The 235140-nt window shown below is 41.8% G+C and overlaps 7 protein-coding genes, 2 long non-coding RNA genes and 6 other non-coding genes across 38 annotated transcripts in view; 11 read left to right on the top strand and 4 right to left on the bottom strand.

The window, feature by feature from the left end:
- Positions 1 to 33097, bottom strand: part of RABGAP1L (RAB GTPase activating protein 1 like) — a 247988-nt gene extending 214891 nt beyond the window's left edge. For 2 of the 11 annotated variants that reach the window (XM_054834152.1, XM_054834160.1), the window contains exons 1-9: positions 32511 to 33084; positions 14710 to 14827; positions 12741 to 12908; positions 11319 to 11511; positions 9553 to 9763; positions 7418 to 7592; positions 6480 to 6640; positions 5536 to 5646; positions 764 to 830 (exon numbers count right to left, since the gene is read on the bottom strand). In XM_054834152.1, the coding sequence (XP_054690127.1) occupies positions 764 to 830; positions 5536 to 5646; positions 6480 to 6640; positions 7418 to 7592; positions 9553 to 9763; positions 11319 to 11511; positions 12741 to 12875 (1053 nt within the window). In that variant the 5' untranslated portion in view covers positions 12876 to 12908; positions 14710 to 14827; positions 32511 to 33084. Of the gene's footprint in view, positions 1 to 763; positions 831 to 5535; positions 5647 to 6479; positions 6641 to 7417; positions 7593 to 9552; positions 9764 to 11318; positions 11512 to 12740; positions 12909 to 14709; positions 14828 to 31946; positions 32022 to 32243; positions 32426 to 32510 lie in introns of those variants that run through there. The other 9 variants (XM_054834155.1, XM_054834156.1, XM_054834162.1 and 6 more) reach the window with 9 other exon arrangements.
- Positions 33098 to 42935: 9838 nt separating this feature from the next.
- LOC129209397 (uncharacterized) lies at positions 42936 to 51239 on the bottom strand. 3 transcript variants are annotated; one of them, XR_008578061.1, is made up of 7 exons: positions 51106 to 51231; positions 50625 to 50732; positions 48954 to 49047; positions 47050 to 47129; positions 46740 to 46858; positions 44875 to 44910; positions 42936 to 43587 (listed from the first exon to the last, which is right to left on the bottom strand). It is a non-coding gene; the product is annotated as an uncharacterized LOC129209397 (long non-coding RNA). The 3 variants fall into 3 exon arrangements; XR_008578060.1 differs by lacking the exon at positions 46740 to 46858; XR_008578059.1 differs by lacking the exons at positions 46740 to 46858; positions 50625 to 50732 and having other exon boundaries at positions 51106 to 51239.
- Positions 51240 to 51341: 102 nt separating this feature from the next.
- Positions 51342 to 127421, top strand: RC3H1 (ring finger and CCCH-type domains 1). 5 transcript variants are annotated; one of them, XM_054834096.1, is made up of 25 exons: positions 51342 to 51541; positions 75299 to 75665; positions 82962 to 83082; positions 84456 to 84695; positions 85814 to 85989; positions 86874 to 87074; positions 88229 to 88361; positions 90501 to 90619; positions 92550 to 92662; positions 94901 to 95182; positions 95493 to 95710; positions 97018 to 97394; positions 98588 to 98719; positions 99303 to 99473; positions 102453 to 102663; positions 103783 to 103873; positions 103991 to 104126; positions 106108 to 106278; positions 106885 to 107000; positions 123624 to 124002; positions 125170 to 125385; positions 125673 to 125810; positions 125901 to 126294; positions 126638 to 126702; positions 126888 to 127421. In XM_054834096.1, the coding sequence occupies exons 2-25, from the start codon at positions 75435 to 75437 to the stop codon at positions 127059 to 127061; spliced, it is 4605 nt and encodes a 1534-aa protein (XP_054690071.1). In that variant the 5' UTR covers positions 51342 to 51541; positions 75299 to 75434; the 3' UTR covers positions 127062 to 127421. The 5 variants fall into 5 exon arrangements, with proteins under 5 accessions (XP_054690071.1, XP_054690068.1, XP_054690067.1 ...); XM_054834093.1 differs by lacking the exons at positions 123624 to 124002; positions 125170 to 125385; positions 125673 to 125810; ... (1 more) ...; positions 126638 to 126702; positions 126888 to 127421 and adding an exon at positions 108236 to 117292 and having other exon boundaries at positions 99321 to 99473; XM_054834092.1 differs by lacking the exons at positions 123624 to 124002; positions 125170 to 125385; positions 125673 to 125810; ... (1 more) ...; positions 126638 to 126702; positions 126888 to 127421 and adding an exon at positions 108233 to 117292 and having other exon boundaries at positions 99321 to 99473.
- A 695-nt stretch (positions 127422 to 128116) lies between these two features.
- LOC129209385 (uncharacterized) lies at positions 128117 to 137229 on the top strand. The gene is made up of 4 exons (XM_054833724.1): positions 128117 to 128236; positions 130587 to 130770; positions 136250 to 136432; positions 137021 to 137229. Exons 1-4 carry the CDS (start codon positions 128117 to 128119, stop codon positions 137227 to 137229), a joined length of 696 nt encoding a protein of 231 aa, XP_054689699.1.
- Positions 128861 to 153179, bottom strand: ZBTB37 (zinc finger and BTB domain containing 37). Of its 2 annotated transcripts, XR_008578102.1 has the most exons (6): positions 153139 to 153178; positions 151021 to 151132; positions 148588 to 149540; positions 147088 to 147187; positions 131115 to 145018; positions 130422 to 130637 (listed from the first exon to the last, which is right to left on the bottom strand). XR_008578102.1 is itself a non-coding variant. In XM_054834097.1 (5 exons), exons 3-5 carry the CDS (start codon positions 149508 to 149510, stop codon positions 144530 to 144532), a joined length of 1512 nt encoding a protein of 503 aa, XP_054690072.1. In that variant the 5' UTR covers positions 149511 to 149540; positions 151021 to 151132; positions 153139 to 153179; the 3' UTR covers positions 128861 to 144529. The 2 variants fall into 2 exon arrangements, 1 of the variants encoding a protein (XP_054690072.1); XM_054834097.1 differs by having other exon boundaries at positions 128861 to 145018; positions 153139 to 153179.
- Positions 153180 to 153340: 161 nt separating this feature from the next.
- Positions 153341 to 160036, top strand: LOC129209194 (uncharacterized). Its single transcript, XR_008578011.1, has 12 exons — positions 153341 to 153460; positions 154739 to 154787; positions 155327 to 155366; positions 155636 to 155681; positions 156084 to 156115; positions 156533 to 156623; positions 157242 to 157267; positions 157730 to 157782; positions 158095 to 158144; positions 159478 to 159508; positions 159702 to 159743; positions 159912 to 160036. It is a non-coding gene; the product is annotated as an uncharacterized LOC129209194 (long non-coding RNA).
- Positions 154372 to 154449, top strand: LOC129209749 (small nucleolar RNA SNORD74). The gene has a single exon (XR_008578193.1). It is a non-coding gene; the product is annotated as a small nucleolar RNA SNORD74 (small nucleolar RNA).
- LOC129209755 (small nucleolar RNA SNORD75) lies at positions 155183 to 155248 on the top strand. Its single transcript, XR_008578199.1, has one exon. It is a non-coding gene; the product is annotated as a small nucleolar RNA SNORD75 (small nucleolar RNA).
- Positions 155922 to 156004, top strand: LOC129209751 (small nucleolar RNA snR60/Z15/Z230/Z193/J17). Its single transcript, XR_008578195.1, has one exon. It is a non-coding gene; the product is annotated as a small nucleolar RNA snR60/Z15/Z230/Z193/J17 (small nucleolar RNA).
- On the top strand, positions 156174 to 156259 carry LOC129209752 (small nucleolar RNA snR60/Z15/Z230/Z193/J17). Its single transcript, XR_008578196.1, has one exon. It is a non-coding gene; the product is annotated as a small nucleolar RNA snR60/Z15/Z230/Z193/J17 (small nucleolar RNA).
- On the top strand, positions 158565 to 158643 carry LOC129209741 (small nucleolar RNA SNORD79). Its single transcript, XR_008578185.1, has one exon. It is a non-coding gene; the product is annotated as a small nucleolar RNA SNORD79 (small nucleolar RNA).
- Positions 158912 to 165284, bottom strand: HEBP2 (heme binding protein 2). The gene is made up of 5 exons (XM_054833231.1): positions 165173 to 165284; positions 162770 to 162854; positions 162267 to 162402; positions 161869 to 162034; positions 158912 to 161199 (listed from the first exon to the last, which is right to left on the bottom strand). The coding sequence occupies exons 2-5, from the start codon at positions 162842 to 162844 to the stop codon at positions 161025 to 161027; spliced, it is 552 nt and encodes a 183-aa protein (XP_054689206.1). The 5' UTR covers positions 162845 to 162854; positions 165173 to 165284; the 3' UTR covers positions 158912 to 161024.
- Positions 159559 to 159634, top strand: LOC129209748 (small nucleolar RNA SNORD47). The gene has a single exon (XR_008578192.1). It is a non-coding gene; the product is annotated as a small nucleolar RNA SNORD47 (small nucleolar RNA).
- Positions 165285 to 176496: 11212 nt separating the features above from the next.
- NPL (N-acetylneuraminate pyruvate lyase) lies at positions 176497 to 187405 on the top strand. Of its 5 annotated transcripts, none has more exons than XM_054833227.1 (12): positions 176497 to 176753; positions 177269 to 177337; positions 178923 to 178996; positions 180109 to 180196; positions 181168 to 181225; positions 181313 to 181388; positions 182651 to 182743; positions 183557 to 183705; positions 183907 to 183953; positions 184665 to 184749; positions 185621 to 185660; positions 186812 to 186988. In XM_054833227.1, exons 2-12 carry the CDS (start codon positions 177273 to 177275, stop codon positions 186859 to 186861), a joined length of 825 nt encoding a protein of 274 aa, XP_054689202.1. In that variant the 5' UTR covers positions 176497 to 176753; positions 177269 to 177272; the 3' UTR covers positions 186862 to 186988. The 5 variants fall into 5 exon arrangements, with proteins under 5 accessions (XP_054689202.1, XP_054689203.1, XP_054689204.1 ...); XM_054833225.1 differs by lacking the exon at positions 186812 to 186988 and adding an exon at positions 186999 to 187405 and having other exon boundaries at positions 176551 to 176753; XM_054833226.1 differs by lacking the exons at positions 176497 to 176753; positions 186812 to 186988 and adding exons at positions 176913 to 176994; positions 186999 to 187405.
- Positions 187406 to 188482: 1077 nt separating this feature from the next.
- On the top strand, positions 188483 to 214905 carry DHX9 (DExH-box helicase 9). 3 transcript variants are annotated; one of them, XM_054833222.1, is made up of 27 exons: positions 188483 to 188728; positions 190490 to 190630; positions 191885 to 191996; positions 192267 to 192361; positions 192750 to 192895; positions 195983 to 196029; positions 196684 to 196817; positions 197410 to 197499; positions 197595 to 197756; positions 199070 to 199147; positions 199451 to 199642; positions 200151 to 200292; positions 200811 to 200893; positions 202112 to 202268; positions 202899 to 202996; positions 203837 to 204050; positions 204248 to 204342; positions 204513 to 204586; positions 205251 to 205403; positions 206396 to 206556; positions 208229 to 208340; positions 209010 to 209171; positions 209330 to 209457; positions 210539 to 210768; positions 212635 to 212750; positions 213611 to 213811; positions 214459 to 214905. In XM_054833222.1, the coding sequence occupies exons 1-27, from the start codon at positions 188618 to 188620 to the stop codon at positions 214712 to 214714; spliced, it is 3690 nt and encodes a 1229-aa protein (XP_054689197.1). In that variant the 5' UTR covers positions 188483 to 188617; the 3' UTR covers positions 214715 to 214905. The 3 variants fall into 3 exon arrangements, with proteins under 3 accessions (XP_054689197.1, XP_054689198.1, XP_054689199.1); XM_054833223.1 differs by lacking the exons at positions 200151 to 200292; positions 200811 to 200893; XM_054833224.1 differs by lacking the exons at positions 188483 to 188728; positions 190490 to 190630; positions 191885 to 191996; positions 192267 to 192361; positions 192750 to 192895 and adding an exon at positions 194864 to 194987.
- The last annotated feature ends 20235 nt before the right edge of the window (positions 214906 to 235140 follow it).

Raw genomic sequence — 235140 nt, 5'->3', positions numbered from 1 at the left:
TCAAATAATAAAAACGAAAAATCTGAACTAATGTCAGCAAATAAAACCAGAAAAAAAAAAAGAGCTAGTAGATAGAAACAGGCAAATAAAGTAGTCTGACAAGAGCACTAAATACTGATAGCTAGAATCATCAACATGAGTAAAGAAATGGACTAGGCAAAACTGGAATAATTGTACAGCTCTAAAATGTCTGATCAGTTAAACTCAAGCACTTCTTGACTTGAAAATGGTTGTATTCTTATCCACAGCATGAAAGTAAATTGATACTATCACAAAGTATCATATTATTTTGTAGTTCTCTCAGAAGCAACTCATAAGAAACGAAGGCTGTAGAAGACAAGTGAATACTTCAAACGGAGCAAGAATTTAAATTGACATAAAGCAAATAAAGGCAGAGTTGTCAGTGCCTTGGAAAAATAAGACCATTTCCCCAACGCCCAAATATAAAAACAATTATTTGCTCAAAGTTTTTAGGCAATGTGCTTAACACAATATAGAATGCTTAGTTATTTGTAACAACCAGCTGCCAGCTGACCTAATCAGCGCTTCACCAATTGAACAAAAGACAGATGCCACAGGTTTGACATTAGTTGAAATGTTTTGTCCGTTGTATGTAACAAGTTTGTTTCTAGTTTGAAGATACAAACCCCAGGATTTAAGAAACAAAAATGAAACAAAACCAAACAGATGGGAGATTTGTTTTGTTAGGTTTTGTTTGTTTTTTTTCTATCTTACAAAACATCTTATTAGAGCTAAGTATTACCATGTCTAGTAAGTGCATGTCACTGTTCTTCACATTTCGTCCAGGGCTTAGTAGCATCCCAAAGCATCTGTGAAATTTATTTAAAAAAAAAAAAAAAAATATATTAGCTTTTCAAAATACAAAAGTATTTTCTTGAACATAATGGCACAGCCACCTACTGCTTCTAATTTAAAGAAAACCTTTCTTAGTAATTTTTTGTTAGTGTTATGGCAACGCTCAGGAAATATCACAACATATATTATAGAAATGACAATGAAATTGTTTTCCAGAATGAAGATGACAGAAATTAGCGTCTAACATGTGAACAATCAATTCTTCTTAAAGACAACTTAGAATATTGAGTTTAAAGATACTGACAATTCCTGTACGTTAGTGATGGAGACTGACAAGAGGAAATTCACTCTCTCCCCAGTCCATTTTAATAATTGTTTTCATACAATCATACGAAAAGTTACAAATTCACCCATTTTATCACCCATAATGTCACTGGTGTAAAACTTCACGAAGCATCGTGGGCCCTTAAAAAACCCCAATTTGCTAAATTCTTAGACTTTCACTCTTTATTTTTTAAAAGAGAAATTCTGTCTTATACAGGATCTTGAATTCCAGGTTTCCCATCCAATCATTTAACAAGAAAATGTTCTTGATATTTTTTTTAGAGTAAAAACACCAACAAAAACCAACCAAACAACAAAACCCAACATTCTTAAAACATTCAGACTTTTGAACTTTCTCAATATTGAAGGCACAAATCCAGGTCTGAAGTTTCTGCAAATTGTCTTTATCTTTCTCTCCTTTGAACATGCTCCATTATGAATAAAAAAAATACCAAACAGAATTATGTATCTGTAACATAAGCTGCAAGCTGTTTTGCACAGACTTTTAAAAATGTTAGATCTCAAAAGAGAAAAAATAAAACAACTTGAAAGCAATTACATCATGAAATATTATGGAAAATTTGGGTTGTATTTCAGAGGGTTTTCCTTTGAGGATTTTTCTTCTGTACGGCTCAGTTCTCTAATACTCAGACATACCACTTTTTATCATTGACTCTCAGAACAACGTAAACCGGAAGCGATCTCTAAGAGCAATCTGATCCAAACATCTACTCAAAAGAGGACCAACTTGAACTGGGTTGCCCTGGGCTTTGTCAAGTGAAGTTCTGAGCATCTCCAAGAACACAGAATGAATGATGTCTTTTGGCAACCTGTTCCAATGCTCAACTCCCTTTGTATTGACAACAACTGGCCTAACTCAACAGAGGAATTTCCAGTGAAGTAACTTCATCTATTGACTCTACTCCTACCACTCTGCAGCTCCAAGAGGAGTCTGGCTCCATCTCCTCCATACCCTTCCACCAGGTATATGAATGCACCAGGAAGAGCCCTCCATTCCCACCTTCTCTAAGGCTGAACAAAAGCAGTTCTGTCACCTGGGCAACCCACTTACCCAAATGAAAATTTAGATTTTTCAGCAAATGTAAATTGTAAGATATTATTTGAACATTCGCAGGTTAGCAATGAAGGCAGTTTCACAGCTTTCAGGCAAGCCCACTGTATCAGGAACAGAGATATAATAGCAACTATCATTTCAATAATGCTATTAACTGTAAAAGCCTGAAGATATGCAATTACTATACCATCTAGTAAATTTGCCCCTATTATGTTTGGGTATATGATTTTCATTTTCCACCTCATTACACTTAAACAGTAACTTACATCCACAATTGTATTTTTTCTTCTCCATACTCTTTCACTACTAGAATCTTAAAAATCAAAGTGGTAAATAGAACAGCAGACAATTTTGATTTGTGTATATAGCGTAATGCAGCACCATGTAAAGCATCCAAGGTAGCTAGGATGCTAGGAATTATATTTAACCACACATGCAGGCTTCTCTGAGAGACTAATTAGACCAGTAAGAACATTATAGTAGACTGACTTACTACTTTTTGTTCCTGGGGTCAAAATAGCTCTGAGAGGGCTATAATTTATAATAGCAGAGGGGTCACTAGCTTCTGGTACATCTGCTAAAGAAAACTGTAAGGCTAAGATTCAGAGGCAGGCAAAATACCTGTGCTTTTCAAAGAACACAGCTCTCAGATCCTAGCTCTTGCTGTGCACCTCTCAGATGTACACAAGTTCTGATGTGTGCCAGCCAAAATTTTTGGGAAGTATGCTTCCAAAAGAGCGTGAGTCAGGAACGAGTAACCCCCGCCTCTCACAGAAGTAGATACTTATGATGACTGGCAGCATCCTGCTACTAGACCAGTCAGGGCTTCCCTTCCCACTAAGTTCAAAGCGCAAAATGAGTTCAAATGAGTTCAGGACCATCACTTGCAGAGGAGCTAGATTTTACGCAAACAGTTGTCAACACATTCAGCTTCCAATTTGAGGAGGCTGAACCACACACCCAGGATTCAAAATGACCTGCACAGACCGTGGGCCTCAGTCTTGCCACATCTGACATGTTGGGTTTTCTGCACTTACAGCTGGCTACCAAGTGGCTATGTGCAGGTGCACTGCTCTGTTTAAATTCAACTAGTTTCTAGACCTGCAAAAATAGAACTGAAATTACTCTTTGCTAATACATATTTCCTTTTATATAAATACAAATGCTACCCATGGATAAGGCTGATGGTATTGAGTTAATATGATGTTTAAGAGTTTCCAGTACTACTGAGCAACCAGCCAATATTCTGTACATAAAACTTTTAAGGACACCAGTCTAAACTTTAACCTAAGCTATACCAACATAACTTGGTATGAACTCTCCTGTATGACTGGTAGCATGCTATATTTAAACACCACTGTACTGAGAACAGTCAATCCTCCCATTTCTCAGAATAAAAAGCTATTTCACTCTTCAGAACAACTTTCTTAAAGGCCATGATCATTAACCAGAATTTTCTTCTTGAATCCCGTAAACAACTGAGACTTGATATCCTACATTGTGGGACTGAGCCTACGTAGTGCCACCCGTGACTCAGACCTGGGAGACAGGAACAAACATTTCTTTACCTGCTTTGACCTAGAAAAAAAACAGGCAAAACCCAGGTCAAACAGGTAGGAAGGGCCAAAGTAACTCAACTGAGAGTAAGCTACTCATCAACGTAACCCAACCATAGGCCCTATCTGAACACCAGGAGGGGGCAAGTTTCTCAGAGTGATACCAGGTATATATATATCCACTGTTCTGAGACCATGAAGAAAGATTCTCAAACTCTTTAGACCAGAGACCAAATCTCTTTAGCAGCAACATTTTTTTGCATTATCATTTCCATTTAGAAATACTTTTGAAGACACATTACATTGCTTAGAAGCTCACTGTCTTACATAACCTGAATTGATCTTTTATACTGGTTTTGAATTTTAATATTATGCAGTGCAAGTACATAAAATGACTTACAAGCCTGCGTATATCATGTCAATTAAATAACTTTTTATTGGCAAAGCTTGTGGTGATAAAAATAGCATCCTCATTGAGCATCCTAAACAACATCAAAATAAGAGCTAATTTTTAAGGAAGATAGCTTTGCTTTGAGGGGGGGAAACTCAACAATCAAATGCTATTCAGAAATGCTTAATTATTCATTATAATGAATAATGCTTATTAATCATTCATTAACTGAATTCTGAAGCTAAAATTATTTAAATTAAAAATACATTGAAAATAGTATTTTTGTTAAAGCCAATGAGTAGCAAAAGCACAATTTTACAATACAAAAGAATGATGATACAAATTCTGCTGTATATTCCTTGTCTAAAATCATAGTTTCATTTTTGAAACAAGAGCTTGAAAGCAAGTGAAGAAATCAGTCTACAGTTTTGGGAGGGTGTGGGCCTTTTTTCTTGATTCTCTTACATCTTGAATTCCCTTTTCACTAAAATTGAATTCTCCTATTGTTACTCTTTTGATAAGATTGCCATCTGGTGGCGTTAGCTGTTTTTAAAATTGAGCTATTGAGAAGGCATTTCCCAATTTAAATTAATACAATACCTACTACTACTGTAGTAACAAAAGTCTACTGTTAATGAACACATTAACTAACTGTTATTCTGCAGGTGCGTGTTCCGCTTCTTGCGCAAATGTTTTGCACAAAAGGTCGGATTATTCTGTCCAAAAGGGATCCCTCATGTAATTTCCAGGAAATACAGAATGAGTCATCAACCGTTCCTGAGCTCTTCACCATCACTTCAAGATAAACACTAGAATCATATTATAAGAAAAACTACAAAGGAATCCTACTCATCTTGAAGACTCCACCAAAACATTGCTGCTTCTAACAAGCAGGTTAAGTCCAAACTTGTACTGTTAAGGTACATTGATCTAACAGATTAACATTCTCCAAGGTTTAACATAGCTCACACAACCTAGCTTGGTTATTTTTACTAAACAGAAAGATGCTAGTAATGCAGGATTACAATAAATCTATGTTTTTGCACTACTTAAAAACAACAGAAAGCAAAATCAAAAGCATTTGAATGTCATGAGTATCCTAACACCACATCCAGAAAGACAATTAAAAGGCAAAACCCCAAGAATGTTTGACTATTACAGGCGATGTTTCTTGTTTTCACCTAAAAATCACACAAATACTTCAAAAGAAATTTAAAACTGAACTGCGCACCTATAAATTAATTATATTATGCAATAATGCTTTCTGTGTTATTGTGTTTTTTTCTGTCGCATAACTTGCAAAGCCAGGGAAAAGTACATTAAATACTGTTCTCTCAAAAACTGAACCTGCATTATTTTTATAAGAATCTTACCTCTCAATGGCCAGTTCTTTGTTCGAGAGTTGCTGAACTGTAATCACCACTTTCTTCTCAATTCCCTGTTTAAGCTTGAAATACAATTTCTCTCTATCCTTTGGCACAGGGCTAAAAGAATAAAGAAACACGTTTCTTTAGCACAGGTATAGAACATTAACTTCTAAATACAGAAAAGAAAGTAGCAGCCCACTTAAACTGTTAATGGCTCAACTTATTTGAGAGACCTTCTCTTCCTTTAGTCACAAGTTAATAAACCGTCACTAAAGAAAAACAGACTATAGGCTCATGCTTAGTAGGCTAATTGTCTGGGGGGCTTATCAGAGAATCATATCCAAAAATGCATGGGCTAATATGGGGTTTAAAATGATAGAAAATATGCTATATACTAGCTATGAAGCAAAAAACCAAATAGGACATTTTCATAGAATTAACGCTTATTATCAACTCTTCCATTCCAAAAAAATCTTGTCATTAACTGTTAGGCAAAGAATACTTTGCCCCCCTGTCCCCTGCAATGCTTAGAGAAGTTTGCATTTTCTAAATCTTCAATAAATTTTGAATTCATTAGCTTATTAAAAAAAAAAACTCAAAAAAAAAGATACCACTAGACTACTTACTCAAGAAAATTGGTTTGACTAAAGTTTTTTAACAGACTTCCTACTATCTTTTCCATTTACACAGGCCTACCTTGAGCATCCCTAACAGAAATCACATATTTAAAAGAAACTAGCTTGAAAAAGGTACCCTGATTTTTAAACTTTTTACAGAAAAGATAGAGAAAAGAAAATTGTAAAAGCAAAGCAACAGTTTCCTTGTTATAACAAGTCTACTATGAAAAGAGGCCAAATCAATTTTACTGCAACATAGCAGCTGTGCATTCTGCAAGTAGCTATGTCCTTTTCTCAAAGAGATTTCTACTTTTCCCTTTCCATTCAGATTACCTAAAATTTCCTTTTCCATCATCTTCTTTTACTTCTAAGGAAACACTAAAAGTGTAAACATCACTATCTGGAGTAGGAAGAACAAAGTCCTTAACATGATCAGATGCTTGTTTGGAAGAACGTTTGAATGCTGTTGAGAAACTATATAAAATTCGGCTGACCTGCGGAAAAGCAAAAGAATTAATAGCGTTACCAAAAATAAAAGAGTATTTTTAATGGGGTACTGTGATGTGGTTTTGAACGTCATAAAATTACTGCCACTTGCCTCTTATACTGAGCACAAAGCATGCCTCATATAAGACAAAACATTCAGACTGGGTGTTTAATTAACCAAGCAAATTCAGTAACAACGTCTCCTATTTCCATTCACATCACATCCACTGCCCGTGTAATGCTCAGTAAGTTAATATATACTACAAGATTAGGAATGCAACTCATTAGAGGACCTGAATAATGTACTTTTCAGGTTGTGTATTTAACAGCAGAACTTACAGCTTGCTCTTATACATATCAAAAAACAAGATTTTTCCTTTTTCAACCTCTATTTTTCCACTCTAGAAAATCCTTTTCTCCCAAACTATCACTTAGTTCTTCCTAAAATATCTAGGGCAGAGTACTGTAAAATGATTAACTCACGAGGTCTACACTACAGCTTTAATCTGAAACCTACCCAAATGAGACCTGAAAAACAGAATACTCGTCTTAAACTTAGGCTTACTAAATCTTCCCATTACAGTGCACTTTGGAATTTTATTGAAATACTGAAAGAAAAAAAATTATATTAATATCCATGCATGACTAGCTGCACATTCTGTGAAACTCATTATATATGTGTTATCATTTTTAAGGCACTATATACCATTTCCACATCTGGAATAACTTCTTAAAATACTGCTTGTATCCTTTTTACCAGTCACTGTACAACATTTAATACTTACTGCCTCTTTAATCTCACAGGAGAAAACATGAATCTGGAACTCTTCTGTTCCACAGCTACTTTCAGTAAATGCAAAACAGTCACTCTCTGAGGTCCCATTTTGTCCACGCACACAAAACAACACCTTATAGATTGGAAAAGAGGCTATCTCCACATTGCTTGATTGATCTATTATTCTGTCAAGGAAGGAAACAGAGAAGATCAATGAAAAAAGGTCAGTAAAACACGCAGGCCTACCTAAAAGGCTTTTCTGCAATTAGATAAATATCTAAACTGTAATTACTACTAAAGTCAAGTACACAAGATGGGCAGGAGGAACAGAAGTGTCAGGCTTTCCGAATTTAAGATGTAAATGTTTCTGGTTGTAACTTTGCCTTAATTTCTTTTATACTCCATAATATAGACAAACATAGTACTGCTATATCATGCAATACCAACAACCACTATGGCTCTGCAATCATTCGTGAAAAACACAAGAGTGGAAATGTAGAAACCACAGCAACCATGAAAATGCAATTTGCACACAAAGATCAAAGAAAATTGAACATTATAAATATCTGTTTAAGAAAACATTATTTATTTGGAATCTACAGGACTGTATAGCTTAGCACATGCTTGCTGCCATGTTCAGGTGAGTATTAATCACAGACCTAAGGGCTCATATAAAATTTTAGATTCCTCTCAAACTCAGAACCCAAACAATATTTCAGAAACTTTAAAGACGACAGCTGGGGTGGTGGTCTCAGAACAGACTACTAGACAGTAAGTTTTAAAGAACAGAGCTACACAGTTCTCCTTTGTCTTTTTGCTACTTGTCCATATGCACATTCACACCAAGGGTGAATAAACATTATTATCTGGACTAGAATCCCAAGTCCATAACAATAAAACTAAAGGACTAATCTTCTAAAGGCAAGAAAAGCCCAGAGAGGATTCAGCATACTGTAATATTAGTGGGACACGTTAAATGGAACCCCACGTGACAAGTGTTCAGATAGCAGGAATGGAAACACTCCTCAAAGGTGACACTGGTGTCACTTGAACTTCGATGGAGTGTATTGTGTCACACATGGATTCACCTTTACAGTTCTGTGCAGGTTCTTAGGCAGTCCTTTGCTTAATGATGTCCTCTGCAATTAATGATCAAAGCAACCTGCAGTTTCACTTGCAAAATAACCTTCTTGAATGGCCACAATGGCTACGAAAATAGGTACAGCACACCTAACATCTCATGTCTATGTGACAGTTGCCATCATAAAAGCATGCAGTGTAATTTCCTAATTCAAATGAAATATCACTGTAACATCAAACAAAATCTTACATTGGGTTCAAAGAGCAAAATGGAAGAAAATAATATATATGCTTGAAGGTCCTTCTGTCTTTCTGTGCAAATGATAGTCAATACACGGATGGAGCACAGAAAGGAAGGAAATCTAACCATGTCCTTCAGATATTTTGGTATTAGAGTTTAAAAATAAAAATCTTGAATATTGAGATGCTTCCTACTTCTGGATGCAAGATTGCTACAGGTGCACCTTTAGTGCATCCTGATTAAGAACTCTTGACTCCCTCATTACTAATTAAAAGACCCTTCTCACATAAGGCAAGTAAATGTTTTCTAGTATCTAGAGACTATCAGCACATGCATCATGGGGCAGACGCAAGTGAGACTTGGCTTTAGCATAGCAATCTCTGGAAATGGAGACCAGCATCTCAAGTCCTCAACACATACAGAAGAGTCTAACACAAACTTCTTCAGCTAACCCAAGGCCAGCAGGACTACTACTGTCTCAACATATTAACTTTGGAGGTGATTACAGACTAAGAAGGTTGGGAGGAAACAGACATTACCAGTTCTCCCTTTCCAGTGTATCTCTTATTATCACATTTGAACAGAGATGCAGGTAGAAAGATGCTTTTGTTGACACTGTATGGCAACCACTACCACCAACTATGTACCACATGTCACATTTGAGCATGTATTTTCTTGCTTCGGGGAATTTCTCAAAAATAACTGTCTTCAGCAAGAACTTCAGACACAAATCCAGCAACTCTACTTCCCCGTGCGAGTAACAAACTCAGAATCCACCTTTTATGTGTCTACGCAAGTAACCAAAAAAAACATTTGTACATTACCTTACTGAGCCTTCTGGAATGTTTGGAACGTAAAGCGTTACAGATAAAGGGGCTTGACTTGAGGACTTCATGTTTGCCATGGCATGTAGAGCTTCCGGTTCATTTCGAGGGGCAGACACCTTTGTACAACCTAAATAAGTCAGTTTGTTAAACAATACGCTGTCCTCTTCCAGGGGTTCACCAGGAGAAGATGGTTTTGGTGCAGAGATTTCTGAAAATGAAGAAACCACTTCTGTAACCATTTGTTTTTATTTTTTTACACATGGTTTTCTGAATGAGTTCCATAGCAAAATCTCCCACTTTTTCTGAGAATGGACATGGGAGTCAGAAGTCCAGCTCCAATAGTAAGAATTCCATTTGGCAGCTTAATATTAAGTCTATCCTATTCTAAGGCATACTTCCAAGTATGGCATAGGGACAAATTGCCTTTTGATTCTTTTTAGCAATGCTGGAACACAATTTTTCTTTAAGTTCGATTCCCCAGATATTCTTTTCTTTAGTTTGCTTATACCTCCTCCTAAGTCCTACTCATCGTTTTGCATAAAAGATGCCTCTAATTCTCTCCTCTCCCACGTCTTTGCAGCTTGTGCAGAATTATTAAATGTGCTTCATATTCCTGGCTATATTACCTGCATGAAACCATCAGGGAGCTGGAGAAAAGAAAAAGTATATCTGTTTGTTTCTCTACTCAGTGGAAGTGAAGTGTTCTTTTTCCACTATCACACTATTATGGACAAGGGCAATCTTGAGGGAGCTTTTGGGAGTTTTGCTGTTATTGCCGTTTTCTGGTGGGTTTTTTTAAGGCATTAGAGAAACAAGAGGAGAGGTGGGAGAAAAATTCATTAAGTATGGAATCAGAGTAGTCTAGGTTGGAAAAGACCTTTAGAGGTCATCTAGCTTTAACTCCTGCTCAGAAACAGATCAGGCTAGATTAGGGCTAGTTTCAAAACTGGATCAGGTTTCTCAGAGCCCTGTCCAGCTGAGTTTTGGTATCTCCAGACATTCCAAACCCCTCTAAGCAATCTGCCCTGTTATTTCTATTTCTTATTACTATAGCCAATTATTTCCATAATACTTAAATCACAAAGGTTGCAAAATTGAATTATTCCTATTGGAGGGGGGATGTATCTACAAGTATTTCTTTGTTCATTCATGCTAAGGGTTGTGTTCTGTTTGAAACACATCAAACAGGGAGCCAGTAAAGTAAGCTTCTCAAAAATGCAGCATACATGCAATTAAGAGAAGGGTGTTTCCATTATGCATAAACTGTCTATCTTATTATACCGCAAAAACTTTTTTTTTTTTACTTTGCAAACAGATGCTATAGGAATTAGCTGACACAATGCCACAGAAGTGTTCTGCATATTACTGAGGAAAAAAGAATTGTAATTCAAGGCCCACAGAGATGGCCAAAGTTTTGTATTCCTTGTATATATTTAAAACAAACAAACAAGATACAATATATTTTACATAAAATATATACAAGTTTACACAAAAAGCTTTCAGTCCTCCCTTTTTCACCAAAACTTCAAATACCAGAAAAGTACCTCAGTCATTCCCAGCAAATATCAAATGTAAAGCTGTCCTTACTGATACCTGGTGATAGAACCAGAGGTAAAAAGCCTATCAGTTTGCTCAGGGTATTCTCCAGTACAGTTTTGCAATGAAACTCCAGAAAGCTTTATGTTCATTTTAAGGTTAACTTAAAACTGCATAAAGAAAAAACCTGTCATATATGATTGAGAGTAGAAGCACTGGAGCAATACCTGTAGTAGAAGGGTCTAAAACAAGGTGCAAAGATGGCTGATTTGTTTGACCTGCTGACTCATCCCCAGCTGCCTGGCCGCTTGCATTGCTGAAACTTTCTCGGAGAGCAGTGAAACTGTTCTGGTCTTTCTCAGAATCCCTCAGTATTTCTTCCATTGCCTTCTCCAGCTGATCATCTCCATTGGAAAATACCTGTAAGCAGAAGCAGATGACATTTTTCAAAGGTACTTGTAGTTTTACTTTCACTATTATTTTTCAAACAGATAGTCTTACTCATTGCAAAAGTTAAGAAACTTTGCTGAACAAGATGACACACTAAGAATCAACAAAATTAAATCAAATATAATCCAATGTCCCATCCCATTACATATAATGCACATATTCTTTCTGCTAATTCAACAACCATCCATCTAAAAACTACAAACCTGTTATGTTAGGAGAGGGCTGTGTGTTTAGATCCTCCATTCAGAACAAAGATCAACAGACTTTGTTATAGATTACTATTAAAGAAAATTTTACTTTCTTAGTACTATCCAATCCATTTCAGTTGTTTCACTAACTGTCCCACACATAGGAGGGGCGCAAGTCTAAGGAAATGGCGAGACATGTTCCTTAGGAAAAACAAACAAACCAGCCTTTCACAAGTACTAGCTTTTCAGACAAAAAAAACCCCCATGGCCAATAATAAAATTGCATCATGGATTCTACCTTCAGTCCACCTGCCTCTTTCCAGACATAATTACTAAAGCAGCAGCTAGTGTTTAATACAGACAGAAATAATCAGTTTTAAATAACTGCCAAATAGTTATGCAAAGGCAGACTAAGTACTTATTGTCCTTTCAAGGGGAACAAACTCCTGTTGTTCCAAGCGGACCAAAACCAGTAAGTCAGCTACTGCAACTCAACTGGGGAAATTTGTAATTAACAAATCAGCTGTCACCCAAACGCTAAAACATTCTGCTATTTAGAGGTAGAAAGCTTTTAGAAAAAGTCTTAGTCTTAGGAAAACTAAATTAAGACCGAAAAATCAAGACCCTCTACAGTCTATTCCTATGCAGCCTAATTAAATGCTTTTAAGATAACAACATTCAGAGTCTCTGATCCCTAAATAAAGAATATTTCCCAAGCTTTAATCTGAAGCTCATTCTTTGAAAAGAACTTTTTAGTCCTTTACTAATGTTTAATTCCACAGAATCCTAAGCTGACTCTTGAAAAAGTTATTAAAAGAAAAACTGAACTGCCACTTTTTGACAGATTTGCTTAATCTGAGCTGTTACTTTCACTGGTAATAAACAAGGACAAAAATTACAGTCTAAGAGTCTCCTCAAGCACACATAAGTATCTTTAACTATTTGAAAGAAGTTGCAATCTTTTCATCAACACAAATCTTACTACACATTTAAAATAAAGTAATAGTACACCTTTAGCTGAGGTTTTTCATCTTTTCCAGAAGTGTCCTCAGATTGCTGATGAACCAGGACAAATTCTTCATTAATTAATGTGGATACAGTTTCAGGAATCCTATGGGCTTTGCTAAATGATGTTTTGACTTCCATCTCAGGTCAGTATTCTTCTCCTGCCACAAGAACCTAACAAAGAAGGAAAAATATTAAATAACCAGTTTTGAAGCTATAATCAATATCTTAATAGGTGTAATACAAAGTTATTGTGGAATAATATAATACTTAAAGTTATATGAGTATATTATACTATATTCCTCAAACTCTGATTTCATTGGTATAAGGATTTTTAGGGTGTGTGTTTAACAGCTGTGATTTAACAGCAGTGGCTGTTAGCTGTGTGTATAGATAACACATGAGGAAGCTCACCTTGGAGCTTCCACTTCCCCTGTTTTTAATCTTCCAGAGTCTGCTCCCTCGACCTCCCTAATTCCTGCCCTCATTCTCCCTCATACAGGTGTATTTCTTACCCAGAGTGTCAGACAGCGTGTGTGAAGATGCAGACTACCTGAAGACTAATTTTCCAAAAACTGCATATAAAAGTGTATGCTCTCCACATGAAAGCATATTTAGCAATAGATTATGTTAGAGTTGTTTTTATTATTCTTTATAGCTATATGTGATACTAGTCAAAGGTGATACTAAACCACAATCACATCCTTCTCAGTAAATTTCTCTGAAACCACCTGCAGATTTAAAATAAACCATGCCATTTAAAAAAACAAAACAAACTCCAAACTATAAATATTATGGAAACTGAGGTTTCCCTTGTCTGCACAGCAAAAAATAGATCTAGAGGAAGAAAAAAAAAAAAAAAAAAAAAGGAGAGGGGGGCAAAATAGTGGTCAGCCTATACATTACAAGTTCATATAAAAATACAGAACCAAAACCATTCCTAGCACTTCAGAATGAGGACAGTACTGTATGTATCCACCAAATAAAGACAGTATCACCCACGTTAATTCAGAATGTATTCCCTGATTCCTTAGGGAATGAAGAGCTAGAATGAAGAGCACTGTATATTAGACTTCTTATACTTTTAATGTTTTTATATTTTCTGTGTTAAAAAAAGAGAAGAGAGATTTTCAAACTGAATTTATAAAGAGCATGCACTTCCAGATATGGTCTGTTTCCATTTCAGTTTCCTGAAAAACACTACTCTGAGTGCTGGGATTTATTGTGCTTAAGACTCTGAGTTTGGAAGAGTCACATATAGCACAGGGGGAAAAAAACTGCTATTGTCACCTTTGCGAGGCTGGAAAGTGCCCAAAGAGGGGTAGCTCAACCAAGCATCCATTGTGACTGGCGCACAAGGACAGGTTTAGCTTCACATTGCCTTTTGCAGCAGTACCAAGGTGCAGAACTGTGCCACGCTTGCTTCTCTCAGTTCCAAAACACCACGTGAACAAGAAAAGAATGCAAATTTAGGTCTAGCTATAGGGAACCACAAAAACAGGACTTAAAAAAAAGACATGCATGTTCTCCACCATTGTGAACAGGGATTACTTAACACGCTAGCCACAAGAGGCAGTTCAGCAACTTTGGACCAAAAACAAGTATAGGAACTGGACTACTTTCAGTACAAAAATATTTTGTATCACTTTTGAAACTACAATCAACAACAGACTTGGCTTGTCATAACCATTTATACATGCAACTCTACAAAAAGGTTTTCCCTCTCCCTAACCTAGCCACAATTTTACCCATCAACCCAGTGAAGGTATTATACAGAAAAATGCCAGAAAAACTAAAGAACTCAGATTCAGTTATCTGTTGATAACTGACTTGTATAGCATAAAAACTTGTTAGCAGATTCACATTATAAAAAAGCCACTAAACAGCTATAATATTCAGAGAGTGATTACAAATTTAGATTAGCAATTTAGCACTTTCTGTTGTCTTTCATATCTAAGACTAAGCGTGAACTCACAAGCATAAATATTTTTCAGAGAGATGATGTAATCTGAGCTCCACCCAATCTTAGGTAATGGATTCACCGCTGGAATAAGTTCTGGTTCAGCTTTTTTACAGCATCTTTAAAGATCTTTCTGGCAAAAGACAGACAGAGTTTTAATACACAAGATTTTAAGTATATTATAAACAGTTTATTAATTCCATGCATTTTTTAACAAATGTTATGTTGTAAAAACATTGCTGAAGAGCTTGTGTGTTATTTGCAATAAACAGCAAGTCTAGCTTAAAATTACTATTAATTTCAAAGTAAATCCTCAACATAAAAGTGAAGGCCCGCTATTATAGAATTCTTTGAGGGCAATGAAAGGACATAAAATTATGTTCCCCAACTACAGCATACCCTGAGTAATCATTAGCTCTGCAGTTGCACCACCATTAGAGAAAACAGCAGAGGATTACTGTCAGTCCCATCAGGAGCAAAGCTCTAGTCTACCAGAAGCCTTTCTCCCTCCCACCCCATACCTACTATTGCTGGACTTAGTGAGGAGGACGTAGATGAACCCTCACCACTACTTCTAGCACATTTGCAGAAAGGAGGGATCACAAGATAAGCTATTTTGACATCTCTTCTGTTTACTTATGGGAGAATAACACCGGAACTCCAATATAAGATGGTTCTAATTAATTATCAAAAGACAAATGCAAGCTGCTAACATTCTTATCACCAGTTCTTCTTTCTACAGCAAAGAAAGAACTGACTGGCACACTGTGAACAAGGAAAAAATTTTTGTAGCAATATTTTAATAATAAAACCAGGGAAAATGTAACATTTGTAAAGCCAAAGAAAATTACGGTAACGCAACTAGAGAAGCATACTGATGTACAAAATATGTGTTCTTGCCCTATGTGGATAAAGGCAGCTTAAGATAATTCCTACTTCCTAAATTTTAATCTGGAAGACAAAGGAAATACTATAAACATTAGAAGATCGCAAGGAGCTTCTCATTCAGATCAGATACTTAAAAGCATACCATACACATTCTTGCAATTACATTTGAGTTGCAAGGACTTTAACGTCATTAAGAGCGTACTCCAAGCTTGTCTTTACAATCAGCTCAAACCACCACATCCAGTGCCGACACATACCTTTTTCCATACACAACTATGTTAGCTGAATAAATTGCCACCCAGAACCCCTAATTCCAGCCTTTCATCATAGCCTACTCTGACCTGCCATCAGTGTTACTTACTTGAATGCCTTCTATCCCATTTCAGTCAAAACAAAGCCACATTAGTTTCAGTTTAGCAGTAAAACACAAACAGGTCAGACACTCAGGAAGTGAATGCCTCAGCCAGAAGAAAGCAGTTCGACACTCTTCAGCTCACACAAGAACAGCTACAAGAACAAGTCTACAAACCACTCAGGTCTTCTGCTAAGACAACCTCTTATGTCCATGCTAGAGAATCTGCCATATGACAAATAAATAGCAGTGCTCTATTGATCATTCATGGAAAATACATGTACTAAAAATGAAAATCTCAGAGCGAACAGACTATTCATTTCCTACTCCCTTCTAGTCACATGCTATTTAGAAAGCAAAAACTTTATACCTAGTATTTTATGATCCATATTTGATCAAAAATAGTTTTTAATACCAGAGACAAACTAAGTACCAACAATCATGATCAAGTCATTTTTTCAAATTAAACAACTTGAATAAAGTTCATGTCAGAATTTAAGAATATAACTGTGAGTCTCATGAAGATTTTTGAGATTTATACCATCTCAAGTAGTAAGCTACTTAGAGGGAAAAAGTTTCTATTTTTGATGTTATAAAGGCAAATGATCTAATACTTCAGCTAAGCACTTTTGAGGAAAAGCAGTAAAAAGAATAAAAACCTCTCTGAAAGAATCAGGCATTAAGGTTATTTGGGGAAGGGAAGGAGTAGAACATCTGAAGCGGTTTTTGGGGTTTTTTTATTCTTTAGTAACAAGAAAAGAGAGTCGTGCATTCTGGACCTCATGCATTCCAGTCACCTCCAGTCAGTAGACAGTTATGTCATTTCCCTTTTGTCACGAGCTTTAGTCCTATTGAGGACTTGCTCCTTTTTTACTCAGTAATGAGTTATACACTTGAACTCCCCTTTCTCCTACAAAAGGTAAAGAACAAATGACAGTGTCACCTATTAGACGCGTACAAAATCTAGGAACAGACTCCTACTAATAAAGTCATACATAATCCTGTCTGATTGTCCTTTATTACGATGAAAAGTGGAAAGTTAAGAATGTAAGAATCTATTCTTGATTGCATTAGTCAGAACTTGCAGACAGTTGTACAATCTACAACCATGCTAAGTTTCCTCCCTGAAGTTAGCAGCAGACAATCCTGGAGCTGAATGCTGTCTCAGAATACTGATGAAAGAGGTTTAGCATTTGCTTTATCAGTTTAAAGTTATGGGGAGGGCAGCAACCAGCAGAGAGGGGCTGACAGTCAGGGACAGGAAAGGCAGCAACCATGATGCACTTCAGCTACTTCTGCACAAACTCCAGTGGCTTAGTTTAAGCTGCTTATGCAGTTTAGTTCCAAATGAACAAATGTGGCCAAGGTGGGAATACACCTTCTGTTCTGCCAACACTGCTCCAAGGATTAAAACCTCAGACCAGATGGTAACTTCCCAGACCACCAGAGCCAAGAGTCAGAACTGCTCTTCCAACAACGCCTTCAGAAAGATGACAACAAATTGTGCTTTGAAAGTTCTTTCCACAGTAAGAAGTACAGGCAAGTATGTACTACTACCGCAAGGAAGTAAATTCTACAAAAGAACCATCTTGAACAGTCATGCTCTTTCCTATAGAGAAGGTAATTTTTCCTCCACACTTTGATGAACAATACCACACAGAAAAAAAATTCAGAAACCCAGCAACAAATACACAGGAGGATATTTTGCTAAACACAGCTAAATAAAGCCTATTATAATGAAAGGATTAAAGTTTTTAAAAGTAACAATTTCAGAAAGGGCTTTCTGACAAACAGATTTTGAGGCCAAAGGATTTTGAAGATACAAAGTGATTAAACAGACTTACCTAGTTTTAAAAGGGGGGTGGGGTGGCAGTGGATTTTGCTCTGAAGAATACCTTAAGTTGTAGTGATACTACAATGACTGAAGAAAAGCTATTGCCTTTTTTTTTCTTTAATTTTGTAGCTTTAGTCAAGTCACTTCATCTCTCTGCTGTACTTCAGTTCCTAGTGTTTTGCTTATACAAAGTCCTGGATAAAATCTAAGCCGTACTACTTGGAATATAAGTGCTTTGGGACCAGAGACCGGAACTTACTACGCATACGTGCAGTACTATGCTTTAGGAGGTCCAAACCTAGCAGCTTCCCCACTTCGTTCCAGAAAGACATCTCAGGTTCACTGCAGCTCCCTTTCTAATGTAGCCTAAGCGGTTGAAGAGCAAGAGAAGCTGAAGAACAGTGATCCTGGAAGAACCAGGTGGATGCAGCACTGAATCAGAGTAAGAGACACAGAACAGAGATGCTCCTAATTCCTTCCCTCCCTAACTCTTCCATGTATTACGTATTGAATCCAAACTTGCAAAACCACATCACATACAGAAAGACTAATACCTAGGTAGTGATGTATGTCCATGGGATTGCTGGGCAGAGTAGCTCAAGGCAGGTCACTGCTGGCAACACACAGTCACTATCACAGGGGAAGAAGAATCAAAGGTAGGGCCACTGACTTTCCAAAAGGCAGCTGCTTTGCAGACCTGATTAGATTCAAAAAATTCCTCATCAAACTGGTCCCCAATAGTAAATACCAATTTTTACATGAACCAGTCTTCTGAAGCAGTTACCAGACATTTTTGGCTTTACTTTCAGTTTGTGTTCAACAAATATCTGAGTTACTGCTCAAGTTCACTGTTGGTTGGCTGGGGTGGATGGAATTTTCTTTTAATTTTGTTTCATCGGTATAACTATCAAAACCAACAAAAAAAATGACAAAATGTAGAGCCACGTAATAAAAGGAAAAGACAACAGAAAAGCAATATAAATGTGGATCTATCTATTTTCAGTAAGCAACAAGAAACATGTTTTAAAAGGAAGCTTTCTGCCTTCTTGAAAGACAAGAATCAATGGCAGGCTGATTCATACTTTCTTTTACCAGACAAACACCATCAAGTCTTGTATCAAAGACAGGCTTTCAAAGCCATTGAGTTTGCCTGATGATCTCAACCCCCAAAGAAGATACTGGTAAATAAGTTCTATCTATTTCAGAACTAAAGTTCCTCAAGGAAATCCCTGCGAGCTTTCCAAAGAGGAAGGTGCAATACAGCTATGTAGAGATTCGCCTTCTGCTAGCAGATGTCTGAAGTAGAAGCGTACACTGAAAACCATGGTTTATTCCCTTTTTTTGAGCCACACAACAAAACACATGACAGCAAAAAGAGCATTAAGCTAACTGAACTTGAAATCACAGATGCTCTGTGGCTCAGATTTCTAGGTGACTGAAGTGATGTGGTTCCATTCTAACTTGTGCTTAGGGAACTGGAAACTGGACACTGTCAGTTATACACATACAGCTGACTGCCTCAACCACAGCATCTTACTTTTAAGAAATGTGTCAAGACTATATGTGACTGTAGCTTTCACCTCATGAGCTTGTTAACTTTAAGAGGCATATCTTCCCCAGAAAGCTAGCAAATGCTTCAAATACACAAAGCTTTAGCTTTTCAATGCTTTTTCACTCAAAGACTAAACAACCTTATAAAATTCCTTATTATATTGTAAGCTGAAGCAGTACAGTTAACCATCTTCCTCAAAACCCTTTTCATCTCTATTACATGGACACATACACAGAAGAAAATCCTAGGTTTCAAAAAATCAATTTGTTCAAATTTCACTGACAACAGCAGCACTATAATTCTATCCTTAATCTCAACTTCTCTTTGTGTAATCTTGATATAAGAAGCTAAGTCTCTATGTTCATACTAACTACTGTTTTATTACCCATAAATTGTTTCCCACTGTCTTATCTCTGGCAGTGAAACAAACAAAAAAGCATTTACTTGGCTTACTGATACTGTTTCACAAGATTAAAATCAACCTAAGAGAGATGACTGCTGTATCAATACATTTTAAAATACATATACAGATATGTATATAAATATTCTTCTAATAGCCATGAAAGCAATATTAAGAACAAAAGTCCAAAAAAAAAAAACCCCAAACAAACAAAAAAACCCCAAACAAACAAAAAACCAACAACCAAACCCAAATTAAAATAAACCAACCCCCCCAACTAGAAAGTAACCACATCACTTATTTTGGCAACACTGTCTCCTCTGTGAAAGCAAACAACTACTATGGAGGCAACAGCACATAATTACTCTGTTCATGGATGGCAAACTGTTTTTAATTGTTGTACTGGGTGCCTAGATACAGACTGTTTTTACATGTCAATCTTACAGCCAAGGAATAACAATTTAAGGAAAACAGAATCAAAAGAAAACTACATAAACAAGAAAATGTCTGTTCTCCTTCAAAAACATACTACATCCACATCTTCGCAAATAAATTCTAACCAGCACTTTTTAAAACACATCTCACTATGAATACTATATGAATAGAAGACATTTATAATAAAAGGAGAGAAACTGCTTTCCTGACTTGAATCTCTGGATTACCCATAAGCCACTGAACCACTTAAACATTACAAAGAGATTCATAGTTTGGAGTTGCTTGGGGAAAAATACTGGTTTTATTTATCTTAACTTGAAGATCATGAGGGTGAAGAACCCTTCTAGAGGAATGGTAGGCATGTGGTTGGTACTTAAGCGGAGCATGACTCAGGCAAGGAAGTGGCTGACATTTACAGCCAGAGATCATCAATCACTGCAAGTCAAAGGCATCAAGGAATATGAGAAGCAAATTTAAAACCAAAACAAACTCACTGATCTGAACCCCTAACATTTACCTATTAGGTGGAAGAAGCATCATGAACACCAGATGAAATATCAGCCCAGATAAGTGAAAGAAGAGCAGGTAAGCTGCTAGCTACAAAGGTAACCTCCCATGCTGATTACAAATATAATCAATGCTACCTAATCCAATTAGTGTTTAACCACTTTAAGTAAATACATTTTATTTTCTGCCAATTAAAAGAAAAAATATCTCTCTCCCCTATCCCCTTCCAAAAAGAACAATTTAGAAATAAGTGTAAATAAGAAGGCTTCTGCTACTCTAAGATGTTATCAGTCTTTATCTTATTTTAAAAAAAAAGTCACACTTCCACATCAAGCTCTGGCAAACAGGTTTACTCGGTAGCCTACCAGAATTTCAAACAACTAGCTTAAGCGCTGTAACTCATTTTGCCTCAAGGATAAAGCAAACAATGCAAATAAAGCAGCTCTAGTACACCTTCACGCTGTTTCCCTGACATCAACTAAACACTAACACTTCAGCTTCTAGAGGCAGTAATTAACTTTGGAAAATATAAAGTAGCAACAAAGAGCTCAAGTTTGACAAACTTGGGTTTTCTTTTTTTTTTTCATTGCTATTTGATGCTTGCAGGCAGCATTCAAATTGAAACAGAGCACCAGCCAATTTACTGAACTTTATGGCCACTCACTCAAAAATATAACGACCTATATTCCAGAGAAAAGCAGTAGTATAAGGCAATCATTGTTTTAAAGAGATTATTTCATGGTTTATTCCTTAATAGTAAAAATAACAGTGTTGGTCTACTTTAGTCAATGGAACAACCTCTCTCCATTAAATATATTGAATATTTCAACCAGGTATTTTCTCCACAAGCTATTATTTCCAGTAAGAATGACGTGATGTAAAGCAAAAGAGACCATACGGAACAGCAGTATGATACAATGCAGTAGTGATCCGGGGTGCCAATCTTTCTCCTTGCCAAACAAATGCCCTATAAAGTGTCACTTCCGACACCAGTGAAACACACAAGAAATCCTGATTCATTGCCTGCCTCCGACTACCTTCAGAGTTAGTGAAATCCTTGTTCCTCAAAGCCAGAACTATAAATTACAACAATTGTTAACTTGAGATTTGCAACATGCATTTTGGAAATATTAGGTTTTGCAGATTTAACTTGAAATCACAATGCTTTGTTCTTAACCACAGAAACTACCTTTATATTACAGACCACAGACAATAAGATTGCTATTTCTCATCATATTTCTCAAAAACCAGTACACTGCAGTCAGTCCAGCACTGTGCTGTGGGATGGACTAGACAATGCTTCATGCTCTCTTCTAATCTCATTTTCTTTAGTTATTTTTCTTAATTTTAAGTTTTTCATTCCAGTAGTTGTCAAAGACAATCATGAGTCGTAAATGAATAACCACAGCAGACATTTTTTGTATTATTCAGTTACAGATTTTCCAAAATCACAAAGACTGAGGTTTGATTTGACAGCCATCTAGACTTCTGCTTTTGTATCAAAACTGTCCAGTTTCAACAGTGCACTCAAAAATTTATACAGAAAGAAAACATTTCCTTTATAATATGAAACAAAACCAAGCCTCTTGTTAAAAATAAATACTTCGGCATACATTACACACTTAAAATCCTTTAGGACTCAAGCTAAGATCTTAAATTGTCACTTGAAAATTTGACTATTTAGATATAACATGAAAAGATGGAGAGAGAAATCACAGCTATTTTAAAGACCAAGATTAACTGAGAGTGAAACCTCATGAAAGTGAAGATAGCTGTTTGAAATTGTGAAATATAGCAAGGTGTGCATGACAATTAAAAGCCACACTAAATAACCCTCTTCATAACTACAGTGTCTCTTAGTCCTATGCATGATGAAGTATAGTGGTTCAACTAGCATTCTAATTTTTATTCAACCAGTGAATTCTTAACACCCTGTGCATGCCAGCACTAATCTGCTGGCATTCCACATTCTTAGGGCAAGTTTTTATAAATATATTCTGTGATGCAAGCTCTATTGCTAATTTCAAAGGCCTTGATAGGTTTTAGAAAAATGGAGAATGGAAATTTATGAAAGACAATGAAACTGTTTCCTTAATAGAAAAACAATCTTCTATTGGTAAGAACTGGCTGGTATGCGATCAGATATACTGAGTACTAAACACACCACTCTATCCCACCTAATCACATTAGAATAAAAAATAAAAGGCTTTCCTTCACTTTCTGCCTTTTTTCCATTTGAAGTCCGAAGAATCAAAACAACTTGCTTGTGTCATTGATCAAGAAGAAAAAAAAACAAGGTTTGGCCTCAACATGAAGACCACACAAAGTTTTCCAGAGTACCTAAACTCTTCTAGGAACTGGTATGAGATGCGCGTATGAAAGTTTCTGAAAAATGCATACCAAAGAATAATGTGTATCTTCCTTAATTGAAACAGAACTTTTTTTTTTTTTTAATGACAGTGTGTTCTTTGAGAAGATTTCTCTGTGCGATCACTTCTCTAATTAAATTATTCCAAATCCATTCTGTAATTCAAGGAAGAATTACTGCTTGGAAAGGTAGTATAAAAAAAAAATCAACTAACCCCTATACAAAAGCCTGTTAATAAACTATTAATTCAGTTAATAAACTATTAAGAATATGTTATAATTCTGACAAAAAATTTACTTGACCTTAAGGAAGAATCATGACAAAGATTTTTTTAGATCCACCTTATGGTAAAACTATCACTAGCCTTGAAGAAAAACAGCTCAAAAAAAATTTTTTTTTAATTAACTTAACCTCTTTGCCAGATCACCATTATCTAGATCTTACACACCTTGTTTATTAAACTGAATTACTCTCATTGATTATATTTGGTGTGAGCCTCAGGCTAATCTAGACCAGTCTATAAAAATAACAGAATAAGCTCTCGCTGTGGAAAAGCTACTTAAAAGAATACAATACAGTTGCTCACATCATCACCAAGTATAACTGCAAGAAACTTGCAAAAAGCTGTGACAGAACTCTATAACATCAACTATGTCCCTGCCCATGGCAGGGGGGTTGGAACTAGATGATCTCTGAGGTCCCTTCCAACCCAAACCATTCTATGATTCTATGAACTCTCATTAATTTTCTTGATGCAATCATCTTGTCTAACATTACCCAACAACCACAAAGCCAGTATTTGTTGAGACAGACTATCCAGAGTAGCTTGAATTGTGTTATATCATATTTCTAATTTGATAAATTTACCTGCTTGCATAAAACAAGAAATCCTGAGAAGCCAAAAAGCTGCATCTGCAATTGCTATGCCTTTTCTCTCTTTTTTTTTTAACTCACAGTCTTCATCTCTCAAAGTTTAAGATAGCTTCCAAAATATAAGCATGCTTTACTATTGGTTTCAACACAAGTGATACATGGTTGTCATTAAATGCAGATATGCAAGCTTACTCTCAGTGTTTACATACTAAATACTTCCACAAAACATTTTTTTACTTCTAGCAACAAAGGGAGGAAGTTACAGGCAGCTAATCTAAAATATAAAATTCAAAGAAATGTGACAAAATACAAAAGGTCACTTTCTATTAAGTAGATATATAAGCATACCCTTGTCAGAACAGTATTTTCAGCATACTACCTTGTTCTCCAGAGTGTTAAGTTCTGAGGTCCCTAAACACAGTACAAGCTAGCAAAATGACAAACACACAGTGGAGAGATTGCAGCTAACAAAGGAGGGCTACCCCAACCAACCTCAGAGCCGAAGTGTTAGAATGGGTAACGCTGACACCTCCGGGGAAAAACCCATGGAAGAAGTAGACCATTTACAATACAAGGAATACAAACCCAAAACATGAAGTGCAACCTAGATGAGCACCGGCATTCCACCACACATCCAAGTCAAAGCTGAGTTTTGAACAAGCCCAACAAAGCTTCCAAGCCCTATCCATGCAAAATCAGTAGTCAGCTGTTCAGAAGCCCCAGCAAAACAGATGATACTAACTGCACATACACACAGTGTAAGAACATCATCTCATTACGGCACCTCACATGAATTTTCTGGGAAAGGTACAGAATAATGCAAGTACTTTTTCCATACTCCACAATAAGACCCCAGGAGTTCACCTACTACCAGAAAGAACGAAAAAACAGACTCATAGAGGCCGGGGAGATAAGCTGGGAGAGTCTGCTGGAACAGGGATCACTTGTGTTTGTCTTATTACACCCTTTATTTCTCTGGCTACTATCAAAAGCTAGATATCAAACTACACTTCACTCTGAGCCCTTTATAGTCAATCTCACTTTCTGATGTCTCAATATGATGAAAGAAAAGAAGAATCATAAAAGGGAAGTTATAACAGTCAAAGGCAAATTAGCACTCACAACAACTATGGGGATCTTCCAACTTCACGTTACTCTTTTGGGGCTTGACAAAGTATTTTTTGGACATGTTGATCAACTCTTTCCCCCCTCCCTGTAGCATTCAACAGTAACAATTAACATTGAAAACAATGTAAAAATCAGTTTTTGAGTTTGCTACTGAGCCCTTTAGTCACCTTCATTCCATTCCTCACTCTTGTTTCCTCAAAATAGTTGAACGCTTATCTCCAAGATTTCTAGCTAGCAGTTCCAAATTTTTTGGAAGTTTATACTACCAACACCAATGATTCAAGTATTAACAATTAGAATCAAGTATAACAGAGATAAAAATACCTTTTTATGATATAAGTGTACTTCTATGAGCAAACACAAACTCTGTCTACATGAACAGAAAGGACTAACATCTCTAAGGGCTTGTCTTCACCGTGCTACCTGATCTGAGTTCCAATTCAAGTTTTACTCCCAGACCAACTGCTGGCACAAACAAAAAGTTCTCTTTCAACTCCTTTGCTGTTTTCCACTCAAACACTCACAAGCATTTAAATTCAAGCTGAAAATGTTGATACTTACAAGCTACAGATATTTCAGTAATATCTTGAAGATGCAGGAGGCAAAGAATTGTGAAAAAAAGCTGCAACGTTTCCTACCTTCTCTGCTAAAATTGCACAAGTATCTGGGCAGTCACACACTGAATGAGACTGGACAGTTTAAGCGACTGACAACTAACCCCAGAGAAAACGAGGAGGATTAGAGCATTTCTTCAGCCAGTTCAACACTTGACTACGCAAGCACCTATTTTAGCACAAAAAATGCACAGAACACAGCCAAAATTAAGCAGCTAGGACTGAGGACAGCTATTGCTTATGCAGCACTGCCACCAAGAAGTTACTTGTGAGAGTTCACTTCAAAATAACAGGAAATAATGAAAGTATATACCGGTAGAACAAAATAAAACAAAGGGTTCACAGAATGGGAATAAAAATCCTTTTTCTGCCACACGCATTTCAGATGGCTCAGTCTAAATCACATAATCTAGTCTTTGTTTCTCAGTAACATCTTAAAAAAAAAAATCAGGCTCCTATGAAAGAAAAGTATCAGTTTGCAGCATTCAAACTCTTAATAGAGGGAAATATACTGTATCTTATTTAAGTACAAAGGGAAAAACCTCCAAACTATTTTTGCAAGCTTATTTTAAAAGTTTAGCCAGTTACAGAATTTCTCCACCAACTTTTAAATTACAACTCTGGATCTTGTAGTTTGTATCTAAATACATGCACACAAAGACAATGCATTAGATTATTTGCATTTTATTTTCACACCAATTTGCCTGCAAAGACCTGAGAACTGAAAAGGCACAGCAGAGCCTTCCATCCTAAGTTACAGCTTTGGGAGGGGAATAAAGAGTTGGAGAGTGAAGAGAAAAAAATAACATATATAATTTTTTTATTGTCACATATTTGTTAGAAATACAGATGTGTACACAATATGTGTACCTAATGCACAAATATGTGGAACTCAGCAAAATAATTTTGTCTAATTTCAGAAAAAACACAATAACAGTTTGCATACACAATGGAAGCACAAATGAGAACCATCTTACTTATTATGCTGAAATAGTTGATAAGAAGAGTCTAGATCTCTGCGAAGTGCAGTAATGAAGTCAAAAGATCTAAATTTAATTACTTTTAACTGGTTTACACTGGTGAAGTTTCAGAAAGTGAATAATGCTATACAATTTACAATAAAAACATTCAAAAATAGCTGGAGACATGCCACTATTATACCACTGTAAGGCCATAATACGACACAAGTAATTGTACTGAATAGAAAAGCAGTCTATTTCAATGTAACTACTTTTTAAATAAAACATTGCTGGGGATGGGGTGGTGGTACACTTCTACTTAAGGTAGAAACCTTACAATAAAGGACCTATTTCCCTAAATAGTAATGAAGATTATCAAAATTAACTAACAATTTGTTCATACTAAAGAGTCAATCCTTAGAATAAGATTCTCGGAAAAAGCCTTAACTCTCACTCTTTTTCTTTCCAAAAGGAAAAATACAGTTAGCCTATCAAATACAGGGACAACTGCAACAGATCAGCATCTGGAATATGCTTCCTGCCCCCTCCCCCCAAAAAAAAAAATCTAGTTGTGTGTCTTAAAGTGCATATAACAGACATGACCTAATCAGAAAGGTCAGCTGTACTTGAACTGAACGTACAGCTACTTCACTTTGTTCAGCACCCTGAAAGTATGGAGGTTTAAGAACCAACAAGAAGTATAACTGACAAGTTTATCACTGACAAGAAGTATAACTTCAAGACTATTCCACAACTAATAAATAACTGTCTTCTGGAAATTTACACCTTTACATCTTGCAATACAAAACTTGCCATATAGAAGTTTTGGTAAGGAAAGAATAAAAAAAAAAAAAAACCACAACCAAACAAACAAAACATTAAAGACATTCTGACAACTGTATTTGCCTGCAAGAAAAGACCAGGGATTGGTCATGAACAATAAGTTACTCAAAACTCATTCATTACATTAAAAGGATGTCTACTACATGAGTTTTCTAGCAAGTACTGAGAAAGGACTTTGTTGTCATTTACACTCATGTCCATTCCACTCCTCATGCGTGTTGCTGACTTACTAAATGATGTTGAGCAAGTTACTTTACTTCCAAGCCCAACAGTAACATGGAGATCGCACTCAGCCACTTAGCAAATGGCCTTCAAGATCCACTCTGAGATTAAGTCACTGTCTGAAATCCTGTTCTAACTGACAATTTACTGGTTCTTAAAAATACCTTTCACTTTTCTTTTTTCTGCCCTTTGATCTTTTCTTTCCTGTTTAGAAATCACATGGGAGGTACCAAGAATTTGAGCAATTAAGCCAGGGAATTGTCCACCATCATTAGTAATGAGCTTCACTATTTAAGAGTTTGCCAGCAGCCTAATGTAAAATGAGAGATAACATTCAAAAGGCAAATGTGCAGACTGCAATTTTACCATTAACCACAGTGGTTATTGAGCATTGTTTTGCATAAAAGTGTAACTCCACTCAAAACTCCCAACCATGCTAAAAAACATTTTCTAGTCCAAACAGATACCAAAGACCTATTCAGACAGAAAAGCTAGACCAGCAACTGACATAGCGGTACCAAGATAAAGCCTTGATTATAGGTTCAGGTAAGTCAACAAAAGTACATCAGCACAAATCACAACACTTAAAACCAGTTAAGAAACTGCAGGCAACGTCAAGCACGTGCAGAGGGTTTAAACCAACTAAAAACTTTGTTTCAAGCCATTTGCACAGACGTAACTCAAAACATCCCATCCTTATTTTTCTTGAATAACTGAGAAATAAAAAACTCAAAGATAACAAATGAGCGGTTGCATGAAACAAACAACCCATGCTACTCATTTAAAACGGTTCAACTTCCAAAACAAGCCAGCAGTTTTCTTTCTGGAAAAGAAAAAGCTCAGAGGAAACCTTATTGCTGTCACCTATCTAATGGACGGGTGCAGAAAAGACAGAATTGGACTCCTCTGGATGGTGCACAGTGACAGGACAAGAGGCAACAGACATAAGTTTGAAAGTAAATTCCAATTAGCTTAAAGATGGGGGAAATCACTACGAGGGTAGTCAAATGTGGAGACAGGTTACCCAGAAAGGTGTTAAGGGCTGCAACAACATTTCCTAATTGCTCTTGCTTTAATTTAAGCAGAGAGCTGGATTAGATGACCTCCAGAAGCCCCTTCCAACCTAAGTGATTCTACTTCATGAATTTATTATTTCATCTGGCTATGATTCTATTTCATAAACTTTCATTCAGCAATTTTTGCATCAAGTTTATTACTTCCAATCATATATTAAAAAAATTCAGTTGTCCTGTACATATAGTAAACATGCATTCAATGTGGTACACAAAAATGTAAACATCTCATCTGCTTGCCCTTAGACCTTCTTCCCTTTGTACCGCTCACTGTGCTTCCTCCACAACTAGGGAACATAAGTTTTCAGCATCAGAACAATTTTGCACTTTTAAGCTTACTTGATCTAAAAAAAAAAAACCCCACACCTTCTTTCATATCCTGACTCGTGTTTCAAGGATGACAAGAATAGCAAAGCAGAAGGTTCTGACTCATCTCACTTTGTGGCAAAACCTAATTTTCCCTCTGTCCACCTAAAAATATTAGAAAGACCCTTGTCCCTGCTATTCTTTCCAAAGAATAAGAAACATTCCACCAAAGAAACAGTATAGTAGAGGTTTTCACCAGGGCCTTACTCATCTTACAGGTAATCTATTTAACTAAGCAGGTTTTAGAAAACAATTTATGTACCATTTACAAACAGTCACACATACACATCCACCAAGCTAACTACTTTTTCAGCTTCAAAGTCTCCTCTTGGAACATTTCTGATATAAAAAATTAAGTAAACACCTTAAAAACCAAGTATTTTCTAATAATCTATACATAGTTTTTGTTTTTACTTAAAGTTAAAAATAGAGAAAAGGGTGAAATAAATCAATTTCAAACTCTTTTCAAATATGTTAGGCTTTGCTTATGAACCAGGACTCTGTCAAAAAAGAAAGAAACCCTTCAGCAACCCAGGTTACAACAATGGCTCCTTTAACAGCTGCATCAGTATAACAAAGTAAGATCGAGGCTGGAACAAACTGCCAAACTTCCAAAAACACACCTTATGAAAATATACTTGAAAACTTCTTTATTTCCATTAAAAGCACATCTCTATGAAGCTCGGTGTTAATCCTTGAAATGTGCATTTTAATTTTCACTTAGAAGGTCAAAATTAAAATTCATGGGGAGGAACTGAGAGCTATTACAGGAAAGATGAGTATAGCTAGTGGTCAAAAGAGAGAACAAGTGTTCAGTGTTACACTTGGACACATTTTTTTCATCCATCTGTTTAAGAGTGCTGCTGCTTTTGATACCAAGATCAGAAGTGCCAATATAACATATAGGTCCGTTGGGTACATAAAATGGGTATAATCCAATGACAAATCAATCTAGACTGGAAATCAGGTGTGTAATTACTAAGGTCAGTCGAGTTTGAAATAGCCTTCCAGTTATAGCAGAGGTAATAACAATATACAAATAATAAATTTTAAATTAGAGCTGAACAAATTTACAAAAGCACCTAACGATGTTCCTTGAAGTTAATGAATCAACAAAAAGTTTAGAGACAAGAAAGGATATGCAAAGGATAGAGCAGGAAAAACACCGCTACTTCTCTGGACACATGGAAGAAAAAGAGACACATACAGGTGGCTCTTAAAAAGCAGTAGTCTCTTTAATACTGCCAAAAAAAAAAAAAAAAAAAAGACAAATGCCACCATGACTTCATAATCAATGTAAGCCAGTACTGATACAAAAATAAGAGTTCCTACCACCCTTACTATCATTTCCTACCCTCACCACAAGTGGCATAAGCCAAATAAAAACACAGGGTAGCTTCTTTTAGCAGCAGTGTCTGCTTATATTCACTTACTGACCATAAAACCATAGCCCAGCTAAGCACATCACCTATTGCAACTTACGTGACTATCACGACTGCAGTTACCCCCTCCTCCCTACCAACACGCTTCTTCCTCCTCTGGATTGAGACAATGGCCATTTGACTAGGGAAGCGAGCTGGTTCAGGAAGTTGTCCTAACCAAAAAGTAACTTGTGGAGGGGAAATAAAGAAATAAAAGTACTACTTTTTGACCAGACTAGTTCTCTTAACTCACTTCCTGGCTGTGGAAGTCCCATTGATGACAGAAGGGAAGGAGCAGCCAGAACTCAGATTGTCTTCAATTGCTAGGAAGTACACACCAGGAACTCTGTTTCCACAGAAAGCCCTGGATCTTTTTGCAATCCCCTTACTAACATTACCAGATCTGAATCTGTGAATCACTTTTTAAAGGACTGAATGCTATTTTTAACCAAGCAATACATTTCGCTGTAACAACCTTGAAAAAAATGCTGCAGAGTACTTCCAATAATGCTCCAATTTAGCTTCAGTTCTTACAACACTAGAGTCAATTTGCGCTTACTGTGTGTAACTATGTTTCTAGCCCCTTCAAGTTTAAACTACAAACTAACCTCTTAATTAGTATCATTAATACCATACAACCCCCATAAACAAACCATATTGGCTACAATCCTACTTAAAACTCAGACGCAAGCATAACTTGCAGAACTAATCTTATACCCCTAGTAAAGCTTCTTAAGATCTGGAGCATGAGTCGCTCTAATGGGCACTCAGGATTTTGGCTTCTGTCACAGAGGTTCAGTCAAATAAAGCCATGGTACCTTCCCTGAATTTAAAGCGATAAGAAACCATTGCCTGTAACATCGCCAAGATCTCTCTTTGAAGACAGAAAGGACAGTTGCCCTTCTCCAAAGTTTTAGTTGAAAAACCACCGACATGGTTGCGAGACTACAGCTTGACAGTGAAATGCAGCACTTAAGTAAGCTATTTGTTATTTGTTGCTTCTGTTTCAAAGAAGAGTTGACACTTTAAATCTTTTTTTTTCCCCCTCTTACATAAAAGAATGGATGCATACATGCATGCGGCTATGAAACGCTGTAAGATATGATTTATTTACAACGCTATCAAAACCAACAGATCTTAAGAGCTTTGACAGCGTGACAGCAAGAGCAAAGTACATGCCACACTTCAGAAGCTCGCAAGTCCGCCTCATTCAGAACGCCATACCCACTTCAGGGGGTGGCTGCAGGGTTTGAGGTACCCTAGCTAAAGGCTAGCATTTTTGTACGGGATAACAGTTAGGGAGGGCCTAAATGTGGAAGGAGGCTTGAAAAAAAAAAAAAACAAAAAAACAAAAAAACAAAACCCCAAACCAAAAACAAGCAAACAAAAACCCCACAGAAATAAAACGTGGACGAACCTGAGCCATGTAGACGGCACAGATTTAGGACAGTAGTTTGCTAGTTTTGGCTCTTGGGAAGTGACTTCACTTTTCCTAAGGAGGAGGAGGAAGGGAGATGAACGCTTCCACAACCCTCTCCCTTCCCTCACCACGAAAACAACTTTATTTTTTTAAACCCCCACTCTCCTCCAGCTCCGTTCCTCCCGAGGCGGCATTGCCCCAGCGCCCAGCCGCGCACAGGGAACTCCCCCCCTTCCCCAACACAAACACAAGAAAACACGAAGAAGCGGCACCATTCCCCGAACAGCTACGCACCTCGTGCCTCCTCCCTCGCCCTCAGGGGGTCGGGGCCGGCAGCCGGCGGCTCCCGGGGCCAGCAGCCGGCCCAGAGGCAACAGCCGCGCCGGCAGGGCCCGCCGAAGGAGGAAGCCACCTCAGGTCACCGGGCACTGTCACCCCGTGACACGGGGCGGGTGGGGCGGACCGGCATCTTTCCCCAAACCCGCCAGTTCGTCTGAGGGAGCGACGACGCTTCCCGCCTCCGCCCCTCAGGAGACACCCCCCCCCCCCTCCGCCCCTCACCTCAGCGAAGGAAGCCCGAGGCAGCGTCCCCTTCTCCCACCGGCAGCAGCCAAGCCGTCCTCCCCGCTCTGCCACCGCCTCCAGCCCGTCCTCCCGCCTGGCTCCGCCACCAGCCCACTGCGCAGGGGAGCTGAGAAGAGAGAGGCCGGGCGAGAACGGCTCGGCGGGCCGCGCAGCCGCCTCAGGGCCGGGCCAGCGCCTTCCACATTCCGGCGGCGGGTGGATGGCGGAGCGGGCGGGGACGCGCGCGCGCAGCGCTCCCTCCCCTTTCCCTCTCTTACACGGCGCGAGCGCCGGCATCGAGGGCGGCCGGGCCGGCACCGCAACTCCTCCGGGCTCGGCGGGCTGCTCGGGCCAGGCCGGAGCGGGAAAAGCGTGTGCGGGGACGGGGGGGGGGGCCGAAATCTGGTGGCCGAGAGAAACTCGGTGTGCGAGCGACGGCGGGTGCGAGCTGCCCCGCGCTAGGCCGCTTGCACCGGGAGCGCTGCCGTCCTGAGCGGGCCGGCTGTCCGGCGAGGCGCGAGGTCGGTCTGCAGGTTGAGTGTGGCGTCCCGGGAGCGCCTGCTTTGGAGAGCGCCTTAAAAAGCATCCAGCTGGCGGAAAGGCTGACGCCTCAACGCGTCAGAATTCTTGACCGCAACTGAAGAACGCTGGAAGTGCCCCACAAATGGTGGTACTCTTTAAAAAAACAAAATAAAACCCAAAACAAACAAAAAACCCCCGACACATTCTTCTTGAGTTTGCCTTTTGATTTCGTACCCCAGTCTCATTAAGCAGTAGATTGTGCTTGATAGCACAGTAGTTTTCTACGGTTCAACAAATATTTAATGTTTAAATAGTAAATATGTGTAAATATGTGTATGTTTAGATAAATATCAGCATTGTTTCTGTTTAAATAAAGTATGTTTAAATAACGAAAGGTTGTCCCATTGGTTTCTTTTTTTTTGTATTATGTGTGAAACAAATTACATTTAAATTAACCACAACATTTATACAGCTCACCTGTGTTCTTTCCATTTCAGATGTGGATCAGCAAAACCTTAAGGAATGTCAGACCACAGCCTTAAATAAAACATCGTCATTATGTGAAAGCCAGCGGGCCACAGCCAGTCACCCCGGGACAGCCGGAGTCCCCGCGTGGGTGCCGTTTGTACGTTGTCGAGAGCTGGGAACACCCCGCTCCTCAGGACAGTCCCCCAGTTTGTTGTTGTTGTTACTATTAGGTATCTTTCCTAGCTGTCTGCAGCTGGTGTAAATTAAATTATCTTCAGGTTGTTCTTATCACACCACAGGGTTCAGATAAACCACAAAAGCATGGAGGAAAAAAAAAGAAAAATGAAGGGGGAGGAGGGGAAGTGTTTTACTGAGTGTTACAACAGAGGAATAGTAAGAAAAAAGGTTCCCTGGCATTGTACTCAGATGCTGCGCGCTTATGTAAGAATGTGGGTAATAAACAGGAGGAACTGAAAGTCATTATATTCATAACCAAAATTAAGACTAAATTGTCATAACTGGTTATTGTTATGGAAATGCAGTCAGGAAGCAGAAGTAGAATAAAAGGAACATAAGGTACAGAGCTAGGGAAAATATTTGGATAAGGGCAAAAAGGAAAAGAACAGTGTCACAGCAAAGATCCATTAGCAACCCACAAACGAAAAAGACCAAGTGCATGGTACTTTAGTTTGAAAAAAATCATCTAAAGCATAGGAACTGGTGATAAATGAGACTTGCAATAGCAAGATACCTACTCAGGAACTCAGGAGACTCTGTGCGTGATGGTGGCCAGTCAGTTAATGACTCTTCACAAAGGGAGGGAAGGAAAATCAAACCAACAGACTTGAAGAGAGTAAGTCAAGCCTCACTGTAGCAAATCATAGGAAAAGTACACCATTTCCTACAGAATCACCATGAAGGCTGCAAACAGACCATTGCAAGGAGAAGGAAAGCTGGCAGGAGAAGAGTTTGGCTAAATCTAAACCATTTCAATGCCTTGCACCTTTTGAAAAAAAAAGCAGAATCTAGGTTAAATTATTAAAACTTGTCAGTTTTACAACAAAGAGATTGTTGTAATATGTAGGGGAAAATCCAGAAAGGTTAACATACAAAATGAGCTAAAGCTATCAAAGAGCCATAGAGTGTAACAATAAAAAGCTTATATGAAAGATTACCGCAGAACAACTAACCTGCTGTCAGGTGGGTGAGGAAACTATTATCAAGTCATGTGAAGAAGACCAAAGCCTCTTTTTTTTTTTTACTTTGTTCTTCTCAAAAATGTCAGCTGTAATCAGATGGCTTGCATGGTTAACATTAGCAACATAAAAACTGATCGAGCTAAATTAAGGAAAGAAACAGGATCTATTCAAGTAAGATGCTCACAAAAGTCAGATGCCAGATTAGTCTCAGGCAATATATTTAGCAAAATGGCTAAGCAATCTCAAAGCTACTAGAAGTTACCTTCAAGAACTCAGAAAAGATAGCTAAGGTTTTGTGAGACCAGGAAAAAGGAAACAAAAACAAAACAAAAAGAAAAGATGGGAATCAGAGGCCAGTCAGCTTTACTTTGGATCAGGCAAAATACTGGAACAAATTATTAAGCAAATTATTTGTAAGGCCTTGGATGAGAAGATTAATAATAACCAACAATAACATCTCAAAACCAAATCATGGAATCTTGACTCCACTGAGGCTTCTGATGACGTATCATCTAATACTCTCATAAGGAGGATAGAGGAGCACTGGCTACATGAAACTTCTGTGAAATGCTTAGAAAAGGGCACTCAGGAGTAGTGTCGAGTGATTCACAGTCAAATAAGAAGTTTGTAGTAAGTGAGATCTCCAGATGTTTACATCCTGAGTCCTGAACTGCTTATGTGATGCAATAGGACAGAGAATACTTTTATCATATTTGTGGAGGATATCCTGTTCAGGTGAGAGCTGCAAGCATTTTGGAAGATGTAATTAGAATTGAACAAATCATGACAAGTTGGAACAAAGATCTGAAGTAAATAGCATGTAATTCAATAAGGCGAGAAACTATTACGTATAGCTGGGAATAATTGACTGCAAAAATGTAAGATGGAGACAAACTGGCTAAGCAGTTACTTTACAGAAAAGTTTTGGTTCATAGCAGTTCACAAATAGAAAATGAGTCAACAGCGATATGGTGTTGCAAAAAATGTGACTGCTTTATTGAAAAATAGAAAAAGACTGTCAAACACAAGAGCAGCGAAATAATTCTTCCATTCCACTGAGCTCAAAAAGGCTTTTGGTGAGAAACAGTTCTCACTTTGGGGCACCTCCTTTCAGTTAGAGGGATCTCTGTGGAGAACATAAAGAACTACCAGAAGTCTGGACAACTTGACCTTGAGTCATACTCAAGTATGACTGAAAGAAGTTCAGTTGGACATGTGAAAAGTCAAAGACACATGAATGTACAGCCAAGAAAAATATGAGAATTTGCATAAAGAAAGCAGTCTGTATGTGTATAAAATGTACAAGAGAAGTGAATACACACACCAGCCCGACTGTTTGAGAATGGAAATAATTTTTTGCTGTATAATGAACTCTCAAACTAAAACACTTAATGAGATTTTCTTTTTCAGCATACTTAAATCCTCATATCCTTAATATCCTGTGAGGTGTAGTAAAAATTCTGAAGATGTAGAGCATCTATACAGTGAGAAAAAGGAAAAAAAAAAAAATCACTTCTTTTAAAATCCACCGAGAAAAAAAGAAAAATCAATGCCAGGCCTCTCCTGCATTATCCACTACGGGGAGCTGAAGTGTAATATTGCTGGACAGATGGTGATAAAGGAATCCAGTTGCACACTTAATTGGAGCTATAAAGCCCACGTGTATTAATTTCCACAACCTGACCTCTACAGAGCTCACATATAAATATTTGTCTTGATAGAGGGAATTCTGTTTAACCTTCTCTGAAGGATAATCGAAAGCCAAGGTCATCCAGCCTGGGCACAGACAGGCATCTCCCACTGCCAGAGACCTGTCTGCATCACAAACCAGGAACTACTGGGTCTATCTGGGGAGGTCCGAAAACAGGCTTCAAGAAGAATTCCTATTTAGGAGGTAATTAAGCCTATCCCCATAAATAATAGGAAGAAAGTATACACAGTTCAGAATAAGAGCACCAAATTTGGGGGCAGGAATGCTGGGAAAACATATTTGCACATCTATTTTAGAATATACTAGTGTGCAACTTGTATGGATGGCATGGTCCCAGCAACTTTTGTATGTTTATAGCATTCTTGTTAAATCAGAAATTAAAAAAAAATAAAAGCGAATCTTTAGTGAGAGTTTATAACTGATCCTGCTGTGGTCTTTTTCTCCCGCAGCTTAGACATTATCCCAGGGACCTTGCCTCAGGTCTTTATAGTACATGTGAGCACACTAGCCTAATAATATATTGATCTTACTGCTGGAGTAAGCTTTGAAACCCAGAAAAATGTGTGACTTCTTATAGCTTTAGAACTAAGAGCACTGGAAGGAAATACTTAGGAATAGCTCATGCAGTGATTTTTCTCTAGGGAGGTTTGATACCCTTAAGATCATAGGGCTGGTGCCAAACATCATATGCCAGAGGTAAAATGGAGTCAAATTCCCTTCAACAGGTAAATTAATCAATACCTGAACTTTATGGCAAGCATTTCACTTTTTGAATACTTACTGAGACTTTCTAGATACACACTGTGGAGAAGTTAAGTTCAATGCATTAAAGATGTTCAGTACATTTCAAATAGTCTAATTAAACATTGACACAGCCCTAAATAAACACACTATCCACATAATAGATAATCTATTTTATAATGGGGTTGTTAGTTTCCCGTATTTGGTGGTTCAATAGTACAGAAATGAGTTTACAAGTTATTTCTGACAGAACAAATCCCAATGATGGTTGCAACTGAAGCAATAGCTTATTTTCAGCACTATGAAGTGGGAGAAATCACACAGAAAATGTTGTTTGTAGAGGGTTTTTTGAGATGAGGACGTGGTCTTTGTGCTAAGTTACAGCTATAGACTGAATTTCCAAATTCTTTCCTCTTTAGCTGCCTCAAAAAAACCAGTCTTATTCTATTTTACAGAGAATAAATTGAGATCCACACTACCCACAGTCACTCAGAACAGAGACAGAATGGAATTCAGTCCTGGATTCCTAATGAACAACTATAAAATATTTTGACACTTTAATGAGATATAGTGTATAAATGTATAACCATACAAACAAATCTTAATTAAAAGTGAGGGTGTCTACTAAGATTTAAAAAATTACCAACATTCTTTTTGTAGAAATCAAACAATTATTTGTTATTCTTACATATTAGTGCTATATTTTAATGAGATTTGGTATGATCTTTTTGTGTGTTGCAGATTTACAAATTTAGGGCTAAATTTCCGTATTACTTTTGCATGATTCATTTAGCAATGCAGTTACTCTTTAGAACATTAATACCTCATAGATTTAAGATATCATAAAACCAGAAATATAAAGATCTATGGGGAATTACTGACAAAAAAGACTTGTGTAACTTACTAAAATATTCATCCAGAGAAGCAACAAAAGGGAATGAGATAGCTTGAATGATAAATGGCATTATAACAATTTTGTGAATTAGACACAATTCAGTAGTTGAGAACCATCTGAAAACTACACCCAGAAGGACTCCTGTGGTATATAAATGCATAACTCTGTAATATAATTTTAATTACAAGTGCAAAATCCTTTCTGCTGAGATACTAAATGTTTAAAAAGAGCAGCAACTCTTTGTAGCCACACACTTTTTAGAGCTGTGATCCGTAGTTTGCGAGGCATAGCTGAAGACATCTGCATAACACCATCAGCATAAAAATCCTTTTGCTGCCTGTCAACATGTCCTGTGCCTATGTGATAGAAACAATGTCCCCATCTCTCACTAGGCTCACACTTTTCTAGCTGTTAGTTTCCTGATAGGAATAAGGTTTTCTCTCACTTTTAAACTTCTCATAATAAATTTGAATTTTTACTGTCTTTCAGCCAAGTATAACTATGAATGACATATTAGCATTGTGCTGGTTCTTTCTGTGTGTCAGGAAAGAGTGACTGGGCTGTTTGTGGCCTTCTTGGCCCTGCCCTGTTAACATCTGCAGTGAGTGCCAGGCTTCAAACGGCATCGCTAAACTGGGGGGTCAGCTCAGTGAATGGTCAGTAGAGTGAAACGAGCACCCCTTCTCCTTTTTTGGGGTGGGGAGTGGAACAGAATAGGTACCACGGAAGCTGCCTCCTGAGAAACATGGATTTGATGATTTAATTAGCATTTAGCTCAGATTTGACGGCAGAATCTGAGAGAAAGGGTCATTTTTACACTTTTAAGTATCTCGGGGTAGAAATTTTATATGAAATAGGGCTAGAAAAATTAGGTCATTTTCATGCCAAAGCTGATAAGGATTATATTGATCTTCTGTAGACCTGCCGTGCCACATAAGCTAGCACTTCACTGTGTATGTAATATAAATTCACTTGATAATGTATGTTTTTACAGAGGTCTTATCACTATGACTTTTAATCTTTCTCTCCCTTGCTTGTGTATGGCATTATGAAAAAGCAATAATTGGGTCTAAATCTGTATCAAAATTACCAAACCATTAAACAGAGTGTGGCGAACTCAGATCAATTTTCCTAATACATTTTGCATAACTGTTGTATGCGTTACACATAGTGCACAACTTCACATCAGAGGTACTCACTCACATGCTGTAGTCAATCCAGTATCAGTCAATTAATGTTGACTATAATTGCACTCTCCTTGAGTTGCTCAGGTGATTATAACTCTTTATCAAAAAAAAAAAAAGTAAAAACTTTTTATAGGGTCAACAGTAATTTTTTCCTGGTACTCACACAGTTCCAATACTTAGATTTCAAGCTGCTGAGTTAGAAGATCTTTATCTTCTTTTAGCTATAAGAAACAAGATTAGCTAAGTGCAAAAATGTGTGACAGGAAATGCTACCATTCCATCACCAAGTGCTTTGATGTTCATATACATACACTAAGTATCTGTACATATTCATACAAATATAGAAACATACAGCCATACCCACATAAACACTATGTGTATTGCACACATTCTCCAATCTGGGTATCTAGAACTCTTCTGTTGCTACATCTATACTCTTCTGCCCTTAAAGCCAAGTGTCCATAAATCCAGATATGTTGACGTCCTTAAAAAAAAAATGCCAGATGTGCCTAAAAGCTGCCTTAAAACACTGCTTCTGAATCTTAACGTCAGCAAAGCTTCAGTAAACTGCAGTTGGTAGGCTTCATTAGGGATGCCTTACAAAGGTGTAAGAACTAAGAAAGGAAGTCTGTCTTTACACGGTGCAAAAGGCGGGGGGGAAATAAAGCCTTCCCTATTGTCAGCATGTCTCTAATCAGCAGTGTGTGTATCTGTTGAGAACCCCTGATCTTCAAAGCAACCCCTTCATCTGCAAGTTCTGAAGAATATGAAAATTGGAAGTTGTGTGAGAAAGTGTTTTCTGAGGAAAACATCCATAGCTTGGCTGTTGGTAAGATCTGATACCTAAACAGACAGCTGAGTAGCAATGGCTATGGGATTCAAAGTTTACAGAGCGCAGATCTCTTTCAGGCTGCAGAGAAAAGCTGAAAAATGAAGAGCAACCAAGCAGTTCCAGTCTGATGAGAAATAGCAGATTCCTGTGACACAGAACTTCCAAAAACTTGAGAAGCAATAATTTACTATGCTATGCTGCAGCTCAGTGTTTAATAATCATATAGAATTACAAAGACTGCTTGCAGATTTCAGGTGGGAGTGGTGGATCCAACTTGATTTTCTTTCCACCTTTAGTGCTGAGAAAAGTTAGTGATACCAAACATGGTCCCTCCCACCGAGGAGATAAGTTATCCTTTCATGTACTTTTACCCAAACCTAATTCCCTAGATTGAAGGGGTACAGAACCCCTTCTAGAGGTACTGGTTGTACAAGCTGTTCCTGGGCCCAACTGCATTTTAATCATCTATGAACTTGTAAAATCTACTAGGTTATGGTTTTACCTCCTGCTAATAAGCTTACACAGATGGATACATCAGCTCCAGGGAGTTGCATCGGCCTTCCAAATAGTATTTCATAGGGAGACAGTTGTTTGTTGAGGTCTTTGCTAAGGTTCATTAAGGCCAAAGGTAGCGTGTGCAAGACACGGCTATTTATTTGGCTGTGGCATAAATTCCTGGTGCAAACCAATTCTTCAGCACCGTCTGGGCTAGTGCAGCAGTCCCAAGATGCCCTGGGTGATGATGGATTTTTGCTGTGGGAATCGGGTATTGCTTCGGTAAAATAGGAAGGTTTTCCATACCTGCTCTCCATATTCCCTGGAAGTCTTTGGTCGCTTCATTCCTTTTCCAAGAGTCAGCTTCTTCAGCAGGAACAGTCAAATATATCTCTTCAGGAGCAGGCAACACCAGGTTGGACCACTGCACTGCTTGTAAGTCCAGCGGTTCGTACAGCAGTCATGCTGGGCTTCAGCTGCAACATCCACTAGACCATTTGCTACTTCTTCTTTTGTCCTTTCACCCACATGGGCTGGCTGATGAGCAATAGCTAGTTTCTTTGACAATTGTATGGTTTTAACAGTTCAGTACTTTTTACTCACAATAAAAGTTATACAACCACACTGCTTCCATAACTGCCCAGTGGCATAACACGCTGTAAATCCATACTGACAATCAGTGTAAATATTTACAGCCTTTTCATTGGATGGCTGGCAAGTCTTCGCTAACGCAATCCATTCTGCTGCCTGTGCACTCAGCTTCAGACTGAGTGGTGAAGCCTCCACTGCTTCATTCACAGGAGTGACCGAATGACCTGTAGCATGGTTGCTGTTCAGATAACATGAGGACCTGTCTACACATAGCTCCAGATTAGGATCTAGGAACAGCACATGTTAGATGCAAACAGGAAGGTCCACATGTCAGCTATACAAGATTCCTTAGAGGTAGTGGTTATTAACAAATCATCAGCATATCGTATCAAAATGGATCCTTTTTTAAACATGACATCCTGCAAATCTTTTACTAAAATTCTAGAAAAAATAGTGGAGGACCCAGGGAAGCCCTGGGGAAGCCTTGTCCATGCCTGCTGTATTTTTCCCCAAGTAAATGCAAAAAGGTACTGAGGGTCTGGATGGATCAGTATACTGAAAAATGCAGTGCATAAGTCGATTACAGAGTACTGTTCATCGTTTGCTGGAATTAATGTAATAGTTGTAGAAGGGTCTGGTACCAAAGATCTCACACAAACCAGCAAACCTGTTTGCTATCTGGTCCCAGTTTGGGGTTTCTGATTGGCAGGACAGGAATATTGCAAGGTGACTGACATTCTACCAGTATTCCCTTTTTGACATGTGCTTCTCTTACTGGCGCAGCACCTGCTATGGCTTTGGTAGACAATGGATATTGTCAGATCAAGGGCAAGTTACCACCTTTAGTGTGAGTATGTACTGGTGTGGCTGATTTGAGCAAGCCCCTATCCATGGGGCCCCATCCCCACAACAAATTCGGTATGTCTTTTAATCCCCCCAACCAGGAACCACCCCACTCACCCAAAACCTGGGTCTTCCTGGGAATCACCCTGGACACCTGGGGCTGCCCAAGCTCCTGGGCTCTACTAGGAGCCCCAGTCCTCACATGCTTGGGTCCCCTCGCTGACCCCCACATCCCCCCAGGTCTCATTCACCATAAATCTCTTCACAGCCATGGCTGGAGCCATGTTCAGCCTGCAGCCACACCGCACCTTCAGAGGGCCTGGGGACAGGGGCGAGTGAGTCCCCAACACCTGCCACATGTCCCCTCTGTCCCCACAGGCACCACCATCCTGCTATTTTCATCCAGGCTGTGGTCTTCATGGTGGGGCTGGGACTCTTCCAGGAAAACTAGAAGGGAACCAGGAGTCCCAGCTCCTCTGTGGGGGACCCAGGCACTCCTCTAATGTATTATAAATTGTTATTTATTTTTAGAAAATTGCTTGGGTTTATAAACTGTTATACATGTATTTGTAAATTATTAAACCTTATTAGTAAATTATTCTATATTTATTACAAATGGATTTATTGACAGTCGCTGTTTATTCTAAATTTCTCTAGTTTGGTCCCAAGCCCTGCAGTGACAATTCACCCCGTGGCCCCTGGCTCTGCCCCTGGCTCCTGCTTGGGGGGCAGGCTTTGCCTACCCCCCAGGCTGGGGAGGGGGCATTTACCCCCCTCTGCTGCCCCACACAGAGCTTAGGGTGGGGATCTGCCCCTGGGGGGATATCTGCCCCTGGGCAGGGCATTTTCCCTGGGGGGAAGATTTGCCCTTTGGGGGTGTATCTACCCCTGGGGGGTGATTTACCACTGGGGTGTTACTTGCCACTGAGGAAGGGGCATCACCCCTCCTCTTTACCCACACATTTGCCCCCCAGAGCCCCTGATCTGCCCTACAGCCCCCATCTGCCCCCAGCCTCACTTGCCCCGGCCCAGGCACCGTGGGCAGAAACCCATGGGGACACCAGCCCCACAGGGCTTAACCAGAACTGCCCCCTCACCACTATTACCCCCTCAGGCGTACACTTACCCCCCAGGGGGATTTATTGCCCCCTGAGGGCAGGCATTTCCCCCTCAACAGCCAGGAGGAGGGCACAGACCCAGCACAGATCACCAGGGGGAAGATGTCTGCCCCAAACTGGGGTTTTGCCCCCCCTCCCAGGGCCACAATTACCACCCCAGGCCCACTGTTACCTCCTGCCCTCCCTGGGCCTGTGGCTGCCAGGGAGGCAGCGCTCGAGCTCTGCGTGACCTTCATGGCTGCTGAAGGGCTGACTCCCTCCTGCAATGGGCAAAGAACTCTTCTTCAGCCAAGTCACAGTGCGCTCTTTTGGAGAAGGTCACCAAGAGCTGGGACGAGGTGGCCGACAGACGGTTGGAAAAGAAGTTGAAGATCATGCAGAAGGAAAGTAGAAAGTCAAAATCTCCTCCTGAAGTGCCAATCGTGATTCAGGATGACAGCCTTCCCTCAGGTCCTCCCCCACAGATCCAGATCTTTAGAGAGGATGATGACAAACAGCATGCTTAGTAATCCCAGCCCTGCCAGCAGACCAGTCTTGCCCGTTAAATCCTTGGCGCGAAGGGAGGTGGAGTACATGGAGGCCAGGAAACAAATACTGGGGCAGCAGGAGCCCCAAAGAAAAGCAGGAGAAACCCATTCTAGATACACCAATGATGATCTCCCAGCCAGAAGACACCAGATGACCCAATAATGTGATTAGGCAGACTTGATGATCTTAAGGGTCTTTTCCAATCTAAATTATTATATGATATGGTTTGTATCACTCTGTTTTGTTCTTTACCATCTAACATTGAAAGGCAGACTGAGGGTCGGATTTTTAGAATTTTAATATTGCATTCACAGGATTCTTCTTTAGTGAATTTGTGAGCTTGAGAAGCGCAAGACAAAGCCAGTTTGTTTCAGTCTGCCTCCTGACACTTGTGAGTTGTAGCTGTTACACCTGAGACACCAGTGAATGTTTGCTCTCAACTGGTTTTCAATGTTTGACTCACCTATGTAGAGTAGAAACAGTTTTGTCTTGTCTATTTAACATGCAAATAAGTGTATAAATGCACATGTGCTTCCTGCGGAAGGAAACCTAAGGAGACGGTGTGGTTTGTGTACAAAAATAGAGGACACTCCTTTTTGCTCTTTTTTGCAGAGCACAGAAACATTGATAAGAAAAGCTGCTGCCTGGGAGAGACAGTGATAAACTGCAATATAAACAACCTTCCGGTATCAAATCGATGAACTGAAGTTCAGCTACAGTCAAGTTGTAAAGACTGAGGCCTTTACGAGGAAAACGAATAACTACTTTCTGACTCCTGTTTTTATGTGCAGGTGGCATGTGTCTGCGTAGCAGAGCCACCAGAACACCAAAAGCACTGGAGACAAATAGACTGGAGATACTTCCCTAACAGAACAGAAAGCGTGCTTCTCAAAATATTTTGGTTTTGTTAACAGGCTAAAACTTTTGCCCATACTGTAACCTTCCATGTTTCTCAATGAGTATGTAATAAATATCCATTAATCTCCGAGAAAGTGATGTCACTCTTGCTAAAATGAAATTAACTGAATGTCTTAAAAATGTATATACAATGTAAGCTATGTCTGTGCTCACAGTACATTCTTTCAGTGATCCTTTCGCTGTTGTTTCTTTAGCAATTTTATCAGTGGCTTATGTAGAAAAATAACATTAACTAGCCAAACCACAAATACTATCTCTTCCTGTCTGGTAATGAGAGGCAATTCCACTAGTTACTATTTTTTGTTCAACTTACTGGTTTCCTTTCTTCTGTAAATGCCACCTCCTTCACCTGCGGGAATCAAAGAAGAGTAGGCAGCATCACATGACATGTCAGATTACTATAGGCTTCAACCAACAAATCACCAAGTTTGAAAAAATCTTCTTATTTTATTAACAATAAATGATAGTAACTCCTTTTTATAAAACCTTTTAGCCAAGTTACAAAATAAATGTAATAGTTGGAATAAAAAAAAATATTCAAGGTTAGGATTAATGATTAAGGATTTCCTGATGACAATTTACTAAAAACACATGAACATACACAACAGGAACAAATTATACTGTATGTTTACAATTCAAAAATTTCTGTGTTTCCTGATGAAACTGAAGAAGCTGTTACGCACCATTCCAGCAATTACCAGTACAGTAATGAGAAGAAACCAAGAATACTGTGCTGAAAAGAAATTTAAAAGCGGGGGAGGAAATTCTTAGCAAAAAGGTAGGGTTTTGCATGTGTGAAAATTTGCTTGTCAAAGTAGACAAGATATGTAGAATCTGGTAGAAGAATAAAGGAAATTACCATACAGCTATGATCTCAGAAAAATAATCTCATCTTATCTAAATAAATTTGACAAGTTTCCACTGAAAATAATCTTTTTGTAAACTGCTTATCAAGCATGTACTGCAGCTACACGTTATAAAATTGATTTTTATTTACAGATCTCTTCTCAAAAACCACTGAGGGATGAAATGTAAAAAAAAGTCCCTCTGCAATTACCTGAACAATATACTTTTTAAAAACTGCTAGAATTGAGATCTGAATAAGCAGCAGCTATTTGAGATCCACACTAATATAAAAGCATCCAAACTTACTTTATGCAGTTATTCATATGTTATGATTAGCTAAGGTTGGTCCTTTACTTTTATTTTCCTATGGGAACTGATAGTCCTGTTTGTCGGAAGATACACTGGGCAAGTCTTGTATCAGATATTCTCAAACCAAACCAGTACAAAACATTGAGTCTTTACAGGTGATACTAAGCAAGAGTAACTCCTAGAAACGATCAGTGTGTTTTCTTTTACTGCAGAAATGTGATGTGACTAGAGACACATAAGCCAGTCCCACTTTTTACTTGTAGTAAGAGTCCTCTACCTGGGAAACTGGATTGGAAAAATTACTCAGATAGTAGTTTAGTCATAATGTAATTACTGTAACTTGCACAAGTGTGGAGGATGCAAAAGATGTAGTGGTTGGAACAGAAAACCAGACCATGGGGTTTATTCCTCATCTTGCCACTGCTTGCTACGTGAACCTGAAAAGTTGCTTAACCTCTACAATTTAACTTCCCCTGCAAAGTGAGAGTAAGGCTGTGGCTTTACATGCAGCTGAACAAAGGTACTGACTTGCTGTAGAAAACCCGTGCTGACGGTATTGCCCTATCTGTCTTTCATTTTCTCACAGGAAACCTGCCAGAAAGGAACAAAAATTACATTGCTAATTTAGGTAGTTCTCAGTTTTATACACACACCCAAGCTGGAATTCTTATAAAATGTTATTTTTTAAATTCTTTATAATCTCAACTCACACGTTACTTTTCTAAGCTCAATAAAAGGCTGTTGTAAAATGTGATGCAACAATGTTATGAAGGAAGAGAAAAAAACAAATTTCACCATAAGTACCACTGGAGGAAGGAAAGGAAATAAAGGGTGGTACTTCTGCTTTTTGTTGAGACAGAATAGAAAAGGAAATAAATCAAGGAACTAAAGTGCAGATAAAGAGGTGGCAGCATATGGCACTTGGCAGAGGCTCTCGACCCTGCCCAGGGCGGGTTCAGAAGCCAAACAGATGATTGTTTCAGCAGAGGGCACCAGATCAACAAGTATGTGGTAGTGACTGACTTGCTCTGCCCAGTGAATATTAAATCTCCGATATTCTCACAGCCTCCAGGCGGGTCTGCATTCCTGTACTTCAGAATTTTTGTCACGCTTAGAGATGTTGCTGAACGACACTGGAAGCTCTGGGATTAAAGCAAACCAGGTAATTACATGTAAACAGAAAGGCAGTAAGGAGTACCATGATAATCTGTGGCACATACTACTACTACGTCAGCACACTGCATCCCTAAATGCCAATGGGACAAGGAGGATAATGAGATGGGACAGTTAAGTGAAACTTCTAATGAGAAATCATCAAAGGGAAGTTTCTTACCTTCCTTATCATTTCTTCTTTTTTCACAGCAACTGAAGCCACAGGGTATCTTTATATACATTTTTTGCATTCCTTGCAGCCTGAAAACCCAGATGTTAATAACTGACTGATATTCTGCAAATCTATTATGTATAGCATCAAATAACTGCAAAAAGTTTTACAAATTTTTAAACAAATCTGATGATGTTTGGTAGGTTATATAGCATTATTTGCTCGTGCAAACTGAATGGTTGAGAGAGAAGCATTCATGAAGGAGTATTAATTTTACACTTAAGCACTTCACATTCCTTTACATCATTCAGGTTTCTGTTGTATAAAGGAAATCTAAACCTTATAGGTTATGGTTGAGATACTGAGCATGTCCTTCCACAGTGGAAGGCTTTATTTCGCTATCATCCTCTTATTATTTTAAAATAAACATATATAACTAGATAAAAAAGTTGCATCTGAATTACATGGGCCTGGATGATATTCAGCATACTCTTTAATGAGTGCAATGACTTTTGGGCGATATGCTTCTGTCTTCTGCTTTTGTCAGGGGAATTTTATAAAAGTGCAGGAATTTTAGGGTTTTGTTAACACAACATACAAAAGTGCTAAGGATTTTCTTTTTTGTTATCTTTTCTGTTATACGATACATGCAAGAATCTTGGCTGCGTGAAATAACAAGGACATTTTTTTAAATGCTTGCAGCCAGCTGGAAAAATACTTCATTCTTGTCTTTCATTCTGATATCACAGGTTTCAAAATGAGAAATTTTCCATTTTTATCGGCTTTACAGGTCACGCAAATAACTAAAATAGCAAACTGAAACATTGCCAACGCATTTAAACAAAAAAATTAAAAAATCTTTCTTTTTATGAAGACAGCTACTCTGTTACCACAGGTTTATATCAGTTTTATATGGAAAGAGTAATATAAAAATTGAATCATGAGATGATACCATTTGACAATTACACTAGTATTTTACCTCTTTTTCTCAGTCATGCAGGCTAATATGGGGACTCATTTCTAACGTATACTCTGAAGAACATTACTAGGGTGGCCACAAATGTAAAATCCTAGAACCGTGCCTTCACATTATCCCCTTTTGGAAGGAAAAAAAGAAAAAGAAGGAATGGAAAATTGAGATGATATGCTGTAGAATCAAAACTAATTCCTGTGGGTTTTTAAAGACAGAAAATAAAGAACAATGTGAATAACTGGAGATAAATTACAGCAGATTTAATAATATGCTGAAATGAGATACGAAAACAGTAATCCTAAAAGCAGATACTGCTTTGTGTTTCATAGGCTAAAGCAGTGTGTCATGCAGGAAGAAATGCTGCATAACTGGATAAAGTAGACATTAAAAATAATCTAGGTATCTAGTGGGATCAGTTCCTAAGCTCCTCTACAATTTTCTGAACTTTTAAAATCCAGAATAAAGAATAATCATTAGAAAAGCATTACTCTGATGGAGATCTAAAATGGGTTTTGTCATTTAAAGTACTCCTCCTTGCAATATTACTTAAGAACAACCATAGGTCATTTCAGATCCCTCTTCTTTAAATTTGAACAATGCAGTACTGTGGTAAACTATGTCGTAATACTGAAAATTGTTGTTAGCAAGTAAACACTGGTAACAGAATTTACTAAGTGGTAACAGAATTAAATGCTGAGGGAAAACATAAGCTACCTGAAAATGAAAACCTTTCAGCAATATAGGAACCGTATACAGGAACCAAGCATAGGAAGTGGCAGAAGTCTCCAGACTGGAGTATTAAAAACCAGACTGAACAAACCACCAGAATGATGTACTGTGTACAATCACCTGCTACAAACCAGGAAGTAAGAGCATGTCCTCAGGCCTTGATCACTTCTAGTTTCAATGACTTTAAACAAAGGTTGCAGAGAACACCTACCATTTTAGCTTCTAGTGCTGGCTTCTGCATCTGAGCAGGATACTAACAACTTCAATAAGGTTCGCATTTCTAGAGTAACGTTTAGGAGAGGAATCTGCAAAAGATGGCAAACGCCTATTGAAAATTTTCTGTGGTATGTACAGTTTTAAATTAGAATACTAGGATGAAAAAGAGAATTATATTGATTTAGAATAATATGCAGAGATACTACTTAGTAGTTCATTTCCAAAAGGACTAATTAGATAGGAATATAATGATTCAGATTTTTTTTTTTAACAAACGATACTGCAATTTGCCAATTGGCTATATGAAAGATTCCGCTTCAGGACAAAGACTCTTACATAATTTATACAGTCATTAAGAACAAGTGGTATTAATGTTTCATTGGGACATTGTAGGAAGTATTACAATGCCAATATAATGATAAAGATATAATAATGTACTTATCTGTGATCATCCCTGATTTCCGAATATGGCTAACTATGATATTCTTAATTAAATCATCCAGTCAGGTATTTTATTGTGTAATTGTGGTACTAAGGATTAACAATGCTTACAAACATTGATTGTTTTAGATTTCTGTTTGTAGACTTCTAAATCTTTCCTGTTAATCTCCTTGAAATAACAGTAAACCAGCCATAATGCTTAAGATTCACACTTCCATGTTAAACTTCCCAATTTACACTTCTTTTGTAACTCATGGTAAGTTAAATGGGGCCTTTGTAAACACCTTAGCCTTCTGTGTTCATACAATCCCAAATGCCTGTGAATATAGCAAGAAACTCATTTTCAGAAATTCACTTAATAGCTGTTCTTAATATTATTTTATTCAAGCACTAATCCTTGATAAGCGTTAAGCTTAATTGTTTTGGTGGAAAAGACTAAATAATAGAGGCAATTTCTATAGTAAAACTGAGATAAATAATACATTGAGCTACTATCACCACATTTCTTGTAAAGTTAACATGAAAGACTGTCTGCAATCAATACAAGAGTCAGAAATAGGAGCTGAAGATTAAACTCTCCCTATGTAGACTTTCCCTCATGTCCAGAATTCAGCTCTGTTACTCGTTTCCAGATTTCTATCTGAATGTCACGACCCAGCTTCCTTTTGCAGGTTGTTCTCTCTGGGCCTGGTTACCTCTGACCTGACATTGTGCTGCTTTAATAGTATCTCAAGGTCACGTTGTCCTCTGCAGTTCAGATGCTTAACTGATAATACAGTGCACACTCCTGACAGTGTTATACAGTGTTTAGAAGTGCAGTGATTCAATGTGCAGCATCCTGCACAATGACCTCACACCAGCATCAGTCCTGCAGAGCATCCAGCTGGGCACATACGTGATAAAATACCTGGGGAATAGGATGTAACCACCAAACCCAGCTTGCATTGTTAAATTTGGAAATAAATTTGGACAAATTCCTTAGTATTTTACACTACAGTTTGTGTTCTCATAAAATGGGAATCAATTTGATGCCACCTTGAAATATCCTGCTGTTAAATAACTCAAAAGCATTTTAAAACTGGCAGTATGTGCTAACTAAACACAGCAAGTCATCAATACTTGCATGACATTTTACAACTTCCTTTCACAATTCCTTCTGCAACCCAACTGTAGTTCACATACTGTGTGATACAGGAAGGCTTGCTGGGGCCCCAACACATTTTACCTGTGGTGTCAGTTGGGGCTGAGGATGAATTAAATACAGCCTGCCGCAAAGAAAGCTACAGGGAAACCTTCTCCAGCAGCAAGCTCAGCTCTGTGCCTTCCCATGGGCCTGGTGGGGAAAGCAACAGGGTCTTTGCCCCTACGTGACCACTTAAGTGGTAACAGCATTCATTTGTGCTTTTCACCTCTGAATAAGAAAATAGACCAACTCCCAAACTCTAATGTTTGATAGCATGAGGTAATTACCGTGAGGAAGAGGGGAACCACGGTGTAACCCGAATACAAGGCCCCCTCCCCCCCTCGCTATAGGTGCTGAGGGAGAGAAAATGGTGGGCTGGGGGCTTTGGGAGACTCTGAACATGGAGAGAGCTCCTCAGGCTATACTTAGCATACGAAGAGCCACAACCTGGACCCCGTGGCCTCGCTGCGCCTATAGTTATTACTGGCGACAAGAAGGTGACGTACAAGAGCGAAAAACCCACCCAAAGGCAAGGGAGAGCAGCAGGTAGCAGTAGCAGCACCACCACCCTTAACAGGAACTCACAGCGCCCTCCCCGCGGCAGGTGACAGCACCCCCATCCGGCCGGACAGTCCCTCGCCCCGCCGAACCCTCCAGGCGCTCTAGGCCGTGACTCGGCTTTTTCTCCCAGTCCCGCCCCGCCTGCCCGGGGGGCCGGACGCAGGAAGGGGCGGGCGGTAGTGGCGGCGAGGCGGTGCAGTGAAGGGAGGCAGTGAAGGGAGGCAGCCGACGCACAAGATGGCCGCTGCTGCAGCGGCGGTGGCGGTGGAGGGGTGGCAGGCGACGGCGGTGGGGGGGCTCCGGGGTCTGCGGATGCTGGAGGAGCAGGGCGCTGCGGCCGCCCCCGTGTGTCGCAGCTGAGGGGGCTGGTGGCCGCTGCGGGGAGCCCGGCCCGTGTGGTGAGTGCGCTGTCTCCTCTGTCCGCTACTGCTGGGCTTGGCTACGGGGAGCGGAGAGCTTGGGGGTGCGGGGAACAATGGGGCCAGCCTCGAGGGTGCTGGTGGGGGCGGGAAGGCTCTGTCCGCCTTCCTGGGGAAGGGAGCGGGCGCTGCGCTTGCCTGTGGGGCCTGTGCCTCTGCCTGCCTCACTAGGCCTCAGGCTCCTGCCGGGCTCGATTTCCGAGCGCCCCGGGCAGGGAGGGAAGGAAGGAGGGAGCTGCGGCGGGCGCCGTCCCCGGTGCGGGGCAGGCGGAGGGGAGCGGGCGGACCGCGGCGGTTGGGTCCGGCCGGGGGGGGGCGGGGAGAGGCGGCATCGCCTCAGGCTACGGTGGAGAAGGGACAGGCGGCTTTTGTGTGTGGCCTGCGCTTGCTGATGTTTTTCCAGGGGCTCTGTGTGCCTGGAAAGAAGAGAAAAACTCATCCCTGTGTCGCACTCGGCACAGTTAAAGGAACCGTGCGGGGAATGAGGCCGGAGCCCCCCTCTTCCCGCTGTCGGTGTGGGGGGGACACCACCACTCCCACCCACCCCCCGGGTTGTCGCTCTTTTGTCTGTGGCGCCTGAGGGAAGAGCGAGGTGGCCCCCGGCCTCCCCTTGCGTGGGGAGAAACCGTGATAAAACCAAACAGAAACTCCACTTACTTTCACTAGTTTTTCATCATGGCGTTATTTTAGCGGTTAGTTTAACAAGGCGAGGATGGGTAAGATTACTTGCCGGGAGTGCGGTGTTGGTATAACTGCATTTTAATGTGCTTTAGTGGTTGGGAATGTCCTGGTGTCAGTTTTTGTCCTCAAAAGCCATTGTGAGGCCTGTGCCGTTTTCATATAGGGAACTGATGCGTTGTTTTTCTTTCCTAGGAACTGGGAATATTTAATTTTCTCTACACGCATGTTGTCTTTTTCCTCAGAGTTGCTCTCTTAATATTTTTTTTTTTATTTCAGTCAAGTGTAAACGAAAAGTTCCTCTGGTGGTAGCTGCTGTTTTCTGTGTGGTTTTACTATGTTGAAAATGGCTGAAGTAAAAAAAAAAAAAATTTGCAAAAATGATTAAAAGGTCCAAGGTAACCTGGACTCTTGCAGAGCTGCTTTAATCATTGTAACTGGTTTATCAATGCTATCTTCTAATGACTGCTTGGAAGAGAAATGCAGTTGTTAAATTCAGCATTTATACTGTATTCATGTCATATAGCTATGGAGTTGTTAGATAACACAGCACTACTATGAAGCAGAAATTAACCTGTTTCTAAACTTACCTTTTTTACTCCCATCAGGCTTATAGGGATGTGGAGGGCATTAGTTTTTATCAACTATAAATGTCTGTATTTCTGCGTTTGAAGTCAGTTAAGCTAATGAGAGACTTCATGGTTGTATAAATAACCCAGTGTTCCTAGGAGTGTGTACCTTATTGCTGGTTTCTAAGCTTCACCACTAGCACCATGGCTTTCTTCAGTCCATTAATACAGTGTTGATATGAAGTTATGGTTTCCACTAACATAAATAGAAGCAGACGTTATCAGTTAGGCACCTTTTCTTTTCCCTGCAATAGCTTATTTACCTTCCTGTCCTAGAAAAGGTTCTGTCAAAGCAGACAGCTTGACAGCCTGCTTTGAGGGAAATTTAGAAACGCAGGTACCATCAGTGCAGTCTGTTTTGACAACCAGAGACTTGAGTGGTATGCTTGTCAATCACTTTTGTGAGCAGTAACCTTAATGGAGATGAGTGGGAAGTTACTTGTATGTATTTGGGGGTTTTTTTTGTCAGCTTTGTACCCAAACTAGCTTAGTTTAAAGCAAAATATTTCAGAAACTCATGATGAGGTTATTGTATGCTGATAATTATTTTAAAAATTGATGTTCCAGTGAACAGATGAATACATAAATCTAGGAATTGCGTACATTAATATGGCAGGCTTTAATTTATGGGTACCTTGGGACATGTATATTACTATAAAAAAATGGTCATGCTGATGCATATGAACAGAAATGAACAGGATTGCTTTCAGAAACTTCTGCCATGTTGCCAGTGATTCACCAGCAATCTGGTTGGAAACCATTACCAATCTCATTGAACTAAGCATTGCAGGAGCTGAGATTCAGTGAGCGTGTATATTAAAACATGACTTAATTTCTTTATGTGTAGTTCAGAGGGCTTGGGAGATGCTGACAGTGGTCACCTCTGATGATGATGGCAAAGACTGACATCCCATTTTATTTAGGGTCTATATTTTGTAACTAACCAGTGCTGTAAAAGGGTGTTTCGTGATAGTTAAGGAATTGACCTTTCCTGTTCTGTAATATGTAATAATATGAAAGATAATTACCTTTTTTATTATTCCACCTGAGAAATAATATGGTTTACATGCTGGATACCTGTAGAAAATCTTTCATCCATTTGAAAGCACTTATGGAATCATAGTTTTCAAACAGTATGAAGTATAAAGCTGAAGTAGAAAGAAAGAACTCACCTGCATTTAGGCTCCCAAACATCTCGAGCATCTCAAAATAGCTATGCAGCAGCCACTATAAGGTACATTTTAAGCAGATGACCCTTTATAAAACTTAGATTTTTTTTTTTGCAAAGCTCGCTCACTGTTTAAAATTCCTTTCCCCAGTGAATTCACTGAATCATTTCGCAGATGAAACTCTACATGGTTTTGTGGTGGTTCTTCCTGCACCCAGTACATCATGTGGTTGTTTGCTGGAGCATCCCAAAGAATATTGGCTGTTAGGCCAGAAAAAAATAAAATCTGACCCAATGTAGATGAGAGAGAAACCACAGGGGAATTCGTAGTTTGAAGTTAATGCCTTGGACTGCACTTGGTAATGAATATGAAACCATTATCATACAGGAATAAAGATATAATATTCCTGTGTTGGGAAAGATCACTATGTAAACATCCTGCACCTGCTGAAATTTCAGTGTGACCTTCAAGATTCTGTGTAGGCTATATTACAGTAATGCAGTCTGAAGTCTATGGACTCATGATAACTGAGAAAACCACAAATATTTACTTGTGTTACTTTCCTCTCCCTACAGAGATACTCCACAGTGCATGCTGAATTAGGTGCTGTTCCCATCACTTAGTTTGACCACTTGTTTTTCTCAAGAAGTGTATCTTGATGTTTATCTTTTGCATCGGTTTCATTTTCTTGATTGCCAGTACGGTAAAAGTTGTGAAATGGTATTAGATTTCAAAGGTCTAACTGATTTCTAATGAGGTTTTTTGTTGCTTTTATTATTTGTGGAAATGCGTAATGGGCAAGAAGGTGCAGAAGCCCTGTCAGCTTATTGTAAATAGATTTTTCTGATACGAAAAGACTTTCTGATAAGAGTGCTTGAGGAAATAGCTTTCCTGTTACTGCATGGTAGCAACACATGTGCTGCCAGCTGGAGAAGGAGGGGACTTTTGTGATGGAAACATCAAGATTTCTAAATAATTTCATGCAAATTTATATTGTCAGAAGCAATTTTGGTCGTGCGCTGCTCTGTGTTGGAATTTGTAGAGGAGTGTGTTTCCTGCAAGTGTGATGGGTGTCCTCCGTCCCCCCTTTGAGATTTCTTTCTAATACAGTGAGAAGGCAGGCAGCTATATGTCGTCTAAGGCAACTTTTGGCAGGTAGAGATGGCTTATTATATACATAATAAAATTTCTGCAATACATTTCTGAAGGCAGACTTTCAATAGTTTGCAGTAAGACTGGCAGAATAACCACTAGTAGGTATTACTGTTACTTTTAAGAAGGTGGCTCTTGGCTCTGGCTCAAGCTTGAACTTGGTGTGAGACACTGTTGCATTGTGCAGGGGAAAAATGTCATATCGTCTAATTAGCAGCATCTCCTGAGCACCAGCCATTGACATCTGGAAAATCTAAACACTTTAACATTAATTCACATGGAAAAAGGACCTGGACATCCTTTGCAGACTTTTACATGAAAGCTTGCTCAGCATGCTGGTTTTTTGTCCAAAAAACCCCCCAAAAAACCAACCTCAGGAAGCATAAGGACCACATGTAGAATAATACAGGAAATCTCTCTGTCATTTGATTCTGTGCTTTTACTGATTTTTTTACAATGTTAGCTACACCATTAATAAAGAGCAATTATTAGGAACAAGGAGAAAAATCTTCATATGAGAGATGGTTGGGAGGAGGAGAGAGGAGGTAAGGGAAGGGGATTGTTTTGACAGATGAAAGAATTCAATTTTTCCTGTTTTGCAACATAAGAAGTGGAGGATATGCAGTTAAACTGAAAAGTAGTGCCGGTGTGGCTGAAGGAAGGAACAGATCTTTCATTTGCTTTGCACAGATGGTGGCAGAGGTTGCTATGTAATTTGAGACAACACAGAAGAGAGTATTTGTGTCAGACATGTAATACTGTGGTAAGGTGAGTCTTCAGTTGATCATTACAAAAGCTGGAGGGTTTATTGCCAATCATTTATTCCAACCTTGAAGTCGCTAAAATAGCCGTGACATGTTCTTCTTGCTGATCCCTCTTTCTAATGATTTCTTGAAAAAAGTCTTGCAAAAATCACTTTTTTTACTCCTTCACATAAAGCATTATTTCTCAATCACACAAATATTTGGAATTGGGGGTGTATGCATCTTACCTTAATCTGAGACTTCTGTGGTAGGACTGCGCTTCAGCTACAAGACTATTGAAGAAACAAAGTGTATGGAATAGCTGAAGTAACTGAAATGCGCTAGTCTGGGAGAATCTAGATCTTACAGGTGGTTCCTGATTTCTTTTGGTTTGTTTTTTGTCTTAACATGGAAAGTCTGGTTTGTCTTGCCTCTCTACTGTGCCAGTTTAATAGGTATTTTTTTAAATGATCTAATTAAAAGCAGACTGTTACTCTTAAAATCTGGGCATTCCGAATGTCGTTATTTTTCAGGATGTTTCCATCTTTATCAGCCCCTGTCAGATTAAGCTTTGAAGGTTGAGGTAGGGTTGTTTTTAAACCTGTTGTTCATAATAAAATTCTGGTTGATCAGCTGATGGAGCAGTAGTGCTTGTAGCCTGATTCCAAAGGTCTTAGAACTTCCTCCTGAAATAATTTCTAGCAATTACTTCAGTTTGAATGGTGAGGAATTTGGAAGGTTTTTCAATTACAACTTTTAACTTCCCTACTGTTTTGAAAGGAGACTTACACTAGAGTAGCGGGAATCTTGTCTCTTTATTATGCATTGAAGGTCTTAAGGGACTTGCAAGCTAATTATTTTTGATAAATTGTGGCAGGCAGTGTTGGTTTCCAACTGAAATTCAAGAGCTGTCTTTTGGGCAAAGGGAGTGAGGTTCAGCAAAGGTATTACAAAGTCAATGAATCCATGCCTAGGGAGGTAGTTTTAATTACCTACATATTAATAACCAGCTTCTGTGGGGCACTCCTAGTGTGCAGTAGCATTTAACTTTCTCTGTGCTTTGTTTTTAGAGTAAGCGTTATTGATGCTAACTTAGTACACTTTTTGTAGCAGCTGTACTTGAATAACTCTTCCATGTTTTACTACAGTGACTGTGTAATATAAATGTCCTTCAAAAGTGAGTGAAACAAAACTTTGTTGACTTTTCCTGCAAGTCACATTCTTTCAGCTAGTTCTCCCCCTTTTACCCCCCCTTTCCTTTTATCAGTCTGGAATGGAAGTCCTTCAGGTACTATTTGATGTTAGGAACTGTACAAACAAATAAAAGTGTTAAGACTTCCTTATCCAGTGTTTCTATCTGATGAATCTGGTACTCGTAGTACAGCAAGACTAAAATGGTTTGTGTCCTTTTTTTTTTTTAATTCTGTGCCAAGATGCAAGAACCAAAGGAGAGACCTTGAAATTACTGGCCACTAAATTTGAAAGAAATAGTAGAAAGTGAGTCTGATTAGCTTACGCAGTGTTCTGAAATTGTGGTGTGCTGCGTAAACATCGGTTTATGACCATTAATAATTCTGGCAGTTATGCAGGCCTAATGATAATTAAATCTCATGTTTCTGAGTGTAAGCTGTTCTCTGGGAAGCTCAGTAGAAAATGTTCCCCTGCTTTTACAAGTGAATGTTGTGCTAATGAAATCTTGAAAAATCTGCTCATGCTCATGAGTCCAGTGAAACAATCATCTCTGTTCATGGTGTTTCCCAATTTAAAACTTCTATTTCAGTTCATTTTATAAAAATCAAGCCTGAGTTTTGCACCATGTTGAAGTGCTCCAAGTGGTTTGAGGAGATACGAAACAGCAAAGTGCTGCCCTGCTTCAGACAGGAGGTATGGAAGAAAGAGTAGGAGCACGTGCATACTGTGAAGCAAGCCTCAGCCTCCCCCCTCTATAAATGAACAATCTTCCCAGTAACGTATGACATATTTTCTAACTTGGTTAGATAGGTATTTCTTGAGCTCTTCTAGAGTAATTAAGAAGTCTATTTTACGTGGCATTTGGGCAGTTGTTTTTAGACATGTCTGAGGGGCTCAGGCGTTTACATGTAACATACCAAATTGACAAAGTACCCTGCTGTAAACAATGGAGCCAATTAATCAAATTCAAAAGGTCTTGATAAATAGTTGTTTATTATAATAATGAAATTGTCACTGGTCACCTGCATTGTTACTAATTATTGCGTGGGTAGATGTTAAAATACAAAAATTTTTGGAAGCTGGAAAATGACTAGCTCTTTAGGAGGTCCAGAAGGAAGTAGTTCTTAGTCTTACTCGCTTTGTAAAGAGAATGTGGATTTTGTTTCAAAAATAGGTCAGAACAGGGCAAAGTCTCACAAATTACTAGAGCAGTTACAAAGAAAATACCATTCTCCCATGTATCTTCCCAGACTTGAAATGACTTTTCTGTAAGGAGTCTTTATTTCTTTGCTTGCCAAAATGCTCTGTTTTCTCGTGGATGTTTTTTTTCCTGGATCCGTGGGTGTCTTCACCTCTCCTGTTCTGTTTAATGATCTTACATTCTCTGTTATTAGCTACTTTCCTTCTAAGTGATTTATTTTTATTATTTATTTAAATTTGTTCTGAGCCAGTGTTCAGTTCAGCTAGCTAATGCAGGTAACAGAGATGGCATATTGCCTATTAATTTTGTTGCTTTGACAATTCAGGCTTGCAGGATGGGCTGTTTTGGATAATGAAGCAACCGTGGGACTCTTTGTTCTTGGACTTGACTGGGGACTATCAAAATGTCACTGCTTCCTCTGGAACTGGTGAGAAGTTGAGGAGCATTGTTCATGGCACACTCCCTCGTGACTACTTTGGCTGTTGCTGTAAATTTGAAAGGAGAAAGATAAAAATAAGTTAGTCTAAACTGGCTTGATGGAATGGACTGGGTATGTTAAACCAGAGGCTACGATTCAGGCTGTCCTTCCTGTTTATGAGTCATTCTCCTGTTTAATTGCGTGAAAAGGCCTCCTGTAGAATTAATTAAAAAAGAGGTCTTAGTAGTGCTGCCAAAAACTTCAGTTAAAATGGTGAATTTTAATTTTAGTCTTCCTTGTTTCACCAGGCTTTGGGAATGGAGGCCTGGACACTATAACTTCTTTGTAGGTGATTCATACAAGTGGAAAGAAAATGTTATTCAGGAAAGTGAGAATTAGTTAAACTTCGGTTGCTTGCAATAGTCCAGACTATTTTAACTGTGATGGTTTTGTTGCCAACTGTTGTTGGATTCTATAGAGAAGGTATGAGCTGCTGGGGTTGTCTTTGGGACTTGCTAATGTGTGTGTGCATTGTTAGTCTCTTGTATTTGAGTTCTGTATTAAAATATGTTGTGACTTCTATCTGAAGACATTGCTTCTGTGATACCTTTATATGCCTTTTATCTACTGTGGTGTACTTTATAGAGAGCCTTTTCCTGACTTGAAGGTGGCTTACTTCATGATTCCCTCTGGTTTTTTCTATTCAATTTGTCAAGCTTAAGGATGCATTTACATTAAGGATCTTCAGGGAGACAAATAATTTGTTTTGCACTGATAATTGTGATTTAGTGCACAGAAAAGGTACTCAAAGTAAGCGCTGGTGTGTTTGGAAACCCTCTAAATCATCCATCTCTGCTTATTGTAGAAGGAAGAGGCTGCCTGTCAATAATAGTAGAGAAGGGCAGACTTCTGGTTAGAGCAAGAGAGATCTAGTAAATTGGAGACTTGACAGCTTTGTGGCTGCATAGCAAAATAAATTCCATAGGTAATACTTAATACTGCATTTATCCCTTTTTCCTAATTTTTACCAGAGTTAAGAAGACTTATCTTCTGACTGAGCGCTGTAATTTTTGCAGAATATGTTCCTGGGGAGGTAGCATACAAAATTTTCATATCTCCTTAATGTGTGATGTTCTGTCTCATTTCTGTAGCATTCGTGAAAAGGAAGGAATAAAAATAGGACTAATAGGATGACATAAAAACTGGCAAGTTGCTTTCAGGCTCTTTTTTTAGCATTTATTCCTGTACCAGGTGTATTGGAAATTATTAAGTTGCGTTATTCTACATTGTGTCAAAGTCTCTGCTCTGTATTTCATAGAAATGAAATATTCCCCCGCTGGTTTTCTAAGTTTGAGGATTTATGTGGCTTCAGCAAGCAGAGAGATCTGTAGTTAGCTTTTCTGGTCACTCCTTTCTCAGTGGAACTTCTCTGTCAAATGTTTCTAACAAAATAGCACAGAAGGACTGGGTGGGGATGTCTCTGGGTGTGTTTCTGAGGAGGAATTATATGATCACAGCCATTTTTATGTGGGTTTTCAGCTTTGCTAGACCAGCTTAGAATAGAACAACATGAGCTCTGTCAAGCTGAAGCTTGGGCATGATGTAAATGATTTCAGGACATACCAGGAAGAAAGGTATCTACAGAAATACTTGGTATCAGTAAGGTAAATTAGACATTGGTATTTGAGCATGTGGTGGTGTGGCTGTCGCATTAGGCACTGCACGATGAGCATGGGGTGTGGTGTCAGTATTACTCACTGGGTATTAAAATGATCACTGGCATATTTTCTTTTATGTAAAATCTGAAGGGGAAAAAAAACATTCCACTGTGTCTTCCTGTGAGTAATTCACCTGATAAATAAAAATGTTAGTTGTCCTTCCCAGGACGGGGGAAAAAGAAAGCCTTAGACCTGCTCATGTGACTGTAATTGGGAGCCTTCAGGAAGGGGAAGTGAGTGACAGCAATCCTTTCCTTCAAGCACATCTGGTAAGTTCTGAAATTACATTAATGAATTAGTGTAGCTTTTGAGAAGTGGGAATAGAATCAGTCATGTTGATGTGACAAGCTGGTGTGTGAGCTGTCATTACATAATGAAAATTGACAGTAAGCCTGTAAAAATCCAGGGACTGCAGCATGCTAATAAATATATTTAAATACTTTATTCCTGTTAGGTTTTGTGTATTAAAATAATTCCCAGTGCAATTATGAGGGCTTCAGTAGTGCTATTACAGGTGGGTTTGGCTTACAGATTTTGAGAATTTTCTTTTCTTAATTGATTTTCAGTTCTAGCTTACTGTCATTGCTTTTATTCCCAAAACAGTGAGTGGCTAAATCCAGGAATGCGTAAAGGGATGGTGACTGCATGGGTGGTAAGATGGTTTCAATGCCTAATTTTCTCTTCCTATGCCTTATCATACATTTAGATACCTGCTGTTTAATCAGGGGCTTACACAGTATAAAACAGAATTAAAATGATCGAGTCATGCAAATATTGCCTGTACAAGGCTCACTTGTCACTTTACCCTGGCTTGATCTGCAGCAATAGAGGTGTGATTGGCAGCTAAGTGCATCTGTTCTATTTTAAGACTAAAAGGAGGAAATCTGAAAAATAGAGATAGGTAGCTTTTTGTGTAGTCCATGTGTGCAGTAACTGTACAATATTGATCAGACTTACTCTGAAGGTATTGGGATAGGTAATACTGCCATCAGGGCTGTGAGGGCTTAAACACTTGTAGGCTTATAGCAGCCTGTGATGGTGTGTCTATTAAAAGCTCTTGGTGGGCTGTCACCACTTCAAGGATATTGTTAATAGGAGTTAAAGCACCCAATTGAAGTACAAAGTTGCTTGACTGCACAGCTACTGTTGTTTTCTTTCTGAGTATCTTCCAGTCCTTAGTTTTCCATGAGTGAGGTCTAATCTTCTGTGAATAAAGTTCATTAACAGAAGTTAATTCTTTGCTTTTAAAAAGGTAGACTAGTTCAGAATGCTACGGAGAACTATATAATTTTTACTAATAGAATTCTGGCAATAGAGTCTGTGAGGTGGTGTCCTATGTATTTTTTTTACATCATTCCAGTTGCTGATAATGCTATAACATAGTTGTAATATGTTTTCAGAGATGAATATATCTTTTAAGACTTAATATTATAAATTGAGAATGAGAAAATTGTTCTTCATGGACTGCTCCACTTAAAACAAGTTTCATGCAAAGTAAGCAGTAAATAGGAGAACTTTCTTAAAAAAAAAAAAGTTTACTCCAGACACATAATTTTGTCTTTTTGAAGTCCAGAGCAGCAAAACTCACCAAATTGGCAGTGGATTTTTAATAGGTAGCTTGCCAGGATTATTATATTTTGCCCTCTTGCTTGAATGATTTTCCAGTTTTGTAACTTTAAACTTTTATAACTAGGATTATAATTCAAAATCTCTTTTAAGAGGATGTAAGATACTCTTTTTACCACTTGAATTTGGGCTCCTGCCAAAAATAAATATAACTTTTTATCCATTACTGATAGGAGGATCAATGAGATGTTGGAGGTTTGGATTTTTTATACACAACTATCTTGCATTGTTTGCTATATTAAAAAATTATTTAAAAAAAAAAGCAGCTTTCATTTTTGTGGTTAAACTCTGAGATGTTTGTTGTAGGTGTTTAATGGAAACTCTGAGACTTGAGTCTTTTGTTTCCACTCGCTAAAACCACGAGTACTGTTTTTAATGATCTTGTAAAGCTGTAAAGAAAAGATGCTATTTTTATAAATCTGGAAGGTGAGACTAACACCAAAGCAGCAAAATATTTAAGGCCGGGGTTTTGGTTTTTTTTCCTTATAATTGAAGGTTACATGAAAAGTCTCATTCAAAAGGAGTACCTTGCCCCAGGCTATTTCTGGCCTCTGGAGCTGCTCTTTTTAGCAGTGCTACAAATTGAATCACCGGGTGCCAGTAGCATTTAAAGCAAATGAGGCTCAATTACATTCTGAGTCAGAAGTACCTGAATTAACCTGCTTTTCAGCAACAGTTGTGTGACCTCTCCTACTGATATTTAAAGACTTTAAGCCCTGTGTGAATGGTAATTTAACACTACTTAAAAGTGATGAGCAGGTTTGTCCGTGCTGAATAGTGTTTAGATTTTTACAAAATCTTGAATAGTATGTTGACTAGCTAATTTTTTTTTAATGCAACTGTTACAACAGAGCTGAAACTCCCCAGGCTCAGTGCCATTTCTGCAACTGCCTCTTAACCTTGGATGACTCCAGAGCTTTAGTGTAGACTAGGTTACATTTTTAAAACACAGTGGCAGCCTGTGTCACAGAAACAGGCAGAATAGTCATCTGTGAAACTTATGTTATCTTAATATTCCTGCTTTTATTATCAGTGAAGCTACTACAGGGCTACCCAAAGGAGGGTATCTGGCTTAGTTTGGTCCCTGAAAGCTATTTTTGTATCGCCTATTATAGCATTTCCATGATTGCTTCTATGTTTGCAACTCTGGTTCTAGGAGCAGTAAGAAATCTTGGAAGTTATGGACTGCTAAAGCATTCTTTCATCTTCTTTAGATAGCACCTTGCTCAGTGCTTTAACCATGATGACCTGAAAGGATGGTTTTGACTGTATTTGTGTAACTTGTACTGTCAAGAAGCATTGGTTAAATCTAGCTGTGAAGCATTATTTTTGAAACACAGAAAATTTTTGGGTGGATTTAGTATAAAGGAACAATTCCACAGGTTGTTATTGCTTCAGTTCCTTATTCCATTTCACCTACTCTCATCATGCCAAACTGTTAGTCTAGTCATCCTCATTGTTAGGATTGCTTAATAGCATTTAAATGTGTAGTTAAAATGTAGCCAACATGTTAGAGATGGCTGCCGTTAATGAAGACTTACTTAAAATTCTGTGTTGCCCTGGTTGTGCCAAAATAAGCTGCTCATGAAACTACAGCTAAAAACTTGATAAACCTGTGTTGATGCTGACAGAGACTGTCTTGAAGCTTCCATCTTCTGTGCTTCCCCTACTCTTTCCCTTATGTTTCCGGGATTGCTTGACCATTTAACAGATCTGGAACAGGTTTTGGAGTCTGTTAGAAGCTAATGTGGGAAGCAAAGAAATTTGGTTTTGTGGTGGGTTGACCCTGGCTGGGAGCCAGGTGCCCACCAGAGCCGCTCTCTCACTCCCCTCGTTCACTAGGCAGGGGAGAAAAGGTATAACAAAAAGCTTGTGGGTCGAGATAAGGACAGGGAGAGATCACTCACTAATTATCGTCACGAGCAAAACAGACTGAACTTAGAGAGGGAATTCATCTAATTTATTACTAGGCAAAACAGAGTAGAGGAATGAGAAATAAAATCAAATCTTAAAACACCTCCCCCCACCCCTCCCATCTTCCCGGGCTCACTTCACTCCCGGCTTCAACCTCCACCCCCCCTCAGCGGCACAGGGGGACGGGGAATGGGGGTTACGGTCAGTTCATCACACGGTGTTTCTGCTGCTACTTCCTCCTCAGGGGGAGGACTCCTCTCATCATTCCCCTGCTCCAGCATGGAGTCTCTCCCACGGGCTACAGTCCTTCACGAACTGCTCCAACGTGAGTCTCTCCCATGGGGTGCAGACCTTCAGGAGCAAACTGCTCCAGCGTGGGCTTCCCATGGGGTCGCAGCCTCCTTCAGGTGTCCCCACCTGCTCCAGAGTGGGGTCCTCCACAGGCTGCAGGTGGAATCTCTACACCCCCTCATCCTTCCTCCATGGGCTGCAGGGGGACAGCCTGCTTCACCATGGTCTTCACCACGGGCTGCAGGGGCATCTCTGCTCTGGCGCCTGGAGCACCTCCTCCCCCTCCTTCTTCACTGACCTTGGTGTCTGCAGAGTTTCTTACACCTTCTCACTCCTCTCTCCGGCTGCAAAAGCTCTTTCAACTGTTTTGTTTTCCTGCTTAAATATGTTATCCCAGAGGCACTGATTGGCTTGGCCTTGGCCAGCGGCGGGTCCGTCTTGGAGCCGGCTGGCATTGGCTCTGTCAGACACAGGGGAAGCTTCTGGCAGCTTCTCACAGAAGCCACCCCTGTAGCCCCCCCGCTACCAAAACCTTGCCACGCAAACCCAACACAGGTTTTGACAGGCTTAGGTCCCTGGCGTAGATGACGTGTGTCAGATCAGGAGCTGGCATGAGAGTACTGGGGAGAGGGCAGTGCTGCCTTTCTGAGGTGCAGTTCTGACTTGCCCCACTGTAAGCCATGCATAAAACTCTACTGAAAATCTCAAACAGGTAAAGTTTCAATATCTGTCTTCATTGCTCGTAGAATTAAAATGTAAGTCTGGATGTTTCAGTCCTCTCAAGAATAAGATGGTTAACCCATGTTAGCTTGTGGTAAGCAATGCGGGTTATTATCTGCTGTCGTAGTAGAGATGAGATTCTCTTGCTGTGGTGTTAAATCTTGTCTGGAGGTACACTTGTAGGTAGCAGCTGTCATTTGGTCTTTGTTTACAATTTGCCTGTTTCACTTTTAACTAGTCTCTTTTTAGGTCTAGACAGGATAAGTGCAGCTAGACTTAAGCTGTGATCTGGGAGAGAAATGGGGAAAACCTAGATTAGCTTCTGCTAGCAACTCCTCAGTCTGCTTACCTCCACTTTCTGGAAGTGGTTGTTAGGACTGCAGTGTTGTGGTAAGCAGAACAGTGTTTTGACAACTATTTTCAAATGTACATCTTTTCTCTGAAGTTGATGGTGCCATACAGTTTCTTACTAATGTAGAAATGATATCACATGGTTGACTGAACAGGTGCCTGAAGTAGAGGAGCTGAATTCTTGAAGCTGATATAATTTAATAATTCTGTCTCGATCTTGAGAGAGAGAAGGGTATAACGGGGTATAGAATTATAATAAAGCTCAGGGGGTGAAAAAAATTTTTGTCATCGTGAACTCCTGCTGTGATGAAATATGTGCCAGCAAACTAGGTGCTCCACTGACTTTTGAAATAACACAGTAGTCTAGAGATTGTTTTGTATACAACATATAATAAGAAATCCCTTCTTGTGATTATAATATGTTTAAAATGAACTCGTGAATTAAAAAACAAGCAGATGAGCCACTACATTGGTAGTTTTAAAAATTCATTAGCTGTTTTCACTGCTCTTGGATGACTTTGTGCTTTTATTAAAAGATCTTTCTGATGTTTAAGTGCAGTCTTCCAAAATAAATTGCTTTGAAGGTAAATAAAATAACGAAAGCTTTATTAGAAACTACTGTTAAGTAAACAGTTATTAACATGAAGCTGTTTGATATCTGTTTTTAAAATGAGGGCAACATCTACCCAGTGACAAGAAAAACCACCTCCAAATCAAAGAAATTAAAAGGGGGAGGGGGGAACGGGACACACATTAAAGAGGAAGTTCTGAGACAGTGTTTTCAAATGGACACTTAAAATATTTTTTTGAATGCCTGTGAAGTTCTACGTAAAATGGGATTTCACATTTTAATTTCAATGACTCATTGGAATAGAAGCTGCCTCTTTCCTGTGCTTGGCAGTGGCAGGTGTGTTCACTTAATACTGCTGTTACAGTATATTTCAGCACTTCCTTACTATTGCACCTGGAATTTTGGATACATGAGGTTTGGGATTATTTTGGTTTTTTAAGTCTACTAGGTAGTTTGAAAACAAATAAAGTTTTGGGGAGAGTGAATAGTGTAATGCTAACCCTTGAACATAAGGGGAAGGAGGTGGGAGGAACTTTGGACTGCTACTCAGTTCTAGCTTTAAGTCTATCAAACAAATAGTTTCAGTAATATTTTCACAATACACTACAAAAAACCATGTGTGCATGCATAAAGCACCCAAAAAGATCCAGCTTTGGCAATTTCTGGATTTCCCCCCCCCCCCGAGTGTTTCTCTTACAAAGTTTGCTTGGAGGACAGGGAGGCATTATTAAGGGTTGTATTGTAGGTTGGAGGCTGGGTAGCTTTTTTGGACAGCTTTTGACCAGTGTCTCCAGTCAGGCTTTAATTCCTTCCTTCTCTGTCTCATTGTTTCACATTACAATGATAGCGTTATTATAGCTGTAGCATCACTGACATCAAAGCAGAATTATAGCTGCTGAATCAAGTTAGGAGAGAAGCTCTTACTGGAGAGTGGGTGGCAAGCAACACTTTCTAATTTTTGTTAGGTTGGGGTTTTTTATGCTTTCTCTTTCATTGAATTGTGCTGGGTCTTAACTAAATGATTCATGTCTACTTATCGCATTCTAAGAAATGATAAAGGTATTGCAGTGGCAACAAGATTCCCCCCCCCCCCAATTTACTTTTCATCTACCGAACGCCTATAGTAGTAGTCAGTAACTAGATTATTCCAGTATGAAAAAGAATGATACTGGCCTTAGTGATTTTGATCTTTAATATGGTTTCTCATTAGCAGATGCCAATCTTATTACTGCTATGATACTTTTGATACTTCAGATCACTAAAAGGTGTATAAAAAAAAAAAGTTTTGCTTCAGCAGGTTAGGACTCAAAGATGCCTGTTTGTTCACCTGTGCCTATGCAGCTGAAGTCTTTGCAGTCTCCAGAATGCTACTCACTTTCCATTGCTTTCTCTTCTTAAAGTATACTACTACTTAGATTTTTATTTTAGATGAGCTGTTCGTGTGGCTGAGTTGTTGACCTGTTTCAGTTAAAATGAGGTTTTGGTGTAATTGCTGTCCACCTAAATTTCTGCCTGTCTTTATTAAAGACCTACATTTAAAACTGCTGGCTTCAACTATGGAGCAACTATGCAAACAATTAATCTGGAATATCTTAGAAAGGGATGAGTGTGGAAGGGTAGTGACTTCTCTAGCTGATGCCAAGAGGTAATGTACCCTCAAATCTGAACACTTTACAAGCTTGTCCTGTTTCTTTACTATGCCTTTCCTGGATGATCTGATGGCAAACATTAGCAAATCTGCAAGTTTTTTTAAAAACAAACCAAATGAACAAAACCCCGTAACTTTTTTGCAATATAGACTCTTGTGATAAGGAATTGTTCTCTCTTACTTCCCCAATTACTTGGAAAAGGCCTCAGATTCAGTAATATAAGAATATAGTTCTTTGGGGGCACATTAATTGCTTGATCATTAGCTCTAGTTTTCAAATTTGTGGTTGTTGCATTTCTTTTGGTTATTCGGGTGTTCAGAAAGCAACTATTGAAACATATCTCTGCTTCTGGGGAAAGCAAATGCTTTGCTTGCCTCCTTGAGAGCAGGATTGATAGCTCTTGAGCATCTGACCAGTTGAACCAAAGTCTCTCTCTTTTGACAACTTTTGTGGATATTTTATGTACCTTCTGCCTTTCTTCTGTTAATCTATTTAGTTCTTCCTTGATTTTTTTTTTAATCCTGGTTTAATCATTGTGTTACCGTTGCAGTCATTTCCATTGACAAATGCAAGAACTCTTAATGTGAAGTGAAGGGAACATGTTCTAGACGTGCTTGTTTGCTATTAACTCCCTAGACTTAATCATCTATGGGCTTGGGAGTCCTTATGATTGGTAGAAAAATTTTCGAGGTAGTAGATCATGAAACCATTTACTATTAAGAGCAGGTCACTTCTCCCTTCTTTTAAATAAGCTGTAAAGCATGTATAATATTAACCAGAAATTATGAAGTTAGACATGTATATCTTCCCCAAAAGTTTGCTGTTTGAGCCATATGCAGGTTGTATGTTTTAGGGGGCACGAGCAGGGAGGTTTAAGCTTCCTCTGCGTACATGTTGTCTTTTACTGTTTGTAATCCTAATGGTGCAAGACTAGTGATTGAATGTTGAGTGAGAATAAGAGGTCAAGAAAATGATATATGAGGCTTCATTCAATTTTTTTTTTTCCTGTGAAATAACTCTACTCAACAGTTTTCCGTTCTGTAGTAAGACATTGGCTCTTGCCTCACAGGATGTTGTGAAGCTTAAATCATTGTAAATTGCTTTTAGATCCTCTGTTGGGGAGGTACTGTGGTAGAGTTGTGATGTTGGTGGCGTTTTTTGGTTTCCCTTGTGTTGTTACAAGCCAGGAAGTTTTGAATGAGGGATAACATCTTGTCCTTAACTGGCCCCATTTTCCTAAGGTACTTTACAGACTACCAAATAAGAGACTTTTGCATGAAAGTAGATAAACTTCTTCCTTTGATTTCACAGTCAAAATAAAAATTACTGAGGATAAAAGAAAGCAAATCTTGAATCTGATTTGACTGAGCTTCAGTGAGCTTGGGAGAGAATTTTGATGGTGATGATTTTCTCCCCCGCCCCCGAAAAAGAGACTTCTTATATGGCCAGTGAAGCCTGTTGATGTTTGTGTAGCTTTGAAAGCAGGGTGGGAACATGTGTTACACACAGACTTCCAGGATTTGCTGTTGGGTGGGAATTTCTTTTGTTACAGACCTCTGTCTTCTGGGCAAGTGTTCAGTGGCGTTGGGGAGCTGCACGCGAGCAGGCATGCGCGCAGCAGGGGAATGAGGAAGTGGAGCACTTGCTGTCAGTTGACATTGTACAGCAAAGTTTCAGCGAGCAAACAGGAGAGGGAAAAAGAATCTCAATCGATTGGAAATACTGTTCTGGGCATATTGTATTAGTGTTCATGGAGCTCCCTGGGCAGAGGTAAGAAGCCTTTTCTTTTTTCTACCTACTCTTCTCTGATTAGAGATGGGCTTTCTCTCTCTTTTCAGTTTTTTTCAGAGATTTTTCTGTGGAACTAGATATGGAAAACACAGCTAGCATGGCTTATCCTTTTCTGTGAACCGTGAAGTTGGCAGTATGGGGTTTGTGTGTGTGGCTTCAGCATGCTTTTTGAGAACAAAGTTTTGAGTCCCTCTAAACAACTCATTACTTTTGGCTAGTCAGGGTTTCCCGTGGGTTGTCAGGTCAGTTTTTTGCTAAAATGAAACTCGGTATTTTATTTGAAGTACTAAGTTCTCCTCAGGAAAGATACTTCAGTGTTCTCAGAAATGCTGCTTATTACATAGAGCACGCTGGAGTGGAAAATTTATTTACTAAAATGGGTCTTGTGAAGCACTGGTGAAAATTGGTGGTGTCTGGCACTAGGCGAGTATAGAGGGGTCCAGTTGTTAAGGAGAATTGCATGGTGCATATCTAGTAATCCTGATTTAGTTAGGAATTGTTCTACTATTATCTATTCATTTCACTTAGGTTGTTGGTTTATTTTTAATCTCATGTGTCAGAGAGGTTTTGAAGTAGTTAATGTGTCACAGAACCAGTCCCACAGGAGAGAGAACTGCATCTTTGGCTAGGTTGCTTTTTCTTAACAATTTCTGTGTTACTACCCAGGACTGAGAGTCTTTAAAAGAAATTAATAAAATGGTATTTTCTTTATTAGAATAATTTATAGATTAGCCAAGAGCTGTATTTGCGTGAGCAGATCGTTTGGCAAGCCTGAGTTTGTTTTGGCAGTGAGGAGAGGCTTTAGCGTTAAGCTTTGCACTCAATAAGCATACTTTTATGTTCACTGTTAACTGTTACAGGAAGTTCTGCTCGTTTTATTTGAGTAAGACTCAGCAAAAATGAAAGAGCTGCAGGACTAAAATAAAAGCAGACAATAAAAATTACTGTTATTTGGAATTTTGATCTTCAAATGTCAAGAAGATGATGATATTGCTTGGGTAAGAAAAGCTTAGTGAAATGCCGTAGAGAGAGATGTAAAAACATGAGAGCAGGTAATGCTCTTAAGAGCTCTTTATATACTGAAACAGCAGAAACTGAGCAGAGGGTGCCCCGTAGGTGTGCTGAGTCATCTGCCTTAGACTGTAACATGACTTACTGTGGACTGCTGCTGGGAAAGATCCGTGCTGACTTGTGCATGACGAAGTGGCACATGATATGTCTGTGCTAGTGCACGTTAGGTCCGAGTAACGTGTTTGTGAGAGAAGTCAGTATATACTTGGTACGTGTACCGAAGGAGTCGGAGGGTGCGATTCATTTAAAGGGAGTTGACTTTTAACTGAAAGCAGAAGATAGTTTTCCTGTATGTCTCATGTACGAAACTTGATGCCAGTGGATATTAGTACAAAGTGTTCTGGATTTTAAAAACATCTTACTCCTGAGGATTGAATCTGCAAAGCTTTCTAGCTCTGTGTGGAAGGCTCCGGTGATCACGGACATAACGCCGCTTGGACAGGAGACTGCGTTGCCTCTCTGTGTTGTAGTCCAGCAGAGTAAGGAATGTGATAAAGCATTGAGCAGTTTATCCTGGTGGTTTATAGAATGATCCTGTCTTTCTGTGAAGCATTGGCAGGGTCCCAGAGGAGACAGGTCACTGATCTGATTACAGCGTGACATTTCCAGTCTGGGTTGAAGGATGGAATTTCAAGGATTTGGGGGGGGGGAGCAGGGAGGGCCCAGGAGGAAGAGAATTTTTTTCAGGTTCCTCTCGCTGTGGATAAAAACAGATTATGCAGGGCTACTGAGGAGGAGGTGACTTGCATACAGGTATTTCATATAATCAAACTCAGAAATAACAAATATCTGTCTCTGGCCCCAATATAGTATTCGAAGTTTATGGCTTGGGACATCTTCATTCTTAATTACAGCTTCTTGTCCTCCAATTTATGTACTGTGGATGTGTCTTTTTAGTTTTCTTGGTTTTGGCATATCTTTATTTTCCTCAATCATGCATGAAAAAGTGTGTGTATATGTCTTTAAAGTGCTGGAAACTAACAGGCGTGAAATACTTAGTGAATTGAGAGGGTGGGTTAAATGTCATAATAGTACGGGAAGAGGGATTAAGTGTTGTACCACCATAAAAGTGTGAATATGCTTTTTCTACCTCATTACTACAAGGAAGTGTTCTCTTTCTCTAGTGATGATGGTTCCAATAGCTGTCTGTGATAATGAAACTGTCTTGTTTCCATCTTATTGCCATTTGTAATCTCCCATGTTTAAAGTAGCTCTTCAAAGTTAGGCAATGTTTTGTTTCCAATTATTTCCAAGGTCATAGCAAGTCACAAACCTTGCAAAACACTGCGTATCTTTCCCAGCTTCATATGTATACCACATCCATATGCTTTGTGCCTGGGAGAGATTTATGTTGTATCTCAGTGCTTGACTGCTTCCTTGTCTGAAGATTGAAGATCTAGCAGGAAAACTGGAGCATGCGTGTGGAAGGCTGTGGCAGCAGCAGCAGTACTTGGTTTGGTGCCAGCCTGTATACACGCAGCTCGTGAACCGTCAGTCCCTGTGATGCCATTCCCATCTTACGCTGCACCGGAGGAATTCCACAGTTCTGTGCTGATCTGCTTGGGAGATTTATTAGCAGAGTGGGGTTTGTTGCTCAAACAGCTATTCTTTTCTCCTGTGGGGAAAAGGTTGGCTGGATCAAGCCAGTTAGCCATCTGCTCCAGCAGTTAGACTGTGCTGAAATAGATGATTTCCTGAGATTTCTCCCAGCTGTATTTTGTATTGTCAGTGCTATCTGTGTCCTTCCTCTGGTATTTGGGCACCACTACACGTCCATAGGCACTGCAGAGTCTGAGTAATGAGGGGTAGGAGAGAAGCCCATCGTGGGTAAGGGGAAACTGTCACCCACTGGTGAAACGTGCCTCTCTAGTGATTGCATATCCACAGTAAGGTCTGTGGGTTTTCTGTTCACGTGTGGTGTGCCCTTCTAATTCTGGCAGTTCGATGCCAGGCTTGGGCTCATTAGGACCCTTTGGAGAGTTATGCTTGTGTGTCAGCTTTGCTTCTGTTGTTCTCCAGCCATTTGAGACCTGCCTTGATAAGGGATCAGGGATGCCACTAATTACTCCCTCTCTCTACTCCCCAAACTTCTTTCAACTGTTGAGATTGTAAATAAATATGACCTATTTCATTAGCTAGTTGTCTGGTGTGGCCAGAGGTACAGGTAGGAATGTCTCTGTGTTTTGTTTTGGTTTTCTTTGGGTTTTGTTTGGGGTTTTTTTGTTTGTGAGTTTTGTTTTGTTTTTTTAAATAGTTATCTCATGTTAAAGTTGTGTTCAAGTCCTTTTTCCCAGTTCAGAGAGCCTGGGATGGTTGATTATCCATATCCACATCTGCTTTTTAGTATAGATGGTATAGCTGTTTGCTTCTGGTTTTCAATTTCCTCAGTAAGAAACTGCTCTTTTCCTTAATGCTTGGTTAATAACCAGTGTTTCAAATAGACTGTTCAAATTGTTTCTGAATTGCAGATGTGTTTGGGAAATTGTTGGTGGATATTTTAATTCCGGTGTGGTAGAGAGGAAGCAATATGATTCAGCTCTTAAATTTTGAACCTCAAATGGTATTTCATAGCACAGCAATACATACACTAGATTTGTCCAGCTGTGTGCTGCTCTTTGTTGAAGGGTTTTTGTGGAATTTCAAGGTGATTTATATTACAGATTTGGTTTACAAAGAATGATTGGCATACTCGATACCAAGATTTACTTTATATATATATATATATATATATATAAATAAATAAAAGGGACAGGGAGGGGGGAAGGCTTGGAAATAAATTTCCTGGATGTTTTAGGCAGTTAGCTCAATCAACTTACAAGTATAAATGTTTTCCTTTGGGTTATGATGATACAATAATAATGGGAATGATTTGACTGTCTGCTGACAAGATGAAAAAAAAATATTGATGTGCTATTAAAAAGGTCATTTGCAGGGAGGGAAAACCCTGGACAATCTTGGCAGATCTCCTACTTGTGCAGTGATGTTAGGATTAACCACATGGAATACCTTCCTCAGTACCATGCTGTCTGGGTAGTATTGATTTCTTATTGATTCCTTGTTGCCTGGTGAACAGTGGCTGTGTGGCATTGTATGTTGTCTTTTGAAGACAGAAGTAATTTTTTTTATTAGCTTTAGAACTAAGCTTTAATGTTTTGTTGATGAAACACACCTAAAGCTTAACTAGTAACTCTTCATTGTTGGCCTTGGCAAAATGATATTAACTGTGAATAACATTGCACTAAATTCTGGAACAAAAGCCTGAGGCTTTTCAGAGTCTCTGTTTAGCATTAGATTTTTGTTGCTGTTTTAAAATGCTTTGATTCTGAATTGCACAAGTCCTAACTTGACATTTCTCTCTTTGCCTTTACTTAGAATTGAGATTTTAATTTTGAGGTTGTTTTTTAAGCTAAGATTTGATAAAAAGTTGCTGTTTTACTTATGTAAGAGCTTTCTATCTGAACAGATATTAGCAAGCAAGTGTATACTCCTTGGTATGAAACTTAAGGCAGTGGTGTGTGGGAAAGTGAAACTAACACATTTGGATGGTTGGGGTGGGGTTTTTTGTTACTGTTGTGCTGCTTGATTTAGAAAAATCTGTTTGCTAGTAAATCTGTGTCACCTGGGCTGTTTTTTTGCTAACCTCACTGGTGACAGACATGAGAAATTTTTTTATTACCTATTTTTCTTTTGATAATGATTCTTTTCATATCACTTCACTTGTCTACTCTTATATTTCTCCTCAGATGTGGAGTTCTGCTATTAATTAATTTTTTTGTCCCAAAGAGATGTCTTGTCATCCATTCTCTTATAATTAGTAACATTTAATCCTTTCAGCATTTTGATTTGAGTGCCAAGTAATAAAGACCTTCCAGGTTCTCCTCTGTCATAGTGTTTCAGTGTAATCTCTCAAAGCATTAAAAATTTTACTTTCGCTGTCAATATAATCTTTAGGTAGGCAATTAATGGTATAAATCAGGGCTAGAAAAGGGTCCTTGAGAAGCAGTTGTCACTCTTCCAGTCCGAAATGACTTCTAGAAATTTTCTTCCTGCCTTCAGGGGATGGAGCTGTTTGGTGGGCAGACTGAGGGCAAATTATCAGTGCTGAATTATACCCAGCACTGCACAGAGGTTCCCAGGGTAACTGAAATGTGACCAGATAAGCCCATGTGGTACTGTGCAACTCTGTACAGATCAGCTTGTGCAAAGGTGCTATAGTAGTAGTACGTAATATTACCTAGCAACGTGCGTGAGCTGTATTGCATGCAGATGGTGTCTGTGCTCTGAGCCATTCATATGTTTTTTCTTGAGGTTATGACAGCTCAGATGTTTTCATAGAGTCATTGTGTGCCAATCCAGAGCCCACTGAACTCGGAAGGAACCTGGCTTGTGATAGAGGTTTTGGATGAAGCCTTGTCAAGCAGAATTACTTAACACTTACAATGAATGCTGTAAAAAAAAAAAAAAAAAGTTTTAGTGGAATAAGCTCAACAGCATTTCAAAAATCGTCTTTGTTAATTCAAATTTGGTTGATGTTAATTGGATCATTTGTAAAGAAAAAAAGAGAACATAAAATCCAAAAGCTAATTAGTCTTATAACTTCAATGAGATAGTTATCTATCTTGATTTTTTTTTTCTTTTAAAAGCTGCATAACAGCAGAAACTGTTTTAAGTGGCTTTTCTAGTGCCAGAGAGTATCTGGAATTAAAGCAAGTCATGACTCAGTCCTCTATTTAATGTCAGAACTGCGCTCCTAGTTCAGCTACACATCTACAAGTGGTATTTACCTGGCACAAAAGTTTTCACTGGCCAGTTCCGGTAGAGAATGCTAACTTTCTGTTTCTGTTTTCTTCTAGGTTATGTTTCACACTATGTGCTGACTGTCTGTACTTACAGAAGATATTTAAAAACAAACAGACTTTTTTTCAAAGATTTTGATTCCAGTGGAATCTGTGCTTTAGATTTTTGTCTTGTCAATTAACTCCTGAAGCAATGCCTGTACAAGCTCCACAATGGACGGATTTTCTCTCCTGCCCGATTTGCACACAGACTTTCGACGAAACGATCCGGAAGCCTATCAGCTTGGGTTGCGGCCACACTGTCTGCAAGATGTGCCTCAACAAGCTCCACCGTAAGGCATGCCCTTTTGACCAGACCACTATAAATACAGACATTGAACTCCTTCCTGTGAACTCAGCCTTGCTGCAACTAGTGGGTGCTCAGGTATTGGTGCCTTTTTTTTTTTTTGAACATGTTTCTGTGTTGTCTTCCTTATTTCTTTTAGACGGACAATTAATGAATAAAGAATCTGACTCTGTTAATAGTGTGTAGAGTAGACATCTACCTTTTTGTAGACTGACAAATACAGGTTGTAGACCTTTGATAATGCTGAAATAGAGGTGCCTGGAACAGCAGTTCAACTCTTGCTTCTACTGGTTACTGACTGCGATTTTGTTACATCCAATTTAGTGTAACCGTGGGCTGTCACCAGAAGAGGCTGGTTCTATTCCCTTCCTTCTTCCCTAATTTGCATCTAGTTATGCTCTCCCATAAGGACGAACTGGATCAGTGATCTGGTGGGAAGCCATTCTTCTGTGTTGCTTCCTTTACCATGTTCACCCTATGGACTCATGATCGGCTGTCCCAAAAGCAGGAGCAGGGAGTAAGGGAAGTGGGACGGACCCCTCTGGTAGCAGCCTTTACACTGCCTTATGTTTAATTTGAAACAGTGCTCTGGAGAGCACATGTTAATCTAAATTAACATGTGTTGAGCTGACATGTTAATCTAAATCCATATAGGTAAATGAGAGGAGCCTGCCTGAGACTCCCCTTTCTGCTGGAACCGGTACTTGTGAGGTCAGCTGAACCGGTGATCTGATGGGGATGAGTACTCCAGTGGCACTGGTACTGACAGCAGCCAGAGGAAAGGGGCAGGGATGTGTGAAAAGCAGGATCACCCTGTTCAGTTGCAGCACAGGCTTAAATGGGCACAAGCTTATCAGGGTTAGATCACTGGTCGTTTCCTGTGACCCATACCTCCCAAGGTTGGACAGGATTGTGGGCTTGGGGAGAGGAGGGACAATCATGTCTAACTTATGCGTGAGGAACAAAAATGTAGATGGGATGCGTTTATCACAGTGGGGTTATTTTGTTTTGTTCTGTGTCTGGGCTTAGCTGAGTTGGAGGCAGCAGGAAGTTCAGTGAGATCCATAGCTCAGGGAAAAGCAAAGAGCTATGTTGTGGAGGAACTTTAAAAGGTGTGGAGGAAAGACAGATGTTCTTACGCTTTTCATTAGGTACTGTGACTTAGAGATCCAGACGTGGTTTTGCCACTTCTTTTTTAGTTTTTGGTTTATCAAGTAATATGGCTAATTTGGTGTTCTTTTGAGGTGTATGGCATTAGAAGTTATTTCAGAAGTTTAAAAACTGCATTGTTTCTGGCTGTGCTAAGTGACTCATCCTGCTCTGCAGGAGAGGACGATGAGACTCTGTGCTTCCATTTCTGTGACGTGTATGCCGCCATCTTTGAAGAGCTTCAAAGCAGTTTGAAATCCGTGTGTGATGCCATAAATAAATACTGTAATTCTCTGCCTCCCTTATATCTTCCTTTCTCTCCGGAATTTTCTAGAATAGTTCCAGCTGTATCCAAATGTCCACATTTATGATAAATGTCTTTTTTTCCTCCTGCATTTTTTGGTTGGTTTGTGTGCCTTCGTTAAGCTTTGTGAGAAGCTATGTGATAGCTTTCGCTTGATCTTTGCCTGAACTAAAATTTCCCTAAAAACAAGATCCTCTGGAATGAGATGAAAAATCACCCTCCCTCTGTTACAGGTAATTCAGAATTTCATTCTGGTTTTGCTAGTTAGCCAGCCAGAGTTTCTTCGTACATACATGTGTCAGTATGAAGAAGGAAGAGTGTCTTTATGATGGTGGTGTATCTGTCTTGAGTGCTCTGAACTCTAGGTTCTGTCTTTGAACTAATGACATAATTTTTGTGCTCCTTTTTATATCTTAAATTTTTATGTGATCAAGATTCATAGGATCTTGTTTCATGGTGACCTTAAAGCTGCAAATGCTACCAAAAGAGACAGTATTCCTTTCCCCCTCTTTTTGCCACTCATTCCTGCATGTATGCAGCTTGCTGCAGTCTCTTACCTAAACAATAATTGATCTTAGCTGGGTTTTTATTACTGACAACTCTCCCCCTAAAAGAAATTTGCACCACCTCCACCCCAGCTCCTAATTTCAATGAGCTTGTGAATGAAATCAGCATTCAGTATAACTCACCCTCCTTTCTCTTCTTTCCCTTTTCCTTCTTGACACCTGTTGTAGTGTTTACCAGACTATGGAGTACTAGAAAATAAGCACACTACTTTGCTGTGAAGGACAGGGAAACAGTCGCTATTTTCCACTAGTCTCTCTAAGGCCTTTTTTTTTTTTAATCTTTTTATGGAAAAGGACTTGGTAAGGAAGGGGGGGGGGAGAGAGTACGTGAGAGAAACTACAATAATTTTAACTCTGTCTCATAAAGAACGTGGGCTCTTTGGTACATATCGACCAAAATAATCCGTGAGCAGCAAACGAGCTTACAGAGCATGAGTAGTATCAACAACTTGAGTGAAACAAAGCCTGTTTTCTCATTCCACTTCTTGGTTTAGTTTCAGGAGGGTGTACGTGTCATTAATGTTCCATAATCTCCATCAAACCCTTGTACACCTTAACCTGAGTCCATGGAGACGTGTAATACTTTTAAATGATAAATTGAAAAAACCAGGTTTCATTTTAGAAGGAAATACAGTACAACACAATTAAAGCTTTTATCTGGTAGGGGGGTGGGGGGGGAAAGAACAATTTGTTCTTTTCCCTTTGGGGAGGCTTCTGAGAAGTTCACACATTTGTAAGCGTTATGTGCTTTTTTTGCTGGAGGCAGAGGAGGAGACCAGGCAGTTTGAAGAAACAAATCTGTTCTGCTGTGACTGACAGCAATGATAGGATTCCAGGGCAAGTCACGTTGGTTGACTTTCATGCAGGCACAATGGGTGAAATAAGCAGGACTGTACTTCTGGGGAAAATGTACTTTGTCACACAGTCACCCGGAAAAGCAGTAACCTATTTCTCTGACAGCAGCATTATCTCTCCGTGTAGGTTTTGTCAGTTTAGCAGTGAAATGAGTTGGTTTCTTACTTGAATTACAGACTGTTCCTCAGTTTTCCATGTCCTCACCTCTTTCCAAAAACGAAACCTGTTACCCAGGTTATAGCCACCCTTAATGTGAAAATTAACTGTTGCAGAGACTCAAATTCCTGCTCCCCCACTGTAGCATGGCACATACACATCAACAGTGGTTACAGGGTCTGTTCTGGAAGGCAGTGGTCAAGCAATTCAGCTCATATAGATAAGTTTAGCCACATAAGAAGATGGTGGGGAGGGGGAGATGGGACTGTAAGGGGCAGATGGGAATTATTATTCCTGGGAGAGCTGGAAATAGTTGAGTGCCTAAGCAGGAGCTAAGCGAATTGTGAGGGAAGGGAGGCACAATGGCCTTGAACACAAATCAAAAAGGCATTCATGGGATACCTTGCTCTTTAAACTTCTTGGGTAAAGAAATCCCTTAAGCCAGTTTCTGTGGGGTTGAGTTTTGAATTTTTATTATTTAAACATCCACATATTACTCAGTACGTGCAACTATTTTAAACATCCACCGTGCCAGTGTTTTGAAGGTGCATAATCGTGGATCTGTCATCTAATCTCTTCCCTCCTTGTTTTTTTAACATATGAAACAGCAGCATGCACGTTCCAAACAGGTGACATTAAGTGGCAAAAATTCCTGTGGTGCTTAAATTTCTTTCGTAGTCTCCTGCTGGACATGATAAATACAATTCTAGACATTAGGCAATGGAGTCACGTAGATGAAGAGAGAACGGGTGGAGTGATCTTAACTCATAGCCCTTTCAAAAGGGGAAGTTTATAATTGCAGAGATATTAGTGGCACGTTTGATAATGTTGTATTGTAACTTTTGGTGAAATGAGGTGCCACAAAAGAGGAATTATCTGTTCTGAGTGCAAACTCTTGAGGAACTGAAGACAGCAGGGTTTCGGCTTTGTTCGGTTTTTGGGGGTTTTTTTGGCAGGAAGCAAATACTGTGTTCGCAGGGGGGAGAAATATTGGGGGAAACAGTTTTCAGACAAAAAGGGGTTTGTTTGGTTTAAAATGTTCTCATTCTGTGCAATTAAATGTCTAATGGTAATTAGTGACAGCTCAAGCTGACATCCTTCATCAAATTATGCTTAAATCACCAACGCAAAATCACTGCCTGGTATGAGATGATGCTTTAGCATTCTTTTCCGGTCCCTTTCCTCATGCTGTCATAACCTGCCTCTTCCCACAGCCACAAATAGTCATGCTGATGGGTGGCATTCCACTGCCAAGATACTCGAAGTCATTGCCAAGGCAGATGCGCACAAAACAGTCACAAATTTAAAGTAATTAAACAGATGAGATTTATTTTTCCTGTCTTGTTCAAGTCCCCCTTGGGAGGTGTTTATTATATTATGTAAATATATTTGCAGTGAAAACTGATTAAGGGTGTGGTGTCTGAGAGAATGGAATATTGAACGAGGATGAACATAATGAACTCACTCTGCAGGGCATCTATTTTGAGCCTCTCAAGAGGCATTGTAAACAGAAGTGACCATAGTGTCCTGCGTGCTGTCAAAAGGATATTTTGCGAAGAGGAAGCCAAAATGTTTTGGAGTAGAATTATTTCTCAGATGTCCCTCAGCAATTGCATGACAGAGCCAAAATTACAAGTCAGATCTCCTGTGACTTTTATGAATCATGTCTTTACCATTTTTTTTCTTGGTAGATGCTGTTCTTATAGTCGTTCTAACCCTAAAATATTAAAGTCTTGGAAGTGCATGTAATAGAACCAGCAAAAGGGCAAATTATTTGTAAGTTTTACCACAAGATGTATCATGAGTGAAGATAAAGTGCGTGGAGAAATACATGCTCTTCTGAAGACTACTACCGAAACCACAAAATAAGCATCTTGTTTCATTGTTCAGTAGTACACTTGGTCCTTCTTAGGGTGAGAGTTAAACTCTCATCTCTTTTGGGCTCATTTTGCAAACAATACAGTTGTGCAAGGCTTTTAGATTTTTACACCGAAGCTTCCCTTGCAAAGAGAAGAAATGGTAACCATATGCAGACATGCAGTATTGAATAGATTGATTAACTCTTGGAAGTTTTTCTATGCCAGCTTTTTCCTGGGGGAGGGGGGGAAGCTTTCTGTTAGTTGCCTAGCCAGTCCTTGTGTCTCACTGGTGGAGTTGCGCTGTGTATGGCATTCCGAACCACTGCTGTGAATGTGTGTGCTAAACCTACCTTAATTCAAGATCGAAATCCGGGGCTGAACACGGCTTCCCATCCCACGTCTGTTCTAAGCCCTCTTGAGTCTGCTGGGTGTTGCGACGCTGTGATTGTGTTTCAGGTTGTCGCCAGTGCCATATTGAATGCTTGCAGGAGTAAATAGGAATTTGCACAAAATATATTACAGCAGTAAATAGGGCAGGGACTATGTAATCTCTGTCTCAGCACAAATGCATGAGATGTGTGTCGTTTGATCAATAAGCCAGTTCTACTTGTATAACTTCTCAGACAGAAGCATACCACTAAAATGGCAGTGCCTTTGAAAAGAAGGTGGAGTATTCTGTTAACATGAAAGCAAATGTTGAAGGTGTTAATACTTGTTTTCCAAATCCCAAGACACCAGTCCAGCTGAGGCTGTTGCAACAGTTATGGCTGACCACTGTAAAATACAGATGCGAAATCTCATTTTGCTCAAAGCTTTCTTGCTTACAGACACAACCCAACACCCCCCCCCCCCAACCAAAACACCCCAAACACACACAACCTCATCCCCAAAATAAAAGCAAAACCAAAACACCTCCAAGACTTCACAAGTTAACTGCAGTCTGTGAAGAGCATCCAGGCTAACCTTGGTGTGATTAAACTTGGTTTTGGTTTTGCCTTTAATAGGAGTAAAAGGGGAGGTGTCTGATCCAGCTCTCTTGATTATGTTAGTTTTGGGGAGATATTAACTCTTAATTACAGCTTATATGTTATACTCAGAGACTTTTTTTGTCACCTACTATAAAAGCAAGAGTTATACAGCTAGTAACTTTTGATTTTGCAATGTGTGTCAAATGAGCAACTCTGCATGTGCAGTTGTCTATGTCTGTAGAAGTGTGATTGAAACAGATTACTTTCTATTAAAATTGTGAGGGAAGTTGCTGTCCACATTGGTGGTGGCGGCAACCATACGTGTATGTGTGTATGTTTTATATATATTCACTGCTTTTATTTGCTGCTGCCATTGTAATGCTACTCTTTACGTGGCTGGGTTGCATGTGAAGATTAGCAGCTTGTAGCTGTCTTTAACTCAAGCATTAAAGGCTTTTGCTTTTAGATGGAGGGCCTGGGTTGGTCCCTGTAAGCAGCTATGTGGGATTAGCATGCTGGTATTGCCTGTGGGTTAGTGATTGACTTGGAAATAGAACTTGAAGTCTGAGATCCGTTTGCACTTCAATAGCATATGCAAAAAGTACTTGTGTTTAGTCTTCTGAGAAATTCCAGTGCTTTATACTATTATACATTGAGTTGATTGCTGAATAGGGATGTTGAGAAACAGTAGTACAGTGCTATACTGCACCCCCAAATTTTTTTAAAGCTTTAAGAATTTAGCTGGAAGAAAACAAAAATGAAATTATAACTTGGGCATGGTGGTGGGCCAACATTTCTTTGAAAAATCCTGATTTCTGGTGAATGCATGTATGAAGAAATAAATGCCACAACAAAAAAAACCCCATAGAATATAACTGGCCTGTGTTGTCAGATTAATACTTGCAGGTTGTGTTCATATGCATTGTGTAGGATAACTGGGTCTTCCTGCTTTGATAATTTTAGTCAGAATATGTTCCAAGGGTGTCTGAGTATATTTGCTGCTAAGTCTTTTTCCCACTAATCCAAGTAGCTCCAATCAGTTATCCCTGGAAGATTTTAGAGCTATGAGGTCGTGGATATGAACCTGTATTTACCTGCAAACCAGGATTTGTCTGATTTGTTCTTTTTTTTTTTTTTTTGACCAGCCAGCTTTGGGGATGTCTCAATATGTATGTGTTATTTCCACCAAAGCTTTATAGTTATAAGAAATGTCATGTTTCTTATGTAGTATTTCTTTTTTGTCATGGAATAAGCCTTCTGCTTCTAGCTCCTGTCAGCCACTAAATAACAGAAATGTGCTAACCATAAATTCTTTACATTTTTTCTTCATTTCTGATATTTTTAATGCTATTTATTCATTAAGCAAGCTGAAAAAATGCTTACTAATACAGAAAAAACACAGAAGGGGAACAAAACAGGAAATGCTTGATATTAACAAGCTTGATGTGCTGTTTGTAAGCACAACCGCCACTTATTTATGCATATTCATCATAGATGTACATGTCATCTCTTTTCAGGTTCCTGAGCAGCAGCCAATTACTTTATGTAGTGGAGCTGAAGATACCAAGCATTATGAGGAGGGCAAGAAATGTGTGGAAGAATTAGCGTTGTACCTCAAACCACTCAGCAGCGCGAGAGGTAGTTCCTGCATTGTTTCCTTTGAAAATGAAAGCTGGGAACAAATAAGATGCAAAACAAACTATAGAAGTGATTAGTTAGTGTGTCTGAAAAATGCTTATAAACCTAGTTTAAAAACAAATTGAAACAAATTTCCTAAGCATTAAAGTTATGTTTTCACGGGACAGGGGAGAGATCTAAAAGTGTTATGTCAAAAATAATACTGAGAAAAGGCTGAGGTATTTGGCTGCAGTACACTAAGTTGAGACAAACTTTGTAAGTTGAGTTGACCTCTGCAGGCTATGTAAAAATAGATAATTCTGCTTTTTTCCTTTTTTTTTTTTCCAGTTCTGCTTTGCTTTGAGCTAACTGTAGTAAGGCAGCTTGTTTGTAGAGGAAGAATAAACTGAAACAAGAAAGTTACTGGATATATAAGAGAAATAAATAATACTCTGCTTATACAAGAGTTGGGTCAATCTGAGTAATTCTAATTTAGCAAAACTGCACTGGGTTCAAGAGAATGGATTTTATCTATATTATATATGGTGGACTTGAAAAATCTGTCAACCCAAGTAGTAGAAGTGAGCATCATGGCCATCAGGTTTTCAAAAATAATTTTTTACAAAAAAACCCCTTTGTCTCAAGCTTTTCCAACTAGTACAGTATGATAGCAGTATTGATCTGAGTAGTAGTAGTGGCCCAACGAACAGGCAGCATGCTGCAGAACAAACTCCATGTGGTAGCCATATCTCTAGTGAGTCACTTGTTCCTTTGACTTGCTTTAAGTGGCTCCCAGCACATTTGTGAATCACAGGTTTTGAACATAATTAAACATCACCCAAACAGTTTTGAAGTCGGGTAAGTTCAATTTGGCTAGGCCAAAGAAGTGGAGATGTCAGGTATAGATAAAAAACTAAATGTTGTGTGAAAACATATGTCAAAGGCAGCAGTGATCCCTGAAGCCCATGAATAAGGGAAGGACCTGCCTTATGATCCTGCACTTGAGGAGACACCTGGGAATCATAGAGTCATGGAAAAGACCTCTAAGATCATCAAGTCCAACTGTCAGTCTGTATGGGAAGGGTGCAGGACAGACTTCCAACATGGGGAGAAAATTCATTAAAGGTTCCACCTTCTTAGAGAGCCAAATCAGTCAATCACAAGACTTAAACCTGTGGGAAAGCTGGCTCCCAGGAACTGTTTGCTTTTAATGCTGAGTGAAACAAATTGCCAAAAATGAACTTCTGATATGCCTTCTCTAGTGTTCTGTTTAACAAAGTGGGCAGTAGGAGAACTAGGTTTGCACTTAGGCAGTACAGTGCTTGAAGAAGAGGCACAAGAGGAGGAGATATGAGGTAGTCAATTTTTTTTTCTGCTTCATTTTGTTTTGAAAGGTGTGGGTCTTAATAGTACCACTCAGAGCGTGCTAAGTCGTCCCATGCAAAGGAAACTTGTGACGTTAGTTCACTGCCAGCTAGTGGAGGAAGAAGGACGGATCAGAGCCATGCGTGCAGCACGGTCACTCGGTGAAAGAACAGTCACAGAGCTCATTCTTCAGCATCAAAATCCTCAGCAGCTCTCTTCCAACCTCTGGGCTGCAGTGAGAGCCAGAGGGTGCCAGTTCCTTGGGCCAGGTTGGTAACATCACAGTGCTACTTCTGTACTAGAAGTAATTAAGAATTGAGGAGGATTGATAACTGGATGTCAAATTGCTGGAGTGATTTTAATAGGCTGTGGCTTAATTTCTTAATAGTAGGCTTTCAGAATTAATGATATATTTGTTGGGCTGCTGTTGTGGACTTTCTCACACTTTCAGTGCTTTTGCAAGTCTTCTATGAAATTCAGAATAATATATGTGCTTTTGTTCCCATGATAAAATGGGAAGTAGTTTCTCACTTGCTGTTCTTTGAAGAAGTAAGAGCCTTCTTAAAAAAACAGTAAGATTACTAGAAGTGACTGGACATGGCTTCTTTTCCTTCTCCGTAGTAATAAACATAGAAAACAGTTGTGGGTAGAGATTTGTTACATTTGGGGTGGGTGTCTTAGACACTTAGAAATTAAATTCCTTTTCATAGAATACTAAATCAGTCTTGCTTAAAAATTAATAAGTCTTGTTACTGAAAATGTAGACCTCACTTGTTGAGAACCAACAAATATAATGCCTTGAAATACTAAGCCAATTTCTTAAAATACTGGGGGGGAGCTTTCCCCCACTGAAACAAATGGAGGAAGGCTACCTTTGGGATGCCAACTTTTGCACCACTGCAGGGAAGAGAGGCTTGTTCCCTAGCAAAATGTGTGGTGCTACAGCACCTAATGTACTTGTGTGGGCACTAATTGCTCTTTTACCTGCATGGGAACCAACCCTGCCCTTCCTCAGCCCGTCGGCTTTTTCTGCTGGGATAGGTGTGGAACGTAGATAATACACTTTGAAAACTCTTATATTTGTAATTGAGAGATGTGTAGACAGGAATGGAGAAGTCTTCCTATTATCTAATTCCCAAAATAGAACAAATAATAATATTAAAAAAAAAGTCCTGTTGCCCCAGTCACAGTCTAGGATTCTGGAAGTGTTCCTTCTCTCTTTTCCCTCCCTTCTTGCTCAGCTCCCTTTCCTGTCTGTGGGTTTGTGTGCCTTGGGGTGGGGGGTTGGTAGCTGGTCTCCCACTTGTAGGGAAACAAGAAACTGTGCAGAAATCTTTCTTGGTCTTATCTCCTCTTTTGTCTCTCTTCACATTTCCTCCCCATCCAGCAATGCAAGAGGAGGCTTTAAAGCTGGTTCTACTGGCTCTGGAAGATGGATCTGCTTTGTCACGAAAGGTCTTGGTTCTCTTTGTGGTTCAGAGGCTGGAGCCGCGATTTCCTCAGGCTTCTAAAACTAGCATTGGGCATGTTGTCCAGCTGCTTTACAGAGCCTCGTGCTTCAAGGTACAAAGATGATTCTGCTCAAAGATTTCGTAATGTGGGAAAATATTTCTTCATATAACAAAAAGATTCCTCAATTTAGAATTAATTTTTAATACCCGTTCACAACTTCTGAAAACTGTTGGTTTTCCCATCAATTTTCATTGTCCTGTAATGTGAAATGTGTCTAAAAATATGTGTAATTATAGAAAGTATTCCTCATTAAGTCCCACGCGTGTTTGGAGAGTTCTTTGTCATGATGGCAATGTAGTCTGAAATTGCAACTTTAAGCTGTAAATCTAAGTTTTGACTCTGTCTAGGTTTAATAGATGCACAGTAACAAAACCTGTATGTAAATCAGCATAATTTATCTCCTTAGAGGCTTAAAGCTGGAAAATCCCCAGTTCTGTTAATTGAGTGGTGGTGTGGTTAGAAACACAGAAATATGAGGCTCTTGGATATCAGAACTGTATAAATAGAAGTTAAGCTGCTTATTGGATTTTACAGTATTTAATGGTCAGTTCCCAGGTGCTCAACTTAAATGTCATTCACTTTTGCTAAATGAGGAGAAAATTGCTTTGTTGTTGCTAATTGTACCCTCAAACAAAATTCTGCAATACAAACAAAATACTTGGATCGGAGAAGTAAGGTGTGGATGCTGTCAAGTGGTTTACGAAGTGTGATGCTTCCACCAGTATCTGGGTCAGAGTCTGAGTAAATTGTTTGGTATCCATTTCATGAAGAGTGTGTTAGTTTAGTAGGAAGTAGTAATCACTCCATAGTATCATTGTTCAGTTCAGTTTGGGAGGAAGAACTTAGTTACTGACTGAAGATTTCACTAGCCTTGGACTTTACGTCATCTCTGGCTTATCCTGCTTAATTGCATTTGGCTCGTTTCTCCCCACTAGGTGACAAAGCGAGATGAGGATTCCTCCCTGATGCAACTGAAGGAGGAATTTCGGACTTACGAAGCTCTCAGAAGGGAACACGATTCCCAGATAGTTCAAATTGCTATGGAAGCAGGTTTACGCATTGCACCGGATCAGTGGTCCTCACTGTTATATGGAGACCAATCTCACAAATCCCACATGCAGTCTATCATTGACAAGGTAAAGCCATCTAAAATCAGCCTAGTCTATCTTGTTTGCAACTGTAGTAGATTTAAATGCTTGTAACGTGAATTTACAAATTGTGCCTGTGTGTACTAACCCATTAATCATTTGCCCTGTTACTTCAAAACCAGTTATGGCCTAAATAATTAGAATATATATTTGTAACCTAATGAATCTCACTCCCTCTGCCATCCTACCATCTCTTTCTACTTTACCTTTTTCTGCAGAGGGGAAACCACAAAGGTTAGCTGCACAGCTGGGCTGTCTCCTTTCTGAACAGCTGGTAACTGCCAATGTAGTAACAGGTTAATGTTCCGTGTTTCCAGGCAGGAAGCTAGTGCATAAGTTGGAAGAAAATCAGTCCCCTAGTCTCTACCTGAAGTAAGAGAGGGAGACGGAAGCACGTTTCTTAAATAAAATGACTTGGCCTCTGGAAATGCCCAGATCTCTTTTTGTTTAGAGGGGACATAGGATAACTGGGCTTTTAAATTAGGGGACTCAAGTGCCTAAATCAGGTGGGAAGAGCTGAACCCTATTGAATGGTTACAAAAGCTGTAAAGCCTTTGCTGTAGCTGCCATGCAGGAGGATTAGCTTCAAGATCGGTCTGCTGTGTATTTATGCATTTGCCCACCTTTTCAGGTGTCCTGTCAGACCTCTCTTGAAGGATCTAGGTAGAATTAAAGGATTTAAAATAGTGAAATTGGGTGATGTTAGTAAATGGAACATTGCTAGCTATCTTTGTCCTTCCACCATCTCACTCTTGTCTGCTGTACTCAGTTTAAAGCAGCATGCAAGCCGGTTAGTTTGGGGATTGGAGATATTGGACTCTTCAGAAATCTAAATTAAACAGTTCTTAATATTCTATATTTTTTCTGGGTGCCAGCACAACACAGAAAAGAAATAAGTTGCTAGAAATAATACCAGCCTTTGTTTTGTCTATTTAGAGCTGTATTTTAACCTGCAATGTCAAATAATTGTGCATCCTTTATGCCACAGAAGGAATTTAACAGAAGGCACTGACTGAAATGGGCTTGTGCAAAAAACATTTTACTCCAGTTTTGGAAGACAGCTCTTGTGAGCTTGGTGCAGCCTTCAGAAACCATGAGGATTGCTTTGCCTGTAGGAAGTTAATTATTATAACTTTTTTAAGTTGCAGACCCCAGCCTCGTTTGCACAGAGTGTTCAGGAATTAACTATTGCTCTTCAGAGGACTGGAGATCCAGCTAACCTGAATCGTCTTCGACCTCACCTAGAGCTCCTGGCAAATATTGATCCCAGTCCAGGTAAGTCTAGATGCTTTATAAAAAAGCCCTTTAACTTACAGTTTAGCAAGAGGAGCTTCACACTGTTGAAGGATTGAAAGCTGTTCATCAAGTGCAGGGAAACATCCTCGAACTCATAACTTTAAGATTCTTGAGTAGTATTCATATCCAGCCTGGGATCAGCAGTAATCGGGGTGAGGAACTGAACTATTCTGAGGCTACAATAGATTAAAAAGTATAGCAGGAATAATTTCACCACCTCTCTGAAGAGAGCTTCCTTGTTTGACAGCACTGGGTGAACATGGATGAGGATGTTGAATATGTACAGTCCTGTGAGGTTACATGGTGTATACTTGATATTGGGCAATGGTAACCAGGGGGGAGTGGCAGCAGTCTAAGCTTCCTCCTTTTCCCCTTTTTAGTACACGTGCTGCTATTTGAAACCAGATTTGCAAAGCAACAGGAATCACTGTGCTTAATACAGAACCTTAGCTGTCACTCTGAGATATCTTCTCTCCAGCTCTTTACCAGAGCAAATAACTTATTTACAAATGAGGGGAAGTCTGCAAGAAAACACTTAGCAGATTGAGGACTTCCATGAATTTATCTAAAAATTGTATGTTGTTGTCCTTGTTCTAGGAATCCTGAGTATTAGTTTTGATCTGAGGTCTCTAGCCTGCAGACCTTGCACTCAGAAGACTCTTAGAGGCAGCTTAAAATCATAAAGCATCTTCTATGTAAACAATTCTGGATTTCAAAGGAGACTTCTGATAAATTGAATAGACAAAAACGGGGCAAAAATCAGTCTAGAGAAGACAGATTTGTTATCCTAGAAACTTAGTATTTTTGTTGTTAATATGTAATTCTGCAAAGGTGCGAAAGAGTCTGGGAAGGAGAGGTTAGTTGAAAAGAATATAACTGGGAAATAAAATCTAAGCTGGTGACAAAGGAGAGAAAGATAGAAATTATTGAAAAGATCAACAGCACTGTCAGTGTGGACCGTCTGAGGGAGAAGGGAAGGGACAGAACAGAGTGCTGAAGTTTTAGTTTATACCTGTTAGTATTTGTAAAATCAATATTACTATCAAAATAGTGTGAAGGCCTAAACTGTGACTTGAGGAGATGAAAAGTTGTAGTTCTTAGTTTGTTTGTTTAAACATATAAACTTACCTTTCAAATGAGGACCAGTCGTACTTTACAGTTAAAGGAGATGTAGTGCCTTCTTCCCAACTATTTCATACTGTAGCAAGTCAGGGACAAAACTGCGTGTGTACTGCAAATTTGTTAGCCAAAGACTGATATGGAAGGTGGGATCACTAATAGCCTCCCCCAGCTTCAGTAGGTGAGTCTGATCTTGATGTTTCTCTTCTGTGCTGTTGAGTTGGTTCCCTGCTTGAAGTTCCTCTGGGAGAACTTAGTCCTTGTGAGCAGGATAGAATGTAATTGTGCTAAAGATCTTGAAAGGCGCTTAGTGAAGCACTTTGAGGCCCTATGTTTTGCAGCAGTGTAGGCACGTGGTGGGAGTGTCATCTGCTGGAACAGATTAAATGATCGGAAAAGTAAATTGGCTAGAAAGAACAAGTGCCCCTGTAGAATTAAGACTGTACAATTTATTCACACTGCTGTATGTTAGATGGTGGTCTGATCAATAGATTTGCCTTGTGACGTTTTCCCATGTGAGAGGCATCAATTTCTGTTGCTGTTCAGCGACTCTGCCTGCGTGATCTAGGCCAGTGATGATGATATTTGTACAGAATGATTTTACCTACAGGAGTCGAAATGCAAAGAGGGATTTTCAGCCTGATTTTTTTATTTTTTTTTTTCTTCCTATTATGTGCAGTTTGTACAATGCATTTATTCTGGGGTTTTTGTGGGATACGAAAGTTTTTCGGTAAAAGGAAGCAATTTGACATGCTAATAATAGTCTTGCTGGTTCATTTGATATTTTGCATGGCTCTGTCTTGAGTCTGTAGGTAGCTTTATTCTTTGCGGTATGTATCCCTGAATTAAGGTGCTGAATGCTTTTTGTCTTACGATGCACGTTTCAAATAAAAATCTTTTTGGTTGTCTAGTGAAGCTGTGTGATAGTGCTGGTTTCTTTGTAACTGGTTTTGGAAAATTCTTCTGACTTTTTTCTTATATTTTCTGTCAATACAATAGATGCTCCACCTCCGACGTGGGAACAACTGGAAAATGGACTAGTTGCTGTGAGGACTGTGGTTCATGGCTTAGTTGATTATATCCAGAATCACAGCAAGAAAGGAACAGATCAGCAACAGGTAAAAGAGAAATCATTTAGGAAATGCTTATCCCTAAATTTTATTGGCTATATCCAATAGTAGAGGTTTACTAATGTCATCTGGAGAGATTGGTTTGACAAGGAGCTGATCAAAATATCACTGCTGCATCATTTTTATCAAAAAAGAAATAAGAGAGAAAAAAACCCCAAACCTGAAACCCCCTCAATCACCTGTTGCATTGACTTGCACAGCTCACTAGATGAAAAGAAAACAGTGTGATCCAGCTGTAAGTGTAGGGAAATGAAGAAACAACCCTCCTGACTAGAGGGTGGGGAAGAGAAGCTGGGGGGCCTAGCACTATGATCTGCAGGAATTTTCTTGGGTTTGTTTTAATGTGACACATTTCAGCCAGATGGCTCTGTGTTGATGAAATTGTTCTTATACCTGTGCTTAGTGGTTTGTAAAGTTGGGAAGACTTAATATAAAGGTGCAATCCAAGTTCCTGAAACAAAATTTTTTTGTGTCAGAAATGAAATGAAGTTGCCAAATATATATGTATTAGCTTATCTCATAGTTATCTTATCACATGTTCCTTTGATCTCATTTTGCTGTGTAGCTAAGTTGATATAAATGTGAGCTGCCTGTCACACGTTCCCACTCCCTCCCTTGCTTTGGCACGCGTCCTCTTGGAGAGCTGGTTCAAGGAGCTGAACTAGTGGAAAGATTATCTCTGCCAAAAAAAAATGGGGGGGGCAAAATCAATGTGAATTATTTCTGCTGTTCTACCTTTTTGTATTCACTGGGGTGCCTAATGAGCACTGTTACCAGCAAAAGCAGTAGGAATACACAAGTGGAAATCAGGGTGGAAAACCAGTGAAGGTGGTTGTTCTGGTGAGACCATCACCTAGGCCTGGTACATGCTGTGCTGCTTGGAAGGGAACCCAAAGCCTCCCCAGTGGGAAAAGGGACATCTGCCGAGTGTTGGGCAGAGTTTTGCTGGCTGGCAGCGGTGGCCAGCAGAGGGCTGTGCAGCTTATGTACACCCTGCTGAAATCTTATTTTCACTGTAGTAGGGAAAAAAAAAAATCAGTTTGCAGATGGCTTCTTACAGATTTACATCTTTTGACAGAGTTTCTCGAAGCAAGAGTTTACTTTTAAAGACCTTTTTCTTGGTGGGAACCCTGATAGGGTATTTCTGCCTCTGATTTAATTCTGCCATAAAAACTGTAGGAACATAGATTTGTGTTTGAGACCACCTCTGGCCTTCTGTCAAAATTTATTTAGAGAGACTGGCAAATGGGCGTACATGCAGACAGCAAGATTGCAGTAAGTTGTTGTTTCTTGGGAAACTTAGAAGACAACCCATTCCCTGCTGATCTGTGTAGGAGTAAGATTGTGTTCTGAACTATTGACAGAAATAATTATCGTAGATAGTTAAGAGATTTTTAGTCCAAAGCGGGGGGGTAAAAGGGAACTTGGTGAAATTTAACTCTCATAGAGATCAAAGGGATATGCAAGTGCCGTTTTGAGCTAACAGAAAGTAAAGGAAAGGTAACTGACTAAATTGTATTTCTTTTCAATCTGCCACAAAGCTTGATGACTATTTGGCAATTTCTGATTAAGCATGGTAATTGTTTTTCAAACTGTATCAGTTTTGTCCACTTAACTGTTTCCTGAAATGCACAGCTGTGTTCCAGTCAAGCTCCAGTAAAGGAATGTGAATAAAAATGTTTTAAAAACCTGGTAGTGACTTAGTTGTCAAAATAGCTACTCTCAAATCTATTAGTTTTGTTGAAGAACAAGATGCAATACAGCTCCAGTCATTTATTTCACATTAGGTACTTCTGAAACATGTAAATGAAGGAATTGCCAACAGTCAAACATAGGCCTTTAATAAGAGGATGCATTCAGCTCTTGGTTGAGTGTGCTTATATTCAGGTATCTCACCTTGTTTCTTTAACCTTGTCAGCCTCCTCAGCATAGCAAGTACAAGACATACATGTGCCGAGACATGAAGCAGAGAGGAGGATGCCCCCGGGGCGCCAGCTGCACCTTTGCACATTCTCAGGAGGAGCTAGAAAAGTAAGTGTTAGCTCTTACGAAACAGAGATTGGACTGATTTCTACCATCTTATCCATGAGAGTTATTTATCATATCTAGGAATGAGGAGAGGAGGCATAACTTGTCTGTTACATTAGCAAGAAATAACGTGAAGAACTTGTAACAGTCATCTCTCTTATTTAAGAACGAACAGTTCCAAAACTTAGGATGGTTTGCTTTGTTCAGCAGTAATGCAGCTCTGAAAGTTTGATGTTTACACAAGCATTATTTGAGAATTTGGAGGTGGGCTGTTGTCCTTATTTCTTGTGACTAAACATACTGTTTGATTTGCATCCGTTATGGTCATTTATTTGTGTGTATTTCTCATCTTGCCTTTATGTTCAGGTGTGAAAAGTAAGTCACTGGCAGTTTTCCAGATGTAAGGGTTCTCTTGTTCTTCTGTGCTGCTAGGGCTATCCAGAGAGCTAAAACTGATCATCACAAGTTTTCTCTCTGCACCCGTTATTCTTTGAAACTTTTTGACAGATTGCACAAGCAGTAACCTAAAAGTGGTTAAAGCTATTGTTGAAGAGTTTAAAAAATAGTGGCTGTATGAAGTCTGCAGTAAATAAGCTACATTCGTTACATATTTAGAGGAGGCACCCAGTTGTCCAAGAGCAAGTTGCTGCTGTTCTGAAGGTTAATTTTTTTTTGGAAGTAAAATGGATTATTTAACAGTTAAAAGAAATAAATACAATATATTTTATGCAGCATATATAACTTGTTTTTTGGGCTAAAATAATTCATGTCTTTCAAAGAAAAGGTGCTTGGGTTTTTTTAATCAGCAGAAAACTCCAAAGATTTGGAAATGGTATGCAGTCTGTCTTTTTTTTTTTTTTTCCTTAATCTAAAACTCGAATCATTAATATGGCAGTTCACTGGCTGTATAGTTAGCATGCAGTGCATAGGCAAAACAGGGAGAAAAAAAGCAGAGCACGTGGTGTTAGAATGACAAAGGCAGTTATTCAAATGAACAGAGAATAGGACTTTGATGCTTGTGTTCTGCAGAAACAGTTGGAGTTTTTCCCTGTTTGTCATGGTGTTAAGAAAATGGGGACTGGTAGTGCTGATTTGGATGGTTAACAAAGGTGGTGTGCTGCAGAACTAGTTGTATGTATCAAGAAGGACTGTTTGTCAGCTTTGCAGGTGGAAGAGGCCTGTTTTATCCAGACTGGCTTGTATGCTGTAGTAATAATGTTGTCATGGGGTGAAGTGAATGCTTGTTCTGTTTCAGGTTGCAGCAGTTTCTGTAGATGGTTGGGGAACTTCTGAGTTCTCATTCTTCCTTGTACCTTTTATCTTTGCTTAATTCTTTTGAGTAGATATTGCATTAGTGTTCCTCCTTTTAAAAAGTGTTTTGTATGAATAATATGCATTGCTGTTGCTATGTCATTCCTGTATATCTGTCTATAGCTTTAAGTTTGCAGGAAGGTTACGGGGAAGTATGTGGTAGTGCCTTAGATAACAAATTATAAAATACACAGCAGCTGATTCTCCTCTTGGCAAAGGACAAAGACCCAGTGTGCATAGGCAAGTATTAAATTTTTTTTAGATTATTTTTGTCCTGTACACATGGAGACTGCAACAGAGATTCATAAAATTGTTCAGAAAAATCCAGAGGGCAGCACCGTGCAACTTTTTTCTAAGTATTTTCTCATGGAGGGTCCTGTGTAAACTCTTCCTGTCACCTTTGAGTGGGTGTCTACACACATGCGCCTGTCTCTCTTGAGCGTACTGTTGTGTTCTAGATGAAAGGGCAGGGCAATAAAGGCTTAACTTAGCTTATTGTTGGGCAAATGGTGCAAAAGGGAATCTGTTCATCTTTTGCCACTTTAATTTTTTGCTGTCTTCTCTGAATAAAATAGACTTGAATAGTCTGTGATTCTTATTCCAAAGCTTCTGTCACTGTTGGTGATATTTTATGTGGTGTTTGGTTTTCTTCTGTACAGTTGAAATGCATATATGTACAGGAAGTAAGATTTTATACTTGCAGTGTGAAGTTTAGCTGTGAATTCTTGGTGTACTTCTCATTAAAAATCCATCCGTGTTTTTCCGATTGAAACTGCTATTAACAGTTCAAATAGCAGTGAAGTTGTAGTCTGACAAACTTTTCCCTTAGGAAACTTGAATTAAAACTTGGAGCTTTTGGTAGCATCTTGAAAATACAACTCCTTTTAGGTTTTTGTTTCAACTTTTGATATGTGGTTTCTTTTTCTGAAGATTCCGTAAAATGAACAAGCGTCTGGTTCCAAGAAGACCCTTGAGTGCCTCCCTGGGCCAGCTAAATGAGGTGGGCCTGCCTTCAGGAGCTATCCTCTCGGAGGAAGGGGGAGTGGACTTGCCCAATAGGAAAACTTCTGCTCTGCCAAATGGAATTGTGTCAACAGGCAGCACGGTGACGCAACTAATTTCTCGAGGGACTGACTCCGGTTATGAAACTGCTCTGAAGCCAGGGAAGATGGACCATCTGAGTAGCAGTGCCCCTGGATCACCTCCTGACTTGTACGGGTCTTCCTAACTGTTGTTTAAAGTGTCATGTGTGTAAATATGCAGTAGAAACAGAGTAATGACATTATCTAGAAAAGAAATAGAACAGGGGGCTTTTGGGGGTTAGGTGGTTGGTTTTGGGGGGTTTTTTTAACGTGATTCAAGCTTAAACTCTAAACTGCTTTACTTCCCTGTTTACTTATATTTTAATTGGAGAAGATGATGTAAGCCTTTAGAAGGTGGAATATAGACAAAGAACAGTGTTTTTAAAGTACAGTGTGCTATGTCAGGCCTTAATGAGCAGTGCCATCTTTCTACTTTTTAGGCTGGAATCTGTCCCCAAGAGCTCTATTTCTGCTTTACCAGTGAACCCTCATCCTGTGCCCGCTCGGGCACCGACAGATCTGCCTTCAGTGTCTGTCACCAAGCAGTTGCAAATGGTACCACGAGGGTCTCAGCTGTATAATACTCAGCAAGCAGATATGTTTTATCAAGATCCTAGAGGAGCTGCCCCACCGTTTGAGCCAGCACCCTACCAACAAGGTAAGTTTGAGACCATGCTCTCTGTCTTTCATCTTCATGCTGATTTTATTCTTTCTTCCCACTCTGGTGTTTACTTAAGCCCTTAAGCTGGCATTCTTTTGCATATCACGTGGACTACAGGCACTAATGTGGTGATGGCATAATAAAATGGAAATTGGCAGGCTTCTTGTGTCTTGAGAAAAGTGTAAGAGTTTCAGAAATGTCTGCACATACATGTGATGGGTAGAGACAAGTGACATGAGAGAAGGGCTGGGCACAAAAAAGAAAACATCATAAAAAAAGAACTAAGAGGAAAAGTTAGAAATATGAAGAGACCAAATGAAGAAAGATCATGTTGAAGGAGATTAAAAAGAAAAGATACAGCTATATGTAAAGACGGAATGATTTTTATGCAATGTAAGATTGAAGAGAGAAATGATGTCAAGTTAATCTGAAAGAAAAATAAGGAATGAAAGACCGAAGCAAGTGGAAAGAATAAAAAAAAGCCATAGAAAGTGTGTGGAGGGGTGTGGACGCACCATTTTTGGGGGAAGAAAAAAAAAAGGCATTTTGAAGAAAAACCAAAAAGCTTACATTTGATTATTGTGTGCAAGTGAAGATCTGAATTGTCCACAAAACTTGATGCACATGTTGTTGACGATGTGCACATATTCATGCATATTTTTGACTTATCCAGAGATCCCAGATAGATCACTAAAATCTTCAGGTACCTAGGAGGTGTGATCTTAGAAGTCTTCGATTCACAGTACTGAAACTTCCTTCTACTGTTCAAGAGGTAGAACAAATCTTTAGGTAACTTCAAATTCTAATTAATCAAGTTTCTTTACATAGGCAGTGGCTCTGATATGTTGGGACAAATTGAATTTTAGTTGTGTGGATACATATGTACAGGCTAATCTTGAGTTTACTTTTTAGGTCTTGTGTAGCTAAAAACATTCACATCAATCTGCAGAGACGTTCTAGTGAATTATCTCTATTTGGTATGCTAACAGGACTTCTATGGCACCTGTGGTGGGCTCAGTCTTATCACTTCTCCAGTTACTGTAACCTTTACACCTTGCTGGTATCTTACTTAGATAATTAAACTGTGTCACTTCAGCTTTGGATCAACTTTTGCTTTTTCTAGGTTTTCTGTGGTTATTTTTTTAGTAGAAATACCGGTTAGACAGTGTGGGCAAGCAACAAATATGAATTAATTTATACCATTCTCTTTATGATACTTGTAGACCGGAGTATTTGAACAATTTGTTTTTGTAGACAGTTGTGATAATCACTTTTTTGTGTTTTTTCCTCTTGCCTTATTTCAGGAGTTTACTATCCCACTCAGTCCATGTCTCGCTTTGTCCGACCTCCTCCATCAGCTCCTGAACCTGGTCCACCTTATTTAGACCATTACCCACCCTACCTTCAGGATCGTGTGGTGAGCCCACAGTACACGCAGCCGCAGCAGTACCCTCCTATGGGACAACCCATATACCCACCGCACTACGACAGCCGTCGCGTATATCCCCCTGTCCAGCCATATCAGCGAGAGGAGATTGTCCGAGGAAGCCCTGTACCTATTGAAATTCCACAAGCAGCTGTACCTTCCTATGTACCTGAATCCAGAGACAGATACCAGCAGACAGAGGGTTATTGCCCAGTGGCTCCACATCTCAGTCAGATCAGACCTTCATGCCACAGGGTATGGGGTTTATATTGCATTTTTTTAATTATTTTAGAGAGAAAATATAAACTACTTGAAGTAGAATATTTTTGCAGTAAGGCAATTGATGGGTTTTGTGAGGAATTAGAAGTTTGAAATTTAGGAAGGGGTACACTTGACAAAGCAGATCAAAAACTGGAAGGCAGTTTAGTTACTGGTCAACTCTGCAGTTGTGATGATCTTAATATGTAAGAGCGGGCTGCTACTTAGTGCTCGAAGTAGAAAAGCATTGTAATTAATTTGGAAGTCTCAGATGGCCCTGACTTCTCCAACGAAGATTAGGCTGGAGACGGCTACTTTTTTCTAGTGCAGATTAAATACAGTGTGTGCATTCTTGTACTGCCCATCTGGAACTCCCCATCTCTGTGCCTAAATAAATAACTATGCAAGCATGCATCCCTTGAAAAAGGAACTAAAAATTCTGCTCTTCCAAATTTTCTCTACTTCAAGATTGCTAACTGGAGGGTCTTCCTAGTAGAAGTGTGCAAACTTGTTTTGGTAAATCACCAGCTGGAACTGAGTCCTGTAGAACAGTTGGATTTGCATACCTGTCATTCAGAGTAAAGGCTCTGAATTGAATTGCTGAGTCCAGGAAGCATTTTTAACATAGCTTATAGACCTACCAGTTCTGAGTTTGACGCATTTGTGGGATGTTTAATTCTATTGCAAAATGAATAATAAATGCAAACTAATTGTGACTAGGTTATGATCTGTAGAGTTCTACCACTTTCCCCCATATGACTGAAATGGAGACTTGCCATGCTGGAACATGTTCCAGTGGAAACTGCCAAGTTGGAACACAGAGTCATGTTGAGCTACCTGTGAGTGAAAAGATGAGTAGTTTTAAAGTTAGAAACACTGGGTTAGTTGAGGAACTAATCAGTTTTAGGCAAATAACATTCCCTGCCTTTCTGCCTTTAGGGTGTCTTGAATGAACACTCTGGCCAGTGTAGGAATGTGTATGTCTTGTATTAAACATGAAAGTTAACAGATAGACTTTAACAAAGTGATCATTACTTATTATCGTAATGATACTGTCTATTCACTGTATTTTTCCTTTTCTTGCAGTATATGGTTGCCATATTTTGTTTGGGCAAACATTTTTTTTAAATTACTAGTTTTGTGCATTAATGCTTCAGAAGCTCTGTAACCTGCACCTGTCTTTGTTTCAGCCTCATCCCAGCCTTGACGAACTTCACCGACGAAGGAAAGAGATCATGGCCCAGCTCGAAGAGAGGAAGGTGATTTCTCCACCTCCTTTTGCGCCATCACCAACCTTGCCTCATCCTTTTCATTCAGAGGAGGTAAGCATATCTTGACAAAAATGCATCTTACTAGTATGTTTAGAAAATATTTTGGAATTTGTGTGTGCTAATAGGTGAAGACAACAAGAAAATTAGAACAGTACAGTGTCGGGGGGCAGGGGGGACATTTTGTGCTCCAGGTGGGAAGCCCTTATAGTGCAGTCTCCATTCTCTCGACTGACTGTTGATTCTCTGGTCTACCACTGATCCTAAGCTATCTGCTTTTGGTGCAACCAAGAGAATTAGTTTTGAGCCATTATTACTTGAAGTAGTCAGTTTTCATGGTTACTGGACTTTGCTTCATTTGCCCCTGACATGTTTAGAATTAAGTAACAGCTTGATAGAAGTGGTTTTTTTAACCTAGGTCAACATATCACTTTCATACTGGCCAAGTGAACAGTCAGCACGGGGAGTGTAGCCAGGTGATCAGAATTTCACACATTTCATGCTTGCCATGGCCCAATTCCAAATGATGATGCATCTGATAAAAAAATAATCCTGGTGGTGTTTTTCAAGTTCACTGCTGCTGAACCTAAGTAGCGGTTGCTGTGAAGCTGCTTCTTCCCTTCACTTACAGAACCAGATTTTTGTTTTTGTACAGTACTTGGATGAAGACCTGAAGGTAGCTGGGAAATACAAAGGAAATGACTACAGCCAGTACTCTCCCTGGTCCTGTGACACCATCGGCTCCTACATTGGAACCAAAGATGCAAAACCCAAAGATGTTGTGGCAGCAAGGAATGTGGAGATGGCGGTACGTAGGGATTAGGGGAACTCGGAAGAAAAGTTGATGCTTCTGTGGGTTGGGAAGGACTCTTCTCTAACGCCATGGATAGCAAGAGAGATTTTGCCATGATTCTTTACACTTATTGAAATCCAAAAATGACTCTGTACTGGCAGCTTGTTAATTAAACATGTCCATCTGTTGCTTCCTGTACTTCTTTCTGTCAGAAGGAGATGCTGTAACTTTGTGCTATTAATCCTTTTAAGGTGATTGTGACTGCTGTTACCAACGCTACCAGTTTTTACTTGAAAGAGTCTTCTTGTGATTTGTAACCACAAGAATACTCAAAACTTGCATGAAGCTTTTGAGAGAAGCATAGTCATAATACTAGATCGATTATTCTTGAGGGCAGTTTCTAACTCTATACTGTGCTTATTCAATCCTTCACTGAAGCCATGGGTGTCTGGCTGTCATTTTGTGCTGTTGCATTTTTGTTAGGTCAGTTTTGCAAGAAGGGGGGGGCTGCTAGGGTGTCATCATTGGGAGCCATTAACGTAGAAGAGGAGAAACAGGATTCTGAAATACCACCGCTATTGTTTCTTCCTAACATTTAAGCATGACTCAATAGCAAGAAGTTTGCTGGTAGCTCATGCAAGTAGGAAAACGTTCTAGTCTTCAAGAGAAAGGACTTGTTTAGCCTGAGGGGCTATTTTAGAGATGAATCTGTTTTTCTCCTTCACCTCCCATCTGCAAAAGTGTTCTATCATCCTTTGTTTATATATTGTCACTGTCATGGTGACCTTTCCTTGACCGATAAGGAGAGGGGGAGGAAATTTTTATCCAGAATTTGTTCTTCTGTGGACAGGTGCTAACCTATTGCAGCCCCTTAACTAAATCATAGGGTTTTCCTGTTCAGCTTCTCCTCTTTGCCCACAGGCAGGCTTCCCTGAGTCCCCTCTGCCTCATTGGAATTAAATGCATCTGGTTTCTCTCCACTGAATTGCTTTCCTGTAACACCTTGAAGGCACTGTGTGAAATGGGAGCAAAAAGGAGGCTTTCTCTCAGAAAAATCAGGGCAAGAAAAGGCATTTCATCTGCAGCTTTGGGTTTTTTACATGTCCTTTTGCGCTCTCTCTGTCTTGAGTCATAACGCTGTCATGCTTCACCTGGGGAAGTACTGAGGTTACTCAGAATCGGCTTACTGCTGTCCAAGTGGCAGCGTTCAGGAACCAACAAACATCTCTTGTCTTTCATCCCTGCTGCTAGGAAAACTGTGCAAACAAACTGGAACTCAATTAAGAGAAGTAATAGGGTTCTGGAGAAGCAGCCTCCTTTTTCATTGCTAAACAAAGTGTTCTCCTGCCCCAGAGCTAATTTTCAGATAAGCAAATAGGATCTCTGCTGCTCTTCAGTTTTTGTCTCCTTACAGCAAAAAATTCTCAGGAGACCTTCACTGCAGATGGCAAGTGAATTAATTCTTCCTTTTTATTGCTGATAAGAGATTTCTTTTTTTGAGGATGAGAACAGAATCATCTGAGAGTGTGTAATGCTGGATTTTATGCAGATGGCATTGCAACTTTGCTATGTTCTTTCCCCCCACTCAGTAAGTGGAAATAAATTAAAATTGGTACTACAGACTCAAGATTAAAATGTCTTTTTTCCAGAATTCTGAAGTAGATGCTGTCTCGTGCCTCTTCCAATTTCAACATGTTACGTTTCTTGAGTTTAGCTTCCAACTCAGTTGCGACTGCCATTTTCGCCCCTTTATTCCTGCCTTAGCTATGTCTGTTTCTAGCAATCCTTATCCTCACTGAAGGCTTGCAGAGTTTTATTTTAATTTTGGACCATACAGAAGTTTTTAGCCTTTAGCCAGTCCTCTTTGTGTAGTAGTCCCACTTACCTTGTTCTTTTTGCTGTACACAGCACTATGTTAGCAGTTTGACTTCTTTTAGCAAAGTCTTAACTCAAGTTTGGCAATTCTTACTGTGTTATGTTTTCTGAGAGCCAACAGATAGCTTTCCCATTTAACTAAGCACTTTCCTTTTTTTTTTTTTAATTGAGTCTGTTTACCTCTTACCATTTTGTGTTTATCTGGATGTGGTGATTATTTAGGGAGGGGGGCATGTATTTTTAGTTTGTTTTGTTTCTTTTATGTTGAGGAAGCTTCTAAAAATATTTTTATTAATGGAAACAACCCATTTACTGGTATTTTTAAGTTATTCACTCCAGGTGACTTTTCCCATAACTAGTATAGCTTTATTTCAGGAAAAGCTTTGTTAAAAATCTTTATGATGTTGTTTCTTCTAAGTTAAGTCAAATTGACTTAGCCTGCTAAATCAAGCTTGTTTTCTTTGCTCATCTTTTCCTTTGTGACTGCTTGGCAAAGTTCTCTGAGTAGAGAGAAAACATTTTATCTGTTCATTTGCTGACCCATTAAGGTGTTTCAGTTTAAAGCTGAGTTAGAAACCAGGATGTTCCAAGCAGTACTACAGCTTAATGAAAATATGCCTGAAAACATGTACTAGACATGTGCAAGTGCGTGCCGTACTGAGTAACTCCCATTTTGAGTCATCTGCAGGCTGTTAGGTGATACAGTTCTTAACACTGGGCTTTAGAGAAATTGCTTTTGGACTTTGGAAGGAGCATGGATTCCTCAGCGATGCCCACTGAACTCCTCTGACTTTATTCTGGAGGGTTTTTTCCCTTCTGTCCCATTGGACTTTCTCTGTCTTAATTTCCTTTTGCTGCTGCTCCTTTCTCTTAGATTTGTTCACAATTAACCATGCATCTGTTTCACAGAGGTGGTAGTAATGGTCATCTGAAGTTAGACCATTAAAGAGACATCCCTCTAACAGTGGAGTTATAAACCAAAGAATCGGAGGACTAGTTGAAGGACGAAAGGAATTGAGAATACAAGAGAAACTTACTAGTACCAGCTTGTTGTAATAGGAATGTGGTTTTGTTCATTTCTGAGTAAGTTTTTGACTGCCTCTTCCATATCTTGTCCAGAATGTAGATAGCAAAGCCATGCGTGACCAGCGATTAGACATGCAGAGAAGAGCAGCAGAGACTGGTGATGATGACCTCATTCCATTTGGAGATCGACCAACTGTGTCAAGATTTGGGGCTATCTCTCGTACTTCCAAAACGATGTACCAGAATTCTGGTCCCATGCAGGCCATGGCAGTTCAGGGAGCTACCACCAAATCAATCATTTCAGGTACAGTGTGTGCTCTTGGATTTTGCTGGCTGTTGCTATTTTCATTAGTGCTACAGTGTAGTGCAAGTTGAAGACAGCCCCTGTAAACTTGTTTCTTGTCTTAGAAATATAGATGAGATGCATGTTAGGCCACTAAAAATAACTCTAGGTAGGGCAACCTTGAGAAGCCTGAAGAAAAAGCTGCTGCTACTTCTGTTCCACGGATAGGTTTGTGCACACATAATGTACGTGTTGGTGACTTGTTGCTGTTTGGAAAAAGTTATTTTGTCCTGCTGGTCCCCCTGAAATGAGGCTTCTTTTAAATCTCTTGTAGTAGGATCCAGAAACTTACTGCTTTCTCAAATACATAGTGCAAAACCATCATAACAAAGTATTGTACTGCACTCCTGCTTTATGGGTATTTGCTGCTGCAAGCTTAATGCAGCCATTGTTTTGTGTACTGTTAGGCAAAGCAAATAAAGCAGGAACAGTTTATTTTCTACATACCTATTTTCTAATCACATGTATAGTGTGGCTGTATATCTTACTCCAAAAGATGGTCTCTTTCTTGAGGTGCACTGAATAATCTTAAGAAAAGACTTAGTTATATTCCCCTAAACTTCCTTCTAGATTTTTTCAGGAGTTAACTGCTGGAAACAAAACAAAAACTCATTTGCTTAATTCAAGTGGTAACCTTCTAGACTTTAACACAGGTAGAACTCTGGCTTCCCTGAAAGCTTAATCTTCAAACTAGTGTGAACTAGGTGTCTCAGAATTATCAATCAACTCTTCAGTCTTGTAGGAATTTGTAGTAAAAATAATTGCTCTCATAGGGGCTGTAAGTTTGGTTTTGTGTCCCCGTTCCCCTGAGTGTCTGAAGTCCTTCAAAAGCTCACAGACTCTGGAAGGCTGTAGCAAATCTTGTTGGATGTGCAGGAGGAGTCATGCGGCATGCACGTGAAACTGATCACACGTGGTATTTCTGTGTTCATTTCAGCAGAAGAATTGTAGACTTCCTCACTCTGAGGGCTGACATTCCTGGTTATTCTCTAATTTCTGTCCAGTTCTGTGTGTTGACTGAACTACTTAAAGGATAGTTTTGTATTAATGTGACATGGTTTTCTTTCTGTTCACTGGCAGACTATAATCCTTATGGAACTCACAGTGGCTGGGGAGGCTCTCCGTATTCTCCTCATCAAAATATACCTTCTCAGGGACGTTTCAATGACAGGTAGGATAGCTTTATTTTTTCTTTGCCTCTTTCTAAATTTTCTTTATTTCTTTCTGTGCCAACTGAGTAAAGTGAGTTTTTTGAAATCGCCTTATCTTTGCTTTTCTGATCCCAAAGGGAGAGACTGTCCATGACAGATGTGGCTGGTCATGGGAAACAGTTGCCCTCAGCGGAGCGAGAACAGCAGCTGCGCATGGAGCTGCAGCAAGTAGACCATCAGATTAGCCAGCAGACACAAATGCGAGGACTAGAGGTTGGTACCAAGACTTGGAAGAGCGGTGAGGGGTGGTATGGAGAGAGATGAAGCTAGTAAAGCTGCTTTTCATGTGTTGATGGTGTTCCTCTGTAGCAATATTCAGTAACAATACATAATCCTGTGATGCCAGGCATCAGGGGTATGGTACGAGTGTAAACCTCTCTGCATAGCAGCAGAAACCTCCCTGCACTTCACGTGCAAATCAACACCATACTTGAATCTGCACTCTGTGCTCATTCATGTTTGCTTTCATTCTCTCTCTCACTGACTCCCCCTCTCTGTTCATCTGTTAACTCAGAGGCAAACTTGTGGTGTAGATACCTGTTCCTCTTGGCTTTACTGCCATTGAAAATGTCTGATTTTATGTACAGAAAGCTACAACCTTCATCCGTTTCATGTTTGGCTTTGTGTTGTACCTGTTTCTTCCTAAATAGCACAAGCCACAAGAGTCAAGAAAATAAAGACGTTTAGCTTGATAAATTTAAGCTTAATATTTTATGTCTTCTTGCTTAGAAGAAATGTAGTTGGTTGCAACATGTGGAAAGATAGGGGCCTGCATTTGTAAAAGAATTAATGAGCTGAAATCTTTCTTTGTATTTTGAGAGACACAGAAGGAGAAATGTCAAGGCATAATGAAAGAATTATTTTAGCAAAGCTTTAGTTGCTTTTTTTTTTCCTCCTAGGAAAAATTAGTAAATATTTACCAGAAAACTATTTTAGGTACCTCAGCAACTATTCATACTAATGTTTTCCCAGAAGGAATTGCTCTAAGTAGTGGATAGCAGCTTCTGCTGAAACTATGGTTACCTAAGAACACGTTATAGAGGAGGGTTATTGCAGATTTAGTTTTAAGAGCTCACAATTTTTAAGTCACAGCAGCAGTTACAAGTAGTATGTGTTTATTAATTACTTGAAACATAACTTGTGTTCTTGTGCTCTTGTTTGGGAACAAGAGGAGAAAATGTTTTAAATCTTGCATGTTTGCCTTTGCCATAATAGAAGAGTATTGGAAAGTTGCGAAATCTCTGTGGGCCGCCTCTCCTGCTTGTTATTACTTTGATTGTGTCAGTGTTAAATCCTACACATTTGAGTTTGGAGCCTGGATTTTACCATAATGGGAATTTGTCAGAACTAGTTGGTTATTTTGAGTAATAACAGCTTTCAATTTATCTCTTGTGTTCAAAGCTGCAAGTAGATATTTGAAATCCAGGTGGCTTTATTGATTTACCTGTTAGGAGGCTGTTGCAATCACTTAATTCAGAAAACCTAGATTATTTTGCTTTCTTCTCAAATGAATGAGCATTTCTACTTGAAGACCAGCCAGATGTTTGGTTGTGTGGAGTAGTAGATAGTGTGTTTGAATGCAGAGCACACACTTAGGGAACTGATTCCCAGGTATTAGCAGATTTTTGGAGTGGCTGACAGGGTGACTGCTTTTACTTGGCTCTTAGTAACTTGCAACTTGTGAATGAATGACTGTGGTCACTTGCCCCTCTCTGTTCCTTTGCTTCCTAACTGAGTCAGTAGAGAGCTACATATTGACATATTTTATATGATTTAGTAATAATAGTGGCTCTACTGTAGAATTTGATAAAATCTACTACTGTAAAATAAAGCAGCAGATTTGCTTATCTGCTGTTATCTTTTATTCAACAAATAGATCACAAGAGAGTAGTGTTTTTATTCATGTGCTTCATCTTAATTTTGGGAAGGGAGCAGATTATGGGGAAAACCCATGCAAATTTATTACAGTAAAAGGTATTTCACACTGTTTGTTTAAAAGTGAAACAACTTGTATGCATGTAAAAAATTTTTAAACTTGCATTGGAAGTGGTTTGGATTGGGACCTTGTTAAACATGGCGAGAGAAGGCCTTGGTTTTGCAAATACGCAATACTCCAGAGTTATGGCCTAGAGCTCTTTTTGTGCTTGGTGTGTTGTGTGCTCAGTTGTGTATGTGCTTGGCTTTATGCATTTAGGCTGTTAGTAACAGGCTGCTGTTGCAGAGGGAGGCGACTACCCTGGCAGGCCAACCACAGCCCCCACCCCCACCTCCCAAGTGGCCTGGGATGATCTCAAGTGAACAGCTGAGCTTGGAGCTACACCAGGTGGAAAGGGAAATTGGGAAGAGAACCCGTGAGCTGAGCATGGTGAGTGCTGTGGGGGTGGGAGGCAGAGAGGTGGAGAGGAGAGCTGTGTAGCTGGCTGCAGCCCTTTCACCCTGGCAAAAAGACTCTGCTGGATGACCGCAGCTGGAGTCATCCGACTCCCTCTTCACCTCTTTAGTCTTCAAAACCTCCTGAGAAGTTTCTTGATTCTTCCTGAAGAGTTTGAATTCTAGCCACATTAAAATACTCTGCTGTTATCTTGTCGCCATTTGAAAATAAGCATGGCGCTTAATTTTTTGAAAACTATGAATTGTCTCCAAGGTCACACTGTGCCATGAGTTGTATAAACTGCTTTCACGTAGAAAATATCATCTGCAGGTACAGGCTAGCATTCAGAAGTCTGTGTGCTGTTACAGTCTATGGTCTTTGCTTGTTGTTACAAGAATCATCCCTTCCTTTCGGGAAATACTGTGTCCTGAGAGGATGAGCCTATCTTACTGAGTCTGTTTTCTTGTCTCATGGCTTTTGTGGGTGACGCTGTATGACTCCTTTACAGGCTGCTGTCATCGGTCCCAAAGGATGAACTCTCAAATTCTTTTAACACAATGTTAAAGAATTTTTCATCTGTCTTTTTATTTTTTTTTTAAGGAGAGTCAGTCTTCACTGGATATAAAAAACAAACTGGGCACCACTAAACAGACAGAAAATGGACAATTAGAACCGCAAAGCAAGGTTCCAGCTGAGGACCTCGCACTGACATTCAGGTAACATGGGTGTTCAACCTTTCCTTGCATAACAGGAGAATGGTTTAATCAGGGTCCCTCTGGTATATGAATAACACTCCTTACCTCTCTCTGGCTCTGATGTGGAAGCATCTACTAGGAAAAGATTATACAAATTACGCTTTTATAGTGTGAGCAGGAATTAAGGGCCACTTCAGCTGATGAGTAGGTGAGTGGAGTGAGACTGTGTATCAGTTAGCACAACAGAAGACTAGAAGTCCATCTAGTCAAGATTGGATGATTAGTAGGGAGGAACAGGAGATAAACAACAACCATAAAAGAAATCTTTATCTACCGTTTTAGTTTCAAAGAAAAGAAATGTTCCAAATGTGAGAGGAAAGTTATTCCATCCTGCTAAGGTTTGTGATGTGGATGTTGTCTAGGAAGGTATGTAACTTTGAAACAAAGTTTGTGTTTATTCGTAGGCAGTAATTTTTATCTGTGTAGATGCTGGGATTGATTTAAACTCACATCTGATAGTCAATTGAAACAAGATGTTGGCTGGGAATGCTGGAAATCTCCGCAGCAACTATTTTCAGATGGCTGCAAGCATCTGTGTGTATTCGGACTAATGCTTTGAACAGAAAAGCTCAAATGCTGCAGATGTTTTGCTAAGTCAAGTTTACATAACTTCATATGAGCAGTTTGGAATCTGGATATTGATTCAGAATCTGTATTTATTTGGAAAATGTATCCTTCTCAATTGCTCATGAAGTCCTGTAGCCAGTCTTTGAGTTCTGCGCTAAACCACTAGATTGAGGCCTCCAGAACGGAAACTAATTTTTCCATATGAAATTCTGGAAGTAATGAAATTGAAACAACTATTTCCTTTTATTTTTTTAAAAAAGAAAAGAAATTAAGATAAATGATCCAGATAAGTTAAATATTCCGGAATGTGTGAATTGTACAGATTGATACTGTACATCTTGTGGCATATACTAAAATACTTTGCAAAATATAACTAATCTAGAACCCTAAAAATATGTAGTCTTGTTTGTTTTCAGTTAGCCTTATATTAGTTCTCTTTCTGGTAAGTACCTATAGCATACCAGACAACCTATTTACTATACAAGGCAAGACTTTACATGTGTTCACAACTGTTGATTGAGATGCTGCAGCAACAAATACTGAAGTCCTTTTACTTAAGATAAATGAAAAATCTCAGTAATTACTTCTCTTCGCCCCCTCCTCCTTTCTCCTCAACTTTCTTTCAGCAGTGATGTTCCGAATGGATCAGCCTTGACACAAGAGAACATTGGCCTCCTGTCAAACAAGACGGCATCTCTCAGCCTGTCAGAGGACCCAGAGGGAGGAGGAGACAACCATGACTCCCAGAGAGCGGGAGTTACACCCACGTCTGCTCCATGAAGTGAGGCCAGCATACCCCAGAGTTTCTTTTCCTGGGGTGTTGGTAGCTTCCATCACATTTTTTTCCAGGGGTGATTGGAGAAACCCAGTAGCAGAGCAGCAGGTCCAGAGGCAATGTGCACAAACACAACTACTAGAAACAAATCCTGCACATAGTTCACATTAACGCATTTTTTAATTAAAAAAAAAAAATGAAAATTAGCAGTATCTGCAAGCGATTCAAATTAAATTTGTTTTTGTTCTGTGAATGAACTTTATTTTAATAACTTTGGACGCCTTGGATCCCAGGGCTTAAAAAAAAAGATATTATATATATACTCTGTTTGATTAATTGTATGATCTTAATGAAGTAGGTTTTTTCTTTTATTTTGGTATTATTACATACCCAGTGCATAATTCCTTATCACCTTAATTTCTCAACGACTAAAACAACCTGGCCGCTTCCTTGTATGGTTTAAAGGTAAACAAGAAATTGAGGGTTGGAGAGTAGCTGTGAATTGCAGTGTCAAAAGATGTGCAGCAAACTTCATTCTTAAAACAATTCCTCCCATTGTGGCGAGGAACTGAACCCTAGCTTGTGTGAGACTTCTTGCTTAAATTATTTAAATTCGAACTACAAGTGACAGAATCTCTGCAATGCATCAGGTGCAGTCCTTCCTGTATGTCCCAGCGCAGCATGTGTAATTAAAGAGGATAATAAAATAAGCGTCCAACATACGTTATTTTATTTGAGGGTTGCTGGCCTTTTACTTTCTGTTGGGACTAAAGAGGTCAGCAGAATGCAGACCAATCTACTACAGCATGGGTATTTCTGAAGCTGGTGAGCTGGGGCTTATGGTAGAGTCTAACCAGCGTAGGTTGTGCAGCCGTGACCAAAGCAGAACCTCTGGAAATAGGAAGCAGAACATCAGGTTATGCAGTTGCTGGAAGGTTGTTAAATGCTGATGAGCTGGTGGACCATGTTAGTTCATCCAGCGTTTGCTGGGGGTTTTTTTCCCCCCTTCTCACTATGCCTTTAAAACAAGCTTACCCAAAGTCTGTACAATTAAGTTGATGCAGAGGGACTCACTGACCTCTCTGCCTTCTGAAGCAGGTCTTTTATGTGTGCCTTCTCAGCAACTCTTGCCTTTGTTTTTTCTTCATTCCTATTTTATTGTTATTAAAAAACATCCTAATTTCCTCTATAACTTGATATTTTTTCTTTCTTTTGTTCAGTGATGCATCAGTTATTTAATTGTAATGCTCTTGTGAGGGCCTTTTACTGAAGGAGGCCAACATCTTTGCCATCATTGATGCACGCAAATCAATCTTTAAAAAATAGAGGGGGATTTTTATTTCTTTTTTAAAGTTGGCATTGTTTAAGGTCTGTGTGTATTAGAATTTGATACCTGAAAATCAATCTGCAGCTTGTCTGCCACTGCTGCAGTGAATCCTTCCTTGATTCCCCTTTCATGGGGGAAAAGTTGGATTGAAATGACCACGTAAGGTGCAGCAGAGATCCTGTCAGAAGTAGTCAGAAGTGCCGAAAAGCAAATTTTGCTTGATAGATCTAGTGTGCTACTTCTCCAAGTAGATGCTTTGTAAGCATAAGTGGGAGAAACCGTAAGCCTTTCTAGATGTTTTCTTTAACTTTTAAGAAATGAAAGAGATTTTGTTCTTGCTGCATATTTTTTTTGACGTGCACTGGGGTGAGACCCTGTATACGAAGAACTTTGTGGAGAATTATTTTAAAGTGCTACTCCCTCTGCACCATCTTGGCCTGTTCTTGTTTTTTTCTTTCTGGGTTAGACTACTAAATTGGAAAGCACTGGTTATGTAATAAATTACTGCATTGCTTTGGTTGGGTAAAGCAAGAGTTAATAATTTTCTTGGTTTTTAGTTTTTTCCTTAACCTTAACTCCTGCTGAGGTCATAGCAACCTTGGGCTAAGCTTTGCATTCATCATACTGTTAAATAAAACAAAATGGGGGGTGGGAGGGGATACAGTCCCACTATTGCCTACCAGTAGGAGAGTCCAAACAGAAGACTCTTTTGAGTAGCAATTATTTAATTTGCCCAGTCAAGGCACCGCGTTTATATACTATTTCACATTGAATTTGATTATGCCCTACAGACCTGGCTGGTCAAGGATTTGATACACATATTGGCTTGGGATTCGAGCTTTCTTTTTTATTTAAATAAAAATTTATATATAAATATATATATATACATATATACATAGTTATATCTGTATATATATTGGGTATGTTTTAAGAATTTTTTCGCATGAGCGCAGCTGTTGTGATCAAATGTCTGGGAGGTAGAAGCACTGAATGAAAATAAAGGCATTTTTCAGCACCCACGCCCACACTTTCCATATGTCTTCACACGGGTTTATTTCGCTCTTAGTCGAACTTTGGCCTCTTAATTGCCAAGAGTAGTTTTGAAGCTTGCTTTTTTTTTTTTCCTAACCCCTCTTAATTTTCAGTGCTAGAGTAGCTTCATCTACACCTTGCCCCCATCCATCCATATCTCCTACTTGAGGCCTAGCAGAACTAGGCTGATGCAGTTTTGAACCTGTCAGGTCTGTTCCTCCCTTCTCAGCTCTGGGCATGACGATGATTAATTGATTAATTAACATATTCCCCTGGCAGCCTGCTCACAAGCCAGGTGACACAGGCACGGTGCCCTCTTCTCCCATCCTTAAATGCAGAGCACCACCGTCAGGTCAGCCTTCTCGTCATTGTTTTTAATTAGTTTATTTCTTCCTGCTCTGTCTTTATTAACACAGGGAGCTCATTTTAGTTGAGATAATTAGTGCAATATTCTAATCTAGGAGGACAAGCCCAGAATATACCTTTTTTGACTGCAGTAATTCTTGATGTAAAATGAATTTTCAAAGATGGTTATGATATGTTTGAATCTACAGATTCATTTTCAACACTAAGAAGAAAATCTAGAGGGGCAAAAATCTTTGTACCTTTTATTACTTGTGCCAGCTAGTTTCCTTGCCAGGTCAGGGATTAGGGTTTTTTTTTCTCCACTTTTGCTCCCGGGAGTAATTCTGCAGTAAGAGCTATTCAGATTGCTGGCCCACATACGGTGAATGCTTCCAAAACCTATGGATTAGAAGGGAGACCTTACTGTTGTTTTTTTCTCCTTTGTCCAGCTCTCCGTGCTGTACTTTGTGCATAGTGTCCTTGTTGTGATCGGTGTGTCCAGGTGAATGCCCTCTTTGCCCAGTATTACAGTTTGGTTTGTTAAATAGTTTGTTTAATATCCACCAACAGTATTGATTTTTGGCTTGTTATTTTCCCCACCTCCTCTTGTCCTTTTTCTGCTTTTTTTGCAGAAGTTTAGTTGATTAAACAAGTAAAACAGCAAAATGCAGTGTGTGCTTTTAAGTCTTTCTTGGAAGCTGCACCTAAAATTTTCCCTTCTTGTGGAAAAGCACGCTAGTAGAACTGGGAGGACAGATAGTTCTATGTACAAAGGAACCATTGATGGTTACAGCAAATAACTAGGGAGTGAAAATCTCTGGAGTAACTGTATACTGCTACGTTCATTTCTATAGCCCATCATTATCCCAGTTGTACAGGAATGCTGTCCATCTCGGTGAAGTTGGTCTCAGCTACAAAGTAGTTTAGTTCCTTCTGCTTGGGTAAGAAGAAACAGTGCTACAGTGGTATTAGGGCACTACTGCATCATTTGGTAGGTAGGTCAGATGTTCTACTGCAGTAGACAACTTGGAACTCTCATTGATACCTGGGTTTCGACCCCAGCATGGACAAACCTCCCCCAGAATAGGAAGCTTCAAGTGTTAGGTTAAGCTTTAATATGTAGTCAATGTGGAAATTATGTTTCTTTATTCTGTAGTGTTATTTTCCTCCTCCTTCTGTCAACATCTCTTCTGCCCCTCTTGTATACTATCGTATCCTGTCCCATTTCAGAGTAGGACTTTTCTTTATTTAGATCAGAGCACCATCCAAATTTGCAGCACTGTTATCCCCTTTCTTCTTAAGTTCTTTTCTGTCGAGTTTCTTCTGAACCTTATTCTCTCCCTTTTGTCCATATCTACCTTCCTTTCCTTCTGTGGCTTGCCCATTCACCCTCCCTGATTGTGTAACAGTGACAGCTTGCTGCCTCAAAACAGAGCATTCAAATGAATTCGCTTAGCCAATAACTTCTGTGAAGTTGCCTTTTCTAATGGTGTTATTACTCAGTGATGCACAAATGTGATATTGCCCCTACTGGTAGGCAAACGGGGGATCTGTATAAACATGGTAAACTGCTGTTTTTCTTTAAAGGAGAGCCAAAGACTTGTGCTTTACACTTTTATTTTTCCTGGTGTAGCCATTTTGATTGTCAAATTGTTGTAGGGTTTTGTGAGTTGACTGTATTATCCTAATAACAATTTACAAAAGTTAATGATTGTCAAGCCTTATACGTGCATTGAATTGTGGAAAATCATTCCGTTTAGTCGTACAGTTTGCAGTGTACTGAGATGTATCTGGGGTATTCTGACATGTTTTCAGTCTCTCATGCACTCAGCTGATGGAATGGCTCATTTAGAGAGGGAGAAGGAACATAAAAAATTTATATAATCAAAGAAGCCTTGTCTTTAAGTGCTTAAAGCTAAATTGAATACTGATTTAAAATTTCTTCAGTTACAGTAAAAGGTAAATCTGTGTTGCGAATGTGACTGACTTTTAAGCCCATTGGAACTGAAAAGACTTGTCAAACTGTAGCATTACATTAAATTAGATGTGGAAGAAGCAAACTTGTATGATGCTATTGTCTCTTGACAGCATGAATTGAGTAAGGTGGGGCAAATTCTTTATTAGAAAGGACTAGGAGCGAGGCTTTTCATTGGTAATACAAGAAAGCCACTTGCATTTCCCTTCCTTGATCTAACTTAAACTCGTGCAGACTGTTTTAAGATGTTCAGGTTCAGAGAGAAATCTGTAAGTCAGAGTAGCATAAACCCTTGTTTCCATTGCCATTTCCACTTATAAATCTGGCTACGATGAAGCAGACTTACAGGACAGTTATCTGAAGAACGCCAATATAAAGTATCTGTCGTTGAATAGCCATTTCAGACCCACTTTTATGATCCAAGAAATTCAGTGCTAGTAATCAAGAGGCTCAAGAGCAGGAGTGCCATCTCATCATCTTTGTTCTAAAATGGGAGAAAAAAAACCCCATAAAAGCAGTGTGCAAGTTTTGTGCTTGTCTGTGTGTATGAAGAAGTTTTTGTAGTCCTAGAATAGATAGAGGGAACACAGAGCAAGACTGGGCCATGTTACCTTCATATGTAAATTCTGTCATTGTTCACTTTCCAAAACACACGCTTCCTATTTCTGTCTCCTAATGTTGGTAGCACTGATTTAAAAACAACCCAAAAAAAGTCAGTGTGTCAGCAGCTTTAATTTTTTGTATCACAATAAATCAGTTCCCCTGGATGGAAAAAAAAAAAAAAAAGGAAGCAAAAGTTCTTGAGTTGTCCTTGCTTGAGTAAATGTAAATTCTGAATTTGAGGGAAGTGAAACAGCTCTTCTGAGCCACCTCTTAGGGATAGCCTTGGTGCTAACAGTTGGGTGGTGGTTACTTGTGGTATACCAGCATACAGATTATGTAGCGCAAATGGATTTGTTCTCAGATCAAATATAATCTGAAATGTCAGAAACCTCATTGGGGATCCTCTTTTCCATACTCAACCGTTACAACTGCATTATTTTCTATTGAAATGTCAGGGGGGTGAAAGAGGCTAGAGTAAGTTAGTTCAAGTTACACAATGTTAGTAAGCGATTTTGGGGAATGTTGTCCCTTATGCAGTTAACATGTGGTCTTTATTCTTGTGTAGGAAGAAGAATGTAACTGCTTAGTGTTGTCACAGTCTTCAGGGCACTTCTTGTGATGCAGGTAGAGCTTTGATTAGCAGGGAAAGGAGAACAAACAATATTGATTTTTCTTTATCACTTTATTTCCCCATGGTAAGTGTAATATCATGCTGTGGAAACTCCTTGAACGCTATGGTAAGCAAAGAGGGTGCAGCTTTTTCTGAAATTTCCCAATAAAAAAGAGCCTGTGGGAATACAGATTTGTCTGCATTGGGAACATCCCAGTCATTTGAAGCTTAAAATATGTGACCATAATAATCAAAGTTCGATACCTATAGCTTAGTAACCTAAATAATTAACTGATCTTTCCCAGGCAGTCTTTGCAATTCCAGTGAGTTTGTGTATGATTTTAGTGCAAATTGCCAGTTGTTCAGCACTTGGGAAAGTTTAGGTGCCTAGCTCCATCCAGCAAGGCAGGTGTCTTTGGATATACAGGTCAGATGTTTTCATATTCCAGGAAACAACTGATTCTAAGATCTGGAAGTTTTAGGAAAATGCAATTATCAACTTCAATTTCAAAATTACAGTCTCGGGAAAGATGGAAGCAACAGATGCCGCAGTGTCTCTGAAAATAAAAAGCATTAGAGATGGTGGAATTACATATGAAATGTATATGGGGAAATATATCTGTAAGCAAAAAAAAAATCTTGTGGAGTATTTGATGTTTAAGAAATTCTTTGCTGCTTTGTAATGTTAAAAGGATTTATTGATAACTCTGTGGCAGACAGTACTCACAAGTCTTTGGCATCCAAACCAGATTGTGTATTGGATGGATCCCACAACTGGATGTGTGCACTGACCTCTTTATTTCTAGCTTTTTTAAAAAGAAACTTGGTAGCAGTGTTTTATAAATGTATAAAACACCCTGAGACAGAAGAGAGGAAACCCTGTTCACATCACAGCTGCTGCACAGTTTACAATTGGTACCTTTAATCTGCAGCCTCTCCAAAGTGAAGCTGCTCTAACAGGAGCAAATCTAGCACATCAAATGACTTTCTGTTTTCTCTAATTTTAAGGAGTTCCCATACCCCTTTGGCCTCTGCTTGCTGTGTAAGCAGCCTCTATGCTAAGAGGAGCTTTCCTTGAAGTCAGCTTAGCAACTGTGCTGTAGCTTGATTATTTTTCCCTGTTTTCTATAACTGATAGCATAATGTCGAGCTCTTTCCCCATTGTATTTGTTGCTATGGGGAGGAAGAGGTAAGGCGAGGCATGTGTGGGAGGAGGGAGGAAGAGTTGTGGGATCTTCTATATGACAGCTCCCACCCCCTCTTTGAAATCATCTACTTCCAGTTGTGGGATTTCTCTAGAGATTACTTTTTTCCTGGTTGTTTTTTTTTTTTTGTAAGCCTAGTTTTCTTTGATCTTATTAGTTCTGTACAAGTCTCCCCGAGACATTCTGCAGTCATTATCACCTTTTTGGGTGGAATTTATTTTATTTTTTTGGTTTGTTTGGTTTTTTAAATAACTTTTTAACATTGGTGCATATATGCTTGGGATAGAGCTCATGTAATTTTCCAATCGTATTGATTGTATGTGATTGTGCCCTGCAGAGGTATATTTAACAAAAAATAAAAAGGATAGTCTAGGTAATAAAGAAGACCATGAGATTTGTTGAGTCAGGTTATGAACTATTTCTAGAATTTATTTAGGATCCTGGATAAGTTAAATTCCCTGTCTGCTGTTCTCATAAATCAATGCTAAACAAAATGTCATGAATTCTCTCTTTGTTTGAACTGGTTCTTTTCTGGTGTTTCTTTTTTTCTGCTGTTTTCTTCCTTTCCTGCTTCTCTTTCCCATCAAAAAAAATTCTTGAGCCTTTATGGGAATGGCTGACTCTGGGTTGATATTGTGAATATTTATTGTTTGTAACTATCGAAGCATTTTTAATAGGAGTAGAGATGAAGTAAATGTATGAGAAGAATTCCGTAAGCTGAATTCGTTGCGAATTCAGGGGAGTTTTCAAGTCTTATACATACAGACCCAGCCATGGGGGAGACGTTCAGAGGCATACAAGGCATTGAGATCATTGTCCTTCAAAGGTTAGATGCTCTACTGCCTTTTTGGAAAAACTCTGAGGTGACAAAAGGAGTAGAAGAAAGAGTTCACTGTATCCAACTCCCTGTGTCTTTACTCCTGCAAGATATTTTTTAAACTTGAAAGAAAAGCCTTCTAGATATTATACTGAAGTGGGACAGAGTGGATTGAAGGAGGCAAAAGGCAAGAGGATCCAGAGATCTAAAAGTCAGTATTTATCCTTTATTTCTTTTTTAGAACTATAGAGCCAACAGTGTCACTTTTGTATTAAAGAACAAGGAAGTGGAGACCTGTTGTGTGTATGCATGGTGGTTATATAGAAAAAGCCATATGTCGAAATGCTATTTCTTCTTCCCTCTTCACCTTGCTTTTCCCCCTTTTAAAGCTGGCTCAGCCTCACCTCGCTTCCACATAGTGTCTAAGGGTCCTCTGAGTTGCAGATTCAACAAAAAAATGAGTGGAAAGTTGGTGATTCCCTACTTGGTTTGTAAATAGATGGAAGTGTCTACAAGGTCTTACCTGCTTTTCTGTCAGCATTTATATTAAATGATAAATTAATGGAGAACACTTTTTGAAATATCTCTCATTTTCTGTCTGGGATGAATGTGCATTCTTCTAAATTTTGTGTGAGGTGTAAGACTGGGTAAAACCGACTGTGTAAGGCTTTCTCCAGGTCAAGGAGTGTGTGTTCTCTGCTGGGCTGGAGCAAAAGAGATGCCAAATAGCAGAGAAGCCACATGTTCCTGTTTGGGGGTCTGGTCTGTTCTCTTACTCTGCCTGTACACCAAGTGGCTTCTTCATATGTTCAACAGAGGTGAATGAGAAAGGACACTCAACCAGCAAAATGGATTATTTTGCTCAGAGAGCCTATGTTTTTAAAAAACAACAAAACAAACCCTTCGGAGCAAGCAGCATGCCTCTAATGTTGAGCTTGTTTTGGAACTTGCCTTAAAGTGAGAATAAGGTTTGCCCCATAGTCTGGTTTGTGGTTTTTAATCTTCTCCTTTTGCTCCTCTTTGTGGACTTTAGCAAGTCAGGAGCTGGCTAGAATTCTTGAGACCGGCTGAACGTAGTCTGATACGGAATAAGCTGCTGCTTTGCTGAAAAACTCTTCCTTCTCCTCTTCCAGGGCAAGCACAGCCTTCTGCCCTGGGAGTTCACGTATATATTTATTCTGTCTTTACTTTTGAGCCCAAGCACTGTGGATCCATTGAGGCATGTACTTTGCTGGACTGAAGCTCATCCATCACTGCTGACTGTTAGGCCCCCTCACGCTTCCATACAGTTGTATTTTCTTGCTGGTTGGCTTGACACATGCAGTTCCTATAAGGGGAGTTGTGCTTGGTGGGCAGTCCATCAGAAAACGGGATGTTTTAGTTGGTGATGGCTTCCTTTCCCTTTTTCCTACTAGTCTGAGGGTCCGGGATGCTCAGCTACTCACTTAGGAATGTAAAAAGAAAAAAAAAAAGTATTTCTGCAGTGGTTGGCTTTTAAAGAAGATCTGAAGTGCTGTGGAGAGTCAGATCCCTGTGGGAAGGGAGTGGTGGCTGCTCTGCATCAGCAGAGCTTTGGGGAGACTTGGGAGATTTTGGTGTATGGAAAAGAGGGGACGTTGGGTTCAAGTGGATGGCAGTTGCTGGAAATTTTTTTTTCCCTGCAAAAGACCAGCCCAACACACAGGATTTCTTGATCCGATCTCGCTCTGTGAGTGCATCTTCCTGGGCATCACCATAACACTCAACAGTGAGCACCCAAAGCACGAACCAAAATGTAAGCAAATTTACATCCCTGCTCACTACTCGGGCATGTTTAAGGGCTGTTTCCTTCTCCAAGAAAAAGGGGCAATTCAGAGGACAATGTGAGCACATTGAGAAAACACACAGTCTTCCTGCTGCTGTAAACTACCCTGGGCTCTTCCCTGTGAAAAGCAGAGAGCAGAGCTTGTGATGTTGCTCCAGAGGTAGAGGCAGCGTGTGCCATACCCCACGGCTCTGCGGGCACTTGGAAAAGTGGGGTTCCCTGACCCAGCTGGGACATCTTGAGTTGTTTCTGTAACCCCCTTCCCCGTGACTGTGAACTCTGACTCCCGGTTTCCTGGATTGTGAGAGAGACTAAAACTGAGCTGTGATGCCTGATCCCTCTTGCCCTGGGCTGCCAGGCTTAGAGTTTTGGTGCTTGGTGATTTTTGAGCGGCTGGTCCCTGTCTGTGAACAGCAGCTTTGGGAGAAAAACTGTTCCTGTGCTAGAGGAAACAAGGCAGCTAATGATTTGTATTAACGCACTTGTCATTCTGGATGCTTTCTTAAGTATAACTCTGCCCAGGCCTGAGCGCTGGCTTGGTGCTTTGAGCTGAACTGGTAATAAATTGCCACTTACATGCTGCACTCAAAAAATTATCTATTTATCAGCTACCCTGAAGGGTGTGGCTTGGGCAACTTGCAGATCCCTCCAGTCTCAATTCTGGAATTAACCTCACTGTTAATAGGGCCACTATCATTAGATCATTTCCGTGCTCAGTTTTAGATGTTTGGCCTCTCTTTTACAGCTATATGGGATGTGCAAAATACTGTCAGTGTTTGCTCTTGGTTTTTACTGCATTGAACTACCCCTAAGCATTGGGCGAATGGAAACCCATGCTTGGATAGCTGCCTGCTGCTGGGGGTGGAGAATCCCCAATTCACCCCATGAAGACCCTGGGACCAGCAAGCATGGGACTTCCCTCAGAAAATTAAACCACCAGCCACGTGGACCGTCAAGGTATGGTGTGGGAGTCCTTTCCCACAGAGGACGTTTTACCTCCCGCAGCAGATTACGGATAACCTGTGGGTTACTGGCTGACTTCCTTCGCAGGTCTGGCTGATCTGCGGTCAGGCAGAAAGCAGCTCTGAGGAGCAGGAGGTTGTGAGAGGGGATCATGTGGCTTTTGTGCTTGCTTTTGATGGAGATAGCCCTGATTATAGAACTGATAGGAGAGCAAGAATGATATGTTGGGCAGAGGCAGTTTTTTTAAGAGTGGCACTTGTCCCAGGCTATGGGAGTGGAACCCACGAAAACAAAGTTGGGTCCAGAGCATGTTGTCCTTTCTTTCACATGCATTTATTTCCTCTGCCCCATTTTTATTCTAGCCCTTACTGGTATAGTAGAATCTTTAACTTCCCCCAAACAGTTTGCAGCTGCATTTTCCATTAAGACCTAGGCTCTTACTGGAGGTCAGTAACGGAGTGGCTTTAGCACCAACTGAGCCAGCCAGCTCCTGGGTTTTGACATTCAGGAGGCAGTGCTGTAGAATTTGTAGAGCAACCACATCCTGGATCTGAAATTGCATTGCTCAGTCCTGCTCCCAACACTGCTATGTGTGGGCTGGAGGCAGGGGGAGGTGCTGTTAATCCTTAGCTCCCCAGCTGGGCAGGTGGAAAGGTGAGTGTAGTTAAGAGGGGACGTATTTGAAACTGCGGAGTGTGAAGTGGGGCAGTTTCTCCCAATTTGTGTCTGTCTGTTTGGGAATGGGGGTGACGGGACTTGGGGCAGAGGGAAACATTTTGCTGAGCTACAAGATGCTAAAGTGAGATTTACAAATACCTTACGTCATCACACTTTTATTTGAACTCTTGAAAGTTTTTTGGGTTTCTTTTTTCATGGTACGAGCAGTTAATTTTCTATTGGCAAGAACTAAAGGCATCTGACACTTGTGTGGCGTAGGTGGTCGAACTTTCCCTTGTCAGATTGAACTTTAAAACATCTTTCAAACTAAACATTGCTGTACTTTTTTTTTTTTCCCCCTGCTCTTTGCTTAACCTTCTGTAGCTGGTCATCAGCCTTTGGTCTCAGTGTCCTACTCCCCTCCCACCCCCCCTGCTTGAGCACAGAAATCTAGTGGGGAAAACTGCTTTGGACTGGTTTGGGCTCAAGCGAGACTGACTGTCCTCTTAACAATTTGCGTTTACACCCTAAAAGCAGAAGGCTGGAGGTACAGGGGGCAGGTAAGAGAAACCAATTCCACTAATATTTCATTGTTAATTAACTCCTTATCACAGGTTTGTTTCCCTCTATAGGAGCCTGTGAAGTGTAGTTTCTGCCAGAGTGTTTTTTCTCTCTGGGCTCCTCTCCCTGAGGAGCCATTTTGAGAGGGCCCTCCCATCCACACTCTCACGAAGGCTCGCTTCTTTACAGCTCGCTAATGTGTCCTGCTTGACTTTTATCCCCCACCTGTAGCAATGCTTCACGGTGTGGAGAGCAATTCGTAAGGTCAGGTTGTCCTGAGTAATCACTGATCTCTTGCCCGGCTGTAAAAGAGCACTGCCGATATACTTTGCACTTAGTTTTTGGGGCGCGGGAGAACAGGGAAAGCTTTTCTTCTCAAGAGCCTATGTCAATCTTAAAACGGTTTGAGCTACTTAATGTTTTCTGGGCTTTAGCACGCTGTACGGGTGCTGTGGGATGTTCACACCGCTGTAGGGTAGCATCAGTAGGTTCGGTAGGGTGGTTGCTGTGGGTCTGCGAGCAGTTAGTCGTCCTTTCGTGCAGCGCTGAGAACAGTGGGATGGAAATGGCTGGAGCCCGGCTGTGTTGCACAGCAGGCATGGGATGGGGAGAAGATTCTGTACACTTGCCCAGAGCCTTCTGATTTAGAGCTGAATCAGCAACTTGTTTCATGGCTTTCTACACTTCTTACAGGGGTGAAGCAGAGGAAAAAAGCCCTTCCTAATTTTTACATTCTTCCTTGCCAGTAACCCTTTTCAGGCAGTGATGCTGTGGTAATACTTTTGGGATCCTTCCAGGATGAAAGCAGTTGACATATGGAGTGTGTGGCAGCGCTGCAGTGGAAGAGGGTTTGTTGAAGAGCTGTGGAGGGAGGAGAAGTGTTTTTTCAGCCAACTGCTCCAATGAAGAGCTGGCTTAAGAAACAGGGAGGGCCCTTGCTCTAAAGCGCAGCTGCTGCCTCTCAGCATGGTAGTTCACCGCAAGTCTCACATCTCCCCTGTTGTAGGAAATGCTGTCTATGTAGGTTGGGTGTGTCAGGGGCAAGCTGGCCTTAGTGGCTGATAAATTGGATTTAAGGCATTAGTATGAAGGCCTGCATCTCCTAATTTGACGGAGTCAGGACTTCACTGTGAAGTAGCAATGGGGAATGTTTCCCATTTAACCAGGATGGGGTGAAGATGAGGTGCTCTCCCCACTCCTGTACTTTGGCCATTAAATGTGAGATTAACAGCGCTTTTTGTGACAGTGAACACCACGATCTGCCTCTAGCTTGACAGAAACAGGCAGCTGTGCTTGTACAGGCAGGTCAGCACACGCTTGCGGACGTGCCTTTCCTGGGAGGTGAGCGGAGCGAAAGGGCAGGGACTGAGGCGAGGTTGTCCTTTCTCCAGTCCTGGCCCTGGGACTGCAGAGCACAGAAGTGTGTCTGCCTTGTTGCTTGCTGGGTTTTTTTGTTTTTTTTTCCTGTAGAAGTGAAAGGTTCGGAAGAGCAGCGCTTCCTGGAGTACTTTCAATTGTCTGAATAGTTTTCCTTTCTCTTGCCCTCCTGCCCTAGGTGGTGTGTTTTGTTTCTCTATTTGGTTGACTTCCCTCCCCTTTTAGATTTTTTTTTTATTTTCCACCCTTTGTGGTGCTGCATCCATCCTAAACCTTTTGAAAGATAATCTGTTTGTTGCTACCACCAAGGCCTGAACAAGTACGTCTTGTTTTGCGTGTTTTCTTGCAGTACTTGTTGCTATGCTATTAGCACATGCTAAAGAGGGTCCCTCAGGGCTCCATACAGTCTTGGTGCCAAATGAGGTAATTTCTGCTTTTGCTGAGGAACTGGAGCCAAGATGAAGTCATTGCCCAAGAGCCCGGGAAGGGGGTTGTGAAAGAACCCGGAGGTCTCCTGCATCCCGGATCAGCCGTCGAGCTGCTCCTATTTTCCTCCCACCAGTTCTGGCCGGACCACAGACATAGAGATCACCAGCGTGAAATGCAGCTGATCTTTAATTTAGTTACTCAGGAGGCAGTGCTTGGTAGCTGTGGCAGTGAGTACGTGGGGGTGGGCAGAGACCTTCCCAAGTTAGACATAGCTTCAAAAAAAGTCTTCCACAGCGAGCAAGTCCTGGGCGGGCTGCCAGCCCTTTCCAGTAGTTGTTTCCTGAGCTGTTGTGGCTGCGGTCCGTGAGCTTCCTCCCATGGGGTGTGTGAACAGACTCAACCCAGAGTCATGTAAAGGGCATCTCGAAACCACAGCACGCAGGAAACCTTGTGTGCCACTTCATCAGCCCCGGGCTGGCCAATGAGGGAGACCTTGCTGCCACAGCTGACGGGATGTGCAGATCCCCCTGCTCTAGCAAAGCTGGAAAATATAAATTCTTTCTACCTTGCTGGGAGATTTTCAGAGACCTGTTTTTGCTAGAACGTGGTTATTACCATTAACCTACCCTCCTCGGGTACCAGGGACGGTCAGTTTGCATTGAGGTGGTGTGATCTTTGGACCGGAATAGCTGTGGTGCACCAGCTACGCTGTACACACCCATACAATAGACTTATTAGGGATTAAAGATACTCAGTGCATGGAGGGACCGACTGCCCTGGAGACCTCCCTCATCCTTATCACCTCTCTTCTCTGCTGTGGTGTTCCCTGCATCAGTGACTTAAATAGTGTAAAGCTGAGGTGAGCCTGAAAGCCCAGACAGGAGTTGAAGGGGACAGAGGAGCTCAGGGGAAGGGGGAGAAAGAGACCAGGAAAACCAGGAGATTCCTCCAGAGAAAAGGGGAAGGAAACAGTCAAAAACATTTTGTCTAAGGCCAACTGGTCTGTGGAGCTTGGGGTACCTGGGGGCTCTCCCCATAAGGAAGAGGGGTAGGATCTGTAGAGAAGCATTGATGCACCTGGACTGCAGATCGGGGCAGCCGGTGGCTTTGGTGGCTCTGCGCTGGCTCCTGTTGCCGGCAAGCTTGGGGAAATGCAGCATGGGCAGGGTCCTTTCATGGTATCCACCTCTGCTGGCCAACAGTGGGGATTCAGAAGTTCAAACCATACATTTTTGTACAAACTTGTCAAGGCTGAGCCTGTTGCTTTTAAAAGAGAGGGCACCCAGGGCTCTGGGAAAGCACCGTTTTCGGGTTATTGTTTCTGAAAGTGGCATGTGCTGAGAGGCGTGCTTGTCTTGCTGGTGTTTTGTTGGTCTGTCCTCCTGGTTTATCCTGCAGCTACAGGACAAAAGGATGATTGGAGAGGACCGTGGGACTTCTGTCACTCTGATGTTGGCTGAAACGGGGCCCGTGGGCTGCAGCTACAGCGTGGGGTTTCTGGACAAGCCAGAAATAAGCGCTCTCTTTCTGGTTCCAGGACAATGCATCTTTTTGTGGCGTGTCTCTTCAGTGTCTGGGGTCTGGCTGCCCCTGAGCACTACGTCGTGGAAGACATCTGTACTGCAAAGCCACGTGACATCCCAGTGAATCCCATGTGCATCTATCGCAACCCTGAGAAGAAGCTCCAGGAGAGCGAGGGGCAAGAGCCAGGGAAGGGCAAACTCCCGGAGTCTACTAACCCCCGGGTCTGGGAGCTGTCGAAGGCCAACTCGCGCTTTGCTGTTGTCTTCTACAAGTACCTGGCTGACTCCAAGGACAATGGGGAAAACATCTTCATGTCGCCCCTCAGCATTTCTACAGCCTTCGCCATGACCAAGCTTGGAGCTTGTGGTAGCACCCTCCAGCAGCTCATGGAGGTTGGTGGCATTTCCTCAGCCTTTTCCCGTAGCTGTCACCCGGGTCCGAAAGACAGCAAAGGTGACAGTGGCCAACTGCTGCTGAAGGGCTCTCTGGGACAGGATGGCTCCTCGGCTTGGGACGGGAGACCTTTATTTAAACAAGCCCCAGAGAAGGACATATGCAGGCTGCTTGTCTCGGATTTGTTTTGATCCCAGCTCTTTCCTCTGACCCCTTATTTGCATCCAGCATTCGGGGTGGATTTTTTTGGATTTGAGAGGTTAGGTTTCATCTGGAGGAAAGGAACCCCATTTGGGAGATGAGGAAAGGGAATGGGAACAGTTTGTTTCTTGCGGATTGGGCAAGCACATAGCTGAGCAGGTGGCTAAGCTTTTTCTTATGCAAAAAGCAGGAAAACCCATGATATCAAGTCCTGTTGGGAGAGGTTCTTTTTCACATTCCCTCTCTCTCCCTTGGGACACAAATAAGACACGTGGGATGCCCTCCAGTCCACCTGGCTTCCAGGGTTCTGTCACCCTGCGGGAGCTCAGAAACATCAGTTACTTCTTGAGGGCCTCCTTGTAGTAAGCTAAGAGCAGTCTGAGCGCTCAGCCAGGACTAAGCAGCTTCTGTCTCTTGTGTTGGGCAGAATTACAGCAGCACAGTAAGGGCCTGAGCTTCCCGAGCAAGGGAGCCTGCACGCATGGAGCCTCTCCCTCCAGCCATGGCTCTTAAACTCGGAGGGAAGCTCTGGTCCTGGACTGAGAGGTAGTCCTGAGTTCAGGCTCTTCCATGGGACCTATTAACTCCCTGCCTGTCTAAGCATCCTTCTTGCTGCTGGACCCGCTTGCCTGACAGCTGAGGGCACTCCTCTGCCACGTGAGGTTTGGTACTGCCCATACCTTCCTCACAGAGACCCGAGGCAACAGCCTGGAGGGGCCTTTCTCCCTGCAACGAGGAGATGTGAATTAAACTGCTCCACATGTCCCCACTGCCGCTGTCCTCACAGATCCTGCCTCTAGAATGAGAAATGTTGGGGTCACCTGCCATCATCCCCGCAGTCTGGGCAGAGCAGAGCAGTGAACCACATCTCCAAAATCTTCACTTATGCCTTCCCCTCTGGGGAACTTGCTGTGGGAGAACAAGAACCTGCTCATGGATTCATTCTCGCTGTTTGCCTCTTCCAGGTATTTCAATTTGACACCATTTCGGAGAAGACATCTGATCAGATCCACTTCTTCTTTGCCAAGCTGAACTGCCGGCTTTACAAGAAAGCAAATAAATCTTCAGAGCTGGTATCAGCCAACCGCCTTTTCGGGGAGAAATCTTTGGTCTTTAATGAGACTTACCAGAACATTAGTGAAATAGTTTATGGAGCGAAACTCTGGCCCTTGAACTTCAAAGTGAGTTTGAACTACTTGATTTTTCTTTTTTTGTTTGATTTCCCCCCCGCTTCTGGTTTTGCTGTGTCCCTATCTTTTGCCCCAGCGAGTGCCCTGCTCTGGGCGCGCGGGACATCAGTGAAGGCAGGAGGGAGTACGGGATGCAGCTCCTCCTGTCCCAGCTCACCTTAACAACATTCAGTGTCCTCCTGGAGCACATGCCCTGCTAATCTGTCTCCTGCAGAAGAGGTGTTTAAAACCCTTAATTTAACCTTTTTCTTTTTTTTTTTTTTTGGCTCTTCCTGCAGGAGAAGCCAGAATTTTCCAGGGCGATCATTAATGAGTGGGTGGCTAATAAGACGGAGAAGCGCATTACAGAAGTGATCCCAGAAGGAGGTATTGATGATCTCACTGTCTTGGTCCTAGTCAACACCATTTATTTTAAGGTACGGTTAACAAGGCTGGGGGAGCAGCCCATTTCCCTGGGGAAAACGCAATGCTCATGTTTGTCTCTGTCCTCCCCCTCTCCCTTTCAGGGGCACTGGAAATCGCAGTTCCCAGCTCCAAACACAAAACTGGATTTATTTCACAAAGCCAACGGTGAGACCTGCAAAGTCCCAATTATGTACCAAGAGTCCAAATTCCGCCACGCGTCCATCCCCCAGGACAAAGTCCAGGTGCTGGAGCTGCCTTACAAAGGGGACGATATCACGATGGTGCTGGTCCTGCCCGCTGCTGGGACATCACTGGTGGAGGTGGAGCAAGACCTGACATCGGAGAAGCTGCAGGACTGGATAGACTCCATGATGGAGGTCTCTCTCTTTGTCTACCTCCCTCGTTTCCGCATTGAGGACAGCTTCAGCGTCAAGGAGAAGCTGAGAAAAATGGGGCTGGAAGATCTCTTCAGTCCAGAAAATGCCAGACTCCCAGGTCAGATGTGGAGATGGGGTCATGTAGGGTGGAGGTGGGAGGAAACCGTTCCCCCACAGGTGCCGGGGCAGCAGTAGGTGCAGCAGCACGTGAGGAACAGGAACATCAAAGTAATTAGATGTTGCTGCAGTCAAAGATGGACTCTGTGGTCAGTCCCATCATGGACACACAGCTCTGCTCTGCATTCAGGGCATGGAGTTCAGTCAGTCGCAGTTGGTGGAGGATATTCTTGTCGTAGTGCAGACCTGCCTTCTGCTTGAACGCCGGCCGTGAAAGAGCTCTCTTGAGCTGTCGTCTGAAAACATAGTTTTAACTTTCTCCCTTTTGTTATTCTGGGTTCCAGGTATCATTGCAGAGGGCCGTACAGACCTGTATGTATCTGAGGCCTTCCACAAAGCCTTCCTCGAGGTAAGCCTTGTTTTGTTCCAGGAGGTGTCTTCCTCTTTGTTTTGAAAAACGTGAAGCGTTAAAAGAAAAAACAGCTCTGAGCCCTTGGTGTTTGCTTCCCCGGTGATCTGGGGCTTTGGGGGCAGGTGGGAGAGCCCTCTGTGTACTGCCCGTGTTTTAATCCCATCTTCTCTTTCGGTTGGTAGGTGAACGAAGAAGGCAGCGAGGCATCGGCTGCTACAGCTGTCACCGTCTCCGGCCGTTCCTTCCCCATGAACAGAATAATCTTCAACGCCAACAGGCCCTTCCTGCTTTTCATCCGGGAAGCTGCCCTCAACACCGTTATCTTCATGGGCAGAATAGCTGATCCTTGTTCCTAAAGGGGCTGTCAGGGCCTCGCTTCTCCCTTCCCTGCCTCTGGGAAAGGGGCAGTACGGTCTCGCCACAAAGCCTGGGCTGCTCCTGGGCTGGTTGCTCTTACTGTTTGATGCAAACCCCCAAAAGGGACCGTATCCAGCCGGGCTGTTACTGCTCCCCCTCGCTGTGTCAGGTGAGGGGGCTCAGAGGGCACCTCACCTCCTTTGTTCAAAGGGAAGCTGAATTTTTTTTTTCCGGCACCAGTATTGCTGTGGCACCCAAACCTGAGTCCAGCACTGCTGTCATCCTTATATCCAACCCTCAAACTGTAACTCTGATCCCCTGGTACATTAAAACCTATAGATCTGTACGTAACAAACTGATCTCCGAATGGCCAGTTTTCAGTAGGTCACTTCCTAGACTTATTTTAACTTTCCTTTTTCCCTGCACGCCCCAGTCCCAGCGGAACAAGCCCACGCTGGAGGGGTCAGTGGAACGGCAGCAGCCATGTGGCTTGTGCTGGCTGGGCTAGAAACGCCTTTACACGGCTCTGCGCAGAACAGCTGGTAGGTGGAAGAGCTGCCCGATACCAGAGCCCTACGTGCCAACAGCTCTGGCGTGTCCAAGTGCTGAGCAGTCACTAGGGAAAGCCTCGCGTAGCCACGGCTGTGAATTTGTCTTTTGGAGTAGTAAGATTTAAACTAGCTCCGCGCTAAAAGTTAAAAGTGGGGGTGTCTGTGAGCTGTGACAACCCCCAAGTAAGGTAACCGATATCCATAATGCCATTAAAAATCTGTTATTTCACCTGCACGTTGACTCCTAGAGCTGAGGGGTCCTGGCCTGCTGCCATGCGATGTGTGTGACCCGACTTCTGGCCCACCCAAGGTGGCAGTGCTGCTGTAGGACCTCTGACAGGGTTCTCTTCAGGATGCCAAAGCAGATGTGCTGAGCTATCCTCCAAGGTTCCTGCATTTAGGGCAGCTCTTTAAAACAAGGAAGGTGGTGAAACACGGTCCTGTCCTGTCACCGATACGTGTTATGAAGCGTTGTGTGCAGGCAGCTGCTGAAACACCGGGAGATGGCACTCCCCACCGTGCAGTTTGCTCTGGATTTGGTAGGACTGGTGAAACATCTGCCTTTACAAAGGCCTCCTCTCAGCAGCGGCTGCTACAGCGAGCCGAGCAGTGAGGTAGTTAAGGTAGACGTGCCAGCCTGCAGAACAACTGATGTGAAAGGGTGTTTGGTTGCTCCAGCTCTAGTTTTGGAAGCAGCTGGAAGTTTTGCAGGACTCTCCTGTTCCCCGGTAGGAAAGTTTGAGCATCCGCGTTTGTGCCACAAGTGGCGAGTGGTTTGCCCATGGGAATCACCACCTGTGCTGTATCTTGGGGCGATAGCCATCGGTCCCCTGCACACAGCAGAGACCTGTAAAGCACTTACCCTTTTTGGGCTGGCGTGCTTGCCTGGAGCAATGCCTCGGAAAGCAGCTGCAGCCCTGGAAGAAAAGGGGGAGCACTTTGGAAATCACTAGGAGTTCAGGAATCAGGCGCTTGGCCGGCAGCGAGAGCGTAGTGCTTCCTGCACCCAGTGAGAGTGAAAAGGGCTGAGCCTGCAGAAGTGGTGAGACAAAGCTCATTTTAAAAAAAAAAAAAAAAAGGACCGAAGTCACCTAAGGCAGCAGGAAAAGCAGCCTGGCAGGGCCCAGGCTCCCCTCGTGCTACGTGTGGGGCAGCAGGGACCGGGCCCTCGCTCTGCGGCTGACTTGAAGCGGGCAGCAAAGAGAAACTCGACGTCGCATCAGTCAGCTACACGACACAGACGAGGATCTGAGTATTAAACCATTTAATTCTCAAACCACTCACATGCATAATGTTCTTTTACACAGTGTTAAAAGAAAGAAGAAAATGCGATTTGTTGGGTTTTTTTTTAATACAAACAGAATTTCAAGTATACATTTATAGAATTTTCAAAGATTCCTACCCAAGTTGCTAAGTTTTCATTCACATTGTTCTTAAAGCTGTCCAACGAGAGCGCTTTTTTACTAAACTGCTTTCAATGCAATTGTACAGTCCCCTCTACCTTGGTTTTATTTCCCCCTTCCCCAACGCTGGTTCTCTCACCGCCCTTGCCTGCCCCCCTCCAGCAGCGCCGGCCGTCCCCGCATGCCATCGGCCACAGAGCTGGTGGCTTCTCCACGGAGCTTCTGTCTGCCAGCTCCTGCTGGAGGAGGAAGAGGAAAGCCACGGCAGAGAACCAGCTTGGGAACAGCTTGTAAAATCGTTTAAAACAGTCTGATATCCACAAGTTACACACAGCAGGCTCGCACTTCAACCTACTGCAGACTAGTGTGAACACTGACTTTTATTTTTTCCTTGAAATATAAGGATTGCAACCAAAATTAAAATAATAATTAAAAAAAAAAGTAATAATTAGTACAGCAGGAAATTTCTTAACTGTGAAAGTAAGTCTTGAGTGTTAGGACACCTGTCCTAAAAAGTTTGATTTATAGTTCAACAGTTGAAGGTGACAGCACAATTTTTCTTACAAATGGTTACTCTGCAAACCAGCTCAGAGCAGAATCAATGTGGGACAGACAAACTTGGATTTAAAAAAAAAAAATTAAAAATACTGAACTGACTAGGGCTCCACATCCATGTTATGGAAAAAAACCCACAACCCCAGCAACAACTTTGTCGTGGCTTTGCTCGTTCGACTTAGCCTGGCCCTGTGCACACAGATGGGCCATCTGCTGTGTTGTAACTGGGTGTAACTTCTGACCTATTGTAAACGGGGTTTAAATATTCTTTACAGGCAAGGGTTTTTTGGGTGGGTTTTTTGACCGATTACAAAAGTATTCTAACAGGCCGACGCGTGCCAGCCCTGTTAGTGCTACAGCACGGCTGAGCCGCAACCAGGTGTGCGGTTGCGGTGGGAACTCCTGTCCATAGCGTGGGCAGGGGCAGCGCCAGGCCGGGAGGGCTGCGGGAGCGGGAGGTAGAGCTGCGGTAGTTTTTTGGCAGCCAAGGGTCTGGCAACGTCGCTCCCTCCGGGGCTCTGGCTGACAAGAAGCCGCCTACCTGTACAGCTGTGTCAAAAGCCAGCGACAGCCGTACTTGTCTTATGATTTAAAGTGCATTTCTTCAGTAAAGGGTTTTTCTTTTTTTTTATTTTTTTTTTTTTTTTTTTTCTTTTTAAAGAGGAACCTATTTAAAGTGCTGTTCTAGTTTGGAAAGGGACTCTGTTTAGAAAAAAAAATGGCACCTTTTAATATGAGAGATCTGCTCTGTGTGTGTGTATATATATATATATATATATATAAATTTGCAGAGTCAGATCTGCTGACTAATGACCAACATATAAAAGTGTTTTGTTTTTTATTTTATTGCTTTTTTTTTTTTTTTTTTTTTACTGCTGCCTGCTCCCTTGGAGGCAGGAGGGAGATGGATTCTCCTCTTACCTTCCGCATCAGTAACTAATTTCCCAGCGCAGGAAGCTGAGCCCGCAGCTCCGACACCAGCCTTTGGCCCGCGGGACGGTTTGCTGTTCCGCAGAATACACGAAGTAACGAATCCACCCCGAACGGTCGCGGCCCCAGAACGAACCTGCACGGGTCACAGCGAGAAAGTGGCGGCAAAGAGGGACGACGGACCCCGAAAGGCTTCCCCCCTACTCCTGCCAGATGCCATTTTCATAGAGTCACTTTACAGAGCAGACCTGCATTTCTGAAACACAGAGGTAAGGAAAACAAATCTGTTTGAAGTGAAAGCTTTGCTGATAGAGTGTGTAGCGTGGTAACCTCAGCACTCTGAGAGAGAGAGGTAGTTACTGTCCTGTGAATCTTCTGCTGCTTAACGCAACTCAATTTCTGGAGTGATTGCTCAAAAAAAAAAAAAAAGAGGAAAAAAAAGAAAAAAAAAATCCTGTGCTCTTTATTAAAAGTTATCCCAGTTAAATCTTTCTGTTGAAGACATGCTTGACTATTCCCTCTAAGAGGCTTTTCTATTTTAGAAATTGATTGTCAGTTTTACTTCATTACGAAATCAAATTTGATTAGCAAATCGCTATAAGAAGCCACTTACATTGTTCGCTCCTGTTACAATACTCTTCCGCTGCTCCGCAAGGAAGCGCTCGATCATCAATGTCCCTGTTTGGGGGTTACCGTTCCGCTGAACAGGGCCTTCGGTCACAGCTCGTCTGCTACGGCGTCACCACGTGACAGCATTTCGTGCTCTGAGCAGTTTGAATGGAAATGTTAAAAAGAGCCACCGGCGTCACATTCACAGTGTTGTCCAGGAAAGGTGGGGTGACGCCGGGGAAAGGAAGGGGCAGAGGGCAGCTTCGGAGACAAACGGGGCATAGCTCCCCAGAACTTCAGCTAGTGTACGAGATACCAGAGGCTTAGGGGAAAACCACCTTTGTTCCCTTCCCTTTTCGGACAAAAGCAGTACTTTGAACAGCTTGCTTTCATTTCCGCAAGCTTGCTTTCACTTCTCTGATTCTGTCTTCTCTTTCCCTGCGCTAACCCTCCCTCTAAGTGTAGGACTACGTTTACCGCAAGAACGTACGGCTGCATATTATTCTCTTCCTAACTCAGCTTTTAAAAGAGCTTATTCAGAAAAGTCCCTGGTTTGCCACCAAGAAGGATTACTCTTGCACCCCTTGGCCTGTCCTAACTGTCAGCAATTTTACATACGCAAACACAAAAGAAACGTACGTTATTTGTATGACAACGCTCTCCCTTCACTTCAAAATATTTCTCACAGTTGCTTTGCCCCGTGACAGCGCAGCCCTGCCCAGGCAAGCGCTTTAGGGGAGCCAAAAGGAATTAGTCTTAAGCAAAGGGCATGACAAAATTCTGCTCTCCGTCCCAAATGCACTCGCACTCCAGCTGGGCGGTTGCTTTCCCCAACAGCATAACCCTGGCTTTGGAAACCTTCTAACGCTTGAGAAAAGTCCCTGCGCACCTACGGAACCATTCCCTGGATCTCCCTCGGAGATCCAGTTTGCCCTCAGCCTGTAACCGCACGCACCCACAACAGCCTGCGCGAACAAAACCCCATCCCTGTGTTTTTACGGAGCAAACTCAGGACTAATTCATGTTGGTTCTGGCCGACTGAAAGCACCCGTGGGTAAGGGACAGTCGCAGGGGTGACGAGGCTTCGCTCCTTGCCAAAATCAAAGCTGCTCTGGGGAGAATTGCACTGTCCGCCTTTTGTTAGTGTAACCTGCAGCTGCCACCCTCCGCGACAAAACGGCACCTTCCTCCTCCTCACCTGTGTTAATTCTACCAATTTACATGCAATGGAATATTAAATAAAAGCTTCACAGTAATCCATTGAGTTTACTTCAGCACATAAACTCTGAGAAAATAGCATCACGGGAGCACAAACTCCCCTGTCGAACCAATGCCCTAGACACGTAGGTGAATGAAGGGACCCCGGACGCACCTCTCGGTCTCGAGACGCAGCTTTTCAACTTGGCAAATGGGGAACTGGTGAAGTAACATCATCAGGTTATAACTCATTTCCAAGAAGTTTCTCAGCCATAGCTTTGCCATTCCTTCCCCTGCCCCAGACCGAGTAATTCCAATTCTACTTTTCTTCTTTTATGCTGCTACTTTCTGTATTTTACAACCAGTAGTAAAACTAACCAATCTAGCTTCATTTTTCATTTCTAATTAGTTTCACAGTTTCATAGCCAATGGTATTGGGTCTGACCGTAAAGGGGAAGGTTTAAATAAATAAGCTTCACTGCAATATAAAAATAATGAAGACATTTAACCGTAGATCTGAGGGGGAAGGGGTAAGTACATTTACAAACACTAAGTAAAGCTGGAGGCTTAACATAGCTGACAGTCTGCAAAATCATTAATGCACTGTTGTGTGGGGGTTTTTTTAAAGTACTGCCTTAGATAACTGCAGTAAAAGAATAAATCAGAATATGTCAGATTAAACAAGGAACTTACACAGCAGTATTTAAAAGATACCTGAATATGTTTCAAAAGCTTAACTGATATGAACTAGGAAGCCCATTAAAGCTGCCTGGTTTTATATAATACTAAAAAAAAAAAAGTAACAAAAATACAGCTTGGCGTAGTCTAATGGAAACAGGAACCTGGAGGCTGCACTCGCACTTGGGGAGCAGCTGGACCTCTCCACAGACCGTGGCAGGCAAGATGCTATTTCATGGATCAATCACTGACAAATGAAACAAAAAATAAAACTGTCCTACCTGGAAATGCACTGGTAGGATAAACCTCCCCAGACCTTGTTCTGTATTACGCAGCGCAGCATGCAGTGGGGCAATATTTTATACTCCAGGGGTCTTGCCCCGTCGAGTTTGGAGTATCTCCTAGGATGGAGATCTCACAGCCTCTCTGGACAAGCTGTTCCAATACCGCTTGGCTGTACTCACGGTGAAAAAACCTAACCTGAATCTCCCTTGTGTAAACTTCTGCCTACCGCTGCTCCTCCTTCCACTGTGCACCTCGGAGAAGAGTTTGGCTCCGTCTTCTCTGCACCCTCCCCTTGGCTGCTGAGTTTAAATAGAAGAAATGAAATAGGTGAAGGAGAGAGTACTGAAAGGAAAGCAAACTTCAGTCTTCAACAGCTTAAACACATGCCAGAAAACCCAACATCCAGAAAATGGCACTTTGACATCTGGTACTGCCCCTGTCCAGCCTTTACTTGCTGCCCTCCAGTTCCTTCAAAGGGAATCTCTGAAATCTGCACACAAATTTGCCTCCGCTAGGGCCTGACTCATCTTCCTTCGTTACCATTCACAGCTCCAGGGCGGAGAACACTGGCGATGCTCAGCTCTAACATTTTAGGACAGGGTACAGGCATCTCTGCACGCCCATCTCCCAAGACAGCAGGGTTTCCTGCACGCTGCTGAACACACGCAGGTTCTACAACCAGCATTTCCCTGCCCGCAGCATCCACAACGTGCTAGACACACACGCACGCCTCATCCCGATGACGCTTTGCTGTTGTTTCACCTATTCTCCCCAACACCTCCTGTTGGTTTCCAGTGCCAACAGCCCCAGCCAGCGCTGAAAACAGAGGAGCCGCCTTCTTATTTTGGGTGTCTCCCTCCTCCCCGCTATGCCAACCTCCTTTCCTCGCCGTTTCTGCTCGTGCTTTGCAGATGCTCTCCTCGCTACAACAACTGGCTCAGGCTAGGAAGAGCCAGATGGCGGGGCCCTGGCTATCTAAAGAAATTTTGGCTAACGTAGGCAAACTATCTGCAGGGTGGAAGTGCTGCTGTTTTCAATTGCTTTGTGGGCTGAATCTTTTTACAGTGCTTGGCAGCAGACGGGGAAAGGGCCTCTTCCCATTTACAGACTGCAACGAGCCTGCGGCTGGAGGGAGATTTGCCACCACTTCTAAAGTGGGGAAATAAAACTGGCTTTGTAAGAGGTGTGATCTAAATCTAAGCAAGTCACTGTCACCAGATTAGAATTAACACTTTTTTTTTTGTTAATGAAAAGAATTATTCTGTTCATTATTCTGCTGCTGGCATATAAGCAGTCCTATAACTGGTTTCCTAACAAGAATGCAGGGTTTTTTTCTAGCAGACATGATAGCTTCCCTCTAGCAGAGAAGAAAAACCACCCACCTGAGCCCCTTCCCTGCATGACAGGCAACAGGACCTGAGCTCTCCGTGCCCAGGGCTAGAAGGCCTGAGCTCCAGCTGGGGCACAAATCCCACCTCGCTCTCCCTCCCTTCCTGTGCCGCTTTCTGCGAGGAAACACCCTCGTACACTAATCACCAGCTCATCAGAAAACTCTGAGCTTGTCAGTCAATATATAAAGACAAATGTACGTGGCATGCTAAACGGATAATTGTGCTGATAGCAGGGTACATCACCCTGCAGGCTTGATGGGCGAAGCTAAGACCACTTTTGGGGAACACCGCACCATCCGATTGGTTTCAAAAGGTGCCCATTTACCTGGGTCGTCTCTGGCACAGGGCACCCGGCACCCCCCTGACGTAACACGGACACACGCTCCCAGCCACGTAGCACGATGCTGCACAACTTCCCCCTCGCCCCATCGATGGCATCCACGTACCTGGTGCAGTTCTCCGTGGAAACCTGGAATGAGAACACGAGGTTCAAACGCTACCACTTTTCCTTGCCCAGATTTCTGAAATGGCCCATCTCACCCTGCAAAAACAAGAATCTGAATACACGTTAACAGCCCAAACCCCCAGGCCTACTCGGTCACCCTGACAAAAGCAGGTTTAACCCCTCATTCTCAAAAGCCTTTGACAAGTTCAACTTTTTGGTGCACAATTCCCTTCCTAAATTCGCCCCCCCCCGGCTCCCACCACGTGGCCTCAATGCTGACCATGTCCTGATGCTGAAGGAAGCAGAGTCTGTTGCTCACTACCGACGCGGGGAGCTGAAGCACTCGCGCAACAGGAAGCCAAGAGGAAAATCTCGGAAGAAAAATCCCATCTGCGCCTCTAACCTCGAAGACCTCAGCAAGCAGGCACCGATGCCCAGAGACTCGATCCATGCTGCGACAGAGACCGGCTCGACCCTTCCTCGACCCTCCTGCTAACCCCACTTCTACGGCAGTAAAAAAACCCCACGTTGCAAACATCAACTCCGACAGCCACAGGTTTTAAGCCTCCTGTCATCTCCTACAAAGTCCTATCCGTGGCTGTTGTAGAAATTGTTCTTAGATCACGGACTGATGCCAGATGAGAATTTAACTAAACAGAACATAAAAATAATTGGGGAGGGAGCTAAGATTTGTCAGCATTTCTATGAAAAGAACTAAAGCTGTAAAACACAAAGAAGCATTTTTGGTCCGTGTCCCAAAGCCTTAAAAATTGGTTATAGGGAAAGACAGCCAGCAGCATGCATTCACAACCCCCTCGCCCAAGGCCTCCGGCTTACATGTTGTCACCAACCCACCGAACACCGAGGAGTCACTGGATGCAGCTTACTGATGCCAGTGCTACTTAATAATCGACTTGGGAAGCTTTCAGTGGAAAGGACTACCTCTTTGTAAAAAACAAAACAAAACAAAATATATGTTGTTAAAAGTTATTTGAACAAAAAAAAAAAAAAAGACGGAAATTCCACACACAGATCACCATCTCAATCAAATAACTCTTCTGCCCAATTAGCAGCCAGTGCTTGGTCTGAGGGACCTCTCTTCTCCTGACCTGCTTTCCCTTTTTCTTTTGCCTGCTTTATCAGAGCGACCACTATGTGACACAGCAGCCAGACAGGATCTGCTGCTGCTATCAGACCAGTTTCTCCCGACAGCTGCCCTGAGAAGCACCTTCGCACTGAGGTCGCTTACGGGACGCCTCAGCCAAAAGGAATTTGATGTGACAGATGATGTTCCTACGCGCTGGTACAGCACACGGCACAGAAGGGGTCTGTACTCAATAATACAAATAGATTACCTTACAGTCTTTTTATATTTGCCAGAGCTAGTAGCTAAAAATTGTACTGCGTACGGCTGGCAGAGTGCTTGATATACCACGAGCTGCGAGTATGCGCTAATCCTGCTGAGGAGTATTAAATGAACTTCCTCGATTAACAAGGGTAGGTGGACCATCACCCTGCTCAACGTAAGGGACGCAGGGAAAGCCTCTATAAAAAGAGGCTCTAGCGTGTGGGCTGAACAGAAGAGCAAGAGGAAGCACAGCCGCTGCCAAGTCTGCGGGAGATTGTTAGAGGTGAATTTGTTCATAGCGCTTGCTAATTCCTTGGAAAGGCAATTACTCCCCGGCACAGAAGAATCAGCAAGATTTTATCTTTGAACTCATTTCTTCTTCCTAGACAGCAGAACATGCACCTCCACAAAAGATACTAAAAAACCAACCCAACCAGCAAAGACTGATTCTCTAAAACTGTAAATTAGACACTAAATACATTAGTGGCTGTTCTCATGGCTTCCTCTCCCAGCTCCCAGTTGTGCCAGACTACAGTCTGATTTGCTGTCTTCTCTTTTATTTCTAGCCTTGCCAGAACATACTTGTTTCCCTACAAAACTGTTAAGTACCATGAAAACCATTGCCATTTCCAAGCCTCCAGAAGGCCCTGAATCCCCCCTCCAGGGCTGCTTTCATCGCTCTGACAGCACAGATGAGCCAAAGCCCAGGAGCACCCGGTCCGGTGGCAGCTGTACTCCATCTCAACTAACACCTCTCAGCTCCAACCCTTATTAGATACCACAGCAAGAAACAGCAAGCCAAAAGGGACGCCGGCAGAACCAGTGCCAGCACTGAGACACCCCGTCCCGTCTTTCAGACGCCTGTTTACAAAAATTCATCCAAACCCTGCGTTTACAAGGAAGGGGTCAGGCAGAAGACCATGTGGAATCACTTTAGATCCATGTTACAGCATATACAGCAAATCCGCGCCTAAATTCCTGCCTCATTGTCCCTTGCAGGGAAATTTCCTCAAGGCATTCTAGTAGGCGAGTCCTTGTGCTTCCTCAAAGCGTCCCAATCCAAGAGGCAGGGCAGAAGCCCCAGGTTTTGTGACCAGCAGGGTGGCAGAGACTCCAAAGTGATTCTGTTGGAATAGTCCAGCAGCAGCAACACTTCCGAGCCACGTTTTTAAAGCGCTAATTCAAACCATCAACCGAGCAGCTCCCTGCAGGGTCGTTCGACAAGGCAGTACTGAGATGCCCAGAGCTGAACACAGCACACCTCAATCCAGACCTGTGAACAGAAGACGCCAGAAGCAAACAGCGCTATCTGACATCGCCCTCTTAGCTTTAACCACGCACCTCAACTCCATCAGACGCCCCGCTGTGCTGCTCTTGTAGCAATTCCTCCAATACCAACTTATACGGGATAAGGAAAAAAAAAAACCCAACAGTGTTTTAAAATGGTAACCCGCACTGCCTCCCCACTGTCAGACTTTACCCAGCAAGTCTTCAGTCCTTCCAAGGCTGCAAATCTCTGGGATTCACCAGCACAAGGTCTTAAGTCTTATTCGTATCCGCGTTTTTGTCAGCAAAGAACTTTCACAGCTCCCGTCTAAAAAGGTTCCTCCTATTTCCGAGACGCGTCATTTCACAAGCTGTAATACTTTGGTTTACAACTGGATTAAAATATAAATTAAATAAGATTAATGCTAAATGAGTTTATATTGAAACACTTTATATATGTATCCATATATATGTATATACAGGTATGTGTGTGTGCACTCCCTAATGACAGCTAGAGGAAGCAAAAGTCATTCTCCAAAGGCTTCTACTCTTCCAACTAGCGTGGTCAACTTATCCATTGCAACAATTCCCTGTGCATAAAAGCTAATGAAGCACTGGAAGGTGGTGCTGGTGAACAGCTGGATCACACAGACATTCAGGAACAGAAAGACAATAAATTATAAGAAGCAGTAGTAACATGTTCACAGTTGGGATGAGGATAATGTTATAGGAAACCTGAATTTTCTATAGTCCCCAGGAATAAAAAAGTCAAAGGTCACTGAAGATTACAGTTGGATGTATTTTAGTTAATCCTAAAAGCAAAGATCGGTTCTGACATAAAGAAACGGTAGAAACCACATGAAATTTCTCCCAGCAGACTAAACTCCAGTACCATCAGATTCAGCGGGAGGATTTCCAATACCTCCACCAGGACCAGAATTTGGCCCGGTGATGCTTCACTGTCTCCGTCTCAGCGACGGACATTTTCACAAGTAGGAAGATTCCTTGAAGTCAACTCAATCCTACGTCCAAAAGAAAATGCTCCCAGTCCTTCCTTGATTCTCCTGTTCTTCTATCGTCCCAAACCTCACATGCAACCTCTCCTAGTCCCAGCCTCTGTGTTTTCCTGTTTCGCAAAAGAAAGCCTTTCAGCAATAACACCAAGGTAGATGAAATATTTTAGAGATGGTAGGACTCTTCAGATAATTTTATAACCCACTTGAGTGGGTTCCAGATTAGGACTAACCTAAGTTTCTGGTAAGACTAACTGCAGCAAAACTTTGGCCTGCTGCATATTAGTTAAAAAACAAACAAAAAAACCCAATAAATCTACTCCACATCTACTCAAAATGTTCTGGTAGACATTAGTTTCAAGCAGCAGCCAGTAGTGTTTGCATAGTTCTAGCTTTTATTTGGTTACAAATATATATATATATAAAAAAATGTACATACATATATATGTATGTATTTTATATCAAAATACCCTTTGAATGACAATGATCCTTAGCTCCTCTTTAGGACCTTCCACTGAAGACGTCAAAGCTCTGTGCATGCATCGAGTAATGCTCATCTCTGAGAATATCGTTATTGCCAGACGAGGCTACGTCGGCGGCAGCTCCATCGAAAGACTCCAGACTTTCCCACTGCAGTCCTGGCTACAGGCTCAGCTCCCAGGGGAAACTCGGAGCCCAAACCTTGATGAAAATTAGAAGTTTCCTGAATTACAGCTCCTTGACTTCTCCCATCCCCAAAATATTTCCAGGAGAGCAAGAACAGCATTTGGTGTCACTAATTTGCAGAAACATTTGGATGCTGGTATGGCTAAACTGGCGGGCATGTCCCAGACAGAAGAGGAGAATTTTATAAACTGTAAATAATAAGTTTAAGGAGTGCTGATTTCTTTGTTGGTTTTAAAGATGCGTGACTCAGTCTACCTCACAAACTTACTTCCGCCCAAATAAACCACACCTTTTCAGCTGTCCTTCTATTTATACATTGGGTTCTGCAGGAGAGATGAAGTCAGCAGCAAATAAAAGCTACAACTCTGCTCTTGCAAATGCTTTGTTAGGGTTGAATCACCCAGAGGCAGCAGCAGGACTCTGCTTGAAGACTGGGCTGCTCAGAATTATTTACTGGACTTGGTATCACGCTTTTAAGTGACATTACTACTGCGTAGAGGCATGGGACGGCCTGCCCTGGAAAACAAAGTAACCTAGCTGTCACAAAACAAGAGCAGGACAAGCAAGGAGATCTGTGCCGTCCGTTTATTTCAAACTCGATCTCGCCAAGGGCTGATATCCTGACTCCGTGCCCTCCCCACCAAGCCCGCCCCACTACGCTTTTCAGCAAGACCACAGCTTGTTCCAAACGCAATTCCAGCCCTGAACAGCTGTCAGATGGGAACAGTCAGTCGCTACCGTCCTCGGCTGGATTTAACACAGCAGCAGAGACACAAAACGCTTTCTATTCTTCCTGCCCTTCAGCCACCCAAACTTCTGAGAGTTAAATTATACAGATCACAGCTTGAAAATATTGTAGAGAAGATGTAGGTAAGTCAAAGGACTGAACCTGACGGCCGGACAACGCTGGGAGGACAAGCGAGGGATTGCCCACCTGCATCGGCTGCTCTGACTCCCACCAGGCTGATATCCCTGGATCTTATTAAGGGGCTCTACGCGTGTCCTCAGCCTCCTGTTATAAATTCACATTTCACAAAGCCTCCTCATTCATCCCTCTCTATCTGGCTGCTGGAAATAAGAAGCACGGTTTGCTTTCACATACTCCCACTGCAAGAGAGCAAAAAAGACCTTCTGCTTTTCCGCTCTCCCAGCTTCATATCGGTCATCCTCCTGAGAGGAAGAAGTTTAGCTTTTCCCCAAAGCAGCAGCACAGTATTAACACAATTCTTGTTATTTTCACAGCTATTCACAGGGAACCTGGCAGCAGCAGGGAACGGCCACGGCAACCGTCACGTCACTCTGCTGTGACTTGGCACCGGGGCTTTCTGCAGGCTCAAGGAGATAACCGCAACACTTCACATTTGGAAGGTTTCTCTGCCGCAGCAGAGAACTAAGAAACGTGTTCCCCCTCCGAGAAAGAAAACTGCAGAAACAGAGCGTGTTCCCCCTGTTGCCCTGAGGCAAGCAAACAAACGCGTTAGTAAGCCCTAACTCTGAAGCGGACAGAAACGTTACGTACAGAGGTATTAAAACATGACAGAGTTCTCTTCACATCCTCCTTAAATCACAGTTGAAATCAGTTTTGGCAGAGGGGAAAAAGCTGCAGCTAGACGTGGAAACGTAAAGCCGTGCCTCAACCCATCACAGAAGCATTCGCACTTGGAAAGTTGGCATCTGATTCTCCACAGCTTCGGTGCAACCGTAAAGATTTACACGAGAGGCAACGAAAGATGGTATCATTCTGCTATGGAAAGCAGCTCCGAGTAGCTACACCACCGCCGGAAAATTCACATGAGGTTTTTCCATACCGTATATGACCTCCAACCCCTTTTTTCTCGAACCTTGGCCTTATCTGCACTGAAGAAGTCAACCACTGAAGGAAAAGTTTAATAAACGATTCCTTCTGAACTGGTTCCATCTTCCAGCGCGGATGGGCCTAAACTGCTTTCAGCACTGTTCAAGAAAACATTAGAGACACCATGATTCCCACACATACATACACATACACATCCATTAAATGTACAGAAATAATATTAAAATGATTCCCGCTACCATACCTTATACTGACTCTAGCTACAAGCTATAAACTTCACCTCAGCGAGGCCCGGGCAAGAATATCGGCTCTTTTGCATGCAATCAGAAATGATCGTTTATACAGTGGCAACCTCTGCACCAAAAAAAAAAAAAAACCCAAAAAAAAACCAACCCCAAAAAAACCCCGAACAACAAACCAAACATAAAAGAGGAAAAAAATAAAAACCTTTCACAAGCTTTGTTTTCAGACTAGCCTAGTACGATACGAAGGACCAATATCACGGTTTTCACCAGGCCAATTGAAAGTAGTGAATCAGCAAAACAGGACGCACCGCTGTGGCATCCTGGGCTGTTAGGATGCTCCTCCGTTCACAGTATCGATACAGTAAACCAAAAACCTGCTCGGGAAACTCACAGCTATGCCAGACGAATAAAGGCATTCACCATTTTATGTCAGCCCTTCATCACTACGCTTTGACGGATCGGTTGCCATCTGTTTCAGAAAAATGTTGCTTGTATAGCAGTTACTGCACCTTCACCCTTCTCTTCACAGCAAGCTTAGCAGGGAAACTTTCCCACTATATTTATATATAATATATGTATATAAATAATTTTATGTTTTTATAGTTTGGTAGTATTCTTTTAAAAGTTCTATTTTAAAACACTTAAAAATCTTTTAAGCAACTAAAAGTAACTTTTGATGCTCTCTAGTGTGAACAGGATAGGATTTCAAAGTTTTTAACTTTTTTTTCTTTTTGATTTTTGGTAACTTCAAAAGCTATGACTAAAGCAGCATACTCTGCACATCTCCACTCCTCCCCACACCTCGATTGCAACGAAACCTACCTTAGCCACCCTCTTATCTCTCATTTTCTGCGACTGCTCTCTGGCAACCTTACTGTGTCGGTACGATCCTGCGATCGGAAACCCAACGGGGCTGGTCCCTCGGGCGGCCGCTTAGAAAATCATTCACTGTGTGACGATGCACTTGACAGGAGAGGAGGAAGAAGGGACAGAAGGAAAACGGAGGTGAAATATCAGTTTTCCTGTTTGAAATGATCAATGAAATTGTACTTTGCAGGTGCCCGGCTCAGAACACCTGCAAAGGTTCCTCTCTTAGGAGCACATCCCCGTTACACGTGATCCTGGCACCAAGCCGTTCCCTTCCCACCCGCCGCCCCAAAAAACCCCACCATTAGAGCCACGTCTGCTTTTTTGAGAGAGACATGGGAGGAACAGTGGGACCTCTCACTTATAAAAGAGAAAAATATATAAAGCGAGGCAAGAATACATCACCCTTCTCCAAATTCTTCCCTCTAAAGGGGCAGGAAAATGATCCCGAGTCCCCGTTTGCAGGTGTTTGGAGATGTTTCCATGTGCCCAAAATTGTGCAGTCAGACTGCGGGCCAAGCTTTACTTTCACTTGGTCAGTCTCCCGCCCGCCAAGCCCATGCTCTAACCGCTTGCCTGGCTTTCTTTGCCGAAGCAAGAGGAAGCGTATTCCTTTTTCAGCGTCTCCTTGTTCCTCCCATCACCTTAAGGATCAGAACTTCATCCTTCCTTATCGTACACGTTATACATCCTCAAGAGAACTCCTTCAACCAAACGTCCTCTCCCAAACCCAATCTGCGCGACCTGTCGTTCGTTTTCCCCCTCCATCGCAAACAACTCAGCATCAGAACCAGAGAAAACTCTTAAAGTATTGCATATTTTTTTTAAAAGACTTCTTCAAAAGATGTCAAGATATTTGCACTTATCTACCTGTCCCATGCTTCTCCGTTTATGAAACACGTAAGCACGTGCAAACACCTACAATACACAACGCAGGCATGTCTCTCCGGGTTTGCTAAACTTGCTCTAAACATCAGAGCTGCTTAGAATACAAAAGTTTTAAGTCCATGCAAGGGGACAGAGTTGTGATTGCTCTAGGAACCATTCACTTTTAAGTTTCCTGAACCATTACGAGGAAATAAAGTAGGGTTTTCTTTTCTTTTTGCATTTCATTGATAAAAAAGTTATCAAACTAGTTTGTAGAAACACGTTTAAAAGCAACCACCCACGATTGCTCGGCTGGGACGATAGTATTTCAGTATCCCATATTGCTGTTATAAAAGATCAAGTGCGTGTCGAGGGGGGAGTAGGGGTGAAGGACGACTTTGGTAGCCAGCCTCTAACTCCGCAATTCAGCCAGTCTAGAAAAACTCTTCCTAATGCTCGGCAACACCCGAAGCACGGCAGCGCACCGGTCAGGACGTCACAGTGCTCTGAACTCTCCAGATCAGCAACAGCAAAGGACAACCTCCTCCGAAAGGCCCCTCCAACCCTTCTCCCAACGCATCAGAGTCTAACACAAACCTCACAGCTGCTAAATTTCGCTTCAGATTTTGCTGACCTCTAGAATACCGCTTTATAGCCATGCCCGCTTTTAACAAGGGGCGTTGAGGCTGCATGCCTGGAACGGGCAAGCCAAAAGCCCTAAAGTAATAGTTTAAGTAAAAAGGTAAAAAGAGACACACCAAAAATAAGACAGGGATAAATACACTTGGGCAAGGCAGGTTCCACCAGGACAGTCTTTTTGTTTTCTTTAACGTGGCAACTACCTGGGGAAGGGAAAAAGGCAACGGCACCTTGTCCCTGCTCTCCCCTTCAGCTGGACCAGCAGATATGGCGAGGAGCAGCCCCGCAGGCTAGGCTCACCGGGGCTGCACGGCGGGACCCAGCTGCTGGGCCAAAACGCTGTCGAGAAATACAAATGACTGCTCGTCCCAGATTGCTACGGAACATTAAAAAAATTTAAAATCCTGTCGATCCCTGAATAAGAAGTTGATTGACACAGTTGTTTTGTTTTTCTCCAAGAGGAGGAGGAATAAGGGAGAAAAACGTTTAACACTCTACGTGTGTGTGTGGGGGTGTGTAAGAGAAAGAAAGAGAGAGAGAGAGAGAAAGATTTTGCAATTTTGGCAACATCTTGGGAGCTTCTTTCTGTCCAGTGGTGGCATTGCACTAATTACAGTACCAGCCTGCCAGGTTGGTGCTGACTCTTTAGAGCCAAAAACGGGAAGACAGTCCTTTCTCCCCAGACTCTGCAGCCGTGTTTCAATCTGGCCCAGTCGTGGACACAGATCCCTGTGCCGTCTCCCCCACAGCGACAGCCTCCTCCTGCGGAGGAGATTCTTCCTCCGCCTGCCCCCGAGACGTGACGGTGGTCTCGGGGGAGATGCTGTGAGGCCCCTCCAGAGGCATACAGCCGGGGTGGTTCTTGCGAAAGTGCTGGTTGAGGATAGCCTGGAAAGGGAAGCTTTTGCCACAGACGTGGCAATGGAAGGGCTTGTTGCCTGTGTGCTTGCGGATGTGATACTCCAGCTGATCCTTGCGGGTGTACTTCTTCCCACACATGCGGCAGACAAAAGGCGTGATACCCATGTGGAGACGCATGTGTCGGTCCAGGCTGCCTTTCTGGTTGAAGGATTTGGCGCAGTAAATACAAGTGAGCCGTGGGTTGTACCGGAACCAGCGCTCTGAAACCTCCTGTTCCCGGAGATATTCCACGTAACCGCTCACACCAAGCATGGCCGATTCCTCCCCCTGCGAAAGGAAACAAGAGAGATTTAAATAGCAAGCAGCCTAAAACAAATTGCAGGAAAGAAGATCAGGCCCCAGTCCAGCCAGTAAAGCACTGAAGTATGTGCCAAACCTCGAAATCAGCAGCACTAATGTCTTCAACCTCAAGCCCACATTTAAGCGCTTAACTGGAGCCTTGGGGTTGAAGACAAATGAGCAATCAATTAGAAACCTCTGCTATGGCGGCCCCTTCTGCCAAGTCATTCGCTAGATCTCGGGAAGCAAAGACAGCCCTTGTCAGGAGGGCGCTTAGCCACCGATTGAGTTGTGGATCAAACGTGGCAATACGCGTTCCTTTTTTTTAAAATCTTGGGCCAGTTTGATTAAAATACTGTATACTGCGTTCTGTTTTACTTACTAATGGTTAAAAAAAGGAGCCAATTGATGAGCTTGCAGTAAACTGAAGGTGGAATAAACTGCAAATCATGTCTGAAACTCTTCAGGTGTCACTTTACACAGGTATTTGTTCAGGTGTCATTCAGGATTCATTTTATAATGAATCATGCTTGCCTAAATGGCTGTGTAACCCAGCCCAGCCCCACGGCGTTGCAGGGGAGGATCTGCAGCACAGAGAGCTAGCACGAGTCACGCACCAAGGACTAGCTGGCTCCTCAGTATTTTCTGAAGCCAGAAAGACAAACAGCCAAGGGTAACCCTGAACCGCAAGCTCGGGCTGTAGGACAGCCGCTTCTGGCGATCATATTCAAACCGAGCACAAACAGACTGTCTCCTGAATGCCTCCTTGGTGGAGGATGCAGTATTTGCACTCCCCAAGTTTAGGCTGTTTCCCCGATGATGCCAAAGGTGAACAAGCAACCAGTGTAACAGCAACCAGGGCTGGGCAGGCGCAGGCAGCAGCGTAACTGTGCCAGGTGCTATTCAATCCGGCTGTACAAGCACTGGGAAGCTGCTCAGGACTGAAGGAGATGCACAAAGCTACGGTGCTTTCTTTCCGCTCTACCACTGCCACTGGGCAGGGATGACGGGCAGACTATTTTTAGCAGCGATATGGCAATACCAGAAGAGTGGAAGGTGATGATACTTCCCCGTGTACGTGGCAGCCTATAGTTTTATTTGAGGCCACCTCACGATGGAGAAATAACAGCAGCTTTTCTGTATGTAGAGCTAAAATTGCTTTGTATGTCTCGTTTGCCCCAGAGGGTTGGTCTGACCTGAAATTTTCTAGATGTATTCTGAGGACACAAAACAAAGCTTCGGCAAAACAGGAACAAAAAGGTATCTTTTGTTTTACGGAAGTGTATTACAAAGTTAGCAGACAGCAATCATGATTTTTTTTCCCCTTGCTTCACCTGGTCTTATTCAAGGGCAAAGCAGCCTGGTAACTCTTCACCCGCCTCCAGCAAAGTCATCTGATTACAAACTGACGCATTAATTATCTCTCAGGCACACGAGAGTCATTCTACACAGTGCTGGGTGATACACTTGCACTGTAGTGCCACTGTGATACTGACTGCATGCAACCAAAAAATTCAATCAAAATTATTAGGCACAGGTATTATCACCGTGTCCCACCTTGCTGCACCCTATAGCCGATTGCTCCCCTGCATTTTGGGGCTTTTTGGAATGGTTTTGGTACAAGCATGGAAGGGTTCAGCTGTTGTCAGCCCTCAGTCTTCCACAGAAGCCAGCTAACATCTCCTCCCTCAGCTCAGGCATTTGCTGTCAGTGTGTTAGGGCGGATCCAACTCTGCAGGCAAATGGGGTTTCTCCTCAGGAGTTGGTGGCCTGCCCAGAACGAGGGCTGATATTTATGCCCTCAGACAACAAGAGAAACTCCTCATGTTTTCCAGGTATCTGCCCAAAATCCCAAACGACAGCCAAAGATCAGTTTTAAATCATATATGGACGGCATACATTCTCAATGTGAGCAACCAAACCCTTTGCAACGGTAAATGGTCCTTGTTTCACAAACAGCATCGCTTGCAAATATAAAATATTATATGCTTCATCACAACACAGCCCCCTTCACCTTCAATGCCAACATTTACTTGCAAACTTCTTGATCTGCCTACCTGGGAACTGGGCTGCTTGGGCTCATCCATCCGCCCGGGAGATTCGCTTTTTGATCTGTACCGCTCAGTCACAGCAACCATGCTGCCAGAAGGGCTAAATCTGCGGGGTGGGGGAAGAGTGTAAACGGAGTTTTTAATGGGCATCAGGTCACTACTGTGTTTAGAACAACGGGTGAGCAATAGAGGCACCTGTATAGCATCTCTTCATCCTCACCAGCTAACACACAGGAGGCGGAACAGCGCAAGTATAAAGGAAAAACCAAGTCATACTGGTCTGTGGTTTCAGTCTTAACATCTGAAAAATAAAACTGAGTCATTTGGCTTCCAGTTCAGTAACAGAGAGCTTTTCGGCTGCTATCGCAAGTAAACTGATATGGGCCCAGTGACTCAGGAACTGTACAACAGGAGAAGAAACTATTTCTCTAAGGGCGCCTCTCATTCACCACCCTCGCCCTCCTCCCCTTTTCAAGTGCGAAACAAAAGTGATGTGATGGACTCCAGGAGGGAAACAGTGGATATTGAGTGCAGTCCAAAAAGAGATGTTTGAGGCTAGCTGATCCGTGGGAAAGAGTTAAGGAACTGGGAAAGGATCGCTCTCCCAAGGGCCAGCTCAAGATCATTCCCATACATTGATTTATTAAGTGACAAGTGACAGAATATCCACTGCTTCCAGGTAGCTGTTCCCCCATGGGAGCAGAGGGATTGAGCTAGAAGAGAAGAGAGGCAAATGTGAAGGGAATCCCCACAAATACAAACCCCCCAAACACAACTGATCTGCCCCTTATCAGTTCTTTGGTCTGAGCTAAGGGCAAGAAAACAAAGGCTGGAGTGGAGGGGAAGCAGATGGACGGAGAATCAAAACAGAGCAGATTTCACCACCTATTTTCAGTAAAGGCTTTCTGCTCCTTCATATAAATCAAAACAACAGCAGAGGCCGATGGGCTCCCCACTTCAACTGCTTCAGAAGATGTAAACCCATGACCCGCTGCTGCCCTGGACCACCAGGAAGAAAATTTCCTCTTGACCTACAGCTGGTGACCAGCTTGTTTCTCAAACAGAACCACCCCCAGATTTTCGGGCCAGAAGGCATCTATTGCAATGACACTTTGCGTAACACATATTGTACGTGACCTCGTTAATTCCGATGCTGAGCATGGTATCTACTGCGACTGAACTGCAATATCTTCTTTAGACAAAACCCTCACTTCGGCTGTACCCCAAGAGGTAGAGATTCCAACCTGTACATCTCTAAGTGCTAATAATTAATTTCCCAAACCAGCCTGGAGATCCTGGTCTGATCACTACCCATCTGAAATACTATAACCCAAACTCGATACACTTCCTAACACCAGGAAAAACACTTCCTTCAGCGCTTATGCTTAAGATGGCCACAGGAAATAGAGGGGGGAAACATTCCAAAGCAACCAACCCAGGCAAGTGAAAATCTTGCACAATCTCCTCTGACAGCCAAGGTCAGTAACTAAGTTAAAGAAAACTCACCTGTCAATCTCACTGCTGGTTGGCCTGACCACTTTGGCCCCGGAGGATCCTAACGTGTAAGCCTCTTGGCCCATCGATCCGTGGCCCGTGGTGTCGATCACCATAGCAGTGACCTCCTCAGCGCTGCTCCCATCTTCTCCTGATGGCTGATGCTCTGCCCCGAGCCACTCCTCCAGGTTCTCCGTTTTAATGCGTACTCCTCCCAGTACGCGGACGTCATCGTCGTTCCGTCCCCCGCGGTCTCCCATGCCCGTCTCAACGTACCACTGTCCCGCTCTGTTAATCCGTAGTATGGGCTCCCTGCTTTCCACATCCGAACTCTGCTCGATTATCTGGGGGCTTGTGGACTCCTCGGGCGGGCTGAGCTCCCGAATGTCCAGCACCGTGCTAACCTGGCCCAGGCGACTCCCCTTGGGGGTGTTGTGACGTGGGCTCAGAGAACGGTTTAGATTTGGCGTCACCCGGTGAGACTCCGGTGGTCTCTCCTGATGCTTTGTCCTGGTCTGGCTCAATTCTGCTTCCACCTCTGCCACATTAATTTTGAAATGAATTCCCTCAAGAATCTGCGTGCATTTGTCTATGATGTGCTGCATCTGCAAGAAACTGGCGGCCGTTAGGTAACTGATGATGTCAGCCAGCTGCAGACATATCCTACCGGTGTAACAAAAGGAAAGGAGCTGCTCGAAAACAGAAGGGTTCTTGATGACAGAAATGGAAACGGTGCTCATTTCGTTCAAGGACATGTGGTCACGGAAGTAGGGCGAGCTGGCAGCCAGCACCACCTTGTGAGCGCGGAAAGCTTGCCCCTGCACGTTGACCACGATGTCACACAGGCGACCTTGCATGCGTAACTGATTCAGGTGGCTCAGGACAGAGTTACTGAAGTCAGGAATCTCCAGCTGAATGTTCCCACTCTTCTCCATGGCTGCCCCAGTTGCCGGTGCACGACCCTACTAGAAAAGGGGGGAAAATACCATCGTTAACAGAAGCAGTCTACCATTTGCATTTAAAACACTTTTCACCTACTTTCATGCAGTTTGAAATACCGGGATTTTTAAAGAAGTCTCTGACCATTTAATTTACAAGCACCTCGCAGCAGTCCTCCGATCTTTGTGTGCTGTACACCACCCTTCACAAGAGTTATGTTAAACCGGTCCCCGATAGATCCCCATTCCCTGTGGCTTAAGTGCTTGAAACAGTTCATTCCGTCAGCCTCAATAAAAGCACATTTGCATTGTAAAAAGAACATTAAAAATGGTTCACGTACTAAAAATAGGCAACTGATTGCATAATGGATTAAAATACTTAGCACTTGTACCTTCTAAGCACTTTGAAAAGGGAGAGTAATATTGCTATCCCTCCTTTGTAGAAGAGGAATCAGGAAGGAGACACCGGGACCGAAATCCTCCTCAGAGACTTTTCAAAACCTGACCAGCACACGTTTGACCTCAAGGCATCTTAGGTACATCGTTAAACCCAAAATATTCACCATATGTGGTGTTTCTGACACGTGGCAGAAAATATATAACAGGACGGTGAAATAAAAAGAACAGAATCCAGTTCTAAACACCAACTTATCAGACCATCCACTGGGCACAAGTGACTCCCCGGCAAAAGAAGCTGGAGTTTGTGATACTGTGTACAGCAAAAGACAACTTGTGAACAATGGGGATTAACAAACTAGCTCTCCTAGTTTCCCTTCCATAATTCATTTTTCTATAATCATCACATTTCATTTTGGCAAAGTTTGAAAAGGAGCCCTGACCATATATGGTAAAAATTCAGAAAGATCCAAAATTAGACGTAAACTCGCCCAAAAAGAAAAAAAAAAAAAAAAAAGAAAGTAAATAAGTTTATTAAAGCCCACTCATGGCATGAACGGCTTCCACGCTGGATGGCATCTGAAGTGTCGATTAAGCAGAGCGCTGCAGACATCAAAACAATTTCAGGCAGGCTGGGAATACCGCGGCTCATAGTGCCCGCTCCGAGAAATCTCAGAATCGAAGGGACTAGCATGCAGGAAAGCACGTGTGCCTTTGAAGGACTTTTTTTTGTTAAATTTATGAACACTGCAGGATAGCGCACGTTCGTATGCCCCAGCAGACTTTGTGCAAACTTTACAAAATATGTTACTAAACCTGAAGCTGCAGGGCAGCCTGTCAATCTGGCGAAGTCGTGCAAAGAGATTACTAAATGGCCGGATGGCTGCGTGTCTCGGGGGTAGGTGAGATCAGGGGTGCACAAAACTTCACAAGGTACAGCTTAGCAGCGCCACGTCTAAAGGCTCCTTCTCCCCTTTATCTTTAGAAGAAAGCAATAAACCCCACAAAAACCAAGGAAGCAACTACAGCACACAGGTCCACATCAACATGACGTTAAGAGCAGAACTTCAAACGCACAAAACGTGGTGAAATAGAGAATCTGATGCCTTACCCGTAAGGTTATGAGTAACATGCAAAGGGGAGGAAACGGGGGTGGTATCTTGTTGGTTTCCTTTTTTCTTCTGATGTAGTATGAAGGTCTGAAAACTTTTTGCCCCCTTCCCCTTTAGAAGGAAAAAGGAAAAGAAAGAAAAAAATGTAACATGGAGGAATAAGGGTTCTCCCGAGCATAATCAAGAACATCGAGGTTTTGTAATTCTTGGTTTTGCTGGGGGATACAGCAGCAGGATTAGCTAACCGTTACATGACATCCCACCCCAAACCACAGGGAAACGTGAAATCTTATCCAATTGATCTTTCCCCACTGTCTGCTCAGTGTTTGTGTTGTACCGATGGTCATTAAAATAAAAAAATGGAAGTAAAATAACCCGAGTAAGTCATTTCCTCTCTTACAGGGCTGGTATCTCTGGCACTAACCCTGCAGCATTTAAACACACGCAGAGTTTTCCCCAAATGAGCCACCTCACATACCATTAGGAACACTCCCACAGCTGAAATCGCTGTCGAGTATGTGCAAATATTTACAGGATTGGGGAGCCTGTAATCTCATCATCTTCCCAAACCACCAGTTTCTACAGTGATAAAGCCCAAAGCATTCTCTTAAGGAAGGCAAGCAAAAGCAAAGCGAGGTGAAACAGCCCAGCCGAGGCAGCGCTCGTGCAGGGAGGCGAGGCTGGAGGCAGAGGCCGACCGTTCGTTTCTCAGGGAGTCAGCTGAGAAGGGAAAAAATCATAATCAGATCTTAACTGCTGAGCGTGGCTGTGTACGGCCCCGGTCAGGAGTCAGCTGCTCCCAGGGGAGCCCAAAAAACTATTTGCGAGCTTCTGTTGCGAAGGCAGGGAAAAATTCATCCGCCGCTGACGGCAGGACCAAAGGACCCGCGTAACTTCGTTACCTCGGTATCAAGGAAGCAGCATTTTATGACACACTTTGGGGATGACCTCGGTCAGAGGTGGGTTTTTTTGGTTCAAATTACCCATGTCAGGGACAATTTCTGTCCTCCTGGGTAAGGGGTCTGTCATGAGCTCACACCGCTGCCAGCAGCGCAATGACATCTCAATTTTTGTCTTTCCTGCGGCTGGACTGCACGTTCATCATCTCAGCCTTTACCTGCAGGATGAGCGGGATCTCCCGCTGAGCAGCGCTCTTCACAGAGAACGTACCAAGACACTTATCTCTTTTTAATACAATTTCAAGCGTCACCAGCTGAGACTTGGACTTACTTATCTCAGAAAACGCTTTTCACCCTGTGAGGCAAGTCTAACTATCAAGCCCAGGAGAAATTCTCAATCCATCAGGCCCTCGTAAAAAGCTGGGACGGCCCCTCCACAGCAGAGGATGCTCACGCTGAATACGTCCTTTGTCAGAAAACTGTCGAGCTGGGGAGCTGCGTGGGGAAGGTGGGACTGAAAAGTCCCGGTATTTGGGGGCTGAGATTTACCACGACTGGTCAACTCGACTACTTTCAAACTACGACGGGACCTTAATAAAGATTAAAACCAATAGCAATTCTAAACTGAGACGAGACACGCTGCCTTTCCCATCCTTCCCCTCCTCAGCTAAAAGAGCGAATTTAACAGCGCTCGGGCTTTTCCCCACTAAACCGCTCAGGAGGCGACGATGGCTCCAGGCCTTCGCTCCCGGCGTGAGGCGATTACGGGGAATCTTTAGCCCTGACAGCTGCAGAGAGACCCGAACCCGGGGGGGGCGTGGGGGGGAAGGCGGACCGGGATCCCCCGCACCCCTCACCCCGAGGGCCAAACCAACCCCACGCCGTCCCGCCCGTGGGGCTGACAGGACACCGCTCCCCCTCCCACGGGGGAGAGCCCCGGCCGGAGGGGACCGCGGGGCCTCCAGGGAGGGACGGGCCCGGCCGGAGGAGGCCCCGCGGGGAAGGAGAGGGCCCCGCGGCCCCCGCCCCGAGGCCCTGAGGAGAGGAGGGGCGGCGGCGGGGCGCGGCCGCGCTCCCCGGCCCCCTGCGCCGGCCCCCGCGGGCGTGACGGCGCCTCACGGGCGGGGCGGGCCCGGGCCTCCCCCCGCCCCACCCCACCCCGCCCCGCCCCGCCCCGCCCTGCCCGGCCCGTCGGGCCCGCGCCGCGCCGGTCCCTACCTGGCGGGGGTGGGAAGGGCCCGCAGCACCGTCCCGGAAGCGAAACCCCCCGAGCGGGCCGCACCCCGGAAGAAAATTCCCGCCCGTGAGGCCGCGGAGCGCATCGCTCCCCCGCCCGCCGCAGCGACACGCCCCCTCGCCACGCCCCCTTCGCCACGCCCCGGCACGCCACGCCCCTCTGGGCGCCGAGAGGGGAGGGGTCGCGCGCCGCGCGCCGCGCTCACGTGACCGGCGGCGGTGCTATATAAGGGCGCGCGGGCCACGCAGCGGTCTTTTCGACCCGTGGTGCTGCTGGGTGGGAGCGCTCGGTGCGGCCCCGCCGGTGAGTGTGTGTGGGGTGTTCCCGCTCGATATGGGCCCGCGCCGCTCCGGGGGGCGGTGTGGAGCCGCTACGGGTGGGGCTTGGTCCCCGATGGGCGCTGGCGGGGGAGGATGGAGGTGGATTAGGTCGGTGGGGCCCGATTTGCGGCCTAGGCCGCTGGGCCGTTCTGAGGGGACTCCGCCTCGTGGCGGCCCTGAGGCGAGGAGGACGGGCAGCGGCCCCCCCCCCCCCCCCCCCCCGGGGGGAAAGTGTGTGAGAGGGCGTCCTGTGGAGCCCCCCCGCGCGGGCTGCGGGAAGGGGAGGCCGGCGCAGGCCCCGCGCAGATGGCGGGCCGGTGGAGCCCTGAGCCTTGAGGCCTGTCACCCCGCGCCAGAGTGGGGAGGGCTGGGGAGTGCCCTGGCTGTGAGCGCGGCGGGAAGGCTGCGCCTGCGGCCTGGGCTCGGTTTTGATGAGGTACCAGGTGATGATGGTGCCTGGTGAGGAGTGGAGCACAGCCCGCATTGCGGGGTCTCGTCCGGAAGCCCTTTTCCCCTAGGGAATGCTCCTGGAAGATGGCGCGTGGCAGCTGCAGAGATTAGCTTTAGATTTCTCTTTTTTAGCCCTGTATTAAGCTTTTAGGAAGGTAGCTTTCACCGGTAAATGGAAAGTGGTGTGCTAGGGTTAAGCGTTGCCTGCTTCTCTGTAAAGTAATGCTCGAAAGCAGATACAAATTAATGCTTGGAAGCAGATGCCAGGCTGGGGAGAGCCCTTTCGTTATGGGGAAGGTGGAGGTCGTCCCCTGCAGAATAATCACTTACTGTTAAATGAGGAGACAGCTGTACCTGTACCATATGCTCTGAGTAGTAGTTAGTTCTCTAAGGTTAAAGTCCCCATCTTAACAAAGTAGTGCGATATCTCACTTGGACTTCCATGTGCCTGCACATGATGAAAACTATGTTGGTAGGGACATCTGAGAGGGTGATGAATACCAACATATCTGAGCTGGGCATGGAATAGTGTGTAGTGGCATGTCTGGCGTGGCTGAAACACTGCAGTCCTTCCTGAGCAGCCAGATGAAGTTAGTGGCTGCAGGACTGACCTGGTTCTTACACACCAGAATTGAAGCTGTAGAAAATTAACAAGTCTTAAAAGTACAGGAGTGTAGGTGGGATCAGGGAGAGCTTTACTCCAAGGCTCAGAGTATTGTTTTGAGTTTTACTTGCATTTTTCAAAAGAGAATGTGTGAATGGAAAATCTTCATTCTTAGAAGAAAAACTAATGGATAATCTCTGTTTTCAGTTTAAGATGTGTCAACTACACTCTTCCCCCTGTCGTGGCTGCAAAATGGGTAAGTGCTGCTTCTGAAATATGGAGTTTAAATTGAGAATTAATGTGTAGGTGCACTTGGAGCAACTAGCCTGGAGTACTTCTGTATCAGAAAATTGTAGGACCAGTGTTTGTAATCATTAATTGTCTGTGGTGTCTCTTAAGGCAGTCCTCACTCTTCTGCTGAGTAAAGTCATGTCTGTCTTGGTACTGGAAGGTGCATGTGGGGCTCCTGTTGTTTCTGAACCACTGTCCAGCCTCTAACCAGGCTACGGTAGTACCCTAGGTGCCTTTTTTCCTTCATTACTGCTGTTTCACTATCCACAGCAATTAATAGTTTGTTTGGAAAAAAGTGCCTAATGCTGCTGTTTCAAAAAGAACCTGTAACTCTCAGGATTGATGGTAACTAAATCAGAGAGCCTATGATGGTTTCGTATAAGAGTAGTGGACAGAAGTGATTTCTGAAAACTCTGTGCTGAGGCTTTTTCCTGTGTGTAGTGTGACTGCTGGAGGTACTCCCTCTAGTTCTACAAGTCTCTGAAACACTTCTGTCTTTTCCAGATCTGCCACTGAATGTGGAGACTTGATGCTACTTCACAAGGTAAAAAATACTTAACTGAAAATTCAGCATAAAATGGTGCTGTTTGTCTAGTCAGCATCTTTTGTTCTAATAACATCAGCAGGCAGACTTTATTCCCTGAGCTAATTTTTCCCTGTGGTGCCACAATGATGACACTTATTTGCTACTCTTGACCAAAAGAATGATGAACACTTCTACCACCATAGCTTTTCTCTGAGGCACAACAAGTTAGAATTTCCTTTGATGTCTTGCCTTCTGAATATACTGTTCATAAAGGTTTTTTCTTACAGGATTTGAGTTGTACACTTGGAGGACTTGCAGGAGAAGCATCACCTGGTGAGAAAAGGGTCCATGTAGGGGTTTCTTCCATGGAGCTGCTGAAGCTGCAGTGAGAGGGGTGGGATGTGTAAAATGGGAGGGAAGTACTGTACTTTAGGATTAATTTCCACCAATAAGCAGAAAAAACCGATACTTGCTGGCATTCAAAGTCTTGAATGTTTTTTATGTTTTATTTGGAGAACTTAAATTTTTCAAAACTGTCACAAGATGTGATTGCTTGGTACTATTATTCCAAAGCAGATACAGTGATGATGGCATAGTTCAGCAGAATATCCTGTGAAGAACAGAGCTTTGTCTTTCGCTCCTATCTGATGTATCTAGCTCTTGTGATCTCTTGGTAGGTGTAGGCTTGGCCATGAAGGCTGAGGGAGTCTGATTTTTTTTTTCCTTTTGTTGCAGACACTGGGAGATGAAGCTATAAGCTGTGCAAGGTAAATATTGTATTACCTGCATTTGTAAAAACTGATTTATATGCCTGATGTGTGTAAAAGGCTGTGTGTGATGACTGCATAGTTCAGCAGATGACCCATGGTGATCACACTGCTACTGTCTTTCGCTCCTATCTGATGCAGCCTGCTGTACCTTTGGCTAAGTTTGACAGACAAATCACCTGGAAAGCTGTGGGCGAAACATTTTTCTTCTGCTCTGTAAATGTGTGTTGGAAATTTTTCAGAAATCTGTAAATGGGTTAAACATTAAAAAATCCAGGATGAATAGAAGGATAGAGTAGGTTCTGCTTGTGAAATTAAGCACAAATACAGCAGAATAAATTTGTTACTTCAGTAACAGAAAATCTTGATTGATGTGGTGTTAGTGCTCCAAGTTCTACAAGTGTTGTTGCTTTGCAGGCTGCCCTGGACAGAGGATACCTGTGCCTCCAGTGTGAGAAGCTTTCACCTGTTACTGATGTTGGTGAAGCCAAGGCCTTCCTAATTGAAGGTAATTAAAAAAAAAAAAAAAACAAAACATTTTTTTAGGTGGATGCTCTGTTTGTGTGCTGAATTGTAGCTTGGAAGTTTGCTTTTGGAGATAAGAGAGTCTGCAAATCCATTTTGTTTCTGGAAAATCTGAAGCAGAGATACTAGTGTACCTGAAATGTGCCTTCACATCCCCTATGCTTCATGATAAAAAGCATTAAGTAATTGTTTTGCAGTGTTAAAGATTTCTAGAATGTGCCAGTTGAGACTAAATGGTGAATGTGACAGTACTGTGAATTTAGTACCTGAAATGCTTTTCCTGGTTTAGGCCACCTTAGATGTTTACACAAAGTTCATGTCACCGAAGTCTGTGATTTAGAGGTTGCTCCTTTGCGCAATTTCAGCAGTCTCTGGAGCTGAGGAGTTAACATCTCCTGTGCTGGGGGGAATGGGAGATGGCTTCAGGCCCCCCTTGTGGAAGGATGGGAGTGTTGCAGTCTACTGTAGATGATGTTGAATCAGGTCTCTGATCCCAATGAGGATAAAACTTGACTAAACGCTGATACAGTATTTCACTGGAATTGTTCTTTGGGTAAAACTTCCTGCTGGACCCTATCTAATAGCAACTTTTCCTTTGCAGGCTTCCAAAGTGTTTTGCATTGTGATGTAAGTACTTGTTTAACTTTACAAGTATTAGCATTAAAAAATATGCCTAGAACTGAAGTATTTAACTGCATGGAAGCTGGGAGGGAGGAGGTGGAAGGGGCCAGTGTTGGCCACTGCTTGCACCTTGGCCAAAACAGGAGGATGCTCAAGGGGAGAACTGCTGGATAAGGCCCAGCCTCAACAGGCTGGTTTGTGCTAAGCTCTTCACTGTGTGCCTGTGGGCTCATGAAGTTGCTCTGATAGCACTATTTGCTTATTTACCCTCTTCCCTGTAGCAGCTTTAGCCTAAAGCAGATAGCTGTCCAGTGACTGACAGTGAGAGCTGCCTGTGTGATGAGATGTGACTACCTTGACTTCAATCATGGAGGTCTGCAATTAGCTCTATCTGACTTCAGGCACCTGACTAGATTTCATCCTTGTGTGTTTGCTGGTGTGCTCTTCTGATACTTTGCTTTGTTCCAGGGCTGGTGTGGTGGAGCAGTGAAGTGGTACAATTGGTAGTGCTACCAGTAAAAGTAAGTTGGACAGTAAATGCATAGGACTGGTCAGAACTGTGTGATAGATGATGGGGAAGTTTCTAGATGCTGGCCTCTAATTGCAGTGTAGCTGCAGTGTTAAGCAGAAGGTTCCTTGAGTATTTTCTTACCTCTACCAATAGATGACAGTTTACTAGCAGCCTACAAGCTTTACTTACCCAAGGTGCTAGGGACTGAATCTCATGCTTTGACTAAAGACTGTGATAAGATACGGTGATGATTGTAACAGTAATGGACAAAGGATTTCTGGAAGTCTTAACTGGACTGACATTTCTTATGTGTGTATCCTAGATCTGAGTGTGGGAGAACTGCTGGATACTTTGACAGATGCTTCTTACTTGGTAAGCTGCTGCTTCTCAGTTGCCATAAATAAGACTATTACTTCAGAATGTTAACAGCTTTCCGTAACTGAAAAGAAATAGCGTGGACCAGTTGAAATAATGTAACTGCTATGGACTGCTTGAGTTTCTTCTTAATAACAAAGAATGTGTGTGACCTAGCACAAGCTCTGCACTGCCAACCAAAACCAGTGCAGTTATTTGCTATTTAACTTTTTACAGGTTAAATCAAGTAGTAGGCTTTTGCAGGGAGTAGTGCTGATCTTAAATAGAGGAATGTGGTAAATTATTTGTCTCACTGGCTAGATTAGAGCTTTTATGTGATGTGAATGGAGATGTGGTTGGGGGTAAGGTCTGAAATGCTGAGGTCAGGTCCTCTAAGGGCAGACAAAAGTAACAAAACATTGAGCTTCTCTAAGCATGTACTGTTTGTGATGATTAATTCTAAGCAATGGGAATCTCTCTGAAAGAGACTGAGGAGGACTCTTGCACTGAAACAGTACATGCATTCAGACTAACTTTTGAAGTGCTGCCAAGGAGAGTGTTAATAAATTTTCACTTGTTAGTGAAGCTTGTAGGGAGTTTGTGTGAGAAACAAGACTGACTTATCTCTGAGGTAAGTGTAGAGTACACGAGGTTTAATTACTGGAATATTGTCTTTGTGCTAAATGCCTGGATAGTGGTGCCTAAAATCAGTCCTATCATAGGTCTGGTAGTTAATGGTATACTTTATGTAGAGTTCTGTTTGTATTAACAGAAGATGTGGCCTCTGACTCTAAAAACTGGGGGTTTATTGCTGGATGTCTTTACACAGTAGAAATATAAAGGAACTGAGTCAGTGGAGACCACTTCAGCCAATACAGTGTTGATAACTTAGTACAGAGCAGAATGCACAGTAGCAAACAACTGTCATAGCTCATATCGGATGTATCCGGCTATCCTGTGAACTGACACTACAACACTGCACGCTTGAATTAAGAAAAAAGCAAAACACCAACCCTATATGCTGTGGTTGTCACTACTTGGTAATTTTTGCTAGCCTTAGTTATGTTGAATACAACTTTACATTGGGGAGAGACAGTATCAGAAAGCAAATAGTAGCTTTCTACACTTCCCTGATTCTTCCAATGTTAGTAATTCTGTATTTCTGGTTCAGTTATGATTTGTAAGCTTTGTATATCCTAGTTGGGTGTTGCAAGTTAAAGTTCTTGCCAGTTGCCAGCTGAAACGCAGCCTCCTTGTAGGTAAAATGAGTTTAGTAAATAGAATTTCATAGATAAATAATTAAACTTACATATAGTGATGTCTATTCTGATACAGCTTCTCTCTTTCTCAGGAAAGGACTGTCCTGTCTGTAACTTCATTAGGTAAGACCACCCAGCAGATGAATTTTGTTTAAGCTTCTGGGAATACTTGTAGCCACTGATGAAATTTGATTCTGCCAAATGAATTACTGTGATATTACAATTTCCGTTCCACTTTTCTCTGAGGCTGCAAAGTTGCTGTGGAGCTTTTAGCAGTTGTGCTACTGTGTATGTTAATTGTGTTTTCTTGCTTTAGGTGACGAGGCAACTTTAAATTCCTGTATGAAGAACTGAGAAGGTGAGTGTAACTATAGTAATAACAATTTATTTGCTGGAACAAATGATGATAACCTTAGCCTGAACTCTCTCTCTGAACAGAGATGAAAATCTAAGGTCTGAGTTGTTCCCAGCAAGCCTCTTGTGTGGATTTGGTGCCTTATAATGGTTCTTCTGTCTGTCTTAATAGGTGGAAGATTGCAAAACAGTGGGTTACACTTGCATGAACAGCATTAAAAAAGCCAAAGGTTTTTTTACCACACTGTTAATGTTTGCCTGATGCTGATTGGAACCAATAAAAACTTGTAAACTCTACTTGTTGTGAACTGCTTTCTGACTTGAATAGCTTGCTGTAAAACAGCTGCAGGCTACTCTATAAAAGCTTCAAATGCTTGATTTAGACCAGGGACTAAACTAGTTTAAATGCTAGTCCTGCAAGTGTCTTAACTTAGGTGTCAGATGTTGCTAGTCTGCAGGCTGTAGTTGACCTGACCAATACAAAGATTTGGACAAAGCTAAATAAGTAATAATTAGTGGTTTGTTGGTGAGAGCTAAACACTACTACTTGTGTATTTGCTCCTAAAGTGACAGGCCACCAGTAAGTCTGGTATTACGTGTTCAGGCACAGAATAAGCATTACAGCTTGGACACTGCTAACCCTTTTCCACTGGACTCTTAGTCTAATCTGGTCACTGGCATTAGTCTGGAGCAAGACAGTATCTAGCCTCCATGAGGAAAAAATAATTAAATGGGGAGATGGGAGATTTTGATACTACTATTTAAAAAACCTGCTTATGAGGCACTAGGGCCTGCTAAGGTATTGCTGCATCCCAAAATTCATTAACGGTAGGTTTCTTCTCTGGAAAAATTTGACTTTCCCCATTTTTCTGTCTCAAGAATGATAGCAGTATGGGAGAGTGAGCTCTGTGAAGAACTCATGCTCCATACACTTGAGCTATTGCTGTAGCACTTCTAATGAGAAGTAAAACTAGACAACCAATCTGTTCTGCAGGACTATTTTCAGATTAATGCTCCCTAGAACCCTTCAATAGGAGGAATAGGTTTGTCATATCTCCCTCCCACTCCTGCTGGTACAATCTACTGGAATTTAAATTACATATTATAGAAAGAGCTGAAATCTTCTTAGCCAGAATAATATTTCATCCTAGAGAAAATGAATTAGACATGATCCTGTGTCCATGTGCAAATTAAATCTCTTCTGCACTAAAGCAAAAGCCATTAATAAGGCTTGTTTTCATGCAGAGCTGATTAGTAGTATCTTAATACTCCCCTCCCCACCATACTACTTTTTAAAATACCACACTTCATTGTGCCTGTTAAAGAGCTTGAAGGGACTGTCATAGCCTGCAGTGTAGAAGAAGTCTTCATGGAATGGTTGGCCTCTCTTTCTTAAGATTCTGGCCAAGACTTCAGCTTCCTCGGCATATTTCTCTGGGGAGGCAAATCCACCGAAGGACCTGGTAGAAGTGACAAGGGAGGGGGATTATGTTAAGAGTTCAAGCCCCTGTTTTTTGTTTTCATAAAGGAAACTTCAGGCTTGCAAAGCATGCAGTGTTTGAGCACTTCTGATGCAGTTAGTAGTTAATAGGTGCACTATGCAGAAGTAGCTCTCAGGGAACATATGGCTATGTATGCTATTTTAAAAGGCAGGAGTTTTTAAACTGGTTGCTTGCAATTCTGAGAGTATTACCTGACACAGATTGTTGCCTGTGGCTGTAATACATGCAAGAGAGGGCAAGAGTAGCTTTGGATGCTTTTCCTGTAATAAAGAACTGTGGGAGTTTGATGCTACAACTAAAGAGGGATGGAAGAGTGATTTAGTTGTTCCGTAGCACAGCAGAGAATGTGCCCAAGGGAAGAGGATGTTGTAGGCTGCATTTCTATAAAGTCCACTCAATGCAATATTCAAGAGTTTGCTGAAGAATGTATGTTTCAAAACTTGGTTATTTCTTTGCTCTTAGTAAGAGACCCAAGGATAAAGATTTCTAAATGCTCAGGTTTTGCCAATCAAGGCTCTGAATCCACAGTTAAAAATCAGCTCTAAGCAAGAGCAGTCCAGACTCTATTAAGAGTAGCTATTCTTTCAGTAGCTACCTTCACGTGTGAGCTGTGCTGATGCTGCTTACCGGACAAAGATCCCTGCTGCCTTCCGTTCCTCAATAAACACATCTGAGTCTGTGGGCTGTGGTGGGGAGTCCTGGTGTTCAAATGGCACAAAGAAAGAGATCTTGAAGTCTGTGCAGCCAGATTTTATCAGGCATGTCACTGGCACAGTCATGTCAATCTTCATTTCTAGAGGCAAGGAAAAAAAGTTGCAAGCTGTGCCTGAATGCTGCTGGAAGGGGTCCTGCAGGCTTACCCTAAAAGCAGAAACCAAAAGCAGCCTTGGGGATTGAGTGGCCTAATGGAGGCACATGGGTGTTAGATTAGGAACACTAGCTGTGTCCTCCAACTCATCTACTGTTTTATACTATTTGGCTCCATCTTGTGTTTGTGCTTCTTGCACAAAGCCAGCACATTGTACCTTGCTCATTCTTCCCTTGGATGTAGTGGAAGAGTTTCCAGAAGCCCTGGCGCATCGCCTCCTTCTGGCTTTCTCCCCTAATGACTGTGCTGACCCACTTTGCCGTCTCATACTGACGCAGTTCATAATCCTTTGCCTGAAAGGTAGCAAAAGTCATGGTAACCATGAGATGATTATTCAAGATGACAAATTAAATGGCTGCTTTTTCCAAATCAGCATGAAAGTATTGTTGCAATGAGATAGCACTGGGCAGCCTCTTTGCTGCAGACTCTACGAATACCCCCAACACCTAACTGATGCCTCCCTTGCAAAACCATGTTGTTCTGCTTTAAGCTGAGCTCTTAATAGCTAATAAATAGGTGTTCCTCTCCCCCTTTGCAATTAGGTGTGAGCAGTGTCCGTAGTAATACTTCCCAGCTCCTCCACACTCATCAGACCGAGAATCCCAAATCCACCTTAGCTCTGCAGCACCCTGACTGCAGAGAGCTCTGTTCCCCAGTTACCATCGTGTCTGCGGAGCTCCACCGAGGGGACTGCAGGTCCAGGGACAGAAATGTTTGCTTGAAGGATTTGATCATCTTGCCAGAGCTGAAAGGCAGATATGGTTCATTGGCCTCTCCTCAATCAATGTGGGATATATGGGGCAGAAGAAAGCACTAGGGCTTTTCTGCCTGATGTCAGAGAGCTTTTCCTCAGCCTCTGGTTTCCAACCTTTCAGTAACACTTGCTACACTGAGAAGTGACTGGAAAAGTTCAGGTAAAGGATAGATGCTTTCTAAAAGGCAATCATCCCTGAAATTGTGAAAGGTTTGGATTCCACTGCTTATCCCCAGTGATTCAACACGGGCTGGAATCCTTTTAGCCCTGAAGGAACCAACAGGACCAGGAAACTACCTCGAGGCTCATGTGGGAATGTTCATCTTATGAGTTATGCTGCCTTTGCTGCTCTGTGAAGTGAAGGCATTTCCTGGCGGCAAAACAGAAGGTTGAGATTCTGCAAGTGGCAGTTTTGTGGAAATCTGTGAGTAAAAATGACTTTAGAAGTTCAACTGCTTTGCTCCTGGATGAAAATGTGTTGGTGTTGATGGGTACTCTGGTATTGACTGTGCCTGTAACTTTATTGGGCCTCTTATTATAGCAGATGCCTTTCTTAAGGCTTTTAGCCCAGGAGTCTTATGAATAGATGAGATCTTCTGTATTTATGAATACGTAGCTACTTTCCCGGCTACACACAGGAGGAAAAAGCTGAAAATGAAAACACTCAACTTCCTTTCCCTGTCCCAAAATAAAGCAAGTGAAAATAATCAAAATCACTACTGTAATAATCACATCTGGTTAAAATTCTTGAGGTTTTAGGAGCCTTGGATTTGTCAATCCCTGAGAAAATCTCTGCTTTCTGTTATGTTATGATGTCCTTTGTGCTTCACGTTGCAAAGACAGCACATAGTTAATTCAGCACTTATCCTGATTATAGTACATTGTCTTAGAGTATAACTTAATTGCACGTTTCTTGGGCAACAGAGCAAACTTTCAGGTTATTTTTCATTCCTCCACCTCCTCAACGGTTTATAGCCACCCACACAACAAGAAACCACTGCCCGGTCACTGGTGGCTCTACTTTTTTCATGGGCTTTTAGTATTAAAGGTGCACTGATGCAATTCACAGCATGTCCCCCCTCCAGTGGTAAAGTCTTTAAGGTATGCCATCTTCAACATGATGTTTGTGAATGGATGGTTTTGTACCATGACTATTTTATAAAATCAGGAACTGCCTTGTGCTACCTGACTACCATATCCGTTTCCATTTTCTTCTGACATAGACTACTGTTAATCCCCTTCTGTACCCTGGTTTAGAGGTGGCTACAAGGAGTTCTCTGGGATCTATGAGGTTGAAAAGCTTTTATCAAAAAAGACAAAACCTGCTGGCACTAGTTTCACTTACAGTCCTTAAAATAAGCAGTGCACAAAGCACTCACGTATTGAGCTTTTTCTAGCAGCTCCTTCACTTGTCACCCTAAAGCAAGGCAGGATCAGCAGGAGACAGATGCCAGCAGTTAAAAGCAGACATTGTCCCCCTCCCTGTCCCAGTCTGAAGATACATCTTCAGCAAGCTTTACCAGGATGACTGGTCACCGGGGACTGCTACGCGCTCCCAAGCTGGACAGTTTAATACACTTTTTGTCAATAGTATTTACAAATTGCCAAAGCATAATGATAAAGCAGGAATCCAATCGTTTTATTAGAATCAAGTGTGAGTAATTATACTGAAACTTCCTACAGTAATTTATTTTATCCATTGCCATTTCAAAGGCAAAGACGATACTGAGTTGCTGTCAAATTCACTTTCTATTTCGCCTTGCTACAACTTGATAGAAAACATGTTTCTCCTCTTCGTGTGCTTCCTGGGTATGTTAGAAAGCATAGGAGTGAATGTTCCTCCATTTCAGCACATGCTGTTGTAGTAGCTCCCTTGTTTCTGTACTTGCCAATTCCAACCCCTTTCTGACACACTTTTTCTTAACTGCTGGTTAGAGCTCTCACAGCTGTGTCTTATAACTTTGTGGCCAGTACTATTGGTGACTGCATGTAAGAAATATTTTTGAATTACATAAAACAGTGCTTTTCTTAGTGGGAGGAGACAAACTGAGAAGAATCCTCCAAATATTTACAGTTGAATTCATTTGTATATCTACAGGAAAGCCTAGTTTTGAGATTTCTATCTGTTCATATAAATAGGATTGTAGGATGTCTAGGGTTTTTCTGCAGCTGTTAACACATGTCCCGAAGGGACAGAGAGCATAGCAGGCATCTTCATGGGTTACACTGATGCCGTAAGTGTAGCCGGAACACGCTGTTCCACAAGCTGCTAATTATATTAAGAAAATGGAGAAAGTAGGCATACTTACATTTTAAGCTGTCCTTATCCTCCTAGCTATTGCAGTCTGTCCTTCTGAGGCTGCACATACAAGATGCTGCGTGTCTGTTTATTTTAGTTTCGTCAAACTCCGCCCATGCCCCAGCCCCACAGGAGGGAGATGCTGTCATGAAAACCAGAAGGTTGTAGCCTTCTCCTCCTCTGGGTCTCATTGGAGAGCTCCCACGCAAATGCCGAAAGCCCCACCTACTGCTCATGAGCAACATTGGGTCCAGTGTGTGATCTGGCTCCATAAACAGTTTTGCACCCTTGTGTAACTTCCCCTGGTTTCCATGGCTTTCTGCCTACTTCTTTTTGTGCTCTCGGGAGAAAGAATTTCACGTAAATAACGTTCCCCTCCCTGCCTCTGATTACATGAGAGTGATGGTACAGAATGACAGCTTTTCCTTTTTAGCCCTGGGGTAACACGGTAGGTAGAAATCTGGCTGCAAAGTAAGCTAAGACCACCCTCACGAGATTTCTGCTGCCATGTTATGAAAGACAGACAGTGTTCTATAATGGCTGGCAGTTTTGAGTGGTATTTGAGACTAATCAGCCCCCTAAGCCCTTGGATATCTGCACAAAGGGGTTATACAAAGCTATTGTGAAATTCTGTCCTGCTTAAAATACACAGAGGGAAGCTGGACTCTTCATTTAACCTGCTGCAGCTCCAGGCCTATTTAGGTACCAGCACAACAGAGCAGATTAAACTCCACAGTTTGAGTTCTGAGAACACCTCCCGTGTTTGTCACAGTTTGTGCAAATTCCTTGCAGCAGCCAAATTGAGCTAAGCTCTCCGGAACATTTGAAACCAATAACTGGGAATGACTTTTAACAGGAAACACGCTTTGCTTGCAGAGAACTTCATCCGGGTGCTGTGTGATACACTCCTATACCAAAAGGGGGAATAAAAAAAGCCCCAAACCATGCTGAATAGCAATTACAAACTTATCTCTAAAGCCACAGAAGTAGTGTGGTATATAGAGTGGTTTACTAATGGAGCCTATTAGAACGTGCTAAGGCTGAAATGCAGAACCAGTTCTCTGCATGCTTTGTAAACTTTCAATTTTGCCTGTGTTCTGCTTGGGTCAAACAGGAAAATCAGCAGGGCGTTTTGGAGCAGCAGAACCTGCTACTTCATGGTCTTTGCTCAGGAGCTACAGGCATGCAAAGGCACGTGCTTATGTAAGGTTAGTTGTTACGTTACTCTGTCACCCTAACATTCCCGTTAAGTGTGTACTAGTAATTATTTTCTCCAGAGTAGAGAAGGCCATGTGAAAAACCATACCCAGCCACAACAGTTTGGCAAATCTCAACAAATTTACCCCGATCACGAGCATGGAGAAGTATTGCCTTGAAAGGAGGGGCAATTAATCTGTAGATAAACACGAGCCCGCTGTGAATTCTCGTTTTGTTTCTGAAACAGAGAGGCCCAGAACAAATCCCCAGTCAGTTTGTATGTGTCCAGCTGATGTCCCCAACAAAGAGCTAACTGTTCCTGGTGGAGTAGCCCAAGGCTGGAGAACAATCATCAGTGTTTTCCCCAGAAGTTGTTTTCCAACACTCTTGTTTTTCACATATACATTGAGAGAACATGTCAACAGTTGGAAGAGACAGGAGGGCAGGCATGAGTACATGTATTCTGTACAGATCTATATACATACTCAATACCCGAACCACATTGAATTAGGGGGATGAGGAAGGGATTAGGATGGAAGCTGACACATAGTTTCACTGGTACCTCCAAATAGGGGAACTAGCCAGGCTATCTCTACTGCATGGGGAGAAGCAAAACCAGGCAGTAATGAAGGCTCGTACTGCTTGTATAAATACCAACCTCTCCTTGTACGCTCTAACGCAAAGAGTTGCTGCCCACAGCAGAGCCCTAAATGTACTAATTAAACAGGCAGTAATCAAGTCTCAAAGGTAGCCTATGACACCTCTGTTTAAAGTCATATATATATATATGTCTGGGGCTTGGCTGGTATTTTCTAGAAGAGCTGACAAATCAATGTTTTTCTGTACTGTTGCCTTCAACTCAAGGAGTAGAGATGAGGGCATAAGCACATACAAGCATGTGGTTTGTAGCTTAACTTTACTGTTTTCAGCAGGTACTTCTGGGCAGAGCACTGTAATGAACTTCAGTAACAGTTTTTCAGGCTAGCAGCTTCTATTGGGGAAGTATAAGGACAAGCCTGTGATATGATCAGTTGTGATTTCCATTTTCATGTCTGTAGACTATCTATGCTTGTCTCTAACAAGCCCAGAGAAGACCTTAAGCAGCATGCTGTAAAGCAAAAATGCTTACATCTGTTCTGTGACAACATTACAATAGCTGCTGTCAAATTCATGCAAGTGTGCTGTAAGTTGCCTTTATCCTAGAGGCAAGCACAGACTGCTTGCACAAAAAAGACGAACCTTTCCCACTGACCTAATTGTGTAAGGATTGGAGAAGCCCAGGAAAAAATGTTTTGTTACAGTAGGGTTAATGATAACTTTGAGTCATGTTCTTGTAACTGACAAGTCTGTAGTATAATATGAGAAAATTATGTGTTAGGGAGTGAGGGATGGATGTGTCTCCAAGTATGGCCACTCACATGTTGAACACGTGGTCTCATCGCAAATGCCCCAGGCAGTTTTGCGTTTCTGCCTAAGCCTGTCAGATTACAGTTAGGCTTGTGTTTGATAACAATTTTGATTTAAAAGAACTGAGACTTCACGTATGAATGGTATTTGCTTTTGCAAGATGATGCAGAACCCTTACTTCACAACACAGAAGTTGAGCATGTGATGCTTATAGTTTCCCTAAATAATAGTGCAGGGCAACAAGTGTCTTTATATGTTGTTAGATGAACTGTGGTTTTCTGCAAATTCATCTCCCAAAAGAAGCCTCTTATCTTCTTGCTCTAAGGAGAGAGAAAGCCTTCTAGCAAATTCCATTTTATACCTTATTCTCACTTCCAGCGAGGAAAATGAAGAAGCATAAGCATGCCATCTTCTAAAGAAGCAGTTGAATGTACAATAGTGCTGCTCCAAGGAGATTCCATATTGTCCTTTGCAAATTGTGGAAATGAAGTCTCTGCCATAAGTCTAACGATGGTATTTAGACCTTATGCTCTAACCTACACATTTTATGTCAGCACACCAATTTGTTATTACTGGATTGGCCTTCAGCCAAAAAATCATTTGCTTTCTGGAAATACATATGTGGATTTTGCCCATCTGCTTTTTGCCTGATTCCAGCTAATTCGTTACAAATGACACACGAAACCATTGCATCTCCCTGCTACCTTGAACAGCTGACTCAGTGACAGCATTACCTAAAATCTTGCTACATGAGTGACTCCTTGCTTACTTCCATCAGAGATTGCAGGGAACTGACTGCCTTCAACCAAACAAAAAGCTTCCTACATCCAACACCACTGCAGAGCATTCTTGACTTGGCACTTTCCATGATTTCTCTGCTGAAGGTCACATTTTGGAATCATTCTAGGTTTGGGAAATTAATCCTAAATTAATCATTCTTTCCAGCTGCCATGAAAAACCTTCTTAAACCTTCCTCTTTTCTGTCCATAGAGCCCAGAGAGAAACTGGAAGCTTTCTCAGTTTCATATACTGCTTTATTCACTTGGCTTCTTTCCAAAATAAGGGGGTTTTTTAATATGGATCTGTTTAGGGACATAACTATCAGCTGAACCCCACAGCGATTGTCTCAGTAAACTTATTTACCCAGCACTGATACTTAACTAAATCCACAGAAAACCTGCAGTCCTCTCTGAGTGCTGGAAGGAGAAGAAGTAAATTCAGCTTCCCCTACAAGTTCATCCACATTCTGCTGTTGACAGATTCTTCTTAGGAAGAAGAACATGAAACAAGGTGAATTTTTATCTTCAAGATAAGAACACATCATTCAGGGAAACAGAATTAAGGTCACATAGGTAAATGCTAGAAAAAAGCCTTGACACAAATCTATTGTATTGCTATTTTTGCCTTTTTAAATGGTTTTTAGTAATGACTTAAGCTATAGCCTGGAATGAGAGAGATACACCTTCTTAGCAAATACAGCTCTGAAGAGGAAGGAGCCAGGTGTCAATCATCTGAGAACATTACTCAGAGAGAGGGCTCAAAAAACAACCTTAAGGAAAACAAGCATTTAATGATTGTTTCTTATCAATAGGGAAGTCCAATATTTGAAGTCACCAACAATCCGTACCACAAATAATGCTCTCAAGCGATATGGAGCAGGAACACACCGGCTCTGCATTTTCTTTCTTTGCTCCACCTTCCTAAATCTTTAAAGTGATCTTTTCCTTCTCTTTTTTCTTCACCTGCTTTGGCTGGCTCCCTCCCTCCCTCAGCTTTCTCCAATCTGTATGCTGCATGGGGTGAGGCCACCTGGCAGCTCCTCTGCCCAGGGCCTGGGATAAGCTCCTGACTCTGCTGAAGGCTTATTTTGAGATGATGGGAGCAGCCCGTATCATCTGAAAAGGACCCAGGTATGTGGATATTGCCCTAGAGAGCTTGGGGTTTCTCTATGGAATCCCAAGGACCTGAAAATGTGTCCAGAGATGATGGAAACAGGTCCAGAGCATAAGGACTAGTATCTTGGAAAAAGACAATGGTCTCCTAAAGTCATAATATTTTCTACTTTCTCTAAGAATACATGAAGAGATAACTGAAACAATGGTGAGCTTCTTGCTAGGGGTATCTCTATTGTGATAGCTCTTCAGCAATACAAACTGAGGACCACCGTGGTACGTATTGGGTGACGTGAATCCATTTCAAAGCCCTTGCAATCTTATCGTCAATGTATTTGTCAGCACGTAGGCGTTAGTGATGCATGGCTGCAGGAAAGTGTTCTCTTTCTGGCCTGTCCATCCAACTAACCACCTAAACACGGATCTATCAGTTAGCTTAGCTGAGAGTTTGTCTCCTAAGCTTCTTCCTGATCTTAGTTGCCCAAGTACAGATCATATCAGAAGTTCTCCCATCTTCTAGCAGTGGGGATTTTGGTTGTGGGTGTGGTGGTTTGGTGGGCATTTTTGTTACTTAGATTATGCAAGCAAGGCCTCCAGAGATGGATTCTTTAAGAACCTGATCTCTCCTTTCTGAAGATGAGCCAGTGCTGCATTCTGCAGCAGATGGCACTGTTGTTTGTGTTCAGAGGTGAGTTTTACTTTTTAATACAAAAGTCCCTCAAACTCTCTTGGCTGCCAGTGGAGCTCACTAATGGATCCAGTGTACTGTGATAGCTCTGTTTCTAAAGCCTTACATTTGAATATACTCTAGTATCTATTAGTGAACTGTTAATGGGAAGATTAAACATTTAAGCATCTTAACATCTAAAAAAATAAACTTCTTGGAATGTCAACATCTTTTATGCAGCAAACACACCAGTCTGAATGTCTGTGTTAGGATAGTTAAGAAAATAAGTTAGGAAAATCCTCCAGGGTATGCTCAATTCCAGAAGAGTTAAATTGGCAGGCTTCCAGGCAGAACTGATACCCAACTTAACAGTTTAAAACTCAAATTTAAAATCTGAGAGGTCAATATTTCTTTTGATTTTTGCACCTTTAGATTTTCTTTCTGCAGAGAAAATGAGGTAGATGCTCTACATATAATGACATCATGTCAGCTTCTCAGATGATGGATTTCTGAATACCAGCCAGCCAAGACAGTATTTAACAGAATTTGATCACTTTTCAAAGGTATTGTCTTTTTAAATTTCTGCCATCATTTAGGCTTGGGTACTTCGTATTTGTTCTGAAAATAGACTTGGGTCTGTCTTTGAAAGAAAATTAAATTTGGGTAAATTTATTTATTGCAGAGAAAAACAGAAGCAAAACTATAGTTTAATTATGCCCAACCAGAACTGCAGTCACGGTAGCTTGAGAAATGGGAAAATCCAGATGTCAAAACTGTGTATAGGTAGAGAGAAGTGTGATTTGGGGAAAGTAGAAGTAAAGGACAAGGATGGTAAATTAGAAAACGTTGGAAGTGTTAACAAAGCAACAACAAAAAAGTCTGCAGGAAACTTGCAGGGTCTTTGGCTTTAGTAGTTAACCTACCTCAGCAAATTGGTTCTTTGAATAATGGAGGTCTTAATAGATATGTGAATCCACTATGTTGCACATGGCAACAGAAAAGTGTCTATAACTTCCCTGTTTGGAATTACCTTATGGAGTTATTTAGGTAAGCTTTTGACATTCATGTTTATTTCTTTTCCTTATAGAAAAATTGCTTAAATCTGTAAAAGCCGTATTTTTATTCCTATACTTGTTTCGGGAAAATAGCAACTGATTTTTGTTGTTTTCACCGTTGTGCTTATTATCCTCTGAGGTTTTGCACCACTGACACTTTACTGCTTATTTCAGTGGTAAGGGGGAAGATGCTTTTCCAGTCTCTGCACAGCATGCTGCAGGCAGCCTAAACTCTTCTTCTGCATTGCCCAAAATTTACAATGCGGATTTTGAAACCTGAATGTGAGTTCCTGTATTCAGATTCTCCTGAATATAAATTCCCACAGCAATTTGAGCCTTCCTAAATGTTTAGTCTCTCATCCTTAGGACTCTGAACTCATATACACATCATTGACATTGCTGATTGTATGCGGAGATTAGCGTAAGGGGACATCGAAGTGAAGGTATTTGTTTGTTGATGACTGTAGGAGGAATGAAGAGCGTTAGTAATTATCCACTGAATTATGTAGTACTACTGAATGGAACCTTCAAACCTCTGTGGAATAACGTGTATTGGTTTTGGCTAAGCCACAATTCTTCTTTCTTCTGGTAATTACATGGGGCCTTATCAGTGTAAATATCAGAGTCTTAGAATCTTTACCATCATTTTCTTAATTGCATTCCTTCCAAAGGTAAGCAAAGACTGTCCTGAAACACGAAACCCACACCCAAGGACTGGGGGAGAAGAAGAGGGACAGTGAGGGGAGTCGGAAACAGCAATCATGGCTATGATGGATGTGGGAAGACAGTCCCAACCCTGAACCAGCACAGAACTGGGGAGGGGATAGGCTGGGGCAACTCTAAAATTTCTTAAAATGTCTATAAACTACTGCAAGATTTTAACCCTCTCTAGGCACCTCTAAACCACTGTATACCTCTTCTAAATTGCTCTAAAAGTCCTTTAATCAGCTGTAAAGAGCTGCAAGGACCTCCATATTGCTGCAGTGAGGCAATTGCCTCAACACAGATGTAATTTACACAACTCTAAGTGGTCTCTAAACCACTCTAAAACTCTTCTAATCAGCTCTAAACGGCTCTAAACATCTCTAACAATTTATTACCCCTTTAAAATGTCTTTAAATTTCCTGTAAGCAGCCCTAAAGATCTGAAAATTAACTCCAAATTCCTCCAAAACTCCTCAAAAGCACACTAAGCAGTTCTGAGGAGCTCTGAGATCCCTTTAAAGAGTGGTAGGGTCCTCTAAACTGCACTCACACCTTTCTAGACCTCCTTTATGCAGCTTTCAGATTCATCTGATCTTATCTCAAACTCCTCTGTATTGATGTTTGGGCCTCTTAAACTCCTCTAAGGACCTCTAAACCTCCTTGAATATGCTCTGAGGTGCTCTAAACCCCTCTAAAATACCACCAGACAGCTACAAAACGCCTCTGATGAGCTCTTAAAGAGCTATTATTACACCCCCTAAATTACACCTTTTAAAAATCATTTAACTGATTCTAAAACACTCTAGGGTGCTGCTAAACCAGTCTGGACTTCTTGAAACAGCTCCAGAATACCTCTAAAATGCACTGTACTGCTCTACAACACATCTAAACAGTTCTAAAATTCTTCTAATCAGCTATAAACAATGGTGAGAAAAGTATAAATTCCTCTAAAACCTCCACTCTACCTCTGTGAAAATCCTCTAAACAACACTAATATCTAAAATTCTTCCACACTGTTTTAAACAGCAGTAAAATGCTTCAAAATAGATCTCAAACCCCTCTCAGTCTCCTTGCAACTTCTCTAGAACTCCTTTCTGCAGTTCTGAAACTCCTGTTTAGAGAAACAGCACTAAAACTTCTCTGAAGTCCTCTCAAACTGCTCTGAACAGCACTAAGCAGCTCCACACCACTCTAACTCCTCTAAAACCCCTATAAACAGTTCTAAGCAGCTCTAAAGTCCTGTAGTGTGCCAAAACTCCTGTAAAGCATTCTAAACAACTGTAAACTCCTTTACCGCTTCTAAACCTCTTCTAAAACCCTCAGAGCACCTCTAAAGTGATGTAAAGCTCCTCTATGTTGCTATAAGCAGCACTAATGTGTCTTTAAATACATCTAAAGTGCCTCTAAATTCCTACTGTACAACTGTAACCTCCTCTATGCAGTTCTAAAATTCCTCTGAAGAGCTCTAAGCAGGTCTAAAACTCTTCTAGACTAATCTGTAACTCCTACAAACTGTTCTAAGCAACTCTAAACCACTTCACGCTACTGTAAAACTTCTCTCATATGCTGTCAACAGCACAAAGTAGTTCTAAAACTCCCTTAAAATACTCAGAAAATCTTCTGAACTTTCTTAAATGGCTCTACAGAGCACCGAATTCTCTCTGAACCTCCTGAAATACTGTTCTTCTTGGGCTAGTACTGCTTAAATTCTTCATTAATGACCTAAATGATGGAGCAGAGAGCGCTCTCAGCAAGTTCGCAGATGACACAAAGCTGGGAGGAGTGGCTGGTGGACCACATAGGTGTGCGGCCATCCGGAGGGACCTCAACAGGCTGGAGAAATGGGCTGGTGGGTCAAGGGAGGTCATCCTTCCCCTCTGGTCAGCACTGGGGAGATGCATCTGGAGCGTTGGGCTCCCCAGGAAAGGGAACATGTGGACTTCCTAGAGTGAGTCCAGTGAAGGGCCTCGAAGATGGTCATGGGACTGGAGAATCTGTATTACAAGGAGAGGCTGAAAGAGCTGGGACTGTTCAGCCTGGAAAAAGAGAAATTACCCATAGGAGTGGAAGAGCATAGAGAAAAGGGGATTTCTGGAAGAATGAGATGAGCCTCAAAGAAAAGAAAAATACACGTGCTTTGCGAGAACCTGGTAATAAAGCCAAACCCCAGAGAAAGCAATGGCTGCGTGTGAACAGCCCACAGTGAGCATATTTTGGAGTGGAGGAGGAATACCACAAACCCAAACTCCTGAGATTATTCTGTGACTACATGAAAAATATGCTCCCGGAGCGTACAACAATGGGGGATTGTTCTCTCCACTGCAGGCACGGGATGCTCTCAAAACGTGCTCCGATGGGAGATCTGAAAGTACATACTGGAGGCAGAATGTCTTACTGCACTTGTTTTGTGGATGGGTGTAGAAAACCCAAATGATTTTCCCCAGGAAGCAAACCAAGCCCACAGGAGAGCTGCAAGCTGCAGGCATTGGGACATACTCAAGAAAGACTGATGGATGTCTTTTTGGTGTTCAGTCTTATGGACTCTGTATGGCCTTTTATAGCCTCTTTTCTTCTGAATCTGTTAAATGTCAGCCACAAATCTCTGCAGGGTGTTACTTTGTCTTAAGAGGTGCTGGTGGTCTGCTGGTCAGATCTGCTGGGAGAAGATTTGACTTCAGGACCAGCTGCAGTTCTGGTGGGACGGAGGAGGATTGTTCAGCGCACAGCTGCCTTTCTGCTGCGGAGTCCAGACTCTGCGCTGCACGTCGTACACATCTGGTAAAACCACAAGTTGGAGAAGAAAACAGGAGCCACGTGGGCTGCACGCGAGGAGCGGTTTTAGCTCCCCATGTGCCATTGTCTTCTGCTTGCTTGTCATAGCCTGACCTCCGTTTGCCTTTCTCATGCAGCGACACAGATCCTCCTGGCTCCCCACGCTGCGTGTCCCAGAACCAGGGCACTGCACTGGCGTTGGGAGTGCTTCCAGCACCACAGTGGAACAAGGAACGGGCTGATGGAAGGGCAGGAGATGAGGAAACGGGCAGCCGAAGCCCTTCCTGGTTGAAGTCCTGCGGTCCCCACAACGTGAGCTGCGCCCAGGTTGTGGTAGTGTCCATAGTGGGGCCAAAATGAAGCAGGTCTTCCCCTTAAGTACTCATTTCTTTCTATCTCATGGCTTTTTGGCTTATGGCATAGTTTTTCTATTCTATTCTAAACATTATAGGTTTATATGTTATTATCCAAATAATGATGATTTGTAGAAGAACTGCAGATTAGAGGCACTGAGTAACAGGAGGTCCCCACCACAGCGGCCGTCCATCAGGGACAATGACTACCTGCAGAGCTCGCAGCTAGATAACCACGACTAGGTAACTGCGACCTCTACAAAGGGGGACGAAGGCACAGAGATCAACGGCTGGCTCATTTCTGCAATGCCACAGCTTTTAAATTTGATGCTCAGTACAGATTTGAGACCCTGAGGGTGAAACATGCATGTTAGTCACGTAAAAAAAATGCAGAGATGTAAGATGAGTTGGAACGATGCTGAATTTTTTTGGTGAATGGGATTTTGTTTTACAATAGTGATAGTATTTTGATGCTTGCTCCTGAATTATTGAGCTGTAGTTTTAGGCTTTGTCTCCAGTTGCACCTTTGTTTTTGTCTGGGAACAGAGAATAGATGAAATTTGACTAATTTGTTTGGAGAAAAAAAATAATCTGTTAATCAGAGATGCTCTTTATCACAGTTCCCAGGCCTCCGCGAGCTTTTGACATGCCCTCTGGTGCTTGTTCCCTTTACGACAAGGCAGCGTGGGTTTGCTTCCTCGCTTACTGACTTTCGAAATCCTTCTCTGCGGAAAATATGTTTTTCTTTCTGTTGCACGGTGCAGTGGCGACATGCCTCTCTATCAGACAGCTCCAGGATTGCATTTTGACGCTGCTAATCACAGCAATAGCATGAACTTCTCTTGCGCGCAGCACAAGGGTAGACAACCTAAGGGGAGCTGACCTTGGCTGAGTTGCTTCAGCTGCAAACGCCCTTCTAGTTTGCAGCCAGGCTTCCCTCGTTATTTTCAGCCATCAACAAAAAGATAACCTCTTTTTTTTTCTTTCCCCCCAGCAGTGACTTGTGCCTGGGCAAAAATCCCTGCTGAAATATATAGAGCTGTTAACCAAACTCTCCCAAATCTCCGGCCCTGATGCTCGGTGGTGCTGCTGCCCGCCTCACCTTACCACAGGTACCATTCCTCCGGCAAAGCGTGCCGCTGCCAGCTCTCTTATCTCTCCGCCCTGTTGTTCAGTTATTTTTTTTAAAGTGATTTTTTTTTTTTAACGTTTGCAAACAGCGATTAATAATCCAAACAAGCTGTAGCATTTAAGCAGCACTCGCAGAGGCATGGGAGGCTGCGGGGATTGTGGTTGGATCGCTCATCAAAGGCAGCCGGGGAGCGAGCGGAGGGGGGACGATGCCGAGCTGCTTTCTGTGGAGAGCTGTCAGGTGATGTCGGCTTCCTGCCGCCGGCCGCTGCCTGCTCAGCGCTTTTTTACGGCCGGAGCCTGCTGGAGCAGAACCGAGGCGGCCCTCTCAGCCGGGCCGGGCCGAGGGCGGAGCGAGGCGGCCAGCGGGGCCGCCCCGGAGGTGCTGCGGAGCCGGGCCGGCCGCCGGCGAGGTGAGGGGAGCGGCCGGGGCGGGGACGACACTGGGGGGGGGGGGGGGGTGTTTAGGGGCCTCGTCCTCCCCGGGGCAGGAGCCGCCTGGGCGGGCTGGGCCCGGTGCTGCCCGGCGGGTCGCTGTGGCCTGCCGCGGGGGGGGGGAAGGGGGCGGCGTGAGGTTGTCTTTCTCGGGGGAAGGGGTTTGGGCCCGGTTCTCTTCCAAACTGTTCTCCCTTCCGGGCTGCCGGGCGTTACCAGGTATGTGCTAGACCACAACCTACGTGTAGAAAAGGAAAGGTGAAATAGAAGATGTCTCTGAAGTGTAACTGCAGCTGGTGCTCCCAGTCCTGCCCTGGAGTGGAGCTGGCTGCAGTAAGACACTCTTTCCACAACAAGACATGTCTTTCTAACCAAAATTAACAGCCTGGCAAAGTCCACTTCTTCTGAACTTTGCCTGTCCAGTTTTGCTTTTAACAGAAGTGGAACAACACTTAAATAAAGACGGTAATAATTTTTGTCTCTTTCCAAACAGCTCAATGACACCCAGAAAGAAGTTGCAGGGTCTTGTAGCTGCTACAATCACTCCAATGACTCCTGATGGGTGAGTTGTCAAAGTCATGCCGATGACTGTTACCTTAGACCCCTATTTTCCTTCTTTATTATTTGGATCTGATCAGGTTTGGTTTTGGTTTTAAATCAGATCTCTGATGGGATGGGGAGACTATTAGGTTGGTCCCACTAGGACTAGAGTGGGATCCCTTTGCCTCTGTATCTTCTGTTGCGCAGCAGGTGCTATAGGTCTGGTTTTGGAGTTTCGATCAGTCTCCCATCTCTTTTTCTGCTGCTTTTGTAGGTACAAATTAAATAACAGTAAGGTTATATGTGTAGAATATTGCAGTATGTTCACGTCGATTAAGGAAAATCACAGTCCTAGTTAAAAAGAGGTCGAGAGCTAGAAAATAATTGTCAAAATCTGAAAGCCTTTCAGGCTTTTCTTCACCCTAGCTAACTCATGCATGCATTCATGTGTGTATATGTATGTGTGTATGGAATTTGTCTAAACCCGAGGAAAACACTGCAAGGACTGCACAGTTCTGAAAATAACATCAAATCGAAAGTTGAAATTCAGCCTTCCTCAAAGCAGTGATGGGAAACAGATGTCCTCCCTACCGCATTTTGACGTTGCAAGACAGAGTTGTTTGGAGTCAGCAAAGGACCCTGAGCTGCTTTGATGGGGCATATGTCAAGATCTGTATGTTTTTTTTGAGGGAGACGGTGGAGATTTGCTGGTACAGTTCTCTGAAAGTGAGCCTTTACTTTTGACAAGTACTGTCTTGGGAAACTCATTTGCATTGCAGTCACTACTTTGTTTCTTGCTTTACAGGGAACTTACTTCTGATTTCATTTTTTCTAACAACTCAAAGTTATTGCAGCATGGTATTTGGAGAGTGACCTGGGCCCTCTGCCCAGAATGCATGGCCCTCATAAGATACGTTCTGTGAAAGCAGCTATGAAATTCTGAGTGATGTGTGAACCAGGTCAAGCGCCCAGAATTGACTTCCAGGCTATAGGGTTGGTCTGTGTGTTTGACAAATGAAAACAATGGTGACATATTATACACTGATAAACAAAGTAAGTTTGTCCTGGAGAGAAGATAAACCTAGAAATTAAATTTCCCCTGTTTGTCCAGGAAGTCTCTTGCTTTCCTCATCCTTTAATGAGAGGTCAGTCAAAGTAACATCCAGCAGATGCCATTTCACTGTCTGTGTCCAGCAGTTATGAGTATAGTTTAACTCTTTGCCAGCACTTGCACAAATATCTTTGTGCTGTCAAGAGGACTCCTGTTTCCCTCAACAGTCAAACACGTTTGAGTGCTTCTTGTTCTCTTATATCTCCTCAAAAAAGTCCTATGCTGTGGTGAGCTTGCAGTAATTACCAGTAGAGAGAAAAGGTTGGAAGAGTGAACTGCTTGTCAGGAGGAAGAGACACCGGAAGAAAGAATTCAGAAGTGAGCCGTTACCTGAAATCTTAAATACATGCTGAGAGTATCCTACCTTGGGGTAATCTGTGTGTGTACAAATGCAAGGCTTCAAAAATGTGTGTCTTTTTTTTTTGGTTTCTTAATCTCGAAGTTTAAGATATCTGTGGGTGGAGACTTATGGTTGTTGTGGTTCCTTTCATTTCAGACAAATTAACCTTTCGGTGATTCATCAATATGTGGATTATCTGGTAAGCGAGCAGAACGTGAAGAATGTTTTTGGTAAGTGTTTTTTTGACAGAAACTGTGTTACACCCCTTTTGCCTGGGTGGGAATCCTGTTATATCTTACCTGATAAGAGCTGTAGCAGGAGGGACTGTGGATGTGGGATCATCCTAACCATTTATATTCACCAGTGGAGAGAGTGCAAGCAATACTTAAGGCATTTGCTTTTGCCTACACCCCGTTTCTGTGTGGGATAAAATAAGTGTTGCCTTCATATGGTGAATGGATAATGCTGTGTTTGCAGAGAAGACTGAACTGAATGATTCTCCCCTTTGCCTGGGCAAGATACAATCATCTGGTTGAAAACCATCAGCTCAGGAGTCCAGGGAATTCAGTGAGCTCATCAAAGCCAAATGGGCTTCTTTAAGAGACCTGTGGTGCCGCGGGTGATACCAAGGTGGTCACAGCTCCCATGTCTCTGTTCTGCCTCCTTCTCGGGGACCACTGCGAAGAGAATACAGTATCTGCTAAACCACTGTCATTCACAGCCTGGAATAGTTAAGTAAGCTGAAGTCAGCGATAAGACTTTGGTTCAAAACTTCAGTCAAAAGAGTACCAAGATGCAGAGCAGAGGGTGGCAGTGACTTCAGCCATCCCATTTTAAACTGCTGTTTGTGAGTGAACATACTGACGTCTCGTTGTTTTCCAGGGGTGCTTTAGCCTAGGTAGCACGCACGGTTCCACTCACGACAGAGACACCAAATTTGAGGTCAGGCTGTTTCCCTGGGGTGGAGGGTAGACAGTCACTCTGCCTGGCTAGTTGGGCCTCCCTTCGTGCGCTTGTCACAGCCTGACTCACGGCTGGGAGAAGGAGGTAGTGTCTGCAGGGGAGGAGATGCTGGGGGACAATTTCCCAGTTTCAGCAGCTGATTCTGCCACCTCCCTCCCACAGCTGCTGATCCCGAAACACCCAGGTTTCCAACACATCATTTAGTGATGATAACACTGCTGTCCCCATGCAGATGCTGGTGCGGAGCATTGCTATCTTAAAATGAGTTAGGGGAAAAAGATTTCTGTTTAGTATCATCAAAAGTGTCAGTTCTTGTCTTCGGTAAAACCAATGCATGTAGGCCTGGCCTCAGCAAGCATGTTGTGTTGTGTTGGAACAGTGAATGGCACAACAGGAGAAGGACTGTCCCTTAATATCCGGGAGAGGAAGCAGTTGGCAGAAGAATGGGTGCGCCAAGGAAAAGACAAGTGAGTAGCTGAGAGGGAACAGGGGATTCTAGATCTCGTGTTATGATACAGGCATGCCTGATGGCAAAGCCACATCTGCTGATGGCTTTTTTTTTGAGTAGCTTCTTGTTGGGCTTTGTTCCCCAGCTCCTTTATCATAGAAGTCTGTGGTTTTGTTACTGCCAGTTAGCAGAAATGGACACCAGCTGCTTAGAGCTTGTAAGAGTCCTTCTCTTTGGTGCACTGAGAGGCAGGGGGACAAAAAAGGGCTGTGCCCTTTGCTTATTCTTGAGAAGAAATGAAAGTAAAGAGCAATCTGCCTATTTATACTCTTATAATATCTTTATATATCTCTTGTACCTGTCATTGTCTTGTATCACTCACCACTGCCATCTTCTTAATTGCTATGTCAGAGGATATGGAGAGGAGGAGGTGTTTGGGGTGAGAAGGATAGTGAGCGGAACTAAAGTGGTGTGAAGGCTCACAGTCTGTGTGGATATAAAGAAGAAACGCAGAAATGGGCCTGATGGACTGGAACCTGGGAGATTGTCTTGGCAGGAGCAGACAAGCAGTTGAAGGTGCTGCTGTGAGGTTGAACCCTTCTAGTAGTTCTGCAGAGCAAGAGGTTTAGAAAGCAAAGATGCCTTGATATCCTTTCCTTTTCCCAGCTTCCTCTTAAATCCTTAATGTCTTAAAAAATACTAAAATTTGTGCCTCCTAGCAGCCTTGCAAATATGACAGCAAGGAGTCACACGATTCATATTTGCAAATGTGCTTTCTTTTTTCTACCACCAGCTGCTTGCCACTGTCGGCATTTTCCCTGTGTGTCTGCTTGCCAGGCCAACGCAGGTTCAAATCCCTTTTAGTTTTAATCTAGCTCAGTGAAGTTCTTGTTCTGCGGCTCCCTGGTCTGAAGCGATTCATTCGGGCAGACTGGTATTTTTCACCATCACTGAAACCTCCCCAAACTTTTTGAATTTGTTCTTGTGCAGATTGGATCAGGTGATCGTTCACGTGGGAGCACTGAGTCTGCCAGATTCCCAAGAGCTGGTGTGTATATATGATTTCTTTTCACTATGTGTGTAATAGTTATACCACAGATGTACCTTCAAATACTTCCCGTTCTCTCGTTTACAGGCGAGACACGCAGCAGCCATAGGTGCTAGTGCTATTGCTGTAATAGCTCCCTTCTTCTTCAAACCCACAAACAAAGGTGAGTAGATGTGATTGCCAGCCCTGCTTTTATATTGCCCTCCAAACCTTGACCATAGATACAGGATTAATGCCATCTTCTTTCTTTGGAAAGTATTCTGGTGATAATGTTTGCACACCTGTCATGTCTGGTGCTGTTTTAAAAATAGGAAATATTAGAAGTCTCCCAGTAAGATGTGGGAGGGATGTCTTTTGGGATGTATATTGTTAGCTTCTTGTAAAAAAGAAGAGTTGCTTATGGAAAGACTAGTTAAGTCTGTCTTCGGAATAGATAGTATGGAGTTCACCCTTGATCTAGGCCACACAAGGAAACAACTGGTTCTGTCCTGACCCTTGCTGGACGCTGACCAAGTTGATAAACTGCTGATACACTGGCGTGCCTCTTGTTACTGAGGTGATCGCATTTGGTTCTGCGCTCCTAAGGTTACCTCAGAACTGATAAATGGAGTGTTTTGCTTTTAATGTAATGAACATAATATAAAAGAACCACGTGAAGCGGAGGTTTGTAATAGAAATGTTAAAAGTTGTCTGTATGAATTATGAATGGAAATCTTCATATGAAAGCACCAGAAGAAACCGGAGTGAATTGCCAGAATGGCTGGTATTGACAGCCAAGGACACAGCTGGTGGCAGTCAAACTGGTAAACACAGAGGAACAGCACAAAGATCAGAAGACCTTGCTGACAGTAGTAGGATGGCAGTGAGATTTCAGCCCATTGTTTTTTGCCATTCCTCTTCCTGCTATCCCATTGGGGAGATTGCCTAAGATCTATGAAGGATGCAGTGCACGAGATTCTCAGGAAGAATGTCAACCATAATAACTTTTTGATTCCTAAAACAGTACAAAAAAGTTGTCCAAAAACCTGCTCATCATCACCGTTGAGCAGTACTCCAGGGAGGTGGATGTGAACTTGATCCCTCCTTGTCCTCTGTGTTCACACGAGATCCTGGTGAGACCGCTTTGGCACACGGCTCTTGCACGCCATGAAAGCACGCGTGAGTTACATCTGTAAGAGAATGAGCGTGAGTTACTGAAATTGGTTTGGTTTAAAATAAATACAATCTTTGCTTTCCCTAAGGTCTTCCACTGAATTTTGTTACATTTATTTTTTTACGATGCGTGAAGGTTTTTACACGACTTGCTGTGTGGGTACGCAAGCTGTAGATGGCCTCTCCACAGACCCTGGCTGCTGTGAACCTGAACTGTCTTTCACTACGGATAGTCCCCTTCTCTTATGGGGGTACTTGCTTGTTTTCTTCCAGATGAGCTGATTGCTTTCTTACAGAAGGTTGCGTCTGAAGCCCCTGCGGTTCCATTTTATTACTATCACATTCCTCCTCTGACGGGTGTGAAAAGTAAGTACTGCTTAGTCAGCTCTTCCTGAGCCTGTAGGCTCATAGCAACCCACGTAATCCCAGTGGCTGGTGTGATTAGTATACCAGTAGTATGCGGCCTCTGCTCCCATCACATGCAAGCTGTAGTGGAAAGGATCCTTTCAGAAAATGGGAGGTGAATCCAAGGCTGGAAAATAAATCAAATTCCTCTTCACTGGAAAAAAGTTATGGCTTATGAGTACTGAACAACTGGGACGGAGGAGGTGATGCTGACCACGGCTTTGCAATTGGTGTGGACCAGGATAGGTAATTGCTTTGGATAACCATAATTGAATCCCAATTTTTGGCAAGATAGCGACCGCCATCTCTTGGTGTATGCTGACTGCATAGTCATGTTTGCTAGTAAATTACATGTGAAGCCATAATGCTTCTCAAGTCTTACTATTTAGCAGAGGAATGAGGAACAGAATACAGATCTTTGGTTATTTGCTCTAGACAGCAGGTGATGCGGTGTTCCTGGATGTATGAATTTACATTTATTCGTAAATAGGTTGTTTCCAGTTTAGGAATAAACTTTCACTTATCCAGGGTTTTTCCCCTTCTGATCTGGTAAAAGGAATGCTTCAAAGAGGGTGGAAAGATGTCTTTTGTATATTTCTGGGAAATAATGACACTGAAGTTATCTTACTGGTTGTTTTAGAGCTATATAGTTTACTAGGCTTAGGCCAAAAGTGAACAACTTGTAAAATAATAAGTCTCCCTCTTGGGGACAAGACAGGGAAATCTCCCAGAACAGGGGTGTGTTTCTTCACATGAGGTTGCTGTTCTGCACAGTTCGTGTTGAAGAGCTGCTGGATGGAATAAAAGAGTGGATCCCCACCTTCCAGGGCGTGAAGTTCAGCGACACGGACCTCTTGGACCTTGCACAGTGTATAAACAAGAATGAAAGAGAACAGTTTGCATTTCTTTATGGGGTGGATGAGGTAAGAGGCTCCTCTTAAAAATTAGTTCTTCTATGGCATTCTCTTGCTTCAGCCTTGGGGAAAAAAGTAACCCTGGCCTACCTGCCAGGTAGTTTTGCTGCTCCCTTTCACCCCCCCCCACCCCCCCCCTTTTTTTTTTCCTTTATTTTGTTACGCGAAGTAAAAATGGTTTTTTTTTTTCCTCCCCCCACCCCAAACTAGCAACTGTTGAGTGCACTGGCAATAGGGGCAGATGGAGCAGTTGGAAGGTCAGTATGGCTTGGACTTCTTAAGCACACTTTATTGCTGTATCTTCCACTGTCTACACAGTATGTCTCTAACCGTCTTCTGCCACAGCGATGGAGGATTTTGCAGGGTAAGGCTGTACAGTACCAAGCAGACAGTCTGTAAGCTGACCCAGAGGTTTCAACATATTTCTTTATCTTCGTGGCAACTTTTTGAACTAGGGAATTACTTTTATCTTCATTACATGGATAGGGAACCAAAACACAGAGAGGTTAAAGTCATTTACCTTAGTTCACATGAGAAGTCTGAGGAAAAGGGCTCTGCTGAGTTCAATTTCTGATTTGTTTTCTGCCCTTTATACCAGGCTGCTTAGATGAATTCCTGCGTGATACCTGTGTTATTGAGAGATGATCCATTAAATGAACAAGCAACTGGAAAATTAAGTTATTGACTTTCTGTATTGCCTAATTGTTTCTCTTTAATTTTGAAAAGCAGTTCAATTTGGAAAGAACTGGGAAAAGATATCTGCTCTCTAAGCTCTTCTGTAGGGTTTGGCATACTTCAGATGCTTGACAGTATAAACCATATATAGATTGCATGAATCTCTATCATAATAAAGGCATTCTTATAATGTCAACAGCTAAAGCCTGTGGCTACATCTTTTGTTTCAGTGGCTCTAAGTGCCTCTTTTGCATTACCGATTCTATTTTTGGTTTGGTTTCTTTTTTTGGCAGCACATACAACTATTTGGGCCGAAAAACCACTCTGATGTTGCAAGCCTTTGCAAAGCCAGACCTTGCGTTAGCACGGAAGTACCAGGTACAGCACCTTCACTGTGCCCGCTAGGAGCAACCTTCTTTCTCCTCTAGCTTTTACTGGGGCTGCTTTCCGTGTGGTTTTGTCATCCATACCCTGAAGTAGCTTTATTAAAGCAAAATTCTTTCAGCTCCAACCTCCCTGGTTGTTATTCATCTCCCTTCGCCTTTTTGACCAGTCCTTACTAACTTTTAAGCAAGAGCTGCCTTACCCTTCAGCCCCCTAATCTCGTCAATGCAGAGTGAGCAATGGCCTGGCCTTTTTCCCTTGAGCAAGCCCACAATGGCCCAGCCCCTTGGCTGGGAATCTTCTGGGGATACATTACATGATGTCAGGCAGAAAGCTGTCCCAAATCAGCTCTGTCTTGGCCCCTGTTGGTGTTGGGCTGCTTGAAGATCTGTTAGGAGTTCTGAGCAACCGGTATACAAACTATACCCAATGTTTTTATGTCCCCCTGGGACGTTCGCGGCATCTTTCTTTTGCCTTAAAATAGAAGTGACTGCTGGATGAATGTCTAAAAGACATCTGAAAGGATGATCTGCCCTGGGAAATCTCTTCGCTAGGCAGTTGATACTCAGATTTGTAAACCTTTAGAGCCTGATGTGAGACTTAGAGTGTTCTTGGACTGCTTGCAACGAGGGACAGCTTGAACATGAGTGATAGACTGAGCAGGAGTGATGGTTTTCTTATAGCCACCCCTCCCTCCCTTATTCCATTGGCATTGAATTAGTATTTCCCACAGCCTAGCCAAGTGGCCAAGAGCTTTTCTCAAACCTATGCAACAATTGTATACAACATAAATATCATCATAGCTCTAGATGCTTTTACATCTTCAATGTGAAGGAGTGAATAAACTGCTGCTTGTCTTTTCTAGTTTCTCACTGGGGAATTTCTCAACTTTGTCATCAAACTAGGTAAGTCCTGCACTGCCCAAGTCCCTTGTTGTCTCGATGCTCCAGAAGCTCTCATGTTGCTGTACCCGCAGATTTTCCTTCCTGAAAGATTTTGCAATGGGAAATTGTTGCCTATGTGTTTCCTGAGTTAGTTAGCAGCTGGGAGCTCCACAAAGGGAGCTGACCAAGCATCCCTTACAGATCCCACTCTCACTTCCTTCCTCCTTCTGTGGAATCTCACAGCTTTAAAGCCATGACTCTCTGTGATTCACCTTCTTTCTTATCCTGACTCTTTCTGTGGGTTGTTGGTTTTTTGTGTCATTGTTCTATCTCCAAAAGCCCATTTCTAGCATCATTTCTAGAGAGTAATTTTTCTGAGGTGCTCCAGTAGGAAAACAGCTCTGACACTTGTCTCTCCTGCCTTGCTGAAATTTAAGACTAACTCTGGTCAAGGCTGTACAAGGCCACCGCATTTTAAAATGGAATGATTTACAGAAACAAAATCAAGTTTTAATATAAAAAGCAGTTAAAACCAAGTCAAAGCAGTGTAGGGAGACTGAATCAGACATTTCATGGTTTTCACTTAATGAAGAGAATTGTTCACTGTGGTTTTGCTATACGTACGCAAGCCCCAGTGAATCTAGCTGACCTTTAGTGCTTGGTTGTATTTCTTGGGGTAAAAGAGGAAATGCATCATTATTTAGCCTTATAGGTAAAGAGGCAAACACTGAATTTCAAGAGGTGCATAAGGAGAGGCCAGTGGTGGTTTAAGCTGGTACCCAATGTCATTGTCACATGCCAGCAGGACATTACTGCTCCTAGGGCTTTCCTTCGTGCGAGCCTGCCTCGGAGGGACAGCTGTGAGGCTGCTGTGATGACAAATTGGCTGGGATAGCTCAGCCTACCTGTGAGGGTAAATTCGAAGTAGATCTATTTTTGCTTGGTCTACCCGTAGAGGACTCGCAACATCTTTTCTCTTGTCAGGGCTGCATGGCAATACATTTTTGGCAAGGAGAAAGGAACACACGCACAGTCCTGGTTATCTGTAAAAGTGACATAGTAGTTTGTCAAGTGTGTGTCTAAGAAAATACTCTGCTTGGTATCTGTAGGAGGGAAATGATGGCATAATATATAAATAAATGTAATAAGTAGGCATAATTTTTACATTACAGTCTTTCCTGTCTGCAAGTATGATCATCTCTGCTTAGTTACACTGTTCTGACTTCTGAGAAGCGCTTCAAGCCTGGTTATGCCGGATTACACAGGAACTCTATGCTGTCGCTTTTATGGACACCTGTATAGAGACTGCTTTAAAAAAAATGAGCTGTAAGTGACCATATTTTGCTTTTGTCCACCCAGGTTTTGGTGTTGCACAGACTAAAGCAGTAATGACTTTTGTTTCTGGCATTCCCATGGGACCTCCGCGGCTTCCGCTTGTTGATGCCTCCGAGGACTTCATTGTCAAGGCCAAAGCCAAGCTGGATAGCATCGTGTGGCCTGATGGTGACTGATGTTCACTTCCGTGTCGATCTGGAAGTACAGGCTCCTTTTCTGGGATTCGCTGTCACGTGGCGCATTCCGATGTCGTGATGGGCTGCGGTTTCTTTCAGGGAGTTGTCACTGTGCCCAAGCCCCTTCCTGTTAGGGCTGGCCTCGTTGGCACACATGTAGTTGCCTTTTTATGTAACTTTGCTCCCCTGGAGCGCTGCACATCCCAGGACTAGCTGGTATCTTTTAATAAAAAAAAAAAAATCAAATTATCCCCAGTTGAAGGATCCTGACTCCTTTTGTCTAGAAAGGAGGAAGATCTGTCTCTACCCTCCCTCCAGCTAGATCGTTTTGTCCTCTCCCTTGATAAGCATCCCCAACACACAAGTCTGTCTTTAAACATTGGTATGACACCGTGGGTATTTTACTGTTTGTCAGAGAGTCAGTGAGACGCTGACCGCGTATGTAAAATCCACTTTTTGTCTGATCTCGTCATCTTTGTGCACCTCCGCTTAATGCAAAATTAAAACTTTTGCAGCAACGTTCTTAGCTCTGCACTGAGCAGATACTTGTCCCTTTCAACAACGCTGAAGGCAGAATTGAGCCGTACGTCTCTCCATTGCAGAAAGTCACCTGCCGTCAGATGGAAAGGTGCTCTGTTGCACCCTGGGCTTCTCCTCCTCCACCAGCTTGAGCTCTCGTTGTCTGGCAGTAGGTGAGGTCCCACACCCCCCTGACAGCGCTCCTGCCTGCAGAAATCCTACGGGATGTTTGGAAGCAGGGAAAAGAGAGGGGGAAACACGGAGAGGCGCGTTGCTAACTTCTCGTAACGCGAGCCTGGGAGATTCTACTGACTCCTTTTTGCTGTGTAACCGCTGAGTAAGAAATAGGCGGTAATAAAAGCTGCCTTTTCCCTGCCGTGAATTCACGAGGAGTTTAGGAGAGCTCCTCTTTGACAGAGGAGGGAATTGGGGTGGTGTGTGTGGGTTTGTCGGAGCTCTGTGCCTTCCATGGGACCCCAGGCCTCCGAGGCCGTGGGGATGGCGTGCTAGGCCCTTTTTAACAGGCGCCCTGACGCCGCAGTGTCGTGCCGTGATTTACCGAGTATTTAACGGCACGGCACAGGTAAGCGCCTGCCGGCGGCGGGTGTCTCCGGGAATTTTCCCTACGGACCCCAATTGCTGCACTCTGGACTGTGTCATCCCCCGCGCCGCCGAGGCCCGATGGAAGCGGCCGCTGGTATGGCTGGCGCGGCTCTGGGTGCCGGTGACCGGCACTTGGGCCCGGGGCAGCCCCCGGCCCCGCCCCGCCCCGCTCTGCCCCGCCGCGGCCGCCGTCGCCGCGCATGCGCGGCCGGCGCTGTGAGGCGCGGGAAGGCGGTGCTGCCCGCAGCTAGGCCGGCGCTGGGAGGGGCGGGCGGGCCGCGGTCAGGCCGGTGTCTCCCCCGGTGCTTTCCCGGTGTTCAACACCTCTCCCCTAGCTCCAGAGCCATGGGGGACGTGAAGAACTACCTGTACGCCTGGTGCGGGAAGAGGAGGCTGACGCCGGCCTACGAGATCCGCCCCGGCCGCGGCCGGAGCCGGCAGACGTTCCTCTGTGAGGTGCGGGCCCGGGGGTCTGCTGGGGGTCGGGGGCCCGCCGGGTCCTCGGTGGGAGGGCTGGAGGCCGAGGGGGAAAGGGGCCCGAGGGGGGCCCGGGGGGCAGGAGGCTCGGCCGTTTCGCGGACAAAGGACCCGGGCTTCTTGTGCGGGGTGTGAAATGCGCTTAGGGGGTCTGTGAGAGTAACGCAGCCCGGTACAGAGCTCTGGCAGTGAGCAGGAATCGCTTTTCCTGCGTGTGTGTGACCCTTCGTGCTGTTAAAATTGTCAGCAAGGGGTGCTGTGTGTCACCTCTGGGAAAGCTTTGACCATCTGCTGAACTCGAATTGAGATGTATTAAAAAATCCCTGTTGGATTGGCTGCTGGTCTGCGCGCTGTCTGCATCGCTCCGCTCCTGGCTCTGGACACTGAGGGTGAGCTCTGAACTGTGGTGGGCTCTGAGAAGGAGCTGATGCTAAGTGCGAGGCCACGTGCTAGTTTGTCGTAGCGATGTTGTAGATTTGCGTTAAACACCTTGATTTTGTCGTTATGCTCTTCCTCCCCCGTTCGTCTTCTCCACCGGTAACAAAACTGAGAAGCACAGTGATATTAAAACAATTTTAAAGGTATTGTAACCGAGGTTGAGCGTTGCTCATATGAAGTGGTTGTGCGGACAGTTACAACGTTGAACCCTTCTTTGTTGTGTATGTTGATGCCCCGTGAGCATCCCTAGAAACTTAACAGATAGATCTCACTCAAACATTCTCTTTTACTGATTTTCACAGTCTGGTGCGACAGTTGTGAATCCAGTATGGTTACTGTTTGGTTTGTGATGCAGTTGTCCTGGTAGGCTGATAGTCGGTGCTGAAAGTGGCAGCTCGTTATTTGGAACCTGTTAAGCAGAATACTAACGAAGCGTGTTGTTTGATGAGAAAATGGTTATTGGCTACCAGGGTGATTCAGCACTGAAGTACAGATGCAGTCTGGCATTAGCAATGATGTGCAGAACTCTCGTTTGGGCTAGCTGGAATGTTATATGCAAGTCTGCTTACTTTTTTTTTTTTCTTTTTAAGAAGAATAACTAGCTATAGTAAAGAGCTGTTTGCATGGTCAGCAGAGCAAAGAGTAGAAATCAGAAATGCATAAGTGGTCTATCCAAGTGAAGCTGAAATGAAATGGAGTTGCTGGCTGTAAATGTGAAAAAAAAATTACTGTAAGGTGAGGGGTAGTGGTTGCAGAAAAGTGGGTGTAAAATGTCCAGTTAGTCTAAATTTTGAATAAATTTCCTGTGATTGAGTTTTGCAGTAGCCTGTCAGACACGCTAGCAGGATATAAAATTGCTGTTCTAAAGCGTGTTTCTAAGTTTATGAAATACATTGAATCTTGCTAGCTGTAACAGCGTGGAGCTACGGGTTCGAGCGAGCACAAGCTTGCTCCTGCTCTTCTTGTCTGAGGCTTTGGCATTAAGGTTGAGGAAAGTGAACCTGGGCAGTTTTGCTGCTGTGTGTTGGTAGTATGTCTTCCTACACAGGTTCATTTTCTTCCACAAGGTTTTTGGAAACACTCATGATCTCTGAGAATGGACTGTGAGTGTTTTCTTTAATAGGTATAATGTATACATTCAAAACCTACCTACATATATATACATGTATAATGATATGTAACAGTACTTAGTAATAATATTTCTCCTGTACTTACTAGCAACTGATATTTGGTGTTTCAATATGACTGGTTTTCAAGATACTTTCACTTGTACATGCCACAGATCTGTATTTTTATTTGCAGGTTCGAGTGGAAGGCTTTAACTACATTGGCATGGGCAATTCCACTAACAAGAAGGATGCGCAAAGCAACGCTGCTCGAGACTTTATCAATTACTTGGTTCGGGTGAATGAAATGAAGAGAGACGAAATTCCTGCTTTTGGAGTAAGCTGCTCTTTCTCCTTACCAAAGGCTGATCTTTAATTGCAGTGCTGCGCATCCGTTTGCATTTCATCCCTGGAGTTCAGCCTAGCACCCGTGTGCAGTGAAGAAGACTGAAAGTGTAGGACTTCTGCTTGCGGTGCTGGAAAGCTGGAATATATACAGTGAATGTATATATTCACTGATCTGGTAAAGACAGCTGTGTTGGCCTGCAGAACTGGCGAGGCTGGGGAGAATTCAGAGTCCCTCGTAAGGTGCAGCCTTACTTGAATACTGAAAACTGTGCTGAATACTCTCGTCTGACACTGGGAATTGTTTTAAATGCATGTTATGATATATAATACTGTGTACTTTAAAAAAAAAAATCACATCTCAAACCAGACATTGAAAATTTGGCTTTTTTCAAATCGTAAATGCTTTCTGCCTTAGCCCTTCCTGTGTAATAGGATCACTGCTTTTTATGATGTTTATGAGCCACGCAAGTATCAGCAATGACTATCGCATAAAAGCTGAGGAGGAAGATAACTCTACAGCAATTTTAGAGAACAATAAATAAAGCATGAAGCTACATTATACATTCAAAGAGCCTTTTTCTAGTGCCTCGTGAAGGATCTATCTGTATAAGATACATGATTTGATCAGTGGAAGCAGTGTTTCTGTCTCGTTAGCCAAGGTGAAGCCTAATAGTAACAGGACCTATATTGTTTCTGATGAACCAGTTAGTTTCATGGCAACGCAACGTGTTGCGTGGCTAAAAAGGGATAGCCTGTTCTGTATCTTGAATAAAGCAGAGGTGGTGTGATCAGTTAGCTAAACGTACACATCTCAAAATGGGAAGAATTCAAATTGTAATGATTAACCATAATTTTGTCATTTCCTAAAGGTATTAATGTTTTCTTACAGCAGTTTTTTTTTGTGTGTGTTTGTAAAGAATATTTGAGTTCCCTTGGATATATGATTGGGGCCAGTGTCTGTTATTTTACTCTGGGTACTGAAACAGTTGATTTTATGATTGCTGAACTTGAGTAAGTCAGGGTTGGAAATCCTTTTACAGAAGACTCACGAAAAGCCAAACATCCAACAATTGTATTCCTTTCAGTTTTTAAAAGGCTGTTACTGTTGGGGGTTACTATTGAGGGTAACTATTGCATAATGATGCATGATCTCTTTAAACTGCCTGAACAGTGTTCTAGCTAAATAGTAAAAAGACTTACTTTGTACGAATGTGCTGATATTTCCCTTCATCCTCTCTCCTAGCCAGCAGCTGGTGATACCGCTGATGGACGTGAAGCGGCTAGAGATATTACTGCTTCCAGTTCTACTTTGGGTGGACCTCTTCCTCCACATCTGATTATAGAGACTGAAATAGGTAAGACCGTGAAAACTGATTTACCTGTATGTGGATGTAATGAATGCCTATAGATTTTGGTGAGTTTTTTTTCTCTCAAGTAGCATAATTCTGCACACAGACGACAGTTAGAAGTCATTGTAGTTTTGAGGCAGAGGATGACTGCATGAGATCTGAGGGACTGGTCATGTCCTGTTGAGGCTGCCAGGCAATACCTCTCCATTTCTAAGAACATGTTTCGGGGGAGTTATTTTGGTTTTGGTTTTTTTTTTTTTTTTTTGCTATGTGCAGCACCTGGAAACTGTGGCAAGCATGGAGCTCAGTGGGATCGGGGTGCAAACTTGCAAGATTATTATTCAAGGAAAGAGGAGCAAGAAGTGCTGGCAGTAAGTCTTTATATGGAATTCCTCTCTAGTTCTTTAAATAGGTATCTCTCACTTCCTTTAATTTATTAGCATTTCTAATCAAGCTTGCAGTTTTCATTTGATATTTTGCTGTTGATTTTAAGCTGCAGATTTGCTTGCTGACTTTTAACAAAGGTAACTTGTTTAAGCTAAGAACAAAATAAATCACTCTGGGTGCTGCGAATATCTAATTGCATAGACATTTTGTTGTGAAAATAAGGAAATACTGAGGAATTTTTAGCTTTTTCTGTAATGAAGTCTTAACTATTTTATAGCATCTAGATAAGTTATTTCAAAGACATGTAAGAATGTTTAAAACTGAAATCTATTATAAATGAGAAAATAATACTTTTTTCCCCCCCAATATTAGACCTCAGAGACAGAAGTGGACATAAATGCCGATCTTCACGGGAGTTGGACCTTGGAAAATGCCAAGGCACGTCTGAACCAGTTTTTCCAAAAGGAGAAGATTCAGGAAGAATTTAAATACACTGAAATGGGGCCTGATCACAACAGGTTTGGTAGTTTTAGTCACCTTCTGCATATGAAGGGTTAGAAATGTTTTTGGTGATGGTGACTAATCACACTTATTTGCAGTGCTCTGTAGGGCCATTTGAGACAGCAGTGTTCTTTGCCAGGCCCGCCAGCATCCCTAAATCTTGAAACGGGGGTGATAAGCCTTGGTGCCCAGATCCGAGTGACTCTGAAGAAATTTCTGTCTAAGGTTTTTCACGGATGTGCAGCTTTTAAAATGATTGCAGTGCTCTAGCTAATTGTTGAGGTGTCAGTTTGAGTGGAAAGAGTGATAAGGACTGTAGTTGCCTTTGTGTATTTTGAGTAAATCTTAAATATGCTTACGTTAGCTTATGTAGAAATATGCTCTAAGGACATTGGTTTATATTTTTATTATAATTAACTTTTTTGGCAGTAGAATCTTCTACTGGAAAAATTAGTTTGGCAGAATCTTCCTGAAGGAGTTTTGAGGGTCTTAAATTTCAGCTGAAACCAGCTAGGTATTACTCTGTTTTGACTTTCTGCCCATTCTCCCTTTCTGCCCATCAGAAAATTCTCATGTGCATCTCCCAAATCAAAATAACACACAACATTACGCATAAAGAATTGATGGTTGGTTTTTTGGTTTTTGTTTTCCCGTTTGGAATAGTCTTTAGAAATTATCAAAACTTTAGGACATTCTATTATTGCTTGCGAAATATAATTATGTTTTGTGGTCAGAAAGAACGGCATACTGCTGCTGGATTCTTCTTGTTGAGTTTTGGGGGTTTTTTATTATATAAATCTGTTTTCTATGAGAGTTATTTTTTTTTTTTTAGGAAGTGAATTCTCTAATTACAGTCTCCCATGAGAGTCTTACTTGCAGGACTTCTGGTATTCTTTTGTTCTTAAGTCTTGCAAGCATTTAGAACATCTGAAATATTTGTATTGGTGCCAGAAAGTTCTAAATTCTCATTTAAAACCTATCTTCAAGTCCCTTCATCTCCATTTATGTTTTCAAGCAAGGAGCTTTCTTTCCCTTAAATGAGTAACAGAAAGAATTAGCTTGTACAGCACTAGGAATTTTAAATATTCTTGTGGCAGATGTAGTTCTTGAGCACTTTCATTCTGTAACTTGCAGATTATTTGTGCAGCTTATTTTGTTATGCCTTGCGCACCTAAAAGCATTAAACCCCCTGTATTTAAGGGCATATAATCTTGAGCAGAATGAGGTGGCCACAGATGACAGTATGTTTCTCAGCCCACTTACTGTTCTTCCAGAGAGCATTTCAGAGTTTCCTATTTACTACATCCAGGAAAGCTTGTGTGAATTGCCCTGGATGGAATGGCAGAAGGGGGAACTAATTTATCTGCTGCAATGGATTGGATAGGCGTGAAACTGTCCTCATGTGTTCTAGCGTTCATTGAGAGAGGGGAAACTGTTGCATTTAGTCGTTTTGGTATGTGTAACAGGAGAGGAATAATTTTAGATGGTTTTGGAGTTTTGAGGACAGTAATATGTTTTGGGTTTTGTTTGTGTTTTGTTTTTTTTTTTTTTTTTTAAAGTAATGGTCTTTATAACAGAAATGTCAGCCCTGCTCTCAGAGGTTTTTAAAGGAGAAATGTATTTTTTTTTGTCGAGTAATCATAATCATATGGTATAAGAACTTAGTATTAGTTGGAAAATTCAGATTTAGAAAACTTTGTTTTAATTATGACAGGAGGGTATAAATTGTAAATATAAACACGGCTCTCCTAATACACAAAATATGAACGAAATATTAAGGGATGGGGTGTGGCTTTTCTATTTTGGGATTCCATCGGTAGCGTGGGATGCCTTTGCCTCCTCCTGTTCCTGCTGAAGACGGTAGCAGCGAGGGACACCAAAGATCTGTGCGTGTTCACACACGGGCTGCTGAGGCTGTACTAAACAATCACATGGGATTCTGCTGTGAACTGATTTCTGGTGTTGCTGTTCTCCCCTTAGGTGGAGGAGAATGAGATTGAATGCTGACTGTAGGCCTGGCTGAGAAACATACTGTCATCGGTGCCTTAGTTGGCTGTTGTGTCCCTGAAAGCCAGTGGCCTTCGACCCATGAAGCCACTGTGCCCGAAGGTCAGTTCGCTGGTAGTACAGGAAGGAGTTCTGACTTGAAATTTAAGTCCCTTGCTTAACCTTTTCTTGTTTGTTTGTTTGCAGCAAGAAATGAAGGACACAGATTGCAAGGCTCTGCCTGCAGCTGTGGAAGTACCAAGGCATAGTTTTCAAAGACGACCTCAGTTTGATAAAGCCCAGTCATACATCTTGAATCACATTTGCCAGTTTAAATCCTGTCTTATAAGAGTTTGGCTTTAATTTTTAATCTCTGCAAATAAATGCTTAGGCTTGTGATTCTTAAAAACATGGGTCTTGGTTTCCCTCATCCTCTGTTGACATATGGTTTTCTCTCTTTTTTTTTTTTTTTTTTTTTTTAAAAGCCCAAATTCATATAACAGTTGACCTTTAAATGAATCGGTTACATGCCTACTAGGCAAACCATTACATTTGCTGCACGGAGTTACTTTTGACTGTATGTTGTTCCCACAGCATGGCAATAAGGGCTTCATGAAAATTCAAGTATCCTGTCTCCTCCTCTGCAGATACATTCAATGGTCTTTGACAAGATGACCTGCTTTAGTTTTTTTCTACGCTCTGAGCTGGCCAATGTGTGGCAAAAACCAGTGTTGCTGTATTAAGTGTTGCATCCGAGTTAATAAACCCAGGCTACTAGTGGGTTACGGTTAATGTTACATTAACATACTATCTGCTTTATAATTGTTGTCTTAAACTTAGACAGCTCAGAGCATATTTCCTAATAATGTGGCTTTAAATATCAGGGCTGAATGGTGGCATTTGCAGGACTCTTCTTAACAGATCTACTGGTTCTGTTGATGGCAAGTCTGTTACCTACTAACTTGGGGTTAAAGGGACTATTACCTTGGCCATTGATGAGTTGAGAGTCTCTGACTGAGGACACAGATCTTTGCCTAGAAAAATTGGGAAGAGTGGCTTTTTTTGCGCTGTCAGTATCAGCTATTGGTAACTGTACCTTTGTGTTCTTTCTCTTACAGGAGCTTTATTGCAGAAATGAATATTTACGTGAAGCAGCTGGGCAGAAGTAAGTGTTCTTATTTATTTTTTATCATAACAAGAGATGGGTGTTGGTACAGAGGAATAGGTCATACTCGTGGGTGCAGACTTTTATAGTTACGCCACTTCCAGAGGTAAAGTTTCATGTTTGCTTCTTGATGTGAAATCTTTTTTCTGTGTGCTGTGCTTGTTGCATTCTACTGCTCGTCTGTTACATGCTTCTACTAATCTTTCTTCTCAGCACAAAAAAATGCTTGTGAGATACAGTAGGTTTTGTTTGTGTTAATTAGTTGTTCCTCACATGTCTGAGAAATGCAGGTGTCTAATACATTCCCAGGTATGTTGCCCATACCATACCCATTTACGCAGAGCTTGCTGTGAAATTTGTACGATGTTGCTGGTGGTATAGGATAATCATACTTCCTTAGACACTGAATGCAAAAAAAACTTTACAGGAGTTCCCCAGGAAGTCAGTAAGTAACATTACACAGCTACTGGGAGTCAGCTGATGAAGGGACTTGGTTGGATTTTATGTTGGAACTCTGGATTTATTGAGATTTGAGACACTTTCCCTGAAGCCTGGCCTGTGTGAACAATCACAAAGCCCATTTTCAGAGTAGTATCTTCTGTGGAAGCTGTTTGACTCGTTAGTTGCTACAGCTCTGAACTTTGTGTGCTGCAGGGATTTTCAGTCGTGAGCACGGATCAAACAAAAAGCTGGCAGCACAGTCCTGTGCCCTTTCCTTGGTTAGACAGCTCTACCATCTTGGTGTCATAGAACCTTATTCTGGACAGGCAAAGAAAAAAGGAGAATTGGTGAGTCCGGTGGAAGGGTCAGAAATTGTTCTTTTCATTGTAATAACACACAAGCACTCTTTTATAAAGATGAGTGAGTTTGCCCTCGATATTTAACAGCTTACAAATTAATAATAATTTTGATTCTTTAGACCAGCAACTGTTTCTGGTCTGGTCAGTGATTTGGATCAGAAATAGAATTTCATGTTTATGTGAGTGGAGCAGTAAACTAGTTTTACAGCATATTAAATGAAATAGGATTTATAACAAATGCTTTTTCCAGTACAAATTTTCTAGAAGCTTAAAGATTTCTGTTTATGCTTTGTACAATTCTTGACTATTTGGTTTCATTCTCTGGCATGTTAGCATTTTTTTGGTATTCGGTCACAGGTTTGGGAATGTTTTCTTCTGAAATTAAACTCAGATATTTAAAAATATTCTAGAGATGCTTGTTGGATAAAAAGTTGGTAAAATGTTTCAAGAATCCGAATTTTTAATTGATGGTACTCTCTAGCCATGTTTGATGGTTCAGTATACTCTCTAGTAGCCTGCAGTTCTGGCTTCCATTTGTCTTTTTGTGTATATTAACATGTAGTTTTTAAACGTTTAATAGATGGAACCCTATGAGGTGTCGCTGTCTTCTGACTTAGAAAATCGGCTGCAAAACACTGTACGGGAACTGTCTCTGGAGATTGTGCCTGTGGTGAGTGTGTGGTTCCAATACTCCAGTATTTAACATCAAGCCTACTTGTTTAATACATTTATTTTTCTTTGCCCACTTTGCTTTTGGATTTATAGCCTGAAGATTCCAGTAATCCAGTTCTGATTAATTTTGGAAAGTTGGCCCATTTTGAACCGTCGCAGAGACAAAGTCACATGGGAGTCGTTCCATGGTCACCGCCTCATTCCAACTGGAACCCTTGGACCAGCTGCAATATTGATGAGGGTCCTCTGGCAAATGTAAGACAGCTTAAAAAATGGATTTGTTCTTTGTTTTCCCCATGCTTCCAGAGCTCTTAAATGCTTTTTTCCCCCAGGATTTAACCACTGATAAAATTTCTTCCCTTCTTGACCTGGAGGAAGGAGGCCTTTTCGTTGTTAGGAGTTCTTTGTATTTACTTCATGTTTTATTAGGTTTTGAGCAACAGTGTCTTGAAGGTCCCAATTCTTTGTTTTGTTTCACTTTTTGCCTGCTATTGTGCAGCCTGTACAAAGTTCTCATTGAAATTACAAGGTAAGCATAAGGGCATGTCATTTATAATTCTCTAGCCTCTCTCTCCCGTATTTCTGTGCTGGGACTTTATTCTCTGGGAGGAGAAACTGCTCCAAGCCGGTGTCACGACACGATCAGCCTGCTTCCTTTTTTTGTCATTTTCTAGTCACCACAGAACAAATGAAAAGCAGCAATGTGGCATGATAAAATGAGGAAGAAGGGAAGAAATACTAGGTTGCCAAGTTTGGAGGCATAATTTGGCCACTGGTATAACCTGGTCAGAAAAGACTCTTGGGGCAGGAACTTCAGTTTCCTACAACAGAGGAACCAGTGTACTTATAACCAAAATAATAATTTAATGCTTCTTTTGATTCCATTTTTTCCCATAAATGACATTAATTTAACAGTGATCATAATATATAGCTTTAAAAAATATGAAACTGATATAAATTTGAGTATTGCTTCTTAAAACGCGTAATTGATGTATTCACAGAATACGAATCGAGCTGGCTTCAGATCTCATTAGGATTTCAATGTGCTAGTCATGGTGCAGCTAACTTGTTTTCAGTAAAACCAATTAGCCCTTTGGTAACAAATTTGAATTTCTTTAGAATTCTTTCTTAGTTGCTTGATAAATTTCCCTCTCTGCTCACTTTTCCCTTTTCAGCTACTGTTCTGTGGGTGGTTATGTGCTTACATTATTTCATTCCTTACGTTAAAAACTCCTGACCGAATGATCATCTCAGTATCTCATTGGCTTACCGCTGAATAGGGTATGTTTCTCAAGCAGTTAAAGTATTTAAATTTAAACAATCATTCTTTTTCAGTATTTTGGATCTTTCTGAGAAACTTCTTTGAGGACAGCCATTTAATTTTAATACATTGGAATGAAAGAAATAAAATAGCTCATAGGCAGAACTGATTTCAGAGTGTTACACAGGAAATGATCCTTTACTGATATTAGGAATCATGATGTTGATGTGACTGATTTGATATTGAAGTGATGATATAGATAAGCAGAAGGGTCAAAGAGCCTCCAAACAATGTCTTGTATTTACAGCTCACTCCAGAGCAAATAAGCATGGATTTGAAAAGTGATTTCATATACCGTTTGGAGCAGGATGAAGAATTGCAAAGGGTAAGTGTGCTTCCTGTAGCATGGTGTGCTTGCGCTAGTCTTTTTCTTTTCCGAAAGAGGTTGAACGTATCGTATACAAAGTGTGTAAGACTGGACTGTGGTAGTAATACACACCAAGTTTTCAGAAGAGCTGGGTGTTGCACTGGGATGGATGTGTGCTGTGTAAGGAAAAAATACAAACTGTGATTTGTTCTTACGCAGTTTTTCCTTTGCGTAAGCAAACCCTGTGTAGAAGAGCGAGACAAAGTATGCACATGTAGCAGATTAGGTTGATTTTTGGAAATATGCTGAATTTTTTTCCAGATCCAACAAGAGAGAGAGGCCTTACCTGTGAAGAATTTTGAAAGTGAAATTCTGGATGCAATCCGTTACAATTCTGTTGTTGTCATTCGGGGTGCCACTGGCTGTGGCAAAACCACACAAGTTCCACAGTACATCCTGGACGAATACATCAAAACCAACAGAGCTGCGGAGTGCAACATAGTAGTGACGCAGGTGAGGAATGTGTTACAAATGCAACTGCTTAAGTTTTGTGATCGGACGCTAGAAATCACCAGTTAGGATGGGCTGAGAAATCTGATTATCATTACAGGATATCATTCATAAAACTATCTCCTCGGTACTACATGTCGGAGAAACCTCAGCATCATGTATATTTTCATTTGGAGTGTTATTCTTTCGTGTATCTACAGTTGGGATAATCTGGCCTGTACCTTGCCCAGCGGAAAACTCTTTGGCAGACCGAGGGGAAAGGATTTGGCAAATGCCAGCTGGTGGTTCCCATACATCCTTATATCCCTCCTCTGTCACTTCATGTGCAGAATTGACCATTTTGGAAGAAAAAAAGCCTGCTGTTTTAGATATTACTGTTTAATGACTACTCTGTAAAGAAATGTTTATATAAACCTGTAGCTTTTATAATTGACTTTCTTGGTTTTGGTGGTGTTCTGATAAACTTAAAAAACTTCATCATTAAGTTAGAGAAAACTTTTTCATCCCTCAGCCTCGGAGGATTAGTGCAGTTTCTGTAGCAGAGCGTGTGTCCTATGAGAGGGGAGAACAACCTGGGCAAAGCTGTGGATACAGCGTGCGATTTGAATCTGTGCTTCCTCGGCCGCATGCCAGTGTGATGTTCTGCACTGTAGGTCTGTATTGTTCGGTTTATGTTTGGAGCTTATCAATTACGGGTCTGAATTCTTCGAGTTACCAGCAAAAGCAGAAACATGGTGGCATTAAAATTTTTAGAAGATTTAAAAGACTAACAATTTTTTTTAAATAGAATGTTTGCTGACATACTGTTGTGCAGAGAAAGATTAAGATTGTAGTTCAGAAGTAGGATTACACAGGTCTAATACAATGCAGAAATAATCTCCTGAAGAGATAAAATTGCCATATATTGATTGTCCTTAAAAGACAGAAGGGGAAGCAGTATTGGGTGGGAAAGAAGAAAGAGTCTTTCTAGTAGTAATACTTCCTGTGCTCCCCAGCACTTGCACAGATGAAAGCACGGCAGTTGGAAATGGGGCTGTAAAAGATGCTGGGCAGCCTGTTACGTCTTGATTTTTAAACCAGTGCAACTGCTCTTGATGAAATGAGGCGAGGTGGCGGGGGGGAAGGCTGAGCTGTGACCTATGTGAACATTTAACTACTGTGTCTGTTTAAGGTGTTTTTCTGAGAAAGGTGGAGGCTGGGATCCGTGGCATTAGTCATGTTATTGTCGATGAGATCCATGAGAGAGACATTAATGTGAGTTAGCTGGTGATCACGATCCTATTTCTCTCTGTGCTTCTGTTCTGTTTAACTTTTGCATGTGTTCTTGTGTAATAGTAAACATGTGAAAGGAAACTGTAGGTTTTGCTAAATGCCATATATGTGAGTTTTCCATCTTTGATAAGATTCTTAGAAATTCTTCTCTTAATAACTCCTTACCTGATTAAAAGAGCAAGGACTTGTGCTTACTCGCTTCCCTATCTCTTTTGCCTGTTAGGATCTCCTTCTATGTCCTGGTCCTCTCTGGGAAAATAGAATGCCGTGGTACAAGCACTTCTTGGCCAAATGTGGGAGCGTGTTGAATGTCACTTTTCTTTTGGAGTGCTTTTTCTACTGACAGTGTTGTATTACTGTGATGGAGCGGCAGTGGTATTTACTGAAGCTGCCATCTTGATGGTGACACATTGCAATTTGGCTTTGACACAAAGAAAAGTGCAACAAATTACAAATAGAATTTGTAACTGGGGGAGGGATTGTGTGTTAACTTAAGAAACGGGAAACATTTTCTGTCCCTTTGATTCTTCCGTATAGTTTTCACCTTTGCCATACAAAGAGTGAGAGAAACCGCTAAGTTCTAAGGTGGTGTTTAAGCTTGTTTTGACAGAACTTGGGGATTCATTTAGATGGAATTGCAATGCAGATTTTTCTGATCTCTTCGTCTGTTCAGTTTGTATTAATGATGTAAAATACAAGTTTTCAACTTTTGAATGAGATTGGAATTTTATCTGTTGAACTAAGGGCCCACCTAACTGCATGGCAAAACCAAATAAATGTCATTTTTAAGTAGAACTATAAAACGTTGCATACAATTGCACTGAATCTTCCCTATTTGTTTTATGAACCATGGCTACTTTATACATAAAAAGACCTTAGATCTTAATGTATTGTTAGGAAGCCAGCAAACTAATTTTGAATGCTTTTCTTTAGTTTGTTTCATTTTGACAAAAGAATAACTCTTCTTTACACTGGAAATCCTAAAATTCGCCTATCCCAAGAATTGCAGTATTTGCAAAATGAAGCGCTGACAACTGTTTCTGGTTATAGAATATTGTTGTGATAATTGTTACTTCTCTTGCCCAGCAAAGCTCCTGCTCAATAAATGTATGTGTCTGTGTAATTCTTTCTGGTCTCTTGGGAAGGTGTTGCTTCTTATGGGTAGGAAATTAATGATGCTGTTATTCTCTTTATCTGCAGACCGACTTTCTTTTGGTGGTGCTGAGAGATGTAGTTCAGGCATATCCTGAAATCAGGGTTATCCTCATGTCTGCCACCATCGATACGAGTATGTTCTGTGAATACTTCTTCAACTGTCCCGTCGTGGAGGTCTTTGGTAGAACCTACCCTGTCCAAGGTAAATCACTGATGGAACTCTCAGGAACTGCTTTAGTTTTTATTTTATCAGTCATATGCTTTAAGATTATGGGTGCGGCAAGATACATGTTTCTTTTGGGTTGTCATGTCTTACAGATGTGGCTTACCCTGAGCAAAGAGGTCAGTAACAGTGAACCGTTTCATAGCACTGTTTGGTTTAAAACCACAAACAAACAAATAATACTGCCACCACCCCCCCAAAAAAAACCAACCCAGTCCCACAACACAAACCCACCCCAAAGCACCACCACGTGGGGTAGTTTCTGTTGGAGAATGAGATAGTAATAGTCAAGCTTTGGTGTTTCAGATCAGTTGTCTGTGATATCAGGAATAATGGAAATAGCTTTAAATCAGCCGCCAAAAAACCCCCAGCAAAACAGTAAAAAAATATGTGGAAGTATATTAAATAGAGAAATAATCATTGGAATAGCATGGGAATAATTCTCATACCCTAGCTGACAGCCAAGGAGTTTTCTCCGATCTTGGCTTCATAATCTGAAACATCACGATTATATTAGGAGAATCTCGAGAGGTGATAAAAAGAATTCTGTTCCCTTACGCAGGCTTCCAGTGGTCAGGCTTGATAACCAATGCTTGTCTGTCCTGGCAGATTATTTTCTGGAAGATTGCATTCAAATGACTGAGTTCATTCCTCCTCCAAAGGAAAAGAAGAAGAAAGACAAGGATGAAGAAAGTGAAGATGATGACGTATGTTTGACTTCTTAATATGAAAAATTAAACAAGTGCCAGTTAGGACTCTAGCTTGAGTGTAATTCATTTGGCATTGTTAAACATTTTTAGCAGCTTTTGTATTTTTAATATCTGAGGTTGCTGTTAACTTCAGAAATAGAATTTAATTTCCCCATTGCCCTTGGAAATGGAAGAATTTCTTTTTTTGTTGAAGCTAAAATTCTTGTGTTTTGTCAGCTTTCTTCTCTTTAAAGATAGAACTGAAATGCTTTTAAAAGTGAAAACGTTGGTGACCTGGGAGGAAGAAATAGATACAGAAATATGAGCTTGGTGATACTTTTTCAGGGTGAAAATTTAGATTCCTTTTTTCTCTTGCAGTTGATACTGTAGGTGCTTGCTTACATACGTACCTGCATACATATATACACACACATAAATCGCTTTCATGATACAGCTTTTAATTTGTAGGTCTGAAACTACTGTTTAGGTCAGTTATTTGAAATTTTAAAGAAGGATTGATATTTCTTGAGAAGCATTTTCTTATGATGATGATGATATCTTCATTCATCAGAACAGAAGTGAAATTCATTTGGTAGCTTCCTGCTGCAAATTTGTATTGAGTTATAACTCAATGCAGTGAGATTGTAACTCCATTCTTGTATTAGGAATCTGGGGAAGCAGGACTTGAACTGGTTATTGTGAGTCATTCTGTGAGCTGTGCCTGAGATGGTTTTCCCTATCCACACATCTCATTTTCCTATTTGCCTGGCCAGCCAGTCTCCACAGGTTGAGTAAATTAATTTATATGATTTCTTTTGTGTGTGTGTGTTTATTTTTTGTTGTTGTTGTTTTTTTTAGGCCAATTGCAACCTTATCTGCAGCGATGAATATGGCCCAGAAACAAAGTATTCCATGGCTCAGCTGAATGAAAAAGAAACTTCTTTTGAACTCATTGAGGCCCTACTAATTTATATCAAGGCCCTGAATGTCCCGGGAGCTGTACTTGTTTTCTTGCCTGGCTGGAACTTGATCTATACAATGCAGAAGTACCTAGAAATGAGTCCACGCTTCGGTACAAACAACTGTGTTTTATTATGTTTCATCTCCTTTTCTAAAGGACACTACTGAGTGTGTAAAGATGAGAGTTAGCTGAGTGGGAGTGGGCTTGATTTGTTGTGAGAATGAATGGGTAGAAATGATTATGTTGTGCAAATTAAAAATGAGATTTACGCAGTAATAGTTACTGACCTTCTTGTATTCATGTTGTAGGGGGCCACCAGTATAGAATTTTACCTCTGCATTCACAAATTCCTCTGGAGGAACAACGACGAGTGTTCGATCCTGTGCCTCCTGAAGTAACGAAAGTATGAGAACCTTCTCTTTGTGGAGTGTAACATGCTTTGTTCTGTTGTTGTGCTTTTGTGGAATGTACTGCTGACTTTTTTATAGGGGTTATGTAGTTTATCTTGCAGTCCATCCTTAACTTTTTCAGACCAAATATATTTCAATATGCATTTCCTGTTTTTTTTCATAGGTTATTTTATCTACCAGCATTGCGGAGACTAGCATTACCATCAATGATGTCGTCTATGTTATAGATTCCTGCAAGTGAGTTCATGAAGTAGCTTTTTGTTTTGTAAATCCTATTCTTTGGAATGCAAAAAAAGGTTTTCTGAACAGACAGAACTGCCTTGTGTTCCCACAGTCACAGAGCCGAATTTGAGGACTCTAACTCACTCAAGACAAATTTGCATTGTCTTGAGCCGTTCGACACGGTTACAAACGGCACTGGCATGTCAGTGGGCTGGTTTTGGTCAGCTGCAGTCAGGCTGGCACTATTCATCTGAGGTGTCACTGGGTCTCCATGCGTATTTGAAATACGTCGTCTGCCAAATGAATATTACAAACACTCAGTGTAGAGCCGATGGAAAATAGGATTTTTGTAGTCTGTTACAGATCCTGTCTCGCTGTGCGTGTTCTTGAGCAAATTACAGATAGGGATCTCATTAATTGCATGAGAATTTGAAGTTTTTGAGACAGTTGTTGAAACTTCATTCTGTGTATACCTTGGGGCGCTGCTTTATAAAGACCATGATGCTTTACCTTCCAGACAGATGGCTAACTACCCAAAGCTTAGCTAATCAAACACGGGTGGTTCGCTTGTTAAAAGCAGCGTGGCTGCACAGAATAAAATAAGATCTGATGGGAGGACTCAAGACAAAGAACATCTGATCTTAAGTAGGTTTGTTTGTTGTTTTTTTTTCTGTAACAGACAAAAAGTGAAGCTGTTCACTGCTCATAACAACATGACAAACTATGCCACAGTCTGGGCATCAAAAACTAATTTGGAGCAGCGGAAAGGAAGAGCCGGACGTGTGCGTGCTGGATTTTGTTTCCATTTGTGCAGCAGAGCTCGCTTTGAAAGGTGAGGCTGTGCTCTTTAGAAATAAAACAACCTCAGAGACTTCTCTCAGAACTGTTGTATGCTACTTCTGATCAAACTGGGGAAATAGTTTCAGAAAGCGCAGAAAGGAGATGCATGAAGTCAGTTCACACTGGAATATTCTCTGTTCTTTTGCTTAAAAATAGTATTAGGTATGTTTATATACTTTTGCCCGTAGTATGAGGTGCATAAAGAGTTCCTGGTCAAAAACTTGCCTTAAATTGCTCAGATTTATTTAGCTGTGATGCCTAGTACAGTGGACTGACTTTAATAAAGAATTTTTGACAGCGAACTGATTTTAGGCTACTGAAGTAATCATGGGACTTCAAGACTTTCAGGTTACCTTCCTTCAAAGAATGTAAACCCAAAATATATTAGCTCCATGGTTCCTAGGAAAGAAAGAGTGTTTGTGGACTTGTGTAGATAATCTTTTGAGAGATACCATCTAAATTGGATGCCAGCTGAATCTGCATATCTGTTCAAGGTGTTTTGAAACCTTTTCTAGTTGTCTGTTGCTAAAGACTTAAGAGCTCCATCTATTTCCATCAGGTCTTTTTCTGACCAGAAAAACACCTTTGGAAAACATGCAGCAAAAATACTTAATCTTAGTGCTCAAAGCAGAAATGTGCAGGAGTTAGGTGGTTTGGAGTTGATCGAGGAGGCTGGACGCAGCCGTGCTGCAAAGCGGGCCTCAGCTGTGCAGACTCTTTATGTGGTCAGGGTAGTGGTGATGTGAGGGCTATACCCTCTGCATTTCCATTGTAAATTTACCCTGAGATGAGAATTGAGAAGCACGGAAGATAAATACCGGTAGAAGAGACTGAGTTAGAGGAGCACAGTGAGAGTCGATGCCAGGAAGCAGTATTTGCTTTGGGGGGTGATAGTTTGTGCTGATGGAGTGACCCATGATGGTGATCAAAGCCAGCGTTCAGAAAAACATGGGCGGCTTTTTGTCTGTTCTTTTCCGATTCCAGACTTCAAACTCATACAACACCTGAAATGTTTCGAACACCACTTCATGAAATTGCTTTGAGCATCAAATTGCTGCGGCTGGGAGGAATTGGTCAATTTTTGGCCAAAGCGATAGAACCACCACCTTTGGATGCGGTGATTGAAGCAGAACGCACGCTAAGAGGTATCACTGTTTGTCCACAAGATTGTATGTCAGTGAAGCTGGCTCCAAGTGATCTCCCATGTGTAACAATCACTTACAAACTGCTTTAGCGTCTCTGGTTAGGTTGTTTGTGTAGTAAGCACGCTGTCTGAAACAGCAAGGTGGTTCCTGGATGTGTTGTGTGGGTGGCAGTGACTCTTTGCAGCTGAAGAAATACTTGAATTCCCAAGTGGAGTGTCATTCTTTTAAGAAACTTGAGCCTTCAAACTTAAGGCTTGTTTTATTATTTTACCAGTAACTTACGTTAGCTTCCAGCTTCCTGTCTTCCAGCTGTGGCACTGTTGTGTATGACACAGACTCGGTCCCGTGCCTGAGGCATTTACAAAACTACTATAAAACTGCTGAAGAAGAGGGGTTAGTAGTTTCTTGTATAATTACTGCTTTGTACAGTTTGCTGACCCAAGATCTCAGTATTTTATCAAGTAATTTAATCTCCGGTTTATGAATATGCAAGCATCAGTATCTTCCCAAAACAGGAGAAACTGAGTTAAGCTGTTGCCCCAGTTTCTTCAAGGGACTGGCTAGAATATGAGTAAAATGAAGAAGGGAGGAGCCCTAAATTCATGCTTTGGATTTAAAACAGTCATCTCGAAGCTCAGCAGGCTTTGCAAATGTCACTAAATAAGCATTTGTAAAAATTTCGAAGAACTGAAATACCTGTTTGATTGTTGATTTTATGAAAAAATTGTGTGATGAGCCTACATTGCTTGTACGCAGAAGGGAGGCCAGAATGAAAAACATAGCTAGGGATATGTATTCAAGTTTAACGACTTTCTGATCTAAAAACTGTTAGTGCTTTTCTTACACTGCAGATAGGAAATGCAAAGCCAGGCGAAAAGGCAGATCTTTTCAGTTCTAACACCACATAGACGTTTCTGCATGTGCCTCCATTTCCTGGGTGACATGTAATTATTTTTTTTTTTTTTTCAGTGCATGTTTGCTACCTGTATGTGTTTGGGGTGGCCAAGACATGCTATTCTTCGCAATACTCTTTAGGCTTTTGAGTTCAATAGATACCAAGAACAATGGATTTGATAGTGGCTAAGGAGTCGTTTATTTGTTCACTTTCCCATCTAATTGCTGAGGCTACAAAGCTTTTTTTTTTATTAAATATAAAGCTTGTAGTTATGCTGAAGTTTCCCAAAGCAGTCTGTAAATAGAGGCAGGCAAAGCCTCACAGAGGAGAGAGTTTGTGGTGCTCTCTTTTTGATGAACAGAGGGTTCTGTGATTTGCCAGTTGCGATGAAGACTCTACGGTCAGCTGTGATAGGGCTGCTTTGATTTGAGGCAGAAATTAGGTTAGATTAATTAGATCAAGTATAGGGACTTGAAAAAAGTTCAATAGTGATTTGCACAGAAGCAAACTAAAAAGAAATGGAAAAAATATGTATGTGAATTAAATAGTAGTTGTTTTAATTGTGGAGGAGGTAGTAAAACATCTGTAAAGCTAAAGTAAAATGTGTTTATTTGACCTCAGACCAGTTTTGAAAATCAGGTTGGCAATATTGTAATCAACATTAAACTTAAATACAGGTGGGGTTCTATTTGAACACAATTATAAAATTCTGAATTTCTTATCTAAGTATTTCTGGGATTGGATAACCGTCTTTGGTAATAAGAGATCTTGTTTCAGAGCTTGATGCCCTGGATTCCAACGATGAGCTGACACCTCTTGGAAGAATCCTAGCCAAACTTCCTATTGAACCTCGTCTGGGCAAGATGATGATAATGGGCTGTATTTTTTAGTAAGTTTAGTGGTTTCAGTGGTCTTTTTCTTGTTTCTCTGAATTCCTGAGCCTCTAGACATGCACCCTAGAAGAGAAAAACCAGTACATCTAGATGGGCTATAAATGCTACAACTAGGGATAGGAAACTGAATATTCATGAGAGCAGAGGATAAATATCTTAGAGTATAGGGAATAAGGTAGTCTTGAAATTCAGAGTTAACTACAAAGGACCAGGAGAGGCTAATTACTTATGAATTAAGAGTGGGACTTTAAATACTGAAGTATAGCAGTGAGCTAGAGGTGGAGAGGTGTGAAATTTGAGATCTAGATAATAAGAAAAATGAATCCGCACATTTTGCTTTAGCGGAAGTGAAGTTCCGCTCTTTGTAATTGCGAAGGCTGCAGGGTCGTTTCCACCAGAAGATGGTGAAAAAAACCTGTGTATGGATAGGGGAAGGGGAGGGAAGATAGACGAAGAGCTTGTGAATGCTTGTGACGGTACTGGTATTGGAGCTACTTTAACATCCCCTTCCAGGGAAGTGTTTCTGTGAAGAACTCTGGTAGATAAGGGCCAAATTACTAAGTCTGTAGCAGAGAAGTTTCTACTGGTATCACCAGGCTGTAGCAGCTGCTGGCAGCAGTGCTGTGAATAAACCCCATCCTGATACCTTTTGTGGTTTCTTTCAGTGTGGGGGATGCTGTTTGTACCATCTCTGCAGCCACCTGTTTCCCCGAACCTTTCATCAGTGAAGGCAAACGACTGGGTTATGTCCATAGGAATTTTGCTGGGAACAGGTTTTCAGATCATGTTGCTTTGCTCTCCGTCTTCCAAGCCTGGGATGATGCAAGGTATGTTATCTTGGCACAAAGTTTGATGAGAAGTTACACGGGGTCCGCAGTTTTGTGACCAGACTAGATATGTCAATGGGTGCTGTGACAGCCAAACTGTCGCGCTCTTCCTTTTCTTGAACAGGCTTGTAATTCACTCTATTTGTTTTCTTTTTTAGAATGGGTGGTGAAGAAGCAGAAAAAAGATTTTGTGAACACAAAAGGCTCAGCATGGCTACTCTTAGGATGACTTGGGAAGCGAAAGTCCAGCTGAAAGATATACTTATTAATTCTGGCTTCCCTGAAGGTGACTAATTCTGTTTTGACATAGTAATTTAATGATTGATTTTCTCATGAGCTGAGAAACAAACACACACGATAATCTATGATGAATACACAAGCACAGAGGCCTGTAGTAGTGGGTTTGCCATAAAGCTGTTCTGCTTTTACGGCTGTGTTCAGGTGAAATTTTAGTGCTGTCTCATTCTCTCGTAGAGAATTTGTGATGGCTGTGGTGCCACATAAGGAGATTTTGGAGGCTGCAGGATTAAAAATCTGTTAAGCAATTGTCCTTAGAGAATTACCTCCTTGATTTTCTTCTTCACTTGTTGCATCTCCAGTATGTGCTGTGCTTCCCGCCTCCTTCTCATTAGCCTTAGGGAGTCTGGGTGATCTAAACAGTGTGCTAGGTGCGCTGTGATTTTCTGGGTTTCTGCCACAGGAAGGATGTGCAGTAGTGTGGCATATTATTCGATTTTCTAAGGAAAAAAATAAAAATATTCTTAAAGTTGAACAGGTTCTGAATTTGCCTGGTGTTCCTGAGGAGCTTGCTCAGTTAAATGGCATGGGTGGCTGGATTCAGCAGATGTTCATCTCCCCCTCTTTTTTTTTTTTTTTTTTTTTTAAATTCCTTTAATTTTTTTCTCCTCATGCTGCTAGGATCATTGCTGCATTTATCCTTAACTTTATTTCTGGGCAAGATGACCTGAAAACAAGCCATCGGAGACTCTGGGGAGGTTTATAACAAATAAACTAATGAAAACATCCACTCTGACCTCCCCCAAAAGATCTGTCTCCAAAACAAATGACAGGAAACACACTGTGGTACAGCGCATTCTGGGCAAACCCCTCTCTCCTTGTTTTTTAAGAGCTTGGGAGAGAAAAACATCTCTTTGCAGTAGTATTTTTCAGCCTTTTGCTCTCCATGAATAAATTGAAGGTTGAATGTAGAACTGAAATGCTTTGGGTGCAGAGGTCATTTGAGAACAGCTGCACATCTACCAGTTGATTGAATCAGAAAATGCATTGATCCAGGATCCTAAACAACTCTGCTGTGCTGTCCTACATGACCCGTGGATGAGAGCCAGTCTTCTGTTCTCTGTCAACAGAATGCTTGATGACTCAACCATTTAACAACACTGGACCAGATAATAATCTGGATGTTGTCATCTCCCTGCTTGCTTTTGGGGTCTACCCCAATGTCTGCTACCACAAGGAGAAGAGGAAAATTCTTACCACTGAGGGGCACAATGCGCTCATCCACAAGTCATCTGTCAACTGCCCTTTCAGCAGCCAGGACATCAAGTATCCGTCGCCTTTTTTTGTTTTTGGAGAGAAGGTAAAGACTTCGAATTTGTCCTTGATCACGTGCTGCCAAGTTGTCTCAGAGGCTCTTTTTGGTAAAGAAGCCGTAAAAGAAAAGATACACTAGGTAGTGGTGTTTAGCTTGTTTGGGGTTGTTTGGCTTGGGTTTTGTTCGTTTGCTTTTCCAGAAAGTGAACCTTATGTGCTCGTGGTGTCACTCAGCCTTTACAGTAACTTCCAATCAACCAATTTCAGTAGAAGTAGAGGTCTTAGCTCTGTAGACAGTTCCTGTGGGATTTGTGAAAACAGCCAGGTCATAGAGAAAGATCTAAATTATTATCTTCTTTAAGAGATTGCTTTAGGAGCTCTTCCATTCTAATTAGGCACTAGAGAATTTCTGCCCTTATCACTTCTGCTATTTATGAATCCAGAGAGAAAAGAGGAACATGTAATACGGCCGTGGGGTGCTCCCTTTCTGGCACGTAGGTAGTTTGTCATCTCCCATTTCCCAAGCATCTTGGAAACTCCCCGAGATGCCTTCCCCAGGGTCCCCAGGACCTTTCCTCCATCCCATTAATTTTGTGTACTCAGCATGTACCGTGCAGGTACACATAGGGGTTTCTTTTTTTGTCACCTTGTCTACACTGGTTAGTTCAGAATCATGGCAATTTATGCTGGTTTTTATATCCTCAATCCTTTTTGCTGACGTGCAACTTATTTTAGTAGTGGCAGATAAACCACTTTGTTGGTAATAAGTGGAATTTTGATCCCTTTGGGCACTGGCTGGGGGCTCAACTTTATACTTTGGGTTTCCACACACAGAGTTCAGAGCTGTGGTGAGGCTTTGCCTCTTCTGCACCCTTTATGTCAGGATCGCAAGTGGGTCAGACCGTTGATCTGCCTCGACCAGCTCTGTAAAGCGAGTTCCCCTAAAAACACCAAAAGACTTTTGAACTCAAAAAGCTGTGCTTTATTAAACCAAAATACCCATGGGCAACTAAGAGTGACTACCCATTATGTACCTGCTAAAAGAAAGTTTCTCTCTGAGGTCCAGTTGTCTGTTTCCTGCCGCATTTGTCAGTCTCTCTCTGACCTGTGAGTTCCCATTTTTCTGCCACAATTTCTCTTCTGGAAGTTCCTCTCTTTTGAGCATGTGTGGTAACTTCCAGGCAGGAGCAAATTTTCTCCCTGAGGACAAACAAGTACAACTGATTCTGCCCACGTGTGAAAGACGGGAGGGAGGGAGGCAGGCAGCTGTCAGGGTAGGAGGCTGGAATCCCAAGTGCTGCTCTTCAGGTCCTCTTTACGCTGAAGGGCAGAGCCCTGGTAGTCAGCGCTGTTATCTCTGCCTCGGGCTTGTTACTGTCCAAGTGCTCGCTTCAAGTACGAGCTTACGGTCTTGTTTCTATAAAATGACAAAGCGGGCTGGTTGCACGGACGTGTAGCAACTTCCAAATTTGTGTGTGTAGGACCCTACTAAAGCAGCAGCAGCGGGTTTTTCATCAGAGCCCCAGCAATGCAAAGGGTGGGAAGGTAATTCAGCAATGCCTTGGTCATTTTTAGGTTGGCAGAGCCTGAGATGGATCTTGCAATGTGTCAGCTGTGTAATTGCAGACATGCAGCCATGGGAAAACGAATGCTTTTGAATGGCGAGTAGTTTTTGGTGGTGGTTTTTTACACCAGCCAGTACTGAATCCTGGTAAACATCTGCCTAGTGTTCACTTTTGTATGCGCATGTGCCCTTGTAACTTCCTAACATTATACCTAGATTTTTTGTGTGTTGTTTTTGTATTTTGTTTTTTGGGGGTTTTTTTTACAAAATTCTCTGGTTTCAGTGGCCAGAGGAAGGTGTAGGGATCTGTTTTCCATTTCAAGAGTCGTATTCCTCTTCCACCTGCAGATTCGAACACGAGCCATCTCTGCCAAAGCAATGACCTTGGTGAGCCCGCTGCAGCTGCTTCTCTTTGCCTCCAAGAAAGTCCTGTCAGATGGGGAGCTCGTTCTGGTAGATGACTGGTATGGATTCATGATATTCAGGTCTACGAAAGAGTACAGGCTGAGGGGGGGGGGGCAGCTGCTAACGCAGTCGTAAATCTCTATAGAATAGGAACCCCAGAGCAAGCTGAGCGCTACGGGCTAATTGTGGAGGCATTACCTTTGTTTCCTCTGAGGAAGGGAGGGGTTTATATTGGCAGCACTGTTTCATGCAGATTATCTGCTTAAATTGAAAACACGATACCAGGGAATTTCCATAAAACCTGGTGGTTTTTCCCCTTTAGCTGGAACGCGAATAAGAGGTACTATGTATTTTGGACCTCCCCTTCAGAGAGAGGCTGAGGGAACATTGGGTCTATGTCTCTGAAACACAACTTGAGGAGGGAAATGCCAAGGATTTGCCAGTTGCCTCTGGCAGCACGTGCTTTATGGCCGTGACTAAACACCATCTGGATGTCTCTTTCTTTTTTCCCCTGCCTCAGCCAGTAAAATGGAGGTGAAGAGTTCCTTAAGCTTAATTCACTAATATTTTTGAGGGTGACCTGGAGCTTTCAAAAATCTTGAGGAGCCCCATGTTTTTAGTTTATAATTTTGTATCTTTCTGGTTACGTGTTGGCATTACTTGAGTATGTTACATCTCAAGAGCAAATTTAAACAGAAGGATAGTTCTGTTTTAACAACGTCACATTTTAGGGATCTTGCAAATTTGCCTCCTGAATTTCATGTCCCTTCATTGACAAATTAGAATTTCAGAGATGAGGATATAGATTTCTGGTTCGGTGTGTGCAGCACGCAATGCAAGACCACTCCACGGAACATCTGTTGTAACAGGTTCTCTGCTAGAAGTCGTGATCCATCTAACATACTTCTTTGTGCTCTAGGATCAAGCTGAAGATGCCCCACAATGCAGCTGCCTGCATCATTGCTCTGCGTGCTGCGATGGAGGCTCTTGTTGTGGAAGTGACTAAAGATCCTGACATCATTCGGCAGCTGGACCCAGTGAACGAGCGAATGCTGAACGTGATCCGTCAGATCTCCAGGCCGTCGGCTGCGGGCATCAGCCTGATGGCTGCCAACGCGAGGTTAGCTCAGGTGGCCGGGGGTGCAGGGCAAGGAGCGCTCAGCACCTCTGCCCTCAAGGGACACCAAGAGCCTGAAGAGAGCTGGTCAGAGCTGTCAAGTCTGTGGCTGCAGGAGCCCAGAGCTAAAATCACCAGGAGAGTCTTGTCCCGTGTGGACAGGAGCTTCAGGTTTCGTTTCAAAGTTGGTAGTCTGAGCGTATGTAAAATCGTCGTGTTCGGAGTCTGATGTAGACAGGTCACTGCCTGTTTCCACAGGAAGGGCAAGGGGCTCTCAGGAATAAAAGCTGTCATTGCTTCTTCCAAACCACAATGACTTAAGGAAAAGATAATCCAAATTTATTTTGGGCAAACCTGTTCACCTCTGTCTCTGGAAATAAGCCCATATTTGGCTATGCCTGCACCCCTTCATTGCCCCTTGTTTTCGTGTCTTGCTTCCGAAGCAAAGCCAAATGAAAACACCTGTGAGCTGAAGGTCATTTAAAGAACAAACCAAAGAAAAATGTGCAACTGTAATTCAAACATCGTATCCTGCTAACAGAAAATAGGGGTGTCTTAACTGGGTATCTTGCAGTTGATTATTCCTGTAATAATTAAAAAAAATGGAAGCTATAAGATTACATCGAGTATATAATGTTTCTCTTTGCCAGGTACGGTGATGGTCCTCGCCCCCCCAAAATGGCTCGTTACGACAATGGCGGTGGCCTCAGAGGCTGGAGAGGTTACCCGCGTGGCTCTGGCTACAGAGGCAGAGGCTATGGTGGCTACAGCTACTCCGGCAGGCGCTCGGGAGGAAGAGGATACCAAGGTAGCCCGGGGGGAGGCTATCGAGGAGGAGGAGGCTATCGAGGGGCAGGCGGTGGCTACAGAGGAGGCTGGGGGGATCCAGGGAGGGGCGGCTGGTAGTTACGGAAGTTCAGCGAAGCCTTTCCGCTTCAACAAAAGTGAGTTTCTCTCCCCGATCCCTTCCTTGCTGTTACCAGTCTCTTTGCAATGTCAGTTCCTTAGTACAAGTACAGCTCTGTAATATAGCGTGCCCTTAGGGAATTTACTGCCAGTTGTATCATTTTATTATTAATAAAGAGTTTGTTTTTAAAGACTTACATGCTACACATTTAATTCTGTATTTGGATTTAGATTTTGACGCCGTTTGCTAGTCTTGCTTGTCGGAGGCATAAGCATTCTGAGGAAACCTTTCCAGTGTCTAAAACCGTTCTCTGCCAAACAAATTTCGAATCACAGAACTTGGACTCAGTGGGGATTTTTCTTCATTGTCTAATAAACTGTGCGACTAGGCCTCGCTGCAGTGCTTATCTGTCTATGGTTTTGGGGGCTTTTTTTTTTTTGCCCAAAACTCCCTTACCTGTCTCGCAGCATGGCCACAAAAGCAGCTCTGCTGGCCTGGGGCAGCAGCAGGCACACGGCTTGTACTGCAGGGCCTTGGCAGCACAGGGAGGTGTCTGTGGGCAGACATCCCATTGCGTTACCGAGCCTGGGGAGATTAACCTCCCCACTAATCCAACTGGAATGCTTGTTCAGAACCAGTAATTAGTTGCGCTTACGAGGCAGTGGGAGATGTTGGTGTTGGAGTGAAGTTTCAAGCAAATCCAACATTTTTTGTATTTCTAATGAAGAGTTGCTAATACTAGGTAAGGGTGAAGCACTGTTTCTTTAATCAGAACTGCTAAAAGCCGAATGCCACATGAAGCCTAGATATTCAGCTGTGAATTACAGAGCTATCTTTGATATCTGGGATTAATGAGGAGTGTGTATCTTCTGCACCATCTGGTGCAGTAAACTCCACGCTCCCTTCTGCTGATACACACTGTTTGTAGATTGAAGACCGGTCGCTCTGTGTCACCGTTACTGAAAACGTGGTTATTTTTCTCCTCCAGGAACAGCCTGTTGTGGAATCAGAAAGGATGGATTAAAAGAGGCGCCGTAGTGTTAGCCACCCTCCCTTTCCACCGCTGTATTTATGGCATCCAGACAAACCTTGCTTGCCTTGCCTTGCCTTGCCCCTCAAACATGTTATCTCGGTTGCGTTACTAACACAGAACTGAAAACGTGAAGCAGATGTCCAGTGGTTTTAAAGAGATTTATACTTAACTAATTTCAGTATCAAGCCTGCAGAGCTTAAATATGATCTAATATCTGTTAAAGCCAATTTCCTCTGATCAGGTCTTTGTGTGGAGTGGGGCCCTTTGCCACCATCTGCTTTCAACAACATCATTACCATTAGCTTTTTCCCTGCTGCTAATTTAGTAAGTTTTAGGAGGTGGATTAGGATACCAGGGACTATCAGGTATGTGTACAATATTCTATCATACTAGCTAAATCGGTTTCACTGGGGATACTTTGAGGTTAAATCCTAGCTAAAGGAATTCCCAAAAGAGTGAAGTTGATGTTTTTCAGGTCAGTTTACAAAAATGATTCTAATTTGTAACTGTAAAGCTATTACCTATTATTACTGAAAAAAGACCATAAAATGTTACCTTAACATGAGTGCCACCCTGGCAGCAATGTGAGGTCTCACGGGCTCTGCTGCTATTGCAGTGATGAATTTTGTTACTCTGAATAGAGTGCTTCTCAAGTACAGCTCAACACCAGCGCCCTGTTTGTTAACAAAAAGATTAAATTTAATTTCATGCTGCTTGTAAGGATTGTTAAAAAAATTAATTGGCGCTTAAAGAGTACAGCCAGGTGCAATAACGTATGAAGTTGTGTAGGTGAGATGCCTGTCGGGAGTTGCCGCGGGGATGGAGCTTGCACGGTTACCTGCTGCTGACGACCGCTCAGGTTGTGGGTTGTGGCGGCGGAAGGTGCCATAGACTAATTAGCTTCTACAAATTACAGCTTAGTTGGTTTTGTCTATGTGCCTACTGTTTTGCATATTAAGGAGTGTCATGCATGAAAATGCTGCTTAACGATATTCAGTCTGGTTTTTAATTTATAATCCATCAGGACCAGTTAAGTGGGGAAGCAGTAATCCTTGCCTATACTTCCTGTGCCAGAAATGAATAGCACAGTCTAAACAAGGATCGACATGCTAATGAGGAGCTTAAACAGCCCGGGTACAGAAAACTGAAAATTAACCTGAAATGACATGTACGTTTTCACAGTAAAAACTCAGCTTGTGATGAGTTTACCGAGTCAGTAAATTGATCTGTGCTTTGTTTCAAAAAGCCAGCTTGTCAGAGCACTCCCATCCCTTGTACAACAAACCTAATTCTCTGAAATTCAAGCAGGATGAACTACCCGGGCTCCAATAACCTCACCGTCTGTGATGGGCAGAGCCGCCCCAGTGAGCGCAGAGGCTAGTTTCTTCCACCTGGGCACACAATTCGCCGTAGTCACCTGCCCGGATTCAGCAGTCACCACAGCATTGACCGTTCCCTGCTGTACTGACCCGAGGTGCGTTAGGTTTTGATAGCACATAGCTCTCAGGAGGGAGTTTGGGGACGATGGTGTTAAAAGTATGCCCATATGAAATTTGTTCCTGAGAAAACTCACCAAATTAGCATTGCAGTTAGCTAATTGATCTCTTTTTCTGCCTCCAAATCAAAAATAGGGTGAGGAACACCAGCCAGGGGAAAGCTAATGTCACTGAGGCAATTTTATCAAGGTGAGTGGCTTAGCATGTCAGACAGTGATGCCTTAGCTGTCTCGAAAAAGAGATGCAAGAAGAGTTTAAAAACAGCAAAAAAAGAGGTGAACGCTTCTAATCAGCAGCTCACCCTGAGCTTTGACAGGAGAAGGATCTGAAGATCAGAAGCACTTTGTCGGTTCAAACATCGTCTGCCAAGAGCGTGCGGCCTTGCTGTATGCAGCAGACGGGCACACTTCCCTGGCACGCACCAGCTCTCAGGGTCACCGACATTTTCTGGCACCTCGTTCCGCATGTCCCTCCTTCCCTGCTCCTCCTGGTGCTTTTCTGACACTGTCAAGAGCTCTGAAACCTCTTTGGTATTTCCTCGTTCTCAGCAGTAACGGAAAGCTGCATTAAGGCATCCTTAAAATAAGCCGAATAAAAAAATAATTGATGGAGTAAAAGATAAAACTCAGAACCCAATGGCGTATTTTGCAAAGGCGCGAGACCATATGACGGTGTACGCATCAACCTGAGCAAGGAAGCGCGTGCAGGTGAGCGCAGGCATTGAGGTAAACAGTGTTTGCGGGCTTTAAATCTGCGAGGTGTGATTTGCTGAAGCGCAGCTGGGAAGTTTGCTGATGCTCATTTCTTATTAAACCTGGCACCTTACGGGAGCGTTAAGTACAGCGCTGATGTTGGTGTTATTAAAAAACCAACCCCCAAATCACTTTTCAAGAGGCCCTGCCTTCTTTAGAGGTGCTGTTACTGCTTAACTTTATGCTGCTTTGAAATATGTATATTTTATATCTACATGTGTCTCATGAAACTGATTTTTCACTGAATTCCTGCTGTACCATATCCCAGTTGCACAGTATTTTTTCCCCTAGGTAGTCGCTAACAAATTACACTGCTGTGCTCTGTTTTCACACTGCAAGTTTTTAATCCCATTAAAAGCTCTGGTAAACGTAAGTTTCCCTACAGTTTGCTAAGAACCATTAATCAGGACTACTCTTGAGCTACGGTTCACAAAGGTGAATTATAAGAGAACACAACACTAAGGTCCAATAATAATGACCTTGGTTAAAGTTTACGGCCTTGTATTCTGCTGGGAAAACGACCGCGTGGTCTCCACTACCAACTTCTAACGCCGCATTCAAATTATCACGTTGCTGAAATGGAGCATCCATAGGAAAATCTCTCACAGGAAAGAGCGAGCGCCCCTTCCTCCATTGAAGCAAACTGGAGGGAAAAAAAAAAAGCAAAAGTGAAGTTTCAAATTTAAGAGCAACTTAACAGTCTTCTGCCCTGTTCTGTTTCCTGCAGTCAGTTACTTTTGCAAAGAGCTTTTTAGATACCAGGACTGTATTTTGGAATTCCAAATTTTCCTCCCACGCTGCTGTCTGCAAAGAGACATTCAGAAACACTGTACTGGAAAACACAGGAAGAACTGCTTTTTTTTTTTTCCTAGCTCTTGTTTTTTGTGCGCATGTAAGCTCCTGCCCTGTTGTCAGTGTCTGGTATGTAACTCCCCACTGTTCCTCTTACCTTCTACTAAAGGAGTTAGTTGCTCAATTCTTTTCTGGGGTGGGGAAGGGAGTAAGAGTTGTCTCAACTACATCAGTGCCCTTGCAAGGAAAGAAACTGCAAGATAGAGAAAATTCTCAACTTACTATTTTGGTCACGTAGCTCTGTGCCATCTACCACTATTACTGTGACCGTGGCCCCAAATTCTCACCTGAGGATGGAGAACAAGAAGCTGCAGGTCCAGTCCTGCCTCTGTAAAAAGATACATAGTTGGTGGTACCTACAAGTTTAGGAAAGCTTCCAATGAAGAAGAAGAGATGCCTCAAGTGTTCGGGGGGTTTGGGATGATGTTATTTATTGTAAAGTGCCTTAAAAGGTAATTCTTCTTTCAACTGATTGCCCGTTTTCACACTGCGCTATGGATAATTCCAGCGCAATAACCGCTTCAGCTGGTTCTTCCTTTTGGGCTCAGCTGCTCAGACCTCCTGCTTGTCCCATCCAAATCCTCCAAATAAACTTCAGCTTCGTGCAACGTCAAGGCTCCAGGCTTTGACTCAGGTTTGAAAACAAGTGCTGAAGTCTGAATACGGCTCTTCCAGCGTAGCTGCCTCTGTAACGTTTGTTTGACAAACTCATACAGCCAGGGCCACATCCACCTCACTTCTGGGATTTGGTGGCAAGAAAGAATTTGACGATTTAGGATGATCCAAACTTTGCAATATGGGAACTGTATACGCGTGGCCTGCCGGATGCTCTCAGAGCAGAAAACCTCTGTGAGAAACTCCCAGTGATGTCATATTTTCCAAGGGACCATTATAAACTTTATTTTTTAAAAAAATCTTTGAGTGACTCAGAAATCTGGCACTGTCTGATGATACGAGCATCTGCAATGGGTGGAAGGGTAGACTTTGGCGTTAGGAGTTCTAATGAACTGAAGATGAATTTAAGGAACCGAGGTGGAAGAAAGAATCCATAAATACCAGGTGCTGATCAGAGCTCAAAAGTCTCAGGACAACCAAAGACCACGGATATAAAAGTTAGGATTAAAGCACAGTATGTTATCTAATACAAGGATACATTATGGTAAAAAGAAAAAAAAATAATCTTTATTATACTGTGCCAGATAACAAAGAGAACATTTTGCCCAATATACTTCTGCCCCACTGCCCCTCTTAAAACATAAAATAATTCTGGTCGTGAGTACTTCAGAACATAATCATTCAAGTCATAATTAAGGAATTTATATGCATATTTATATGAGAAAAGAGATTTTTCTCCCTGATACCGCCAGATTTCCCATGTAATTCCAGACCAGAAGATTTAATCCAGTTTCACATTAATTGTACATTCTTTACATTCTGTGTGCAATGTGCAAGGCATCTGCATGTTAGCCCTGGACATGCAGGCAACAAAAGCTGCAAGTTCAGAGGACTTATTTTCTTTTTTCCCCCTGAATTTTGAAGTAGCTAATGACCCAAAAGGGTTTCTGGAGACTTTGGTGCCCCATTTCTTCAGCCGTTCCCGTAGCACAGTACGTTTTCCAGTATTCATCAGCTTCTCCAGCTGTTGGTTCTTCTGTAATGCTACTTTGGTAATGAATTAATTCCCGACACAAAATTTTATACTTCTCTAGATGCTTTTAAAACGGTGACCCACTGCAGCAGGAATAGTTCCTCAGCCAGAGCTGGCTGTTTCTCACAACTTTCATCATCACCTCCGTCCCTCCAAATGACATCACTGAAGAATGTAAAGGATATTCTTCACGTTACAGTATGTAAGTGGATAGAGCGCAGGGAAAAGTTGTCTTTTTTCTTTTTTTTTAACCTCACAAAAGTTTGCAGGTTGTTTTCCTAGTATGGAAAGACTGCAAATAATATAATTAGATGAGAAAATTCTGGTATAACTATCGTTTGGGGGGGGGGGGGGCCAGGAAGGGAAGAGTAGGAAGCATTCCAGAACACTAAAACTTATCTGTTCTTCTGCAGAATCTAATCGGTAGCACGCAAAATAAGCAAAACTTTCTTAAAGACAAGAATTTGCAATCAGTAACATTATTGGATGTTTCAAGCAATCTCCTGAATACATCCCTGCAGAGAGATAAGGCTGAAGGAAATGAGAACATTTAAGCGCATTGCAAAAACAACTGTGGAAGCAGAAGAAAAGGGGCGCTGAACTCGTAATACAAAAACTAATCACGATAATGGCAACAGCTTGGTTCTGTTCTTAGGAGAAGCTGCATTAGAAGATTTCTAGTACACCCCTGACTGTGAAACAATGTTAGACTTTTAGATATTTATAATCTCTGGGAATGCCCCTGCCCTTATAAACAAACAAACGAGGCCAAAAAGCCCCGGAGCTCGCACAGATTTATGCAGGAAAGGCAGAAAGTGTGTTTTAAGGCAAAGGTTTTCAAGTGCTGTGGGTTTTGAGACCCATCTCATTTGAACAACCAGTCTCAAACGAGATAGAACAAACCCAAACCAATCAACTAAGTTTTGCTAAGTCTCTAGTTCGTAACCTGAATCTTGAAGAGCCAGGAGAGAGCTTTGAACCGCTCGCTCGCATGCATACCACACACACATCCAAACTGCTTGGATCCAGTTGGGACAGCAGATGAGCAGCGGCACTGGTGTTTACTGTGTGACCTTTTACAGCTGCCATAAAATGGTTCATCCTCCTCCCTGAGGGCTAATGCAGACATTTGGTTTGGCTAGTGGCGCTGGCAGGCTGCTCGCAGGACTAGCCAGAGACTCGGCAATGCTTCCGGAACGGAGTTTGGCTTTGCTCATAGTTTGGGCACGGCAGCAGCTTGCCACAAAAGAAGAGAAAGAGAAGAAGGGTTAAAAAAAAAGTCACACCTTTGTCTGTAGAGGCCAGTTCTTCTGGTGCACGCGGGCAGGAGAGATGCACTTGTGTCAGCCCAACAGAAGCTGGGCGGCTTGGGAGCGTCTCTGATGCAGCAGTTACCACAGAAGTTTGCTTCCAAAGAGCTTTTCTTGTTTCTCATAGGGGCACCTGTGTACACGCGATTGCACTGGTAATGGATCACACGGCATCTATAGGATCAATGGATATCAGGTACAAGTTGAAGGAGCAACACATGTTGATCTTGGTTTTATGTAAATTAGGACAAATCATGCAGAAAGATGTCCCTCTGCATATGGTAATGACTGCTAAAAAAGGATCACCATCCTTATCAGACGGTGGGACAATCAGGGCTAAACTCTAGCTTTAATAGCAGTTTGTTCCCAATATTCACAGTAAACGGCCCCCGAAACAGCAACAACCATCTCACTAACATCAAACATATTATTAAAGCTGAAAGAGGCAATCCTGTGTTGGATTAAAAGCAAGCAGTTACCGCATTTGGAAACAGGTCCTGTGTGCTCACTCTTGGCAATAACAACGTAATCTTTTGTCATCCTGAAGACGATTTATACACGATATTTTTAATACTATTAACAAGAAAGACTTCAACAGATATGAAACCCACTGTGCAAATGTACGTTGCCATTCTCTGCTGGGAATCGTGCATTCACTAGGTTCCTCTAATCGTGCGCTCGTATGGCCCTCATCTCCTCTGCTCTAAAGAGTCTTTGCAATTTTTGGAGCAGGCTATAATATATAAAGCGAGAAAGACAAAGTCAAACCACTAGGAGAGAAGTCTGCTTAGGAATTACAGACTACTATGTGATATTCTTTATTCCAAGGGTGAGGCACCAAAAATGAAGCAAAACAAATCAGCAGCTAAATGTGAAAGCATTTTCATGTTTGCAGACTCTTGAGAGCTTCAGATTAAAATTTCTTCTTCTTCCCTCAGTCCAAGACTAAATATTTCAAAACTCAGAAAGAGTTTTGGTTTTTAGCGTTCCAAATTGCCTTTACTCAACAAAGTTTTGAAACAATTTAGTCTTAATTTTTTTCCAAAGAAAAATCTCTGGGATTCAAACTGATTGCTTTAGAAGTGTCATTTTACATTTATCACTGGGAACAAAGACAGTGTTGCAACAACGTTATCTCCCCGAGCCATTCTCAATCACAAGAGTCATCAGGATCCATACCAGTGTTGCCTACTTGACATTTTTGACCAAAAAAATGTTTTAAAATGTTCTGTTAGCTCTCGAGATAAATTGCTGTAGCCTTAAGAATGCCGTGCACGGAGAACAGCACAGCAAGAAGGAACAGGGATGAGGTGGGAGGAGGACAGGCAGCCTGAGCAAGGGGACCGAGAACCAGAGATTTCTGTACAAGTGGGGCAACTGGAAGCTGATAAACATTTCTACGTGAGGTCAGCTCAGCCGGACAAGCTTCCTTGCAATGTGACGTGGATTTACTCAAAATACATGTTCGGTCTGACTGCATTTTAGATACGAGTTTTCTATGCGATACCTCTTATTAGCAAAACAAAGTATGCCTTAAAATATTTCTGCTACAGCTCTCAGTTCAGGTTGTATCATCTGTGAATGGCAAAATAGTGCAAAAAAGGTAAATGCCTCACAACTTCCAATGCCCGGGCAATTCACATCCAGCATCGCCCTGTCCCTCTCCAGCAACGTTACTCCAATTCCTCCAGAACATTATCAATCAGTTCTCTTGGTCTGTTTTCAAAATGAGAGGAAAACGGCTCAGCAAAAGATATGGAGGCTTTGGGCTGACACAACGAACTGTGAGGTGGTTTGCAAGTAACCTAATTTAGGCAAAAGGCTACATATGTCAGTACCTCCTTACATTTGCATCATCGTACGCAGAAGGAACTAGAGAGGCAGATGTAGTTGTCCGATCTCATGGTTGAACTCGTAAGCATTCTTACAATTCCTGAAAATTTGACAAAAATAAATGATTTATAATAGGAAACTAAAAATTAGTATTTGTGAGATCAGCATCTTCCTGTAATTCTTTCCAGGCAGAATATTTTTGAGTCTGTGTGCAATATACATTAAAAGAATGGCTACATCAGGTAGCTAGGGTAACCAACATCTATTTAAGCATATTTAAGCTTTTAGTATTTGTCCCAAATGCTGGTTTCTGAATTTACATTTTAAAGGATGGTTCCTTTCCTCATCGCTTGTGACTCATATATTCAAAGTTGTCTAAACAATGCAAGTAGCTTACTTAGCTTTCCCACACTACATAACTTATTTTGAGTTGCTTCCAGCTTCGATGGAGCCTTCGTTTTCAGACTGAAACTTTCCAGGTTCAACCGCGGTAAAGGTGACCTTCAGACTCTGAGTGGAGACTCTCCAGGAGAGACCAATGGAGGAGGAGATACTGTAAATTAAATATGGACTCAGGTCTGGTTTGTTTTGTTCCAGGTAAATCTTTATCAGGAAAGCAAATTTAGTAAAACCAAATCTGCACAGCTGACTACGTAGAAAGCTATCTCTGAGGAGGATTTAAAAATCACTGTAAATAAATAAGTGAACAAAAATATGTGAACACATGGTGCCTGCAAAGACGTGTGTGTATAAAAACATTTATATTGTTTCTGCATATGTTAATGGAAAGATTACTTTGAAAAATGTACCCAATTCTCACATCCAGCATTTTTACAGTGTTAAAAATTTGGAGAGAGTTCAAAGGGATCACAGAGTATCCAAGGCCAAAAATAGGTCTAACAAAAAGACTTCAGCCTAGTTAGCTTATCCAAGAGAAGGTTGGGAACTTAATCTTGAGCTGAAAGTGTTTATATAACAGAAATCTTAAAAGAGAACTTTAGTTGTCTTTCTAAGAAAAAAAAAATCTCTAATCCCAACATGCTGTGCTTAGTAATGCTCATTTTATCCCATGGAAAGATAACTTCCTTCACTGAGAGAGACCCTCAAAGTTCTGTTATATTAAATACACCGCACAGGTCATTAGCCTGCAGATTGTCACATGGGTTTTCATGGATCGTCAGGATACATGTCATCATGGATGGCATCATGGATCCACGAGATAGCCTGAGAAGTTATCTGAACAATTATTCCAACAGAAAGTGTAATTAAATCTTCTGAATTGGTGGTGACGCGCTCTGGTTTAGTCTCGCAGATCCCAAGCCAGTTGCTTGCTTTCATCTTTGGTTTTTCCACAAGGTATTTGCCCGTTGCATCACGGACACTCTCTGCCTATAGACTATCTATCTTCTGCTGCTCTGCACTATTTTACGACTGGTACAGAGGTGAGTTCTGCCGCTTGACGGTTTTGGGACTGCACCTACCTAACAAGGGTGCTTGTTCCATGCCACCCCTGGTAATCTTTCCTCAAACTAGCCATTTACTGGAGAATTTCAACTCCACAAGCTCCAAGAAACGTGAAAAATGCAGGAAGTTATGGTGTACAGCTACAGAAACCATAACATGCTTGGAAGAGTCTTGATGGCACTATACAGCACCGTGGGTTTGAAAGAGCATTATGGTTCAGGCTGGGACAAAACCAAAACAGACAACTGGCTAGCTGACCTGCTTGTGAAGACTGGGAATCTGTCTGTCCAGTTCCAGACAGTCTTGGACACAGCCCATCTATCAGCTCATCTCTTTTTTCTTTTTCTAAGTTGCTATATTACACATACTGTGTTTTCATTACTCAAGATATTCAGCTGAACAAGATCAGCTGTTACCACTCCATTTCATCAAGATTTTTCTTTCTATTACAACCCTATTAAAATTGTTTTGTAATGTCTCAGGATAAACCCGTACGTGTGTTATCTACCAAACAACATTGAATTTAGCTGTTGTTGATCACACTATAGAGATCTAGCATTGACAAGTCCCTATGTGCCCAAAATATATAGCAAAAAAATAATTAATGGCATGTTAATGACTTAACAATGAGTATGAAATGTTTTTTTCCCAGTGCCAGTGCCCTTCCAGCCATGCAGGACAGCAGTAGGCAATCCTTACTGAGAGCAACTGCAAGCTACCTCTTGCTTTGGGCCACCAGGTCTGCTCCTCACCCCTTCACGTTTTAGCTTCCCTAAAGCAGGAATTCAAGAGAAGCCTCCAAAATTATCTCGCCTAATTTGTAGCGGGATGAACAATTGCTTCATTGAGCTAACTTCTGTTTATCCTCTGGAACCTGAATAAATTGGCAATCCCGACCACAGGATGCGAGGAGAATAACACACTGGGAGAACATCTGCCGTCCCAACTGTGACCTGGAAGGAAACTTGACCGTGAGTACTTGGGTTCGGTATGAGAAAAATGCTAACTGTCCGTTGTACACTTCAGGGGACTGATGAAGTTCTGTGTCTTCTGTTTGTGCAGCGTTACTAGTTCTTTTTTCTCTCTTTGGAAGGCCAGATGTTGTTAAACTGAGACCTGGCCATGTGGCTTCCAGTGACTGAATAGCTGTTATTGCCTCTTCTCCCGAAAGACGGAATTTGTTAAAACTGTGGGCACCTGTACTTGTCCACACTTGAGCTGGAGATGAGGTGAATACAAGAAAAAGCTTTCAAGCCTGATTTCTTCTACAGGGTAACAAACCGGGAAAGTTGGCTCCTTTGGGACTTACAGCCTCAGATCCAGGGAGGGCAAGGAATGGCTGGAAGACACAAGGTGGGGGGAAAAAAAAAAGAGAACAACTTTAAATATTTTCCCAAATTAGGGCAAGCTGAAAAGAACTCTTAGTGATTATCTGGAAGCTTACCACACTTTCAGGTACCGCGTGGGGAATTACATGTATATTTGCATAAATGAATTGGAAGGGAGTACCCCGGAGGGATACCCATCTGGCAAAACTCATTAAATCCGATTCACTCGTTATGCAACCCACTTCGTTGTAAGAAGAAACACAGGTGGTTCGGCAAAATGAAAGAGAAGCTGAATATGTCTGTGGGTTTGTAGAGCCCTCAAACAAGGGTATAAAATTCCTACAAATGGTATCCGGCGGTGTCTGATAAAAGAGTAACATTCCATAAGGCGGCCTTCCCTGCTAGCGTACATATCCAGAGACACCTCTTCATTTTAAATATAGGAAAATGCGGGAGTGAACAAACGTGTCTAAAATTTGAGATACTGTTTTAGAGCTTTGGGAGCTGCACTGAAGCATTGATGACAATGGTATGCTAGGTATGTATTACTATATAAAGATGTTTATGTTCTGGAGCCTTTTTGTTTTCTTAACCTTTGAAGTTAAACAGTTCGGGTGGCAAAAACTCGGTTGCCACAAGCCAGTGGCTGATGGGGAGGTGTGAAATGTGTTTTGAGAATGACTCAAGCCCAAAAGCGGACCAACAAAAACTACATTCTGGGTTAAAAAAAACACTGGGCAGTCACAATGAGGTGCTATTTTAAAGAGCACTCTGTGATTCGAAAATAATGTAAGAAATAACTTTTAAGAAACATGTTCTGGTATCTGAATCTCTAATGGCAATTCAATGCTCATTAAAATACAACAGTCTTTCACTGAGAGGCATCTGAATTTTTGCGAGAAAACAGGAGCAGGAGGGATTGATGTTACCATCCTATAAAGATGTAGCCTATCCTCTGTACCCTCTCCTGATGCTTACTGTTCGTGAACCCTGTCACAAACAACTGCAATTCATTGTTTAATAAATCAACAAGCTAAATCTTGATTTTAACTTCTTCATATGATTTTAAAATAACATGCTTATAGCTTGAGGTAAATTAACGTCTCAAAAATGAATTGTCAGGCAGATGTTGCAGTTGATCTACTCAGATAAATGCTTTTAATGTAATTAAATTCTGTGATGTAATAATTTTCCTGAGCTCCAAAATGGAAGAATTTAATTACAGTTGAAGAGACTACAGATTTCCTATTCTTTAAAGATCTGACAAGTAAAAGAACAGCACGCAGGTCTTTTAGAATTTCCAAACCCTTCACAATCACTGCATTTCTCTGAACACTTGCCTTTGTCTTTCCGATATTTCCATGAACTGAGTACCAGGGATGAAAATGTGGGTACTATGTTGAAGTTCCCAGCAAGCAAAATGCAGCGTTACAGCCTTGAAAATGATGATTTTTCTTGCCTACCGAGTTTTTATTTTAATACGTTTTCAAATCTTCTCCTTAGGTAGCTTGCTACTGGTACTTCAAAAAGCAAAAAAGGGAGACATTTAGCAGGAAACAGTCTATTTATATGGCATTTTAGACATTTTTCCATTGTTTATGGTCTCCACTGATGAGTTTAAAAATGTCATTTCCTTCCCTAACAATCTTAATTTTTATCTTTGCTTTGATAATCCATAAGTAGCAGTGTGAGCATTTACACAGCATTTTGCATGCTTCAAACCAGGAGGATAAATTCTCTTATTATTCAAGAAATAACGGACACAGAAGAAAATGGTCATTCAGTTGCTCCCAATGACTGAGGTTCCAACACTGTGCCTTATGGATCAGGATTAATTCCTAGTCCCTGCAAAATTAAGGCGTCTTCCAGTCCTGTGATACCTATGGATGACAGAACAACCACGGAATGGTCTTGCACATTTATATTCTTCCCAGTTCCTCTTATGACTGCAAGATCGCAAGGAACTGTGACTCACCCTCTTCTTCAGCTGAGGACTTGGTAGGGCAGACACAGCACTGGCCACAACCTGTAGCCTCCACAGATGGTTTCTGCTTTCCCACAAGTCCCAGCCTTCTGGGTCTCTGGAGAATCTTTTGTTGACTCAGAGAAAAGGGAAGGAAGGGTAGGATGTCAGAGCACTGGCCATTCTCCCAGCTCTTTGCAGCAAGAGTTGTGGAGGCTCTTCAGAAGCTGACTAGACCCATAGCTGCCTGCTATTTATTTATATGCTACTAACAGAAGGCTTAGCAATTTTACAAGAGAGAGGAGCCATAAATCCTGACAGCCTAGAGTCAGAGAAAGAAAAAGAAGAAACATAAAGTAACATTAAGTCAGTAATGGTACTATGTTATCCCACTGAAATGCACCATCTTCTGGCTACCTACTACTCAAATGGAAATAAAAACATCCTGGAAAAGTTCAGTCTCAATAGATGTGACAGACCATGGAGGAGGAGAAGTTTGATTTGCCCAAGAGCACTGAGCAGGCGTAGCGATGTGTTAATGGATAGGTATTAGATGCTGTTATAGGTGGAAAGGAATGAGGAATGTTTAAGTGCTTTGCCAAGGAACAGGAAAAAGTCAGCATTACAGTGGCGATGCTGGGATGAAGGTCAAACCGCTAGAGCATGCCCTGTTTTCTGCTACAGCAAAATCAGCGTTCCTTATGTTACTGTAAACGAAGCTGGTAGCACTGTCAAACATGTAGCGTTTTCAACCTTGACTTTTCCGCTGTTTGTAATTTTGCAAAACTGACTCCTTTTTTCCACTGAAACTGCGTGTGGTACGTGTCACATTATCCTTAGGGTTGTTGAGGTTTTATGTTCATTTTCAGCTAAGAGGGATTTAGATCAAACAAAAATGTTAGGGAATACTACAGTGTGCAACTTATATCAAAGCCACTGTATGTATTTCACTGTGACACGCTGTTCTTTCCGAACGCTAGATCAAAGGATTGATGTTTGATAGGGCTATGGTCTTGATGTGAAAAACAAGCTTTTAGTGTTCTTGCAAATGTCTACCTAAGGATGGCTGAAAATTGTAGTTCATGTGTGCTTTGTAGCTTTGCAGAGACTTTGTAGAGCTTAATAGCTGTATTTTCAGAAGATTCTGTTCATTCCGAGTATTTTTTTGCTATGGGGGCTGAACAGATTTTCCCTGAATTGCTCCTTTTGTCTATTTAGTCGTCGGTGGCAGGAGGGCTTTGAGTACAGAGAATGTCTCGTCTGTCCTCTCAACTAGTCATCGTCTGACCATCAAGACATGCCGGCAATGCAGGGGAGAACGTAGTGAGCTGGGGGGTACCAAGACCAGAGATGGGGCATGCTGACAGATGGCCAAGAACACGCATGGGTATGAATCCCAAAGGCAGATCTGTAGGTCAGACTCCTCGTAGCTCCTCACCATTCAGTGTATGCTCCACATCATGCGATGGGGAAGCAGCTCTGCGTCAACTCGGTTCCACGGGGGAGCAGAAACAAATTGCTGAGGAGCTTTATGGGGAGGAACAAGGAGTTGGGAGAGATCAGTGAATCTCCAGATCCCAAAATGACATGCTAGTGTCACCATCCTCCAGCTGGGCATCCAGGTGTGAGTCTTCTGGTGTAACAACAAATCAAACCGCAGCTTGCTCGTCGAGACAGACTATTTATGGCTCTCAATGGCCGTCTTGTATGAGGAAAAGAAGGCTTTTACAAATGATAAAACAGCAACATGATTTACTATTAATAAAATAATGATCATGACAAGACTCAATGGCAGACTGTGCTATAAAAAAAAAAAGCTATGACCATAAACGATAGTTAAGAATTAACCGGGAAGAAAATTTCAGCCCTGTTGGCACTGGGGAAAAGAAGTTATCCAACTTTCTATTGAAAATAATCTTGGGAATTGTGCTGGAAGTTCAGGAAGGATATTTGTTAAACAACTTCATTGTGGTCACACAGGTCAACACCCTTCATGGTGAGATACCCGTGACCACCTCCAACACACTCACTACTTTCTGGGATGGCATTTTATCGGGCTTGGAAGATAGTTCTACTGGGAAAGTTTTACGGTTAGTGTAAACAGCCCCAGCTCACGCATGTGAAGGATTTGCATAGCTATGCAAGTCGGTGAAGAACAGGGCTCAGACATTATCCAAATGGATCTGGGTAAACAAGTCCTGCTCTTTACAGAGAGCACTTCATCACCATGTCGGAAACCTGAATATCACTGGAATTTTTTGGCGGCAGAGTATCCATCAGTGGCCCCTGCAGTGCAAGGATGAAGGTGGCACTGAGCCTGAGACTATCCTCGGTGAATTTAGTGTCTCTATGTTATAGATGTAATACCATAGAGCTAAATTTAACCAATTCCTCTGGCACACTTTCATCCGTGCAGTGCACTGCTGGTGTACTGACTGAGAATGGGAGTGCTGGAAGGGAAGGAGTGCTGAGGAACGTCTCATCTCCAAGAAGCCCACTGGATGTTTCAAGGCTGAATGCACCCATCCACACATGTCCCTCTCCCAGTGCCCTCATCGGTGGGCTTTCCAAACGGTTCATAGTAGGAAGGAAGTTTAGTTAGGGCTGGCTTGGGTCCTTCTGATGTTTTACTGCCATGGTTTAACGTAGGCTGCAAGATGTGGTTGCTTAAATTCAGCACAGGACTACACCACAGAATAAAAAGAGGGAGTAAAGATAAAAGATAAAAATCGTATCTGCTAGGAATCAAAGATTACGAAATTATTGCATATACACCACCAGACAGCCGTTAACCAAAATGGGTTTTAGTTAAAAGGATGGGCTGTGTTTGAATCCACAATCGGAAGATGAAAAGCTGCACAGTCCTTTCATGTTTTATTTTTGTTTTAGCATATTTCTTCCCAACATTACAATCTTAAGGAGAGAAAATGAGGATACATCCCAAACCCACTTCAGAAAAGAGAGAAAATAATCAGCTTATGTCTTTCATTTCTCCTGGGTTTGCAGAAACTTGGAAGAAGCAGATTACCTCTCATGAACGGGTTCAGAGATACATTTTATTCACCTACCCCCAGGATTATTTAGGATAATCTGCAAAAGAGCGACTAAGAAAGTCAAACTTAAACCATTTTATGAAACACCTTTTGCTTTCATTGCTAGTACCTCTCTTTTTCAGTTCTATTTATAAGATTAAAGAGTTTCATTTATAAGATTACAGTAACTGTCTGCTTCCATGAAATCACAATAGGTATGAATAGTTAGTAACTAGAATGGTTCTCTGATTTATTCTGTACTTTTACTCATAGTGGATACCTCAGACATTGACCAAACTAATTCACATTCTCTGCACAGCTATCCTTGATTGCTGAAGAACTTCTCTAAACAGGATGGCTTTAAACCATATTTTAATACAGAAGTGCATTTCTTACGCACTTGTACCATTAGTCCTAACCTGCATTTCTTGCACTGCATGCAGAAAGAGATCGTTCAATCCTTAACCTCATTCCCCTATCTGCAGTTTCTGCCATCCCCGTTGAAATAAAATGTGAGACGCTTTAACTCTGCCACAGCTTTTCTCTCTGGTTTTAGACATGCCTGTAGGCCACTGCCTGGAGAAATCGAGCTTTGTTGTCATTGTTTTTGATGCTGAGACTGAAGCAGCACCCAGATGGTAAGAACGGAACTGAAATCCCACCTTGCATAGCACACGGGCACTTCGCTCATTCACTTTGGGCACTAGAAAGACGTGATGGATCAGTCGATTAAATTTGCAGTTGTTTACATGCTTCAGTGGAATCACAGAGATTATCCCAGCTGGGACTGAGTCAAAATATTTAATCCTTCTTGGTAAAATAAAGTTTTCAACCAGGACAGAAAAACAAGTAAGCCTAAAGCTTGGCTTTTATCTTCATAAAAAGAGACAGTTTAGAGCAGGTTTATTTCTGTGCACTACTGGAGACTGCAGTGTGGTTTCTTTTCGCATACAACTTTAAAAACATCTGAATTTCATCACCCAGCCTTTCTGAACTTTGCCTCTTTTGCACCGACTCTTCGGTGAATCTATTGACTCGCTTGCTTCCTTATAAATGTTTTTGGTTATTTGGTGGTCGGGGAGTGGATGTCTCCTGCAATTACTGTTGTTTTGATTGCGTCCACTGAGAAAAGCAGCGGGGCCTGTGGGAAGCCCCTGCGTGACGGAAGGCAGGACAGGAAACTGCTGGAAACGTCTTCTTACGTTGCCCAAACCAGCCAGATTGTGACAACTGATATTTCATGAGGTTGCTTGAGTGCCTCCTCCAGTGGTGATAACTCTGTAAGGCTGACAGCAAGCGTAGGGCTGGTCTGTCCTTCATTTTTTAGTGTAAACGTACTGGTAATGAAATGTTTGAGCGTACAGCCGTTTTCATTTGGGGGTTCTCAAGGTATGTCTTTTAATTTATTAGCAAACGTGGGTTGTTTTTCTCTGTAGGGGTTACTTTTATCAACCTGCTTTAATAATTGACATCCACGGAGCAACCAAGCTCTGCTATCATAGTCTGAAACTTCTGAGCAGTTTTCCTTAGAGTATGCGCTCAAATTTTGTCTGTGAACAAATGCTGGTGCTAAATCAGTATGGGAAGATTGAAAGTTAAAGTGCTTGCTGTCCCGTGACGCTGACTGAAAACACTCTGGACCTCATAAACCCCAAATGGGTCAAATTTCTCAGTGTATAGGTGTGTTAGCGCTTGATTTGAGCTGCTCTAAAAGGACAGCAGCTTAATTTGTTATTTCGAATTGCTCGTGGGTGTGCACCACATCGTTGCCATTTTTTTTTTGATCAAAAGGAAAGAAAATACTGCTTTTTTCTTTTTTTTTTTTCTAAAAGAGGTCTATTCGAAGAGCGAGACTGCCAAGCTCGGAGGTTCTGGCCTTCTGAAAGCTGACAGAATTTCCTGTAAGAGTTGCTTTTATAAAGGCTGTTTCCTCTCAGGTTATGTTGCTTTTCCTTTTTTGCATTTCTTCTCTTTGTTCTTACTCTCTCCCCACTTGTTCTCATTCATTTAATCTGATCTGTGTACTTCAGAAAAATAATTGAAGTAATAACGTGCCGATTTCTACAGTTAACTTTATATATTTAAGTTCTTCCCTGACCACCGCTTTATTAAAAAGAAAGCAAATTTTCTTGACACTTGATATTGTTGTGATTAGCACAATTTGGGGCAGCAAGTGCTTGAAAATTTGCACCTGCTTTTGAAGCAGCAGCCCTGTCATTTTTTCTCTGTTTCATTATGCCCACGCTGCCTAAGCCCAGACAGTCACGAACCTTACCCGCAAATACAATTGATCTTTTACAGCTGATTAACTGAAAGGTCCGTTGTTGTGCCCGTCCTATCTATCAAACAGTCCTTCCTTCCTTTTGGGCCACTCCTGCTGTGCAGGATGACTCACTCCATTTCCTGGGAGTTTCCAGTCATAAGAATTTATGGGCCAAGGTATTTTTACTATTATTCATCCTTGTAAGCATTGCAAAGTTAGACCTCTAAGTTATCCGGGTTCTGCGCTTTTAAGACAAGGTTATTTCACGTGAGGAGGCTTTTTTTCTGTGTTGGAAAGGAAATGGGTTTGTGGGGAATATTCTGCAATGGTTTGGTAGAGTATTTCAGCAGCTAAGACATTAAAAGGAAAGCACAGGTCATGTATTTATAGGGATACAAGATTTAATTCAGGTTTTAATGTGTGCCAAAGATGAAATTGCAGTTAAGGGTATGAAGCAGATTTTGATGGTGAATATCAAATAGCAGCAGGTATCTCCTTCTCAGGATTTATTAGAATCAGTAACTTAGAAATGACAGGGAGGACTTCACATAAACTGTTGAGGATGGTCCTACGTAGGTACTTTAAAATGTTGGAAAATGATTAGTTAAAAAACTCAAGCAAATTATTGTTTTTAGCTACTAAATACCTGCTCCTTGTTGCCTGCCCTGCCGTTAGGAGCCTGTCACTGAACCTAAGAAACTCCATCAGCTCGGCGTTTCCAGAGCTTCTGCCTTGATGACATCAGCTCAGCATCGCTTTCACAGCAACCGGCTTGTTTTCAGAAACTGAGGAAAAGAGGGGGAGGAAGCATCGGAAATCAAACTTTCCACTGGAGATGTGTAATCGCAGCCTGAACAATAGCAACGCAGCGATGACTTTGTCATGTACTCACGTCCCTTCTGCTGGTGCCAGGGGTGTCCGGGGGACTCTCGGCACAGAGGCTGTCGCATCACGGTCAGGTTAATCCTCTGTTGGGGTGGCAAAAAGAGGAATCACCGCACCAATGTGTAGCACTGAATGTAATAACAGCATCTACCAGCAGCAGGATAATTACCAGGCTTGCTTAATTAAGAGTGCATGCAGTGCGGACCTTGTCAATAGTCTCACACGCACTCGTAATGTACGAAGCGAAGGGCCAGCTTCTGTAGAATACACGTGTTTACTTCAAAACAAGAAAGTGCATCTTTTTCACAGAACAGACTGTATTTTTTCTGCTCTTTCGGCCACAGGCTGCATCTAGGCTTTCTCAGAATATAACCAGGACTGAGTTTACAAAGCCTTTCCTTGACTCTCGCACCAGTTTCTATCTCACCGAGTAGTTTCCCGTTCCCTGAGCAGGCTTCTGGAGGCACTTTCTCCTATAAAATCAGCTTGGGCTTTACACGATTCCTGGATTTTACACAATTAATCTTTACACAATTCCTCAACCTGAAAAGTCACAGGGAGATCTT

Source organism: Grus americana, chromosome 8, assembly GCF_028858705.1.
Source record: "Grus americana isolate bGruAme1 chromosome 8, bGruAme1.mat, whole genome shotgun sequence".
Lineage (NCBI taxonomy): Eukaryota > Metazoa > Chordata > Aves > Gruiformes > Gruidae > Grus > Grus americana.
The sequence above is the reverse complement of the archived record's forward strand: the minus strand, read 5'-3'. Positions and strand labels throughout refer to the sequence as shown.

What these genes read in the sequence shown, in the direction of transcription:
- RC3H1 (XM_054834096.1), top strand. Translation starts at nt 75,435, where the DNA reads ATGCCTGTACAAGCTCCACAATGGACGGATTTTCTCTCCTGCCCGATT. An exon ending in GCCAGCACCCTACCAACAAG is followed by an intron (nt 95,711 to 97,017) that starts GTAAGTTTGAGA and finishes GCCTTATTTCAG; the next exon opens with GAGTTTACTATCCCACTCAG. An exon ending in TCTGGCCCTTGAACTTCAAA is followed by an intron (nt 125,386 to 125,672) that starts GTGAGTTTGAAC and finishes CTCTTCCTGCAG; the next exon opens with GAGAAGCCAGAATTTTCCAG.
- LOC129209385 (XM_054833724.1), top strand. Translation starts at nt 128,117, where the DNA reads ATGGCACTCCCCACCGTGCAGTTTGCTCTGGATTTGGTAGGACTGGTG. An exon ending in CGAGCAGTGAGGTAGTTAAG is followed by an intron (nt 128,237 to 130,586) that starts GTAGACGTGCCA and finishes GCTGTTCCGCAG; the next exon opens with AATACACGAAGTAACGAATC. An exon ending in CAGCACACGGCACAGAAGGG is followed by an intron (nt 136,433 to 137,020) that starts GTCTGTACTCAA and finishes TTTTATTTCTAG; the next exon opens with CCTTGCCAGAACATACTTGT.
- ZBTB37 (XM_054834097.1), bottom strand. Translation starts at nt 149,510, where the DNA reads ATGGAGAAGAGTGGGAACATTCAGCTGGAGATTCCTGACTTCAGTAAC. An exon ending in ACCAGCAGTGAGATTGACAG is followed by an intron (nt 147,188 to 148,587) that starts GTGAGTTTTCTT and finishes CCCACCCCGCAG; the next exon opens with ATTTAGCCCTTCTGGCAGCA. An exon ending in CCAAGCAGCCCAGTTCCCAG is followed by an intron (nt 145,019 to 147,087) that starts GTAGGCAGATCA and finishes TTCCTTTCGCAG; the next exon opens with GGGGAGGAATCGGCCATGCT.
- HEBP2 (XM_054833231.1), bottom strand. Translation starts at nt 162,844, where the DNA reads ATGATCAAATCCTTCAAGCAAACATTTCTGTCCCTGGACCTGCAGTCC. An exon ending in GGAGCTCCGCAGACACGATG is followed by an intron (nt 162,403 to 162,769) that starts GTAACTGGGGAA and finishes GCTACCTTTCAG; the next exon opens with GCAAAGGATTATGAACTGCG. An exon ending in GCAGCAGGGATCTTTGTCCG is followed by an intron (nt 161,200 to 161,868) that starts GTAAGCAGCATC and finishes CACTTCTACCAG; the next exon opens with GTCCTTCGGTGGATTTGCCT.
- NPL (XM_054833225.1), top strand. Translation starts at nt 177,273, where the DNA reads ATGACACCCAGAAAGAAGTTGCAGGGTCTTGTAGCTGCTACAATCACT. An exon ending in TGCCAGATTCCCAAGAGCTG is followed by an intron (nt 181,226 to 181,312) that starts GTGTGTATATAT and finishes TCTCGTTTACAG; the next exon opens with GCGAGACACGCAGCAGCCAT. An exon ending in CAACTTTGTCATCAAACTAG is followed by an intron (nt 185,661 to 186,998) that starts GTAAGTCCTGCA and finishes TTGTCCACCCAG; the next exon opens with GTTTTGGTGTTGCACAGACT.
- DHX9 (XM_054833222.1), top strand. Translation starts at nt 188,618, where the DNA reads ATGGGGGACGTGAAGAACTACCTGTACGCCTGGTGCGGGAAGAGGAGG. An exon ending in AGGAGCAAGAAGTGCTGGCA is followed by an intron (nt 192,362 to 192,749) that starts GTAAGTCTTTAT and finishes CCCCAATATTAG; the next exon opens with ACCTCAGAGACAGAAGTGGA. An exon ending in TCCATGAGAGAGACATTAAT is followed by an intron (nt 200,894 to 202,111) that starts GTGAGTTAGCTG and finishes CTTTATCTGCAG; the next exon opens with ACCGACTTTCTTTTGGTGGT.